The following is a 221,929-nucleotide window of genomic DNA, read 5'->3' on the forward strand; positions in this document are numbered from 1 at the left end:
ACATATTTACATATAATACAATATATATTCCATCAAATCAACAATGCATCTCAATACCTTATGTCAGTAACCCTTATTCCTACCTTCACCGCCCCCAACTTCACACCCAATGACCATCCCCCCTCCCTCTCACCCCCCACCACCAACTCCTCCCACCATCACCAACCCAAGTATCGAAAAGGTAAGTCAATCATCCAGATGTATGTAAAGCATTCCTCTGTAATTTAGTTAATACAAAATGAAGGACAGGAAACGACAGAAACCAGTTACCAAGGACTCCGGACCGAACTTTCGCTACCCATTCAAGGGGGCCTCAGATGTCGCCACAACCGTGACCAACTGACGGCGTCCATTCTTCCTTTGTCCATGTCCATCATCCGCTTCACCTCATGCAAGATTTCCCCAACAACCGATATCCAGGGAAGGACTTTACCCCTAATACCCAATTGACACCGTGCGTTCCATGTGTAATACCGTACTACTAAGCTAACTAAAAAAATAGTGCACAAATCAAATCTACCATACCCCTTGAATGCCCCATAAGCCCATTCAGGGTAACTCAGCCCCGAAAGGCAAGGGATACGCAAGCGCCTTGAAACTCCTTTATAAACCTCTATGTTATAGGGACACTTACAGAAGAAGTGGTCCATCGTCTCCTCCTCCCCTAGACACTCCTCACGTAGACAACCACGATCATCGGCACTTCTTACTTTAATGTTACCTCTAACGTAGAGCCTTCCATGGAAGGAGAGCCAGGCGATGTCTCTAAATTTCAGAGGAATCCTCTGAGAATTAATCAGAGCCAATCCCTCCGAACACATCTCACCCGGGCAATCCTTTAGGGCCAGCGGAACATAGAAGTAGGTCTGCAGAATTCTTAGCCCCATCTCCCTCCTGGCCAAGCCTCTCACATCACCAACTTCCAAGCCCCACCGTCTCATCACTTTCAGACACAGGACCACGTAGATCGGGAGGTAGCCTCGCCTAACTCGGGGTATCTTAATTCGACCTCCCTCCATCCATTCTTTGAGAAAGGGAAACGCCCATTCCCCGAGACCTTCTACCCATTGAGGGGGAGTCTCTAAAAACAGACTCCCTATGTTTAGCTTACAAAAAGTTGTCACAAAAAATACTACGGGGTTGACCATACTCTGGCCTCCCTCTTCCCTCAATTTGTAGGTGATGCCTCTTTTGATAATATTCATCCCATTTCCCCAAAACATCAGGAAAAACAATGAATTTATCTTGGACCACATGGACTGAGGCAAAAAACAGACATAACTGACATACAGAAACACTGGAATCAAGTAGGTTTTGCATAAATCAACCCTTTCCCTATAGGAAGACTTCCATCTTCTCCAAACAGATACCTTCCTGGATGCAATCTCCAACTTTTTCTCCCAATTTAGGGTGCCATAATCACCGTGGTTGAAATAAATGCCTAGAATTTTTATCTGTGGACTGGCCCGAGGGAGGTTGTCCGGAAGGTCAAATTCTGTCCCTTCCTCCCCCATCCAGAAAGCCTCACACTTCTCTTGGTTTATCCTGGAGCACGATGCCTCAGAATACATCCTGATGAGTTCTTCCACCCGCCGTGCCTCTGCCTCTTCAGACAGAAACACCGTGACGCCATCAGCGTAGGCTACCACCTTCAGTGCAGGTCCAGGGCCCAGCTGCACCCCCTCCACTGCACCATACTCTAACCTCCTTATAAAGGGGTCAATAGCAAATACATACAGAAGAGGGCTCAAGGGGCACCCCTGACGAACCCCAGAACCTACACCAAAAGTAGCACCCACCCAACCATTCACAAGTGGGAAGCTTTCGGCCTTGCTGTATATTGTTTTTAGCCAATTCACCACCCTCGCTGGAAATCCATACCATTCCAGTACCCTCCATAGGTATTCATGATTGACTCTGTCAAAAGCCTTGGATTGATCCAATGCTAGCAAATACTTTCCCCACCTCTCAGCACGGCACCGCTCAATGACCTCCCGGACACCAAGGACAGCACTAAAGGTACTACGGCCTTTCACCATACAATGCTGAGAGGCTGAAAGCAGCCATTCTGTAAATTCAGTCAGTCTGTTAAAAATTATTTTTGCCAAAATCTTCCTATCTGTGTTGAGAAGAGCTATGGGGCGCCAATTCTCAACACACAGGGGATCCTTACCTTTGGAGAGCAATATAAGTGCAGACAACCTCATGGAAGGGGGAAGACATTCTTCACCCAAACACTCATTAAACACTTCCACAAGGCGCGGGGCCAAAATATCTGAAAAGGTTTTATAAAACTCTGACGTTAACCCATCCGGCCCCGGAGATTTTTTAACAAGTAATCCCTCAATCGCTATCCTCACCTCCTCTACCCCTATATCACTCTCCAAGCAGTCGAAAGAGACATCAGGCCTTACAAGCCCAGGTGTTCCCCTCAGAAAGACCTCCATCCTTTCTCTAATAAGTGATTTCTCCGATAAAAGGTCAGAGTAATAGTCCACAATGACCCCCAAAATACCCTCCTTTGTTTCCTGAAGGGTACCCTGGTTATCACGCAAACCTCTGATCTCTCTCATCTCAGACGTCATCCTACAGTTCTGGTAGGGATCTGGTGAGTGGTAATTCCCATAATCCCTCTCCAAAACCAAAGATGCCAACCGGTTGTACTGAAATTCTTTCATCAGAGCCTTCACTCGGGAGATTTCCCCACTATCTCCCTCTTCAGAGATTAAGAGGTCCAATTTCCTTCTCAAAAAATAGTAGGAACTATTATTTCTCAAGTTCTTTTTCGCTACAGATCGCCTAAAGAAACTCCGAGTTCTCTTTTTGACCTCCTCCCACCACTCCGATCTACTCCATCCTGCCTCCAACAGCGATTCCTGTGCCTGGAAGAAATCTCTAAAGGATTGTCTAACTCCCTCCTCCTTTAGGAGGTCTGAGTTAAGACGCCACATCCCCCTGCCCTTCTGAAGGGATTGTGCCGCATTCAAGGTTACACTCAGAAAACAGTGATCCGAAAACTCCACCAACCTTACCTCAGGAGGCAAGGTCTTCAGAGTCTCCTTAACAAAAAACCTATCTATTCTTGACCTACGACTACCACTGAAATATGTGTACCCGGTGAGATCTGGGAAATGGCGAATATGCACATCGACCAGACCAGCCTCCCTAATCATCCTAACTAAATAATTTGAATCATAGCTCAACGTTGTCCTTGCGCCTCCCCTGTCCTTAGGCCGAATCACGGTGTTAAAATCACCTCCAAAGACAATTTGCTGAGCTGTGAAGAGGAATGGTTTTATCTCTCTAAAGAGGCACTTCCTATCATATGGCTTTTGAGGACCATAGATGTTAATCAACCTTAGGTCGTGCCCCCTCAGAGTGACATCCAAAATGATACACCTGCCTACCTGTAACTCTATAACCTTGTGTATGGTTACCATGTCAGTAAAAAGCACTGCCACCCCACCGTACGGCTCGGCCGCAAGAGACCAGTAAGATGGACCCCTCCTCCACTCCCTCTTAATCCTATGGAGGGCATCCAACTTACTTATCCTTGTCTCCTGCAAAAATAAAAAATCAACCTCAACTGTGTTGAAAAAATCAAAGGCCATAAAGCGAGCACGATCGGAAATAACGGAAGCCACATTAATCGTGGCACATCGTATGGGCTGGGGATCCATGTTTCTAAGTTATAGAAAGCAGAACCGACCTTACCTTTTCCTTACTTTTCCCTAGAGGAATCCCCCTCCCCCACACCCTCCACTCTCATACCATCACCATCACCATCACCACCCCCCTCCCCATCCCCAACACACATCACCACTCCCAGCCCTCCTGGATCTGGAGGCTTAGGGACTACTGACCCTTGAGGAACTTCCTCGACAGGATCTACATCAATTCCTTCCTCGTTCCTTTTTTGAGGGAAAGCCTCCTCCTCCCCTTCTGCCACTTGACTTTCCCTTCTTCTTACCTCACCCTGCAGCTCTGTTCCCATTTCATCCCATTCTAATTCTTGCGGTTCTTCTTCCGCCCTCCCCTTCTTCCCCTGGCTTTTTTCCTCCTTCTCCCCTTCCTTCCTTCTTTTCCCAGTCCCTGATCCTTCCCCCACACTCTCTTTCAAACCACTTTTCTTCACCCTCCTTCTAGCTACTTTAGGAGAAAAAACTAACTCCCCCTTCTGTCTTACTATTTCCCCCTCCTCTTCCTCATCTGTTGAGAACACATCAAATCTATTTGCCAACACTAGACCCTCGTCCACCTTCCTTTTCTTCTTATTTTTCTTCTTAACTTCCTGAAACCCTTCCTCCACCTTACTTTCTTCTTTCCTCTGCTCCGCTATCCTCCACCTCGTTACCCTCCTTTCTTGAACCTCCACCGACCCTCTTACCTTCCTACCCTCTACCTCTACCTCTTGTTCTGACCCTACTTCCTCACATATGTCTGCCTCTGGGCACCTGCTGTATGGATGTCCCTCCTGCCCGCACAAGTTACATCTGACATTGTTACACATCCTCGAAGTATGCCCTATTTTCCCACACAGTGTACATTTGGTTACACCGCAGTCTCCACTCAAATGACGTGTATCTCCGCATCTAAAACACGTTTTAGGTTGGCCTTGATAGAATACCTGGATTCTGTCCCTTCCTATATAAGTGGCAGATGGTAAATGATTTGCCCCAAAAGCCGTGCTTAAAATTCTCACCTGGACCATATAGGCACCTCCCCACACCCCTTTTGTATAGTCTATTTTCGTTAACCCTGACAGAACCTCACAGTGCCTAGACAACCAATATTTAATATCATTTTCCGGAATTGATTCATTCCGGACTAGTACTGTCAGTTTCACAACATCCTGCCTAGAAATCAGCGTTGCAACGTAATCACAATACGGTTTCTCAGTTTTCTCAGTCATCCACATACCCCAAAACTTTTCCATACCATAATTAGTTTGAAAACTAACGTCAAAGTCTCTCGACCTGGGGGGATGAATACATGCAAACAGATCCATAGCAGAGATATTTAATGTAAATAGCATGTTTAAAAAAACTTCCTTCCCCGGTACCTCCCCCTCCCCTTCCCATTTGAACTGAATTACGTTCCTTCTCTTTATTCCCTTCCCGCTCTCAACTCTGGAGAAAAATTTCCTCCCTTCACTTTTCTCCCCTGATAATGCACCAGCATAGGATTTTTTGTTCATATTTTGTCCATTCATGGAATCACCTGCCCCAGCATGCTGCCCCACATCAGTCTTATTTAAACCAGACGTAGATGCTCCTTTATTAATGTCACTGCTGCTCATCTCTTTCCGTGCTTGGTTTTTACCAATAAGTTCTAAAGCAGCCTTAACCCTTGCTGGGGTCTCCAACTCCCCATACATTATATCCAGCAGGGCCCTTTCCTTGGGCTGTAATAGTTCCTTCACCATACATGGCATTCCTTGCGCCAAACTACCAGATTTTGTTTTACTTGCCAACTTCAATGTATCTTTAACTGTCCCCGTAGCCACCACGGACCCTGAGGAAACCACAGGACCCGTTGGCCCAATAGGGAAACCAGTCTCCACATCTGCCTGCGCCCTTCTCGTCCCCTCTCCCCCGGTCCGCACCGGGCGCCCTTGCCCACCTATCGGAATCACAGCAGAGGTATCCAGACCCTGGAAAACATCCCCTAGCACGGTGGAGACACCCTCCGCAATCCAAGCGGACCTCTCCACCGTGCCACGGGGGTCCCCCACTCCTCCACCTACCTGCTGTTCTGCCGCGACGCCCTTCACGATCAGCCGCTCCAGACCACCAGCTTCACTGGAAACCTCCGCACCTCCGCTACCACCGCTGCCATCAGGACCTTGGACGCCAGATACTCCCCCAGCATCAGGCTCTCTCATTGCTGCTGCTTCATCACCGGGAACAGGTATGTTTAAACCGCTGCTGCTGCTGCTCCCCAGGATCTCCGTCCCGACTTCCACCTTGACTGGATCACCTGCCACAACAGCGCACACACTCGGGGTCCCCCTCACATCACCGTCCTCCTCTAACCGCTTGATTTCAATCATCAAGGGGTTCTCCTCCTGGGATGCTGCACTTAGCTCCCCCGCTGTCAGGTTCGCTGGCAGTTCACTTGAAGCGGCTATCCTCCGCCTCTCCTGCCTCAGGGTCTTCACTCTCTCACCCTGTCCAGGGTGTCAGTGAGTTCTACAATCAAGCCCCGGAGCCGCGGTTTCTCCCAGGTATGAGCCTTGTTTCTTTTTTTCTTTCTGTACCCAATTTTTGTGTTGAGCCTTCTCGCCTCCACAACAGCCTCCTCTAGGTCCAGCCGTGCAACATAGTCCTCTTCTACGCTGGAGACAGGGGACTCTTCTTCATCCTCCTCTTCCCCTGCAGAGAGCATAGGGGCTACAGTCTCCCCCTCTGCACTGCCCTGTGGATTATCGGCATTGCTTGCCTCCGCTCTACCCGTGGTTACCTCACCACGGGGAGCATCCACAGGCAGTTCAGGGAATCCCGCTCGCTGCTGCCTCTGCCTCACGGCCGCCGCGCTCCTGCCAACGCTCTCCCGCTTCAGCACCTCAGGCTGGCTGGAAGCATCAGCCCGAACTTCCGCCTGGGTGTCCAGCTGCAAGGTAGTTTTATGTCCTCACAGGTTGGGTCCGCGATCCCTTCTGCAAGGGACCTTTCCCCTTCCCTGCCCCAGGAGGGCGCATCTTTCCTGGGGAAGCCCGCAGAACCGCTGGCTGTAATTTGACACTCCTATGGAAGTCAGGAGCTCAACAGCACACGTCCTGCCTGCACTGTCACTTACTCCTAATGTACATAGTTATCCAGGTTATAGGTGAGGACAATGTAATCAGTCTGCTCCTGATATTCCCCATTATACACTGTATGAGACTACGCTGCCTGCACTGTCACTTACTCCTAATGTACATAGTTATCCAGGTTATAGGTGAGGACAATGTAATCACTGCTCCTGATATTCCCCATTATACACTGTATGAGACTACGCTGCCTGCACTGTCACTTACTCCTAATGTACATAGTTATCCAGGTTATAGGTGAGGACAATGTAATCACTGCTACTGATATTCCCCATTATACACTGTATGAGAATACACTGCCTGCACTGTCACTTACTCCTAATGTACATAGTTATCCAGGTTATAGGTGAGGACAATGTAATCAGTCTGCTCCTGATATTCCCCATTATACACTGTATGAGACTACGCTGCCTGCACTGTCACTTACTCCTAATGTACATAGTTATCCAGGTTATAGGTGAGGACAATGTAATCACTGCTCCTGATATTCCCCATTATACACTGTATGAGACTACGCTGCCTGTACTGTCACTTACTCCTAATGTACATAGTTATCCAGGTTATAGGTGAGGACAATGTAATCACTGCTCCTGATATTCCCCATTATACACTGTATGAGACTACGCTGCCTGCACTGTCTGTGTTTATTACACAAAATGCAACCGTATAATTTATACATAAAACACTTTTTACAGAATTTACATATTTACACAAAATACAATATATACTCCATCAAATCAACAATGCATCTCAATACCTTATGTTAATAACGCTTTTCCTACCTTCACCGCCCCCAACTTCACACCCAATGACCATCCCCCCTCCCTCTCACCCCCCACCACCAACTCCTCCCACCATCACCAACCCAAGTATCGAAAAGGTAAGTCAATCATCCAGATGTATGTAAAGCATTCCTCTGTAATTTAGTTAATACAAAATGAAGGACAGGAAACGACAGAAACCAGTTACCAAGGACTCAGGACCGAACTTTCGCTACCCATTCAAGGGGGCCTCAGATGTCGCCACAACCGTGACCAACTGACGGCGTCCATTCTTCCTTTGTCCATGTCCATCATCCGCTTCACCTCATGCAAGATTTCCCCAACAACCGATATCCAGGGAAGGACTTTACCCCTAATACCCAATTGACACCGTGCGTTCCATGTGTAATACCGTACTACTAAGCTAACTAAAAAAATAGTGCACAAATCAAATCTACCATACCCCTTGAATGCCCCATAAGCCCATTCAGGGTAACTCAGCCCCGAAAGGCAAGGGATACGCAAGCGCCTTGAAACTCCTTTATAAACCTCTATGTTATAGGGACACTTACAGAAGAAGTGGTCCATCGTCTCCTCCTCCCCTAGACACTCCTCACGTAGACAACCACGATCATCGGCACTTCTTACTTTAAGGTTACCTCTAACATAAAGCCTTCCATGAAAGGAGAGCCAGGCGATGTCTCTAAATTTCAGAGGAATCCTCTGAGAATTAATCAGAGCCAATCCCTCCGAACACATCTCACCCGGGCAATCCTTTAGGGCCAGCGGAACATAGAAGTAGTTCTGCAGAATTCTTAGCCCCATCTCCCTCCTGGCCAAGCCTCTCACATCACCAACCTCCAAGCCCCACCGTCTCATCACTTTCAGACACAGGACCACGTAGATCGGGAGGTAGCCTCGCCTAACTCGGGGTATCTTAATTCGACCTCCCTCCATCCATTCTTTGAGAAAGGGAAACGCCCATTCCCCGAGACCTTCTACCCATTGAGGGGGAGTCTCTAAAAACAGACTCCCTATGTTTAGCTTACAAAAAGTTGTCACAAAAAATACTACGGGGTTGACCATACTCTGGCCTCCCTCTTCCCTCAATTTGTAGGTGATGCCTCTTTTGATAATATTCATCCCATTTCCCCAAAACATCAGGAAAAACAATGAATTTATCTTGGACCACATGGACTGAGGCAAAAAACAGACATAACTGACATACAGAAACACTGGAATCAAGTAGGTTTTGCATAAATCAACCCTTTCCCTATAGGAAGACTTCCATCTTCTCCAAACAGATACCTTCCTGGATGCAATCTCCAACTTTTTCTCCCAATTTAGGGTGCCATAATCACCGTGGTTGAAATAAATGCCTAGAATTTTTATCTGTGGACTGGCCCGAGGGAGGTTGTCCGGAAGGTCAAATTCTGTCCCTTCCTCCCCCATCCAGAAAGCCTCACACTTCTCTTGGTTTATCCTGGAGCACGATGCCTCAGAATACATCCTGATGAGTTCTTCCACCCGCCGTGCCTCTGCCTCTTCAGACAGAAACACCGTGACGTCATCAGCGTAGGCTACCACCTTCAGTGCAGGTCCAGGGCCCAGCTGCACTCCCTCCACTGCACCATACTCTAACCTCCTTATAAAGGGGTCAATAGCAAATACATACAGAAGAGGGCTCAAGGGGCACCCCTGACGAACCCCAGAACCTACACCAAAAGTAGCACCCACCCAACCATTCACAAGTGGGAAGCTTTCGGCCTTGCTGTATATTGTTTTTAGCCAATTCACCACCCTCGCTGGAAATCCATACCATTCCAGTACCCTCCATAGGTATTCATGATTGACTCTGTCAAAAGCCTTGGATTGATCCAATGCTAGCAAATACTTTCCCCACCTCTCAGCACGGCACCGCTCAATGACCTCCCGGACACCAAGGACAGCACTAAAGGTACTACGGCCTTTCACCGTACAATGCTGAGAGGCTGAAAGCAGCCATTCTGTGAATTCAGTCAGTCTGTTAAATATTATTTTTGCCAAAATCTTCCTATCTGTGTTGAGAAGAGCTATGGGGCGCCAATTCTCAACACACAGGGGATCCTTACCCTTGGAGAGCAATATAAGTGCAGACAACCTCATGGAAGGGGGAAGACATTCTTCACCCAAACACTCATTAAACACTTCCACAAGGCGCGGGGCCAAAATATCTGAAAAGGTTTTATAAAACTCTGACGTTAACCCATCCGGCCCCGGAGATTTTTTAACAGATAACCCTTCAATCGCTATCCTCACCTCCTCTACCCCTATATCACTCTCCAAGCAGTCGAAAGAGACATCAGGCCTCACAAGCCCAGGCGTTCCCCTCAGAAAGACCTCCATCCTTTCTCTAATAAGTGATTTCTCCGATAAAAGGTCAGAGTAATAGTCCACAATGACCCCCAAAATACCCTCCTTTGTTTCCTGAAGGGTACCCTGGTTATCACGCAAACCTCTGATCTCTCTCATCTCAGACGTCATCCTACAGTTCTGGTAGGGATCTGGTGAGTGGTAATTCCCATAATCCCTCTCCAAAACCAAAGATGCCAACCGGTTGTACTGAAATTCTTTCATCAGAGCCTTCACTCGGGAGATTTCCCCACTATCTCCCTCTTCAGAGATTAAGAGGTCCAATTTCCTTCTCAAAAAATAGTAGGAACTATTATTTCTCAAGTTCTTTTTCGCTACAGATCGCCTAAAGAAACTCCGAGTTCTCTTTTTGACCTCCTCCCACCACTCCGATCTACTCCATCCTGCCTCCAACAGCGATTCCTGTGCCTGGAAGAAATCTCTAAAGGATTGTCTAACTCCCTCCTCCTTTAGGAGGTCTGAGTTAAGACGCCACATCCCCCTGCCCTTCTGAAGGGATTGTGCCGCATTCAAGGTTACACTCAGAAAACAGTGATCCGAAAACTCCACCAACCTTACCTCAGGAGGCAAGGTCTTCAGAGTCTCCTTAACAAAAAACCTATCTATTCTTGACCTACGACTACCACTGAAATATGTGTACCCGGTGAGATCTGGGAGATGGCGAATATGCACATCGACCAGACCAGCCTCCCTAATCATCCTAACTAAGTAATTTGAATCATAGCTCAACGTTGTCCTTGCGCCTCCCCTGTCCTTAGGCCGAATCACGGTGTTAAAATCACCTCCAAAGACAATTTGCTGAGCTGTGAAGAGGAATGGTTTTATCTCTCTAAAGAGGCACTTCCTATCATATGGCTTTTGAGGACCATAGATGTTAATCAACCTTAGGTCGTGCCCCCTCAGAGTGACATCCAAAATGATACACCTGCCTACCTGTAACTCTATAACCTTGTGTATGGTTACCATGTCAGTAAAAAGCACTGCCACCCCACCGTACGGCTCGGCCGCAAGAGACCAGTAAGATGGACCCCTCCTCCACTCCCTCTTAATCCTATGGAGGGCATCCAACTTACTTATCCTTGTCTCCTGCAAAAATAAAAAATCAACCTCAACTGTGTTGAAAAAATCAAAGGCCATGAAGCGAGCACGATCGGAAATAACGGAAGCCACATTAATCGTGGCACATCGTATGGGCGGGGGATCCATGTTTCTAAGTTATAGAAAGCAGAACCGACCTTACCTTTTCCTTACTTTTCCCTAGGGGAATCCCCCTCCCCCACACCCTCCACTCTCATACTATCACCATCACCATCACCACCCCCCTCCCCATCCCCAACACACATCACCACTCCCAGCCCTCCTGGATCTGGAGGCTTAGGGACTACTGACCCTTGAGGAACTTCCTCGACAGGATCTACATCAATTCCTTCCTCGTTCCTTTTTTGAGGGAAAGCCTCCTCCTCCTCCCCTTCTTCCACTTGACTTTCCCTTCTTCTTACCTCACCCTGCAGCTCTGTTCCCATTTCATCCCATTCTAATTCTTGCGGTTCTTCTTCCGCCCTCCCCTTCTTCCCCTGGCTTTTTCCTCCATCTCCCCTTCCTTCCTTCTTTTCCCAGTCCCTGATCCTTCCCCCACACTCTCTTTCAAACCACTTTTCTTCACCCTCCTTCTAGCTACTTTAGGAGAAAAAACTAACTCCCCTTCTGTCTTACTATTTCCCCCTCCTCTTCCTCATCTGTTGAGAACACATCAAATCTATTTGCCAACACTAGACCCTCGTCCACCTTCCTTTTCTTCTTATTTTTCTTCTTAACTTCCTGAAACCCTTCCTCCACCTTACTTTCTTCTTTCCTCTGCTCCGCTATCCTCCACCTCGTTACCCTCCTTTCTTGAACCTCCACCGACCCTCTTACCTTCCTACCCTCTACCTCTACCTCTTGTTCTGACCCTACTTCCTCACATATGTCTGCCTCTGGGCACCTGCTGTATGGATGTCCCTCCTGCCCGCACAAGTTACATCTGACATTGTTACACATCCTCGAAGTATGCCCTATTTTCCCACACAGTGTACATTTGGTTACACCGCAGTCTCCACTCAAATGACGTGTATCTCCGCATCTAAAACACGTTTTAGGTTGGCCTTGATAGAATACCTGGATTCTGTCCCTTCCTATATAAGTGGCAGATGGTAAATGATTTGCCCCAAAAGCCGTGCTTAAAATTCTCACCTGGACCATATAGGCACCTCCCCACACCCCTTTTGTATAGTCTATTTTCGTTAACCCTGACAGAACCTCACAGTGCCTAGACAACCAATATTTAATATCATTTTCCGGAATTGATTCATTCCGGACTAGTACTGTCAGTTTCACAACATCCTGCCTAGAAATCAACGTTGCAACATAATCACAATACGGTTTCCCAGTTTTCTCAGTCATCCACATACCCCAAAACTTTTGCATACCATAATTAGTTTGAAAACTAACGTCAAAGTCTCTCGACCTGGGGGGATGAATACATGCAAACAGATCCATAGCAGAGATATTCAATGTAAATAGCATGTTTAAAAAAACTTCCTTCCCCGGTACCTCCCCCTCCCCTTCCCATTTGAACTGAATTACGTTCCTTCTCTTTATTCCCTTCCCGCTCTCAACTCTGGAGAAAAATTTCCTCCCTTCACTTTTCTCCCCTGATAATACACCAGCATAAGATTTTTTGTTCATATTTTGTCCATTCATGGAATCACCAGCCCCAGCATGCTGCCCCACATCAGTCTTATTTAAACCAGACGTAGATGCTCCTTTATTAATGTCACTGCCGCTCATCTCTTTCCGTGCTTGGTTTTTACCAATAAGTTCTAAAGCAGCCTTAACCCTTGCTGGGGTCTCCAACTCCCCGTACATTATATCCAGCAGGGCCCTTTCCTTGGGCTGTAATAGTTCCTTCACCATACATGGCATTCCTTGCGCCAAACTACCAGATTTTGTTTTACTTGCCAACTTCAATGTATCTTTAACTGTCCCCGTAGCCACCACGGACCCTGAGGAAACCACAGGACCCGTTGGCCCAATAGGGAAACCAGTCTCCACATCTGCCTGCGCCCTTCTCGTCCCCTCTCCCCCGGTCCGCACCGGGCGCCCTTGCCCACCTATCGGAATCACAGCAGAGGTATCCAGACCCTGGAAAACATCCCCTAGCACGGTGGAGACACCCTCCGCAATCCAAGCGGACCTCTCCACCGTGCCACGGGGGTCCCCCACTCCTCCACCTACCTGCTGTTCTGCCGCGACGCCCTTCACGATCAGCCGCTCCAGACCATCAGCTTCACTGGAAACCTCCGCTACCACCGCTGCCATCAGGACCTTGGACGCCAGATACTCCCCCAGCGTCAGGCTCTCTCATTGCTGCTGTTTCATCACCGGGAACAGGTATGTTTAAACCGCTGCTGCTGCTGCTCCCCAGGATCTCCGTCCCGACTTCCACCTTGACTGGATCACCTGCCGCAACAGCGCACACACTCGGGGTCCCCCTCACGTCTCCATCCTCCTCTAACCGCTTGATTTCAGTCATCAAGGGGTTCTCCTCCTGGGATGCTGTACTTAGCTCCCTCGCTGTCAGGTTCGCTGGCAGTTCACTTGAAGCGGCTATACTCCGCTTCTCCTGCCTCAGGGACTTCACTCTCTCCTTCACCCTTTCCAAGGTATCAGTGAGCTAGACAATTAACCCCCGCAGCCACGGTTTCTCCCAGGTATGTGCCTTATTCCTCTTCTTTTTTGTGTAGCCAATTTTTGTATTGAGCCTCCTGGCTTCTACAACAGCCTCTTCCAGGCTCATCTGTGCCACATAGTCCTCGTCACCACTGGTAACAGGGGACTCCTCTCCTTCCTCCTCTCCCGCCGAAAGCATGAGGGCTACAGTCTCCCCCTCCGCACTGTCCTGCGGATTATCGGCAGTACAAGCCTCTGCTCTACCCGTGGTTACCTCACCACGGGGAGCCTCCGCAGACAGTTTGGGGAATCCCGCTCGCGGCTGCCTCTGCCTCGCGGCCGCCGCGCTCCCGCCAACGCTCTCCGACTTCAGCACCTCGGGCTGGCTGGAATCATCAGCGCGATCTTCCGCCCGGGTGTCCAGCTGTAAGGTAGCTTTTTTCCTCACAGGTTGGGTCCGCGATCCCTTCTTCAAGGGACCTTTCCCCTTCCCTGCCCCAGGAGGGCGCATCTTTCCTGGGGAAGCCCGCAGAACCGCTGGCTGTAATTTGACACTCCTATGGAAGTCAGGAGCTCAACAGCACACGTCCTGCCTGCACTGTCACTTACTCCTAATGTACATAGTTATCCAGGTTATAGGTGAGGACAATGTAATCACTGCTCCTGATATTCCCCATTATACACTGTATGAGACTACGCTGCCTGCACTGTCACTTACCCCTAATGTACATAGTTATCCAGGTTATAGGTGAGGACAATGTAATCACTGCTCCTGATATTCCCCATTATACACTGTATGAGACTACGCTGCCTGCACTGTCACTTACTCCTAATGTACATAGTTATCCAGGTTATAGGTGAGGACAATGTAATCAGTCTGCTCCTGATATTCCCCATTATACACTGTATGAGAATACGCTGCCTGTACTGTCACTTACTCCTAATGTACATAGTTATCCAGGTTATAGGTGAGGACAATGTAATCACTGCTCCTGATATTCCCCATTATACACTGTATGAGACTACGCTGCCTGCACTGTCACTTACTCCTAATGTACATAGTTATCCAGGTTATAGGTGAGGACAATGTAATCACTGCTCCTGATATTCCCCATTATACACTGTATGAGACTATGCTGCCTGTACTGTCACTTACTCCTAATGTACATAGTTATCCAGGTTATAGGTGAGGACAATGTAATCACTGCTCCTGATATTCCCCATTATACACTGTATGAGACTACGCTGCCTGCACTGTCACTTACTCCTAATGTACATAGTTATCCAGGTTATAGGTGAGGACAATGTAATCAGTCTGCTCCTGATATTCCCCATTATACACTGTATGAGAATACGCTGCCTGTACTGTCACTTACTCCTAATGTACATAGTTATCCAGGTTATAGGTGAGGACAATGTAATCACTGCTCCTGATATTCCCCATTATACACTGTATGAGACTACGCTGCCTGTACTGTCACTTACTCCTAATGTACATAGTTATCCAGGTTATAGGTGAGGACAATGTAATCAGTCTGCTCCTTATATTCCCCATTATACACTGTATGAGACTACGCTGCCTGTATTGTCACTTACTCCTAATGTACATAGTTATCCAGGTTATAGGTGAGGACAATGTAATCAGTCTGCTCCTGATATTCCCCATTATACACTGTATGAGAATACGCTGCCTGTACTGTCACTTACTCCTAATGTACATAGTTATCCAGGTTATAGGTGAGGACAATGTAATCAGTCTGCTCCTGATATTCCCCATTATACACTGTATGAGACTACGCTGCCTGCACTGTCACTTACTCCTAATGTACATAGTTATCCAGGTTATAGGTGAGGGCAATGTAATCACTGCTCCTGATATTCCTCATTATACACTGTATGAGACTACGCTGCCTGTACTGTCACTTACTCCTAATGTACATAGTTATCCAGGTTATAGGTGAGGACAATGTAATCAGTCTGCTCCTGATATTCCCCATTATACACTGTATGAGACTACGCTGCCTGTACTGTCACTTACTCCTAATGTACATAGTTATCCAGGTTATAGGTGAGGACAATGTAATAAGTCTGCTCCTGATATTCCCCATTATACACTGTATGAGACTACGCTGCCTGCACTGTCACTTACTCCTAATGTACATAGTTATCCAGGTTATAGGTGAGGACAATGTAATCAGTCTGCTCCTGATATTCCCCATTATACACTGTATGAGACTACGCTGCCTGTACTGTCACTTACTCCTAATGTACATAGTTATCCAGGTTATAGGTGAGGACAATGTAATCACTCTGCTCCTGATATTAACAAAAGAAAAAATCCAAAGGTGCTACTACCTATGGACACAATGGGGGCTAGGTTTGAAACACACTCTACGTATTAGCAGCTAGCCCTACCAGTTTGGGAATAACTGGATCACTCCCAAAAAAGAAATAACCAGGATCAAAAAACGTGAGGGCGCTAGTCAATAGATAATGAATTTAATATTTAAAACATAAAACATGTAGTGATCACGTTGTCACTACAGGATCAGAAAAACAACACAGAAGAAACCGCCGACGAGCTTGAGGCGGAGAAACGCGTCACGAGTGCTCGCATGCTGACAAGGCCACGAGTCTCTGGGTTTTCCGTTTGCCACGAGTTATCTCCCTGCTACATTCAAGAAAGAATCAGCAAATGGTAACAATATTGCTGGCTTGTGCACCTGCCATGCAACACCGCGCTTGATACAAGGGATAATACTGTGGTGATAAATAGAGTGGGATGTGTACACATAAAAAAGTATCCAACAAACCTGCATGTTGCTTAAAATCACTACTGGAAACCTACCCTAAGACTCTGTAGCCTCACTAAACAGTGTTTCAACCGGACATATAGAAAGCTGTCTCTGTTCTTCTGTATGACAGCGGAATTGCTGCACATAAGAGGAACAGGAAATTATATTTATATTGACCATTTTTGGGAGTTGAACTACGGAATATGGAGCTTTTCTAAATAACATTCAGCTATATCTCCTTCGGGAGTGAGTCACAATTGTGACAACTGGACTCATCAGTTTTGTTCATGTCATATGTTGCTAAGCAGCACTGTATTATGCTCCATAGATGTCTATACAACATTCATGCCATCTAATACTGCTTATTTTGAATGGTGCATGCTGACAATTGTGTTTATATTCTACCCTGCCAATTTTATTTATATTTAATTTATTTATTTATTTTTAGTTATTTATTTGATGTATTCTGTGTTGTTTTTCTGATCCTGTAGTGACAACGTGATCACATGTTTTATGTTTTAAATATTAAATTCATTATCTATTGACTAGTGCCCTCACGTTTTTTGATCCTGCTCCTGATATTCCCCATTCCAAACTGAATCCCATTGCAACTCTTCCACTGGGCATGTGCCAGAGATCCCATTTGTAACCCCTCGGAGCTCACAGCCACCACAGTGCTGACGTGCTGACATTGACGCAAGTTTGCGCTTTAAATGCACAATCAGTTTGTAATACAGACACCTCTCTCTCAAACAGAGCCCACTACCAGTTACTGAAGTCATGACAAATCACTATAGTGTCCAAGTCTTGGACAGCACCGACATTGACGCAAATTTGCGCTTTAAACGCACAATCAGTTTGTAATATAGAGACTCCACTTTTAAACAGCCTACTACAGTACTAATTTCTAAAGTCATGAAATCACTATACAGTAGTCTGGGATACAGTGTGTGACACCCAACGCACTGTGGCGCGACTAGCAAGGTGCTATGTGGGTACTGTATTGGAGTGCCATACACCCTTTTCTTGAGCACACAGTGGTATAAAGTAGCATAGAAATGCCAGGTGGTGGGAAGTTGTGGATAATGTATTGAATACTGAATTGGTGAATATTTAACAAAAAAAAAAAAATATATATATATTTTCAAGGTCTCAAACCCGCGGGACAAGAAGAAGGGAGAAGCAGTGAGACTAGGTATTAGCCCCCTAGGCCACAAGCCTCATCCCATTACTACAGTAGTATGAAATCACTACAATGTCTAAGTCTGGGACAATGCCAACTTTGGTTAACGTCCCATGTTCAGAATCCTTTCTTGCAGGAATGTGACCTGAAATATATTTGAATTGCTGACGTGTTATGTTTGCATGACCGTCCATGCTTTGCATTACAGGTAAGATGCGCCCGTTATGCCGTGATCAGAGGAAGTCTTGAGCGAAGGGAGATGCTGGATGAGGAGCCCTTTGGCGCTGCCTCCATCCATGCTGCAGACAGGTAACTGAGCTGGAGGTCTCTGGGACCTGCAACAGCTCAGCAAGAGGTCCGAGATCCAGCATGTGCTACTGCGCATATGCGGCGTCTCCGAGCGTCTTTCTCCCGGGCGTTCCTCATGGACAGGCACAACCCTGAGACTCTCCATCTGTTTGCTATGTGCAGAGCCTGTAAAGCTGCCGCAAATATACTACACCACTCCGCTTTAGTAAGGGGGCATAGTGCTAACATCCTCTGGTGCTTTCACAATCCCAACGGCCGGCACACTACAATGCCCAGCAATACTCATAAGCCCCAGGCTGCTTCTCCACTGCTGTTATATCCCTGTGTCTTATGCTACTGTTGGTCTACCTGGCTCAATAAACCTAAGACCTGGCGAAGCTGTATCACGTGCGGACTAACCGCCGCCAGCACCAAACAACTGCGCACACGCATCTTACATCACGTATACTCTGACCAAGTGCATTTCATCCTGGTAGGCAATCTGTCTGGATAATGAATATACATGGCATCATTCCATTGAACTATGCATTGCTGGGCTACTCTGTCATAGGTTGTGGGACCAGAGCGCAGTCCTGCAGCCTAAAGTCATAGGTTCTAGTCCCCATACACAGAGTCTGCTAACAAATACTGGACCTCATTCAGAGTCGGCCGTATGCAGCCGCTCGGTCGTACGCATCCAATGTTTCCAAACCACGCATGCGTACGGTTAGTTGTGCGCATGTGCGTACAAGACCTTGCGATCCAAAATGCTGTCGATCATACGGCTTATGAGCAGGAAGTGGCTTCCGAGAGTTGATTGACATGACAGGGCATTTGTGGGTGGTGACGGGGGTGGTGGTCTAAAAACGCAGGCGTTCCTCACAATTTTTAGGGAGTTTCAGGGGCGTACATAAATTTCCTGCTACGACCGACATAGAAAGCCGGAAGTAGTAAAACGTCACTCTGCGAGCAGGTTGGCTGATCGTACAGCTTGAGGTTGGGTACGACGTGCTCTCTCAAGCACCAGAGTATAATCGATACTATCGAATGAACACTGCTAATTGGCTTGTAATTGATTCAGTTGCGTTTGCATTAGAGAATAATAAGAATAAATAAATTTCATGGGGATGGTTTCTTCAATGCGTTTTTTTGGTGTAATTTGCATACAACACAAGCGGCCGCAACCAGCAGAAGAAAATGAACATACAGCGACGGACAGCGACTGACAACGATTGACTCGATCGCTAGCTGCTATCACTCGCTAGCTAGAGGAGGTGCATTGTTCACGTATGGGCGTCACTTTGGTTGCGACCGACCAGCCGTGCGATTGCTTCCTTTTCAGTTTTGCGGTCGTTAGGCATACAACCGAGCAGTCGCTTACGACCGACTCTGAATGAGGTCCACTGTGTGTTACATTACTAAGTACTTCTGTCCATGGCCTTAAAAGTGGCTTTAAGTCTTTTCAAGTAGGATAAATGGTTGTCCCAGTGGCAGGACGGGCGCATTCCTGTGCCGCTTTTAGAAAGGTTACATCGCTAGTAGCAGCATTACATTTTGTCACCAGCCAAAGGAACTGAATGGTAATAAATATTGTGCTTGTACATCTTTCAGCACGCTCGTCCAGGGGTCATAAATGGTCACGTTAATTGTATAATAACCAAAGATGAACATAATATATTTCAGATGACCACAGGGATCTTCAGTTGTAATTTAGAAATGATCTTAAGTGCTCAGTGACCTAAAACTCTCATCAGATACCGGTAATAAATACATTGTACCTTGCCTGGTATTAGAGATAGATAATATGATTTGTTTCTATTTAATGGAAGATTCTAAGAGTAGTGGGAGGAAACGAATCATTGATAAAAATAACATTAATTAATATATGTAAGAAAACTGACATTGCTGTATATAGCCGGTCACTAATTATTTCATTGCATAAATGTTGGCTATAAGGAAGGACTGTGTAAAAGTGTAGTTGATACATGAAAAGCCACATGTGCTAACTCTTTATAACCTCCCTCCCTTTGCGGAAATAAAACATTTACATTTTTCTCAGAAAAAAAAAATTGGTTTACACTCATTTGTGGTTAAATTAATGATAAGAATGAAGGCACAAAAAATTATTACGACATATATTTATAAAGGGGCTATAATAGTTAGCCAAGTCTCTGTGGTGACTGATCCCACCCCTTAAGCATGGCCCCCTACCACAGCATTCTCCCGGTGGTCCAGTCTGACACTGAATAGGAAGTTATGGAATCCTAACTATATGAAGCTAGTGGCTTTTATTAGTTTAAACCACAAGTTCTCAAACTCGATCTTCAGGACCCCAAACAGTGCATGTTTTCCAGGTCTCCTCACAGAATCGCAAGTGAAATAATTAGCTTCACCTGTGAATCTTTCACAATGTGTCAGCGAGTAATGAATACACCTGTGCACCTGCTGGGTGACCTGGAAAACGTGAACTGTGTGGGGTCCTGAGTTCGAGAACCACTGGTATAAACCATTCTAGCAAAGCCGATCTATGTAATGTGAGGCTGCATGTAGTGTTGGGGCTGCACACTACATAAATCTGCTTAGCACTTTAAACTAACAATTACAACTAGCCCAGTGGTTCTCAAACTCAGTCCTCAGGTCCCAACGTCACCCCACACAGGTCACATTTTCCAGCTCACCCAGCAGGAGCACAGGTGTGTTCATTAATCATTGACACATTTTAAAAGATCCACAGGTGGAGCTAATTATATCACTTGTGATTCTTTGAGGAGACCTGGAAAACATGCACTGTTTGGGGTCCTGAGGACCGAGTTTGAGAACCTGTGAACTAGTCTTATAACTAGTCTTATATAGTTAGGATTACCGGGCTTCCTAGGCAGGAGCAACATGTGTTAAGTGTCAGACAGCAGTACAATAGGTTGTGTGTTCATGTCCCCTGTATACCATGCTGAGCGATGTGTGTTTTAAATGAGCGATAGTAAATAATGAGGGAGATGACTGAGGGTAGAGTAAGCAAAAGCCACAACAGAGGTGTTATTTGGAGACAGCGGTGGTGTGGGGGTGGGCTGGGTAGAGGAGAGAAATGGGATGCTGAAAGGATTGAAGGGGGAGAATTATAAAGGATGGAGTATAGTGTGATGAGATGTGGATGAAGGAGAGAGGGGATTGTTTTTAGAAGAGGTCACACTAGGCACAAGTCAGGGCATAGATGAGAGGGTGGTTCCTGATTCATGTCATCATTTCAGAAGTGGTGATATGGATAAGTCGCAGTATGTAGAGGGGCAGGGACAGGTAGCTGAACCTGAAGATGGTACATTGTGGTGTTATACAGAGAGGGACATGATGTTAATCAGAAAAATATTAATTTGTGAAAATTTCATACAATGATAATAAAAAAACAATGGAAAATAAAATGACTCTCCTGTTCTCTTCCCAACTTTCCACTCAACCCATTCCCCTCACAAGTGAGTCTATCTCTACCGTGTGTGCTTACGGCAGCCTCACCTAACATCGGTAACCTCCAACCCATAGTCTCTGGGATTATTCAGGCCCATTATCAGCTTAGTTCTCATGCCACACCTTGCGTACGGTCGCCCGTATTGCCCCACATCCCTCCTTTCCCCTCACATCTACTGGACCCTGCTCAGTCATTCCCAATACTCCAGAGAGAGAGAGAGAGGGCAATGACCAATTGGAAGCATTACGGAGCTTGGCCATCTTCAGATGGTGTTAGCAATTGTAGGCAATGGGATTTATTCTAATTTGAAGACAGCAGTAGCCAATGAAAGCCAATCCTCTATTAGTCATGGACCCGAGGAGCAGATCACCAGACAAATCCGTAGCTGTAGCCTTCTTCTGGAAGTACTGGCTAATGTCACCTCTTTGTCATGGTGAGAACTACTTTCTCCTAGGTCCTCCCATGTTAGCAGCAGGTAAGATGAGAGCCCAGTTGGCAAGCATGGTCCGGAAGTTTATTAGGAAGTTACTGACCGGCCACATATTGACTGCTCTATTAAAGCAGTATTCTTGTGTTTTAGTATTGGTATTACCAGACAAATAAGCAGTTCAAACATTATCAATAGATGGCACGGGAATTCCCCATCTGGAGGCATCCCGAAATGTCTCTATTCTTATTTATGGATTTGCATGTTCTCAGTTTTAGACATATGGTAGAAATCGCGTTTTATATGTTTCTTACTCATCTTGTGATCGTTTATCATCCCAGGCCTCGCATATAAATATGCTTTAATCATTCTGCTACCAACAATGAGCAAGATGTGTTTATGATGGATACAGGAAAATAATCTGCTCCGTTACTGCCTGCAGTAGAGCCCTCCTGCGTGTCTCAGACTTACAGGAGGGAATCTCCGAGCAGATGAGCACGGAATCCCCACATGTCATCAAAGCTCCGGATGGGACATAATAATCACCTTGCCAGACATTAGCCTAATGGTTTACATATTAACAATGCTTCTCCGGTATGAGTCAGGCCAATGACCCTTCTTACCATCTTGTGCTAATTAGTGTATATTTAATTACATCAAGGTGACCTGCGTACCAAGTAGCTGGTCACTAAATGAGCGTTAACTCTACAGAGCAAACACTTTATAAACTACGTAATAACTTATTACATGCTTGCTGGTCACTGTTTCTGCTACAGAGGTGACTACCTTTGCTCTTCTATTCGGTTCCGTATATTGCCTTGTTTTGACCTCGGCCTTTACTGCTGACCATGATTTTGTGCTGCCTGCCCTGACCCTTGGAAAAGTTTATGGATTTCCCTGTCTCTAACCCATGTCTGTCTGGGATTGGGTATGGGAGACCGGCAGCCAGGATGCCGACCATCAAAACACTGACATCTCCATCCCAATGCTCAGAATCCTGACAGGGGCTAGATAAGTATGTTAACTCATCCCCTAAACCTCCCTGTCCCGCACCCTAACCCTCCCTCCTTAGTGCCTTACACTAACCACCCCCCCCCCCCACCGGTGGTGCCTAAACCTGACCCACACCCCCTTAGTGCCTAAACCTAACCCCGCCTCGGTGGTGCCTAATTCCCACTGTCCGCAGCCTAACCTCCCCCCTCCCACAGCCTAACCCTAACCTCCCCCCTCCCGCAGCCTAACCCTAACCTCCCCCCTCCCACAGCCTAACCCTAAAACCCTTGTGGTGCCTAAACCTAGACCAGCGGCTAATAGCTGACCCGGCCTGCTATACTTACGTTTGAGATGCTGGCTGTCGTGATTCCAGCGTTGGCATCTCAACTGATGTCAGGATTCCGACACCGTTGTTCTGGCCGGAGGTAAGCTGACTACAGACCTCATTCAGAGGCGCTCACAAAAAGCGAGCGCACGCACTGAATGAGGGCGGACGCTTTTTTTTTTTTTTAAACCGGCCTCCTGGCAGCTCGCTAAGCTGTGGGTGACCACCCACAGCTTTTGCGAACGGCCAGGTGATGGTCACGATTATCGCGACCATCGGGCTTGCGATGAGACCCTTGTGGTAGGGTCTCGTCTGCTGCAAGCCCCAGTGAGTTTCCTGCTCAAATAGAGCAGGAAGCTCACTACTGACATCATGAGTGATGTCAGTAGGTCCGCCCACAAACGACAGGCGTTCCTTCAGGAACGCCTCCACTTGTCCAGCCACCCCCCCTCCCCGCCTACAAAACGGGGCGAGCTGTCGATCAACATTGACAGCCGCCCCGTTTGTAGCGAGCCCCGGAGCGAGTGAATTTCTGCCCTACCATCGACCCGCTTACGAGTGCATAGCGCTTGCGAGCAGGTCTGAATGAGGGCCTATATCCCATCTGTCTGTCCTTGATTAATTCTGTCTTTCTTTATTGTCAGAACAATTTGTTAAATATCTTATATATACTAAGCAATAGGTTTTCATGTATTCTGCTGTTACTTAACCTCTTGCCATAAGACTTTGGGTTATATTCTATGACATGATGATGTGCTATGTGCATATACTTAACAGACAACAGACACTTTAACCAGAGTGGGTATGGTATATAATGGTGTATAGTATACATATGCACATACAAACATACAATGTGATCAGAATTAAAGTTTTGTCTGCTGCAGCTGTAACTAATAGAAGGACTGACATCAAACTTAGTAAGTTAACTATTCAAGACATGGGGCCTATTTATTAATTACTATCTGGAATTTTTTATTTTTTTTGGGGGGTACTTGCAAATAATAAATATCCCCCAAACTTATGTAGCTGGGGCCCACAGCATATATCGGAGATATCTGCTGCATTCTGCCATTTTTGCTTGCAAAAACAGCCTCCATAGACTTCTATGGGGGACACTGTTTTAGCTTAATTTACAAAGCTGCTGACTACAATGCATTCCGGAGCTTGGCCTCGGTAGCTAACGCCATCTGAAGATGAGGCTAGCCCGTTATAGCCCGTGGCCTACATTTCACGAAAATCACCAGGAAAGGGATACGTGGGATCCATCCCAGCACTAGCCACTATTGCGTGCGCTGTCAGCAGACGCAGTAGGTGCAACGGCACATGAAGTAGTGAAGGGATGGCGATTGAGACCCTTTCACTCCTCACACACTGCAGGAATGGGTTCCATTGGCGACTATGAGATCCTTTCACTCCTCACACACTGCAGGAACGGGTTCCATTGGTGACTATGAGATCCTATCACTCCTCACACACTGCAGGAACGGGTTCCATTGGCGACTATGAGATCCTTTCACTCCTCACACACTGCAGGAACGGGTTCCATTGGTGACTATGAGATCCTATCACTCCTCACACACTGCAGGAACGGGTTCCATTGGCGACTATGAGATCCAATCACTAATCACACACTGCAGGAACGGGTTCCATTGGCGACTATGAGACCCTATCACTCCTCACACACTGCAGGAACGGGTTCCATTGGCGATTATGAGATCCTATCACTCCTCACACACTGCAGGAACGGGTTCCATTGGCGACTATGAGATCCTATCACTCCTCACACACTGCAGGAACGGGTTCCATTGGCGACTATGAGATCCTATCACTCCTCACACACTGCAGGAACGGGTTCCATTGGTGACTATGAGATCCTAACGCTCCTCACACACTGCAGGAACGGGTTCCATTGGTGACTATGAGATCCTATCACTCCTCAGACACTGCAGGAACGGGCTCCATTGGCGACTATGAGATCCTATCACTCCTCACACACTGCAGGAACGGGTTCCATTGGCGACTATGAGACCCTATCACTCCTCACACACTGCAGGAACTGGTTCCATTGGCGACTGAGATCCTATCACTCCTCACACACTGCAGGATCCAGCTCCATTGGCGACTATGAGATCCTTTCACTCCTCACACACTGCAGGAACGGGTTCCATTGACGACTATGAGATCCTATCACTCCTCAGACACTGCAGGAACGGGCTCCATTGGCGACTATGAGATCCTATCACTCCTCACACACTGCAGGAACGGGTTCCATTGGCGACTATGAGACCCTATCACTCCTCACACACTGCAGGAACTGGTTCCATTGGCGACTGAGATCCTATCACTCCTCACACACTGCAGGATCCAGCTCCATTGGCGACTATGAGATCCTTTCACTCCTCACACACTGCAGGAACGGGTTCCATTGGCGACTATGAGATCCTATCACTCCTCACACACTGCAGGAACGGGTTCCATTGGCGACTGTGAGACCCTTTCACTCCTCACACACTGCAGGAATGGGTTCCATTGGCGACTGAGATCCTATCACTCATCACACACTGCAGGAACGGGTTCCATTGGCGACTATGAGATCCTATCACTCCTCACACACTGCAGGAACGGGTTTCATTGGTGACTATGAGACCCTATCACTCCTCACACACTGCAGGAACGGGTTCCATTGGCGACTATGAGATCCTATCACTCCTCACACTGCAGGATCCGGTTCCATTGGCGACTATGAGATCCTATCACTCCTCACACACTGCAGGAACGGGTTCCATTGGCGACTATGAGATCCTTTCACTCCTCACACACTGCAGGAACAGGTTCCATTGGCGACTATGAGATCCTATCACTCCTCACACACTACAGGAACGGGTTCCATTGGCGACTGAGACCCTATCACTCCTCACACACTGCAGGAACGGGTTCCATTGGCGACTATGAGATCCTATCACTCCTCACACACTGCAGGAACAGGTTCCATTGGCGACTATGAGATCCTATCACTCCTCACACACTGCAGGAACGGGTTCCACTGGCGACTACGAGATCCTATCACTCCTCACACACTGCAGGAACGGGTTCCATTGGCGACTATGAGATCCTATCACTCCTTACACACTGCAGGAACGGGTTCCATTGGCGACTATGAGATCCTATTACTCCTCACACACTGCAGGAACGGGTTCCATTGGCGACTGAGATCCTATCACTCCTCACACACTGCAGGATCCAGCTCCATTGGCGACTATGAGATCCTTTCACTCCTCACACACTGCAGGAACGGGTTCCATTGGCGACTATGAGATCCTATCACTCCTCACACACTGCAGGAACGGGTTCCATTGGCGACTATGAGATCCTATCACTCCTCACACACTGCAGGAACGGGTTCCATTGGTGACTATAAGATCCTATCACTCCTCACACACTGCAGGAACGGGTTCCATTGGTGACTGTGAGACCCTTTCACTCCTCACACACTGCAGGAATGGGTTCCATTGGCGACTGAGATCCTATCACTCATCACACACTGCAGGAACGGGTTCCATTGGCGACTATGAGATCCTATCACTCCTCACACACTGCAGGAACGGGTTTCATTGGTGACTATGAGACCCTATCACTCCTCACACACTGCAGGAACGGGTTCCATTGGCGACTATGAGATCCTATCACTCCTCACACTGCAGGATCCGGTTCCATTGGCGACTATGAGATCCTATCACTCCTCACACACTGCAGGAACGGGTTCCATTGGCGACTATGAGATCCTTTCACTCCTCACACACTGCAGGAACGGGTTCCATTGGCGACTATGAGATCCTATCACTCCTCACACACTACAGGAACGGGTTCCATTGGCGACTGAGACCCTATCACTCCTCACACACTGCAGGAACGGGTTCCATTGGCGACTATGAGATCCTATCACTCCTCACACACTGCAGGAACAGGTTCCATTGGCGACTATGAGATCCTATCACTCCTCACACACTGCAGGAACGGGTTCCACTGGCGACTACGAGATCCTATCACTCCTCACACACTGCAGGAACGGGTTCCATTGGCGACTATGAGATCCTATCACTCCTTACACACTGCAGGAACGGGTTCCATTGGCGACTATGAGATCCTATTACTCCTCACACACTGCAGGAACGGGTTCCATTGGCGACTGAGATCCTATCACTCCTCACACACTGCAGGATCCAGCTCCATTGGCGACTATGAGATCCTTTCACTCCTCACACACTGCAGGAACGGGTTCCATTGGCGACTATGAGATCCTATCACTCCTCACACACTGCAGGAACGGGTTCCATTGGCGACTGTGAGACCCTTTCACTCCTCACACACTGCAGGAATGGGTTCCATTGGCGACTGAGATCCTATCACTCATCACACACTGCAGGAACGGGTTCCATTGGCGACTATGAGATCCTATCACTCCTCACACACTGCAGGAACGGGTTTCATTGGTGACTATGAGACCCTATCACTCCTCACACACTGCAGGAACGGGTTCCATTGGCGACTATGAGATCCTATCACTCCTCACACTGCAGGATCCGGTTCCATTGGCGACTATGAGATCCTATCACTCCTCACACACTGCAGGAACGGGTTCCATTGGCGACTATGAGATCCTTTCACTCCTCACACACTGCAGGAACGGGTTCCATTGGCGACTATGAGATCCTATCACTCCTCACACACTACAGGAACGGGTTCCATTGGCGACTGAGACCCTATCACTCCTCACACACTGCAGGAACGGGTTCCATTGGCGACTATGAGATCCTATCACTCCTCACACACTGCAGGAACAGGTTCCATTGGCGACTATGAGATCCTATCACTCCTCACACACTGCAGGAACGGGTTCCACTGGCGACTACGAGATCCTATCACTCCTCACACACTGCAGGAACGGGTTCCATTGGCGACTATGAGATCCTATCACTCCTTACACACTGCAGGAACGGGTTCCATTGGCGACTATGAGATCCTATTACTCCTCACACACTGCAGGAACGGGTTCCATTGGCGACTATGAGACCCTATCACTCCTCACACACTTAAGGATCGGTTCCATTGGCGACTATGAGACCCTATCACTCCTCACACACTGCAGGAACGGGTTCCATTGGCGACTATGAGACCCTATCACTCCTCACACACTGCAGGAACGGGTTCCATTGGCGACTATGAGACCCTATCACTCCTCACACACTGCAGGAACGGGTTCCATTGGCGACTGAGACACTTTCACTCCTCACACACTGCAGGAACGGGTTCCATTGGCGACTATGAGACCCTTTAACTCCTCACACACTGCAGGAACGGGTTCCATTGGCGACTATGAGACCCTATCACTCCTCACACACTGCAGGATCCGGTTCCATTGGCGACTGTGAGATCCTATCATTCCTCACACACTGCAGGAACGGGTTCCATTGGTGACTATGAGATCCTATCACTCCTCACACACTGCAGGAATGGGTTCCATTGGCGACTATGAGATCCTATCACTCCTCACACACTGCAGGATCCGGTTCCATTGGCGACTATGAGATCCTATCACTCCTCACACACTGCAGGTTCCGGTTCCGTTGGCGACTATGAGATCCTATCACTCCTCACACACTGCAGGAACGGGTTCCATTGGTGACTATGAGATCCTACCACTCCTCACACACTGCAGGAATGGGTTCCATTGGTGACTATGAGATCCTATCACTCCTCACACACTGGAGGAACGGGTTCCATTGGCGACTATGAGATCCTTTCACTCCTCACACACTGCAGGAACGGGTTCCATTGGCGACTATGAGATCCTATCACTCCTCACACACTGCAGGAACGGGTTCCATTGGCGACTATGAGATCCTATCACTCCTCACACACTGCAGGAACGGGTTTCATTGGTGACTATGAGACCCTATCACTCCTCACACACTGCAGGAACGGGTTCCATTGGCGACTATGAGATCCTATCACTCCTCACACTGCAGGATCCGGTTCCATTGGCGACTATGAGATCCTATCACTCCTCACACACTGCAGGAACGGGTTCCATTGGCGACTATGAGATCCTTTCACTCCTCACACACTGCAGGAACGGGTTCCATTGGCGACTATGAGATCCTATCACTCCTCACACACTACAGGAACGGTTTCCATTGGCGACTGAGACCCTATCACTCCTCACACACTGCAGGAACGGGTTCCATTGGCGACTATGAGATCCTATCACTCCTCACACACTGCAGGAACAGGTTCCATTGGCGACTATGAGATCCTATCACTCCTCACACACTGCAGGAACGGGTTCCACTGGCGACTACGAGATCCTATCACTCCTCACACACTGCAGGAACGGGTTCCATTGGCGACTATGAGATCCTATCACTCCTCACACACTGCAGGAACGGGTTCCATTGGCGACTATGAGATCCTATTACTCCTCACACACTGCAGGAACGGGTTCCATTGGCGACTATGAGACCCTATCACTCCTCACACACTGCAGGATCGGTTCCATTGGCGACTATGAGACCCTATCACTCCTCACACACTGCAGGAACGGGTTCCATTGGCGACTATGAGACCCTATCACTCCTCACACACTGCAGGAACGGGTTCCATTGGCGACTATGAGACCCTATCACTCCTCACACACTGCAGGAACGGGTTCCATTGGCGACTGAGACACTTTCACTCCTCACACACTGCAGGAACGGGTTCCATTGGCGACTATGAGATCCTATCACTCCTCACACACTGTAGGAACGGGTTCCATTGGCGACTATGAGACCCTTTAACTCCTCACACACTGCAGGAACGGGTTCCATTGGTGACTGTGAGACCCTATCACTCCTCACACACTGCAGGATCCGGTTCCATTGGCGACTATGAGATCCTATCACTCCTCACACACTGCAGGAACGGGTTCCATTGGTGACTATGAGATCCTATCACTCCTCACACACTGCAGGAATGGGTTCCATTGGCGACTATGAGATCCTTTCACTCCTCACACACTGCAAGAACGGGTTCCATTGGTGACTGAGACCCTATCACTCCTCACACACTGCAGGAACGGGTTCCATTGGCGACTATGAGATCCTATCACTCCTCACACACTGCAGGATCCGGTTCCTTTCAGAGCCTTTGTCCCTGTGAGTGTATTTTATACATTTGGGCGAATCATAATTTTTTTATTGTAGTGAATAGCTGTGATACAAAATTATAATTATCCTGTCTAAGACCTGATAAATATGAATAAATAGGGAGAAGTATTCCATTAAAAAAATGAGTTACAAAATCTGCCGACAGGGCAAAGTATGGGGCCATACAAGGTAGAACGCATGAAAATGTCCCAAATAAAGAAGAGCATTCGAAAAAAATGTAATTGTACTAGATCCCTAGAGGGACACACTACTGCATTAGATTTTAGGATAGCCCCTGTTAATTAATTATATGGGGTATATTTACTAAAGTGAGAGTTTTTAGAAGTGGAGATGTTGCCCATAGCAACCTATCAGATTCTACTGAACATTTATCTAGCACCTTCTAGTAGATAATAGCTAGAATCTGATTGGTTGCTATGGGCAAAATCTCCACTTCTAAAAACTCTCACTTTAGTAAATATACCCCTATGACTGGTACTGGGATGGCTGTCCTGGTGATCCCCGCTTTTGGCACTAATTGGTAGTGGATAAGATTTACACTACCAGGTTTTACTGGGCAATGTTACTGGGCAATGTTACTGGGCAATGTTACTGTGCATGGTTCAGCTGAGCGCTTCTCCTTCCTTAGAACGTTTGTGACGTCACTGAGGCGCCATTGACATATCTAGAGAGGGGAGGGCGCGCGTACAGCCTCTGTAGGCCCCCCTTCTCGCCGGTGATTTCCTCAGTAGACTCGGGCATGTGTAGATCTCCAGAAACAGCGCAAATGCTAATTGTGAGTCCTGGCTGTAGCCCACATTTTGGAAAATGCCCCCTCTCTCTTCCACATAGCACCTGACTCTGCTGAACACACATCTGTAGTAAAAAGAGCATTTAATTAGCGCTAGTGTGCCAGGTACTCAGAATTTACCCTGCTAGCCGGGGGCTTAAGTTCATCCCAGATGCCCGGAGGCAAGTTATAATGTGGTGCCCCCGCGTCACAGCCGCTGACACTGTAATGAAGCGATTCGCATGTAGACAGGATATAGATAGATGAAGGCAGCAGCTGATGGTCTGACATGGAGCTCTCCACTAGTGTATGGTGGCTTCTCAGGTGCCATGTATTGGGCGGCCGTGACGGTACACTCCGGGTACATAGTTACAGCCCTAAGTGGGGTGATTATATTATGGACAATGGAGGAGGTGCCCCGTCAGAGCTGGAGCCCGGCGGCAGGCGCCCCCATTGTCTCCCATAGTTCCGCCCCTGCTGCTAGCTCTGAGTATTGTGCCAGCACTGTGCCTCAGGGACATGGGCTAATCCCTAGACATCTACAGTACGGAGGAGCACATGCCACAAGCAGCCTCTCACTATGTCCCAATGGTCTATAAGTGGCCCTTTCAGGCTAAATGTAACATGCGGGACAAGCAAAGCACTAATGTGCAGTAACTGAAACCAGACACACAACCCACTGGCAAAGCCTGAAAATCTGGTCCTGCCCTGAAAATTAGCACTCCACACATATCAAAAGAACAGCACTTGCCCAGCAGCTAGCTGCAATTCAACAAGGTCATATATGATGCCCAATAATAAAAACAATTGTTCCCATACATGCTATTTTAAATTCCCTCAATTCCTCATGATGTGTCAGGTCTGCAGAAGCATCGATTTACCAGATGGCAGGTCTCAGCTGAGGCAGACTATTGATTGAAGAATAATTGAAGTAGGATTTATGGAAGAAATGTGACTATTACCGCTCGTTATATGCTAGGCCATAGCTGGGATGACAATATTACTAATAAAAAAGCTCTAATATGCTGGTTAAACAGAATTAGTTGGTCCAGCATTTGTTTACTGCTCATAGTAAATGGGCTCATATTAATTTTCTGTTTCAGCAATCTGATCAGTTGTCTCCTCTATTACAGTCCTGTGTTACGACAACGTGAACATCCAGGGTTCTAGGTATAGAAGTGCCGCTGGTGGTCTCGTTTAAAATAGATAATTTCAGACATATTTCTGCATTCTCTGACATGTCCCCTTGACTAACAGCAATGCACATCGGCACTTGTACAGGGAAAGTGCTTCAGAATAAAGGTCTTCATTCAGAGATGGTCGTTAGATGCAAGCGGTCGCTCTGAATGAGGGCGGCCGCTTGCATCTTGTAGTGCCGCCTCTTGGACGAACGCTAAGCTGTGGGTTACCACCCACAGCTCTAGCGACCGACCAGGGTGATGGTCGCGATGGTCTATCAGGGCTTGCGATGAGTCCCTAAGGTTGGGTCTCGGGACTCGCAAGCCCCAGGGAGCTTCTTGCTCTGATCGAGCAGGAAGTTCCCCACTGACATCATTGCTGATGTCAGTGGGGCCACCTCCAAACGGCAAGCGTTCCGTCGGGAACGCCTTCGTTTGGCCGGCCACGCCCCCTGCCCGCCTCCCAAACGGGGCGAGCTGTCACTCACCATCGACAGCTCGCCCCCTTTGGTGCGAGACCCCTAGCGACAGAGCGCCCGTCGCTAGCCGGGTCTCACGCATGCGCACTTTGGAGCCGACTCCGACATGCGCATGCCCAGTGGGGAAACATCTTAACGTCTTAATAATATTGTTCCAGCTTGCCAGGTCCTGTCCCCAAGGTAAGTGTGTGTGTGTGTGTAATGTATGTGTGAACATCCGTGTGTATGTATATATGTGTGTGTGTATATATGTATGTATGTATATATATATATATATATATATATATGTCACAAAACAGTCCTGCACTCTCAACTTAGACGTGACATCATCAGGGTGCTTCCAAGGACATGTGGGTCCCAAAATAGAGTTAGATTTCCTGGAAGGAAGAATGCACTCACTGCTTAAAACAACGTTTAGAGTTTATTCATCTTAGGACATCTCAGTGGAACAGATAAAAATCTGTGATCATGGTCGAAGTTTCGGTACAATTCTGGACCTTTCTCAAGACCTCAGTTCAACAAAGTCATAAATGAAGAATACTGGAAAACTGATCTAACAATATCTGTGAAACATGAAAAAACAAACAATGATCTGTCTATCAGGCTCCCATGTGTCAAACGTGATTGAACAATCATCAATCACTTGATGATTGATGATTCTCCTTGGGTTTTCTATGCCGTGATTTCAGTGAAGTTCAGGTATGCATCTAGTGCCATTTCATAGGTTATTAAATATGGTGTGACCTTGCATGCTGCGGGTGCACTTCTTTATAATTTTTCATACACATTGGTGGTCTAATATTATGGTTGTGGTTACAAGTGATTGTTGATTGTTCAATCACGTTTGACACATGGGAGCCTGATAGACAGATCATTGTTTTTTTTTCATGTTTCACAGATATTGTTACATCAGTTTTCCAGTATTCTTCATTTATGACTTTGTTGAACTGAGGTCCAGAATTGTACCGAAACGTTGACCATGCACAGATTTTTATCTGTTCCACTGAGATGTCCTAAGATTAATAAACTCTAAACGTTGTTTTAAGCAGTGAGTGCATTCTTCCTTCCAGGAAATCTAACTCTATGTATATTTATATATATATATATATATATATATATATATATATATATATAATGCCCTCCCTCTCCCCCCCCTAAGAATCCTGTGTTTGCCTCTGGTCTCCATGTGATAGGGAATATAGGGATCTGTGTACTAGCCCTTGAAGAGAGATAAAGCACCAACCAATCAGCTCCTAACTGTCATTTTTCAACACTGATGCAGGGACTGATGTGAATGAGTGAGATGTTCTGTGTACAGTGCTGTAGAATATTTCCTGTGAAGTTATGGCAATTCAGTCTTCCAGTTCAGCTTTGTTCCATCATCCCATGGAATGGCATTCAGCACTTTACTTGTAAATTCTACTATCTGCATTTTGTAGATGTTAATGTCTATAAATAGAGCTGGAAGGATGGAGGGGGTCAATTCACCCTCCTGTGTGGTGTGGTTAGGATATAATAGGATACATCCACACGGGACACCTCAAATTCCAATGGAAAAATATGCCAAATGCTGCAGTTTAGCCGTACAGGGTCAAACACATACTCAGATATTTTATGCAACACTGTGTTTGCATAAAAAATATCAATGGTGCAAGATACTGTACATTGTGATGGATGAGTTTATTTCAAGATTTATGCATTAGATATTATAATGCTATGACCTGTTTCTCAGGTCAAAGTCCTCAAGTTGACCATACATGGTGCAATATAGCAGCCGATCCGACGGATTGGTACGATATCGCTGCTACAGTATATCGCACGGTGTATGATCATCATATCGGTTAGTGCGTGCTGCATCTGGGGATGTGACGTACAATCCTACGCAGCGCTATGCGGGTGGGGGAGGGGGGTGCTGGCATATCGGGCGGTCGTCCACACGAATGCACTGTGTGTGTGGACCGCCCGATATGTTGGCCGTCGGATCCCCCGTCGCGTCACCGTGTATGGGCGGCTTGTAAAGGGTACATCACTAGTACAAGCCCAATGGCTGTTTCAATCCCAATGATTCTCTTCAGGAGCATAAACAGCCTCATAGACAAAGGGTTAATATAGCACAAAAAAAGCCAAAGCCAGTTACTCAATTATCTACAATATGACATCACATCCAGTGAGTTGCTCTGTCCCTTTCAAACCAATCGGCTGGTAAAAAAGGGTATTAATTCACTGTATGTCTATCTGAAATATAACCAAATAAACCGTCTGGGAGCTGGCGTACATAGCGATGCTGCAAATGATGTGCTTAGAAAGTAAGTGAATAGCGGCGCTGTCAGCGTAACATCGGATCATTTTCTTCAGTTTAACCATATACTGTTTGTCTGTCATCCATTCCTCTGTGCCTGCGGTGTGATACAATGTGGTACCATAGATTGTCTTACTCTAAAGCTGGGTACACACCTATACAAACGTCGGTCCGTTCTTTCCATTTCGAAGCCGTTCGGTTTATACGGAAAGAGTGTGTACGCACGTTCAATCGTGCTGGAGAATGACAAACACAAAAGAGCGTTCTGTCCTAAAACTACTGTATCTAGTTCAGAAACAAACGGATGTACCAGCTCTGAAAATGTTCACGTAGGCTTAATTTGGTCTCATAATCGCACCCCCTCCCTGCCCTTATGTTCATTTTAGGTACACCCACAGTGAGCGCAGCCTGAAATCGGGAGGATGTGTACGCTGGTACAATCATTTCCTTGCGATATTTCAACAGCGCGGGATCGAAGGTCGCACATTGGATTGTATATATGTGTAAGCGGCTATCGGGACTGTGATCGCCACTTCCGAACGGAAGCATCGTCGATAGAACCGTCGCATCGAACTCGAATGTGTGCTTTGTATAGGTGAGTACCCGGCTTAACTCTGATTGTTATTTTTGTTTTAAATGATCTCTCTGTTTTAGCAACATATTTTCACACTTGTTTCTCTCTGACCAGTAACTTGCCGCTATTCACTTACTTTCTAAGCACATTTTTTGCATCGCTATGCTTGGCCAATCCCAGACAGGTTTCTTTGGTTATATTTTGGATATAAAGTGAATGAATACCCATTTATTTAAGCAATTCAAGTCCGGTGAATAACCTGAAATGGTAAGTGGTAACTGCTAGGTGGTAAAAAAAAGTTTGTTAGCAAAAACTGTATAATAAATAATGCAGATGTAGGAGCTGTAAAGAAAAAGCCCTTTGGTCAGGGAAGAAGTAATGAGATAAGAACTGACAGCTGTTCTGCAGCAATGACATAGCGGCTGCCGGGCAATGAGGCACTGCCTGTGGGCTACTGAGGACTGGGAGAGGGTCTTATAGACCCCATGAGGCACTGCCTGTGGGCTACTGAGGACTGGGAGAGGGTCTTATAGACCCCATGAGGCACTGTCTGTGGGCTACTGAGGACTGGGAGAGGGTCTTATAGACCCCATGAGGCACTGCCTGTGGGCTACTGAGGACTGGGAGAGGGTCTTATAGACCCCATGAGGCACTGCCTGTGGGCTACTGAGGACTGGGAGAAGGTTTCATGGGACAATGAACCAAAACGTGGAATCTTTGGCACATCACACAGGGGTTTTTGTACTAGGTGAACGTATGGTTCCTATGTGTGTGGAGTTTATTTACTAAGCGGCCGCCGCTTACCAATGTGTTTAAAGTAAACCCAAAATTTACAAGAGCAATGCTTTTAATAGCAAAACACCCCATGTCCATACAGGGCTGAAATGCGCCATGTGCTGGCCTGCCCCCTAAGTGTCCGATGTTATAACATTGCGCACATGACGTCATTACATTGTGCAGAGGGGACGGAGCCAGCAGCATCGGCGGTTCTGGTCGCACACCCCTAGTGTTTGTTTTTCTGTAAAACGATTTGAGTTTTCCAATAAATACAGTACAGAAGCAAGGGAGATGTTATGTACATGTAAAGAGAAGTATAGCAAATAACAGCAATGATAATAAACAAAGGCTCAGTATAGGCCAGAAATAGAACCTTAAAACTAATCTTGAGGACTCTGACCTGAGAAACCAAGTCATAGCATTATAATGTGCATCCTTAGACACAACACCAGAGAAGGTGAAATAAATAGCAAGATTAATGCAATTCCTACATATACACATAAGTAATAAACAGATAATAAACCTGACCGGACGAGACAAAACGGGACAGGACAGGACAAGGCAGGACAGGACATGGCAGGGCAGGACAGGACAAGACAGGACAAGACAGGACAGGACAGGACAAGACAGGACAGGACAAGGCAGGGCAGGACAGGACAAGACAGGAAAGGACAGGACAAGGCAGGACAGGACAGGACAAGGCAGGACAGGACAGGACAAGACAGGACAGGACAAGACAGGACAAGGCAGGGCAGGACAGGACAAGACAGGACAGGACAGGACAAGGCAGGACAGGACAAGGCAGGACAGGACAGGACAAGGCAGGACAGGACAGGACAAGACAGGAAAGGACAGGACAAGGCAGGGCAGGACAGGACAAGACAGGAAAGGACAGGACAAGGCAGACCAGGACAGGACAAGACAGGACAGGACAAGGCAGGGCAGGACAGGACAAGACAAGACAGGAAAGGACAGGACAAGGCAGGCCAGGACAGGACAAGGCAGGACAGGACAAGACAGGACAGGACAGGACAAGACAGGACAGGACAGGACAAGACAGGACAGGACAAGGCAGGCCAGGACAGGACAAGGCAGGACAGGACAAGACAGGACAGGACAAGGCAGGGCAGGACAGGACAAGACAGGACAAGGCAGGACAGGACAAGGCAGGACAGGACAAGGCAGGACAGGACAGGACAAGACAGGAAAGGACAGGACAGGACAACACAAGGCAGGGCAGGACAGGACAAGGCAGGACAGGACAAGACAGGACAGGACAGGACAAGGTAGGGCAGGACAGGACAGGACAAGGCAGGGCAGGACAGGACAAGACAGGACAAGGCAGGGCAGGACAAGACAGGACAGGACAGGACAAGGAAGAGGGTAAAAACAATGAGGAAGAGAGGGTTGGGAAAAAGGTTGGAAGCATATTGAAAAAGTGGATGATTTACCTAAATTGAGGAACATTAGTATACTGTAGCAAGATAATGTTCACATCTAATTATGTCTAAGTCTACGTACACACCTATAGATATATCTGTCCAATCTGTCTAGTTGGAAGAAAAATCTGGTCTGTTAAACAAAACTTTGTAAGGGAGAGCAAGCATGACAGCAGTCACCCAGTTGCGCAGCGGATCAGTGATGCCATAACATCTATGCTGGTATTAGATGTGCGTCCAATATCTGCCTATAATGCAGTGGGTTTTAGTTTTAGACAGCTAATTGAGGTCCTATGTCCCCGCTACCAAATCCCATCTAGATTCCACTTCACTAGAAAAGCAATTCCCAGCCTGTACAGGGACGCTAAAAAAAATTACTTAGTGTCTTCCAAAATGCCGTTGTACCCACTATCTACTTAACCACAGATATGTGGACAAGCGGAACAGTGCAAACGCAATATTACATGACTGTAACAGCCCACTGGGTGGGTGTATTGCCTTCAGCTGCACCAACAGCAGCAGCATCTAAGAAACAGCATATCATTCAGAGGCAGGCTACTCTGTGTATCACCGGTTTCACTAAGAGGCATACCGCTGACAATCTTAGAAAAACTCAGGGAACTCATTGCAAAATGGCTTACCCTGCTTGGACTCTCCTCAGGATTCGTAATTTCTGACAACGCCACCAATATTGTGAGAGCATTACAGCTGGGTGAATCCCAACATGTCCTGTTTTTCGCACCCAATCAACTCGGTAGTGCAATTTTTGGTTTTTTTAAATGACAGGGCCGTGCAGAAGATGCTTTCTGTGGCTTGCAACATTTCTGGACATTTTCGACATTCAGCAGGTGCATGTAGAAGATTGCAGCACCTGCAAGAAATTTTAAATTGCCCTGTCACCAGCTGAAGCAAGAGGTAGTTACAATGTGGAACTCCACCCTTTATATGCTTTAGCGGATGATGGAACAGCAAAAAGCCATCCAAAGCTACACAGCGAACTATGACCTAAGAGGGGGAATGCACCTTACTCAAGCTCAGTGGAAGATACTTTCCGTGTTGTGCAAAGTGCTGAAACCCTTGAAAGTAGTCACCTGTGAAGGGAGTTCAGATACTGCCAGCTTGAGTCAGGTTATTCCCCTAATTAGACTATTGGAAAAGCAACTTGAGAGACTAAAGGGGGAGCTGAAACTAAGTGATTCTGCAAAGTACGTTGGACTTGTAGATTATTATTATTATTATCCTTTATTTATATGGTGCCACAAGTGTTCCGCAGCGCCTTACACAGTACATAAAATAATAAGTGAACAAGAAACTAGTAACTTACAATACATTACAGTGCAGGACAAGGACACAATTTATATACACTGCTGCAATAGCGATTAAAACACTCACAATAAGCAGCAGGGAGTTGGCAGTCACGTGTTAGGTGCCCTTGTGGGGAGTAAGGAGTACAAGAAAATGTAAAGATAAGCATATGAGGGAAGAGGTCCCTGCTCGTGAGAGCTTACATTCTAAAGGGGAGGGGCAGACAGACAGGCGTGACACAGAAGGGGAGGGGCAGACAGACAGGCGTGACACAGAAGGGGAGGAGCATACAGACAGGCGTGACACAGAAGGGGAGGGGCATACAGACAGGGGTGATACAGAAGGGGAAGATAGGGAGGAAAGAGCATGTAGCAGCGGGTTAGGATGAGAGCTGGAATGCCTTGATGAAGTAGTGGGTCTTGATAGCCCATTTGAAGGATTGTAGAGATGTGGTGAGTCCGTTAGGGAGAGGGAGAGAGTTTCAAAGGTAGGGAGCAGCACGGACAAAATCTTGGAGGCGGGAGTGGGAGGAAGTAATCAGTTGGCAAGAGTGGCGGCATGCATTTGTTGAGCGAAGTGGATGGGCGGAGTGTGAAGGGAGAGAAAGTCAGAAATGTACGTGGGAGAAGATTTGGTGAGGGCTTTGTATGCGAGTGTAAGAATCTTGAATTGGGCTCTGAAGGGAAGGGGAGCCAGTGTAGGGCTTGAAGGAGAGGGGAGACAGATGTAGAATGTCTGGAGAGGAAGATAAGCCGAGCAGCAGCACTGAGGACCGCTGTTAGAGGAGAGAGGTGGGAGACTGGGAGGCCAGATAGGAGAAGGTTACAGTAGTCTAATCTGGAGATGACTAGTGAGTGGATGAGGGTTTTAGTAGCATCCTGGGTGAGGAAGGGTCTAATCCTGGAAATATTTTTTAGGTGGAAATCGCAGGACTGCGTGAGTTGCTGAATGTGTGGTCTAAATGAGAGGGAGGAGCCTAGGATAACTCCAAGACAGCGCACTTTGGGACTAGAGGAGATAGTTGTTCCATCAATAGATAATGAAATTGCGGGAAGATGATCAGCTCAGTCTAATTCTGGGCATACATTATACAATTATCTGTCAGATATCTGGCTTGTTGGAATGAAAACCTTGTAATGTATGGGAGTAAATGACAATCGACCACTTGCTCACAAACACTGGAAAAAAGGCAAAATTGGCGTTCAATCTAACTAATTAAATCAAACGAATTTAACCAATTTGAACAATCATTTTTGTCCGTGTGTTTAACATGGAATGGATAGAAACCACATTGGAGAAATAAACTAGGGTCTCAAAATTTTTTGACACATCATGGGAAAGCTATATCTCAACCTTGCCTATTGGTAATAGGAAACATATCCATGCATCATTTAAAAATACAGATTGGTATATACTCCGTGAAATATTCAATGATCCCCCAATCATCTTGGAATCCTAAAGCCAGATTATAGTGGAGAATATTAATGTATTTTTACATACAATATGCGTTTGTGACTATATCAATATCAGAAATATGGGAAATATCCATGTCCATTTATTATTTTATTTTTGGGGGGGATGCGCTGGATTCTCGGTCTCGTCTCATAACTCTCACCTTTTACAAGATTGTTGTGAAGGTTTTATTGGGAGCATTGTTTCAAGGTGATTAATTTGATTATTTATATTCAATTTATTGTTATGAATATATGTTATTATTGTGATGATTTAAGATTATTTTGTTTTTGATTCTGTTTCCAGTTACCGATTTGATATGTAACAAATATTGTTTTTATATTTTTATATTGTTTATCTGTATATTGTATACAGTGTTTCAATAAAAAGAACATTTAAAAAACAAAAAGAAACCGCTGGAACATCCATGAAGACATAGCAGAAAGACAGTTGGAGATACGGGTAAGGAGCGAGGGGGAGAGGTCAGGTGGAAAGGTAGATCAATATCATCTCTATGTTGATGATACTCAGGAAGTCAAAATAGTTAATGTATTCACCTAAAGAGGTCCAAGAACAGAACCTTGGGGAACTCCTACTGTTAGTGGAAGTGGGGGGAAGAGGAGTCATGAGAGAAGGAACGGTCAGAGAGGTAGGAGGACAGCCAGGTGAGGGGAGTGTCACATAGACCAAGAGAGTGAAGGATTTGCAGGAGGAGAGGGTGGTCTACAGTGTCATATGCAGCAGAGAGGTCAAGTAGAATGAGCAGAGAGTAGCAGCCCTTGGATTTGGCAGCAAGGAGGTCATTGCATACTTTTGTGAGGGCAGTGTCAGTGGAGTGGAGAGAACGGAAGCCAGATTGAAATGCGTCAAGGGGGAGTGGGAGGAAACAAAGGTGGTAAGGTGGTTGTAAACAGTACGATCAAGGACTTTGGAAGCAAAAGGGAGGAGAGAGATGGGTCGGTAGTTGGAGTATGTTAGGATCAAGGGTAGGTTTTTTCTAAGAATGGGAGAGACAAGGGCATGTTTGAATGCAGAAGGGACAGTGCCAGATGATATTGAAAGATTGAGGAGGTGGGCAAGATGGGAACAGGCAGAAAGAGACAGGTAACTGAGGAGACGGGAAGGGATAGGGTCAAGGGGGGTGGAAGGACCAGATGAGGGCCATGACTTCATCTCCAGAAACAGGGGAAAAGGATGTCATAGTTGGTGAGACAGATGGGGAGGGGTGGTCAAGGAAAAGAGGGGCAGGAGTGCTGAGGGTCTGATGGGATATGATGTCCTCACATATGGAGTCAATTTTAGATGTAAAGTAGGTGGCAAAGTCAAGGGCAGAGGGTGAGGAGGGGAAGGGCAGAGGAGGGAGTTGAAAGTGGCAAAGAGACGCCGGGGGTTTGAGGACTGGGAGGAGATGAGGTTCTTGAAATATGTTTGTTTGGAGAGAGACAGAGCAGCACTGTAGGAAGAGAGAATAAATATGAAATGGAGGAAGTCTGCCTTAGAGTGTGAATTCCTCCACTGACACTTGGCAATTCCTGAACACTTTTGCAGGTATCTGGAGCAATTGGATTGCCAGGGTTGTGGTGTGGATCTGTGAGGGTGAGTAGTTATTGCCGGAGCAACAGAGTCAAGAGCAGAAGTAAGGAAGGCATTGTACAGGGAAGTGGCTTGTTTAGGGCAGGAGAGGAAGAGAAGTTAGGGGAAAGAAGCGAGTCCAGCAGTGAGGAAAAAGCAACAGTGTCAGTAGCCTCAATGTTACGCTTAGTAAAGGTAGCCTTAGGAGGTAAAGGAGGGGAAGGAGAGAGGGATAAGTTAAAAGAGGGAAGGTGATGGTCAGAAAGGGGGAAAGGGGAATTGGAGTAATCCAAAATATCACAACAGTGGGTAAAGACAAGGTCAAGTGAGTGACCACTCACATGGGAAGGTGATGAGGTCCATTGGGCGAGACCAAATGAAGAGATGAGGGTAAGAAGTTTAGCGGCAGAGGATTCTGTGGGAATGTCAGTAGGAATATTAAAATCACCTAGGATAATGGAGGGAAGATCTGAGGAGAGAAAGTGAGGGAGCCAGGAAGCGAAGTTGTCAAGGAATTTGGAGGGAGGGCCAGGGGGACTGTAAATGACAGCTACTCTGAGGTTTACTGGTTGGAATAGGCATATAGCATGAACCTCAAACGTGGGAAATGTAAGGGATGGTTCAGAGGGTATTAGTTGAGAGGAATAACTGGCGGATAGAAGGACCCCAACACCATCACCATGGCGACCCCCAGGACGAGGGGTATGAGAGAAGGTGAGGCCCCCAGAGAGAGCTGGATATCCGCGCTCGGCGTCCCTTCGATCGGGATGCCGGGCGTCGGGCTTCCAGCGTATGTCTAATGACAGGCGTCGGCATATCGATGCCTGTCTTTAGACCTTTGCCGGGATATGACAGTCGGGAAGCCGGCTGTCGGGATTAGGTGTTCCTTTTATTATTATTGATTATTTTTATTTATTTGCACATATTAAATGTATGACATTAACTGTGTTTACGATTGTATGGTACCATATGCTTCATTCAGCAGACTACTTATTGCTTGATACGTGATGTTTAGTTACACCACATGTCTAAGTCCCGTTCCCATCGCTCTATTCTCTATACTCATCTCCCTGACACGTGATGTTTGTTTACACCACGTGCCCAAGCTCCGTCTGTCTCTGTATTGTTGAGTGAGCGGAGTCACGTGACGTCACTTTCCACGTGTCTCCCCACACTTGAGACATCTCAAAAACTGAACTCAGATCCCTCCGTAAAACCAAACGATCATGTGATTACCCCGATCATGTGACCAGCTTGATGTAACGCTAGAAGGTAATTACCTGTGTTTTAAATACCATATTTGCTATTAAAATATCACAATAAGATGTATATATGTCAAATAGTTTGATCGTCTCCTGGATTATATATTCTATATGATGTAATTTTATGCGGCTTGGTTAATTTCTGGAACTTAATTGTTCACATCTGTTATTTATGGAGCTAACATGTTTGGTATATAAGGTGAACACACAGACACAAATGCGTATATGCTCCTGAGGAAGGTGTGGGTGTTTTCCACACAGAAACGCGTAGAGCCTTCATACCTGATGTTCCCACTTATTTGGAAGTTTGCACCTTAATATCGCATTTCTCATTCACCTGGAAGAACAACGGTTACCCCAATTGGAGTTCTGCATTATATACCGGACCGGTACAGGAGTTGAGGATCGTTTGGAAGGTCATTTGGCCTGGGATTGAACTATGTACAGACCTTCAGCATAATGGTCTACAAAATTCCTTTAATACAACATTTCTCCTCCAATACTGGATATTCACCGGTTCATTCATCTACCACGGTACACCATTAATCAAGACTTATGGACTATAACTTCCTTGGGTCAGTATGGTAATATGCATTTAACTATCTGAATCAGATGATTTTATTTGTGTTCATCTAATATGTGCCAATCAGAGTTATTGTCACAGACTATATTTATTTTAACCAATAAAACACATTATATGTGAAACCAAGCCGCATATTTCCTATATTAATATTTTTTATCATTTTAATATATCAATATTTCATTATATACAGTATGGGTTAATTTTAACCAAGTATCATTGTATCAGATCCACTAGCGCTGTTTTCATTTTCTCTTTTTAATTATCATTCATTTCGCTACATAGATTTTTTTCAGTCAGGTGTATTGGATCTACACTCCTAATTGGTCGTCAGATCCAGTAACTGAGCCTGATAACTACATAACTCTTCTACTTGTATTATCTACAAACAAACTAAACTGGAATTGCTAAAATGATCCACAAAGAGCAACATTCACACTAAGCTGCTGTATACATGTGTAAGGGATATGAATAAAAGTGTTGTGTCCAGCTACAGTATGTTCCCGGGTCCCTGAAGTATGTACATTTACTGCTTATGGCCCTTTCATTCATCCCATGCTAGTTGGATAAGTATAGTTGCAGGGCTGCGGATTCTGATCATTCCTTCTCCTCGTCCACTCAATGTGATGGACACTTACATGTCATCTGTATTTTAAGGAATCCGGTCCCAGGCACATTCCTCATCCTCACATGAGCTGTCCCTTGCTAGATACTAGAGGATGTTGTCACTTTCTATTTGTTTGAGCTGGTGGGACTAGGTCATACATACATGATAGCAGAGCCCAGTTAGCATTATACATTATTAGAAAATCCTATTTTAGACACCGCTGTACAATACACAATACACACAGCAAACCTCTGGTGGCATCAAGCCTAGACCCCTGCCTGGGCTGTGGAGCTGCCTTGGTGACAGGCACATGGTACTGTAACAGGTTTTACAATCCCTCATCTTCCAAGAGAGCTGTGCAATGAGGTCAACCCCTTGCCTAGCATGCCACTGTCTCACCCTTTCCTTCCTTCCCCCCTTACATACCTGAATCCCCCATTGTCTAACCTGCCCCGCTTCCACACATACAGAACTAGCGCACCTAGCTGCAGCCTACAGTCTTTCGGTCTCTGATCATAAGTATCTTGGGATCACAGCACCATCTTGATTGGGGAACTCTGCACTAAGGCTACAACTGTAACTGGTCGTTTAGTCTAATACAGCTACCTATCAGTACTTGTAATTTGAAAAGTATATAAGATATAGGTGGGGTTATATTAGCAAACAAAAGTTAGGTTATCATATAACAGTTTTTGAAAAACGTGATTTGGCTTTAAATCCAACAGCTCATCAGTCACCCTAGTCCAGGGGTCTTCAACCTTGGCCCTCCAGCTGCTGTGGAACTACACATCCCAGCATGCACTACCACCTTTTTGATATAACGGCATGCTAAAACTATGGCAGTGCATGCTGGGATGTGTAGTTCCACAGCAGCTGGAGGGCCAAGGTTGAAGACCCCTGCCTTAGGGCCTGATTCAGAGCCGGTTGCTATTTGCGCTCGCTCGTCCAAAAAATAGGGGTGGCTATTCAAATGAACCGTTCGCTGTTTGCGGTCTGTTCACGCCTCTAGGTCTGAACGAGCGAACAAAACTTGCATTCGTTTTTTGGGAAACTACGCCCCCTGGCCGCTCGCATCCTACGTCATGTCCGCTATTTATTAGATTAATCGAGTACATCGAACAGGGTATGAACTGCTCGCTATTCTTGTGGTTGGTTTTTGCTACCACAATTTTGCGAGCAGTTCTAGCTAAAAAAAACCCCAGTGACGTTGTCAATGACGCTGATGTTTTAAATATGCACACCCATAAAACGCCCGTTTTGACCTTTTAGCACGCCTGCGATCGGATCTCCACTCCCTGTTTTCAAGCACCTTCCCCTGTTACCACCCACATACGCCTCATTCTGTCACTCAAAATAGCAGGCATTCGCTATTTTGCGAGCACACGATTTTCAGCAGCACTGACTGGTTCGCGCATGCGTATTACGAACCGTATGCATGCGCAGTTGGGCAAACATCGCTCGGAGCGAACGAGCAGCCACTTGCGTCCGGCACTGAATCAGGCCCTTAGTACCTACAGCCCCTCTTCAAAGCCTTTCATTAAATAAACTTTCACTGACTACAGACAGGTGTGAAACAATTCTCCATGTACCCTTATTAACCTTAAGTATTACCATCTGCTTCAGTTCTATTGGTATGCAGATCCCAGTGAAAGGTCAGCGATGATGCATCCAGCATTTATGTCTCTGCAGAGAATAATATCTTTTCCTGCCTTTGTATTCATCCCACACACATTCACTCCAAATCAACTGCTTCTCAGGCACCTGACAAAAGGCAGCAAATGACTACATGCGGCTGCTGTGTGTTTATCTGTCCTGCAACTGGCTGAATCATTCTGCTGACCACACACTGCAGAGAATGGAGAAGGCTTACATACTGCACCTCCTGTGTGTTATTTTAGTTCTAGTAAAAGAAAAATATTCTCGGTTCTAAGTACAATTATTGTTGTCGGATCATGTAAGTAAAACATATATGTATAGTTTATTTTAGGTAGAGAATTACAAGTACCACCGGGCTCTATTTACTACAATCCGCATTAAAATGCAGATTGTAGTGTGATATTATCGACTGAATATACATTGCGAATTCAGTAGGTAATATCACGGAGATTTATTAAAAATCCCTTGCAGGGACAGAGCTGGCGATAAAGCTCTGCCCCTGCGAATCCCCTCCGCAGCCTTATCACTGTATGTTTCGGAAAAAATAAAGTGACAAGCTGCCGCGCATTTCCCGACCGGCCGCCGCTACCCCCCCACACCGATCGCAACCCCCCCAATTGCCCTTTAGTAAATATAGATGAAACACCCTTTTTCATTTTTTTAAATGTTAATAAATAGGGCCTATAGGGGTCTAATCGGCAATTATTTTTTTACATATAAAATACAGAAACTATGATTTCCGTATTTTTTATGTAACGCTCCTATTCAGCAATGGGATAATGGAGAAGATAGCGCAATTATCCTCTGCACTAATTCCCGTCTCGCTGAGTACCGCACTGTAGGGATCAGCCATTCATCTGTACAGTGCTTAAATGCTTTTTGCTATTCAGCAAAGCAGAAAGTGTTATATCACTCCATAAATATTTACTTTATAGAACGCCATTTCAGAATGGCGTTATATGAAGAAAATACTTAAATATCCCGAAAACTGCAAGGACAGAGGGAAGTTTTCCCATAAGCCCCTGCAGCATCTTGTAAGGCCGCCCAGTCAATGCGCCTGCTTCCCGGTGATCGCCGACAGGTAAGTCCAACTAGAGCCTTTTAAACCTGCCGAAATTGATTGATATGTGTATACAGGCTTTATACTAGCCTGTATACATGTATATTTATGTGCGATTATATTTAACATTTATATATAAATGTTAAATATAAAAGCACCTAAATATACATGTATACAGGCTAGTATAAAGCCTGTATACACATATCAATCAATTTGGACAGGCTAGAGCTTTACTTACCCTGTCGGCGGTCACCGCAAGCAGGGACAGAGACTGTTCCCGAGCGCATTACTGAGCCTTCTGTGACAAAATATTGCTGAATAGACCCCACAGACATGTATTATTTCCCTACACAGCTGTTACAACAGCGCCACCTACATGGCCATAACTGAGAAAGAAATGCACTAACATGGCAGTAATTTTGTGACTCGAACGTTCAAATAAAATTATGGCTGCAAACATTAGGAACACACGCTGTGTGCTGGGCTGCTGTGAGGGAGGGGGAGCGGCGCCGGACCCCCACCGGGCCCCTCAGGAAGCCAGGGCCCCAGTAATCTGTACCTGCTCCCCCCTCTCTTGGCGCCCCTGCCTACTATACAAGCCCTCAGTGTCCCAGTGCTGGGGCCTCAGTTATCAGTGCCACCTTAGTGTCAGAACCCCAATGGGGAGGTGCCCAATAGTATTCCTCACACTCCTTATCTGTAGATTATAGGAATATCCTGACCACCTCTGGCCTAGAAGATTTAGGGCTGACACACACAATTTCTCCCTAGCTCTAATCTGAGCAGAATACACAGTATTAAATTGACCAGTTTGTGCAGCATCTTATCTTCTCCCTGCAGGTACTGCCGAAACCCCAACTTAAAGAAAACTGCACCTTTATAATCCCTAAACTCTACCTCCAATCTATTCTTGGTGGCTGGTATTAAACCCATGTCTTCTTCACAGGGCTTCACTTATCAACTAGTTTTATCACTCAAATCAGGTGATAAAACTCGTAGGTATGATAATGGTGCTCCAGCCAATCAGCTCCTGTCATGTTAGAAAAGTGACAGTTGGGAGCTGATTGGCTGGAGCACCATTTATCATACACAGTGACAGTTGGGAGCTGATTGGCTGGAGCACCATTTATCATACACAGTGACAGTTGGGAGCTGATTGGCTGGAGCACCATTTATCATACACAGTGACAGTTGGGAGCTGATTGGCTGGAGCACCATTTATCATACACAGTGACAGTTGGGAGCTGATTGGCTGGAGCACCATTTATCATACACAGTGACAGTTGGGAGCTGATTGGCTGGAGCACTATTTATCATACACAGTGACAGTTGGGAGGTGATTGGCTGGAGCACCATTATCATACACAGTGACAGTTGGGAGCTAATTGGCTGGAGCACCATTTATCATACACAGTGACAGTTGGGAGCTGATTGGCTGGAGCACCATTTATCATACACAGTGACAGTTGGGAGCTGATTGGCTGGAGCACCATTTATCATACACAGTGACAGTTGGGAGCTGATTGGCTGGAGCACCATTAATCATACACAGTGACAGTTGGGAGCTGATTGGCTGGAGCACCATTTATCACATACAGTGACAGTTAGGAGCTGATTGGCTGGAGCACTATTTATCATACACAGATGACAGTTGGGAGCTGATTGGCTGGAGCACCATTTATCACACACAATGACAGTTGGGAGCTGATTGGCTGGAGCACCATTTATTATACACAGTGACAGTTGGGAGCTGATTGGCTGGAGCACCATTTATCACACACAATGACAGTTGGGAGCTGATTGGCTGGAGCACCATTTATCATACACAGTGACAGTTGGGAGCTGATTGGCTGGAGCACCATTTATCATACACAGTGACAGTTGGGAGCTGATTGGCTGGAGCACCATTTATCATACACAGTGACAGTTGGGAGCTGATTGGCTGGAGCACCATTTATCATACACAGTGACAGTTGGGAGGTGATTGGCTGGAGCACCATTTATCATACACAGTGACAGTTGAGAGCTGATTGGCTGGAGCACTATTTATCATACACAGTGACAGTTGGGAGGTGATTGGCTGGAGCACCATTATCATACACAGTGACAGTTGGGAGCTAATTGGCTGGAGCACCATTTATCATACACAGTGACAGTTGGGAGCTGATTGGCTGGAGCACCATTTATCATACACAGTGACAGTTGGGAGCTGATTGGCTGGAGCACCATTTATCATACACAGTGACAGTTGGGAGCTGATTGGCTGGAGCACCATTAATCATACACAGTGACAGTTGGGAGCTGATTGGCTGGAGCACCATTTATCACACACAGTGACAGTTAGGAGCTGATTGGCTGGAGCACTATTTATCATACACAGATGACAGTTGGGAGCTGATTGGCTGGAGCACCATTTATCACACACAATGACAGTTGGGAGCTGATTGGCTGGAGCACCATTTATTATACACAGTGACAGTTGGGAGCTGATTGGCTGGAGCACCATTTATCACACACAATGACAGTTGGGAGCTGATTGGCTGGAGCACCATTTATCATACACAGTGACAGTTGGGAGCTGATTGGCTGGAGCACCATTTATCATACACAGTGACAGTTGGGAGCTGATTGGCTGGAGCACCATTTATCATACACAGTGACAGTTGGGAGCTGATTGGCTGGAGCACCATTTATCATACACAGTGACAGTTGGGAGCTGATTGGCTGGAGCACCATTTATTATACACAGTGACAGTTGGGAGCTGATTGGCTGGAGCACCATTTATCATACACAGTGACAGTTGGGAGCTGATTGGCTGGAGCACCATTATCATACAAAGTGACAGTTGGGAGCTGATTGGCTGGAGCACCATTTATCATACACAGTGACAGTTGGGAGCTGATTGGCTGGAGCACCATTTATTATACACAGTGACAGTTGGGAGCTGATTGGCTGGAGCACCATTTATCATACACAGTGACAGTTGGGAGCTGATTGGCTGGAGCACCATTTATCATACACAGTGACAGTTGGGAGCTGATTGGCTGGAGCACCATTTATCATACACAGTGACAGTTGGGAGCTGATTGGCTGGAGCACCATTTATCATACACAGTGACAGTTGGGAGCTGATTGGCTGGAGCACCATTATCATACACAGTGACAGTTGGGAGCTGATTGGCTGGAGCACCATTTATCATACACAGTGACAGTTGGGAGCTGATTGGCTGGAGCACCATTATCATACACAGTGACAGTTGGGAGCTGATTGGCTGGAGCACCATTTATCATACACAGTGACAGTTGGGAGCTGATTGGCTGGAGCACCATTTATCATACATAGTGACAGTTGGGAGCTGATTGGCTGGAGCACCATTATCATACACAGTGACAGTTGGGAGCTGATTGGCTGGAGCACCATTTATTATACACAGTGACAGTTGGGAGCTGATTGGCTGGAGCACCATTTATCATACACAGTGACAGTTGGGAGCTGATTGGCTGGAGCACCATTTATTATACACAGTGACAGTTGGGAGCTGATTGGCTGGAGCACCATTTATCGTACACAGGGCCTGATTCAGAGCCGGAAGCTATTTGCGCTCGCTCGTTCAGAAAAAGGGGTCGGCTATCTAAATTGAGCGCTCGCTCTTTGCGGTCTGTTGACGCCTCTATGTCTGAACGAGCGAACGAAACATGCGCTCGCTATTTTGTAAAGACGCTCCCTGGCCGCTCGCATCCTACGTCATCTCCGCTATTTATTAGATTAATCGAGTACATCGAAAGGCGTCTGAACTGCTCGCAGTGCTTGTGGTTGGATTTTCCTACCGCAATCATGCGAACAGTTCAGGCTAAGAGACAACCAAGTGACATGGCCGATGACGCTGCTTTGTTAATTATGCACACCCTTAAAACGCCCGTTTGGCACGCCTGCGTTCGGATCTCCACTCCCAGTTTTCAAGCACCTTCCCCTGTTACCACCCACAAACGCCTCATCCTGTCACTCAAATTAGCAGGCACTCTCTATTTTGCGAACACACGATTTCCAACCGCACTGACTGGTTGGCGCATGCGCATTACAATCCATACGCATGCGCCCCACACTTACCTCCCTTCCCCCAGCACAGTCAGACTCCCTGCCTCTTCATACACTGGTGTCACCCTCTGAGGGGGTGACACCAAAATGCCGGCTCTTCAGTGACCAGCAGCTGGTGCACGGCACTGTGATGTTATTGTGCAGCGACCGGTTCCCGATCACCGATAAGTCGGCAGTGCACGGAGAGTCTCTGGGGGGGCAGCCCGGCATCTCCCGGAGTGCTGGACACCCCCAGAGTGAGGAAACAGGGGGTGTGACACGAGGCCATGTCCCCTATTCGGCACGGGCAGGTTTATTTGGCGAAGTGGGTGTCACCGATGTCTTTATATGTGCCATGCACTACATGCTGCCTGTCACTGTCAGTGGGCAGGTGCACACAGGGAGCAGGAGAGGAACAGGAAGGGCCCAGCCTGTCAGTCTATGCACCACTCCTGTACCGAAGGAGGACGAGTTTCTGAGCACTAGAAACCCCTTTCTCCCTAAAGTGTGTTCCTGCACTCGCCATGAAGTCCTCAGTATTTGCTCAGAGGCGGAGACCCCATGTTACTGCACTTGGTCATTTACATTTTTATTTAGATAATAAAGCACGGGGAGCCCCCTCAGGTAGGGTGGTCCAGGGCACCCCCCTTATTCTGTCTCTGTGTCTAGCTTGTAGCAACACAGCACCCAATCCTACATTTCATGCATCTGTTTGCAGGAAAAACCAACAACCATTCTGCGGCTCTGCAGTAGCGCTACTGTCTGGATGCAGGCTGCCATGCAGACACCCTGGAAGTCATGCAGATGATGTGGAGGCAGTGCCAGTGCCGCCTCGAGGGTCCTGCACACTGTGCGATGGCAGTGCTCGCACACCCCTAGTTAAGGCCCTGCCTGTAATTCTGCTAACCACAGAGCACAGTGTATATATACTGTATACGCTCAGGAAATCTCCATTCATACTGCACGTGTGCAGGTGACGGACACTCCTACAACTGACATGTTTGATCTTTTCCTCCAAGGATCTAATGATGTTTGTGGAGTGTACAGGAGACCTTGGCTTCTGGGGAATGTGAGGAAGAATCTAAAGATAATTGCATGCAGCTCTGTTCAGGATTACAGACATGGCATTATAGTGCAATGATTTTAGCAGTAAGTGACCTGGGGCCCTATTTATCAATGATTGCTATTGCAATGCGAACTGCGCGTGACATTACCGCTCATGATCGCATTGCAATATGTGATCATAGCGCCCGGATGTGTCATCCGCCACAAGCAGGGACACGGGGTCCGAAAGCAGCCCGTCCCTGCGATGTACCCAAAGAGCTGCCGAGGCTGCTGCGCATGCGCGTTCATGCTGACTCACTGCACATGCGGGGCCGCCATAGCCAGGGAGAAGGAGCCCTCCACTGGCTAAATATGTGCGGTGTAGCCCATAGGCGTTAGCTGCAGGGGCCAATATCCGGAATGCATCGCTTCCCCCATAGAAACCTATGGGGAAGGCAGCTGCAAGCAGTAATGGAGGGATCACAGCAGGTATCGTACAAAGTTCTGCCTGGTGCACTCCGTCGTGAGGTCCCACCGAGATCCAAACCACTCCATTAGGCATCCCAGACCAATTGCCACCCCACTGTGTTTTCATCCAAATCCATCCAGAACAGGCTCCCCGGGTCAAAGTTCTGCCCAGGATCCCCGGGTCAAAGTTCTGCCCAGCTTCCCCGGGTCAAAGTTCTGCCCAGCATCCTCGGGTCAAAGATCTGCCCAGCATCCTCGGGTCAAAGTTCTGCCCAGCATCCTCGGGTCAAAGTTCTGCCCAGCATCCTCGGATCAAAGTTCTGCCCAGCATCCTCGGGTCAAAGTTCTGCCCAGCATCCTCGGGTCAAAGTTCTGCCCAACATCCTCGGGTCAAAGTTCTGCCCAGCATCCTCGGGTCAAAGTTCTGCCAAGCATCCTCGGGTCAAAGTTCTGCCCAGCATCCTCGGATCAAAGTTCTGCCCAGCATCCTCGGGTCAAAGTTCTGCCCAGCATCCTCGGGTCAAAGTTCTGCCCAGCATCCTCGGGTCAAAGTTCTGCCAAGCATCCTCGGGTCAAAGTTCTGCCTAGCATTCCTGGGTCAAAGTTCTGCCCAGCATCCTCGGATCAAAGTTCTGCCCAGCATCCTCGGGTCAAAGTTCTGCCCAGCATCCTCGGGTCAAAGTTCTGCCCAGCATCCTCGGATCAAAGTTCTGCCCAGCATACACCAACGGGAGATCCGACTGGGACCATCTCGCATTGGTTTCATTCCAATTGGTGCAGGGGTGTCCGAATGCATAACAAACAGACCAATGAATTTTATATATAAGATCTATATAGTTTTATTACATAGGTATGGCTGTGCGAGCTTACACATAAGTATCTAGAATCACTGTCACTCAACTCATGGTTCTATGCGGTCATGCTGCCACCTGTGGTATTTTGTTCTTTCCGGTGAATATAATGGAAATGACCATGATGGAATGAGTCTGCTAGGTACAAAAGCTGTACCGTGTAAGTAAATAATGACTAATTTCATGGTGAGACAGAGGCTTCGCACGCCTGCAAATGCACCCCCCCCCTTTATCTGCATCCTATTACATCTAACATCATGACATCATAAAGCAAAGTATACCCTGCGGGGGTTATTTTGGCGCCTAAATAACACCTTGTCTTTACTTGTAAAGCGCAATTATATTCAACATTTAGAAAATATTTTTTTTTTCCTTAAAACTAGTTCAGTGTCAGCTAAAATATTCAGCCAGTGATTTTCTGGTATTTATTAGGAGAACTTGAGCCGTCAACAAGCTGCTATTTTTAGTTTTGTAGTTTTCACATGTATTACTCATAACAAGTTGCCCAAGGAATTATATTAAGCATTCTGTAATAAAATAAACCCATCGGAAGCCTAAATATAGATCTTTTGTGTTTTTGAACTTTTTTTTTAGATGTCATAATGCGACTACAGCTGCTATTTATTGCTCCTTTTAATGGGAGTTTAACGAGCCCAGACAGTCGCATGTAAATGAATTGTCTTTACATGGCTTTCTGTATCTACTCTTATTATTCTCTTGTGCATCTCGTCATTTCTTTATGAGTTTTTAGCTGTGGTCTCTGTCCTAATGGAAAACATCTATGTGATGTGTATGTGTGTGGGCTGTGTATTATATGCTGTGCTTGCTTTACTATACACAGGTAGCTGACAAGGGGCCTGAAGCACAGATGCCAATGTTTATGCTCTTGAACGATCTTTGGCAAAAGTGTATGTGCGCAGTAAGCACTTACCGAGGTGTGCTATGGTGTACGGGATTCATCGGACATTGTTATGTCTGAGATTCAGGTGCGCATCAGGGTGGAGACTGGGAGGGGAGCTAAAGAGTTCTCAAAAAATGCACTTTCATGGGCATGTTATGGGAGTGTCACAGGGGCATGTTATGGGAGTGTCACAGGGGCATGTTATGGGAGTGTCACATGGGCGTGTTATGGGAGTGTCACATGGGCGTGTTATGGGAGTGTCACATGGGCATGTTATGGGAATGTCACAGGGGCGTGTTATGGGAGTGTCACATGGGCGTGTTATGGGAGTGTCAAAGGGGCATGTTATGGGAGTGTCACATGGGCGTGTTATGGGAGTGTCACATGGGCGTGTTATGGGAATGTCACAGGGGCGTGTTATGGGAGTGTCACAGGGGCGTGTTATGGGAGTGTCACAGGGGCGTGTTATGGGAGTGTCACAGGGGCGTGTTATGGGAGTGTCACAGGGGTATATTATGGGAGTGTCACAGGGGCGTGTTATGGGTGTGTCATAGGGGCGTGTTATGGGAGTGTCACAGGGGCATATTATGGGAGTGTCACAGGGGCGTGTCATGAGAGTGTCACAGGGGCGTGTTATGGGAGTGTCACAGGGGCGTGTTATGGGAGTGTCACAGAGGCATGTTATGGGAGTGTCACAGGGGCGTGTCACAGGGGCACGTTATGGGAGTGTCACAGGGGCATGTTATGGGAGTATCACATGGGCGTGTTATGGGAGTGTCACAGGGGCGTGCTATGGGAGTGTCACAGGGGTGTGTTATGGGAGTGTCACAGGGGCATGTTATGGGAGTGTCACAGGGGCGTGTTATGGGAGTGTCACAGGGGCATGTCTTCGATCGCAGCTGCGTTCCCAATTCGCACATCCACAGCTTCAGAGGCCATGTTTTGAAGTGCTTTAGATGATAGCCTGAGTAAACCCTAGGCTACCGCAAGTGCCGATGGCGCATCTGGTGGTGCGCTGATTCTGGCGTGTTTACAACCACCATTGCAGTTGCACAGTCCACGGAGCGTCTCAGTGCTTGTACTCTATGTCACACACCTACCGATGGTGCTAAGCTAGCAACATCCAGTCCTTACACATACATCTCACATAGTGGCTTCCTGATGGCCATAGGAAGTGACTCTCCAACTGTCACACACCTACCGATGGTGCTAAGCTAGCAACATCCAGTCCTTACAGATACATCTCACATAGTGGCTTCCTGATGACCATAGGAAGTGACTCTCCAACTGTCACACACCTACCGATGGTGCTAAGCTAGCAACATCCAGTCCTTACAGATACATCTCACATAGTGGCTTCCTGATGACCAAAGGAAGTGACTCTCCAACTGTCACACACCTACTGATGGTGCTAAGCTAGCAACATCCAGTCCTTACAGATACATCTCACATAGTGGCTTCCTGATGACCAAAGGAAGTGACTCTCCAACTGTCACACACCTACTGATGGTGCTAAGCTAGCAACATCCAGTCCTTACAGATACATCTCACATAGTGGCTTCCTGATGACCAAAGGAAGTGACTCTCCAACTGTCACACACCTACCGATGGTGCTAAGCTAGCAACATCCAGTCCTTACAGATACATCTGACATAGTGGCTTCCTGATGACCATAGGAAGTGACTCTCCAACTGTCACACACCTACTGATAGTGCTAAGCTAGCAACATCCAGTCCTTACAGATACATCTCACATAGTGGCTTCCTGATGACCAAAGGAAGTTACTCTGCAACTGTCACACACCTACTGATGGTGCTAAGCTAGCAACATCCAGTCCTTACACATACATCTCACAGAGGGGCCTAGTCATCATACCTAAAAATTCTCTGGAGGTAAGTCTTTGTGCTACGAGCACACGATTCCTGAACACAGTGACTGGCTCGCGCACTGCGATGCATATGCATGCGCAGACAGGTGACCATCGCCCATAGCAAGCGATCGCAGCTTAGCATCCAGGTCTGAATCAGGCCCTGTGTTCTCCCGGCAGAACACAGTAAAGTTAACAAAAAAAACAAAACTATTTTGTATCTGTAAGGACTGAATTTTGCTAGCTTAGCACCATCGGTAAGTGTGTGACAGTTGGAGAGTGACTTCCTATGGCCAACAGGAAACCACTATGTGAGATGTATGTGTAAGGACTGGATGTTGCTAGCTTAGCACCATCGGTAGGTGTGTGACAGTTGGAGAGTCACTTCCTATAGCCAACAGGAAGCCACTATGTGAGATGCATCTGTAAGGACTGGATTTTGCTAGCTTAGCATCACCGTTAGGTGTGTGACAGTTGGAGGGTCACTTCCTATGTGAAAGCTGGTACATTGAAGATCGCCAGAGAAGGTATCCTGATGACAGTACGGCAGTAAAAAGGTCAACAATGTATAGGTACAGCTACACAAGGTCGACTGACAAAAGGTTGACAGTGCACAGAAACAAAAGGTCGATATGTTCAAATTGTCGTCACAAAATAAATAAAAATGTTGATGTGATATTTTTTTTCCAACATTAAGGTTAAGGTTAGGAGTTAAGGTAAGACACTTGGGGGAAGGTCAAGGTGAGGCTGCCAGAGGGGATGGTTAGAGTTAGGCACAAGGCGGGGAGTTAGCCTACAGTTAAGTTAGGCACTTGGAGGAGGGTTGGGGTTAGGCACTAGGGGGAGGGATAGAGATAGGCACTAGAGGGAGAGTTAGGCTTAAAAAATGTGTCAAACATTTTCCCTTTCAACCTTTTGCACTGACAACCTTTTCTCAGTCGACCTTTTGACCCTGTCGACCATTTGGTTTCAACATATACAGTACATTGTCGACCTATTACTTGTTAATCTTCTATACCACACCCCCCAGAGCAGTATCTACAGCTTTGTGCTGGGTGCCAGGCAGACAGTTTGGCAGAGTGAGACTGGGCTTGCAATGACACCACATACAATTGCCAAGACCTGGGGCTTTATCCCAGTGAGTTGCAGTTGAAAATGTAAAAGGGCATCCGCAGTCAATGAATAACTCGCCGTTCATTACACGGGCTGCTGGTGCAGTTTTAGATTTCCCCCTCACCCCGCCGGGAAGCAGCGGCTGCTGCTGTGTAAATAAATCAAGGCATAAATAAGGGCTATGAAATGCTGCTAGGTTGGTATTTGTTGTTCCATCTTTATTTTTGTAGTTAAGTTTGTATGAGCAGTCAAAAGACTATACAATGAGATTGGACAACAGACAGCCAGTTAAACACTGTGTCCCAGAGTATAAATGAGTATAAATGAGTATAAATTAAGTCTTCTTAAAAGCTATCTGCAGGTGCATGTCATCAATGTTGTGAAATATAAAGCCAGTGGCTTGAAACAAGTGGAAGAGCCTCCCTTTCTCAGAAACACACACACACACACACACACACACAATAGTGATAATGTGTGTGTATCTGACTGAATATATAGATGGTTCTCACCTCAGCCACTAGGGGGTGACCATGGGCTGTGTTAATGCTTTTGGTAACTGAATACCATCACTTTTGTTCTAATTAGTAAAGCTGTTGCCTCTATTGATAAATGTGTGTATAACAGTGATAAATGTGTATATAATAGTGATAATGTGTGTGTATAACAGTTATAAATGTGTATATAATAGTGTTAATGTGTGTGTATAACAGTGATAAATGTGTTTGTATAATAGTGATACATGTGTGTGTATGATAATGATAATGTGTGTGTATGATAATGATAATGTGTGTGTATAATAGTGATAAATGTGTGTATGATAATGATAAATGTGTGTGTATAAAAGTGATAAATGTTTGTGTATGATAGTGAGAAATGTGTGTGTATAAAAGTGATAAATGTGTGTGTATAACAGTGATAAATGTGTGTGTATAATAGTGATACATGTGTGTGTATGATAATGAGTGTGTATAATAGTGCTAAATGTGTGTGTATGATAGTGATGTGTGTATAATAGTGATAAATGTGTGTTTATAATAGTGATAAATGTGTGTTTATGATAGTGATAATGTGTGTATAATAGTGATAAATGTGTGTGTATGATAATGATAATGTGTGTGTATAAAAGTGATAAATGTTTGTGTATGATAGTGATAAATGTGTGTGTATAAAAGTGAGAAATGTTTGTGTATGATAGTGATAAATGTGTGTGTATAATAGTGATAAATGTGTGTGTATGAGTGATAAATGTGTGTGTATAATAGTGATAAATGTTTGTGTATGATAGTGATAAATGTGTATGATAGTGATAATGTGTGTGTATAATAGTGATAAATATGTGTGTATAATACTGATAAATGTGTGTATAATAGTGATAATGTGTGTGTATAACAGTTATAAATGTGTATATAATAGTGTTAATGTGTGTGTATAACAGTGATAAATGTGTTTGTATAATAGTGATACATGTGTGTGTATGATAATGATAATGTGTGTGTATGATAATGATAATGTGTGTGTATAATAGTGATAAATGTGTGTATGATAATGATAAATGTGTGTGTATAAAAGTGATAAATGTTTGTGTATGATAGTGAGAAATGTGTGTGTATAAAAGTGATAAATGTGTGTGTATAACAGTGATAAATGTGTGTGTATAATAGTGATACATGTGTGTGTATGATAATGAGTGTGTATAATAGTGCTAAATGTGTGTGTATGATAGTGATGTGTGTATAATAGTGATAATGTGTGTGTATAATAGTGATAAATGTGTGTGTATATAATAGTGATAATGTGTGTGTATAATAGTGATAAATGTGTGTGTATATAATAGTGATAATGTGTGTGTATAATAGTGATAAATGTGTGTGTACAATAGTGATAATGTGTGTATAATAGTGATAATGTGTGTGTATAAGTGATAAATGTGTGTATAATAGTGATAAATGTGTGTGTATAATAGTGATAAATGTGTGTGTATAATAGTGATAAGTGTGTATAATAGTGATAATGTGTGTGTATAATAGTGATAAATGTGTGTGTATAATAGTGATAAATGTGTGTGTATATAATAGTGATAATGTGTGTGTATAATAGTGATAAATGTGTGTGTACAATAGTGATAATGTGTGTGTATAATAGTGATAAATGTGTGTGTATAATAGTGATAATGTGTGTGTATAAGTGATAAATGTGTGTATAATAGTGATAAATGTGTGTGTATAATAGTGATAAATGTGTGTGTATAATAGTGATAAGTGTGTATAATAGTGATAATGTGTGTGTATAATAGTGATAAATGTGTGTGTATAATAGTGATAAATGTGTGTGTGTATAATAGTGATAATGTGTGTGTATAATAGTGATAAATGTGTGTGTATAATAGTGATAATGTGTGTGTATAATAGTGATAATGTGTGTGTATAATAGTGATAAATGTGTGTGTATAATAGTGATAAATGTGTGTGTATAATAGTGATAATGTATGTGTATAATAGTGATAAATGTGTGTGTATATAATAGTGATAATGTGTGTGTATAATAGTTATAAATGTTTGTGTGTATAATAGTGATAATGTGTGTGTATAATAGTGATAAATGTGTGTGTATATAATAGTGATAATGTGTGTGTATAATAGTGATAATGCAGGGTATGACCTTGGTGCCACTTTCATGTGTTTGCTCAGCTTTCAAAACTGCAATGTACTAAGGGCCTGATTCATATGTGGATGCTAATGAAATCACAGTGGCGATCTCTCACAGATCACGCAGGAAAATTGAAAACATTGAACGCAGATGAAGCAGCCGCCAGCCTTCTGAGTAAGGCTAAGCTGCCACAGACACGGCTGATCTCCAGACACGCAGAAGGCTCTCCTGCTGCGAACAAGAACGCAATGGCTAATTTATGCACGCCCAGAAAACAGTGTTTAAATGGTCCTGACACGCCTTGCATTTCTCTAGCCACCCCCGTTACCTCCCCCAAATGCTGTGCCTACCTGTCACTTTGCAAATTAATCCTTTGTGCAAGTGGAATTGCAATACAACACCTGAGGTCCCCTTAGTAGGACATTGGGTTATTGCTAGTAACCAGGAAAAGTTACAAGTACCAGGGGTTGATGTGCGCCAAGCATCTAAAAATGTGTTGGATGCAATCCCTGTCCCAGCTGTGAGTACTAAGCAGACAGCAGCACAGAGGAGCTGTGCATTAACCCCTAAAGAAATGTGCAGTGGTTTGTTAGTAGCCACATGGGTCAGAGATACAGAGTGTTCTACTTCCCCCCCTCACCCCCCTCGTCCCTCCCACTGGGCTGCATAAATATTCAGGATGATGAACCACCTCATAATTAGAAGACTCCGGTGTTTAAACTAGGGGTGAGCGGGTTCGGTTTTACTCGGATCTTTAAACTGCATTTTATTGGCTATCGCCTATCATGTGTTTTGGATAGCCAATATAATAAATCCGAATTTGCGGTAAAGTGGCGATAAGAACCGAGTAAATCCGAGTAAAATCGAGCCTGCACATCCCTAGTTTAAACACCACCAAAAGGTGGTCAAAACGGAATTCCCTGTGTCTGAACAACTCACTGAGCTTATTGAGGAGGTATGGGGTAACCCTGATAAGCGGTTTTATGTTGATAGGCGGATTAAATCATTCTATCCGTTCCCACCTGCTGTATGTACTAAGCTGGAGGTACTTCCTACTGTGGATGCTCATGTAACGCATCTAATCAGAAATGCTACATTGTCTATTCCATCAGCATCTTCTCTGAGGGATTCCACAGATAAAATTATTGAAGCCTTTATTAAGGCAATATTTTCATTATCTGGACCTGTTACTCATCCAGCTATGGCTGGAGCCTGGGTAGCCAAAGCTGTTGAAGAATGGATGGGAGCATTGGAAGAATCTCTCCCAAATGCAACCAGAGAACAGATGATGAATATCTCCCATATACGGGAAGCGGCTTCCTATCTGGGTGGGCCTGCAGTAGATGCTGGAATTTTAGCTTCTAAGGCATCAACAGCTTCAATAGTGGCACGCAGGGCCCTTTGGTTAAGATCTTGGAAGGCTGATACAGGAGTACTTTTTGGAGCAGAGTTGGATAACATAATTTCTACTCTGTTGACTTCAAAGTCAGCAGGCCTGCCATCTTAGTCACATAGTAGAGCTAGGCAATTTTCTTTTCAGTCCTTCCGTCCTCAGGGAAGAAGTAAGGTACAGACTTCTTCTAGGACGACTAGTTTTCAAAACGACAAACTTTTCCGGCAAGACGTTCAGCTTCTAAGACGGAACACAAGCCCTCGGCCTGATGGAGCGGGCCTCCTACTGGGGGATCCCAGGGTGGGGGGCCGACTTCTTCAGTTTGCGGATTATTGGCATCAAACAACTACAGATGCCTGGGTCCGAGAAGGGGTCTCTCAGGGGTATGCCCTCACTTTGAAGAGACATCCCCGCCAGAAGTTTTTTGCCACAAAGCCTCCATCAGATGTGGGCAAGGCCTTGGCTTTTCAGGAAGCCATTCATTCCCTGCTACAGGCAGGGGTAATTTTCCCAGTTCCTGTGTCCCAACAAGGAAGGGGTTATTACTCAAATCTCTTTCTGGTCCAGAAGCCGAATGGGGCATATCACATATTGAATCTAAAAACCCTCAACAGGATTATCCATGTTCCCAAATTACGCATGAAAACTCTCTGGTCAATTATTTTGGCTATGGAGCCAGGAGATTACATGGTTTCCCTGGATATTCAGGATGTGTATCTGCATATTCCAATTATCCCATCCCACCAACAATTTTTTACGATTTGCTGTCCTTCAGCAACATTACCAATTTCAGGTTCTACCCTTTGGCCTTTTCTATGGCTCCTTGGGTATTTACCAAAATTAATGTCAGTCATGATGGCTTATCTCAGGCGCCAAGGAGTCAGAATTTTGCCATATCTGGACGACCTTCTGATTTTGGCACGGACTCTGGTGGTTTTGCAAAACCATCTTCAACTGACCATAGCCTGCCTACAGAGGCGCGGCTGGATCATCAATTGGAATAAATCATCACTTTGTCCAATACAGCAGATGGTACATCTGGGAGCATTTCTAAATTCTCAGGCACAAAGGGTGTTTCTGCCAGAGGACAAGATTGTGGCCTTATCAAAGCGTATACACCTGCTGCTATGCAAGCGAAGGATATCCATTCTGTCAGCAATGCAGGTGCTGGGATCAATGGTATCGACCTTCGACATGGTGGGGTATGCTCAGTTCCATTCCAGGCCTCTGCAAATGTTGATTCTCTCCAGATGGTACAGACAGCATAATTTAATATGGTCCCAGATGATCTTTCTCACTCAAGAGGTTCGTCTAACCCTCCTGTGTTGGCTAAAAAAGGATCATCTCAACAAAGCGACCGTTCTGGGTTCCAAATTTGCTTCTCACCACGGACGCCAGTCTTCGCGGATGGGGGGCAGTGACAGGTCATCACACCTTCCAGGGGAGATGGACAAATCAAGAAAGCATCTGCCAATAAACATTCTGGAACTGCGAGTAGTATACAAAGCACTTGTCAGGGCACAGGACCTGCTCCAGGGCAGGCCTGTCCAGATCCAGTCCGACAACTTGACTACAGTGACCTACCTCAATCATCAGGGTGGCACAAGGAGTTATGCAGCCATGAAGGTTCTCATTTGGGCAGAACGTCATCTTCCGGTCATCTCCGCAATATTTATTTTGGGGGTACTCAATTGGGAAGCAGACTTCCTAGTCACCAGGACATACACGCCGTAGAGTGGTCTCTCCATCCGGGAGTGTTTCAGCTCATACCAGACATAGATCTCATGGCGTCACGCCACAACCACAAGGTCCCCAGTATGGGGCCAGATCCAGGGACCCATCAGTAGTCTTCGTGGATGCAATGGCAGTAAGATGGGACTTCAAGCTGGCATATCTCTTTCCTCCAATTTCCCTGCTCCCAAGAGTTCTCAGGAAATTCAAGCAGGAAGGTGGAACAGAAATACTGGTGGTTCCGGCTTGGCCCAGACATCATTGGTTCACCGACATACATAATCTGTCAGTAGAGAGTCTGTATCCTCTTCCTCTGTGGCAGGATTTGCTAACGCAGGGTCCCTGCCAACATCCGGACTTGCCCCGTCTGGCTTTGACGGCATGGCTCTTAAATCTTCCATCCTAAAAGCGAAGGGATTTTCCACTTCTGTAATTCAAACGATGCTTAGAGCACAGAAGCCTGCTTCTGCTCGCATCTATTACAGAGTTTGGCATTCTTTTGGTCAATGGTGTACTCATAAGGAATATGATCCTAAGGTGTTTAGGATTTCCAGGATATTGGCTTTTCTGCAGGCAGGGTTAGACAATGGTCTCCGCCTGGCCACTTTGAGAGTGCAGATTTCTGCACTGTCAATCTTGTTCCAGAAGAAGATTGCTTCATTACCAGATGTTAGAATTTTTTACCAAGGAGTCCTGCAAGGTCAGCCTCCTTTTGTTCCATCAGTAGCACCGTGGGATTTATCTTTGGTTCTTAAGGGGTTACAAGCTTCCCCATTTAACCCTTTAGACTCTGTAGATTTTAAGTGGTTGACAGCAAAAGACACTTTCTTCTTGCTATTTCTTCTGCTCTCAGAGTCTCTGATTTGGCAGCGCTCTCTTGTCGCTCCCCATTTTTCATTTTTCACCAGGATAAAGCTGTTCTTCATACAAGGGAGGTTTACCTTCCTAAGGTAATGTCCCGTTTTCATGTTAATGAAGAAATTTTTGTTCCAGGCTTTCAGGCTCCAGACCTTTCCGTAGGTGAAGCCTCCCTGGATGTAGTTTGTGCTCTCCATATATATGTGGAGCGTACAAACTCTGTTAGAAAATTAGATTCTTTTTTTTATTATATGGTTTTCACAAACGAGGATGGCCAGCTAACAAGCAGACTCTGGTGAGATAATTACGCATGACTATCTCTCAGGTGTACACACAGGCTGATCTTTCTGTCCCAAGCACGATGACAGCACATTTTACTTGGTCTGTAGGACCATCGTGGGCATTCAGTCGTGGTGCCTCTGCTAAACAATTGTGCAAGGCTGCCACGTGGTCTTCTGTCCACACTTTTCTTAGTTTCTATGCCTTTGATACTTCTGCCTCCCAGGATGCTTCTTTTGGGCGACAAGTTATTCTTTCTGCTCAGGAGCGTCCCCCACCCTAGGGGAACTGCTTTAGGATATCCCCATGGTATCCCTGTGGATCCCTATGGACCCAAAGAAGAAATATAGAGTTATGGTAGACTTGACTAGATAACTCCTTTTCTTCGAGGTCCACAGGGCACCCACCCTGATGCACCTGGCTTCATTGGGTGATTTTCTTTAGGTCACAGATTCCCTCTTCTTCTGTAAGAGTGTTTCTGGTGTACGATTGCTCTTCCTTCTCCTCTTTTCCTTCTCCTGCCTTGAAACTTGTTAACTAAACTGAAGTCCTATGGCTAGGGGCTGGGTATATATGGAGATGGACCCAAAGCTTTAACTGTTTGGTGCCTGGTGTTCCAACCATAATATCCCCCATGGTATCCCTGTGGATCATGTGGACCTCGAAGAAAAGGAGTTATCTAGGTAAGTCTACCATAACTATATTTTTGCCCCATTCTAATGCAAAACAATTTGACCTCTTCATAGATACACACAAATTTATAAGGAAGCTCTGTATTAACAATTTCTTCTCCAATATAAATAATGTGTCACGACTCTAGGGAAATTGGCCTCCCGTGATGGAACAGGCTTTGCTGACTGTGATACCGGCAGCACAAACTGAGGAGGTCTGAGATATGTTTTCCTCATAGGACGGCACAGGCCTAGGAGAGCTGGTTATAGGGACAATAGGCAAAGGCAGGCTGTATAGAAGCTGAAACTTGGCACGAGACGATCAGGATGATTGCAGATATTGGATGAAGTGGTAAAGGTGGTGTACCAGTCCTGGTATAGGATTATACTCAGGCGAGAACAGCAGGGATCCGCAGTAGCAGTACTGGGAATATTCTACTAGACAGATGCTGGGGACCTTGGATCTGTGGATGGCACCAGAGACTGAATACTGTATACTGGAGCACTGGGTTGAGCCCAGGTAAAAGACAGAGGGCCTGATTCAGACCCGTTCGGTAGATGCGGCCGCTCGCTACCAGCGTATGTAAATTTAGCTAAGTGACGTCAAGGCAGGTGATCGCACGGCATGGCATAAGCACACCCACTATGTCTTGATGAGCGATCATTTTGTACATGCAAACGCCCATTAGCGTATGGTGAGACGCCCACTAGCGCACGTCATCTCCAGGAAGTGTATTAAAACACTGGTACATCGAGGATCATCGGAAGCGATCGCAGCGCTTGTGGTTGCCTCTACCCTACCGCAAGCACTGCGAGGATTTCATTGTTAAAAAAAGGCTGGTGACGTGTACTATGACGCTGCCTGTTAATTAAGCACGCCTCTGAAACAGCGTTGAGACACTCAGGCACGCCTGCGTTCCCACCTCCACTCCCCCATTTTTACTGGCCTACCCCTGTTACTACCCACAAACGGCCTCTACTGTCACTAATTACACTGGGCTGTCTTTACAGGGCGAGCGAGCGGGTCCCCATGAATAGTTCGCGCACGTGCACTGCGATGTATACGCTTGCGCAGATTAGCGGACATCGGCAGCAGCGAGCGGACGCTTGCTAGCGACAGGGTCTGAATCACGCCCAGAGTCAGTTTAAAGATAACAAAGTTCTTAGAACAATGGTGCTGAGCAATGCTCAGTAAAACGATGACCTGATAGCTGGTTTAGGAGCACTGAACCGGGTTCAGTAAATAGACAACAAAGTGTACTGGGTCAGGAACAAACGTGAATCCAGCAGGAGCCAAAAGGAAACCTTTAGGAGACATTGCACAGACACTGACTGAGAGTCCAGGAAGGGTTTAAATACCCAGTGTCTGTTGCTGGTTGGACAATTACTCACAGCTGACCCCGGAGTTGAGCAGGATTGGCGGATGCTGAATCAGATGATCAATCCAAGATGGCTGCGCCCATGAACAGGAGAAGTCAGCGTGGATGCAGAGGAACAGTGCCAGGTATTGAAGACATCCTTAGGTAAGTGGAGCAGAGAGAGGCAGCGGCTGGCAGGGAATCGGTATGAAATACCGCTGGCCGTATCAGATCGGGATGCCGGGCGCCTGTCTCCCGGCGTCGGGAAAATGACAGGCGTCTAGATATAGACGCTTGTCATTTAACCCACACCGGGCTAATAGCAATCCCTCCAGCAGCATTAAGAAGTCCCGTGCAGCGGACGCCACTTACAGCTGCGCCAGAGCCTGGTCAGATGGAGCGTGGCTGTCCGGACCCTCCGCTGTGATCCGCCAGCCTGACTCCTGACATAATGAAGAAAATAAATATGTTACAAAAGAAACATATACACACAGCAAATTTAAACCAATTTCCATGTTCGTTCCATCACACATTGAATCCTTTCAGAAATTGGTGGGGAGAGACATCCGGATGATCACAGGTAAAGAAAAAATAAATATAACTTAACAAAGGATAGAAAAACGGCATTACAAGTACTAAAAAATCATGACAATAATACTAAAACCAGCGGATAAAGGTGGGGGACTGGTAATAATGGACAGAGACAAGTATGAAGCAGAAGTAATAAACCTCCTATCAGACAACCTGACATATAAAGTATTAGATGGAGATCCAACAAAATCAGAACTTAGAGAACTTCTGGAGGAAGGAATAGACATGGAGAACCTAAATAGTAAAGAATTTGATTTCTTATTAATTGAACATCCCAAGATCTGGTTCAGCAACAAAAAAGTTGTTTAAGGGATACACTCAACATTCTTCAAAATCTTGAAAATATTGAATGGAGAGAAAGCTACACATTATGTACAAGTGATGTTCGTTCACTTTATACATGTATATCCCATGATATTGGATGCACAGCAACCAGATTCTTCTGGTCAGAACAAACCACATTACCAAATGCTCAAATAAACTTTATTATGACTCGTTGTATCAACTATATCGTAAACCCAAAATTACTTCTGGAATCAAGAGACATTCTATAATCAGGTCAAAGGAAACGTTATGTGAACTTATTCGTAGCTAGGTGGGAGAACGGATTTGGCAAAATAACCCATATAAACAGAATATAATTTTTTGGAAACGGTATATTGACGACCTATTTTTCATCTGGGAAGGACCAGAAAATACTCTGATGGATTTTTTCAATTACCTGGAGATGAATAACTTTGGATTAGAATTCACATCCACCTCAAGTAAAGAAATGGTGATTTATTTGGACTTAGAGATATTCATACTTAACAATATCATCAACACACACAAAAGAAGTAAATGGGAACAATACACTATCAAGATTTAGTAATCACCATAAGAATTGGATCCAGACCATTCTGGGAGGTCAATTCAGACAGCTTAAAAAAAATTGCACTCAACGTGAAAAATATCTTCAACAAAGTGACACAATGAAAGATACATTTCTACAAAAAGGCTATGATGATGTGAAACTTGTTATGAATACCTGGGTAGATTCACTGTATATGAATTTAATTAATCAGAAAAGAGGAACACCAAGGGGCTTGAAAAAGACTGGATATGAAGGTAGCTAAAGGCTTGCAGTAGACAAAAAGATCTGAAAATAAGGTATGAGATGCGGACCTATGGCTAAGTGGTAGCCTCGAGTGCTGATGTGTAAAAGGTTTGACATGTGAGGAAACAATAATTATAGCCTTGAGGTTGATATATACTTGGTTGAGGTGTGACCTTGTGACCAAGTTGCAGCCTTGAGTGCTGGGATGTGGCCTTGTGGCCAAGTTGCAGCCTTGAGGGCTGGTATGCACTTGGCTGGGATGTGGCCTTGTGGCCAAGTTGCAGCCTTGAGGGCTGGTATGTACTTGGCTGGGATGTGGCCTTGAGGCTGAGTTGCAGCCTTGAGGGCAGATGTGTATTTGGCTGGGATGTGGCCTTGTGGCCAAGTTACAGCCTTGAGGGCTGGTATGTACTTGGCTGGGATGCAGCCTTGAGGCCGAGTTGCAGCCTTGAAGGCTGATGTGTACTTGGCTGGGATGCAGCCTTGTGGCCAAGTTGCAGCCTTGAGGGCTGATGTGTACTTGGCTGAGGTGTGGCCTACGACAGTGATGTGGCTGCGACAGCCGGGATGAAGTAACAAAAGTCCACTCTGATGCAGCAGTGCGGCTGAGACTATTGTGAAGTTGGTAACAAAAAGTCCACTCAGACGTAGCAGTGTGGCTGAGACTGCTGTGAAGTTGGTAACTAAAAGTCCACTCAGACGCAGCAGTGCGGCACAGACTGCTGTGAAGTTGGAAACTAGAAGTCCACTCAGATGCAGCAGTACGGCAGAGACTGCTGTGAAGTTGGTAACTAGACGTCCACTCAGACACAGCAGTGCAGCTAAGATTGCTGGTAACTGAAAGTCCACTCAGATGCAGCAGTGCGGCTGAGATTGCTGTGGGGCTGGTAACTGTCCATTCAGATGCCACAGTACTGCTAAGGCTGTAAAGATACACGCTAGACAGGAGGTACTGGAACACTCCACGAGAATGATCTCCACACACGGAACCGGAAGACACGTGCAAGACGCTATAGCTGGCATCTGAGCAAAGCATCAGCAGAGGTGAAAAAGGAGAAGGATCCAATCAGGACACAGCGGAGATGACGGAGCAGCCAGGTAGGAGGACCTCATGGAGTAGCAGCCCGGCATCCTGGTCTCTTAGCAACGGGCCTGAGAGGATCGCCGGAGCACTGTTGCCAAACAAGGCGCAGGGGCGGCTTGTTACAAAACTACAGGAAGAAATAGAAAAAATAGCTCTACTTGATAGAACCAAAATGATTCAATATAAACAGAGAAGCAAACAGGAAGATTTCAACATAGCTATTGTGACACAATACAACAGTCAACATGACATACTAGAATCAATACGGAAAAAAACATTGGAATGTGTTACAGTTAGATAGACAGTTGAAACCTTTCCTTCAAGAAAACCCACAAAATTATTTACAAGAGAGCACACAATGTAAAACAGGAACTAGTTAGAAGCTATACCCAAGTGAGAAAAGCAGAGAACACAAAGACAGAGAAGAAAGGAAACTTCTATTGCCTAAACTACATGCCCTTCAAAACAACAAAGAAAACATCTACACAGCCTACCACAGAGTTTATGTCAAACGTAACAAAGAAAAGAATACAAAATAAAAGACAAAATCTCTTGCGATACGGAGGGACTTATATATTTATTAGAGTGTCCATGCGGATATCAATACATAGGACAAACAAAGAGGAAACAAAAAACTAGGGTCGCAGAGCACATGTTTAATATTAAAAAAGGCTTACAAACCCATAGGGCGGTATTCAGTTGTTGCGCCCCTGTACGTGCCCGAAAGGAGCTATTCAATTGTCTCTCCTGTCGGGCGCGATCAGCCCCAGGGGGCTGCGAGCTGAAATGGACGAAAAGTGACATGTTTGGGTGCCCAAACATCACGTTTCGCGATCGCGCCCAGCACTTTGGTCAGGGGTAGCTGCTTTACGCGGCTAAATCCGACCACTCTGGGCGCGATCAGCGCGAAAAGCAGCACCAATTGAATAGCGCCCCGCAATCTCGTGTCACTTTAGATGGGAGATCGGGCGCGCTATAACAATTGAATACCGCCCATACGGTCTCTAAACATTTTTCAGATTTTCACAATAACAATCCCACTGAATTAAAATACATGGGGATCCAAAAACTAACTAAAAATTGGAGAGGAGGAGGCCTTTCACAAGAATTAAAAAAGAAGGAAACTCAATGGATTTATTTTATGCAAACTTTACAACTTACAGGACTAAATGATATAGAATTTAATGCTTTTTATAGATAATCTTTATTAATTTATACATACACATTAATGCCTTTTTATAGTTAGATATAATTTAATTTAATTGTAGAAGCGCAATACCATTGATCAGGTTACCTCGGAATCGGTATGAAATCCTGACGCAGGAAGGCCAGAAGATGAAGATCCCGACTAAGGTGAGTAAGTATTCTACCCCTCCCCTCTCCCCCCTCACCCTCCCTGAGGGGTGCCTAACCCTAACCTCCCCCCAGGGGTGCCTAATCCAAACCCCGCCCCTACCCGCACCCTAAACCTAACCCTCCCGGGGGTGGGCCTAAAACTTACCTCTCCCCGGTGGTGCCTGACCCTAACCCCCCTTCCCCTAGCCTAAGCCTAACCCTTCTGGGAAGGTGCTGAACCCTAAGTCCCCCCGGGAGTCCCTAAACCTAACCCTTCCCCCTCCTGGCGGCTATGAGCTCCCGACGCCCGTCTTACGTACGTTCGGTATGCCAGGCATCGGGATTTTGGCGTAGGGCTAATGATAGGCGTCGGTATTTAGATGCCTATCATTAGTCCAATGTCGGGATGCCGGCGGTTGGCATTTCGACTGCCAGCTTCCTGACTACATCCTGGTTACCACCTTAAATAATTGGACTCAGACTAACTTCTGTTTTAATTAACTTACGTTTTTTAATTAATCAATAAAGTTTTATTCATAAAGAGGAGACCTCATGATCCTTGACAAAGCCCGAAAAGCGTTGGTGCGTATGCACCACAAGATTGAAGCCAGGAGTGACGTCATCTTAGAGCGCCGTCGGGCGGAAGAACGAGACGGACACCATGGGAACCAGCCGGCAAGAGCTGAATGCAACAGCAAAGGTAGGCAGAAATAGGAAAAGCTAGCCAGTTCATACCTACTGCCACCTAAGCACAGCGGACCCAGCCGGTTAACATCAGAACCCCGTCCCCTTTGATGGACTTCTTTAAATACACTCAAAAGAGTTACTGTATATAAACATATTAAAATACTAATGTTTTTTTTCCCCACAGGTATTGCGCTGACACATTTTAACAGTAGTATACTATCATGAAGAACCAAAACCAAACATGTTGCACAACAAAGAAGGAAACTGGGAGACCACAGTTATTCAGAAGCGATGGACAAACTAGATGGTCTCTTGTTGGATAATTTTAACTCTCTCACAACTGATTGGCACAAATCCCGCTTTTCTGATTTTCATTGGAGAACAAACTGGACAGACTACGGAATAAGCGACAAACGGCATCTGTACCATCTACCAGCTCAAACATCACAGCTGCAACAAGAAGTGACAACTATTGACTGAAAGCTCTGTATATTTTGACAGTCACAGATCGCAAATAAGAAGCTTCACTGTGTAGAACTATGAATAAATCCACAACACTGATTGAACGATCTAAATCTGATCCAGTGATGTCCGTCAGAATTTCTGGTGTCAGTGACTCGATGGCGGCTGACGGCTGGTATAATCTGGCCTGTTTAGTGACATTTGAATGACGCACTAAAGGAACGCCTCCGTAAATTAGACCAGATTTGGATGAGTGCATGGCGAACAGGGATGTATTATTGGGGGGACAACAGGGGAGGTTGCCTGCACCCGCCACTACTGTAGTGCAGACCGCAGTGAGCATGGTCCACACTACAGAGTAACAAACACACAGCCGCCAGCGGTGGCTGTGTGTTTGTAATAGCAGGCGATGAGAGTCAGACAACGGAGGGAGACGGCTGGAGCTCACTCATGAGCTCCGCCTTCCGGCTCCCCCCCGCAGCGGGTGATGGGAGAGGCGTCATGATGTCTCTCCCATGGTGCAGGAGAAGAGCGGGCCAGGACTCGGAGCGGGCAGCTGCAGTCGCGTCAGGAGCGGGGATTCAGGTAAGTTGTCTTTTTTTTCTTTGTGTGTGTGTGTAAGAGGCAATGGCACTGTATAGAGGGGCCGCTACAGGGGTCACTGTATAGGGGGGCCACTTCATGGGGGCACTACATAGGGGGGACTACTACTAGGGGCACTGCATAGGGGGGACTACTACTGGGGGCACTATATAAGGGGCACTGCATAGGGGGGACCACTACATGGGGGCACTGCTTAGAGGGGACTACTACTGGGGGCACTGCATAGGGGGCACCACTACTGGGGGCACTGCATAGGGAGGACTATTACTGGGAGCAATACATAGGGGGGACTACTATTGGAGGCACTGCATAGGGGGTACTACTACTGGGGGCACTGCATAGGGGGGACTACTACTGGGGGCACTGCATAGGGGGGACTACTACTGGGGGCACTGCATAGGGGGTACTACTACTGGGGGGAGCAATGCATAGGGGGGACCACTACTGGGAGCACGGCATAGGGGGAAACACTACTGGGGGCACTGCATAGGGGGGACTACTACTGGGGGCACTGCATAAAGGGGACTACTACTGGGGGCACTGCATAGGGGGTACTACTACTAGGGGCACTGCATAGGGGGGACTACTACTGGGGGAACTGTTTAGTGGGGAGTACTACTGGGGGGCAATGCATAGAGGGGACTACTACTGGGGGCACTATATAAGGGGCACTGCATAGGGGGGACCACTACTGTGGGCACTCTATAGGGGGGACCACTACTGGGGGCACTATATAAGGGGCACTGCATAGGGGGGATCACTACATAAGGGGCACTACTACAGGGGGCACTGCATAGGGGTGGACCATTACTGGGGGCACAGTATAAGGGGCACTTCTACTAGAGACATTGCATAAGGGGCAATAGTACAGTGGGCATTGCAAAAGGGGCATTACTACTGGGCGCATTAAGGTGAATAGAAAGTAAAAAAAAATGTTCCTAGGGTGACAAGAAACGGTGGTATATAGGGCCCTCCACAAGTTTGTTGCCCCTGGGGCCCCACAGACCTTAATCCGGCCCTGATGACGAAGTTGTGCTCTGATTTCGATTTAGGGCTTTCAAGAGGTAATACTTATGACATGACGGATGTGTGGCGCAGGTACCAGGACGTGTGCAGGACGGGGGGGGATGCGGGTGACAGGCACTTGTGGGTGTGGCAGGGGCAGGGCCACACGATCGCGTCAGTTTGGCCCCGCCCCCGCTACGCAATGCTGATAATATAGGCAAATGACGCGTGTCGTGTCAACCCCCCCCCCATCCGCTGCAGGGGTTGGTAAAGTAATTGCGGGGGGGGGGATAGAAGGGGTGGGCGGCAGCCGGGAGGATTGCCTGCCTTCGCGGGAGGTCGTGAGCGGCACCTGATTTTCGGGAGGCTCCCGACCAAATCGGGAGGGTAGGCAAGTATGACAAGTTATCCCAAACAGCTTGTATCTATTTCTATGTGTCTATTACTCTTCAGTGGAGCAGATGATCGTCATGAGGGAATTGAAGAAGACAGAGGGCCTGATTCAGACCCGCTCGCGAGCGCTGAGTGCTCGCAATCGGGTCGATGTTGGCCCAGTGCGCATGCGCACGAGGAGCCGGCTCCGCCGTGCGCATGCGCGAGACCCGCATAGCCACGGGCAAGCCGTCGCTATGGGTCTCGCTACAAAGGCGTGCTGTCGATGGTGAGTGACAGCACGCCCCCTTTGGTGGGCGTGCCGGGGGCGTGGCTGCCCAGACGGAGGCGTTCTCATGGGAACGCCTACCGTCTGGGGCCGGCCCCACTGACATCACTAGTGATGTCAGTGGGAGTGCTTTTTGGCTCTGATAGACACAAGGGTCTCGTCGCAAGCCTGGTGGTTGCGATGGTCTTGACCATCGCGACAATCTTTTTGGCCGCTCGCTATAGCTGTGGGTGGTAACCCACAGGTATGCGAGCGGCCAGGAGGCCGCTCTAAAAAAGAGAAGGAGGGCACAGATTCACAGCGAGCGCTCTGAAAGAGCATCCGGTTCTGAATCAGGCCCTGAGTGTGTGCAGCATTGCTCCAGACATTGTGTATGCGGTGTCTAAAAAATGAAAATTGACACCAAAACATATTGGTTTAGGGCACAAGTTCTCAAACTCGGTCCTCAGGACCCCAAACAGTGCATGTTTTCCAGGTCTCCTCACAGAATCACAAGTGTAATAATTAGCTCCACCTGTGGATCTTTTAAAATGTGTCAGTGAGTGATGAATACACCTGTGCTCCTGCTGGGTGACCTGGGAAATGTGTCAGTGAGTAATGAATACACCTGTGCTCCTGCTGGGTGACCTGGGAAATGTGTCAGTGAGTGATGAATACACCTGTGCTCCTGCTGGGTGACCTGGGAAATGTGTCAGTGAGTGATGAATACCCCTGTGCTCCTGCTAGGTGACCTGGGAAATGTGTCAGTGAGTAATGAGTACACCTGTGCTCCTGCTGGGTGACCTGGGAAATGTGTCAGTGAGTAATGAGTACACCTGTGCTCCTGCTGGGTGACCTGGGAAATGTGTCAGTGAGTGATGAATACACCTGTGCTCCTGCTGGGTGACCTGGGAAATGTGTCAGTGAGTGATGAATACACCTGTGCTCCTGCTGGGTGACCTGGGAAATGTGTCAGTGAGTGATGAATACACCTGTGCTCCTGCTGGGTGACCTGGGAAATGTGTCAGTGAGTGATGAATGCATCTGTGCACCTGCTGGGTGACCTGGGAAATGTGTCAGTGAGTGATGAATACACCTGTGCTCCTGCTGGGTGACCTGGGAAATGTGCCAGTGAGTAATGAATACACCTGTGCTCCTGCTGGGTGACCTGGGAAATGTGTCAGTGAGTGATGAATACACCTGTGCTCCTGCTGGGTGACCTGGGAAATGTCAGTGAGTGATTAATACACCTGTGCTCCTGCTGGGTGCCCTGAGAAATGTGTCAGTGAGTAATGAATACACCTGTGCTCCTGCTGGGTGACCTGGGAAATGTCAGTGAGTGATTAATACACCTGTGCTCCTGCTGGGTGACCTGGGAAATGTGTCAGTGAGTAATGAATACACCTGTGCTCCTGCTGGGTGACCTGGGAAATGTGTCAGTGAGTGATGAATACACCTGTGCTCCTGCTGGGTGACCTGGGAAATGTCAGTGAGTGATTAATACACCTGTGCTCCTGCTGGGTGACCTGGAAAATGTGTCAGTGAGTGATGAATACACCTGTGCTCCTGCTGGGTGACCTGGGAAATGTGTCAGTGAGTGATGAATACACCTGTGCTCCTGCTGGGTGACCTGGGAAATGTGTCAGTGAGTGATGAATACACCTGTGCTCCTGCTGGGTGACCTGGGAAATGTGTCAGTGAGTGATGAATACACCTGTGCTCCTGCTGGGTGACCTGGGAAATGTGTCAGTGAGTGATGAATGCATCTGTGCACCTGCTGGGTGACCTGGGAAATGTGTCAGTGAGTGATGAATACACCTGTGCTCCTGCTGGGTGACCTGGGAAATGTGCCAGTGAGTAATGAATACACCTGTGCTCCTGCTGGGTGACCTGGGAAATGTGTCAGTGAGTGATGAATACACCTGTGCTCCTGCTGGGTGACCTGGGAAATGTCAGTGAGTGATGAATACACCTGTGCTCCTGCTGGGTGACCTGAGAAATGTGTCAGTGAGTAATGAATACATCTGTGCTCCTGCTGGGTGACCTGGGAAATGTGTCAGTGAGTGATGAATACACCTGTGCACCTGCTGGGTGACCTGGGAAATGTCAGTGAGTGATTAATACACCTGTGCTCCTGCTGGGTGACCTGGGAAATGTGTCAGTGAGTAATGAATACACCTGTGCTCCTGCTGGGTGACCTGGGAAATGTGTCAGTGAGTGATGAATACACCTGTGCTCCTGCTGAGTGACCTGGGAAATGTGTCAGTGAGTGATGAATACACCTGTGCTCCTGCTGGGTGACCTGGGAAATGTGTCAGTGAGTGATGAATACACCTGTGCACCTGCTGGGTGACCTGGGAAATGTCAGTGAGTGATTAATACACCTGTGCTCCTGCTGGGTGACCTGGGAAATGTGTCAGTGAGTAATGAATACACCTGTGCTCCTGCTGGGTGACCTGGGAAATGTGTCAGTGAGTGATGAATACACCTGTGCTCCTGCTGGGTGACCTGGGAAATGTCAGTGAGTGATTAATACACCTGTGCTCCTGCTGGGTGACCTGGAAAATGTGTCAGTGAGTGATGAATACACCTGTGCTCCTGCTGGGTGACCTGGGAAATGTGTCAGTGAGTGATGAATACACCTGTGCTCCTGCTGGGTGACCTGGGAAATGTGTCAGTGAGTGATGAATACACCTGTGCTCCTGCTGGGTGACCTGGAAAACATGATCTGTGTGGAGTCCAGAAGAACGAGTTTGAGAACCACTGGCATAGGGCTTGCACCCCACCATGTTGCATGTTTCGAGGCACTTTTTGATATCTTTCTCTACCATTGTCCAGCCTCAAACGTGTGACCTGTTCTTGCAAAACAAAGTGCAAAACTGTCAGATGCACCTGCTTCAAAGCAATGTCACATGTACAAATGCCGGTGGCTGCGAATCTATTGACTGTTGTAATCCATCAGATTGAGCACTATTTCTGTCATGTATTATTGCATACACATAACATTTGGTTCAAAAATATATTAATTTGATATTCTTATGCAATTATTACTATGTTACCTACTTCTGAGATCAATATCCTGACCTAAAAATAGTACTAAACTTATTGTCTCCTCCATACCTTTCTTTTAATATATTATATTACTATATTTGGATGACTTTGAACTTTGACCTTTTTATATTAACATTGTTAGTGGCATCCACCCTAGTATTTCTGTCTGAGCTATGGATGATTGATTTAGCATGGTTGCCGGCTATTAACATTCCATCCATGTAAAAGGTTTTTTATTAAGCCTTTTAGCTTCTTGGCTGGCGTCCAACACACTTACTATACCTATCCTGCGATGTGATCCGGTAACCACCCTGTTTAAGGCGCGAGAGCGGGCATTCCCCGACCTAACGTCCCAGCGCGGTGCTGTTTTCCTGGCGCTATGTGCAGAAAACAGCATCGCGCCAGCACTTTTGTCGGATTTCTGCTCACATCCCCGGAGGGGTGCGAGAAGAAATCCTTAGTCGGGGTTAGCTGCGCGGTGTATTGAATAGCTCCGGGAGCTGATTCCCGGAGCTATTCACTTCGTGCAGAATAGAATCGAGCCCAAAAAGTCTCTAGCAAGCGATCGCTCGTTGCTGGCGATGTTCACTAATGTGCGCATGCGTGTACTTCGCAGTGCGAATGCGCAAACTAGTATGAGTGATTCAGGGCCGTAGAGAGCGCTGTCGGGCCCTGGTAAAGAGGGGGCGTGGCCTAATTGCGGGAGGCAGGCCACACCCCCTTGAAGAAGACGAAAAATGTTTTTGCAGCACGCGCACCGGGGAGTGGGCGCTGTGAGCCCCTGAGCCCCCCCTCAGGCAGGGGAGATTGCTGTGGCCGCTGCTTAGCAGCCGCTAGCAGTCTCCCACGTGCTGGGCTGTTGTGAGGGAGGGAGGCGGGAGGAAGGGAGGGGGGCGGGCCCCAGTAAAGGGTACCCGCCCCCCCCTCTCTGCGCCCCTGCATACACAAAGCGAACGCCAGCCATGACATAGTGGGCGTGCTTATGCCTTGCCGTGCGATCGCCTGCCTTGTCGTCACTTAGCCGAATTTGCATACGCTGGGAGCGAGCGGCCGCATCTTGCGAGCAGGTCTCAATCAGGCCCAAAGCGTGCTAACATAACAGTTAATCAAACAGTTGAAGAAACATTGACCAACATCTACAGTAATTTCAGATTAAAAATACTGTGATTTCTTTACATTCTCTCCAAAAAATTTTTCCTAAAACTCACCATGTTCTACACATTTCTATTCATCAAAACTATCCATTGTATTTTCTCCCTTCTCCCTGCATCTCCCCTCTCCCCGCGTCTCCCCTCTCCCCGCGTCTCCCCTCTCCCTGCGTCTACCCTCTCCTCCATCTCCCCTCTCCCTCCATCTCCCTTCTCCCTCCGTCTCCCCTCTCCCTGCGTCTCTCCTCTCCCTGCATCTCCCCTCTCCCTGCATCTCTCCTCTCCCTGCATCTTCGCCCTCCCCCCGCGTCTCCCCTCTCCCCGCGTCTCCCCTCTCCCTCCGTCTCCCCTCTCCCTGCATCTTCCCCCTCCCTGCATCTCACCTCTCCCTGCATCTCTCCCTTCCCTGCATCTCCCCTCTCCCTGCATCTCACCTCTCCCTGCATCTCTCCCTTCCCTGCATCTCCCCTCTCCCTGCATCTCCCCTCTCCCTGCATCTCCCCCTCTCCCTCCATCTCCCCTCTCCCTGCATCTCCCCTCTCCCTGCAACTCTCCTCTCCCTGCATCTCCCCTCTCCCTCCATCTCTCCTCTCCCCGCATCTCACCGCTCCCCGCATCTCCCCTCTCCCTGCATCTCCCCTCTCCCTGCATCTCCCCTCTCCCTGCATCTCCCCTCTCCCTCCATCTCTCCTCTCCCCGCATCTCACCGCTCCCCGCATCTTCCCTCTACCTGCATCTCTCCCCTCCCTGCATCTCTCCTCTCCCTCCATCTCTCCTCTCCCCGCATCTTCCCTCTCCCTGCATCTCCCCTCTCCCTGCATCTCACCTGTCCCTGCATCTCCCCTCTCCCCGCATCTCACCTCTCCCCGCATCTCTCCTCTCCCCCTATATCTCCTCTCCCCGCATCTCCCCTCTCCCTGCATCTCCCCTCTCCCTGCATCTCCCCTCTCCCTGCATCTTCCCCCTCCCTGCATCTCCCCTCTCCCTCCATCTCTCCTCTCCCCGCATCTTCCCTCTACCTGCATCTCTCCCCTCCCTGCATCTCTCCTCTCCCTCCATCTCTCCTCTCCCCGCATCTTCCCTCTCCCTGCATCTCCCCTCTCCCTGCATCTCACCTGTCCCCGCATCTCCCCTCTCCCCGCATCTCACCTCTCCCCGCATCTCTCCTCTCCCCCTATATCTCCTCTCCCCGCATCTCCCCTCTCCCTGCATCTCCCCTCTCCCTGCATCTCCCCTCTCCCTGCATCTTCCCCCTCCCTGCATCTCACCTCTCCCTGCATCTCTCCCCTCCCTGCATCTCACCTCTCCCTGCATCTCCCCTCTCCTGCATCTCACCTCTCCCTGCATCTTACCTCTCCCTGCATCTCTCCTCTCCCTGCATCTCCCCTCTCCCTGCATCTCACCTCTCCCTGAATCTCTCCCTTCCCTGCATCTCCCCTCTCCCTGCATCTCTCCCCTCCCTGCGTCTCCCCTCTCCCTGCATCTCCCTCTCTCCCTGCATCTCTCCCTCTCCCTCCATCTCCCCTCTCCCTGCGTCTCACCCGTCCCTGCGTCTCTCCCCTCCCTGCGTCTCCCCTCTCCCTGCATCTCCCCTCTCCCTGCATCTCCCCTCTCCCTGCATCTCCCCTCTCCCTGCATTTCCCCTCTCTATGCTCATTGCAGCCCTACTGATTCACTCCCCTCCTCTAAATACTCATGAGCTTTATTCTTGTCATCATACATTGACTATTACAACCTCATTGTGTCACCAGAAAAAACTTTTACACACCGCCTTCAACTATATTTATTTCTCTCTCCTTATGCCTTTATTAACTGGTGACAGATCAACAAATCCAGGCCCCACACACATACAGCGGATTTACTATGGAATAAAAATCCTGCAATTCTCATATACATCAAGTGGCTCCCATCACCCTCCAAATCACTATATACTCCTTACACCAGCACCTAACCCTACTCTATATACTCCTTACACCAGCACCTAACCCTACTCTATATACTCCTTACACCAGCCCCTAACCCTACTCTATATACTCCTTACACCAGCGCATAACCATACTCTATACTCCTTACACCAGCGCCTAACCCTACTCTATACTCCTTACACCAGCGCCTAACCCTACTCTATATACTCCTTACACCAGCACCTAACCCTACTCTATATACTCCTTACACCAGCACCTAACCATACTCTATACTCCTTACATCAGGGCCTAAGCTTACTCTATACTCCTTACACCAGCTCCTAACCCTACTCTATACTCCTTACACCAGCCCCTAACCCTTCTCTATACTCCTTACACCAGCACCTAACCCTTCTCTATACTCCTTACATCAGGGCCTAACCCTACTCTATACTCCTTACACCAGCACCTAACCCTACTCTATATACTCCTTACACCAGCACCAAACCCTACTCTATACTCCTTACACCAGCACCTAACCCTACTCTATATACTCCTTACACCAGCGCATAACCATACTCTATACTCCTTACACCAGCGCCTAAGCTTACTCTATACTCCTTACACCAGCCCCTAACCCTTCTCTATACTCCTTACACCAGCACCTAACCCTACTCTATACTCCTTACATTAGGGCCTAACTCTACTCTATAAGCCTTACACCAGCACCTAACCCTACTCTATATACTCCTTACACCAGCACCTAACCCTACTCTATATACTCCTTACACCAGCACCTAACCCTACTCTATATACTCCTTACACCAGCACCAAACCCTACTCTATACTCCTTACACCAGCGCATAACCATACTCTATACTCCTTACACCAGCGCCTAACCCTACTCTATACTCCTTACACCAGCGCCTAACCATACTCTATACTCCTTACACCAGCACCTAACCCTTGACTTTTGCTATCATGCTACTGTTGCAGCAATGTTTATATACCATGTACTTGTCCTGCTATGTCTTGTACTGTATGTCATAGGCAAACGCAGGGGGGGAGGGGGTTTCCAGTTGCCTGGAACTCCCCCTTCCCAGTCCACACCATGCACACAATAGAAATAGTATATAATAGAAGAAAATGCAGCATTAGTAATATTCTAAGTATCACAAATGAAATAATTAGCACCACCTGTGGATCTTTTAACATGTGTCAGGCAATAATAAATACACCTGGGCATCAACTAGGAAATATAGAAAACATGCACTGTTAGGGGTGCACTGCTATAGACCAACAATAGGGTTAATTATTAATACCATATAATAATACACTATCCAGTGCATAACGAGACCAATATGTACAAATATGTCCAGAGCAGTGCTAGGTTATTCTGCTGCTCCCCCAGACTCCCGGACTTGCTCCCATGTTCAGGAATGGTACCCACATCTGAAATAAAAACATTCAGCTCAGGCAGGATGGCCCTACTGCCACATCTAATGGCTTAGTGCAGTGGTTCCCAAACTGTGTGCCGTCGCACCCAGGGGTGCCTCAGGACCAAATGGCGTAACTAGGGTATTTGGAGCCCAGGGCAAATTTGAAAAGGGAGCACCCCCCCCCCCCGATGTGTGCGCGCCTAAGGCGTGGTCACTTAATGATGGGGCGTGTCAACATGACACACTCCTTTATTTTCACACTGAACATTCCTATCCATATGCACCTTAACCCCAGTAGTACCCCTTATACAGTACCCCCAGTATGGAGTTGTGGTCCCTCTTATGCAGGCCCATAGTAGTGCCCCTTATACAGTATCCCCAGTAGTGGTCCCCCCAAATGCATTGCCCCATGTAGTGTTCCCCCTTATACAGTGCCCCCAGTAGCAGTCCCCACAATGCAGTGTGCCCAGTAGCGGTATCCCCTGATGCAGTGCCCTTTATATGGTGCCCCCAGTAGTAGTCCCCCCCCTATGCAGTGCCCTTTATATAGTGCCCCCAGCAGTAGTCCCCCCCATGCAGTTTTCCCAGTAGTGGTCCCCTTATGCAGGCACCCAGTAGTGATCCCCCCTATCCAGTGCCCCCTGTAGTGGCCCTTCCTATTATTGCCCCCAGTAGTGGTCCCCCGAGTGCAGTGCCTCTACTAGTAGGCCCCTTTTATAATGCCCCCAGTGGTAGTTCCCCCCCAAGTAGTAGTCCCCAGTAGAGGTTCCCCCTCCCGATTAAGTGCCCCCAGTAGTAGCCCCCCCCAGTAGAGGTCCTCCCAATAATGGTGCCCCCACCCCCAGTAGAGGTCCTCCCAGTAGTAGCCACCCCCCTCCCCCGTTCTGCAAATAGGTTAAAAAAAAAATATATGTATAAAAACATACTTACCTGCTGCTCCGGTCCGCGCCGCCGCCCGCCAGTCCTCCCGGGCTGGCGCGCTCAGCATTATGGGACAGACGTCATGACGTCTGTCCCATTACCCACTGCAGGAGGCGGACGGAAGTCCGGCTCTTGCAGTTGGTGCTGCTGCAGTCAATGAGAGTCTATCTGACTGGCGGCGATGCGTGTTATGCACAGCCTGAGCCCGCCTCCTGGCGCTATTGGGCAAGCGCTCAGGGGGAGGGAACGGGCTCAGGTGTGCAGCACAGGACTGGCACTGGAAGCCTAGCGCCGGTCCTGTGTAAATGTGTAGCGCCGACCGCAGTGATTGCGGTCGGCGCTACACTTGTGGCTAACTAGGGCGGGCCGGACCGTGGCGCCCAGGGCACGGACCCTGCCCGACCCCCCCTAGTTACGCCACTGCTCAGGACACTTGCAGGGGTGCCTCAGGTTGGTGGTCTAGCACCAAATCAAATTATTTAGTCAATGTAATGTAAATATGTGGACAAACAGAAGCGCATGCCTGTCCATCACCTCATAACTGAACCTAAGGATGACAGTAAGCGTAATTTATTTAATAATTTATTTTTTCTGAGTTTCTCAATAACAAACTTTTGGCTTAGGGGTGTCATGAAAAGATTGCTGATACTCTCGGGCGCTGTGATTCAAAAAAGTTTTTGAACCACTGGCTTAGTGTAATCACTGATCCTGTATATGCTGGAACTATGACACTCAAAAGTTCAAAACACTTTGTATGATGCATATTAAAGCTGGCTAAGTGCTAATTATGCTCTCTACATGGAATGGCCACACTCATAAAATCAAGCATTTGGAAACTCCCCTTTAGAAATCCTGCGTTTGCCACTGTATTCTTGTTCTGTTCAACTATGTTAGGCGCTGCGGAACCCTTGTGACACCATATAAATAAAGGATAATAATAATAATAATAATAAAGTGGTGTCTGGTGTGGGGCAGAACGAGGGGGCAGCGGGTAGTAAAGAGGTGGTTGCTCCACATATACATATGTTGGGTCACCTTACTAATGGTGGTAGGGGCAGAGCGAGAGGGCACTGGGGCAGTAGGCAGTAAGGGGCACTGCTGGGGAAACCTGAGATTTCTCCACGGTAACCCCGTTACGCTATCCCTGATAAATGAATACAACCCTTTATGTCTTTTACATTATGCCATGATGTGACGTTACCTTGTGCTTTATGTTACATTTATTTGTTATTGGTTTATGGTTATACGCTAATGCAAACGCATTTGCGAATTTTGACGCCTAGCAATAGCTAACATATGCTAATGCATCAGCCGGCAGAATTTGTACTGAGACGTCCACCGGAGCCCTCGCAGTTGCCTGCAAGTGCATACACAAACGCAGCGTTGGCCGCAGATCCTGAAAACATTGACTGCTCGAGTGAGTCTATGGTCACTCAGGGTGGCCGCGGTAACCGAGACACGAAAGCTTTGTTCTCTGCATGCGCGATCTCAGATGCTGGCTAGTATACGCCCAGGAAATGGCCTCGACGCGCCTCTCCGTAACCATCCACAAAAAGGCCTCTTCCTGTCAATCAATTGCGAATGAATCCTCACAGCGAGCTCGATCGCAATTCATTCGCCATGCGTGCGCAATGTGGCTTGATGCATGCACAAACCACCGGTAATCGCTCAACTGCGTGAAAATCGGCATAGCGTTCCGCTCTGTATCAGGCCCAATGTGTCATATGTGAGATTTGTGAAGATTTTAAATTGAGTAAGTAAAAAGTATATTGTAACCGAACTCGCTCACCCCTAAAATTTGTAATACAGTAAGAGTGACCCCAACAAGGCGGAGTTTCTATTTTTCCTTCTTAATATGCACTTTACTCTAGGGACATGTATAACTAAGTGATATCTTTATATCTGCCTTATATCCTTATATCTTTGCAGGGGCGTATCTACCCATTGGCCAGGACGGCACTCGCCAGGGGCGCCGACCAAAGGGGGGCGCCGCCCGGCAGTGCCACCAGCACCCAAGAGCACCAGCACCCAAGGCAGTGCCACCAGCACCCCCGGCCCCATAAGTGTAGGGCAGACCGCAGTGAGAGCGGTCTGCCCTACACCGTTTACAAACAGACAGCCGCCAGCGGCAGCTGTGTGTTTGTAATAGCAGCCAGCCAATGAGAGTCTGCCTGCGTCGGAGGGAGCCGGCTGGAGGTCACTAATGAGCTCCGCGTGGCGGCTGCCCCCGCAGCATGTGAAGGGAGAGACGTCATACGTCGTGACGTCTCTCCCATGCAGGAGAAGAGCGGGCCAGGACACGGACAGCGGAGGTCGCATCAGGAGTGGGGACCAGGTAAGTTCTTTTTTTTTTTTGTTCTTTGTGTGTGTGTAAGCCTGGCACAGGGGGGGCACTGAAATAGGGGGTGTCCGCTACTGGGGGCACTTTATGGGGGGGTGTCCACTACTGTATTGGGGTAGCCACTACTGGGGGCAATTTATGGGGGTGACCACTACTGGGAGCACTGCATAGGGGTGGCCACTACTGGGGGCAATTTAGGGGGGGGTGTCCACTACTGGGGGCACTGTATAGGGGGGTCTACAACTGGGGGCACTGTATAGGGGACTACTACTGGGGGCACTGTATAGGGGGGTCTACAACTGTGGGCACTGTATAGGGGACTACTACTGGGGGCAATGTATAGGGGGGTCTACAACTGGGGGCACTGTATAGGGGACTACTACTGGGGGCAATGTATAGGGTGGGACTACTACTGGGGGCACTGTATAGGGGGGACTACTACTGGGTACTATTACTGGGGGCACTGTATAGGGGGACTACTACTGGGGGCAATGCAGCATAGGGAGGATTACTACTGGGGGCACTGTATAGGGGGGCTACTACTGGGTACTATTACTGGGGGCACTGTATAGGGGAGGACTACTACTGGGGGCAATGCAGCATAGGGAGGATTACTACTGGGGGCACTGTATAGGGGGGCTACTACTGGGTACTATTACTGGGGGCACTGTATAGGGGAGGACTACTACTGGGGGCAATGCAGCATAGGGGGATTACTACTGGGGGCACTGTATAGGGGGACTACTACTGGGGGCAATGCAGCATAGGGGGGATTACTACTGGGGGCACTGTATAGGGGGGATACTACTGGGTACTATTACTGGGGGCACTGTATAGGGGAGGACTACTACTGGGGGCAATGCAGCATAGGGAGGATTACTATTGGGGGAACTGTATAGGGGGGCTACTACTGGGGGCACTGTATAGGGAGTACTACTACTGGGGCAATGCAGCATAGGGGGATTACTACTACTGGGGGCACTGTATAGGGGGGCTACTACTGGGGGCAATGCAGCATAGGGGGGGATTACTACTGGGGGCACTGTATAGGGGGGCTACTACTGGGGGCAATGCAGCATAGGGGGGATTACTACTGGGGGCACTGCATAAGGAGGGTAGGGGGGCGCCAGTACATTACATTGCCAGGGGCGCTTGGATCCCTAGATACACCCCTGCCTGGTCTCTCCTCTCTCTCAGCTATGCAGAGTGTGTGCCTGGCTCTCTCCTCTCTCTCAGCTATGCAGAGTGTGTGCCTGGTCTCTCCTCTCTCTCAGCTATGCAGAGTGTGTGCCTGGCTCTCTCCTCTCTCTCAGCTATGCAGAGTGTGTGCCTGGCTCTCTCCTCTCTCTCAGCTATGCAGAGTGTGTGCCTGCTCTCTCCTCTCTCTCAGCTATGCAGAGTGTGTGCCTGGTCTCTCCTCTCTCTCAGCTATGCAGAGTGTGTGCCTGGCTCTCTCCTCTCTCTCAGCTATGCAGAGTGTGTGCCTGCTCTCTCCTCTCTCTCAGCTATGCAGAGTGTGTGCCTGGTCTCTCCTCTCTCTCAGCTATGCAGAGTGTGTGCCTGGTCTCTCCTCTCTCTCAGCTATGCAGAGTGTGTGCCTGGCTCTCTCCTCTCTCTCAGCTATGCAGAGTGTGTGCCTGCTCTCTCCTCTCTCTCAGCTATGCAGAGTGTGTGCCTGGTCTCTCCTCTCTCTCAGCTATGCAGAGTGTGTGCCTGGCTCTCTCCTCTCTCTCAGCTATGCAGAGTGTGTGCCTGGTCTCTCCTCTCTCTCAGCTATGCAGAGTGTGTGCCTGGTCTCTCCTCTCTCTCAGCTATGCAGAGTGTGTGCCTGGCTCTCTCCTCTCTCTCAGCTATGCAGAGTGTGTGCCTGCTCTCTCCTCTCTCTCAGCTATGCAGAGTGTGTGCCTGGTCTCTCCTCTCTCTCAGCTATGCAGAGTGTGTGCCTGGCTCTCTCCTCTCTCTCAGCTATGCAGAGTGTGTGTAGTGTGATGAGTATTATGGTAACAGGGGACTCTGATGGTGGCTTGAGGCGGCTGCACCAATCCAGCTGTGTGTGATCAGATGATGTGTTAGTCCTGAGCGTGTGTCATTGGTGAGCAGGCTGAGTGTGTCACCCCAGGGGAGGAGATAGGAGGGGAAGGCAGGGACCTGGCTGCCTGTACACACCATCCTGCTGCTGCTGCACAAAGGATCCACAGGCCCAGGGAGGGACACAAAGCAGGTAAAGGAACCTCCTCTGTATTATGGATGTGAAGTCTTTCATGTATATAGACGTCTATGCTTCTTATAGGCACAAACTACTTATTTAAAAACATTTGATAATAAGGTCAAGAACCAAGCCAGGGAATCAGCACATTGTGCAGGAAGGGGCTATTTGTCTCCTACAGAAAAGTAACCAGGAGCATGCCTGATAAAGCTGACAGAGGAGGCATTGCCGGGGCAGATAGAGGAGGCATTGCTGGGGCAGATAGGGGAGGCATTGCTGGGGCAGATAGAGGAGGCATTCCCGGGGCAGATAGAGGAGATTGCCGGGGCAGATAGAGGAGATTGCTGGGGCAGATAGAGGAGGCATTGCCAGGGCAGATAGAGGAGGCATTGCCAGGGCAGATAGAGGCATTGCCAGGGCAGATAGAGGAGGCATAGCTGGGGCAGATAGAGGAGGCATAGCCGGGGCAGATAGAGGAGGCATTGCCAGGGCAGATAGAGGAGGCATAGCTGGGGCAGATAGAGGAGGCATTGCCGGGGCAGATAGAGGAGGCATTGCCGGGGCAGATAGATGAGATTGCCGGGGAAGATAGAGGAGGTGTTGAGCTGAGCCCACATAGAAACGTTATGTAACCGCGTCTCATTGCGTTTACACTGCGTACACATACAGATAAATATAACAAAAAACATTTAAAACACTGCGATGTAAGTTAAACAAACGTAGAGTCTCATCTGGTACAATGATCGTTCTTTTCACATCCATTTAGCACTTAACTTCCATTAGACGCATCTTTTTAAATGCGACTAGTGATGCAAGTGTGTACATATTATTATTAACAGTTTTATTTATATATATATATATATATATATATATATATATATATCTATATACTATATATATATATATATCCTGACAAAAGAACGTCAACTAAAGTTCTGAAACGTTGATTTAACAACTAGCAAGTTTGTCTACTTATTTCCAAGACGTCACGAGTGCCACCTGAAATACAGAATTATATATATATATATATATATATACACATTCCGCAGAAGCCCAAGAGAGTCCAGCGAGGCAGCTTGTTGATAGCTAAATATAATGGTTTATAATCATGGACAGCATAGAAGTTCTGGGCCCTTGTAGAAGGAGGCGTGGGGTACATGGCTAAACCATGTTAGGAATTGTGTGCCCCCCTCCATAGATGCTGCGCTGCTGCGTTACACTAACACAAGTATTGTGACCTCTTTTTCTGCACGGATTGTCCGATAGTACGTTGTGTTGTGAAGGTTCTTATTGTTATTGAGCTGCAGTTATCTAACCTTTAGTCTTATTAAGTGTGTGTAGATAGCAACGACAGCTAGAGGCACAACCTATAACCTGTGCGCCTGATAACGGGGAAATACAAGTTATATATACTTCTATAGTGCTCCATGAGTTCGGCTGAGTTTAACAGCGAATTCAAATTTGCATAAATAAAATAAAGAACAAACTAATCCCCATCTCATCCTCTTTTCACCTTGCTCAATGCACCACTTCTAGCAGGGGCCAACACAGGATTTATAGGGGGGGGGTCCAAATATTTGCATGGAGAAGCCCATTTAGCAAGTATCGCAGCAGTCGCCACCGCAGAGCCTATTCTATATTGTTACAGGTTGAGTCTCCCATATCCAAAATGCTTGGGACCAGGGGTATTTTGTATAATGGAATATTCCGTATATTGGAATATGTGCATACCATAATGAGATATCTTGGGAATGGGACCCCAATATACACACAGAATGCATCTATGTGTTATATACACCTTATACACACAGCCTGCAGGTCATTTTATACAATATTTTCAATAATTTTGTGTCTCAAGCAAAGTTTGTGTACAGAAATGAAATTCATTTATGTTTCATATACACCTTATACACACAGCCTGCAGGTCATTTTATACAGTATTTTTAATAATTTGTGCCTTAGACAAAGTTTCTGTACATTGAACCATCAAAAATCAAAGGTTTCATTATCTCAGTCATGCCAACATTATTCCGTATTTCTGAATATTTGGATATGGGAGAATCAACCTGTATTTATTATATATTTATATCAAGGCATATGGTACATTTTTAGTATTAAAACTAACAATAGCACTAGAGGTATTACTGCAAGTATTTATGTACACAGGGGTCAGAGAGGGATTTTGGAAGTGCAGGTAGGGAGATGTGATCTGAGTGCCCCGGGCAGGGTGCCGCCTCTGCTCTATCAGCTTCAGGGATTTACATAGTGTGACTAAATACTATACGTTACTGCACCTCTCCTGTGCCCAATTATCTCTCACCTGTGTCCCTCCTCCTTATTGTCTCCCCTGCATCTCTCTCCTGTCACTTGTATACTTACATCCCTCCTATCCCTGCTTCCTCTTCTCTAACCCCAGGCTCCCGTTTTCCCTAACCCCAGGCTCCCGTTTTCCCTAACCCCAGGCTCCCGTTTTCCTCAACCCCAGGCTCCCTCTTCCCTAACCCCAGGATCCCGTTTTCCCTAACCCCAGGATCCCGTTTTCCCTAACCCCAGGATCCCGTTTTCCCTAACCCCAGGCTCCCGTTTCCCCTAACCCCAGTCTCCCGTTTTCCCTAACCCCAGGCTCCCGTTTTCCCTTCCCCGGCTCCCGTTTTCCTTAACCCCAGGCTCCCGTTTCCCCTAACCCCAGTCTCCCGTTTTCCCCAATCCCAGGCTCCCGTTTTCCCTGCCCCGGCTCCCGTTTTCCCTAACCCCAGGCTCCCGTTTTCCCTGCCCCGGCTGCCGTTTTCCCTAACCCCAGGCTCCCATTTTCCCTGCCACGGCACCCATTTTCCCTAACCCCAGGCTCCCGTTTTCCCTAACCCCAGGCTCCCGTTTTCCCTAACCCCAGGCTCCCGTTTTCCCTAACCCCAGGCTCCCATTTTCCCTGCCCCGGCTCCCGTTTTCCCTGCCCCGGCTCCCGTTTTCCCTAACCCCAGGCTCCCGTTTTCCCTGCCCCGGCTGCCGTTTTCCCTAACCCCAGGCTCCCGTTTTCCCTGCCACGGCACCCATTTTCCCTAACCCCAGGCTCCCGTTTTCCCTAACCCCAGGCTCCCGTTTTCCCTAACCCCAGGCTCCCGTTTTCCCTAACCCCAGGCTCCCGTTTTCCCTAACCCCAGGCTCCCGTTTTCCCTAACCCCAGGCTCCCATTTTCCCTGCCCCGGCTCCCGTTTTCCCTGCCCCGGCTCCCGTTTTCCCTGCCCCGGCTCCCGTTTTCCCTAACCCCCGGCTCCCGTTTTCCCTGCCCCGGCTCCCGTTTTCCCTAAGCCCAGGCTCCCGTTTTCCCTGCCCCGGCTCCCGTTTTCCCTGCACGGCTCCTGTTTTCTCTCCCACCTACAATGTAAGTTGATGGAATGACTGTAAAGTAGGAATGGTCGTCGTCTATCCATTTATCAGACCCATCAATGTTTTGGTCAGATATCTATCAATTCTATGTATTTCTTTGTCTCTGCTAAGTGAAGCAGACAGTATATTACAGACATCGAGTCTTCCGTGTAGATATCAGCCAGCTGCTTTTCCCACCTCTGTCTCCCAGCTTGTCCTAGTAGCAAGTTGAGGAGACACCAAGGACTTTTCTCCTCCCAGCCTCTCAGAGAACAAGATGTACAGTAGCAGGCGCCCCCCAGGGCTGGTGCAGACACTACTAGTGCTGAACTTGCTGCTGCATAATACTGGATATACAGTATTGGCAACGGGAACTATTTTATTTCCCTGATTATTAGGTTTAATTGATCAGCAATAGGCAGCAGTATCATATGCATGTTTTAGGCAAACTGTCCATACAGCTTGGTTATAGACCTGTGTAAAGCTGGGTACACACTTGTCCAACTCTCATCCACCCCAACCTCTGACCTAGCAGTTGGCCAGACATTGGTAGTAAGTGTACACTCACACAGCCTCTGGCGTCATCCAGTCCTGGCGTCTGCTCTTGTCAAAAGATTTTTAAACCAGCAAGATTGGTTTAAAGGTGGTTTCAGCAGATGCACGTTATTATTATAACCCTTATTTACAGTCAGGTGCATAAATATTGGGACATTGACAGAATTTTCAGATTTTGGCCTCTATTCACCACCACAATGGCTTTGAAATGAAACAAACAAGATGAGCTTTACCTGCAGACTTTCAGATTTAATTTGAGGGTAATTACATCCAAATCAGGTGAACGGTGTAGGAATTACAACAGTTTCAATATGTGCCTCCCACTTTTTAAGGGGCCAAAAGTAATGGGACTATCAACTCAAAAGCTATTTCATGGACAGGTGTGGGCTATTCCCTCGTTATTTCATTATCAATTAAGCAGGTAAAAGGTCTGGAGTTGATTCTAGGTGTGACATTTGCATTTGGAATCAGTTGCTGTCGACTCTCAATATGAGATCCAAAGATCTGTCACTATCAGTGAAGCCATCATTAGGCTGAAAAATCAAAACAAACCCATCAGAGAGATAGCAAAAACATTAGGTGTATCCAAATCAACTGTTTGGAACATTCTTAAAAAGAAAGAACGCACCAGAGAGCTCAGCAACACCAAAAGACCCGGAAGACCACGGGAAACAACTGTGGTGGATGACAGAAGAATTATTTCCTTGGTGAAGAAAAACCCCTTTACAACAGTTGGCCAAATCAAGAACACTCTCCAGGAGGTAGATGTATATGTGTCAAAGTCAACAATCAAGAGAAGACTTCACAAGAGTGAATATAGAGGGTTCACCACAAGATGTAAACCATTGGTGAGCCACAAAAACAGGAAGACCAGATTAGAGTTTGCCAAGCAACATCTAAAAAAGCCATTACAGTTCTGGAACAACATCCTATGGACATATGAGACAAAGATCAACTTGTACCAGAGTGATGGGAAGAGAAGAGTATGGAGAAGGAAAGGAACTGCTCGTGATCCAAAACATACCACCTCATCAGTGAAGCATGGTGGTGGTAGTGTTATGGCGTGGGCATGTATGGCTGCCAATGGAACTGGTTCCCTTGTATTTATTGATGATGTGACTGCTGACAAAAGCAGCAGAATGAATTCTGAAGTGTTTCGGGCAATATTATATGCTCATATTCAGTCAAATGCTTCAGAACTCAGTGGAAGGCGCTTCACAGTGCAGATGGACAATGACCCAAAGCATACTGCAAAAGCAACCAAAGAGTTTTTTAAGGCTAAAAGTAGAATGTTATGCAATGGCCAAGTCAATCCCCTGACCTGAATCCAATTGAGCATGCATTTCACTTGATGAAGACAAAACTGAAGGGAAAATGCCCCAAAAACAAGCAGGAACTGAAGAAATTTGCAGTAGAGGCCTGGCAGAGCATCACCAGGGATGAAACCCAGCGTCTGGTGATGTCTATGCGTTCCAGACGACTTCAGGCTGCAATTGCCTGCAAAGGATTTGCAACAAAGTATTAAAAAGTGAAAGTTAGATTTAGGATTGTTTGGTTTGTCCCATTACTTTTGGCCCCTTAAAAAGTGGGAGGCACATATAGAAACCGTTGTAATTCCTACACCATTCACCTGATTTGGATGTAATTGCCCTCAAATTAAATCTGAAAGTCTGCAGTTAAAGCACATCTTGTTTGTTTCATTTCAAAGCCATTGTGGTGGTGAATAGAGGCCAAAATATGAAAATTCTGTCAATGTCCCAATATTTATGCACCTGACTGTATATGGCGCCACAAGGGTTCCGCAGCGCCTTACACAGTACATAAACAAATGAGCAACCAAGAAAACAGCGACTATACAGTACAATACAATGCAGGACAAGGACATGGTTTATACACATTGCTGCATTAGTGATTATAACACTCACAATAAACTGCAGGGAGTCAGTTACCAGGTGTTAGGTTCCTATGTGGGGAGTTTGGAGTAGACGATTGTATGAGTGAGGGAAGGAAAAGCACATTGGAGATCTGCAGCTACAGCATAATATATACAAAACCTCATCAGCGCAGGTAGAAGTTTTCTGGTATCTTATATCAATTTTCAAGAAAATAATGCAGCTACAATCTTGTGATAGCTCAGAGCCAGCATGAACGAAACAAATGGCTACAAAATAAGCTCTCATAATGCATTACACAACCACAGTCATTAATGACTATATCAGAGCCAAAGTCTATAGGATGAAACGCGTTGGGTAGCCTCCCATATGTTTGTTCAAGCTGCTCTTACTCTGGAATCAGGGTGGTGACCTCTTCCTCCCCAGGAGCAGTAGTGCAGGGAGCTGTATCTGGGAGCATGTGGACACTTATAGTTGCTATAAGCCTGTTATACTTATGCCCATGTGAGCACATTTCAATTGTGTTTTAAATAAATTGTCTATTTTTTATGTGATTTACAGCAAAACTAGACCACTGGTTCTTTTAAATGTATTACAAAGTACGGGTCCACCTGGCTCCTATAAATTAATTGAATTACTGTGGTTGTTTTAATGCATTATGAGCGCTCCCTGGTGTCTGTGTGTGTGTATATATATATATATATATATATATATATATATATATTTCTACTTCAGGGTCCATAGGGGGTCCACAGGGTTGACCTTGGGGTATAGGTTGGGAACCAAATCCGGGCACCACGCAGTTAAAGCTTTTAGCTCCCAGGATGCACTTGGGTCCACTCTCCCTATAACCCCGCCCCCCAGCCAGAGGCACCTCAGTTTAAGTTGGTGCCCGGCCGGAGTCGGGTCACCGTTACTGCAGGGGGGCTGCTTAGCAGCCCCTAAGCTTAAAAGAGTTTTATTTTATTATTTTTTTTTTTACTACTCTTCAGAGCGGCAGCATCAGACTGTCCAATGGACGTCTGAGCTGCCGCCCCTACACCCCGCCGGCGCTGCGACGCCAGTACAGATCTGGGGATCGCAGCGGGACCCCAGAGTCTGTACTAGCCGGGCTCTGGAGGAATCCCTGGGCTGCTGCCGGATCGACGGGGACAGGTAAGTCGCGTGGTCACCGCTTGCGGTGACCCGCGTGTACATGCAGCCTTATGCCTCTGGTCTCTGGGGACAGACCGGAGGCGCTAGCGGTGGCGGCGGGCTCCCCCTCCATGGAGGCATACCCCGCGTGTCCACAGCCCACCAGGGATTATAGCGGCAGCGGGAGCCGGCATCCCGGGGGGTTAATTGCTAGCCAGGGGAGGAAGCCTTCCCTGTCTAGCGGCTCCTCCCCTCAGCTCAGCGCGCCTTTCAATAATACAGTCTGGCGTCGCTGAGCTGCTTCCTCCGCGGGCCACGCTTCTTCTGAGGTCTCCAGCGGCCATTTTCTCTCTGTGGTGCTGCAGAACTCCTAGGATGTCAGTGAGCCCAGTCCCCCTGCGTGCCTGGCCATTTTGGGTGAGTGTACACAGCGCTATAGCCTTCCCAGACACTGAATCTGGGCAGTTGAATGTAGCGACATTGTGCAGTATATTATATGTCATGCTTATGTATGTATATATATTTTTCTGCATTGTATGTGACTTATGCTAGTGCTGACTGTCTGCTTTTTCTCTCACCTGTCAGTGTATATCTATCCCTTTTCTTTATCTGCCCTAATACAGGTGTACCTGGGGTGGTTCTGAGACCTCACATATATATATTTGTTAATATCTGTGAGGTTTGTCACATACTGTTGCGTGCTGCACGTTGCCATATTTTAGATGGAACTGTGAGTTGCGTACGCTGATAATGGGTTCCTGCAGCTAATCTTAGCGTCAGTCAGGACCGGTATGGCGCTGCTTAATATTTCCGTCAAGATAGTCAGATATATCTGACCAGGAGATTGCACACGATACTGCACCCATTATTGCTATCCTGCAAGTCATAGCCTGCAGGAATTAGTGCGGAGGATTTTAACTCAGAAAGGTTTACGTATGCGGCACCATCTGGTGCCGGGCCCCTTGCACGACCCCCTTAAAGGGCGTTGTTTCTCAGGATCCTCTCCTTTGAGGATCGCCGGGCGGGCCCCATTGTCGTCACTCGCTTGGAGTTACTTCACCATACTGCCCTTTTGAACTCGGGGTATCTCGCAATTTCTTGCAATTTACCCCTGTGTCACAGACTATCGCTCCCTGCCGGGGTTTTTCACAGTACATGAATTACCTCCGATACCACATCGGTCTGTCATTCCCCTTGCAGGGATTACCACAACGGCCACCCTGGTGGATGTCGTTTTATACGAAATACTAATTGGCGTGATATACGCCCTGTGGTTACTGACCAGTGGCTCTGCCGTGAACTGGATGGTATATTCGGCTCTTTCCCTCTCACATGGGGGGGAGCCGATCTCAAGTATTATTATCCCTGCTTTGGGGCTGGTAGCCAGGCTCATTCTGGATATAGAGAATGTCGATCCTGCACCAGTATCATACATCTCCCGTTTTCTGCCCAGCGGGTGGATCTCATAGCGGGAGTCTGGCTGTCCCCAGATACGAGGAGTCACAAAGGCCTCCTGTTTCCCATTCCCTGAGGGTCCTCACAAGTAATGGAAATCCCCTTCTGGGATGGATTTGTATGTTAATCATCGGGTTACAGGCATTAATACGCCTCCCATCCCGGCCTGGACGAATTTTACGGATCCGTAGGTGGTAACTTTGCCTGAAATCAATGTACTCGTTTTCAGGGCCTGTTGCCCGTCCTACCATGGCCATCGCAGGGTGATGCTTTTGTGACGTTTTTCCCCTCCAACACGTCTGAGGTTCAAATATCTTTTGCCGCTCACATAAAATATGCAGTGGTCATATGTGGGATTACCTCATGGGATGCCGGTCTTCTAACTTTCAGGGTTTCGGCGGCGTCTGTATCCGCCGCAGTACCCTATGGCTGCGTTATGGGAAAGCAGAGGTGCACACTCCTTCCAGGGGGAAGTTCTTGTTTGGTCCTGACCTTGACAAGATCGTTGCATCATTGGCAGTATCACTAATGGGGAGATACCGTCTTTAGCTACTCCCACTACATTCGGACTAACTCTGTTAAGTCTTTTTGTCCTCAGGGTCAGCCTAAAGGCCTGTTTTTTCCTAGGCTGTCGGCCTCCACGGGGGCCACCATATCCAGTACCGAGCAGTCCTGGACTTCCGGACGACCCTGTTTCTACACCTGAGGATATACCCTCAGCCTAACGGGACAGGTCTACATCTGGGGAATTTCCAGAGTGAGGTACTGATTCTCAACGGCCTCTCATTGCTCATGCAGCCTCCTCACAGGCATTGTTACACGGGCCCTTCTTCAGAACTGATCAGGGCCTTACAATCCCAGAAAGCTATACAGTCTTTGTGGTAAGCAGAGCTATTTCGGCCAACCTCACTATCTCAGTGAGGGACTGGTTGTTCTACTTTCTTTTTGGGGCGGTGACCGACTGGTCCTCCTTTGCCTATACTCTGTCTCAAATCCCTGAATCAGATTCCAACGGTGCCTTGACTCAGGTGGAATCGTCCATGCTCCATCATCCGATGTTTGGAACCTGGGGATTTTATGGTATATCCGAGTATTCAGGATACGTACCTACGGGTACATACAGAGCCCTCTCATCAGCATGGGTTCAGGTTTGCTGTGCCACAGCAACACTTGTAAGTTTCGGGCTCTGCCTTTTGGGGCTGTCCTCAACTCCACCGGGGTTTACCAGCTTTATGGATTTTCTGACAGTTCACCTGTTCAGTGTATCCGAATGCTCCTTTCTCTGGACGGTCTCCTACTTTTAGCAGGATCACCAAGGTACTTTACCGCCAGGTCAGGATAACCGGGGCTTCTTCTCGTCACAGAAAAGTCCTCCCTGCATCCCTCACAGGGTTTTCTTCATCTGGGAGCACTGCTGGATTCTCAGAATCTGAGAATTTTTCTGGCGTAAGACAAGATCTCCACTCTTCAACTTCGAGTGTGCGGATATCTACGCAGTCGACATATGTCATTACTCTTTGTGATGCGCGGTCTACCAGAGTGTCTACCTTTTGGTAGGGTGGAATGTGCTCAGTTCCATTCCAGGCCTTGCCATAATTGACTCCCCTCCAGATGGATCGAGTTTTTTCCATCGGATCGCTGTTCGAACGATGATACTTTCTACGGAGGCGAGTTGGTCTCTGTCCGGGTGGCTATGGCCATCTCGTCCAGGGTGTTCTTTGCTAAAGACAGTGTCTGGTCCGCATTCATTTCGGGGCAGTTGGACGTCTGTCGCTTCTGCCCTGCCACTTACCTTGTTGATACTTTAAGCTGTCTTGGACTTTCACTCTGGCCTAACCCATTTGTCACGGTAAACCTGAATAGGTTCAGTCTGACAGTGTCACAACAGTGGCTTCCATCTAGGCAACACTGGTAGTTGGGTGGCAATGTTAGGAATGTCACCCATTCTGACATAGTCCAAGGGTCTTCTCCTGGCCAACTCTGCGGTGTTTATTCCCGGAGCTCTCCATTGGGAAGCGGGCTTCCTCAGCCGTCACGGCGTGCATCCCGGGGACTAGTCTCTTCTCCAAGAGAGGTTTCAACTCCTGGTGAGCAGAGGGGGCCTCCCTGAGGGGATTGATCCCCATGGCCTTCTGACTCGATCACACATTACCGGTGTTACAGTCCAGCTCTAGGAGTACTGAAGCTACCTTCAGTGACTCTTTGTCAGTGAAGTGGTCCTTCCACTTTGTGTACCTGTGTCCTCCGGTCTCCCTTCTTCCTCGAGGTCTTCGGAAGTTTAATTCGAGACGGAGGGGCTTTCCTTCTGGGGGCTCCAGGTCGTCCCAGACATCACTGGTACTAAGATTTTCGGAGTCTCCTCCTCGATGCTCCGTTCCTACTGCTTCACTATCTGGACCTGTTGTCTCAGGGTCCTTGTTTTTCCCTGGATCTGGATCGCTTGTCTTTAACTGCGCCCCTACTGTGGTCCTCGGGCTTCCCTGGCTCTGTCTTCATTGAGATGTTTAGAGCAGATAGGCCAGACTTTGCTGGGATCTGCCACGGACTGTGGCATACATAATTCTTATGGTATCGTACCTGTCGATACGATCCTCCGGTGTCCAGGATTTCCAGATATTCTGACATTCCTTCCAGCTGGCTTGGGTTTCACCCTTGGCCTGGCCTTCCTGACAGTGCGGATCTCTACACTGTCGGTATGGTTAAGATATGGAATTGCTCCGCTCTGGTATCCAGTTCATCCTTTGGAGTGTTTTCTGGATTATGTCTCCACTTGTCCTCCCTAGGGACTCCTGGGGAGTTAGTAGTGGTTCTTTGTTCCCTCCGGGGACAGTCAATGGAACCGCTGGTTGTGATAGCCATTACATGGTCTATTGTTTAAGCTCTCTCTCTCTCTCTCTCAGGGTGTTTAAATCAACCAGGAGAGTGTCTGAATGGGGAGCGTTCTCATGTGGCTCCCTCTTCTGGAGGGCATCATGTCAGGGTGTGAGTTGCTCTCGCCCTGTGTTTCTTCTTAAAGTGGTTTTTAGGTTCCATATTATTCTGGAACTTATGGTATGGCCATTCAGTTCCCAGTCCTCTCGGCTGTTGTGGCCTCATGGACTGTGGTCCGGCCTCTTTGGCTTTATGTGATCCGTTCAAGTTCCTTATGGTAAGCGGACTCCTTATTGGTGGTCTGCGGTTTCTGGTTTTAACAGGAAACGATGGCCGGCCTATAATGAAATGTTGACTGGATGGCCTCGTATGTCTTCCTCAGGGGCCTACCCATGGGTGGGCATTTCTGTCGTTGAGGCTTGTTTTTTTCTCGGGCCGTGTAACCCTCGTGGGCGGCTCGTCGTGGCGCCTCGGCTGTTTTGCCTTACTAGGTGTCCACGTGGTCTTCTGTCCATACCTTTTTAAGGTTCTAGGCATTGGTTTCCTTTGCCTCTCAGGATGCTTCCTTTTTGGCGACGGATTCTCCTCTCAGCACAGGAGCGTCCCCACCCTTGGTTGAACTGCTTTGGGACATCCCCAAGGTCAACCCTGTGGACCCCCTATGGACCCTGAAGTAGAAAACAAGAGATATGGTAAGAACTTACCTTTGTTATCTCTGTTTCTACGAAGTCCATAGGGTCCACAGGGCGCCCGCCCTGACGCACCTGGCTTCATATGGGCTGTGTTACTGGTCACCGGCTTCCCGTCTCCTTTTCTGTGAGTATGGTTCTAGAGTGTTCCAGTTTTCTCTCTCTTTTTCTCTCCTCCTCCGGCCTTTGGCTACTTACAATCTGAGGTGCCTCTGGCTGGGGGGCGGGGTTATAGGGAGAGTGGACCCAAGTGCATCCTGGGAGCTAAAAGCTTTAACTGCGTGGTGCCCGGATTTGGTTCCCAACCTATACCCCAAGGTCAACCCTGTGGACCCTATGGACTTCGTAGAAACAGAAATAACAAAGGTAAGTTCTTACCATATCTCTTGTTATATATATATATTACACATACAGTGCTTTTTTTCAACAGGAACTCAGTTCCTGAACCTCTCATTAACTGTCCTGGGACAAAATGTATTTTCCATATGATAAGTTTTATTTTAAAGTCCCTTTTGAGTGCCTTCTTTTCTAAATACTATATAGATGTATATATAATATATATACTGTACTATATATACACATACAGTATATATAATTGTTTTTCTATAGCTCCACCCACAGTTCCTATTTTTCCACATAATAGCCCTATATGTGTATATATGGGTGGCAGTCGGGAACCAACGGACGTAATCCCAACCGCCGGCTTCCCGACTGTCTAATCCCGGCAAAGGTCTAAAGACAGGCGTGGAAATCCCGACTCCTGTCATTAGACATACACCGGGAGACCTACACCCGGCATCCCGATCGAAGGGACCCCGAGCGCGGATAGCCGCGGGGCGGAGGAGGGTATGGTTTAGGGTTCCCGGGGGGGACTTAGGGTTAGGTACCCCCCGGGAGGTTAGGGTCAGGCTAGGGGAAGGGGGGGTTAGGGTTAGGCACCCCCGGGGGATTTATGTTTAGGCAGCGGGGATAGGGGGTGGTTAGGTTTAGGCACTTAGAGGGGGGATTAGGGTTAGGCACTGGGGGGGAGGTTAGGGTTAGGCACCCCCCTGAGGGACTTAAGCTGGCCACACACTAGAGCAACTTACATCCAACCAGCCAACTAGTTGATTGGTTGGAATGAAAATCTGGTAATGTATGGGAGTAACTGATGATCAGCAATTTGCACCTAAATGACAGAAAACAGATGAAAATGACGTCAGACAAGTTTGTTAAATGTTTGATCTAAACGATTTGTTTTTGTCCATTTTCCAGCATTTGGGAGCAGATTGCTGATTGTCATTTACTTTCATCCCTTACCAGGTTTTCATTCCAACCAATCAACTAGTTGGATGGTTAAATATAAGTTGGTCTAGTGTGTGGCCAGCTTTAGGCTTAGGTGGCGGGGAAGGGGGGGTTAGGTTTAGGCACTTAGAGGGGGGTTTAGGGTTAGGCACTGGGGTGGAGGTTAGGGTTAGGTACCCCTAAGGGAGGGTTAGGGTTAGGAGGTAGAATAGGTTAGCTAATACTTATCTTAGGACGATCAGGATTTTCACCGCTGCCGGGATGCCGCTGTTGGGATTGCGTTAGCTTACTCAGATGGCCGATGCTGGTAATAACGCGATGGTTGAGATGTTGACTGAAGACGCAGCACACGGATGGCAAACACTGATAAGAGGCGTCTCTATAGTGTAACAGCTCAGTGCATTTTCCAGCCTGTTGTACGCTTTGAGGGGTACCACCACATTGCTGAATAGACCAAGCTCTGATAAATAAAACATTTTAGGTAAGCGACTTCTATACACAACTAAGCTACTTTATGGTAAAAGGTGTGACAGTAGGGGTCAACTCTGCTAAAAAAAACCTTGGTCAGCCAGACCTTACAGCCCAGCTGCTCTTATGCCCATGAAAGGTCTTTCTTGTAGGAATAGCCCTTCAGTGGGTGGGACACTTTCCTCGCATATTCACTGCCTGTGGCTACAAGACTCACACAGTGATGCTGGTGATCAAACCAATAGGGAAATATCAATGATTCTATTCACCAGTGGCTCTATCCTTAGTTACACAGCTCATCACTAGTCACTAGATTGGTGGCGCCCAACAGTAGCAGTCAGGATTTACCTTTCCTAAGCTGGTCACGTATGGACCAATTCTACCACTCAGCGCCATCACCCAATACACAGGATTAGTGCCCAATTTGGTGACTGACCTAAAAGGACGAGATTCAGCTGCTCACACTTTGGTGTAAGTGGGGGGCAGGTATCTAAATGGGGCATGTGGCTGGGCACAGATGGACAAATAAAGCTCAAACGTACCGAAATAGATATAGGTGCATTGATGCCAGTCCCTGAGTTACCCCAATAGTCCAGGTATTTTTAGCTTCAGAATCAGAACAGATCTATTTTAGCTATTACGCAGTGACGTGCGGTGAGGTAAATGGCTGGGGAGGCACTGGCAGTGACGTGTGGTGAGGTAAATGACTGGGGAAGCACTGGCAGTGACGTGCAGTGAGGTAAATGGCTGGGGAGGCACTGGCAGTGATGTGCGGTGAGGTAAATGGCTGGGGAGGCACTGGCAGTGACGTGTGGTGAGGTAAATGGCTGGGGAGGCACTGGCAGTGACGTGTGTGAGGTAAATGACTTGGGAAGCACTGGCAGTGATGTGCAGTGAGGTAAATGGCTGGGGAGGCACTGGCAGTGAGGTAAATGGCTGGGGAGGCACTGGCAGTGACGTGCGGTGAGGTAAATGGCTGGGGAGACTGGCAGTGACGTGCAGTGAGGTAAATGGCAAGGGAGGCACTAGCAGTGACGTGGAGTGAGGTAAATGGCTGGGGAGGCACGGGCAGTGACGTGCAGTGAGGTAAATGGCTGGGAAGGCACTGGCAGTGAGGTAAATGGCTGGGGAGGCACTGGTAGTGACGTGCTGTGAGGTAAATGGCTGGGGAGGGACTGGCAGTGATGTGCGGTGAGGTAAATGGCTGAGGAGGCACTGGCAGTGACGTGCGATGAGGTAAATGGCTGAGGAGGCACTGGCAGTGACGTGCGGTGAGGTAAATGGCTGGGGAGGCACTGGCAGTGACGTGCGGTGAGGTAAATGGCTGGGGAGGCACTGGCAGTGACGTGCCGTGAGGTAAATGGCTGGGGAGACACTGGTAGTGACGTGCAGTGAGGTAAATGGCTGGGGAGGCACTGGCAGTGACGTGTGGTGAGGTAAATGGCTGGGGAGGCACTGGCAGTGACGTGCCGTGAGGTAAATGGCTGGGGAGACACTGGTAGTGACGTGCAGTGAGGTAAATGGCTGGGGAGGCACTGGCAGTGACTTGTGGTGAGGTAAATGGCTGGGGAGGCACTGGCAGTGAGGTAAATGGCTGAGGAGGCACTGGCAGTGACGTGCGGTGAGGTAAATGGCTGGGGAGGCACTGGCAGTGATGTGCGGTGAGGTAAATGGCTGAGGAGGCACTGGCAGTGACGTGTGGTGAGGTAAATGGCTGGGGAGGCACTAGCAGTGACGTGCAGTGAGGTAAATGGCTGGGGAGGCACTGGCAGTGAGGTAAATGGCTGGGGAGGCACTGGCAGTGATGTGCGGTGAGGTAAATGGCTGGGGAGGCACTGGCAGTGATGTGCGGTGAGGTAAATGGCTGAGGAGGCACTGGCTAGTATCAGAGACAGATTTACAGATACATATATGAACACGAGGGTACATGTGGGCATTATACAAAGAAGCAGCAGTATGTAGTTCTGGAAATTTGGTGAGTTTTGATCAGGGATGTGTGGAAAAGGTAGACAGGGGAGGCAACGCCTCCCCTGCCTTACACTTTTTACTACGGCGTTTTGACTTGATTAGAATAATACAAAGAAGATATTTATATTTTCTTTACATTTTTCCTATAATTTTTATAGTACAATCTGTGGAATATACCTAAGTATGACAGGAGAGGCTCTGCCTCACCTGACCAAACATCACTGCTATTACGCCATAGGCGTATTAATAATGGATGCAGCGTGTGTGGTCCAGGGAGATCCCACACCACACACCTAGCACCCATAGTATAAAGCAAGTTCCTTCTCCTTTGCGGTGCTATGTTCCCAGTGACATTTTTCGGAAAGGTGGCACTGCAGTTCGTAAGCAAAGACTCTTGCACTGTGCAAGCAGAGGAGGGACCCGCATGCCCGTATGCTGCAAAAGGTAAGATGCAGGGCTTGGAGGAGGGACGCTGCACTGAACGACATATTGTTTAGTGTGGGCACAACATAAACTGCACAGTATAATGAATGATTGATCGATAATGATGTCGTTATTGTACAGTCATTCATTAGTCGTGTAGCGGAAATGCGTCTTAACACCTCTTGCTGCATATTTGCAAGGACAGAACTGCAGAGCTGCCTGCGTGTAGCTTTGCAATTCCGTCAACTACTGAATCACCCCCTATGTCTCATACAGCGACTCTGAATCCATAAGTTGGGTATAGACTCATCGAGTGCTGCATCCCCCCCGCAGTCAGATACAGTGAGTTCCCTAACCCCTGCCCCCTTGTCTTCATCTTACCTATAGATGTTTCCTCATACATCTAGCCTTAATACGCCATGCAGCGCGAGACATCTGGCATGTGTGAGCCTCCTGTTCTCGTGCAACTGAGCGTTTTTTCATCCAAAAATGTACCTAAGACGATCCAGGAGCCTGCACTGATTAATTAGATATGTGACACTTGTATATCTGTGTACAATTGAGTCTGTAAATGAAGCACAATGGAACTTAGCGTGGGAAAAAGGCTGCTCAGTATAGCACTTTGTATACAGAATCAGAGGCCCATTTATCAACAATGGCATTTGCGATGCGATCTGGGCGCGTTACTAGTGCCTATGATGGCATTGCAAATGTTGGCATGTATCATATAGCCCCCACAGGGACAGGTGCTCCTAAAGAAACCTGCGAGGTAGTCAGAGTGAAGAGACGGCTTCTTCACTCCTGTGCTGGGCTCCTGTGCATACGTGGCCTACAGACCGCATACGCGAGGCGGTCAATGCCGTGGCGGGTTCCTCCAGAACCCTCTCCCAGCTAGTTATGCAATGTGCAAACCATAGGTGGCAGCAGCACAACTGAGGGCGCCAAGCTCTGGAATGCGAAGCATCTACTTGCTTCCAAGACATCTGTATCTACTTTGTGTCCTGTGACCAGCGGATAAGTGCAAACGCTTCTTCGTTCTATGGCCTCTCTGAGTCTGAGCCCTGAGTCTCGTAACTCGCTGGCTGCACAGTACACCTGATCCATAGTAAGCAGTCAGTGGGGAGTAAGCCGTCACCATCCAGGGCATCCTGCAGCAGTGTAACCACATACCCAATAGTAAGCAGATCCAGATGCCGGAACCTGATGGTGGCAGCGACTTAACCTCTTAAGACGCAGTAGGAGGAGTCAGTAACAGATTGTCACTGATGCTGGTGGAGTAATCCCATCTGATTGCAAGCACAACAGAGATCCCTGTACCGTGTTGCAGAGCAAATCCATATGGTGCATACACAGTCAGATTTTTCTTCATCGTTCATATCTTCATATCTGAAGGAATATCTGACATATCTGTCAGATGAACAATTTGAACGATGCGTGTTCCCGATGGTCAGATAACGATATCTGACATCTGATGTGTTTGCAGTCAGACTTGGACGATTTCATTCATTTTAATGCAGTCAAAAATCGTTCAGTCGTTCAAATCTTTGGTAAAATCGTTCATCTGACAAATCTGACCGTGTGTATGCTCCAATACAGTCACAGATATAATAATAAATATAAATGCAGATACATTATTTTGTCTGCAACATAGCAGTGTAATCATCAATATACCAGCCACATATTTATATGGATAAGTGCCCCCTCTGGGCAAATTATCATGCACAGGATAATGCACGATTGGTTTACCAAGTTATAGCAATTGAGCAAAGTATCTCATATTTTATTCATGTTCTATTCTTGAAAGCAGGTACTGTAATGTGTTACCGTAATATGTTTGGTATCTCTCCGTTTATGCTGTGTCTGACAAAGACCTGCTTCTATGTTGTTTTTATTCTAATAATAACTTTAAACGTCCTTCAAGAGCTCCGCATTATCTTATCAGATGTCCTTTGTCTCCGCTGCTAAAGTTCAGGAGATTATACATGAGATACCAGTACTCAGCCTGTGCTGGGGAAGAGTTGTAGTGATTGAAGTGAAGGATTGCTGACTGCTTTCTGTAAAAAGTGTTACATTGTATACTTATTATGACATATGTGTCTTTTAATGAGATTATGGGCCAAATGTAATAGGGTGAGAGTTTAGAAAAGTGAGAGTTTCTGACACTTTTTAAACTTTAGACTTAGAAAACTCTCACAATTTAAAATCTCATTCAGATGTTTTCCCATTTTGAAGATAAAACTCCACCAATGTGAGAGATTATTGCTAAACTCTCACATTTTCTAAACTCTCACCCTATTACATTTGGCCCTATATGTTTTTTTACTTTGCCTTTCAGTAAATAATACCCCTTTTACACCGGAGCTAAAACCCGGGTCATTGCAGGGGTAACCCGGGCAGCTCCCTGGTGTAAAAGGGGAGAGGGTTGGATCGCTGGGTCGAGTGACCCGGCAATTCAACCCAGGTAACTAGGAGGGTATAACATGGGCGTAGCCTGTGAAACCCTGCTGTGAGAACAGCGCACTCCGGGTCACGATGACCTGGAGTGCGCTGCTAGCCGGCCGATTGCTCCGGCTTCAGTGGCGCTTGGAGATGACGTCATCTCCAAGCGACCACTTACACGTCGGTAAAGCCGGGTCTATGCAGACTCGACTCCGGTGTGAGCGATGCCGACTGGGGATTATCCCGAGTCAGCGCCGGTAAAATTACGGGTCTGATCCGGATAGGAACCCTGTTCCAACTCCGGGTCAGATCCGGAATTTTGGTGGAAAAGGGGTATAAATAACCCTTTTATTAGATAGGAACCAAGTATAAATTGAATTGTCAGTTGTATTCACCCCGATTCACTAGCTGCTTTTTTACACTAAAGCTGCATACACACGTAACGATTTTAGTAACCAACGATTTTTGTTAACGATTTTCGTTCAGTTTTTCCCTTGAAAAAGTGAACGAAAATCGTTTACAAAAATCGTTGTTTACTAAATTAATGAACAATTTTGATGAATGATTTTTTAATCATGCATACAGTGAATGGACATTGTTCATCGTTCATTCTGAATGAAAATCATTATGTTGGACAGTCAGAATGAACGATGAACAATAAACTACAAATGGGAGCGCGCTTGGACAATTATCGTTCATCGTTCACCCCAAAAAAATGAACGATTTTTTAAATGATTTAACAATAACGACGTCATTATAGTTAAATCATTCAAAAAATTGTTACGTGCGTACGCACCTTTATTGGTTTCTCTTTTATATTGGGACTGACTATCCCATTCAGCTTTGTTGAACCAGGGTGTGCGATGTAACTCTTAAAGTGCCTGGGTTTATTTGCATTCTATAAAATAACTGCTTCAGTAGTTGCAACATATTAGATGTGCTAAAAATATTTAAATTATATATTAGCAATTAGGCTATCAGAGATGACAGCACGGGGTATATGTACTAAAGATTGGTTTTGGTAAATTTTTGGTTGATTTTGTGTTACAGGGTTTGAATCACACATTTACTTAAGCTGCCCATCCACTAGGCGACTAAACCTAGCGATGGAGCGATAACGACGGTCGTTATCGCTAGATCGCTTGGTAATCACCCGCAAGTCGGGCAGTAAAAGGTTAAAAATGACCAGCGATGCGCGCGCCCGCTGGTCGTTTTTAACATCAATCATCACCCAAACATGACTGTCAACCTGATGACCGCCGTCAGGTTGCCATGTTTGGGGATGATTGATCTGCATACACTGAACGTCTGAACGTTCAGTGTATGCAATTCACACCGCGGGAGACGACGGCATCGTAATCGTGCCGTCATCCCCCGCATCGTTAAGTGGATGGGCAGCATTAGAGATGATTTTTTTACATTGTTTAAAAAAAATATATATATATGAAAAATCATCTAAATGTGTGATTCAAACCCTGAAACACAAAATCAAACAAAAAAAAAATCGACTTTCAGTAAATATACCCTGAAATCTGTATTTGAGCCCATATCCATTATGTGTTCATAAATACAGAAAGCCTACTCCTAGGGGTATAGTTACTAAATTACGGGTTTTAGAAGTGCAGATGTTGCCCATAGCAACCAGATTCTAGCTATTATCTTCAAGAAGGTGCTAGATAAATGTTAAGTAGATTCTCATTGGTCTCCACTTCTAAAAACTCACTTTAGTAAATATTCCCCCTACTCACTCAGTTTTGTTCATCCTCATCCTCTGTATAGACAGACCATGAGCCCAAAGAGCTAATCACACACATGGTCATTGTATCTGCCAATAGGGCTGATTTGTAATAAATTGGTCAGAAATCACTGCCAGCACATACAGTAGGTGAGCAACATTGTGCAAAATCCTTATGGATGGCAATGGTTCCACAAATACACTTGAACTGTGACTGTATTTTCGTCTGTGTCGGCTGACTACAGTACACTAATGGGGCCACATGTGATAACAGCCAGCCTGATAGGTCCACTGGCCATATTGGAAAGATCTAAATTGACTAGTCACGTGAGTTCCCATAATAGGAATGGATCTAGTAATTGATCAATAAGGTATAATGAACATAAGAACCATTGACGGGAGATTTACATAAACTCAAACTAGCAGAATTCCAGGGGTTCTCCCTCCCAGTACCATAGAGACATAGATCATAGAGGCACACCAATAAGCATTGTGCTGGGAGAGATCAGCACAGGAGTCCATATATCTGATACTGAGATCATCCCCCTCCCAGTACCATAGAGACATAGATCATAGAGGCACACCAATAAGCGTTGTACTGGGAGAGATCAGCACAGGAGTCCATATATCTGATACTGAGATCATCCCCCTCCCAGTACCATAGAGACATAGATCATAGATGTACACCAATAAGCGTTGTGCTGGGAGAGATCAGCACAGGAGCTCATATATCTGATACTGAGATCATCCCCCTCCCAGTACCATAGAGACATAGATCATAGAGGCACACCAATAAGCGTTGTGCTGGGAGAGATCAGCACAGGAGTCCATATATCTGATACTGAGATCATCCCCCTCCCAGTACCATAGAGACATAGATCATAGAGGCACACCAATAAGCATTGTACTGGGAGACATCAGCACAGGAGTCCATATATCTGATACTGAGATCATCCCCCTCCCAGTACCATAGAGACATAGATCATAGAGGCACACCAATAAGCATTGTGCTGGGAGAGATCAGCACAGGAGATCATATATCTGATACTGAGATCATCCCCCTCCCAGTACCATAGAGACATAGATCATAGAGGCACACCAATAAGCGTTGTGCTGGGAGAGATCAGCACAGGAGCTCATATATCTGATACTGAGATCATCCCCCTCCCAGTACCATAGAGACATAGATCATAGAGGCACACCAATAAGCATTGTGCTGGGAGAGATCAGCACAGGAGTCCATATATCTGATACTGAGATCATCCCCCTCCCAGTACCATAGAGACATAGATCATAGAGGTACACCAATAAGCGTTGTGCTGGGAGAGCAGCACAGGAGATCATATATCTGATACTGAGATCATCCCCCTCCCAGTACCATAGAGACATAGATCATAGAGGCACACCAATAAGCGTTGTACTGGGAGAGATCAGCACAGGAGCTCATATATCTGATACTGAGATCATCCCCCTCCCAGTACCATAGAGACATAGATCATAGAGGCACACCAATAAGCATTGTGCTGGGAGAGATCAGCACAGGAGATCATATATCTGATACTGAGATCATCCCCCTCCCAGTACCATAGAGACATAGATCATAGAGGCACACCAATAAGCGTTGTACTGGGAGAGATCAGCACAGGAGATCATATATCTGATACTGAGATCATCTCCCTCCCAGTACCATAGAGACATAGATCATAGAGGCACACCAATAAGCGTTGTGCTGGGAGAGATCAGCACAGGAGCTCATATATCTGATACTGAGATCATCCCCCTCCCAGTACCATAGAGACATAGATCATAGAGGCACACCAATAAGCGTTGTGCTGGGAGAGATCAGCACAGGAGCTCATATATCTGATACTGAGATCATCCCCCTCCCAGTACCATAGAGACATAGATCATAGAGGCACACCAATAAGCGTTGTGCTGGGAGAGATCAGCACAGGAGTCCATATATCTGATACTGAGATCATCCCCCTCCCAGTACCATAGAGACATAGATCATAGAGGCACACCAATAAGCATTGTACTGGGAGAGATCAGCACAGGAGATCATATATCTGATACTGAGATCATCCCCCTCCCAGTACCATAGAGACATAGATCATAGAGGCACACCAATAAGCGTTGTACTGGGAGAGATCAGCACAGGAGTCCATATATCTGATACTGAGATCATCCCCCTCCCAGTACCATAGAGACATAGATCATAGAGGCACACCAATAAGCATTGTGCTGGGAGAGATCAGCACAGGAGATCATATATCTGATACTGAGATCATCCCCCTCCCAGTACCATAGAGACATAGATCATAGAGGCACACCAATAAGAATTGTGCTGGGAGAGATCAGCACAGGAGATCATATATCTGATACTGAGATCATCCCCCTCCCAGTACCATAGAGACATAGATCATAGAGGCACACCAATAAGCGTTGTGCTGGGAGAGATCAGCACAGGAGCTCATATATCTGATACTGAGATCATCCCCCTCCCAGTACCATAGAGACATAGATCATAGAGGCACACCAATAAGCATTGTGCTGGGAGAGATCAGCACAGGAGATCATATATCTGATACTGAGATCATCCCCCTCCCAGTACCATAGAGACATAGATCATAGAAGCACACCAATAAGCGTTGTACTGGGAGAGATCAGCACAGGAGATCATATATCTGATACTGAGATCATCTCCCTCCCAGTACCATAGAGACATAGATCATAGAGGCACACCAATAAGCGTTGTGCTGGGAGAGATCAGCACAGGAGCTCATATATCTGATACTGAGATCATCCCCCTCCCAGTACCATAGAGACATAGATCATAGAGGCACACCAATAAGCGTTGTGCTGGGAGAGATCAGCACAGGAGTCCATATATCTGATACTGAGATCATCCCCCTCCCAGTACCATAGAGACATAGATCATAGAGGCACACCAATAAGCATTGTACTGGGAGAGATCAGCACAGGAGATCATATATCTGATACTGAGATCATCCCCCTCCCAGTACCATAGAGACATAGATCATAGAGGCACACCAATAAGCGTTGTACTGGGAGAGATCAGCACAGGAGTCCATATATCTGATACTGAGATCATCCCCCTCCCAGTACCATAGAGACATAGATCATAGATGTACACCAATAAGCATTGTGCTGGAAGAGATCAGCACAGGAGATCATATATCTGATACTGAGATCATCCACCTCCCAGTACCACAGAAACATAGATCATAGAGGCACACCAATAAGCGTTGTACTGGGAGAGATCAGCACAGGAGATCATATATCTGATACTGAGATCATCCCCCTCCCAGTACCATAGAGACATAGATCATAGAGGCACACCAATAAGCGTTGTACTGGGAGAGATCAGCACAGGAGATCATATATCTGATACTGAGATCATCTCCCTCCCAGTACCATAAAGACATAGATCATAGAGGCACACCAATAAGCGTTGTGCTGGGAGAGATCAGCACAGGAGATCATATATCTGATACAGAGATCATCTCCCTCCCAGTACCCTAGAGACATAGATCATAGAGGCACACCAATAAGCATTGTGCTGGGAGAGATCAGCACAGGAGATCATATATCTGATACTGAGATCATCCCCCTCCCAGTACCATAGAGACATAGATCATAGAGGCACACCAATAAGCATTGTGCTGGGAGAGATCAGCACAGGAGATCATATATCTGATACAGGGAATCATCCCCCTCCCAGTACCATAGAGACATAGATCATAGAGGCACACCAATAAGCGTTGTGCTGGGAGAGATCAGCACAGGAGCTCATATATCTGATACTGAGATCATCCCCCTCCCAGTACCATAGAGACATAGATCATAGAGGCACACCAATAAGCGTTGTGCTGGGAGAGATCAGCACAGGAGTCCATATATCTGATACTGAGATCATCCCCCTCCCAGTACCATAGAGACATAGATCATAGAGGCACACCAATAAGCATTGTACTGGGAGAGATCAGCACAGGAGATCATTTATCTGATACTGAGATCATCCCCCTCCCAGTACCATAGAGACATAGATCATAGAGGCACACCAATAAGCGTTGTACTGAGAGAGATCAGCACAGGAGTCCATATATCTGATACTGAGATCATCCCCCTCCCAGTACCATAGAGACATAGATCATAGATGTACACCAATAAGCATTGTGCTGGGAGAGATCAGCACAGGAGATCATATATCTGATACTGAGATCATCCACCTCCCAGTACCACAGAGACATAGATCATAGAGGCACACCAATAAGCGTTGTACTGGGAGAGATCAGCACAGGAGATCATATATCTGATACTGAGATCATCCCCCTCCCAGTACCATAGAGACATAGATCATAGAGGCACACCAATAAGCATTGTGCTGGGAGAGATCAGCACAGGAGATCATATATCTGATACTGAGATCATCCCCCTCCCAGTACCATAGAGACATAGATCATAGAGGCACACCAATAAGCATTGTACTGGGAGACATCAGCACAGGAGTCCATATATCTGATACAGAGATCATCCCCCTCCCAGTACCATAGAGACATAGATCATAGATGTACACTAATAAGCGTTGTGCTGGGAGATACTGAGATCATCCACCTCCCAGTACCACAGAGACATAGATCATAGAGGCACACCAATAAGCGTTGTACTGGGAGAGATCAGCACAGGAGATCATATATCTGATACTGAGATCATCCCCCTCCCAGTACCATAGAGACATAGATCATAGAGGCACACCAATAAGCGTTGTACTGGGAGAGATCAGCACAGGAGATCATATATCTGATACTGAGATCATCTCCCTCCCAGTACCATAGAGACATAGATCATAGAGGCACACCAATAAGCGTTGTGCTGGGAGAGATCAGCACAGGAGCTCATATATCTGATACTGAGATCATCCCCCTCCCAGTACCATAGAGACATAGATCATAGAGGCACACCAATAAGCGTTGTGCTGGGAGAGATCAACACAGGAGTCCATATATCTGATACTGAGATCATCCCCCTCCCAGTACCATAGAGACATAGATCATAGAGGCACACCAATAAGCATTGTACTGGGAGACATCAGCACAGGAGTCCATATATCTGATACTGAGATCATCCCCCTCCCAGTACCATAGAGACATAGATCATAGAGGCACACCAATAAGCATTGTGCTGGGAGAGATCAGCACAGGAGATCATATATCTGATACTGAGATCATCCCCCTCCCAGTACCATAGAGACATAGATCATAGAGGCACACCAATAAGCGTTGTGCTGGGAGAGATCAGCACAGGAGATCATATATCTGATACAGAGATCATCCCCCTCCCAGTACCATAGAGACATAGATCATAGAGGCACACCAATAAGCATTGTGCTGGGAGAGATCAGCACAGGAGTCCATATATCTGATACTGAGATCATCCCCCTCCCAGTACCATAGAGACATAGATCATAGAGGTACACCAATAAGCGTTGTGCTGGGAGAGATCAGCACAGGAGATCATATATCTGATACTGAGATCATCCCCCTCCCAGTACCATAGAGACATAGATCATAGAGGCACACCAATAAGCATTGTACTGGGAGAGATCAGCACAGGAGTCCATATATCTGATACTGAGATCATCCCCCTCCCAGTACCATAGAGACATAGATCATAGAGGCACACCAATAAGCATTGTGCTGGGAGAGATCAGCACAGGAGATCATATATCTGATACTGAGATCATCCCCCTCCCAGTACCATAGAGACATAGATCATAGAGGCACACCAATAAGCATTGTGCTGGGAGAGATCAGCACAGGAGATCATATATCTGATACTGAGATCATCCCCCTCCCAGTACCATAGAGACATAGATCATAGAGGCACACCAATAAGTGTTGTGCTGGGAGAGATCAGCACAGGAGCTCATATATCTGATACTGAGATCATCCCCCTCCCAGTACCATAGAGACATAGATCATAGAGGCACACCAATAAGCATTGTGCTGGGAGAGATCAGCACAGGAGATTATATATCTGATACAGGGAATCATCCCCCTCCCAGTACCATAGAGACATAGATCATAGAGGCACACCAATAAGCGTTGTGCTGGGAGAGATCAGCACAGGAGCTCATATATCTGATACTGAGATCATCCCCCTCCCAGTACCATAGAGACATAGATCATAGAGGCACACCAATAAGCGTTGTGCTGGGAGAGATCAGGACAGGAGTCCATATATCTGATACTGAGATCATCCCCCTCCCAGTACCATAGAGACATAGATCATAGAGGCACACCAATAAGCATTGTACTGGGAGAGATCAGCACAGGAGATCATATATCTGATACTGAGATCATCCCCCTCCCAGTACCATAGAGACATAGATCATAGAGGCACACCAATAAGCGTTGTACTGGGAGAGATCAGCACAGGAGTCCATATATCTGATACTGAGATCATCTCCCTCCCAGTACCATAGAGACATAGATCATAGAGGCACACCAATAAGCGTTGTGCTGGGAGAGATCAGCACAGGAGATCATATATCTGATACAGAGATCATCTCCCTCCCAGTACCATAGAGACATAGATCATAGAGGCACACCAATAAGCGTTGTGCTGGGAGAGATCAGCACAGGAGATCATATATCTGATACTGAGATCATCTCCCTCCCAGTACCATAGAGACATAGATCATAGAGGCACACCAATAAGCGTTGTGCTGGGAGAGATCAGCACAGGAGATCATATATCTGATACTGAGATCATCCCCCTCCCAGTACCATAGAGACATAGATCATAGAGGCACACCAATAAGCGTTGTGCTGGGAGATATCAGCACAGGAGCTCATATATCTGATACTGAGATCATCCCCCTCCCAGTACCATAGAGACATAGATCATAGAGGCACACCAATAAGCGTTGTACTGGGAGAGATCAGCACAGGAGATCATATATCTGATACTGAGATCATCCCCCTCCCAGTACCATAGAGACATAGATCATAGAGGCACACCAATAAGCATTGTGCTGGGAGAGATCAGCACAGGAGATCATATATCTGATACTGAGATCATCCCTCTCCCAGTACCATAGAGACATAGATCATAGAGGCACACCAATAAGCATTGTACTGGGAGAGATCAGCACAGGAGTCCATATATCTGATACTGAGATCATCCCCCTCCCAGTACCATAGAGACATAGATCATAGAGGCACACCAATAAGCATTGTGCTGGGAGAGATCAGCACAGGAGTCCATATATCTGATACTGAGATCATCCCCCTCCCAGTACCATAGAGACATAGATCATAGAGGCACACCAATAAGCATTGTACTGGGAGACATCAGCACAGGAGTCCATATATCTGATACAGAGATCATCCCCCTCCCAGTACCATAGAGACATAGATCATAGATGTACACTAATAAGCGTTGTGCTGGGAGAGATCAGCACAGGAGATCATATATCTGATACTGAGATCCTCCCCCTCCCATTACCATAGAGACATAGATCATAGAGGCACACCAATAAGCATTGTGCTGGGAGAGATCAGCACAGGAGATCATATATCTGATACTGAGATCATCCCCCTCCCATTACCATAGAGACATAGATCATAGAGGCACACCAATAAGCATTGTGCTGGGAGAGATCAGCACAGGAGATCATATATCTGATACTGAGATCATCCCCCTCCCAGTACCATAGAGACATAGATCATAGAGGCACACCAATAAGCATTGTGCTGGGAGAGATCAGCACAGGAGATCATATATCTGATACTGAGATCATCCCCCTCCCAGTACCATAGAGACATAGATCATAGAGGCACACCAATAAGCATTGTGCTGGGAGAGATCAGCACAGGAGACCATATTTCTGATACTGAGATCATCCCCCTCCCAGTACCATAGAGACATAGATCATAGAGGCACACCAATAAGCGTTGTACTGGGAGAGATCAGCACAGGAGTCCATATATCTGATACTGAGATCATCCCCCTCCCAGTACCATAGAGACATAGATCATAGAGGCACACCAATAAGCGTTGTACTGGGAGAGATCAGCACAGGAGATCATATATCTGATACTGAGATCATCCCCCTCCCAGTACCATAGAGACATAGATCATAGAGGCACACCAATAAGCGTTGTGCTGGGAGAGATCAGCACAGGAGATCATATATCTGATACTGAGATCATCCCCCTCCCAGTACCATAGAGACATAGATCATAGAGGCACACCAATAAGCGTTGTGCTGGGAGAGATCAGCACAGGAGATCATATATCTGATACTGAGATCATCCCCCTCCCAGTACCATAGAGACATAGATCATAGAGGCACACCAATAAGCGTTGTACTGGGAGAGATCAGCACAGGAGATCATATATCTGATACAGATTATAATTGTATTCTAAATTGCTTACCAGCGCGGTATGCGCGTTTAACTACGTATATACAGTATGTGTGTGTGACTGAGTCTGAATCTGTATACGACGCAGCACCCGCGCCTTTTATTCATGCCAGGTTCCGTTGTGCTTCATTTACATAATCAGTCACACACAGATATACAAGGCACGTTGGACACGGGCCAGCTCACTGGCGCTTGGCATCTCGATCTGCATGGCGCACTGGGGATACATGTACGAGGGCACATCTATACCATAGCACTGGTTTGATGGTTTGACCAGTGGGTGTCTCAGTCCTTGCACATTCAGACCCCCCCATCCCCCGGTCTCTGAATAACTACTGCGTTTGCCACTAAGTTACATTATGAATAATGACGTCATGCTGGTGAGTGCAGAGGCTGACAGTATGGCTGCTGTATGAGACATCTATAGAGGCAGATTCCAGCAGCAGACTGGGCCTAGACCTTGGAAGTAATGTCTGCAGTCCTGGATGTTTGCTGATATATACAATATCAGAGCCATGTACAGGGCAGCGTCTGATAAGAACTCTCAGGGTAGTGCAAAGATTAATAATACAATGTTAGAGACATCTATAATGACATGCAGCTGTGCAGAGGCTTAATAGTGTTGGTGTCACCCGATGCTATAACTCATGGTGACACCCCCCCACCCCACCAAAAAAAAAAAAAAATTGATGCGCAGCTCCGCAAACTCTCCCCAAATACCAGTCCAGCAGACACATTTACACAATGCCCCCAGTAGTGGTGCCCCGTATGTAGTGCCCCTTATGCAGTGCCCCTATGCAATGTCCCCAGTGGTAATGCCCCCTAATAGTGCCCCCAGCGGTAGTGGTAATGCCCCTTATAGTAGTGCCCCCTATAGTAGTGACCCCATTATTAATGCCCTCAGTAGAAATGCCCCTAGTAGTAATGCCCCCATTAGTAGTGCCATCAAAAGTAATGCTCCCTGTAGTAGTGCCCCCATTAGTAATGCCCCCTAATAGTGCCCACAATGGTAGTGGTAATGCCCCCTATTGTATTGCATAGAGTGTAACAGTGACTGCCAGATAATGCAGAGAGCATCGTAGTAACCGCCAGATAATACAGAGAGCATTGTAGTAACCGCCAGATAATGCAGAGAGCATTGTAGTAACCGCCAGATAATACAGAGAGCGTCATGGTAACCGCCAGATAATTCAGAGAGCATTGTAGTAACCGCCAGATAAAGCAGAGAGCGTCATGGTAACCGCCAGATAATTCAGAGAGCATTGTAGTAACCGCCAGATAAAGCAGAGAGCGTCATGGTAACCGCCAGATAATTCAGAGAGCATTGTAGTAACCGCCAGATAATGCAGAGAGCGTCATGGTAACCGCCAGATAATGCAGAGTGTCGTAGTAACCGCCAGATAATGCAGAGAGCATCGTAGTAACCGCCAAATAATACAGAGAGCATCGTAGTAACCGCCAGATAAAGCAGAGAGCGTCATGGTAACCGCCAGATAATTCAGAGAGCATTGTAGTAACCGCCAGATAATGCAGAGAGCGTCATGGTAACCGCCAGATAATGCAGAGAGCATTGTAGTAACCGCCAGATAATGCAGAGAGCGTCATGGTAACCGCCAGATAATGCAGAGTGTCGTAGTAACCGCCAGATAATGCAGAGAGCGTCATGGTAACCGCCAGATAATTCAGAGAGCATTGTAGTAACCGCCAGATAAAGCAGAGAGCGTCATGGTAACCGCCAGATAATTCAGAGAGCATTGTAGTAACCGCCAGATAATGCAGAGAGCGTCATGGTAACCGCCAGATAATGCAGAGTGTCGTAGTAACCGCCAGATAATGCAGAGAGCATCGTAGTAACCGCCAAATAATACAGAGAGCATCGTAGTAACCGCCAGATAAAGCAGAGAGCGTCATGGTAACCGCCAGATAATTCAGAGAGCATTGTAGTAACCGCCAGATAATGCAGAGAGCGTCATGGTAACCGCCAGATAATTCAGAGAGCATTGTAGTAACCGCCAGATAATACAGAGAGCATTGTAGTAACCGCCAGATAAAGCAGAGAGCGTCATGGTAACCGCCAGATAATACAGAGAGCATTGTAGTAACCGCCAGATAATGCAGAGAGCATCATGGTAACCGCCAGATAATGCAGAGAGCATTGTAGTAACCGCCAGATAATGCAGAGAGCGTCATGGTAACCGCCAGATAATGCAGAGTGTCGTAGTAACCGCCAGATAATGCAGAGAGCGTCATGGTAACCGCCAGATAATGCAGAGAGCATTGTAGTAACCGCCAGATAATGCAGAGAGCGTCATGGTAACCGCCAGATAATGCAGAGTGTCGTAGTAACCGCCAGATAATGCAGAGAGCGTCATGGTAACTGCCAGATAATGCAGAGAGCATCGTAGTAACCGCCAAATAATACACGAGAGCATCGTAGTAACCGCCAGATAAAGCAGAGAGCGTCATGGTAACCGCCAGATAATTCAGAGAGCATTGTAGTAACCGCCAGATAAAGCAGAGAGCGTCATGGTAACCGCCAGATAATTCAGAGAGCATTGTAGTAACCGCCAGATAAAGCAGAGAGCGTCATGGTAACCGCCAGATAATACAGAGAGCATTGTAGTAACCGCCAGATAAAGCAGAGAGCGTCATGGTAACCGCCAGATAATACAGAGAGCATTGTAGTAACCGCCAGATAATGCAGAGAGCGTCATGGTAACCGCCAGATAATGCAGAGAGCATTGTAGTAACCGCCAGATAATGCAGAGAGCGTCATGGTAACCACCAGATAATGCAGAGAGCATTGTAGTAACCGCCAGATAATGCAGAGAGCGTCATGGTAACCGCCAGATAATGCAGAGAGCATCGTAGTAACCGCCAAATAATACAGAGAGCATCGAAGTAACCGCCAGATAAAGCAGAGAGCGTCATGGTAACTGCCAGATAATTCAGAGAGCATTGTAGTAACCGCCAGATAATGCAGAGAGCGTCATGGTAACCGCCAGATAATTCAGAGAGCATTGTAGTAACCGCCAGATAATACAGAGAGCATCGTAGTAACCGCCAGATAATACAGAGAGCATCGTAGTAACCGCCAGATAATGCAGAGAGCATTGTAGTAACCGCCAGATAATGCAGAGAGCGTCATGGTAACTGCCAGATAATTCAGAGAGCATTGTAGTAACCGCCAGATAATGCAGAGAGCGTCATGGTAACCGCCAGATAATTCAGAGAGCATTGTAGTAACCGCCAGATAATACAGAGAGCATTGTAGTAACCGCCAGATAAAGCAGAGAGCGTCATGGTAACCGCCAGATAATACAGAGAGCATTGTAGTAACCGCCAGATAATGCAGAGAGCATCATGGTAACCGCCAGATAATGCAGAGAGCATTGTAGTAACCGCCAGATAATGCAGAGAGCGTCATGGTAACCGCCAGATAATGCAGAGTGTCGTAGTAACCGCCAGATAATGCAGAGAGCGTCATGGTAACCGCCAGATAATGCAGAGAGCATTGTAGTAACCGCCAGATAATGCAGAGAGCGTCATGGTAACCGCCAGATAATGCAGAGTGTCGTAGTAACCGCCAGATAATGCAGAGAGCGTCATGGTAACCGCCAGATAATGCAGAGAGCATCGTAGTAACCGCCAAATAATACACGAGAGCATCGTAGTAACCGCCAGATAAAGCAGAGAGCGTCATGGTAACCGCCAGATAATTCAGAGAGCATTGTAGTAACCGCCAGATAAAGCAGAGAGCGTCATGGTAACCGCCAGATAATTCAGAGAGCATTGTAGTAACCGCCAGATAAAGCAGAGAGCGTCATGGTAACCGCCAGATAATACAGAGAGCATTGTAGTAACCGCCAGATAAAGCAGAGAGCGTCATGGTAACCGCCAGATAATACAGAGAGCATTGTAGTAACCGCCAGATAATGCAGAGAGCGTCATGGTAACCGCCAGATAATGCAGAGAGCGTCATGGTAACCACCAGATAATGCAGAGAGCATTGTAGTAACCGCCAGATAATGCAGAGAGCGTCATGGTAACCGCCAGATAATGCAGAGAGCATCGTAGTAACCGCCAAATAATACAGAGAGCATCGAAGTAACCGCCAGATAAAGCAGAGAGCGTCATGGTAACTGCCAGATAATTCAGAGAGCATTGTAGTAACCGCCAGATAATGCAGAGAGCGTCATGGTAACCGCCAGATAATTCAGAGAGCATTGTAGTAACCGCCAGATAATACAGAGAGCATCGTAGTAACCGCCAGATAATACAGAGAGCATCGTAGTAACCGCCAGATAATGCAGAGAGCATTGTAGTAACCGCCAGATAATGCAGAGAGCGTCATGGTAACCGCCAGATAATGCAGAGTGTCGTAGTAACCGCCAGATAATGCAGAGACCATCATTGACCCACATATAACCCATAACATGAATACACCCCTTATACACACAGAAACACAATGAGTATACCCACACACATACATTAATACACCATCCCCAGCATAGACACTCTCTCCTCACTGCATTAGTTACTTCCAATTACACCTACTGTATACATTACACCATAGTCACTGTGCTGGCTGCTCGCTGTCTCTCAGCTCCTTCTCATCCTCTCTGACTGGGAGCTCAGAGGGTCACGCTGGGAAGAAGCAGGGACAGTGTACAAACTACTTGTCAGTATTCAAGTGTAATCAACAGTATTTGAATACACTTGTAAACTGGCAGATGTTTTGTAGACTGTCCCTGCTGCTCCCAGCGTGACGATCTGTACGGCAGGGAGGGAGCTGATTCACTGAAGAGAGGAGGAGCAGGAGCTCAGCTGCCATGATCCACCCCGGCGGCGGCTTCAGTCAGGCTGATGGTCTTTACACTGACAGCAGGTAATCAGCCCCCGTGCCTCTAGCGCTCCCTCCCTCCCCATATGTAGGGGACTGTATGAAGAGCACAGCCGCACTTGCCACTTACTGTATAGTAGCTGCCGCTGGCTGTCTCAGTGTGACAGGCGCAGCGGCAGCCGGCAGAAGTAAAAGCTGTCTCAGCAGCTGCTGCAGGGAGAGCGCCTCTCCAGCCTGGCGTCTGCTGAGCGGGGGGCGGGGATGAGTCGGATTTTGGTGTCACCCCCTTAGAGGGTGACACCCGTTGCGGCCCGCACCCACCGCACCCCCCTTGTGACGCCACTGCAGCTGTGATCACTTGTGTGACAATCACATTCATCCTCCACCGGTGATTTCACACAAGTTCTTATTTATGTATTAACAGTTTCTTATATAGCGCAGCATATTCCGTTGCGCTTTACAATTGGAAACATTTATAGAACAAAACTGGGTAATAACAGACAGACATAGAGGTAAGAGGGCCCTGCTTGCAAGCTTACAATCTATAGGGAAATAGGCATTGATACACAAGGATAGGTGCTATATATATTGCAATTTGGTCCGGCCAGAATGCAGAGTTTCTTGGTGGCTGCATGATCCAGTCACACAGGAATGTCGACCAAATGTCAGGATGATGTGAGAGAAAGACGATGTGTGAGATTATGGACCTCATTCAGAGTCGGTCGAAGCGGTCGTACGGGAAAAGGGGCCGGATATGCAAATGATTCCCTCGCAAGTTGCGTCCCTAAGTTTGGATTGGTAGCTGGCCGACCAAGGGGAGGAAGCGGTCAGAAGACAAAAAAAATACGCCCCCTTCTCGTACACATTGCACGTCATCTCCGGGCATATAAGGATTAATCGAGACCATCGGGAACCATCGGCACTGGTCGTAGAGCTTAAGGTTGACCATACCCTCTCTTAAGCTCTACGATCATGTCAGTGTAAAAACCTCCCATGTCACATGTGCCATGACGCTACTTTGTTAATTATGCACTCCCAGAATCCATATGCACTCCAATAAAACGCTGTTCGCATAATGAGGCACGCCTGCGTTCGGATTTCCACTCCCCCGTTTTCAAGCACCTTCCCCTGTTACCACCCACAAACGCCTCCATCTGTCACTCAAACTACCGACCTGGCTGTGTTCAAGGAGAGAGAAATTTCTGATCGTACCGGCTAGTTTGCGCACGCGCATTGCGAACTTCACGCATGCGCAGTATAGCGAACATCGGTGGCGTACGACCGTGCGGCCGCTTCGACCGACTCTGAATGAGGTCCAATGTGTGGACTGTGAGAGGGGATGTAAGACATGGAAGCTATGAAGGTTATGTGGGAAGTTCTGGAATCTAAGCTTGCCTGAAGAGGTGAGTTTTCAGGGAACGCTTGAAGGATTAAAGACTAGAGGAAAGTCTTATTGTGCGTGGTAAGGCATTCCATAGAGTTGGGGCAGCCCGAAGAAAGCTTATTCAGCTTGACAGGCGCTCTTACCTAGTGTTTACATTGCTGCAATATAAAAGCTATGAAGTTGATATAGAGTCAGTATGGTGCGTACTCACGGGACGATCGATAACGATATCGTACTATCTCCCTTGTGGGCTGGACGATCGATATCAATCATATCGTCCATTTTAATGGTACCGTGTGTACGCACCTGTAGTCTAGTGAGGCTGTGTTGGTAGAATTGCGCACATGCAGGGTTGAGGTGGTCCTGCGATGTGTACGGGCAAATATCTGCATTTATTCCCATGCACACAATGTAATTATGGTCGCCTTGCGCTCAACTTTGTTTTTAAATTTCTGGACAGATGGCAAACGGTATAAAATACCAAGTGGCGCTGACAAGGGGTGAAATTCTAAAACCTGTAGCAAGCAGCTGTACAAAAAAGAGGATAGTCAGTCCTCATCAACAAGTAAAAGGAAGGAGATATATACTGCGCTTGACTAAACAGGATGAAGTATCAAATAGTGTTTATTACACATACATAATGGTATAAGCCACATATAATAAATATGCACAATGTTACAACAACCAATAAAAAATGATAAGTAATAATGTAGTTAAAATAAAGTAAATTAAATGAAAAGAATGCTAAAAGATCACTTTCCCACTGAAAAAGTGAAGTCCCAGGTGCATATGCATTGATAAGGAGCCTGTAATGATTGACCTAATGGAAAGTTCTTTGATAGTAAATAAAGGTCACTTACAGTGTGGATATTGGTGGACCTTAAGCGGTGCTAGCAAGATGTCACAATCCAAAATACCTCAATTCAAACAATCCTCAAATAGACACATAGGGTATAATGATGTCTCTTGTTGCCATATTACCGTGTGTCAAGTAAAGTCAGCTGGTGGCATGCGAGGCCGCCTCTGATGCCGTCTCAGCCTGTATTTCCGACCCAGTGGGCACTTGGTACCTCAGCTGACAAGGTGTAGAGACATCTCCTTGGTCGTCACAATGGAGTTCCCGAAACCAATCGGCTGGTGGTATAGATGGTAGGAGGTATGGTAGTCTTGCAGCGTCAATCTTCCATTGTGACGACCAAGGAGATGTCCCAAACACCTGCAATCAAAAAAATACCCAGGGCATACTTGGGGGACCCCTGGAGACTATTTCGCTAGTTTTTATGTTTGTCCCCCAACTTTGAACTTTTTCGCCCCCAAAATGAAAGTACTTTTTTGGGGGGATCCCCAAGGCTGCAGGGGTGTTCCCGCAACTTTGCACCCCAAACCCCCAATTCTGCACTTTTTTTCACCTCCACTCAGAGGCGAATCTTTTCCGCTAATTACAAGGCGCAGACTTTTCGCACCAGCGAACAAGTTTTTGCAATTGAAAGTTTCGGAAACGGGAAAGTTTCTGGCAGGCAAAATGACGTCATCGGCGAAATTCACCTGCAATTAAATACGGCCCTAAGTTTCAGCTTTGAAGTTTTGTGGTCCTGTAAACTTTGCTTTCTCTGCCTAGTCTGTGCCACACGTACTGTACAGGAAACCATAGCAATGTAGCGTGGAGGAATCACATGCTCTCTGCCTAGTCTGTGCCAAACATACTGTACAGGAAACCATAGCAATGTAGTGTGGAGGAATCACATGCTCTCTGCCTAGTCTGTGCCACACATACTGTACAGGAAACCATAGCAATGTAGCGTGGAGGAATCACATGCTCTCTGCCTAGTCTGTGCCACACATACTGTACAGGAAACCATAGCAATGTAGCGTGGAGGAATCACATGCTTTCTGCCTAGTCTGTGCCACACATACTGTACAGGAAACCATAGCAATGTAGCGTGGAAGAATCACATGCTCTCTGCCTAGTCTGTGCCACACATACTGTACAGGAAACCATAGCAATGTTGGGTGGAGGAATCACATGCTCTCTACCTAGTCTGTGCCACACATACTGTACAGGAAACCATAGCAATGTAGCGTGGAGGAATCACATGCTCTCTGCCTAGTCTGTGCCACACATACTGTACAGGAAACCATAGCAATGTAGCGTGGAGGAATCACATGCTCTCTGCCTAGTCTGTGCCACACATACTGTACAGGAAACCATAGCAATGTAGCGTGGAGGAATCACATGCTCTCTGCCTAGTCTGTGCCACACATACTGTACAGGAAACCATAGCAATGTAGGGTGGAGGAATCACATGCTCTCTGCCTAGTCTGTGCCACACGTACTGTACAGGAAACCATAGCAATGTAGCGTGGAGGAATCACATGCTCTCTGCCTAGTCTGTGCCACACGTACTGTACAGGAAACCATAGCAATGTAGCGTGGAGGAATCACATGCTCTCTGCCTAGTCTGTGCCACACGTACTGTACAGGAAACCATAGCGTGTAGCGTGGAGGAATCACATGCTCTCTGCCTAGTCTGTGCCACACATACTGTACAGGAAACCATAGCAATGTAGCGTGGAGGAATCACATGCTCTCTGCCTAGTCTGTGCCACACATACTGTACAGGAAACCATAGCAATGTAGCGTGGAGGAATCACATGCTCTCTGCCTAGTCTGTGCCACACATACTGTACAGGAAACCATAGCGTGTAGGGTGGAGGAATCACATGCTCTCTGCCTAGTCTGTGCCACACATACTGTACAGGAAACCATAGCAATGTAGCGTGGAGGAATCACATGCTCTCTGCCTAGTCTGTGCCACACATACTGTACAGGAAACCATAGCAATGTAGCGTGGAGGAATCACATGCTCTCTGCCTAGTCTGTGCCACACATACTGTACAGGAAACCATTGCAATGTAGCGTGGAGGAATCACATGCTCTCTGCCTAGTCTGTGCCACACATACTGTACAGGAAACCATAGTAATGTAGGGTGGAGGAATCACATGCTCTCTGCCTAGTCTGTGCCACACATACTGTACAGGAAACCATAGTAATGTAGGGTGGAGGAATCACATGCTCTCTGCCTAGTCTGTGCCACACATACTGTACAGGAAACCATAGCAAAGTAGCGTGGAGGAAACACATGCTCTCTGCCTAGTCTGTGCCACACATACTGTACAGGAAACCATAGCAAAGTAGCGTGGAGGAAACACATGCTCTCTGCCTAGTCTGTGCCACACATACTGTACAGGAAACCATAGCAAAGTAGCGTGGAGGAAACACATGCTCTCTACCTAGTCTGTGCCACACATACTGTGCAGGAAACCATAGCAATGTAGTGTGGAGGAATCACATGCTCTCTGCCTAGTCTGTGCCACACATACTGTACAGGAAACCATAGCAATGTAGCGTGGAGGAATCACATGCTCTCTGCCTAGTCTGTGCCACACATACTGTACAGGAAACCATAGCAATGTAGCGTGGAGGAATCACATGCTCTCTGCCTAGTCTGTGCCACACATACTGTACAGGAAACCATACCAATGTAGGGTGGAGGAATCACATGCTCTCTGCCTAGTCTGTGCCACACATACTGTACAGGAAACCATAGCAATGTAGCGTGGAGGAATCACATGCTCTCTGCCTAGTCTGTGCCACACATACTGTACAGGAAACCACAGCAATGTAGCGTGGAGGAATCACATGCTCTCTGCCTAGTCTGTGCCACACATACTGTACAGGAAACCACATGCTCTCTGCCTAGTCTGTGCCACCCATACTGTACAGGAAACCATAGCAATGTAGCGTGGAGGAATCACATGCTCTCTGCCTAGTCTGTGCCACACATACTGTACAGGAAACCATACCAATGTAGGGTGGAGGAATCACATGCTCTCTGCCTAGTCTGTGCCACACATACTGTACAGGAAACCATAGCAATGTAGCGTGGAGGAATCACATGCTCTCTGCCTAGTCTGTGCCACACATACTGTACAGGAAACCACAGCAATGTAGCGTGGAGGAATCACATGCTCTCTGCCTAGTCTGTGCCACACATACTGTACAGGAAACCACATGCTCTCTGCCTAGTCTGTGCCACCCATACTGTACAGGAAACCATAGCAATGTAGCATGGAGAAATCACATGCTCTCTGCCTAGTCTGTGCCACCCGTACTGTACAGGAAACCATAGCAATGTAGCGTGGAGGAATCACATGCTCTGCCTAGTCTGTGCCACACGTACTGTACAGGAAACCATAGCAATGCAGCGTGGAGGAGTCACATGCTCCCTGCCTAGTCTGTGCCACACGTACTGTACAGGAAACCATAGCAATGTAGCGTGGAGGAATCACATGCTCTCTGCCTAGTCTGTGCCACACGTACTGTACAGGAAACCATAGCAATGTAGCGTGGAGGAATCACATGCTCTCTGCCTAGTCTGTGCCACACATACTGTACAGGAAACCATAGTAATGTAGGGTGGAGGAATCACATGCTCTCTGCCTAGTCTGTGCCACACATACTGTACAGGAAACCATAGTAATGTAGGGTGGAGGAATCACATGCTCTCTGCCTAGTCTGTGCCACACATACTGTACAGGAAACCATAGCAAAGTAGCGTGGAGGAAACACATGCTCTCTGCCTAGTCTGTGCCACACATACTGTACAGGAAACCATAGCAATGTAGCGTGGAGGAATCACATGCGCTCTGCCTAGTCTGGCGCCACACATACTGTACAGGAAACCATAGCAATGTAGCGTGGAGGAATCACATGCTCTCTACCTAGTCTGTGCCACACATACTGTGCAGGAAACCATAGCAATGTAGTGTGGAGGAATCACATGCTCTCTGCCTAGTCTGTGCCACACATACTGTACAGGAAACCATAGCAATGTAGCGTGGAGGAATCACATGCTCTCTGCCTAGTCTGTGCCACACATACTGTACAGGAAACCATAGCAATGTAGCGTGGAGGAATCACATGCTCTCTGCCTAGTCTGTGCCACACATACTGTACAGGAAACCATACCAATGTAGGGTGGAGGAATCACATGCTCTCTGCCTAGTCTGTGCCACACATACTGTACAGGAAACCATAGCAATGTAGCGTGGAGGAATCACATGCTCTCTGCCTAGTCTGTGCCACACATACTGTACAGGAAACCACAGCAATGTAGCGTGGAGGAATCACATGCTCTCTGCCTAGTCTGTGCCACACATACTGTACAGGAAACCACATGCTCTCTGCCTAGTCTGTGCCACCCATACTGTACAGGAAACCATAGCAATGTAGCGTGGAGGAATCACATGCTCTCTGCCTAGTCTGTGCCACACATACTGTACAGGAAACCATAGCAATGTAGCATGGAGAAATCACATGCTCTCTGCCTAGTCTGTGCCACCCGTACTGTACAGGAAACCATAGCAATGTAGCGTGGAGGAATCACATGCTCTGCCTAGTCTGTGCCACACGTACTGTACAGGAAACCATAGCAATGCAGCGTGGAGGAGTCACATGCTCTCTGCCTAGTCTGTGCCACACGTACTGTACAGGAAACCATAGCAATGTAGCGTGGAGGAATCACATGCTCTCTGCCTAGTCTGTGCCACACGTACTGTACAGGAAACCATAGCAATGTAGCGTGGAGGAATCACATGCTCTCTGCCTAGTCTGTGCCACACATACTGTACAGGAAACCATAGCAATGTAGCGTGGAGGAATCACATGCTCTCTGCCTAGTCTGTGCCACACATACTGTACAGGAAACCATAGCAATGTAGCGTGGAGGAATCACATGCTCTCTGCCTAGTCTGTGCCACACATACTGTACAGGAAACCATAGCAATGTAGCGTGGAGGAATCACATGCTCTCTGCCTAGTCTGTGCCACACATACTGTACAGGAAACCATAGCAATGTAGGGTGGAGGAAACACATGCTCTCTGCCTAGTCTGTGCCACACATACTGTACAGGAAACCATAGCAATGTAGCGTGGAGGAATCACATGCTCTCTGCCTAGCCTGTGCACACATACTGTACAGGAAACCATAGCAATGTAGCGTGGAGGAATCACATGCTCTCTACCTAGTCTGTGCCACACATACTGTACAGGAAACCATAGCAATGTAGCGTGGAGGAATCACATGCTCTCTGCCTAGTCTGTGCCACACATACTGTACAGGAAACCATAGCAATGTAGCGTGGAGGAATCACATGCTCTCTGCCTAGTCTGTGCCGCACATACTGTACAGGAAACCATAGCATGTAGCGTGGAGGAATCACATGCTCTCTGAGTAGTCTGTGCCACACATACTGTACAGGAAACCATAGCAATGTAGCGTGGAGGAATCACATGCTCTCTGCCTAGTCTGTGCCACACATACTGTACAGGAAACCATAGCATGTAGCGTGGAGGAAACACATGTTCTCTGCCTAGTCTGTGCCACACATACTGTACAGGAAACCATAGCAATGTAGGGTGGAGGAATCACATGCTCTCTACCTAGTCTGTGCCACCCATACTGTACAGGAAACCATAGCAATGTAGCGTGGAGGAATCACATGCTCTCTGCCTAGTCTGTGCCACCCATACTGTACAGGAAACCATAGCAATGTAGTGTGGAGTAATCACATGCTCTCTGCCTAGTCTGTACCACACATACTGTACAGGAAACCATAGCAATGTAGCGTGGAGGAATCACATGCTCTCTGCCTAGCCTCTGCCACACATACTGTGCAGGAAACCATAGCAATGTAGCGTGGAGGAATCACATGCTCTCTGCCTAGTCTGTGCCACACATACTGTACAGGAAACCATAGCAATGTAGCGTGGAGGAATCACATGCTCTCTGCCTAGTCTGTGCCACACATACTGTACAGGAAACCATAGCATGTAGCGTGGAGGAATCACATGCTCTCTGCCTAGTCTGTGCCACACATACTGTACAGGAAACCATAGCAATGTAGTTTGGAGGAATCACATGCTCTCTGCCTAGTCTGTGCCACACATACTGTACAGGAAACCACAGCAATGTAGCGTGGAGGAATCACATGCTCTCTGCCTAGTCCATGCCACACATACTGTACAGGAAACCATAGCAATGTAGTTTGGAGGAATCACATGCTCTCTGCCTAGTCTGTGCCACATATACTGTACAGGAAACCATAGCATGTAGTGTGGAGGAATCACATGCTCTCTGCCTAGTCTGTGCCACATATACTGTACAGGAAACCATAGCAATGTAGCGTGGTGGAATCACATGCTCTCTGCCTAGTCTGTGCCACACATACTGTACAGGAAACCATAGTAATGTAGGGTGGAGGAATCACATGCTCTCTGCCTAGTCTGTGCCACACATTCTGTACAGGAAACCATAGCAATGTAGCGTGGAGGAATCACATGCTCTCTGCCTAGTCTGTGCCACACATACTGTACAGGAAACCATAGCAATGTAGTGTGGAGGAATCACATGCTCTCTGCCTAGTCTGTGCCACACAATACTGTACAGGAAACCATAGCAAAGTAGCGTGGAGGAATCACATGCTCTCTGCCTAGTCTGGCTCCACACATACTGTGCAGGAAACCATAGCAATGTAGCGTGGAGGAATCACATGCTCTCTGCCTAGTCTGGCGCCACACATACTGTGCAGAAAACCATAGCAATGTAGGGTGGAGGAATCACATGCTCTCTGCCTAGTCTGTGCCACACATACTGTACAGGAAACCACAGCAATGTAGCGTGGAGGAATCACATGCTCTCTGCCTAGTCTGTGCCACACATACTGTACAGGAAACCACATGCTCTCTGCCTAGTCTGTGCCACCCATACTGTACAGGAAACCATAGCAATGTAGCGTGGAGGAATCACATGCTCTCTGCCTAGTCTGTGCCACACATACTGTACAGGAAACCATAGCAATGTAGCATGGAGAAATCACATGCTCTCTGCCTAGTCTGTGCCACCCATACTGTACAGGAAACCATAGCAATGTAGCGTGGAGGAATCACATGCTCTCTGCCTAGTCTGTGCCACACATACTGTACAGGAAACCATAGCAATGTAGCGTGGAGGAATCACATGCTCTGCCTAGTCTGTGCCACACGTACTGTACAGGAAACCATAGCAATGTAGCGTGGAGGAATCACATGCTCTCTGCCTAGTCTGTGCCACACATACTGTACAGGAAACCATAGCAATGTAGCGTGGAGGAATCACATGCTCTCTGAGTAGTCTGTGCCACACATACTGTACAGGAAACCATAGCATGTAGCGTGGAGGAATCACATGCTCTCTGCGTAGTCTGTGCCAAACATACTGTACAGGAAACCATAGCAATGTAGTGTGGAGGAATCACATGCTCTCTGCTTAGTCTGTGCCACACATACTGTACAGGAAACCACAGCAATGTAGCGTGGAGGAATCACATGCTCTCTGCCTAGTCTGTGCCACATATACTGTACAGGAAACCATAGCATGTAGTGTGGAGGAATCACATGCTCTCTGCCTAGTCTGTGCCACATATACTGTACAGGAAACCATAGCATGTAGTGTGGAGGAATCACATGCTCTCTGCCTAGTCTGTGCCACATATACTGTACAGGAAACCATAGCAATGTAGCGTGGTGGAATCACATGCTCTCTGCCTAGTCTGTGCCACACATACTGTACAGGAAACCATAGTAATGTAGGGTGGAGGAATCACATGCTCTCTGCCTAGTCTGTGCCACACATTCTGTACAGGAAACCATAGCAATGTAGCGTGGAGGAATCACATGCTCTCTGCCTAGTCTGTGCCACACATACTGTACAGGAAACCATAGCAATGTAGCATGGAGAAATCACATGCTCTCTGCCTAGTCTGTGCCACCCATACTGTACAGGAAACCATAGCAATGTAGCGTGGAGGAATCACATGCTCTCTGCCTAGTCTGTGCCACACATACTGTACAGGAAACCATAGCAATGTAGCGTGGAGGAATCACATGCTCTGCCTAGTCTGTGCCACACGTACTGTACAGGAAACCATAGCAATGCAGCGTGGAGGAGTCACATGCTCCCTGCCTAGTCTGTGCCACACGTACTGTACAGGAAACCACAGCAATGTAGCGTGGAGGAATCACATGCTCTCTGCCTAGTCTGTGCCACACGTACTGTACAGGAAACCATAGCAATGTAGCGTGGAGGAATCACATGCTCTCTGCCTAGTCTGTGCCACACATACTGTACAGGAAACCATAGCAATGTAGCGTGGAGGAATCACATGCTCTCTGAGTAGTCTGTGCCACACATACTGTACAGGAAACCATAGCATGTAGCGTGGAGGAATCACATGCTCTCTGCGTAGTCTGTGCCAAACATACTGTACAGGAAACCATAGCAATGTAGTGTGGAGGAATCACATGCTCTCTGCTTAGTCTGTGCCACACATACTGTACAGGAAACCACAGCAATGTAGCGTGGAGGAATCACATGCTCTCTGCCTAGTCTGTGCCACATATACTGTACAGGAAACCATAGCATGTAGTGTGGAGGAATCACATGCTCTCTGCCTAGTCTGTGCCACATATACTGTACAGGAAACCATAGCATGTAGTGTGGAGGAATCACATGCTCTCTGCCTAGTCTGTGCCACATATACTGTACAGGAAACCATAGCAATGTAGCGTGGTGGAATCACATGCTCTCTGCCTAGTCTGTGCCACACATACTGTACAGGAAACCATAGTAATGTAGGGTGGAGGAATCACATGCTCTCTGCCTAGTCTGTGCCACACATTCTGTACAGGAAACCATAGCAATGTAGCGTGGAGGAATCACATGCTCTCTGCCTAGTCTGTGCCACACATACTGTACAGGAAACCATAGCAATGTAGCGTGGAGGAATCACATGCTCTCTGCCTAGTCTGGCGCCACACATACTGTGCAGAAAACCATAGCAATGTAGGGTGGAGGAATCACATGCTCTCTGCCTAGTCTGTGCCACACATACTGTACAGGAAACCACAGCAATGTAGCGTGGAGGAATCACATGCTCTCTGCCTAGTCTGTGCCACACATACTGTACAGGAAACCACATGCTCTCTGCCTAGTCTGTGCCACCCATACTGTACAGGAAACCATAGCAATGTAGCGTGGAGGAATCACATGCTCTCTGCCTAGTCTGTGCCACACATACTGTACAGGAAACCATAGCAATGTAGCATGGAGAAATCACATGCTCTCTGCCTAGTCTGTGCCACCCATACTGTACAGGAAACCATAGCAATGTAGCGTGGAGGAATCACATGCTCTCTGCCTAGTCTGTGCCACACATACTGTACAGGAAACCATAGCAATGTAGCGTGGAGGAATCACATGCTCTGCCTAGTCTGTGCCACACGTACTGTACAGGAAACCATAGCAATGCAGCGTGGAGGAGTCACATGCTCCCTGCCTAGTCTGTGCCACACGTACTGTACAGGAAACCACAGCAATGTAGCGTGGAGGAATCACATGCTCTCTGCCTAGTCTGTGCCACACGTACTGTACAGGAAACCATAGCAATGTAGCGTGGAGGAATCACATGCTCTCTGCCTAGTCTGTGCCACACATACTGTACAGGAAACCATAGCAATGTAGCGTGGAGGAATCACATGCTTTCTGCCTAGTCTGTGCCACACATACTGTACAGGAAACCATAGCATGTAGTGTGGAGGAATCACATGCTCTCTGCCTAGTCTGTGCCACATATACTGTACAGGAAACCATAGCAATGTAGCGTGGAGGAATCACATGCTCTCTGCCTAGTCTGTGCCACACATACTGTACAGGAAACCATAGCAATGTAGCGTGGAGGAATCACATGCTCTCTGCCTAGTCTGTGCCACACATACTGTACAGGAAACCATAGCATGTAGGATGGAGGAATCACATGCTCTCTACCTAGTCTGTGCCGCACATACTGTACAGGAAACCATAGCAATGTAGCGTGGAGGAATCACATGCTCTCTGCCTAGTCTGTGCCACACATACTGTACAGGAAACCATAGCATGTAGCGTGGAGGAATCACATGCTCTCTGCGTAGTCTGTGCCAAACATACTGTACAGGAAACCATAGCAATGTAGTGTGGAGGAATCACATGCTCTCTCCCTAGTCTGTGCCACACATACTGTACAGGAAACCATAGCAATGTAGTGTGGAGGAATCACATGCTCTCTGCCTAGTCTGTGCCACACATACTGTACAGGAAACCATAGCAATGTAGCGTGGAGGAATCACATGCTCTCTGCCTAGTCTGTGCCACCCATACTGTACAGGAAACCATAGCAATGTTGCGTGGAGGAATCACATGCTCTCTGCCTAGTCTGTGCCACACATACTGTACAGGAAACCATAGCAATGTAGCGTGGAGGAATCACATGCTCTCTGCCTAGTCTGTGCCACACATACTGTACAGGAAACCATAGCAATGTAGGGTGGAGGAAACACATGCTCTCTGCCTAGTCTGTGCCACACATACTGTACAGGAAACCATAGCAATGTAGCGTGGAGGAATCACATGCTCTCTGCCTAGTCTGTGCCACACATACTGTACAGGAAACCATAGCAATGTAGCGTGCAGGAATCACATGCTCTCTGCCTAGTCTGTGCCACACATACTGTACAGGAAACCATAGCAATGTAGCGTGGAGGAAACACATGCTCTCTGCCTAGTCTGTGCCACACATACTGTACAGGAAACCATAGCAATGTAGCGTGGAGGAATCACATGCTCTCTGCCTAGTCCGTGCCACACATACTGTACAGGAAACCATAGCAATGTAGTGTGGAGGAATCACATGCTCTCTGCCTAGTCTGTGCCACATATACTGTACAGGAAACCATAGCATGTAGTGTGGAGGAATCACATGCTCTCTGCCTAGTCTGTGCCACATATACTGTACAGGAAACCATAGCATGTAGTGTGGAGGAATCACATGCTCTCTGCCTAGTCTGTGCCACATATACTGTACAGGAAACCATAGCAATGTAGGGTGGAGGAATCACATGCTCTCTGCCTAGTCTGTGCCACACATACTGTACAGGAAACCATAGCGATTTAGCGTGGAGGAATCACATGCTCTCTGCCTAGTCTGTGCCACACATACTGTACAGGAAACCATAGCAATGTAGCGTGGAGGAATAACATGCCCTCTGCCTAGTCTGTGCCACACATACTGTACAGGAAACCATAGCGTGTAGCGTGGAGGAATCACATGCTCTCTTCCTAGTCTGTGCCACACATACTGTACAGGAAACCATAGCAATGTAGCGTGGAGGAATCACATGCTCTCTGCCTAGTCTGTGCCACACATACTGTACAAAAAACCATAGCAATGTAGCGTGGAGGAATCACATGCTCTCTGCCTAGTCTGTGCCACACATACTGTACAGGAAACCATAGCAATGTAGCGTGGAGGAATCACATGCTCTCTACCTAGTCTGTGCCACACATACTGTACAGGAAACCATAGCAATGTAGCGTGGAGGAAACACATGCTCTCTGCCTAGTCTGTTCCACACATACTGTACTGGAAACCATAGTAATGTAGGGTGGAGGAATCACATGCTCTCTGCCTAGTCTGTGCCACACATACTGTACAGGAAACCATAGTAATGTAGGGTGGAGGAATCACATGCTCTCTGCCTAGTCTGTGCCACACATACTGTACAGGAAACCATAGCAATGTAGTGTGGAGGAATCACATGCTCTCTGCCTAGTCTGTGCCACACAATACTGTACAGGAAACCATAGCAAAGTAGCGTGGAGGAATCACATGCTCTCTGCCTAGTCTGGCGCCACACATACTGTGCAGGAAACCATAGCAATGTAGCGTGGAGGAATCACATGCTCTCTGCCTAGTCTGGCGCCACACATACTGTGCAGGAAACCATAGCAATGTAGGGTGGAGGAATCACATGCTCTCTGCCTAGTCTGTGCCACAAATACTGTACAGGAAACCACAGCAATGTAGCGTGGAGGAATCACATGCTCTCTGCCTAGTCTGTGCCACACATACTGTACAGGAAACCACATGCTCTCTGCCTAGTCTGTGCCACCCATACTGTACAGGAAACCATAGCAATGTAGCGTGGAGGAATCACATGCTCTCTGCCTAGTCTGTGCCACACGTACTGTACAGGAAACCATAGCAATGTAGCGTGGAGGAATCACATGCTCTCTGCCTAGTCTGTGCCACACGTACTGTACAGGAAACCATAGCAATGTAGCGTGGAGGAATCACATGCTCTCTGCCTAGTCTGTGCCACACATACTGTACAGGAAACCATAGCAATGTAGCGTGGAGGAATCACATGCTCTCTGCCTAGTCTGTGCCACACATACTGTACAGGAAACCATAGCAATGTAGCGTGGAGGAATCACATGCTCTCTGCCTAGTCTGTGCCACACATACTGTACAGGAAACCATAGCAATGTAGCGTGGAGGAATCACATGCTCTCTGCCTAGTCTGTGCCACACATACTGTACAGGAAACCATAGCAATGTAGGGTGGAGGAAACACATGCTCTCTGCCTAGTCTGTGCCACACATACTGTACAGGAAACCATAGCAATGTAGCGTGGAGGAATCACATGCTCTCTGCCTAGTCTGTGCCACCCATACTGTACAGGAAACCATAGCAATGTAGCGTGGAGGAATCACATGCTCTCTGCCTAGTCTGTGCCACACATACTGTACAGGAAACCATAGCAATGTAGCGTGGAGGAATCACATGCTCTCTACCTAGTCTGTGCCACACATACTGTACAGGAAACCATAGCAATGTAGCGTGGAGGAATCACATGCTCTCTGCCTAGTCTGTGCCACACATACTGTACAGGAAACCATAGCAATGTAGCGTGGAGGAATCACATGCTCTCTGCCTAGTCTGTGCCGCACATACTGTACAGGAAACCATAGCATGTAGCGTGGAGGAATCACATGCTCTCTACCTAGTCTGTGCCGCACATACTGTACAGGAAACCATAGCAATGTAGAGTGGAGGAATCACATGCTCTCTGAGTAGTCTGTGCCACACATACTGTACAGGAAACCATAGCAATGTAGCGTGGAGGAATCACATGCTCTCTGCCTAGTCTGTGCCACACATACTGTACAGGAAACCATAGCATGTAGCGTGGAGGAAACACATGTTCTCTGCCTAGTCTGTGCCACCCATACTGTACAGGAAACCATAGCAATGTAGCGTGGAGGAATCACATGCTCTCTGCCTAGCCTCTGCCACACATACTGTACAGGAAACCATAGCAATGTAGCGTGGAGGAATCACATGCTCTCTGCCTAGTCTGTGCCACACATACTGTACAGGAAACCATAGCATGTAGCGTGGAGGAATCACATGCTCTCTGCGTAGTCTGTGCCAAACATACTGTACAGGAAACCATAGCAATGTAGTGTGGAGGAATCACATGCTCTCTGCCTAGTCTGTGCCACACATACTGTACAGGAAACCATAGCAATGTAGTGTGGAGGAATCACATGCTCTCTGCCTAGTCTGTGCCACACATACTGTACAGGAAACCATAGCAATGTAGCGTGGAGGAATCACATGCTCTCTGCCTAGTCTGTGCCACACATACTGTACAGGAAACCACAGCAATGTAGCGTGGAGGAATCACATGCTCTCTGCCTAGTCCATGCCACACATACTGTACAGGAAACCATAGCAATGTAGTGTGGAGGAATCACATGCTCTCTGCCTAGTCTGTGCCACATATACTGTACAGGAAACCATAGCATGTAGTGTGGAGGAATCACATGCTCTCTGCCTAGTCTGTGCCACATATACTGTACAGGAAACCATAGCATGTAGTGTGGAGGAATCACATGCTCTCTGCCTAGTCTGTGCCACATATACTGTACAGGAAACCATAGCAATGTAGCGTGGTGGAATCACATGCTCTCTGCCTAGTCTGTGCCACACATACTGTACAGGAAACCATAGTAATGTAGGGTGGAGGAATCACATGCTGTCTGCCTAGTCTGTGCCACACATTCTGTACAGGAAACCATAGCAATGTAGGGTGGAGGAATCACATGCTCTCTGCCTAGTCTGTGCCACACATACTGTACAGGAAACCATAGCAATGTAGCGTGGAGGAATCACATGCTCTCTGCCTAGTCTGTGCCACACATACTGTACAGGAAACCATAGCAATGTAGTGTGGAGGAATCACATGCTCTCTGCCTAGTCTGTGCCACACAATACTGTACAGGAAACCATAGCAAAGTAGCGTGGAGGAATCACATGCTCTCTGCCTAGTCTGGCGCCACACATACTGTGCAGGAAACCATAGCAATGTAGGGTGGAGGAATCACATGCTCTCTGCCTAGTCTGTGCCACACATACTGTACAGGAAACCACAGCAATGTAGCGTGGAGGAATCACATGCTCTCTGCCTAGTCTGTGCCACACATACTGTACAGGAAACCACATGCTCTCTGCCTAGTCTGTGCCACCCATACTGTACAGGAAACCATAGCAATGTAGCGTGGAGGAATCACATGCTCTCTGCCTAGTCTGTGCCACACATACTGTACAGGAAACCATAGCAATGTAGCATGGAGAAATCACCTTCTCTCTGCCTAGTCTGTGCCACCCGTACTGTACAGGAAACCATAGCAATTTAGCGTGGAGGAATCACATGCTCTGCCTAGTCTGTGCCACACGTACTGTACAGGAAACCATAGCAATGCAGCGTGGAGGAGTCACATGCTCCCTGCCTAGTCTGTGCCACACGTACTGTACAGGAAACCACAGCAATGTAGCGTGGAGGAATCACATGCTCTCTGCCTAGTCTGTGCCACACGTACTGTACAGGAAACCATAGCAATGTAGCGTGGAGGAATCACATGCTCTCTGCCTAGTCTGTGCCACACATACTGTACAGGAAACCATAGTAATGTAGGGTGGAGGAATCACATGCTGTCTGCCTAGTCTGTGCCACACATTCTGTACAGGAAACCATAGCAATGTAGGGTGGAGGAATCACATGCTCTCTGCCTAGTCTGTGCCACACATACTGTACAGGAAACCATAGCAATGTAGTGTGGAGGAATCACATGCTCTCTGCCTAGTCTGTGCCACACAATACTGTACAGGAAACCATAGCAAAGTAGCGTGGAGGAAACACATGCTCTCTGCCTAGTCTGGCGCCACACATACTGTGCAGGAAACCATAGCAATGTAGCGTGGAGGAATCACATGCTCTCTGCCTAGTCTGGCGCCACACATACTGTGCAGGAAACCATAGCAATGTAGGGTGGAGGAATCACATGTTCTCTGCCTAGTCTGTGCCACACATACTGTACAGGAAACCACAGCAATGTAGCGTGGAGGAATCACATGCTCTCTGCCTAGTCTGTGCCACACATACTGTACAGGAAACCACATGCTCTCTGCCTAGTCTGTGCCACCCATACTGTACAGGAAACCATAGCAATGTAGCGTGGAGGAATCACATGCTCTCTGCCTAGTCTGTGCCACACATACTGTACAGGAAACCATAGCAATGTAGCATGGAGAAATCACCTTCTCTCTGCCTAGTCTGTGCCACCCGTACTGTACAGGAAACCATAGCAATTTAGCGTCGAGGGATCACATGCTCTGCCTAGTCTGTGCCACACGTACTGTACAGGAAACCATAGCAATGCAGCGTGGAGGAGTCACATGCTCCCTGCCTAGTCTGTGCCACACGTACTGTACAGGAAACCATAGCAATGTAGCGTGGAGGAATCACATGCTCTCTGCCTAGTCTGTGCCACACATACTGTACAGGAAACCATAGCAATGTAGCGTGGAGGAATCACATGCTCTCTGCCTAGTCTGTGCCACACATACTGTACAGGAAACCATAGCAATGTAGCGTGGAGGAATCACATGCTCTCTGCCTAGTCTGTGCCACACATACTGTACAGGAAACCATAGCAATGTAGGGTGGAGGAAACACATGCTCTCTGCCTAGTCTGTGCCACACATACTGTACAGGAAACCATAGCAATGTAGCGTGGAGGAATCACATGCTCTCTGCCTAGTCTGTGCCACCCATACTGTACAGGAAACCATAGCAATGTAGCGTGGAGGAATCACATGCTCTCTGCCTAGTCTGTGCCACACATACTGTACAGGAAACCATAGCAATGTAGCGTGCAGGAATCACATGCTCTCTGCCTAGTCTGTGCCACACATACTGTACAGGAAACCATAGCAATGTAGCGTGGAGGAAACACATGCTCTCTGCCTAGTCTGTGCCACACATACTGTACAGGAAACCATAGCAATGTAGCGTGGAGGAATCACATGCTCTCTGCCTAGCCTGTGCCACACATACTGTACAGGAAACCATAGCAATGTAGCGTGGAGGAATCACAGGCTCTCTGCCTAGCCTGTGCACACATACTGTACAGGAAACCATAGCAATGTAGCGTGGAGGAATCACATGCTCTCTACATAGTCTGTGCCACACATACTGTACAGGAAACCATAGCAATGTAGCGTGGAGGAATCACATGCTCTCTGCCTAGTCTGGCGCCACACATACTGTGCAGGAAACCATAGCAATGTAGGGTGGAGGAATCACATGCTCTCTGCCTAGTCTGTGCCACACATACTGTACAGGAAACCACAGCAATGTAGCGTGGAGGAATCACATGCTCTCTGCCTAGTCTGTGCCACACATACTGTACAGGAAACCACATGCTCTCTGCCTAGTCTGTGCCACCCATACTGTACAGGAAACCATAGCAATGTAGCGTGGAGGAATCACATGCTCTCTGCCTAGTCTGTGCCACACATACTGTACAGGAAACCATAGCAATGTAGCATGGAGAAATCACCTTCTCTCTGCCTAGTCTGTGCCACCCGTACTGTACAGGAAACCATAGCAATTTAGCGTGGAGGAATCACATGCTCTGCCTAGTCTGTGCCACACGTACTGTACAGGAAACCATAGCAATGCAGCGTGGAGGAGTCACATGCTCCCTGCCTAGTCTGTGCCACACGTACTGTACAGGAAACCACAGCAATGTAGCGTGGAGGAATCACATGCTCTCTGCCTAGTCTGTGCCACACGTACTGTACAGGAAACCATAGCAATGTAGCGTGGAGGAATCACATGCTCTCTGCCTAGTCTGTGCCACACATACTGTACAGGAAACCATAGCAATGTAGCGTGGAGGAATCACATGCTCTCTGCCTAGTCTGTGCCACACATACTGTACAGGAAACCATAGCAATGTAGCGTGGAGGAATCACATGCTCTCTGCCTAGTCTGTGCCACACATACTGTACAGGAAACCATAGCAATGTAGGGTGGAGGAAACACATGCTCTCTGCCTAGTCTGTGCCACACATACTGTACAGGAAACCATAGCAATGTAGCGTGGAGGAATCACATGCTCTCTGCCTAGTCTGTGCCACCCATACTGTACAGGAAACCATAGCAATGTAGCGTGGAGGAATCACATGCTCTCTGCCTAGTCTGTGCCACACATACTGTACAGGAAACCATAGCAATGTAGCGTGCAGGAATCACATGCTCTCTGCCTAGTCTGTGCCACACATACTGTACAGGAAACCATAGCAATGTAGCGTGGAGGAAACACATGCTCTCTGCCTAGTCTGTGCCACACATACTGTACAGGAAACCATAGCAATGTAGCGTGGAGGAATCACATGCTCTCTGCCTAGCCTGTGCCACACATACTGTACAGGAAACCATAGCAATGTAGCGTGGAGGAATCACAGGCTCTCTGCCTAGCCTGTGCACACATACTGTACAGGAAACCATAGCAATGTAGCGTGGAGGAATCACATGCTCTCTACATAGTCTGTGCCACACATACTGTACAGGAAACCATAGCAATGTAGCGTGGAGGAATCACATGCTCTCTGCCTAGTCTGTGCCACACATACTGTACAGGAAACCATAGCAATGTAGCGTGGAGGAATCACATGCTCTCTGCCTAGTCTGTGCCACACATACTGTACAGGAAACCATAGCATGTAGCGTGGAGGAATCACATGCTCTCTACCTAGTTTGTGCCGCACATACTGTACAGGAAACCATAGCAATGTAGCGTGGAGGAATCACATGCTCTCTGCCTAGTCTGTGCCACACATACTGTACAGGAAACCATAGCATGTAACGTGGAGGAATCACATGCTCTCTGCGTAGTCTGTGCCAAACATACTGTACAGGAAACCATAGCAATGTAGTGTGGAGGAATCACATGCTCTCTGCCTAGTCTGTGCCACACATACTGTACAGGAAAACATAGCAATGTAGTGTGGAGAAATCACATGCTCTCTGCCTAGTCTGTGCCACACATACTGTACAGGAAACCATAGCAATGTAGTGTGGAGGAATCACATGCTCTCTGCCTAGTCTGTGCCACATATACTGTACAGGAAACCATAGCATGTAGTGTGGAGGAATCACATGCTCTCTGCCTAGTCTGTGCCACATATACTGTACAGGAAACCATAGCAATGTAGCGTGGTGGAATCACATGCTCTCTGCCTAGTCTGTGCCACACATACTGTACAGGAAACCATAGCAATGTAGGGTGGAGGAATCACATGCTCTCTGCCTAGTCTGTGCCACACATACTGTACAGGAAACCATAGCGATTTAGCGTGGAGGAATCACATGCTCTCTGCCTAGTCTGTGCCACACATACTGTACAGGAAACCATAGCAATGTAGCGTGGAGGAATCACATGCTCTCTTCCTAGTCTGTGCCACACATACTGTACAGGAAACCATAGCAATGTAGCGTGGAGGAATCACATGCTCTCTGCCTAGTCTGTGCCACACATACTGTACAAAAAACCATAGCAATGTAGCGTGGAGGAATCACATGCTCTCTGCCTAGTCTGTGCCACACATACTGTACAGGAAACCATAGCAATGTAGCGTGGAGGAATCACATGCTCTCTACCTAGTCTGTGCCACACATACTGTACAGGAAACCATAGCAATGTAGCGTGGAGGAAGCACATGCTCTCTGCCTAGTCTGTTCCACACATACTGTACAGGAAACCATAGTAATGTAGGGTGGAGGAATCACATGCTCTCTGCCTAGTCTGTGCCACACATACTGTACAGGAAACCATAGTAATGTAGGGTGGAGGAATCACATGCTCTCTGCCTAGTCTGTGCCACACATTCTGTACAGGAAACCATAGCAATGTAGGGTGGAGGAATCACATGCTCTCTGCCTAGTCTGTGCCACACATTCTGTACAGGAAACCATAGTAATGTAGGGTGGAGGAATCACATGCTCTCTGCCTAGTCTGTGCCACACATTCTGTACAGGAAACCATAGTAATGTAGGGTGGAGGAATCACATGCTCTCTGCCTAGTCTGTGCCACACATACTGTACAGGAAACCATAGCAATGTAGGGTGGAGGAATCACATGCTCTCTGCCTAGTCTGTGCCACACATACTGTACAGGAAACCATAGCAATGTAGCGTGGAGGAATCACATGCTCTCTGCCTAGTCTGTGCCACACATACTGTACAGGAAACCATAGCAATGTAGTGTGGAGGAATCACATGCTCTCTGCCTAGTCTGTGCCACACAATACTGTACAGGAAACCATAGCAAAGTAGCGTGGAGGAATCACATGCTCTCTGCCTAGTCTGGCGCCACACATACTGTGCAGGAAACCATAGCAATGTAGCGTGGAGGAATCACATGCTCTCTGCCTAGTCTGTGCCACACAATACTGTACAGGAAACCATAGCAAAGTAGCGTGGAGGGATCACATGCTCTCTGCCTAGTCTGGCGCCACACATACTGTGCAGGAAACCATAGCAATGTAGGGTGGAGGAATCACATGCTCTCTGCCTAGTCTGTGCCACACATACTGTACAGGAAACCACAGCAATGTAGCGTGGAGGAATCACATGCTCTCTGCCTAGTCTGTGCCACACATACTGTACAGGAAACCACATGCTCTCTGCCTAGTCTGTGCCACCCATACTGTACAGGAAACCATAGCAATGTAGCGTGGAGGAATCACATGCTCTCTGCCTAGTCTGTGCCACACATACTGTACAGGAAACCATAGCAATGTAGCGTGGAGAAATCACATGCTCTCTGCCTAGTCTGTGCCACCCGTACTGTACAGGAAACCATAGCAATGTAGCGTGGAGGAATCACATGCTCTGCCTAGTCTGTGCCACACGTACTGTACAGGAAACCATAGCAATGCAGCGTGGAGGAGTCACATGCTCCCTGCCTAGTCTGTGCCACACGTACTGTACAGGAAACCATAGCAATGTAGCGTGGAGGAATCACATGCTCTCTGCTTAGTCTGTGCCACACGTACTGTACAGGAAACCATAGCAATGTAGCGTGGAGGAATCACATGCTCTCTGCCTAGTCTGTGCCACACATACTGTACAGGAAACCATAGCAATGTAGCGTGGAGGAATCACATGCTCTCTGCCTAGTCTGTGCCACACATACTGTACAGGAAACCATAGCAATGTAGCGTGGAGGAATCACATGCTCTCTGCCTAGTCTGTGCCACACATACTGTACAGGAAACCATAGCAATGTAGCGTGGAGGAATCACATGCTCTCTGCCTAGTCTGTGCCACACATACTGTACAGGAAACCATAGCAATGTAGGGTGGAGGAAACACATGCTCTCTGCCTAGTCTGTGCCACACATACTGTACAGGAAAACATAGCAATGTAGCGTGGAGGAATCACATGCTCTCTGCCTAGTCTGTGCCACCCATACTGTACAGGAAACCATAGCAATGTAGCGTGGAGGAATCACATGCTCTCTGCCTAGTCTGTGCCACACATACTGTACAGGAAACCATAGCAATGTAGCGTGCAGGAATCAAATGCTCTCTGCCTAGTCTGTGCCACACATACTGTACAGGAAACCATAGCAATGTAGCGTGGAGGAAACACATGCTCTCTGCCTAGTCTGTGCCACACATACTGTACAGGAAACCATAGCAATGTAGCGTGGAGGAATCACATGCTCTCTGCCTCGCCTGTGCACACATACTGTACAGGAAACCATAGCAATGTAGCGTGGAGGAATCACATGCTCTCTACCTAGTCTGTGCCACACATACTGTACAGGAAACCATAGCAATGTAGCGTGGAGGAATCACATGCTCTCTGCCTAGTCTGTGCCACACATACTGTACAGGAAACCACAGCAATGTAGCGTGGAGGAATCACATTCTCTCTGCCTAGTCCGTGCCACACATACTGTACAGGAAACCATAGCAATGTAGTGTGGAGGAATCACATGCTCTCTGCCTAGTCTGTGCCACACATACTGTACAGGAAACCATAGCATGTAGTGTGGAGGAATCACATGCTCTCTGCCTAGTCTGTGCCACATATACTGTACAGGAAACCACAGCAATGTAGCGTGGAGGAATCACATGCTCTCTGCCTAGTCTGTGCCACACATACTGTACAGGAAACCATAGCAATGTAGGGTGGAGGAATCACATGCTCTCTGCCTAGTCTGTGCCACACATTCTGTACAGGAAACCATAGCAATGTAGCGTGGAGGAATAACATGCCCTCTGCCTAGTCTGTGCCACACATACTGTACAGGAAACCATAGCGTGTAGCGTGGAGGAATCACATGCTCTCTGCCTAGTCTGTGCCACACATACTGTACAGGAAACCATAGCAATGTAGCGTGGAGGAATCACATGCTCTCTGCCTAGTCTGTGCCACACATACTGTACAGGAAACCATAGCGATGTAGGGTGGAGGAATCACATGCTCTCTGCCTAGTCTGTGCCACACATACTGTACAGGAAACCATAGTAATGTAGGGTGGAGGAATCACATGCTCTCTGCCTAGTCTGTGCCACACATACTGTACAGGAAACCATAGTAATGTAGGGTGGAGGAATCACATGCTCTCTGCCTAGTCTGTGCCACACATTCTGTACAGGAAACCATAGCAATGTAGCGTGGAGGAATCACATGCTCTCTGCCTAGTCTGTGCCACACATACTGTACAGGAAACCATAGCATTGTAGTGTGGAGGAATCACATGCTCTCTGCCTAGTCTGTGCCACACAATACTGTACAGGAAACCATAGCAAAGTAGCGTGGAGGAAACACATGCTCTCTGCCTAGTCTGGCGCCACACATACTGTGCAGGAAACCATAGCAATGTAGCGTGGAGGAATCACATGCTCTCTGCCTAGTCTGGCGCCACACATACTGTGCAGGAAACCATAGCAATGTAGGGTGGAGGAATCACATGCTCTCTGTCTAGTCTGTGCCACACATACTGTGCAGGAAACCATACCAATGTAGCGTGGAAGAATCACATGCTCTCTGCCTAGTCTGTGCCACACATACTGTACAGGAAACCATAGCAATGTAGCGTGGAAGAAACACATGCTCTCTGCCTAGTCTGTGCCACACATACTGTTCAGGAAACCATAGCAATGTAGCGTGGAGGAAACACATGCTCTATGTCTAGTCTGTGCCACACATACTGTACAGGAAACCATAGCAAAGTAGGGAGGAGGAATCACATGCTCTCTGCCTAGTCTGTGCCACACATACTGTACAGGAAACCATAGCAATGTAGTGTGGAGGAATCACATGCTCTCTGCCTAGTCTGTGCCACACATACTGTACAGGAAACCATAGCAATGTAGCGTGGAGGAATCACATGCTCTCTGCCTAGTCTGTGCCACACATACTGTACAGGAAACCATAGCAATGTAGCGTGGAGGAATCACATGCTCTCTGCCTAGTCTGTGCCACACATACTGTACAGGAAACCATAGCAATGTAGTGTGGAGGAATCACATGCTCTCTGCCTAGTCTGTGCCACCCATACTGTACAGGAAACCATAGCAATGTAGCGTGGAGGAATCACATGCTCTCTGCCTAGTCTGTGCCACCCATACTGTACAGGAAACCATAGCAATGTAGCGTGGAGGAATCACATGCTCTCTGCCTAGTCTGTGCCACACATACTGTACAGGAAACCATAGTAATGTAGGGTGGAGGAATCACATGCTCTCTGCCTAGTCTGTGCCACACATACTGTACAGGAAACCATAGTAATGTAGGGTGGAGGAATCACATGCTCTCTGCCTAGTCTGTGCCACACATTCTGTACAGGAAACCATAGCAATGTAGGGTGGAGGAATCACATGCTCTCTGCCTAGTCTGTGCCACACATACTGTACAGGAAACCATAGCAATGTAGCGTGGAGGAATCACATGCTCTCTGCCTAGTCTGTGCCACACATACTGTACAGGAAACCATACCAATGTAGGGTGGAGGAATCACATGCTCTCTGCCTAGTCTGTGCCACACATACTGTACAGGAAACCATAGCAATGTAGCGTGGAGGAATCACATGCTCTCTGCCTAGTCTGTGCCACACATACTGTACAGGAAACCACAGCAATGTAGCGTGGAGGAATCACATGCTCTCTGCCTAGTCTGTGCCACACATACTGTACAGGAAACCATAGCATGTAGCGTGGAGGAATCACATGCTCTCTGCCTAGTCTGTGCCACACATACTGTACAGGAAACCATAGCAATGTTGGGTGGAGGAATCACATGCTCTCTGCCTAGTCTGTGCCACACATACTGTACAGAAAACCATAGCAATGTAGCGTGGAGGAATCACATGCTCTCTACCTAGTCTGTGCCACACATACTGTACAGGAAACATAGCAATGTAGCGTGGAGGAATCACATGCTCTCTGCCTAGTCTGTGCCACACATACTGTACAGGAAACCATAGCAATGTAGCGTGGAGGAATCACATGCTCTCTGCCTAGTCTGTGCCACACATACTGTACAGGAAACCATAGCATGTAGCGTGGAGGAAACACATGTTCTCTGCCTAGTCTGTGCCACCCATACTGTACAGGAAACCATAGCAATGTAGTGTGGAGTAATCACATGCTCTCTGCCTAGTCTGTACCACACATACTGTACAGGAAACCATAGCAATGTAGCGTGGAGGAATCACATGCTCTCTGCCTAGCCTCTGCCACACATACTGTACAGGAAACCATAGCAATGTAGCGTGGAGGAATCACATGCTCTCTGCCTAGTCTGTGCCACACATACTGTACAGGAAACCATAGCATGTAGCGTGGAGGAATCACATGCTCTCTGCGTAGTCTGTGCCAAACATACTTTACAGGAAACCATAGCAATGTAGCGTGGAGGAATCACATGCTCTCTGCCTAGTCTGTGCCACACATACTGTACAGGAAACCATAGCGTGGAGGAATCACATGCTCTCTGCCTAGTCTCTGCCACACATACTGTACAAAAAACCATAGCAATGTAGCGTGGAGGAATCACATGCTCTCTGCCTAGTCTGTGCCACACATACTGTACCGGAAACCATAGCAATGTAGCGTGGAGGAATCACATGCTCTCTGCCTAGTCTGTGCCACACATACTGTACAGGAAACCATAGCAATGTAGCGTGGAGGAATCACATGCTCTCTGCCTAATCTGTGCCACACATACTGTACAAAAAACCATAGCAATGTAGCGTGGAGGAATCACATGCTCTCTGCCTAGTCTGTGCCACACATACTGTACCGGAAACCATAGCAATGTAGCGTGGAGGAATCACATGCTCTCTGCCTAGTCTGTGCCACACATACTGTACAGGAAACCATAGCAAAGTAGCGTGGAGGAATCACATGCTCTCTGCCTAGTCTGTGCCACACATACTGTACAGGAAACCATAGCAATGTAGCATGGAGGAATCACATGCTCTCTGCCTAGTCTGTGCCACACATACTGTACAGGAAACCATAGCAATGTAGCATGGAGGAATCACATGCTCTCTGCCTAGTCTGTGCCACACATACTGTACAGGAAACCATAGCAATGTAGCATGGAGGAATCACATGCTCTCTGCCTAGTCTGTGCCACCCATACTGTACAGGAAACCATAGCAATGTAGCGTGGAGGAATCACATGCTCTCTGCCTAGTCTGTGCCACACATACTGTACAGGAGACCATAGCAATGTAGCGTGGAGGAAACACATGCTCTCTGCCTAGTCTGTGCCACACATACTGTACAGGAAACCATAGCAATGTAGCGTGGAGGAATCACATGCTCTCTGCCTAGCCTGTGCCACACATACTGTACAGGAAACCATAGCAATGTAGCGTGGAGGAATCACATGCTCTGCCTAGTCTGTGCCACACATACTGTACAGGAAACCATAGCAATGTAGCGTGGAGGAATCACATGCTCTCTGCCTAGTCTGGCGCCACACATACTGTGCAGGAAACCATAGCAATGTAGCGTGGAGGAATCACATGCTCTCTGCCTAGTCTGTGCCACACAATACTGTACAGGAAACCATAGCAAAGTAGCGTGGAGGAATCACATGCTCTCTGCCTAGTCTGGCGCCACACATACTGTGCAGGAAACCATAGCAATGTAGGGTGGAGGAATCACATGCTCTCTGCCTAGTCTGTGCCACACATACTGTACAGGAAACCACAGCAATGTAGCGTGGAGGAATCACATGCTCTCTGCCTAGTCTGTGCCACACATACTGTACAGGAAACCACATGCTCTCTGCCTAGTCTGTGCCACCCATACTGTACAGGAAACCATAGCAATGTAGCGTGGAGGAATCACATGCTCTCTGCCTAGTCTGTGCCACACATACTGTACAGGAAACCATAGCAATGTAGCGTGGAGAAATCACATGCTCTCTGCCTAGTCTGTGCCACCCGTACTGTACAGGAAACCATAGCAATGTAGCGTGGAGGAATCACATGCTCTGCCTAGTCTGTGCCACACGTACTGTACAGGAAACCATAGCAATGCAGCGTGGAGGAGTCACATGCTCCCTGCCTAGTCTGTGCCACACGTACTGTACAGGAAACCATAGCAATGTAGCGTGGAGGAATCACATGCTCTCTGCTTAGTCTGTGCCACACGTACTGTACAGGAAACCATAGCAATGTAGCGTGGAGGAATCACATGCTCTCTGCCTAGTCTGTGCCACACATACTGTACAGGAAACCATAGCAATGTAGCGTGGAGGAATCACATGCTCTCTGCCTAGTCTGTGCCACACATACTGTACAGGAAACCATAGCAATGTAGCGTGGAGGAATCACATGCTCTCTGCCTAGTCTGTGCCACACATACTGTACAGGAAACCATAGCAATGTAGCGTGGAGGAATCACATGCTCTCTGCCTAGTCTGTGCCACACATACTGTACAGGAAACCATAGCAATGTAGGGTGGAGGAAACACATGCTCTCTGCCTAGTCTGTGCCACACATACTGTACAGGAAAACATAGCAATGTAGCGTGGAGGAATCACATGCTCTCTGCCTAGTCTGTGCCACCCATACTGTACAGGAAACCATAGCAATGTAGCGTGGAGGAATCACATGCTCTCTGCCTAGTCTGTGCCACACATACTGTACAGGAAACCATAGCAATGTAGCGTGCAGGAATCAAATGCTCTCTGCCTAGTCTGTGCCACACATACTGTACAGGAAACCATAGCAATGTAGCGTGGAGGAAACACATGCTCTCTGCCTAGTCTGTGCCACACATACTGTACAGGAAACCATAGCAATGTAGCGTGGAGGAATCACATGCTCTCTGCCTAGCCTGTGTCACACATACTGTACAGGAAACCATAGCAATGTAGCGTGGAGGAATCACATGCTCTCTGCCTCGCCTGTGCACACTTACTGTACAGGAAACCATAGCAATGTAGCGTGGAGGAATCACATGCTCTCTACCTAGTCTGTGCCACACATACTGTACAGGAAACCATAGCAATGTAGCGTGGAGGAATCACATGCTCTCTGCCTAGTCTGTGCCACACATACTGTACAGGAAACCACAGCAATGTAGCGTGGAGGAATCACATTCTCTCTGCCTAGTCCGTGCCACACATACTGTACAGGAAACCATAGCAATGTAGTGTGGAGGAATCACATGCTCTCTGCCTAGTCTGTGCCACATATACTGTACAGGAAACCATAGCATGTAGCGTGGAGGAATCACATGCTCTCTGCCTAGTCTGTGCCACACATACTGTACAGGAAACCATAGCAATGTAGGGTGGAGGAATCACATGCTCTCTGCCTAGTCTGTGCCACACATTCTGTACAGGAAACCATAGCAATGTAGCGTGGAGGAATAACATGCCCTCTGCCTAGTCTGTGCCACACATACTGTACAGGAAACCATAGCGTGTAGCGTGGAGGAATCACATGCTCTCTGCCTAGTCTGTGCCACACATACTGTACAGGAAACCATAGCAATGTAGCGTGGAGGAATCACATGCTCTCTGCCTAGTCTGTGCCACACATACTGTACAGGAAACCATAGCGATGTAGGGTGGAGGAATCACATGCTCTCTGCCTAGTCTGTGCCACACATACTGTACAGGAAACCATAGTAATGTAGGGTGGAGGAATCACATGCTCTCTGCCTAGTCTGTGCCACACATACTGTACAGGAAACCATAGTAATGTAGGGTGGAGGAATCACATGCTCTCTGCGTAGTCTGTGCCACACATTCTGTACAGGAAACCATAGCAATGTAGCGTGGAGGAATCACATGCTCTCTGCCTAGTCTGTGCCACACATACTGTACAGGAAACCATAGCATTGTAGTGTGGAGGAATCACATGCTCTCTGCCTAGTCTGTGCCACACAATACTGTACAGGAAACCATAGCAAAGTAGCGTGGAGGAAACACATGCTCTCTGCCTAGTCTGGCGCCACACATACTGTGCAGGAAACCATAGCAATGTAGCGTGGAGGAATCACATTCTCTCTGCCTAGTCTGGCGCCACACATACTGTGCAGGAAACCATAGCAATGTAGGGTGGAGGAATCACATGCTCTCTGCCTAGTCTGTGCCACACATACTGTGCAGGAAACCATACCAATGTAGCGTGGAAGAATCACATGCTCTCTGCCTAGTCTGTGCCACACATACTGTACAGGAAACCATAGCAATGTAGCGTGGAAGAAACACATGCTCTCTGCCTAGTCTGTGCCACACATACTGTTCAGGAAACCATAGCAATGTAGCGTGGAGGAAACACATGCTCTATGCCTAGTCTGTGCCACACATACTGTACAGGAAACCATAGCAAAGTAGGGAGGAGGAATCACATGCTCTCTGCCTAGTCTGTGCCACACATACTGTACAGGAAACCATAGCAATGTAGTGTGGAGGAATCACATGCTCTCTGCCTAGTCTGTGCCACACATACTGTACAGGAAACCATAGCAATGTAGCGTGGAGGAATCACATGCTCTCTGCCTAGTCTGTGCCACACATACTGTACAGGAAACCATAGCAATGTAGCGTGGAGGAATCACATGCTCTCTGCCTAGTCTGTGCCACACATACTGTACAGGAAACCATAGCAATGTAGTGTGGAGGAATCACATGCTCTCTGCCTAGTCTGTGCCACCCATACTGTACAGGAAACCATAGCAATGTAGCGTGGAGGAATCACATGCTCTCTGCCTAGTCTGTGCCACCCATACTGTACAGGAAACCATAGCAATGTAGCGTGGAGGAATCACATGCTCTCTGCCTAGTCTGTGCCACACATACTGTACAGGAAACCATAGTAATGTAGGGTGGAGGAATCACATGCTCTCTGCCTAGTCTGTGCCACACATACTGTACAGGAAACCATAGTAATGTAGGGTGGAGGAATCACATGCTCTCTGCCTAGTCTGTGCCACACATTCTGTACAGGAAACCATAGCAATGTAGGGTGGAGGAATCACATGCTCTCTGCCTAGTCTGTGCCACACATACTGTACAGGAAACCATAGCAATGTAGCGTGGAGGAATCACATGCTCTCTGCCTAGTCTGTGCCACACATACTGTACAGGAAACCATACCAATGTAGGGTGGAGGAATCACATGCTCTCTGCCTAGTCTGTGCCACACATACTGTACAGGAAACCATAGCAATGTAGCGTGGAGGAATCACATGCTCTCTGCCTAGTCTGTGCCACACATACTGTACAGGAAACCACAGCAATGTAGCGTGGAGGAATCACATGCTCTCTGCCTAGTCTGTGCCACACATACTGTACAGGAAACCATAGCATGTAGCGTGGAGGAATCACATGCTCTCTGCCTAGTCTGTGCCACACATACTGTACAGGAAACCATAGCAATGTTGGGTGGAGGAATCACATGCTCTCTGCCTAGTCTGTGCCACACATACTGTACAGAAAACCATAGCAATGTAGCGTGGAGGAATCACATGCTCTCTACCTAGTCTGTGCCACACATACTGTACAGGAAACATAGCAATGTAGCGTGGAGGAATCACATGCTCTCTGCCTAGTCTGTGCCACACATACTGTACAGGAAACCATAGCAATGTAGCGTGGAGGAATCACATGCTCTCTGCCTAGTCTGTGCCACACATACTGTACAGGAAACCATAGCATGTAGCGTGGAGGAAACACATGTTCTCTGCCTAGTCTGTGCCACCCATACTGTACAGGAAACCATAGCAATGTAGTGTGGAGTAATCACATGCTCTCTGCCTAGTCTGTACCACACATACTGTACAGGAAACCATAGCAATGTAGCGTGGAGGAATCACATGCTCTCTGCCTAGCCTCTGCCACACATACTGTACAGGAAACCATAGCAATGTAGCGTGGAGGAATCACATGCTCTCTGCCTAGTCTGTGCCACACATACTGTACAGGAAACCATAGCATGTAGCGTGGAGGAATCACATGCTCTCTGCGTAGTCTGTGCCAAACATACTTTACAGGAAACCATAGCAATGTAGCGTGGAGGAATCACATGCTCTCTGCCTAGTCTGTGCCACACATACTGTACAGGAAACCATAGCAAAGTAGGGAGGAGGAATCACATGCTCTCTGCCTAGTCTGTGCCACACATACTGTACAGGAAACCATAGCAATGTAGTGTGGAGGAATCACATGCTCTCTGCCTAGTCTGTGCCACACATACTGTACAGGAAACCATAGCAATGTAGCGTGGAGGAATCACATGCTCTCTGCCTAGTCTGTGCCACACATACTGTACAGGAAACCATAGCAATGTAGTGTGGAGGAATCACATGCTCTCTCCCTAGTCTGTGCCACATATACTGTACAGGAAACCATAGCATGTAGTGTGGAGGAATCACATGCTCTCTGCCTAGTCTGTGCCACATATACTGTACAGGAAACCATAGCAATGTAGCGTGGTGGAATCACATGCTCTCTGCCTAGTCTGTGCCACACATACTGTACAGGAAACCATAGCAATGTAGCGTGGAGGAATCACATGCTCTCTGCCTAGTCTGTGCCACACATACTGTACAGGAAACCATAGCAATGTAGCGTGGAGGAATCACATGCCCTCTGCCTAGTCTGTGCCACACATACTGTACAGGAAACCATAGCAATGTAGCGTGGAGGAATCACATGCTCTCTGCCTAGTCTGTGCCACACATACTGTACAGGAAACCATAGCGTGGAGGAATCACATGCTCTCTGCCTAGTCTCTGCCACACATACTGTACAAAAAACCATAGCAATGTAGCGTGGAGGAATCACATGCTCTCTGCCTAGTCTGTGCCACACATACTGTACCGGAAACCATAGCAATGTAGCGTGGAGGAATCACATGCTCTCTGCCTAGTCTGTGCCACACATACTGTACAGGAAACCATAGCAATGTAGCGTGGAGGAATCACATGCTCTCTGCCTAATCTGTGCCACACATACTGTACAAAAAACCATAGCAATGTAGCGTGGAGGAATCACATGCTCTCTGCCTAGTCTGTGCCACACATACTGTACCGGAAACCATAGCAATGTAGCGTGGAGGAATCACATGCTCTCTGCCTAGTCTGTGCCACACATACTGTACAGGAAACCATAGCAAAGTAGCGTGGAGGAATCACATGCTCTCTGCCTAGTCTGTGCCACACATACTGTACAGGAAACCATAGCAATGTAGCATGGAGGAATCACATGCTCTCTGCCTAGTCTGTGCCACACATACTGTACAGGAAACCATAGCAATGTAGCATGGAGGAATCACATGCTCTCTGCCTAGTCTGTGCCACACATACTGTACAGGAAACCATAGCAATGTAGCATGGAGGAATCACATGCTCTCTGCCTAGTCTGTGCCACCCATACTGTACAGGAAACCATAGCAATGTAGCGTGGAGGAATCACATGCTCTCTGCCTAGTCTGTGCCACACATACTGTACAGGAGACCATAGCAATGTAGCGTGGAGGAAACACATGCTCTCTGCCTAGTCTGTGCCACACATACTGTACAGGAAACCATAGCAATGTAGCGTGGAGGAATCACATGCTCTCTGCCTAGCCTGTGCCACACATACTGTACAGGAAACCATAGCAATGTAGCGTGGAGGAATCACATGCTCTGCCTAGTCTGTGCCACACATACTGTACAGGAAACCACAGCAATGTAGCGTGGAGGAATCACATGCTCTCTGCCTAGTCTGTGCCACACATACTGTACAGGAAACCACAGCAATGTAGCGTGGAGGAATCACATGCTCTCTGCCTAGCCTGTGCCACACATACTGTACAGGAAACCACAGCAATGTAGCGTGGAGGAATCACATGCTCTCTGCCTAGTCTGTGCCACACATACTGTACAGGAAACCATAGCAATGTAGCGTGGAGGAATCACATGCTCTCTGCCTAGTCTGTGCCACACATACTGTACAGGAAACCATAGCATGTAGCGTGGAGGAAACACATGTTCTCTGCCTAGTCTGTGCCACCCATACTGTACAGGAAACCAAAGCAATGTAGTGTGGAGTAATCACATGCTCTCTGCCTAGTCTGTACCACACATACTGTACAGTAAACCATAGCAATGTAGCGTGGAGGAATCACGTGCTCTCTGCCTAGCCTCTGCCACACATACTGTACAGGAAATCATAGCAATGTAGCGTGGAGGAATCACATGCTCTCTGCCTAGTCTGTGCCACACATACTGTACAGGAAACCATAGCAATGTAGCGTGGAGGAATCACATGCTCTCTGCCTAGTCTGTGCCACACATACTGTATAGGAAACCATAGTAATGTAGGGTGGAGGAATCACATGCTCTCTGCCTAGTCTGTGCCACACATACTGTATAGGAAACCATAGTAATGTAGGGTGGAGGAATCACATGCTCTCTGCCTAGTCTGTGCCACACATTCTGTACAGGAAACCATAGCAATGTAGGGTGGAGGAATCACATGCTCTCTGCCTAGTCTGTGCCACACATACTGTACAGGAAACCATAGCAATGTAGCGTGGAGGAATCACATGCTCTCTGCCTAGTCTGTGCCACACAATACTGTACAGGAAACCATAGCAAAGTAGCGTGGAGGAAACACATGCTCTCTGCCTAGTCTGGCGCCACACATACTGTACAGGAAACCATAGCAATGTAGTGTGGAGGAATCACATGCTCTCTGCCTAGTCTGTGCCACACATACTGTACAGGAAACCATAACAATGTAGCGTGGAGGAATCACTCTGCCTAGTCTGTGCCACACATACTGTACCGGAAACCATAGCAATGTAGCGTGGAGAAATCACATGCTCTCTGCCTAGTCTGTGCCACACATACTGTACAGGAAACCATAGCAATGTAGCGTGGAGGAATCACATGCTCTCTGCCTAGCCTGTTCACACATACTGTACAGGAAACCATAGCAATGTAGCGTGGAGGAATCACATGCTCTCTACCTAGTCTGTGCCACACATACTGTACAGAAACCATAGCAATGTAGCGTGGAGGAATCACATGCTCTCTGCCTAGTCTGTGCCACACATACTGTACAGGAAACCATAGCAATGTAGCGTGGAGGAATCACATGCTCTCTGCCTAGTCTGTGCCACACATACTGTAAGGAAACCATAGCAATGTAGCGTGGAGGAATCACATGCTCTCTGCCTAGTCTGTGCCACACATACTGTAAGGAAACCATAGCATGTAGCGTGGAGGAAACACATGATCTCTGCCTAGTCTGTGCCACCCATACTGTACAGGAAACCATAGCAATGTAGTGTGGAGTAATCACATGCTCTCTGCCTAGTCTGTACCACACATACTGTACAGGAAACCATAGCAATGTAGCGTGGAGGAATCACATGCTCTCTACCTAGTCTGTGCCACACATACTGTACAGGAAACCATAGCAATGTAGCGTGGAGGAATCACATGCTCTCTGCCTAGTCTGTGCCACACATACTGTACAGGAAACCATAGCAATGTAGCGTGGAGGAATCACATGCTCTCTGCCTAGTCTGTGCCACGCATACTGTACAGGAAACCATAGCATGTAGCGTGGAGGAAACACATGTTCTCTGCCTAGTCTGTGCCACCCATACTGTACAGGAAACCATAGCAATGTAGTGTGGAGTAATCACATGCTCTCTGCCTAGTCTGTGCCACACATACTGTACAGGAAACCATAGCAATGTAGCGTGGAGGAATCACATGCTCTCTGCCTAGTCTGTGCCACACATACTGTACAGGAAACCATAGCAATGTAGCGTGGAGGAATCACATGCTCTCTGCCTAGCCTGTGCCACACATACTGTACAGGAAACCATAGCAATGTAGCGTGGAGGAATCACATGCTCTCTACCTAGTCTGTGCCACACATACTGTACAGGAAACCATAGCAATGTAGGGTGGAGGAATCACATGCTCTCTACCTAGTCTGTGCCACACATACTGTACAGGAAACCATAGCAATGTAGAGTGGAGGAATCACATGCTCTCTACCTAGTCTGTGCCACACATACTGTAAAGGAAACCATAGCAATGTAGCGTGGAGGAATCACATGCTCTCTGCCTAGTCTGTGCCACACATAATGTACAGGAAACCATAGCATGTAGCATGGAGGAAACACATGTTCTCTGCCTAGTCTGTGCCACCCATACTGTACAGGAAACCATAGCAATGTAGTGTGGAGTAATCACATGCTCTCTGCCTAGTCTGTGCCACACATACTGTACAGGAAACCATAGCAATGTAGCGTGGAGGAATCACATGCTCTCTGCCTAGTCTGTGCCACACATACTGTACAGGAAACCATAGCAATGTAGCGTGGAGGAATCATATGCTCTCTGCCTAGTCTGTGCCACACATACTGTACAGGAAACCATAGCAATGTAGCGTGGAGGAATCACATGCTCTCTGCGTAGTCTGTGCCAAACATACTTTGGAATCACATGCTCTCTGCCTAGTCTGTGCCACACATACTGTACAGGAAACCATAGCAATGTAGCGTGGAGGAATCACATGCTCTCTGCCTAGTCTGTGCCACACATACTGTACAGGAAACCATAGCAATGTAACGTGGAGGAATCACATGCTCTCTGCCTAGCCTGTGCCACACATACTGTACAGGAAACCATAGCAATGTAGCGTGGAGGAATCACATGCTCTCTGCCTAGCCTGTGCACACATACTGTACAGGAAACCATAGCAATGTAGCGTGGAGGAATCACATGCTCTCTACCTAGTCTGTGCCACACATACTGTACAGGAAACCATAGCAATGTAGCGTGGAGGAATCACATGCTCTCTGCCTAGTCTGTGCCACACATACTGTACAGGAAACCATAGCAATGTAGCGTGGAGGAATCACATGCTCTCTGCCTAGTCTGTGCCACACATACTGTACAGGAAACCATAGCATGTAGCGTGGAGGAAACACATGTTCTCTGCCTAGTCTGTGCCACCCATACTGTACAGGAAACCATAGCAATGTAGTGTGGAGTAATCACATGCTCTCTGCCTAGTCTGTGCCACACATACTGTACAGGAAACCATAGCAATGTAGCGTGGAGGAATCACATGCTCTCTGCCTAGTCTGTGCCACACATACTGTACAGGAAACCATAGCAATGTAGCGTGGAGGAATCACATGCTCTCTGCCTAGCCTGTGCCACACATACTGTACAGGAAACCATAGCAATGTAGCGTGGAGGAATCACATGCTCTCTACCTAGTCTGTGCCACACATACTGTACAGGAAACCATAGCAATGTAGAGTGGAGGAATCACATGCTCTCTACCTAGTCTGTGCCACACATACTGTACAGGAAACCATAGCAATGTAGCGTGGAGGAATCACATGCTCTCTGCCTAGTCTGTGCCACACATACTGTACAGGAAACCATAGCATGTAGCGTGGAGGAAACACATGTTCTCTGCCTAGTCTGTGCCACCCATACTGTACAGGAAACCATAGCAATGTAGTGTGGAGGAATCACATGCTCTCTGCCTAGTCTGTGCCACACATACTGTACAGGAAACCATAGCAATGTTGGGTGGAGCAATCACATGCTCTCTGCCTAGTCTGTGCCACACATACTGTACAGGAAACCATAGTAATGTAGGGTGGAGGAATCACATGCTCTCTGCCTAGTCTGTGCCACACATTCTGTACAGGAAACCATAGCAATGTAGCGTGGAGGAATCACATGCTCTCTGCCTAGTCTGTGCCACACATACTGTACAGGAAACCATAGCAATGTAGCGTGGAGGAATCACATGCTCTCTGCCTAGTCTGTGCCACACATACTGTACAGGAAACCATAGCAATGTAGCGTGGAGGAATCACATGCTTTCTGCCTAGTCTGTGCCACACAATACTGTACAGGAAACCATAGCAAAGTAGCGTGGAGGAAACACATGCTCTCTGCCTAGTCTGGCGCCACACATACTGTACAGGAAACCATAGCAATGTAGTGTGGAGGAATCACATGCTCTCTGCCTAGTCTGTGCCACACATACTGTGCAGGAAACCATAGCAATGTAGGGTGGAGGAATCACATGCTCTCTGCCTAGTCTGTGCCACACATACTGTACAGGAAACCATAACAATGTAGCGTGGAGGAATCACTCTGCCTAGTCTGTGCCACACATACTGTACCGGAAACCATAGCAATGTAGCGTGGAGGAATCACATGCTCTCTGCCTAGTCTGTGCCACACATACTGTACAGGAAACCATAGCAATGTAGCGTGGAGGAATCACATGCTCTCTGCCTAGCCTGTGCACACATACTGTACAGGAAACCATAGCAATGTAGCGTGGAGGAATCACATGCTCTCTACCTAGTCTGTGCCACACATACTGTACAGGAAACCATAGCAATGTAGCGTGGAGGAATCACATGCTCTCTGCCTAGTCTGTGCCACACATACTGTACAGGAAACCATAGCAATGTAGCGTGGAGGAATCACATGCTCTCTGCCTAGTCTGTGCCACACATACTGTAAGGAAACCATAGCAATGTAGCGTGGAGGAATCACATGCTCTCTGCCTAGTCTGTGCCACACATACTGTAAGGAAACCATAGCATGTAGCGTGGAGGAAACACATGTTCTCTGCCTAGTCTGTGCCACCCATACTGTACAGGAAACCATAACAATGTAGTGTGGAGTAATCACATGCTCTCTGCCTAGTCTGTACCACACATACTGTACAGGAAACCATAGCAATGTAGCGTGGAGGAATCACATGCTCTCTGCCTAGCCTGTGCCACACATACTGTACAGGAAACCATAGCAATCTAGCGTGGAGGAAGCACATGCTCTCTGCCTAGTCTGTGCCACACATACTGTACAGGAAACCATAGCATGTAGCGTGGAGGAAACACATGTTCTCTGCCTAGTCTGTGCCACCCATACTGTACAGGAAACCATAGCAATGTAGCGTGGAGGAATCACATGCTCTCTACCTAGTCTGTGCCACACATACTGTACAGGAAACCATAGCAATGTAGCGTGGAGGAATCACATGCTCTCTGCCTAGTCTGTGCCACACATACTGTACAGGAAACCATAGCAATGTAGCGTGGAGGAATCACATGCTCTCTGCCTAGTCTGTGCCACACATACTGTACAGGAAACCATAGTATGTAGCGTGGAGGAAACACATGTTCTCTGCCTAGTCTGTGCCACCCATACTGTACAGGAAACCATAGCAATGTAGTGTGGAGTAATCACATGCTCTCTGCCTAGTCTGTGCCACACATACTGTACAGGAAACCATAGCAATGTAGCGTGGAGGAATCACATGCTCTCTGCCTAGTCTGTGCCACACATACTGTACAGGAAACCATAGCAATGTAGCGTGGAGGAATCACATGCTCTGTACCTAGTCTGTGCCACACATACTGTACAGGAAACCATAGCAATGTAGGGTGGAGGAATCACATGCTCTCTACCTAGTCTGTGCCACACATACTGTACAGGAAACCATAGCAATGTAGAGTGGAGGAATCACATGCTCTCTACCTAGTCTGTGCCACCCATACTGTACAGGAAACCATAGCAATGTAGTGTGGAGTAATCACATGCTCTCTGCCTAGTCTGTGCCACACATACTGTACAGGAAACCATAGCAATGTAGCGTGGAGGAATCACATGCTCTCTGCCTAGTCTGTGCCACACATACTGTACAGGAAACCATAGCAATGTAGCATGGAGGAATCATATGCTCTCTGCCTAGTCTGTGCCACACATACTGTACAGGAAACCATAGCAATGTAGCGTGGAGGAATCACATGCTCTCTGCGTAGTCTGTGCCAAACATACTTTGGAATCATATGCTCTCTGCCTAGTCTGTGCCACACATACTGTACAGGAAACCATAGCAATGTAGCGTGGAGGAATCACATGCTCTCTGCCTAGTCTGTGCCACACATACTGTACAGGAAACCATAGCAATGTAACGTGGAGGAATCACATGCTCTCTGCCTAGCCTGTGCCACACATACTGTACAGGAAACCATAGCAATGTAGGGTGGAGGAATCACATGCTCTCTACCTAGTCTGTGCCACACATACTGTACAGGAAACCATAGCAATGTAGAGTGGAGGAATCACATGCTCTGTACCTAGTCTGTGCCACACATACTGTACAGGAAACCATAGCAATGTAGCGTGGAGGAATCACATGCTCTCTGCCTAGTCTGTGCCACACATACTGTACAGGAAACCATAGCAATGTAGCGTGGAGGAATCACATGCTCTCTACCTAGTGTGTGCCACACATACTGTACAGGAAACCATGTACCATGGGGTCCGCTGTCCCCATACACTAGTATCACAGATATCTCCTATATACCTTTCTCTCCCGGAATGGTCCGCTGTCCCCATACACTAGTATAACAGATATCTCCTGCTTACCTTCCTCTCCCGGAATGGCCCGCTGTCCCCATACACTAGTATCACAGATATCTTCTGCTTACCTTCCTCTCCCGGAATGGCCCGCTGTCCCCATACACTAGTATCACAGATATCTCCTCCTTACCTTCCTCTCCCGGAATGGCCCGCTGTCCTCATACACTAGTATCACAGATATCTCCTGCTTACCTTCCTCTCCCGGAATGGCCCGCTGTCCTCATACACTAGTATCACAGATATCTCCTAGTTACCTTCCTCTCCCGGAGTGGCCCGCTGTCCCCATACACTAGTATCACAGATATCTCCTACTTACCTTCCTCTCCCGGAATGGCCCGCTGTCCCCATACACTAGTATCACAGATATCTCCTACTTACCTTCCTCTCCCGGAATGGCCCGCTGTCCTCATACACTAGTATCACAGATATCTCCTACTTACCTTCCTCTCCCGGAATGGCCCGCTGTCCTCATACACTAGTATCACAGATATCTCCTACTTACCTTCCTCTCCCGGAATGGCCTGCTGTCCCCATACACTAGTATCACAGATATCTCCTGCTTACCTTCCTCTCCCGTAATGGCCCGCTGTCCCCATACACTAGTATCACAGATATCTCCTGCTTACCTTCCTCTCCCGGAATGGCTGCTGTCCCCATACACTAGTATCACAGATATCTCCTGCTTACCTTCCTCTCCCGGAATGGCCCGCTGTCCCCATACACTAGTATCACAGATATCTCCTACATACCTTTCTCTCTCGGAATGGCCTGCTGTCCCCATACACTAGTATCACAGATATCTCCTGCTTACCTTCCTCTCCCGGAATGTCCCCGCTGTCCCCATACACTAGTATAACAGATATCTCCTGCTTACCTTCCTCTCCCGAAATGGCCCGCTGTCCCCATACACTAGTAACACAGATATCTCCTGCTTTCCTTCCTCTCCCGGAATGGCCCGCTGCCCCCATACACTAGTATCACAGATATCTCCTGCTTATCTTCCTCTCCCGGAATAGCCTGCTGTCCCCATACACTAGTATCACAGATATCTCCTGCTTACCTTTCTCTCCCGGAATGGCCCGCTGTCCCCATACACTAGTATCACAGATATCTCCTACTTACCTTCCTCTCCCAGAATGGCCCGCTGTCCCCATACACTAGTATCACAGATATCTCCTCCTTACCTTCCTCTCCCGGAATGGCCCGCTGTCCTCATACACTAGTATCCCAGATATCTCCTGCTTACCTTCCTCTCCCGGAATGGCCCGCTGTCCCCATACACTAGTATCACAGATATCTCCTACTTACCTTCCTCTCCCGGAATGGCCCGCTGTCCCCATACACTAGTATCACAGATATCTTCTGCTTACCTTCCTCTCCCGGAATGGCCCGCTGTCCCCATACACTAGTATCACAGATATCTCCTCCTTACCTTTCCCTCCCGGAATGACCCTCTGTCCCAATACACTTGTATCACAGATATCTCCTACTTACCTTCCTCTCCCGGAATGGCCCGCTGTCCCCATACACTAGTATCACAGATATCTCCTATATACCTTTCTCTCCCGGAATGGCCCGCTGTCCCCATACACTAGTATAACAGATATCTCCTACTTACCTTCCTCTCCCGGAATGGCCCGCTGTCCCCATACACTAGTATCACAGATATCTCCTGCTTACCTTTCTCTCCTGGAATGGCCCGCTGTCCCCATACACTAGTATCACAGATATCTCCTGCTTACCTTTCTCTCCCTGAATGGCCGCTGCCGCCATACACTAGTATTACAGATATCTCCTGCTTACCTTCCTCTCCCGGAATGGCCCGCTGTCCCCATACACTAGTATCACAGATATCTCCTGCTTACCTTTCTCTCCCGGAATGGCCCGCTGTCCCCATACACTAGTATCACAGATATCTCCTGCTTACCTTTCTCTCCCGGAATGGCCCGCTGTCCCCATACACTAGTATCACAGATATCTCCTGCTTACCTTTCTCTCCCGGAATTGCTGCTGTCTCCATACACTAGTATCACAGATATCTTCTAATTAGAGTCCTCTGTATGTAATATCTTACCCCTTGTGTCTGGCAGAATGTAGCATCTTATCCCTTGTGTCCTCTGAATGTAACTTCTTATCCTATGTGTCTGGCAGAATGTATTGGTGGATACACACTATACAGATCTATCTGCAGATGATGGATGTTTGTACATACTGAACAACCATCATCTGTGTCTGCCCGCAGGTCCCGAAGTCCAGGGGGCGTGTCCTGGTGGTTGGGGCCCTGTCCCGCACCCCTCCTCGCGGCTGCCGCTCTGTGTGTATGGGCCGACCGCCCCTACACGCCTGCAGATGAACAGATATATCTGCAGACATATCTGTCCATTGGCTGTGCAGCACACCCAATGCGGTATGTCGTGAACGCCGTCATTCACCGACATATCGCGGGTAAACACTGCCCGACGGGCAGCAGATACATTGGCCGATCAATTGATCGGCCAATGTATCTGTCAGTGTATATCCAGCTTAACATCTTATCCCTTGTGTCTGGCAGAATGTAACATTTTATCCTTTGTGTCTGGCAGAATGTAACATCTTATCCCTTGTGTCTGGCAGAATGTAACATGTTATACTTTGTGTCTGGCAGAATGTATCATCTTATCCCTTGTGTCTGGCAGAATGTAACATCTTATCCCTTGTGTCTGGCAGAATGTTACATCTTATCCCTCGTGTATGGCAGAATGTAACGTCTTATCCCTTGTGTCTGGCAGAATGTAACGTCTTATCCCTTGTGTCTGGCAGAATGTAACATCTTATCCCTTGTGTCTGGCAGAATGTAACATCTTATCCCTTGTGTCAACATCTTATCCCTTGTGTATGGCAGAATGTAACATCTTATCCCTTGTGTCTGGCAGAATGTAACATCTTATCCCTTGTGTCTGGCAGAATTTAACATCTTATCCCTTGTGTATGGCAGAATGTAACATCGTATCCCTTGTGTATGGCAGAATGTAACATCTTATCCCTTGTGTCTGGCAGAATGTAACATCTTATCCCTTGTGTATGGCAGAATGTAACATCTTATCCCTTGTGTTTGGCAGAATGTAACATCTTATCCCTTGTGTCTGGCAGAATGTAACATCTTATCCCTTGTGTCTGGCAGAATGTAACATCTTATCCCTTGTGTATGGCAGAATGTAACATCGTATCCCTTGTGTCTGGCAGAATGTAACATCTTATCCCTTGTGTATGGCAGAATGTAACATCTTATCCCTTGTGTCTGGCAGAATGTTACATCTTATCCCTTGTGTCTGGCAGAATGTAACATCTTATCCCTTGTGTCTGGCAGAATGTAACATCTTATCCCTTGTGTATGGCAGAATGTAACATCTTCTCCCTTGTGTCCTCTGAATGTAACTTCTTATCCTATGTGTCTGGCAGAATGTATTGGTGGATACACACTATACAGATCTATCTGCAGATGATGGATGTTTGTACATACTGAACAACCATCATCTGTGTCTGCCCGCAGGTCCCGAAGTCCAGGGGGCGTGTCCTGGTGGTTGGGGCCCTGTCCCGCACCCCTCCTCGCGGCTGCCGCTCTGTGTGTATGGGCCGACCGCCCCTACACGCCTGCAGATGAACAGATATATCTGCAGACATATCTGTCCATTGGCTGTGCAGCACACCCAATGCGGTATGTCGTGAACGCCGTCATTCACCGACATATCGCGGGTAAACACTGCCCGACGGGCAGCAGATACATTGGCCGATCAATTGATCGGCCAATGTATCTGTCAGTGTATATCCAGCTTAACATCTTATCCCTTGTGTCTGGCAGAATGTAACATCTTATCCTTTGTGTCTGGCAGAATGTAACATCTTATCCCTTGTGTCTGGCAGAATGTAACATGTTATACTTTGTGTCTGGCAGAATGTATCATCTTATCCCTTGTGTCTGGCAGAATGTAACATCTTATCCCTCGTGTCTGGCAGAATGTTACATCTTATCCCTCGTGTATGGCAGAATGTAACGTCTTATCCCTTGTGTCTGGCAGAATGTAACGTCTTATCCCTTGTGTCTGGCAGAATGTAACATCTTATCCCTTGTGTCTGGCAGAATGTAACATCTTATCCCTTGTGTCAACATCTTATCCCTTGTGTCTGGCAGAATGTAACATCTTATCCCTTGTGTCTGGCAGAATGTAACATCTTATCCCTTGTGTCTGGCAGAATGTAACATCTTATCCCTTGTGTCTGGCAGAATGTAACATCTTATCCCTTGTGTCTGGCAGAATGTAACATCTTATCCCTTGTGTATGGCAGAATGTAACATCTTATCCCTTGTGTCTGGCAGAATGTAACATCTTATCCCTTGTGTCTGGCAGAATGTTACATCTTATCCCTTGTGTCTGGCAGAATGTAACATCTTATCCCTTGTGTCTGGCAGAATGTAACATCTTATCCCTTGTGTATGGCAGAATGTAACATCTTATCCCTTGTGTCTGGCAGAATGTAACATCTTATCCCTTGTGTCTGGCAGAATGTAACATCTTAGCCCTTGTGTCTGGCAGAATGTAACATCTTATCCCTAGTGTCTGGCAGAATGTTACATCTTATCCCTTGTGTATGGCAGAATGTAACATCTTATCCCTTGTGTATGGCAGAATGTAACATCTTATCCCTTGTGTCTGGCAGAATGTTACATCTTATCCCTTGTGTCTGGCAGAATGTAACATCTTATCCCTTGTGTCTGGCAGAATGTAACATCTTATCCCTTGTGTCTGGCAGAATGTAACATCTTATCCCTTGTGTCTGGCAGAATGTTACATCTTATCCCTTGTGTCTGGCAGAATGTTACATCTTATCCCTTTTGTCTGGCAGAATGTAACATCTTATCCCTTGTGTCTGGCAGAATGTAACATCTTATCCCTGTGTCTGGCAGAATGTAACATCTTACCCTTGTGTCTGGCAGAATGTAACATCTTATCCCTTGTGTCTGGCAGAATGTAACATCTTATCCCTTGTGTATGGCAGAATGTAACATCTTACCCTTGTGTATGGCAGAATGTAACATCTTATCCCTTGTGTATGGCAGAATGTAACATCTTATCCCTGTGTCTGGCAGAATGTAACATCTTACCCTTGTGTCTGGCAGAATGTAACATCTTATCCCTTGTGTATGGCAGAATGTAACATCTTATCCCTTGTGTCTGGCAGAATGTAACATCTTATCCCTTGTGTCTGGCAGAATGTAACATCTTATCCCTTGTGTTTGGCAGAATGTAACATCTTATCCCTTGTGTCTGACAGAATGTAACATCTTATCCCTTGTGTTTGGCAGAATGTAACATCTTATCCCTTGTTTTTGGCAGAATGTAACATCTTATCCCTTGTGTATGGCAGAATGTAACATCTTATCCCTTGTGTATGGCAGAATGTAATATCTTATCTCATGTGACTGACAGAATGTAACATCTTATCCCTTGTGTTTGGAAGAATGTAACATCTTATCCCTTGTGTATGGCAGAATGTAACATCTTATCCCTGTGTCTGGCAGAATGTAACATCTTATCCCTTGTGTTTGGAAGAATGTTACATCTTATCCCTTGTGTATGGCAGAATGTAACATCTTATCCCTTGTGTATGGCAGAATGTAACATCTTATCCCTTGTGTATGGCAGAATGTAACATCTTATCCCTTGTGACTGACAGAATGTAACGTCTTGTCCCTTGTGTCTGGCAGAATGTAACATCTTATCCCTTGTGTTTGGCAGAATGTAACATCTTATCCCTTGTGTATGGCAGAATGTAACATCTTATCCCTTGTGTATGGCAGAATGTAACATCTTATCCCTTGTGTTTGGCAGAATGTAACATCTTATCCCTTGTGTATGGCAGAATGTAACATCTTATCCCTTGTGTTTGGCAGAATGTAACATCTTATCCCTTGTGTATGGCAGAATGTTACATCTTATCCCTTGTGTCTGGCAGAATGTAACATCTTATCCCTTGTGTATGGCAGAATGTAACATCTTATCCCTTGTGTATGGCAGAATGTTACATCTTATCCCTTGTGTCTGGCAGAATGTAACATCTTATCCCTTGTGTCTGGCAGAATGTAACATCTTATCCCTTGTGTATGGCAGAATGTAACATCTTATCCCTTGTGTCTGGCAGAATGTAACATCTTATCCCTTGTGTATGGCAGAATGTAACATCATATCTCTTGTGTTTGGCAGAATGTAACATCTTATCCCTTGTGTCTGGCAGAATGTAACATCTTATCCCTTGTGTCTGGCAGAATGTAACATCATATCTCTTGTGTTTGGCAGAATGTAACATCTTATCCCTTGTGTCTGGCAGAATGTAACATCTTATCCCTTGTGTATGGCAGAATGTAACATCATATCTCTTGTGTTTGGCAGAATGTAACATCATATCTCTTGTGTTTGGCAGAATGTAACATCATATCTCTTGTGTTTGGCAGAATGGCTGAGCGCCGGAAACAGAATGCAGCCAGAGGAGAGAACCAGAAAATTGTAAACGGAGCAAAAAAAGATGATGGCCAATGGGGCCGCGCCTGGTGAGGAAACCGCAGTTATCCTGATATTAGAAATCACATTCACAACACATGAAACTAATGCATGCATATTCATGTCTGACTGATTGTACCTCAATAGCAGCTGTCTGGTAACAGTATTACACGGGAGCACATAATATTACTCAGTACCAAACTCTCACATATAGTACACCACATATACTTTATATCACTTATATTTGACTTATAACTTATATTTTACACACATGTAACACATAACAATCATTACTAGTTCTCTCACACACACGTAACACATAACAATTATCAGTAGTTCTCCTCTCACACACACGTAACACATAACAATCATCACTAGTTCTCCTCTCACACACGTAACACATAACAATCATCACTAGTTCGCCTCTCACACACATGTAACACATAACAATCATCACTAGTTCTCCTCTCACACACACGTAACACATAACAATTATCACTAGTTCTCCTCTCACACACACGTAACACATAACAATCATCACTAGTTCTCCTTTCACACACACATGTAACACATACAATCATTACTAGTTCTCCTCTCACACACACGTAACACATAACAATCATTACTAGTTCTCCTCTCACACACACGTAACACATAACAATCATCACTAGTTCTCCTCTCACACACGTAACACATAACAATCATCACTAGTTCTCCTCTCACACACACGTAACACATAAGAATCATCACTAGTTCTCCTCTCACACACACGTAACACTTAACTATCATCACTAGTTCTCCTCTCGCACACACGTAACATATAACAATCATCACTGGTTCTCCTCTCACACACAAGTAACACATGACAATCATTACTAGTTCTCTTCTCACACACACGTAACACATAACAATCATCACTGGTTCTCCTCTCACACACACGTAACACATAACAATCATCACTAGTTCGCCTCTCAAACACACGTAACACATAACAATCATCACTAGTTCGCCTCTCAAACACACGTAACACATAACAATCATTACTAGTTCTCCTCTCACACACATGTAAAAGATAATAATCATTACTAGTTCTCCTCTCACACACACGTAACACATAACAGTCATTACTAGTTCTCCTCTCACACACACGTAACACATAATCATCACTAGTTCTCCTCTCACACACACGTAACACATAACAATCAGTATTAGTTCTCGTCTCACACACATGTAAAAGATAATAATCATCACTAGTTCTCCTCTCACACACACATAACAATCATCACTAGTTCTCCTCTCACACACACCTAACACATAACAATCATTACTAGTTCTCCTCTCACATACACGTAACACATAACAATCATTACTAGTTCTCCTCTCACATACACGTAACACATAACAATCATTACTAGTTCTCCTCTGACACACACGTAACACATAACAATCATCACTAGTTATCCTCTCACACACACGTAACACATAACAATCATCACTAGTTCTCCTCTCACACACGTAACACATAACAATCATCACTAGTTCTCCTCTCACACACACGTAACACATAACAATCATCACTAGTTCTCCTCTCACACACACCTAACACATAACAATCATTACTAGTTCTCCTCTCACATACACGTAACACATAACAATCATTACTAGTTCTCCTCTCACATACACGTAACACATAACAATCATTACTAGTTCTCCTCTGACACACACGTAACACATAACAATCATCACTAGTTCTCCTCTCACACACACGTAACACATAACAATCATCACTAGTTCTCCTCTCACACACACATAACAATTATCACTAGTTCTCCTCTCACACACACGTAACACATAACAATCATCACTAGTTCTCCTCTCACACACACATAACAATCATCACTAGTTCTCCTCTCACACACACGTAGCACATAACAATCATCACTAGTTCTCCTCTCACACACACGTAAAAGATAATAATCATCACTAGTTCTCCTCTCACACACACATAGCAATCATCACTAGTTCTCCTCTCACACACACGTAACACATAACAATCATTACTAGTTCTCCTCTCACACACCCGTAACACATAACAATCATCACTAGTTCTCCTCTTACACACACGTAACACATAACAATTATCACTAGTTCTCCTCTCACACACACCTAACACATAATAATCATTACTAGTTCTCCTCTCACACACACGTAACACATAACAATCATCACTAGTTCTCCTCTCACACACACGTAACACATAACAATCATCACTAGTTCTCCTCTCACACACACGTAACACATAACAATCATTACTAGTTCTCCTCTCACACACACGTAACACATAACAATCATCACTAGTTCTCCTCTCACACACACATAACAATCATCACTAGTTCTCCTCTCACACACACATAACAACCATCACTAGTTCTCCTCTCACACACAAGTAACACATAACAATCATCACTAGTTCTCCTCTCACACACACATAACAATCATCACTAGTTCTCCTCTCACACACAAGTAACACATAACAATCATCACTAGTTCTCCTCTCACACACACGTAACACATAACAATCATCACTAGTTCTCCTCTCACACACACGTAACACATAACAATCATTACTAGTTCTCCTCTGACTCACGCGTAACACATAACAATCATTACTAGTTCTCCTCTCACATACACGTAACACATAACAATCATTACTAGTTCTCCTCTCACATACACGTAACACATAACAATCATCACTAGTTCTCCTCTCACACACACCTAACACATAACAATCATCACTAGTTCTCCTCTCACACACACGTAACACATAACAATCATCACTAGTTCTCTCACACACACATAGCACAACAATCATCACTAGTTCTCCTCTCACACACACATAACACATAACAATCATCACTAGTTCTCCTCTCACACACACGTAACACATAACAATCATTACTAGTTCTCCTCTGACTCACGCGTAACACATAACAATCATTACTAGTTCTCCTCTCACATACACGTAACACATAACAATCATTACTAGTTCTCCTCTCACACACACGTAACACATAACAATCATTACTAGTTCTCCTCTGACTCACGCGTAACACATAACAATCATTACTAGTTCTCCTCTCACATACACGTAACACATAACAATCATTACTAGTTCTCCTCTCACATACACGTAACACATAACAATCATCACTAGTTCTCCTCTCACACACACCTAACACATAACAATCATCACTAGTTCTCCTCTCACACACACGTAACACATAACAATCATCACTAGTTCTCCTCTCACACACACATAACACAACAATCATCACTAGTTCTCCTCTCATACACGTAACACATAACAATCATCACTAGTTCTCCTCTCACACACACGTAACACATAACAATCATCACTAGTTCTCCTTTCACACACACACGTAACACATGACAATCATGAAAAGTTCTCCTCTCACACACACGTAACACATAACAATCATTACTAGTTCTCCTCTCACACACACATAACACATAACAATCATCACTAGTTCTCCTCTTACACACACGTAACATATAACAATCATCACTAGTTCTCCTCTCACACACACATAACACAACAATCATCACTAGTTCTCCTCTCATACACGTAACACATAACAATCATCACTAGTTCTCCTCTCACACACACGTAACACATAACAATCTTCACTAGTTCTCCTCTTACACACACACGTAACACATAACAATCATCACTAGTTCTCCTCTCACACACACGTAACACATAACAATCATTACTAGTTCTCCTCTCACACACATAACACATAACAATCATCACTAGTTCTCCTCTCACACACACGTATAACATAACATTCATCACTAGTTCTCCTCTCACATACACGTAACACATAACAATCATTACTAGTTCTCCTCTCACACACACATAACAATCATCACTAGTTCTCCTCTCACACACACGTAACACACAACAATTATCACTAGTTCTCCTCTCACACACACGTAACACATAACAATCATCACTAGTTCTCCTCTCACACACACGTAACACACAACAATTATCACTAGTTCTCCTCTCACACACACGTAACACATAACAATCATCACTAGTTCTCCTCTCACACACACGTAACACATAACAATCATCACTAGTTCTCCTCTCACACACACCTAACACATAACAATCATTACTAGTTCTCCTCTCACACACACCTAACACATAACAATCATCACTAGTTCTCCTCTCACACACATAACACATAACAATCATCACTAGTTCTCCTCTCACACACACATAACACAACAATCATCACTAGTTCTCCTCTCACACACACACGTAACACATAACAATCATTACTAGTTCTCCTCTCACACACACGTAACACAACAATCATCACTAGTTCTCCTCTCACACACACGTAACACATAACAATCATCACTAGTTCTCTTCTCACACACACCTAACACATAACAATCATCACTAGTTCTCCTCTTACACACACGTAACACATAATCATCACTAGTTCTCCTCTTACACACACACGTATAATATAACAATCATCACTAGTTCTCCTCTCACACACACGTAACACATAACAATCATTAATAGTTCTCCTCTCACACACACATAACAATCATCACTAGTTCTCCTCTTACACACACGTAACACATAACAATCTTCACTAGTTCTCCTCTTACACACACACGTATAATATAACAATCATCACTAGTTCTCCTCTCACACACACGTAACAAATAACAATCACTAGTTCTCCTCTCACACACACGTAACACATAACAATCATCACTAATCACAGCAATAAAGACTCCATAAAGGTAATCACATATTGTTATAACTACAATTGATTTAATTGAATCAATAAATGAACATATATATATTATGGATGGCTTTATTAATTAACAAATATATTTGGACTTACCATCAGAGTCCCCACGGTCGGGATATTGACAGCATCCCCTTACGATCTGGTGATACTGGGACAACACCTGTGAATTAAATTTTAACAATTATTAAAACCACATAGAAACATGAATAACATTTTTATAGTCACAATAAACATTACGGAATAAATGTTATTTGTGTGTAATAATAAGAATATATAAAAGGTGGATCATTAAATAAATGAGATATATTAATAATGAATAGAATATAATTATATAGAAAACACTGTAAGAGATTGGTGTATCAAAGTTCTGTAAATACGCATATATTAATGATGCAAGATAAAAATCAGGTCTTGCCTTAGGAGAATCTTAGAACATGACATTATGGCCCTCATTCAGAGCCGTACGCTCTGAGCAGAGCGCACGCTCTGAATGAGGGCCTCCCTCCATAATTCTGGAGCGTCCTCCTGGACGCTCGTATAGCTGTGGGTCACCACCCACAGCCTATACGAGCGTGCAGTTTGATGGCCGCGATGGTCGTGACCATCGCGACCATCGAAACTGCGAGCCGGAGCCTGCGGTTGAGGTTTTCAACCGCAAGGCCCGGAGTGATTTTGGCTCTATCAGAGCCAAACTCACTCCCACTGACATCACTAGTGATGTCAGTGGGCCGGCTTCTGACGGTAGGCGTTCCCTTGGGAACGCCCCCGTCAGGGAGGCACGCCCCCGGCACGCCCACCAAAGGGGGCGTGCTGTCAATCAACATCGACAGCACGCCCCCTTTGATCAGACACAACGAGCGAAGGACTTTCCTTCGCTCGTCGCGTCTGGCGCATGCGCACGACGGAGCTCCCGCCGTCGTGCGCATGCGCAGTGCACAACATCGACCCACTTGCGAGCGGACAGCCGCTTGCGAGTGGGTCTGAATCAGGCCCTATATTTGGATGGACATGGAAAGAATACTGATAGTAATAGAACTCATTAATTGAACTAACCAAATACAATCGAGGTAAAGCGCGCACCTCTATAATGATCTGAAGTGTAAAATGACAAAAGCCAATCAGAGCCAATTCCAGCGAATAAAAAAACAGCGCTACATAGAACTCGGGTTGATTCCTTGAAAAAGCGGCTTCATGCGAAACGCGGGTTGTCGTTTCTGTGGCTGATATAATTGTATTCTAAATGCTGTTTTTCACTAAGGGGCCTATTTAGCAAGCAGAACGTCACTTAACCACTTCACTGGCATGGTCGCAAGGGATACTGCAGCGAGCTGTGCTTGAGCTGATACGATCGCACCACATGCAACCGCCCCGTCCCCTTCCTTTTAAAGCGGAAATCCATTCTGAAAAATGAGCAGAATGGTTCTCCCTCGACCCCCAGGCAGTAACAGCCGACATCACTGCTGGAATCACGCCCTAGAATTCCGCGAGAACGCTATTCTGGTGTGCAAGCAGAGGCGACAAAAGTGCGAAGAGGGCGACTTTGTGTATAAAGCTTTGTTTTATAAATACTGTATATATGCTGTGCGCAGATGGGGCATGCGTAGAGCAGGACAGTCTTTTTGGCAGGGACAGAGGGCCTGGTTCAGAGAGCAGACGGTAATGCATACGCAACTGCATACTCTCACGGTTCACAGTTGCTAAAATATGCGAATGCTTTCCAAAGCACACATAGGGACGCCACTGCTGCCTCCTCTTATCCATACAGCGTAAGCACAGCTCAGCATAGGGACGCCACTGCTGCCCCCTTATATCCATAGAGCATAAGCACAGCCCAGCATAGGGACGTTGCGTTCTCATATCCGTACAGTGTAAGCACAGCCCAGTATAAGGACTCCCACTGCTGCCTCCTCATATCCGTACAGTGTAAGCTCAGCCCAGCATAGGGATACCACTGCTGCCTTCTCATATCTGTACAGTGTAATCACAGCCCAGTATAGGGACGCCCACTGCTGCCTTCTCATATCAGTACAGTGTAAGCTCAGCCCAGTATAGGGACACCCACTGCTGCCTTTTCATATCCGTACAGTGTAAGCACAGCCCAGCATAGGGACACCCACTGCTGCCTTCTCATATCAGTACAGTGTAAGCACAGCCCAGCAAAGGGACGCCCACTGCTGCCCCCTCATATCCGTACAGTGTAAGCACAGCCCAGCATAGGGACGCCCACTGATGTCTCCTCATATCCATACAGTGTAAGCACTGCCCAGCATAGGGACGCCCACTGCTGCTTTCTAATATCCATACAGCGTAAGCACAACCCAGCATAGGGACGCCCACTGCTGCCTCCTCATATCCGTACAGTGTAAGCACAGCCCACATTAGGGACTCCCACTGCTGCCTTCTCATATTCGTACAGCGTAAGCACAGCCCAGCATAGGGACACCCACTGCTGCCCCCTCATATCCGTACAGTGTAAGCATAGCCCACCATAGGGACGCCCCCTGCTGCCTTCTCATATCCGTACAGTGTAAGCACAGCCCAGTATAGGGACGCCCACTGCTGCCTTCTTATTTCCGTACAGTGTAAGCACAGCCCAGCATAGGGACACCCACTGCTGCCTCCTCATATCCGTACAGTCTAAGCACAGCACAGTATAGGGACGCCCACTGCTGCCTCCTCATATCTGTACAGTGTAAGTACAGCCCAGCATAGGGACGCCCCCTGCTGCCTCCCCATATCCGTACAGTGTAAGCATAGCCCACCATAGGGATGCCCAATGCTGCCTTCTCATATCTGTACAGTGTAAGCACAGCCCAGCATAGGGATGCCCACTGCTGCCTCCTCATATCCGTATAGTGTAAGTACAGCCCAGCATAGGGACGCCACTGCTGCCTTCTCATATCCGTACAGTGTAAGCACAGCCCAGCATAGGGACGCCACTGCTGCCTTCTCATATCCGTACTGTGTAAGCACAGCCCAGCATAGGGACGCCCACTGCTGCCTTCTCATATCTGTACAGTGTAAGCACAGCCCAGCATAGGGACGCTCACTGCTGCCTTCTCATATCTGTACAGTGTAAGCACAGCCCAGCATAGGGACGCCCACTGCTGCCTTCTCATATCCGTATAGTGTAAGCACAGCCCAGCATAGGGACGCCCACTGCTGCCTTCTCATATCTGTACAGTGTAAGCACAGCCCAGCATAGGGACGCCCACTGCTGCATTCTCATATCCGTACACTGTAAGCACAGCCCAGCATAGGGACGCTCACTGATGCCTTCTCATATCTGTACAGTGTAATCACAGCCCAGCATAGGGACACCACTGCTGCCTTCTCATATCCGTACAGTGTAAGCACAGCCCAGCATAGGGACACCCACTGCTGCCTCCTCATATCTGTACAGTGTAAGCACAGCCCAGCATAGGGACGCTCACTGCTGCCTTCTCATATCCATACAGTGTAAGCACAGCCCAGCATAGGGACGCCCACTGCTACCTCCTCATATCTGTACAGCGTAAGCACAGCCCAGCATAGGGACGCCCACTGCTGCCTCCTCATATCTGTACAGTGTAATCACAGCCCAGCATAGGGACGCACACTGCTGCCTCCTCTTATCTGTACAGTGTAATCACAGCCCAGCATAGGGACGCTCACTGCTGCCTTCTCATATCTGTACAGTGTAATCACAGCCCAGCATAGGGACGCTCACTGCTGCCTTCTCATATCCGTACAGTGTAAGCACAGCCCAGCATAGGGACACCCACTGCTGCCTTCTCATATCTGTACAGTGTAAGCACAGCCCAGCATAGGGACGCCCACTGCTGACTTCTCATATCCGTACAGTGTAATCACAGCCCAGCATAGGGACACCCACTGCTGCCCCCTCATATCCGTACAGTGTAATCACAGCCCAGCATAGGGACGCCCACTGCTGCTTCCTCATATCTGTACAGTGTAAGCACAGCCCAGCATAGGGACACCCACTGCTGCCTTCTCATATCTGTACAGTGTAAGTACAGCCCAGCATAGGGACGCCAACTGCTGTCTTCTCATATCTGTATAGTGTAAGCACAGCCAAGCATAGGGACGCCCACTGCAGCCTCCTCATATCCGTACAGTGTAACCACAGCCCAGCATAGGGACGCTCACTGCTGCCTTCTCATATCTGTACAGTGTAACCACAGCCCAGCATAGGGACGCTCACTGCTGCCTTCTCATATCCGTACAGTGTAACCACAGCCCAGCATAGGGACACCCACTGCTGCCTTCTCATATCTGTACAGTGTAAGCACAGCCCAGCATAGGGACACCCACTGCTGCCTTCTCATATCTGTACAGTGTAAGCACAGCCCAGCATAGGGACACCCACTGCTGCCCCCTCATATCCGTACAGTGTAATCACAGCCCAGCATAGGGACGCCCACTGCTGCTTCCTCATATCTGTACAGTGTAAGCACAGCCCAGCATAGGGACACCCACTGCTGCCTTCTCATATCTGTACAGTGTAAGTACAGCCCAGCATAGGGACGCCAACTGCTGTCTTCTCATATCTGTATAGTGTAAGCACAGCCCAGCATAGGGACACCCACTGCTGCCTTCTCATATCTGTACAGTGTAATCAAAGCCCAGCATAGGGACGCTCACTGCTGCCTTCTCATATCAGTACAGTGTAAGCACAGCCCAGTATAGGGACACCCACTGCTGCCTTCTCATATCCGTACAGTGTAAGCACAGCCCAGCATAGGGACACCCACTGCTGCCTTCTCATATCCGTACAGTGTAAGCACAGCCCAGCATAGGGACGCTCACTGCTGCCTCCTCATATACATACAGTGTAATCACAGCCCAGCATAGGGACACCCACTGCTGCCTTCTCATATCAGTACAGTGTAAGCACAGCCCAGCAAAGGGACGCCCACTGCTGCCTTCTCATATCCGTACAGTGTAAGCACAGCCCAGCATAGGGACGCCCACTGATGTCTCCTCATATCCATACAGTGTAAGCACTGCCCAGCATAGGGACGCCCACTGCTGCTTTCTAATATCCATACAGCGTAAGCACAACCCAGCATAGGGACGCCCACTGCTGCCTCCTCATATCCGTACAGTGTAAGCAAAGCCCACATTAGGGACTCCCACTGCTGCCTTCTCATATTCGTACAGCGTAAGCACAGCCCAGCATAGGGACACCCACTGCTGCCCCCTCATATCCGTACAGTGTAAGCATAGCCCACCATAGGGACGCCCCCTGCTGCCTTCTCATATCCGTACAGTGTAAGCACAGCCCAGTATAGGGACGCCCACTGCTGCCTTCTTATTTCCGTACAGTGTAAGCACAGCCCAGCATAGGGACACCCACTGCTGCCTCCTCATATCCGTACAGTCTAAGCACAGCACAGTATAGGGACGCCCACTGCTGCCTCCTCATATCTGTACAGTGTAAGTACAGCCCAGCATAGGGACGCCCCCTGCTGCCTCCTCATATCCGTACAGTGTAAGCATAGCCCACCATAGGGATGCCCACTGCTGCCTTCTCATATCTGTACAGTGTAAGCACAGCCCAGCATAGGGACGCCCACTGCTGCCTCCTCATATCCGTATAGTGTAAGTACAGCCCAGCATAGGGACGCCACTGCTGCCTTCTCATATCCGTACAGTGTAAGCACAGCCCAGCATAGGGACGCCACTGCTGCCTTCTCATATCCGTACTGTGTAAGCACAGCCCAGCATAGGGACGCCCACTGCTGCCTTCTCATATCTGTACAGTGTAAGCACAGCCCAGCATAGAGACGCTCACTGCTGCCTTCTCATATCTGTACAGTGTAAGCACAGCCCAGCATAGGGACGCCCACTGCTGCCTTCTCATATCCGTATAGTGTAAGCACAGCCCAGCATAGGGACGCCCACTGCTGCCTTCTCATATCTGTACAGTGTAAGCACAGCCCAGCATAGGGACGCCCACTGCTGCATTCTCATATCCGTACAGTGTAAGCACAGCGCAGCATAGGGACGCTCACTGCTGCCTTCTCATATCTGTACAGTGTAATCACAGCCCAGCATAGGGACACCACTGCTGCCTTCTCATATCCGTACAGTGTAAGCACAGCCCAGCATAGGGACACCCACTGCTGCCTTCTCATATCTGTACAGTGTAATCACAGCCCAGCATAGGGACACCACTGCTGCCTTCTCATATCCGTACAGCGTAAGCACAGCCCAGCATAGGGACACCCAATGCTGCCTTCTCATATCCGTACAGTGTAAGCACAGCCCAGCATAGGGACGCCCACTGCTGCCTTCTCATATCCGTACAGTGTAAGCACAGCCCAGCATAGGGACGCCCACTGCTGCCTCCTCATATCTGTACAGTGTAAGCACAGCCCAGCATAGGGACGCTCACTGCTGCCTTCTCATATCCATACAGTGTAAGCACAGCCCAGCATAGGGACGCCCACTACTACCTCCTCATATCCATACAGTGTAAGCACAGCCCAGCATAGGGACGCCCACTACTACCTCCTCATATCTGTACAGTGTAATCACAGCCCAGCATAGGGACGCACACTGCTGCCTCCTCTTATCTGTACAGTGTAATCACAGCCCAGCATAGGGACGCTCACTGCTGCCTTCTCATATCTGTACAGTGTAATCACAGCCCAGCATAGGGACGCTCACTGCTGCCTTCTCATATTCGTACAGTGTAAGCACAGCCCAGCATAGGGACACCCACTGCTGCCTTCTCATATCTGTACAGTGTAAGCACAGCCCAGTATAGGGACACCCACTCCTGCCTTCTCATATCCGTACAGTGTAATCACAGCCCAGCATAGGGACACCCACTGCTGCCTTCTCATATCCATACAGTGTAATCACAGCCCAGCATAGGGACGCCCACTGCTGCCTTCTCATATCCGTAAAGTGTAATCACAGCCCAGTATAGGGACACCCACTGCTGCCTTCTCATATCCGTACAGCGTAAGCACAGCCCAGCATAGGGACGCCCACTGCTGCCCCCTCATATCTGTACAGTGTAAGCACAGCCCAGCATAGGGACGCTCACTGCTGCCTCCTCATATCTGTACAGTGTAAGCACAGCCCAGCATAGGGACACCCACTGCTGACTCCTCATATCTGTACAGTGTAAGCACAGCCCAGCATAGGGACACCCACTGCTGCCCCCTCATATCTGTACAGTGTAAGCACAGCCCAGCATAGGGACGCCCACTGCTGCCTCCTCATATCTGTACAGTGTAAGCACAGCCCAGCATAGGGACACCCACTGCTGCTTTCTAATATCCATACAGCGTAAGCACAACCCAGCATAGGGACGCCCACTGCTGCCTCCTCATATCCGTACAGTGTAAGCACAGCCCACATTAGGGACTCCCACTGCTGCCTTCTAATATTCGTGCAGCGTAAGCACAGCCCAGCATAGGGACACCCACTACTGCCCCCTCATATCCGTACAGTGTAAGCATAGCCCACCATAGGGACGCCCCCTGCTGCCTCCTCATATCCGTACAGTGTAAGCATAGCCCACCATAGGGACGCCCACTGCTGCCTTCTCATTTCCGTACAGTGTAAGCACAGCCCAGCATAGGGACACCCACTGCTGCCTCCTCATATCCGTACAGTGTAAGCATAGCCAAGCATAGGGACGCACACTGCTGCCTTCTCATATCCGTACAGTCTAAGCACAGCACAGTATAGGGACGCCCACTGCTGCCTCCTCATATCTGTACAGTGTAAGTACAGCCCAGCATAGGGACGCCCCCTGCTGCCTCCTCATATCCGTACAGTGTAAGCATAGCCCACCATAGGGATGCCCACTGCTGCCTTCTCATATCTGTACAGTGTAAGCACAGCCCAGCATAGGGACGCCCACTGCTGCCTCCTCATATCCGTATAGTGTAAGTACAGCCCAGCATAGGGACGCCACTGCTGCCTTCTCATATCCGTACAGTGTAAGCACAGCCCAGCATAGGGACGCCACTGCTGCCTTCTCATATCCGTACTGTGTAAGCACAGCCCAGCATAGGGACGCCCACTGCTGCCTTCTCATATCTGTACAGTGTAAGCACAGCCCAGCATAGGGACGCTCACTGCTGCCTTCTCATATCTGTACAGTGTAAGCACAGCCCAGCATAGGGACGCCCACTGCTGCCTTCTCATATCTGTACAGTGTAAGCACAGCCCAGCATAGGGACGCCCACTGCTGCATTCTCATATCCGTACAGTGTAAGCACAGCCCAGCATAGGGACGCCCACTGCTGCCTTCTCATATCAGTACAGTGTAATCACAGCCCAGCATAGGGACACCCACTGCTGCCTTCTCATATCAGTACAGTCTAAGCACAGCCCAGCAAAGGGACGCCCACTGCTGCCCCCTCATATCCGTACAGTGTAAGCACAGCCCAGCATAGGGACGCCCACTGATGTCTCCTCATATCCATACAGTGTAAGCACTGCCCAGCATAGGGACGCCCACTGCTGCTTTCTAATATCCATACAGCGTAAGCACAACCCAGCATAGGGACGCCCACTGCTGCCTCCTCATATCCGTACAGTGTAAGCACAGCCCACATTAGGGACTCCCACTGCTGCCTTCTAATATTCGTGCAGCGTAAGCACAGCCCAGCATAGGGACACCCACTACTGCCCCCTCATATCCGTACAGTGTAAGCATAGCCCACCATAGGGACGCCCCCTGCTGCCTCCTCATATCCGTACAGTGTAAGCATAGCCCACCATAGGGACGCCCACTGCTGCCTTCTCATTTCCGTACAGTGTAAGCACAGCCCAGCATAGGGACACCCACTGCTGCCTCCTCATATCCGTACAGTGTAAGCATAGCCAAGCATAGGGACGCACACTGCTGCCTTCTCATATCCGTACAGTCTAAGCACAGCACAGTATAGGGACGCCCACTGCTGCCTCCTCATATCTGTACAGTGTAAGTACAGCCCAGCATAGGGACGCCCCCTGCTGCCTCCTCATATCCGTACAGTGTAAGCATAGCCCACCATAGGGATGCCCACTGCTGCCTTCTCATATCTGTACAGTGTAAGCACAGCCCAGCATAGGGACGCCCACTGCTGCCTCCTCATACCCGTATAGTGTAAGCACAGCCCAGCATAGGGACGCCACTGCTGCCTTCTCATATCCGTACAGTGTAAGCACAGCCCAGCATAGGGACGCCACTGCTGCCTTCTCATATCCGTACTGTGTAAGCACAGCCCAGCATAGGGACGCCCACTGCTGCCTTCTCATATCTGTACAGTGTAAGCACAGCCCAGCATAGGGACGCTCACTGCTGCCTTCTCATATCTGTACAGTGTAAGCACAGCCCAGCATAGGGACGCCCACTGCTGCCTTCTCATATCTGTACAGTGTAAGCACAGCCCAGCATAGGGACGCCCACTGCTGCATTCTCATATCCGTACAGTGTAAGCACAGCCCAGCATAGGGACGCCCACTGCTGCCTTCTCATATCAGTACAGTGTAATCACAGCCCAGCATAGGGACACCCACTGCTGCCTTCTCATATCAGTACAGTCTAAGCACAGCCCAGCAAAGGGACGCCCACTGCTGCCCCCTCATATCCGTACAGTGTAAGCACAGCCCAGCATAGGGACGCCCACTGATGTCTCCTCATATCCATACAGTGTAAGCACTGCCCAGCATAGGGACGCCCACTGCTGCTTTCTAATATCCATACAGCGTAAGCACAACCCAGCATAGGGACGCCCACTGCTGCCTCCTCATATCCGTACAGTGTAAGCACAGCCCACATTAGGGACTCCCACTGCTGCCTTCTAATATTCGTACAGCGTAAGCACAGCCCAGCATAGGGACACCCACTGCTGCCCCCTCATATCCGTACAGTGTAAGCATAGCCCACCATAGGGACGCCCCCTGCTGCCTCCTCATATCCGTACAGTGTAAGCACAGCCCACATTAGGGACTCCCACTGCTGCCTTCTAATATTCGTACAGCGTAAGCACAGCCCAGCATAGGGACACCCACTGCTGCCCCCTCATATCCGTACAGTGTAAGCATAGCCCACCATAGGGACGCCCCCTGCTGCCTCCTCATATCCGTACAGTGTAAGCATAGCCCACCATAGGGAAGCCCACTACTGCCTTCTCATTTCCGTACAGTGTAAGCACAGCCCAGCATAGGGACACCCACTGCTGCCTCCTCATATCCGTACAGTGTAAGCATAGCCAAGCATAGGGACGCACACTGCTGCCTTCTCATATCCGTACTGTGTAAGCACAGCCCAGCATAGGGACGCCCACTGCTGCCTTCTCATATCTGTACATTGTACGCACAGCCCAGCATAGGGACGCTCACTGCTGCCTTCTCATATCTGTACAGTGTAAGCACAGCCCAGCATAGGGACACCCACTGCTGCCTTCTCATATCCGTACAGTGTAAGCACAGCCCAGCATAGGGACGCCCCCTGCTGCCTCCTCATATCCACACAGTGTAAGCATAGCCCACCATAGGGATGCCCACTGCTGCCTTCTCATATCTGTACAGTGTAAGCACAGCCCAGCATAGGGACGCCCACTGCTGCCTCCTCATATCCGTATAGTGTAAGTACAGCCCAGCATAGGGACGCCACTGCTGCCTTCTCATATCCATACAGTGTAAGCACAGCCCAGCATAGGGACGTCACTGCTGCCTTCTCATATCTGTACTGTGTAAGCACAGCCCAGCATAGGGACGCCCACTGCTGCCTTCTCATATCTGTACAGTGTAAGCACAGCCCAGCATAGGGACGCCCACTGCTGCCTTCTCATATCCGTACAGTGTAATCACAGCCCAGCATAGGGACACCCACTGCTGCCTTCTCATATCTGTACAGTGTAAGCACAGCCCAGCATAGGAACGCCCACTGCTGCCTCCTCATATCTGTACCGTGTAAGCACAGCCCAGCATAGGGACGCCCACTGCTGCCTCCTCATATCTGTACCGTGTAAGCACAGCCCAGCATAGGGACGCCCACTGCTGCCTTCTCATATCCGTACAGTGTAATCACAGCCCAGCATAGGGACGCCCACTGCTGCCTTCTCATATCCGTATAGCGTAAGCACAGCCCAGCATAGGGACGCCCACTGCTGCCTTCTCATATCTGTACAGTGTAAGCACAGCCCAGCATAGGGACGCTCACTGCTGCCTTCTCATATCCATACAGTGTAAGCACAGCCCAGCATAGGGACGCCCACTGCTACCTCCTCATATCTGTACAGTGTAAGCACAGCCCAGCATAGGGACGCCCACTGCTGCCTCCTCATATCTGTACAGCGTAATCACAGCCCAGCATAGGGACGCAAACTGCTGCCTCCTCTTATCTGTACAGTGTAATCACAGCCCAGCATAGGGACGCTCACTGCTGCCTTCTCATATCTGTACAGTGTAATCACAGCCCAGCATAGGGACGCCCACTGCTGCCTTCTCATATCCGTACAGTGTAATCACAGCCAAGCATAGGGACGCTCACTGCTGCCTTCTCATATCCGTACAGTGTAATCACAGCCCAGCATAGGGACGCTCACTGCTGCCTTCTCATATCCGTACAGTGTAATCACAGCCCAGCATAGGGACGCCCACTGCTGCCTTCTCATATCTGTACAGTGTAATCACAGCCCAGTATAGGGACACCCACTGCTGCCTCCTCTTATCTGTACAGTGTAATCACAGCCCAGCATAGGGACGCTCACTGCTGCCTTCTCATATCTGTACAGTGTAATCACAGCCCAGCATAGGGACGCTCACTGCTGCCTTCTCATATCCGTACAGTGTAATCACAGCCCAGCATAGGGACACCCACTGCTGCCTTCTCATATCCGTACAGTGTAATCACAGCCCAGCATAGGGACGCCCACTGCTGCCTTCTCATATCCGTACAGTGTAATCACAGCCCAGCATAGGGATGCCCACTGCTGCCTTCTCATATCCGTACAGTGTAATCACAGCCCAGCATAGGGATGCCCACTGCTGCCCCCTCATATCTGTACAGTGTAAGCACAGCCCAGCATAGGGACGCTCACTGCTGCCTCCTCATATCTGTACAGTGTAAGCACAGCCCAGCATAGGGACACCCACTGCTACCTTCTCATATCTGTACAGTGTAAGCACAGCCCAGCATAGGGACACCCACTGCTGCCTTCTCATATCTGTACAGTGTAAGCACAGCCCAGCATAGGGACGCCCACTGCTGCCTCCTCATATCTGTACAGTGTAAGCACAGCCCAGCATAGGGACGCCCACTGCTGCCTCCTCATATCTGTACAGTGTAAGCACAGCCCAGCATAGGGACGCCCACTGCTACCTCCTCATATCTGTACAGTGTAAGCACAGCCCAGCATAGGGACACCCACTGCTACCTTCTCATATCTGTACAGTGTAAGCACAGCCCAGCATAGGGACACCCACTGCTGCCTTCTCATATCTGTACAGTGTAAGCACAGCCCAGCATAGGGACACCCACTGCTGCCTCCTCATATCTGTACAGTGTAAGCACAGCCCAGCATAGGGACGCCCACTGCTGCCTCCTCATATCTGTACAGTGTAAGCACAGCCCAGCATAGGGACACCCACTGCTGCCTTCTCATATCCGTACAGTGTAATCACAGCCCAGCATAGGGACACCCACTGCTGCACCCTCATATCCGTACAGTGTAATCACAGCCCAGCATAGGGACGCCCACTGCTGCCTCCTCATATCTGTACAGTGTAAGCACAGCCCAGCATAGGGACACCCACTGCTGCCTTCTCATATCCATACAGTGTAATCACAGCCCAGCATAGGGACAACCACTGCTGCCTACTCATATCTGTACAGTGTAATCACAGCCCAGCATAGGGATGCCCACTGCTGCCTCCTCATATCTGTACAGTGTAAGTACAGCCCAGCATAGGGACGCCCACTGCTGTCTTCTCATATCCGTACAGTGTAATCACAGCTCAGCATAGGGACACCCACTGCTGCCCCCTCATATCCGTACAGTGTAATCACAGCCCAGCATAGGGACGCCCACTGCTGCCTCCTCATATCTGTACAGTGTAAGCACAGCCCAGCATAGGGACACCCACTGCTGCCTTCTCATATCCATACAGTGTAATCACAGCCCAGCATAGGAACACCCACTGCTGCCTCCTCATATCTGTACAGTGTAAGCACAGCCCAGCATAGGGACGCTCACTGCTGCCTTCTCATATCTGTACAGTGTAAGCACAGCCCAGCATAGGGACACCCACTGCTGCCTTCTCATATCTGTACAGTGTAAGCACAGCCCAGCATAGGGACGCCCACTGCTGCCTCCTCATTTCCACACAGTGTAAGCATAGCCCACCATAGGGATGCCCACTGCTGCCTTCTCATATCTGTACAGTGTAAGCACAGCCCAGCATAGGGACGCCCACTGCTGCCTCCTCATATCCGTATAGTGTAAGCACAGCCCAGCATAGGGACGCCCACTGCTGCCTCCTCATATCTGTACAGTGTAAGCACAGCCCAGCATAGGGACGTCACTGCTGCCTTCTCATATCCGTACTGTGTAAGCACAGCCCAGCATAGGGACGCCCACTGCTGCCTTCTCATATCTGTACAGTGTAAGCACAGCCCAGCATAGGGACGCCCACTGCTGCCTTCTCATATCCGTACAGTGTAATCACAGCCCAGCATAGGGACACCCACTGCTGCCTTCTCATATCTGTATAGTGTAAGCACAGCCCAGCATAGGGACGCCCACTGCTGCCTCCTCATATCTGTACCGTGTAAGCACAGCCCAGCATAGGGACGCCCACTGCTGCCTTCTCATATACATACAGTGTAAGCACAGCCCAGTATAGGGACACCACTGCTGCCTTCTCATATCCGTACAGTGTAATCACAGCCCAGCATAGGGACGCCCACTGCTGCCTTCTCATATCCGTATTGCGTAAGCACAGCCCAGCATAGGGACGCCCACTGCTGCCTTCTCATATCTGTACAGTGTAAGCACAGCCCAGCATAGGGACGCTCACTGCTGCCTTCTCATATCCATACAGTGTAAGCACAGCCCAGCATAGGGACGCCCACTGCTACCTCCTCATATCTGTACAGTGTAAGCACAGCCCAGCATAGGGACGCCCACTGCTGCCTCCTCATATCTGTACAGCGTAATCACAGCCCAGCATAGGGACGCACACTGCTGCCTCCTCTTATCTGTACAGTGTAATCACAGCCCAGCATAGGGACACCCACTGCTGCCCCCTCATATCCGTACAGTGTAATCACAGCCCAGCATAGGGACGCCCACTGCTGCCTCCTCATATCTGTACAGTGTAAGCACAGCCCAGCATAGGGACACCCACTGCTGCCTTCTCATATCCATACAGTGTAATCACAGCCCAGCATAGGGACACCCACTGCTGCCTCCTCATATCTGTACAGTGTAATCACAGCCCAGCATAGGGATGCCCACTGCTGCCTCCTCATATCTGTACAGTGTAAGTACAGCCCAGCATAGGGACGCCCACTGCTGTCTTCTCATATCCGTACAGTGTAAGCACAGCCAAGCATAGGGACGCCCACTGCTGCCTCCTCATATCCGTACAGTGTAAGCACAGCCCAGCATAGGGACGCCCACTGCTGCCTCCTCATATCTGTACAGTGTAAGCACAGCCCAGCATAGGGACGCTCACTGCTGCCTCCTCATATCTGTACAGTGTAAGCACAGCCCAGCATAGGGACGCTCACTGCTGCCTTCTCATATCTGTACAGTGTAAGCACAGCCCAGCATAGGGACGCCCACTGCTGCCTTCAAATATCCGTACAGTGTAAGCACAGCCCAGTATAGGGACGCCCACTGCTGCCCCCTCATCCGTACAGTGTAAGCACAGCCCAGCATAGGGACGCTCACTGCTGCCTCCTCATATCTGTACAGTGTAAGCACAGCCCAGCATAGGGACGCTCACTGCTGCCTTCTCATATCCGTACAGTGTAAGCACAGCCCAGCATAGGGACGCTCACTGCTGCCTCCTCATATCCATACAGTGTAAGCACAGCCCAGCACAGGGACGCTCACTGCTGCCTCCTCATATCCGTACAGTGTAAGCACAGCCCAGCATAGGGACACCCACTGCTGCCTCCTCATATCTGTACAGTGTAAGCACAGCCCAGCATAGGGACGCCCACTGCTGCCTTCTCATATCTGTACAGTGTAAGCACAGCCCAGCATAGGGACGCCCACTGCTGCCTCCTCATATCTGTACAGTGTAAGTACAGCCCAGCATAGGGACGCACACTGCTGCCTCCTCATATCTGTACAGTGTAAGCACAGCCCAGCATAGGGACGCTCACTGCTGCCTCCTCATATCTGTACAGTGTAAGTACAGCCCAGCATAGGGACGCCCCCTGCTGCCTCCTCATATCCGTACAGTGTAAGCATAGCCCACCATAGGGATGCCCACTGCTGCCTTCTCATATCTGTACAGTGTAAGCACAGCCCAGCATAGGGACGCCCACTGCTGCCTCCTCATATCCGTATAGTGTAAGTACAGCCCAGCATAGGGACGCCACTGCTGCCTTCTCATATCCGTACAGTGTAAGCACAGCCCAGCATAGGGACGCCACTGCTGCCTTCTCATATCCGTACTGTGTAAGCACAGCCCAGCATAGGGACGCCCACTGCTGCCTTCTCATATCTGTACAGTCTAAGCACAGCACAGTATAGGGACGCCCACTGCTGCCTCCTCATATCTGTACAGTGTAAGTACAGCCCAGCATAGGGACGCCCCCTGCTGCCTCCTCATATCCGTACAGTGTAAGCATAGCCCACCATAGGGATGCCCACTGCTGCCTTCTCATATCTGTACAGTGTAAGCACAGCCCAGCATAGGGACGCCCACTGCTGCCTCCTCATACCCGTATAGTGTAAGTACAGCCCAGCATAGGGACGCCACTGCTGCCTTCTCATATCCGTACAGTGTAAGCACAGCCCAGCATAGGGACGCCACTGCTGCCTTCTCATATCCGTACTGTGTAAGCACAGCCCAGCATAGGGACGCCCACTGCTGCCTTCTCATATCTGTACAGTGTAAGCACAGCCCAGCATAGGGACGCTCACTGCTGCCTTCTCATATCTGTACAGTGTAAGCACAGACCTGCATAGGGACGCCCACTGCTGCCTTCTCATATCTGTACAGTGTAAGCACAGCCCAGCATAGGGACGCCCACTGCTGCATTCTCATATCCGTACAGTGTAAGCACAGCCCAGCATAGGGACGCCCACTGCTGTCTTCTCATATCAGTACAGTGTAATCACAGCCCAGCATAGGGACACCCACTGCTGCCTTCTCATATCAGTACAGTCTAAGCACTGCCCAGCAAAGGGACGCCCACTACTGCCCCCTCATATCCGTACAGTGTAAGCACAGCCCAGCATAGGGACGCCCACTGATGTCTCCTCATATCCATACAGTGTAAGCACTGCCCAGCATAGGGACGCCCACTGCTGCTTTCTAATATCCATACAGCGTAAGCACAACCCAGCATAGGGACGCCCACTGCTGCCTCCTCATATCCGTACAGTGTAAGCACAGCCCACATTAGGGACTCCCGCTGCTGCCTTCTAATATTCGTACAGCTTAAGCACAGCCCAGCATAGGGACACCCACTGCTGCCCCCTCATATCCGTACAGTGTAAGCATAGCCCACCATAGGGACGCCCCCTGCTGCCTCCTCATATCCGTACAGTGTAAGCACAGCCCACATTAGGGACTCCCACTGCTGCCTTCTAATATTCGTACAGCGTAAGCACAGCCCAGCATAGGGACACCCACTGCTGCCCCCTCATATCCGTACAGTGTAAGCATAGCCCACCATAGGGACGCCCCCTGCTGCCTCCTCATATCCGTACAGTGTAAGCATAGCCCACCATAGGGAAGCCCACTACTGCCTTCTCATTTCCGTACAGTGTAAGCACAGCCCAGCATAGGGACACCCACTGCTGCCTCATCATATCCGTACAGTGTAAGCATTGCCAAGCATAGGGACGCACACTGCTGCCTTCTCATATCCGTACTGTGTAAGCACAGCCCAGCATAGGGACGCCCACTGCTGCCTTCTCATATCTGTACAGTGTAAGCACAGCCCAGCATAGGGACGCTCACTGCTGCCTTCTCATATCTGTACAGTGTAAGCACAGCCCAGCATAGGGACGCTCACTGCTGCCTTCTCATATCTGTACAGTGTAAGCACAGCCCAGCATAGGGACACCCACTGCTGCCTTCTCATATCCGTACAGTGTAAGCACAGCCCAGCATAGGGACGCCCCCTGCTGCCTCCTCATATCCACACAGTGTAAGCATAGCCCACCATAGGGATGCCCACTGCTGCCTTCTCATATCTGTACAGTGTAAGCACAGCCCAGCATAGGGACGCCCACTGCTGCCTCCTCATATCCGTATAGTGTAAGTACAGCCCAGCATAGGGACGCCACTGCTGCCTTCTCATATCCGTACAGTGTAAGCACAGCCCAGCATAGGGACGTCACTGCTGCCTTCTCATATCTGTACTGTGTAAGCACAGCCCAGCATAGGGACGCCCACTGCTGCCTTCTCATATCTGTACAGTGTAAGAACAGCCCAGCATAGGGACGCCCACTGCTGCCTTCTCATATCCGTACAGTGTAATCACAGCCCAGCATAGGGACGCCCACTGCTGCCTTCTCATATCTGTACAGTGTAAGCACAGCCCAGCATAGGGACGCCCACTGCTGCCTCCTCATATCTGTACCGTGTAAGCACAGCCCAGCATAGGGACGCCCACTGCTGCCTTCTCATATCCGTACAGTGTAATCACAGCCCAGCATAGGGACGCCCACTGCTGCCTTCTCATATCCGTATAGCGTAAGCACAGCCCAGCATAGGGACGCCCACTGCTGCCTTCTCATATCTGTACAGTGTAAGCACAGCCCAGCATAGGGACGCTCACTGCTGCCTTCTCATATCCATACAGTGTAAGCACAGCCCAGCATAGGGACGCCCACTGCTAGCTCCTCATATCTGTACAGTGTAAGTACAGCCCAGCATAGGGACGCCCACTGCTGCCTCCTCATATCTGTACAGCGTAATCACAGCCCAGCATAGGGACGCACACTGCTGCCTCCTCTTATCTGTACAGCGTAATCACAGCCCAGCATAGGGACGCTCACTGCTGCCTTCTCATATCTGTACAGTGTAATCACAGCCCAGCATATGGACGCCCACTGCTGCCTTCTCATATCCGTACAGTGTAATCACAGCCAAGCATAGGGACGCTCACTGCTGCCTTCTCATATCCGTACAGTGTAATCACAGCCCAGCATAGGGACGCTCACTGCTGCCTTCTCATATCCGTACAGTGTAATCACAGCCCAGCATAGGAACGCCCACTGCTGCCTTCTCAAATCTGTACAGTGTAATCACAGCCCAGTATAGGGACACCCACTGCTGCCTCCTCTTATCTGTACAGTGTAATCACAGCCCAGCATAGGGACGCCCACTGCTACCTCCTCATATCTGTACAGTGTAAGCACAGCCCAGCATAGGGACGCCCACTGCTGCCTCCTCATATCTGTACAGCGTAATCACAGCCCAGCATAGGGACGCACACTGCTGCCTCCTCTTATCTGTACAGTGTAATCACAGCCCAGCATAGGGACACCCACTGCTGCCCCCTCATATCCGTACAGTGTAATCACAGCCCAGCATAGGGACGCCCACTGCTGCCTCCTCATATCTGTACAGTGTAAGCACAGCCCAGCATAGGGACACCCACTGCTGCCTTCTCATATCCATACAGTGTAATCACAGCCCAGCATAGGGACGCTCACTGCTGCCTTCTCATATCTGTACAGTGTAACCACAGCCCAGCATAGGGACGCCCACTGCTGCCTCCTCATATCCGTACAGTGTAACCACAGCCCAGCATAGGGACGCCCACTGCTGCCTTCTCATATCCGTACAGTGTAAGCACAGCCCAGCATAGGGACACCCACTGCTGCCTTCTCATATCTGTACAGTGTAAGCACAGCCCAGCATAGGGACGCCCACTGCTGCCTCCTCATATCCGTACAGTGTAAGCACAGCCCAGCATAGGGACGCCCACTGCTGCCCCCTCATATCCGTACAGTGTAAGCACAGCCCAGCATAGGGACGCCCACTGCTGCCTCCTCATATCTGTACAGTGTAAGCACAGCCCAGCATAGGGACGCTCACTGCTGCCTCCTCATATCTGTACAGTGTAAGCACAGCCCAGCATAGGGACGCTCACTGCTGCCTTCTCATATCTGTACAGTGTAAGCACAGCCCAGCATAGGGACGCCCACTGCTGCCTTCAAATATCCGTACAGTGTAAGCACAGCCCAGTATAGGGACGCCCACTGCTGCCCCCTCATCCGTACAGTGTAAGCACAGCCCAGCATAGGGACGCTCACTGCTGCCTCCTCATATCTGTACAGTGTAAGCACAGCCCAGCATAGGGACGCTCACTGCTGCCTTCTCATATCCGTACAGTGTAAGCACAGCCCAGCATAGGGACGCTCACTGCTGCCTCCTCATATCCATACAGTGTAAGCACAGCCCAGCACAGGGACGCTCACTGCTGCCTCCTCATATCCGTACAGTGTAAGCACAGCCCAGCATAGGGACACCCACTGCTGCCTCCTCATATCTGTACAGTGTAAGCACAGCCCAGCATAGGGACGCCCACTGCTGCCTCCTCATATCTGTACAGCGTAATCACAGCCCAGCATAGGGACGCACACTGCTGCCTCCTCTTATCTGTACAGCGTAATCACAGCCCAGCATAGGGACGCTCACTGCTGCCTTCTCATATCTGTACAGTGTAATCACAGCCCAGCATAGGGACGCCCACTGCTGCCTTCTCATATCCGTACAGTGTAATCACAGCCAAGCATAGGGACGCTCACTGCTGCCTTCTCATATCCGTACAGTGTAATCACAGCCCAGCATAGGGACGCTCACTGCTGCCTTCTCATATCCGTACAGTGTAATCACAGCCCAGCATAGGAACGCCCACTGCTGCCTTCTCATATCTGTAAGTGTAATCACAGCCCAGTATAGGGACACCCACTGCTGCCTCCTCTTATCTGTACAGTGTAATCACAGCCCAGCATAGGGACGCTCACTGCTGCCTTCTCATATCTGTACAGTGTAATCACAGCCCAGCATAGGGACGCTCACTGCTGCCTTCTCATATCCGTACAGTGTAATCACAGCCCAGCATAGGGACACCCACTGCTGCCTTCTCATATCCGTACAGTGTAATCACAGCCCAGCATAGGGACACCCACTGCTGCCTTCTCATATCCGTACAGTGTAATCACAGCCCAGCATAGGGATGCCCACTGCTGCCCCCTCATATCCGTACAGTGTAAGCACAGCCCAGCATAGGGACGCTCACTGCTGCCTCCTCATATCCGTACAGTGTAAGCACAGCCCAGCATAGGGACACCCACTGCTACCTCCTCATATCTGTACAGTGTAAGCACAGCCCAGCATAGGGACACCCACTGCTACCTTCTCATATCTGTACAGTGTAAGCACAGCCCAGCATAGGGACACCCACTGCTGCCTTCTCATATCTGTACAGTGTAAGCACAGCCCAGCATAGGGACACCCACTGCTGCCTCCTCATATCTGTACAGTGTAAGCACAGCCCAGCATAGGGACACCCACTGCTGCCTCCTCATATCTGTACAGTGTAAGCACAGCCCAGCATAGGGACGCCCACTGCTACCTCCTCATATCTGTACAGTGTAAGCACAGCCCAGCATAGGGACACCCACTGCTACCTTCTCATATCTGTACAGTGTAAGCACAGCCCAGCATAGGGACACCCACTGCTGCCTTCTCATATCTGTACAGTGTAAGCACAGCCCAGCATAGGGACGCCCACTGCTGCCTCCTCATTTCCACACAGTGTAAGCATAGCCCACCATAGGGATGCCCACTGCTGCCTTCTCATATCTGTACAGTGTAAGCACAGCCCAGCATAGGGACGCCCACTGCTGCCTCCTCATATCCGTATAGTGTAAGTACAGCCCAGCATAGGGACGCCACTGCTGCCTTCTCATATCCGTACAGTGTAAGCACAGCCCAGCATAGGGACGTCACTGCTGCCTTCTCATATCCGTACTGTGTAAGCACAGCCCAGCATAGGGACGCCCACTGCTGCCTTCTCATATCTGTACAGTGTAAGCACAGCCCAGCATAGGGACGCCCACTGCTGCCTTCTCATATCCGTACAGTGTAATCACAGCCCAGCATAGGGACACCCACTGCTGCCTTCTCATATCTGTACAGTGTAAGCACAGCCCAGCATAGGGACGCCCACTGCTGCCTCCTCATATCTGTACCGTGTAAGCACAGCCCAGCATAGGGACGCCCACTGCTGCCTTCTCATATACATACAGTGTAAGCACAGCCCAGTATAGGGACACCACTGCTGCCTTCTCATATCCGTACAGTGTAATCACAGCCCAGCATAGGGACGCCCACTGCTGCCTTCTCATATCCGTATTGCGTAAGCACAGCCCAGCATAGGGACGCCCACTGCTGCCTTCTCATATCTGTACAGTGTAAGCACAGCCCAGCATAGGGACGCTCACTGCTGCCTTCTCATATCCATACAGTGTAAGCACAGCCCAGCATAGGGACGCCCACTGCTACCTCCTCATATCTGTACAGTGTAAGCACAGCCCAGCATAGGGACGCCCACTGCTGCCTCCTCATATCTGTACAGCGTAATCACAGCCCAGCATAGGGACGCACACTGCTGCCTCCTCTTATCTGTACAGTGTAATCACAGCCCAGCATAGGGACACCCACTGCTGCCCCCTCATATCCGTACAGTGTAATCACAGCCCAGCATAGGGACGCCCACTGCTGCCTCCTCATATCTGTACAGTGTAAGCACAGCCCAGCATAGGGACACCCACTGCTGCCTTCTCATATCCATACAGTGTAATCACAGCCCAGCATAGGGACACCCACTGCTGCCTCCTCATATCCGTACAGTGTAACCACAGCCCAGCATAGGGACGCTCACTGCTGCCTTCTCATATCTGTACAGTGTAACCACAGCCCAGCATAGGGACGCCCACTGCTGCCTTCTCATATCCGTACAGTGTAAGCACAGCCCAGCATAGGGACACCCACTGCTGCCTTCTCATATCTGTGCAGTGTAAGCACAGCCCAGCATAGGGACGCCCACTGCTGCCTCCTCATATCCGTACAGTGTAAGCACAGCCCAGCATAGGGACGCCCACTGCTGCCCCCTCATATCCGTACAGTGTAAGCACAGCCCAGCATAGGGACGCCCACTGCTGCCTCCTCATATCTGTACAGTGTAAGCACAGCCCAGCATAGGGACACCCACTGCTGCCTCCTCATATCTGTACAGTGTAAGCACAGCCCAGCATAGGGACGCCCACTGCTGCCTTCTCATATCTGTACAGTGTAAGCACAGCCCAGCATAGGGACGCCCACTGCTGCCTCCTCATATCTGTACAGTGTAAGTACAGCCCAGCATAGGGACGCACACTGCTGCCTCCTCATATCTGTACAGTGTAAGCACAGCCCAGCATAGGGACGCTCACTGCTGCCTCCTCATATCTGTACATTGTAAGCACAGCCCAGCATAGGGACGCTCACTGCTGCCTTCTCATATCCGTACAGTGTAAGCACAGCCCAGCATAGGGACGCTCACTGCTGCCTCCTCATATCTGTACAGTGTAAGCACAGCCCAGCATAGGGACGCTCACTGCTGCCTTCTCATATCTGTACAGTGTAAGCACAGCCCAGCATAGGGACGCCCACTGCTGCCTTCAAATATCCGTACAGTGTAAGCACAGCCCAGTATAGGGACGCCCACTGCTGCCCCCTCATATCCGTACAGTGTAAGCACAGCCCAGCATAGGGACGCTCACTGCTGCCTCCTCATATCTGTACAGTGTAAGCACAGCCCAGCATAGGGACGCTCACTGCTGCCTTCTCATATCCGTACAGTGTAAGCACAGCCCAGCATAGGGACGCTCACTGCTGCCTCCTCATATCCATACAGTGTAAGCACAGCCCAGCATAGGGACGCTCACTGCTGCCTTCTCATATCCATACAGTGTAAGCACAGCCCAGCATAGGGACGCCCACTGCTGCCTCCTCATATCCGTACAGTGTAAGCACAGCCCAGCATAGGGACACCCACTGCTGCCTCCTCATATCTGTACAGTGTAAGCACAGCCCAGCATAGGGACACCCACTGCTGCCTTCTCATATCTGTACAGTGTAAGTACAGCCCAGCATAGGGACGCACACTGCTGTCTCCTCATATCTGTACAGTGTAAGCACAGCCCAGCATAGGGACGCTCACTGCTGCCTCCTCATATCTGTACAGTGTAAGCACAGCCCAGCATAGGGACGCTCACTGCTGCCTTCTCATATCCGTACAGTGTAAGCACAGCCCAGCATAAGGACACCCACTGCTGCCTTCAAATATCCGTACAGTGTAAGCACAGCCTAGCATAGGGACGCTCACTGCTGCCTTCAAATATCCGTACAGTGTAAGCACAGCCTAGCATAGGGACGCTCACTGCTGCCTTCTCATATCTGAACAGTGTAATCACAGCCCAGCATAGGGACACCCACTGCTGCCTTCTCATATCTGTACAGTGTAAGCACAGCCCAGCATAGGGACGCCCACTGCTGCCTCCTCATATCTGTACAGTGTAATCACAGCCCAGCATAGGGACGCCCACTGCTGCCTTCTCATATCTGTACAGTGTAAGCTCAGCCCAGCATAGGGACGCCCACTGCTGCCTTCTCATATCTGTACAGTGTAAGCTCAGCCCAGCATAGGGACACCCACTGCTGCCTTCTCATATCCATACAGTGTAATCACAGCCCAGCATAGGGACACCCACTGCTGCCTCCTCATATCCGTACAGTGTAACCACAGCCCAGCATAGGGACGCTCACTGCTGCCTTCTCATATCTGTACAGTGTAACCACAGCCCAGCATAGGGACGCCCACTGCTGCCTTCTCATATCCGTACAGTGTAAGCACAGCCCAGCATAGGGACACCCACTGCTGCCTTCTCATATCTGTGCAGTGTAAGCACAGCCCAGCATAGGGACGCCCACTGCTGCCTCCTCATATCCGTACAGTGTAAGCACAGCCCAGCATAGGGACGCCCACTGCTGCCCCCTCATATCCGTACAGTGTAAGCACAGCCCAGCATAGGGACGCCCACTGCTGCCTCCTCATATCTGTACAGTGTAAGCACAGCCCAGCATAGGGACACCCACTGCTGCCTCCTCATATCTGTACAGTGTAAGCACAGCCCAGCATAGGGACGCCCACTGCTGCCTTCTCATATCTGTACAGTGTAAGCACAGCCCAGCATAGGGACGCCCACTGCTGCCTCCTCATATCTGTACAGTGTAAGTACAGCCCAGCATAGGGACGCACACTGCTGCCTCCTCATATCTGTACAGTGTAAGCACAGCCCAGCATAGGGACGCTCACTGCTGCCTCCTCATATCTGTACAGTGTAAGCACAGCCCAGCATAGGGACGCTCACTGCTGCCTTCTCATATCCGTACAGTGTAAGCACAGCCCAGCATAGGGACGCTCACTGCTGCCTCCTCATATCTGTACAGTGTAAGCACAGCCCAGCATAGGGACGCTCACTGCTGCCTTCTCATATCTGTACAGTGTAAGCACAGCCCAGCATAGGGACGCCCACTGCTGCCTTCAAATATCCGTACAGTGTAAGCACAGCCCAGTATAGGGACGCCCACTGCTGCCCCCTCATATCCGTACAGTGTAAGCACAGCCCAGCATAGGGACGCTCACTGCTGCCTCCTCATATCTGTACAGTGTAAGCACAGCCCAGCATAGGGACGCTCACTGCTGCCTTCTCATATCCGTACAGTGTAAGCACAGCCCAGCATAGGGACGCTCACTGCTGCCTCCTCATATCCATACAGTGTAAGCACAGCCCAGCATAGGGACGCTCACTGCTGCCTTCTCATATCCATACAGTGTAAGCACAGCCCAGCATAGGGACGCCCACTGCTGCCTCCTCATATCCGTACAGTGTAAGCACAGCCCAGCATAGGGACACCCACTGCTGCCTCCTCATATCTGTACAGTGTAAGCACAGCCCAGCATAGGGACACCCACTGCTGCCTTCTCATATCTGTACAGTGTAAGTACAGCCCAGCATAGGGACGCACACTGCTGTCTCCTCATATCTGTACAGTGTAAGCACAGCCCAGCATAGGGACGCTCACTGCTGCCTCCTCATATCTGTACAGTGTAAGCACAGCCCAGCATAGGGACGCTCACTGCTGCCTTCTCATATCCGTACAGTGTAAGCACAGCCCAGCATAAGGACACCCACTGCTGCCTTCAAATATCCGTACAGTGTAAGCACAGCCTAGCATAGGGACGCTCACTGCTGCCTTCAAATATCCGTACAGTGTAAGCACAGCCTAGCATAGGGACGCTCACTGCTGCCTTCTCATATCTGAACAGTGTAATCACAGCCCAGCATAGGGACACCCACTGCTGCCTTCTCATATCTGTACAGTGTAAGCACAGCCCAGCATAGGGACGCCCACTGCTGCCTCCTCATATCTGTACAGTGTAATCACAGCCCAGCATAGGGACGCCCACTGCTGCCTTCTCATATCTGTACAGTGTAAGCTCAGCCCAGCATAGGGACGCCCACTGCTGCCTTCTCATATCTGTACAGTGTAAGCTCAGCCCAGCATAGGGACGCCCACTGCTGCCTTCTCATATCTATACATTGTAACCACAGCCCAGCATAGGGACGCCCACTGCTGCCTCCTCATATCTGTACAGTGTAATCACAGCCCAGCATAGGGCGCCCACTGCTGCCTCCTCATATCTGTACAGTGTAATCACAGCCCAGCATAGGGACGCCCACTGCTGCCTCCTCATATCCGTACAGTGTAATCACAGACCAGTATAGGGACGCCCACTGCTGCCTCCTCATATCTGTACAGTGTAATCACAGACCAGCATAGGGACGCCCACTGCTGCCTCCTCATATCCATACAGTGTAATCACAGCACAGCATAGGGACGCTCACTGCTGCCTCCTCATATCCGTACAGTGTAAGCACAGCCCAGCATAGGGACGCCCACTGCTGCCTCCTCATATCCGTACAGTGTAAGCACAGCCCAGCATAGGGACACCCACTGCTGCCTCCTCATATCCGTACAGCGTAAGCACAGCCCAGCATAGGGACGCCCACTGCTGCCTTCTCATATCCGTACAGTGTAAGCATACAGTACGCAGTACGGCGTTTGCACATGCGCATTAGCAATCTTTGATCTGCGTAAAAATCGCCATTGCGTCCGTCTCTGAAGCAGGCCCACAGTGTTAAAGAAACTGCTGTCCCTACAAGGGCAGAGAACAGTAAGGGAAAAATGGTAATAATAGCGATGGTTTTGGCGAAAATATTTGAGCCAATATCACGATTTTTGCTAAATAGACCCCTGAGTGCCGTTACTAGTACGAGCTCACAGGCAGGCTGATCAGGCTTACACACCATACTGGCTCTTTGCTAAATAGACCCCTGAGGGCTGTTACTAGTACAAGCTCACAGGCAGGCTGATCAGGCTTACACACCGTACTGGCTCTTTGCTAAATAGACCCCTGAGGGCTGTTACTAGTACAAGCTCACAGGCAGGCTGATCAGGCTTACACACCGTACTGGCTCTTTGATAAATAGACCCCTGAGGGCTGTTACTAGTACAAGCTCACAGGCAGGCTGATCAGGCTTACACACCGTACTGTCTCTTTGCTAAATAGACCCCTGAGGGCTGTTACTAGTACAAGCTCACAGGCAGGCTGATCAGGCTTACACACCGTACTGGCTCTTTGCTAAATAGACCCCTGAGGGCTGTTACTAGTACAAGCTCACAGGCAGGCTGATCAGGCTTACACACCGTACTGGCTCTTTGATAAATAGACCCCTGAGGGCTGTTACTAGTACAAGCTCACAGGCAGGCTGATCAGGCTTACACACCGTACTGTCTCTTTGCTAAATAGACCCCTGAGGGCTGTTACTAGTACAAGCTCACAGGCAGGCTGATCAGGCTTACACACCGTACTGGCTCTTTGCTAAATAGACCCCTGAGGGCCGTTACTAGTACGAGCTCACAGGCAGGCTGATCAGGCTTACACACCGTACTGGCTCTTTGCTAAATAGACCCCTGAGGGCCGTTACTAGTACAAGCTCACAGGCAGGCTGATCAGGCTTACACAACGTACTGTCTCTTTGCTAAATAGACCCCTGAGGGCCGTTACTAGTACGAGCTCACAGGCAGGCTGATCAGGCTTACACACCGTACTGTCTCTTTGCTAAATAGACCCCTGAGGGCCGTTACTAGTACGAGCTCACAGGCAGGCTGATCAGGCTTACACACCGTACTGGCTCTTTGCTATCTTATTTTTCATAGTACGCCTCTTATGAAGATTCCCATAACATGAGTGGATTTTAATGCAGAACAATAAACATTTATAAAATGTTACAGTTTAAAAAAAGAATATTAAGGCCTAATGCTGGGCACACACTACCAGATAAAATGCCTGTCAGACCGACAGACATTTTATCTGGCCGGCTGCCAGCCGCAGATGTCGCCGGCATACACTGTGAGAGAAATCTCAGTGCATAGCCCGACATCCGCGCTCCGCCCCCGGGGGCGGAGACAGGAAGGAACACAGGAAATGTCTGTCTGTCGGCCACGCTGGGCATACACTGCCCGATGCGGCCGACAATCCAGCATGCCCGACCGAGCCATATTTAACCCTCGGTCGCCCCCGCACACGCTACAATTATCGCGGCGATCCGCCGATATCGGGCGGATCGTCCCGATAATTGTAGCGTGTATGGCCAGCATTAATCGTGCACTGCGATAGTAACTCTTCTTTTTCATTTTTTTGTGTATGGAGCCAGAAATCAATACAAGACTTTAGTTTAAACATTTTTAAACCTCTGTGCAAGATAATACTTTGTTTCTTTCCGGAGGGAAATTCCCGCTCTGTACAGTATAATAGCACTGAGGAAATGCAATAATAAGTTCTAAGTAACAGCAGCAGCAGCTTATCACCATGGCAAAGGGAAATGTTTCCGGGAATGTTATGTTATACTGAAGCTGCATCTCTCTGCTGTTGGCAGGGAAGTGGACTGGTTCTCTCTGGGCGGTGTCATCTTCCTACTTATGTTTGCGCCTCTCATTGTGTATTACTTTGTGATGTCATGTGACCAATACCAGTGCGCTCTCACTGGTCCCATCCTAGACATATATTCGGGGAAAACGCAGTTATCGGATATCTGGAACAAGACTCCGCTGCTGACCTGGAGAGCTGCGAACATCTACCTGGTCTGGGTCTCTTTCCAGGTAATTACTAATCTGTTATGAAGCCACTTACAGGGGGTTACCGGTCAGTTTCTTTCAAATTTTGACCCATAATTGTGCCTTAATATATGTTTACTAAATTCATTCATTATTTTGTACAAAGGGCCTGATTCAGAGCCGGACGCTATTTGCGCTCGCTCGTTCAGAAAATAGGGGCGGCTATTCAAATGAACCGTTCGCTCTTTGCGGTCTGTTCACGCCTCTATGTCTGAATGAGCGAAGAAAACTTGCGATCGTTTTTTGAAAAAATACGCCCCCTGGCCGCTCGCATCCTACGTCATGTCCGCTATTTATTAGATTAATCGAGTAGATCGACCAGCGTATGAACTGCTCGCTATTCTCGCTAATTTTGCGAGCAGTTCTGGCTATAAAATAACCCAGTGACGTGGTCAATGATGCTGCTGTATTAATTATGCACACCCATAAAACGCCCGTTTTGACCTTTAAGCACGCCTGCGTTCTGATCTCCACTTCCCGTTTTCAACACCTTCCCCTGTTACCACCCACATACGCCTCTTTCTGTCACTCAACTTAGCAGGCATTCGCTATTTAGCGAACAAACGATTTTCGGCCACACTGACTGGTTCGCGCAAGCGTATTATGATCCGTACGCATGTGCAGTTGGGCAAACATCGCTCGGAGCGAACGAGCGGCCGCTTACGAGCGGCTCTGAATCAGGCCCAAAGTCTTCTTGTAATTATAATACACACCGAAGTGCCAAAAGTTATGAGATAGCAGTATGTAAAGGCAATGTTAGGTGGCGTCACCGAGTACTGTGACATCTTGGAAATGCCCAGACCTGCATCAGTTGTAATCTTACATCATGTGAGTCAGTTTGAACGTCGGCTAGGCTTCTCATGGCAAGGTGACGTGAATTATCGGAGTTAGAACGGTGCATGATAGTGGGTGCCCGATTGATGGGACATTCCATTTTTGAAGTCATGTGAACATTCAACATTCCTTGATCTATGGTGTCACGTGTGTGCCGGGCATACCTCATGGAAGGTATTTCCACCCACTGTGGACAGTGCAGGGGCCGATCACGGGAGCTTTATGTTCATGACCAGCTGCGTCTGGCCAGAATTGTCCGTGGTAACAGACAAGCGACACTGGCTCAAATCACATTCAGTGCAGGAGGTACCAGATGTATACCCAGCAGGTCAGTGCAGCGTTCTTTAGCTTTCATGGGATATGGGAGCAGAAGACACACCAGAGTGCCCCTGTTACCACTACTACACCGGACAGCGCCTCACCTGGGCTTGTGACATCACTAATTAGACCCCGGAGGACTGGTAACTTGTGGCATAGTCCGATGAGTCACGGTTCCAGTTGTTTTGGGTGATGTTAGGGCTCGGGTGTGGCACAGACCCCATTGAGGCCATGGACCCCAGTTGTCAGCAAGGCACCGTGCAGGCTGCTGGTGGTCCCATAATGGTGTGGGGTGTGTTCACATGGCATGGGTTGGATCTGCTGGCCCGCCTGAACACGTCATTGACTGGTAACTGCTACATTGATTTGCTTGATGACCATTTGCAGCCCTTCATGGACTTCATGTATCCCACAGCGAAAGACTTGTCCAGCAGGATAATGACCCGTGTCATCGATCAAGTTGCCTCGAGTTGGTTCGAGGAGCATTCTGAAGAGTCCCGATGAATGGCGTGGCCACCATATTGCCCGACATGAACCCAAACAAGTAGTTATGGGACGTGGTGGAGAGGTCCATGCGTACCAAAGATCTTGCACCTACAAATATCAGGGAGCTGTGGGAAGCCATACAGCGGCATGGGTCACCATCTCTCCACAGGTCTTCTGTCCATTTGTGGAATGGATGCCTCGTCTAGTTGTTGCACTTCGCCAGGCTAGAGGTGGTCCTACACTATACTAGGCATCTATCCCATGACTTTTGCCACTTCATTGGATATGTGGTATGAAAATAATTTATATCAGTGTAAAAAAGTGCAATCAGAAAGCTCTGAGTAAACAAACTCGCAGTGCTTGAATACAGAACAATCCAAAAACAGACATGACAGCCTATATGGATTAATAAAAATAATGCACTTGTCGTTCTTGATGTCAGGGTGGTCATATGCAAAAGGAGGCAGCTAATCACCCTGAGAGAGCCAGCAATGGCCACAGCAGCAGTGCGAGGTTTAACTTTCCACAGCAGCACTGCTACAGTGTAACATACCCAGGGCCGGCCATAGAGGGCGCACCCATCCCAACATTCCGATTTCAGCGTGATAACACTGTCCCGTTGTTCCACCCGTGGACCGAAGTGTCCCGCGGGTGGTCTGGTCAGGAGATTGGGCACCCCCACTGCCACAGCTGCGCGGAGGTGCTGGACCCCGTAGTAGCTGAATGGATGTTGCACGCCTCTAAATAATGTCATGTAGGGGGAGTGGCCTATGGTACCATAGGCCACACACCCATTCCAATGGGCGTTGACTACCCCTGGAGCCGACCCTGAACATACCCCTCCATGACAGACAGCTGAAGCTCCTCCCACATCTGTCGGACTGAGGGCCTGATTCACCAAGGAACGCAGTTGCTTATTCGCACGCAATCGGTTGTTTGTTGCGTTCCGCGCATGTATCGGAGAGTGCGAACTAGTCATTGCGATCGGAACTGCAATCGCAGAGGGTACGCAGACCCATGGCAGAGTGACAGGAAGTGCCATTTGTGGGTGGTGAAGGCCAGGTGGTCGTACGACCGCAGGCGTGCTAGTGCGTTTCAACACCGTTGCAAGGGCGTGCGTAAATTAGCCACTGCAATACCAGACGCCGCCTGAGGCCTCATAGCTTGCGCTGAAGTAAGCAATTCCTGAGTACGGTCTGGGCTTCAGTAACTGATGTTACCGAATGTTTCTCTACGTTGTCCAACTATACAGATGTGTGTAAGGGGAAGTGCGCGTCCTTATGTCAGGCTGCGATCGCAATGTGAATACAAACATTTACATATCAGCGCTGATATTAACAACTGCATTGCGTGCGTATAAGCAGGATAGCGATTTAGAAAAAGAAATGTAAGGAGAGCGCTGGACAGAAGTATAATATTTAATATCACTTCTAAAAATACATATAATGTAAATACATCACATATAATACACTAATATAAGGAAAAGAGTATAATAATAAAAAATAATAATAAAATCCAGAATCAACTGAGTCGGCCTGATTCAGAGGCGCTCGCTATTTGCGAGCGCACGCTCTGAATCAGTGTGGGGATGAATTTTTGTATTTTTTTTTCCTGTCCGCTCGCAAAGCTGTGGGTGCCCATTATCGCGACCATTGGGCTTGCGAGGAGACCCTGTGGTAGGGTCTCAGGTCTCGCAAGCCCGAGTGGACTCCCTGCTCTAATAGAGCAGGAAGTCCACTACTGACATCATGAGTGATGTCAGTAGGGCCGTCCACAAACGGCAGGCGTTCCTAAGGGAACGCCTCCGTTTGTTCAGCCACCCCCCCTCCCCACCTGCAAAACGGGGCCAGCTGTCGATCAACATCGACAGCCGCCCCGTTTTGTTGCGAGCCCCGGAGCGAGTGATTTCTCACTCGCTACGGGGCTTGCGCACACGCACTGGGCCACCATCGACCCGCTTGCGAGCAGGTCTGAATCTGGCCCCCAGTGTATACTGAAATGTTCATTCAAAAAGGCACTTTAAACGGTCACAGATGGTCAATTGATTAGTGTCAATCTGATCGCATATATAGAAAGCAGCAGGCGTTAGTCAAGGCTAGAATAGCAAAAAAGCGTCTGGTATACTTTTAAAGTCACATTCAGCCAAAGCATATAGATGTTAATGCAGAATTTGCATGATCCTGCACATTCACCCATAGCGATCTGTAGTGAATCACGCCCAGAGTCCTGACGGCTTCTCCAGGTCATAAAGTTGAGGATGCAGTCATCCGAGTTACTGTGATGTCACTGCCACTCCCCTTTGTAGAATCCACCAATCCACACATTCTGACCCAATCAGTTAGAGCAGCCCCTCCTACTTCCTGCAGGGGATTGGGAGAGCTCGTCAGGCTTCAGTACAGCTCACCAGTTATGTCATCCATGCTCAGTGTTGCTACAGTCTGTCATCAGTACTATTTTGCTTTATAACCTAGGGGTCTAATTACTAAGCAGTGTTAGGAGACAGAGTGAAAAGTGATAAGAAAGTGATAAGGTGCCAACCAATCAGCTCCCAACTGTCATTATCATTTTTCAAACACAGCCTGTGAGATGACAGTTGGGAGCTGATTGGCTGGCACCATATCACTTTCTTATCACTTTTCACTCTGTCTCCTAACACTGCTTAGTAAATAGATCCCTAACAGTGATATCTGGGACAGGACACTGCATTGCGGGGCCCCCAGCACAACTCGGGGGGGCAATTCAGCAATGCATCTCCTACATAGTCCTCGCTTCTTTGCATGTACCGGGCTGGCTCATGTGCAGAGAAGCCACAACTGAGAGCGGTACGGCAGCCTAGCGAGGGTGACCTGGCACACTGCTGCAACACCAGCAAGGCTACTGAGTGTGGGCATACAACAGTGAGACAGCTTATTCCAATTGCAGATGCCTCGTCCATGTAGAGATTTTGCCAAGTTCATAATAATCATGTATTTATATTGCAGGTCTTCCTCTACATGTTCGTCCCAGATATTTGCCATAAATTTTTGCCTGGCTATGTTGGAGGTGTACAGGAAGGGGCTCGGACCCCAGCGGGTGAGTGTGGAGCGTTACTTCAGCTACAGAAACCTTCATACGCTGTGCTGTGTAATGGATATATAAGAGCATGCTGTATGTCTGTCAGTGCCCAGTCACTGTGCTGTGTAATGGGTATATAAGAGCATGCAGTACGTCTGTCAGTGCCCAGTCACTGTGCTGTGTAATGGGTATATAAGAGCATGCAGTATGTCTGTCAGTGCCCAGGCGCTTTGCTGTGTAATGGGTATATAAGAGCATGCAGTGTGTCTGTCAGTGCCCAGTCGCTGTGCTGTGTAATGGGTATATAAGAGCATGCAGTATGTCTGTCAGTGCCCAGTCGCTGTGCTGTGTAATGGGTATATAAGAGCGCGCAGTGTGTCTGTCAGTGCCCAGTCACTGTGCTGTGTACTGGGTATATAAGAGCATGCAGTATGTCTGTCAGTGCCCAGTCACTGTGCTGTGTAATGGGTATATAAGAGCATGCAGTATGTCTGTCAGTGCCCAGTCACTGTGCTGTGTAATGGGTATATAAGAGCATGCAGTATGTCTGTCAGTGCCCAGTCGCTGTGCTGTGTAATGGGTATATAAGAGCATGCAGTATGACTGTCAGTGCCCAGTCGCTGTGCTGTGTAATGGGTATATAAGAGCATGCAGTATGTCTGTCAGTGCCCAGTCGCTGTGCTGTGTAATGGGTATATAAGAGCATGTAGTATGTCTGTCAGTGCCCAGTCACTGTGCTGTGTAATGGGTATATAAGAGCATGCAGTATGTCTGTCAGTGCCCAGTCACTGTGCTGTGTAATGGGTATATAAGAGCATGCAGTATGTCTGTCAGTGCCCAGTCGCTGTGTTGTGTAATGGGTATATAAGAGCATGCAGTATGTCTGTCAGTGCCCAGTCGCTGTGCTGTGTAATGGGTATATAAGAGCATGCAGTGTGTCTGTCAGTGCCCAGTCACTGTGCTGTGTAATGGGTATATAAGAGCATGCAGTATGTCTGTCAGTGCCCAGTCCCTGTGCTGTGTAATAGGTATATAAGAGCGTGCAGTATGTCTGTCAGTGCCCAGTCGCTGTGCTGTGTAATGGGTATATAAGAGCATGCAGTATGTCTGTCAGTGCCCAGTCACTGTGCTGTGTACTGGGTATATAAGAGCATGCAGTATGTCTGTCAGTGCCTAGTCGCTGTGCTGTGCAATGGGTATATAAGAGCATGCAGTATGTCTGTCAGTGCCCAGTCGCTGTGCTGTGTACCCACAATAAGAGGACAATACTCCCACAATGAGAGGACAGTCCCCACAATGAGAGGACAGTTCCCACAATGAGAGGACAGTCCCCACAATGAGAGGACAGTCCACACAATGAGAGGACAGTACACACAATGAGAGGACAGTACACACAGTGAGAGGACAGTACACACAGTGAGAGGACAGTACCCACAATGAGAGGACAATACACACAATGAGAGGACAGTACCCACAATGAGAGGACAGTACCCACAATGAGAGGACAATACTCCCACAATGAGAGGACAGTACCCACAATGAGAGGACAGTACCCACAATAAGAGGACAATACTCCCACAATGAGAGGACAGTACCCACAGTGAGAGGACAGTACACACAATGAGAGGACAGTACACACAATGAGAGGAAAGTACACACAATGAGAGGAAAGTACACACAATGAGAGGACAGTCCCCACAATGAGAGGACAGTACACACAGTGAGAGGACAGTCCCCACAGTGAGAGGACAGTCCCCACAATGAGAGGACAGTCCCCACAATGAGAGGACAGTACACACAGTGAGAGGACAGTACCCACAATGAGAGGACAGTACCCACAATGAGAGGACAATACACACAATGAGAGGACAGTACCCACAATGAGAGGACAGTACCCACAATAAGAGGACAATACTCCCACAATGAGAGGACAGTACCCACAATGAGAGGACAGTACCCACAATAAGAGGACAATACTCCCACAATGAGAGGACAGTACCCCCACAATGAGAGGACAGTACCCACAATGAGAGGACAGTACCCACAATAAGAGGACAATACTCCCACAATGAGAGGACAGTTCCCACAATGAGAGGACAGTACCCACAATGAGAGGACAGTACCCACAGTGAGAGGACAGTACCCACAGTGAGAGGAAAGTACACACAATGAGAGGACAGTTCCCACAATGAGAGGACAGTCCCCACAATGAGAGGACAGTCCCCACAATGAGAGGACAGTCCCCACAATGAGAGGACAGTCCCCACAATGAGAGGACAGTACCCAACAATGAGATGACAGTACACACAATGGGAGGACAGTACCCACAATGAGAGGACAGTACACACAATGAGAGGACAGTACACACAATGAGAGGACAATACACACAATGAGAGGACAGTACACACAATGAGAGGACAGTACACACAATGAAAGGACAGTACACACAATGAGAGGACAATACACACAATGAGAGGACAATACACACAATGAGAGGACAATACACACAATGAGAGGACAATACACACAGTGCCCAGTCGCTGTGTTGTGTAATGGGTATATAAGAGCATGCAGTATGTCTGTCAGTGCCCAGTCGCTGTGCTGTGTAATGGGTATATAAGAGCATGCAGTGTGTCTGTCAGTGCCCAGTCACTGTGCTGTGTAATGGGTATATAAGAGCATGCAGTATGTCTGTCAGTGCCCAGTCCCTGTGCTGTGTAATAGGTATATAAGAGCGTGCAGTATGTCTGTCAGTGCCCAGTCGCTGTGCTGTGTAATGGGTATATAAGAGCATGCAGTATGTCTGTCAGTGCCCAGTCGCTGTGCTGTGCAATGGGTATATAAGAGCATGCAGTATGTCTGTCAGTGCCCAGTCGCTGTGCTGTGTACCCACAATAAGAGGACAATACTCCCACAATGAGAGGACAGTACCCACAATGAGAGGACAGTACCCACAATAAGAGGACAATACTCCCACAATGAGAGGACAGTACCCACAGTGAGAGGACAGTACACACAATGAGAGGAAAGTACACACAATGAGAGGAAAGTACACACAATGAGAGGACAGTCCCCACAATGAGAGGACAGTCCCCACAGTGAGAGGACAGTCCCCACAGTGAGAGGACAGTCCCCACAATGAGAGGACAGTCCCCACAATGAGAGGACAGTCCCCACAATGAGAGGACAGTCCCCGCAATGAGAGGACAGTACACACAGTGAGAGGACAGTACCCACAATGAGAGGACAGTACCCACAATGAGAGGACAATACACACAATGAGAGGACAGTACCCACAATGAGAGGACAGTACCCACAATAAGAGGACAATACTCCCACAATGAGAGGACAGTACCCACAATGAGAGGACAGTACCCACAATAAGAGGACAATACTCCCACAATGAGAGGACAGTACCCACAATGAGAGGACAGTACCCACAATGAGAGGACAGTACCCACAATAAGAGGACAATACTCCCACAATGAGAGGACAGTTCCCACAATGAGAGGACAGTACCCACAATGAGAGGACAGTACCCACAATGAGAGGACAGTACCCACAGTGAGAGGACAGTACCCACAGTGAGAGGACAGTACACACAATGAGAGGAAAGTACACACAATGAGAGGACAGTTCCCACAATGAGAGGACAGTCCCCACAATGAGAGGACAGTCCCCACAATGAGAGGACAGTCCCCACAATGAGAGGACAGTCCCCACAATGAGAGGACAGTACCCAACAATGAGATGACAGTACACACAATGGGAGGACAGTACCCACAATGAGAGGACAGTACACACAATGAGAGGACAGTACACACAATGAGAGGACAATACACACAATGAGAGGACAGTACACACAATGAGAGGACAGTACACACAATGAAAGGACAGTACACACAATGAGAGGACAATACACACAATGAGAGGACAATACACACAATGAGAGGACAATACACACAATGAAAGGACAGTACCCAAGAATTGGACCAAATCGTATAATTGTACTGCTTATATAAAATAGATTTTCTTAGACTACTATTAGCATTGCTCCCAACATGACCCATTCCAGCAGAGACACAATGCTCTGTTCCTGGGCTTCCCTATTCATTTATGACTGACGTCACCTGTGAGAAAACAACTTTCTTATCAATTATATAGTTCAACACAGGTGATGGCAGTCATACAATCAGAGAGAAGTCCAGGAACAGAGATTGTGTGCATCCTGGAATGGGTCATGCTCGGAAGTATGCCAATAGGTCCTCTATACGTGTGTGCGTTGACGTATTAGATGTAATCCGGCGTAACCAGACCATTGTCTATATCGGGAGTGGGCAATCAGCGGCGCTCCTGCTTCTGTTGCTGCAACAGTCTGAGATTGGGCAAAATAGCAAATCTGTGGCAGCGCATGCAGGGGATGTGTCGTTCTGCAGCAGCTGGGGGGCCGCCTATTGCCCAGCCCTGGCCTACATAGTGCTCTGTCTGGGAAGCAAACAATAGTACTACAATATGGATGATTGTGTACTAAACACCCTGTCATCACCAGGTACCATCAACAAGTACGAGGTCAATGGATTGCAGGCCTGGATCATCACCCACCTTCTCTGGTTTGCCAATGCCTATTTTTTCCACTGGTTCTCTCCCACCATCATCATCGACAACTGGATCCCACTACTGTGGTGTACCAATATACTGGGCTATGTCGTCTCCACATTTGCACTGATCAAAGCGTACTTCTTTCCAACTAACGCCAAAGACTGGTAAGATAGCAACAGTCTTCACTTATTCCAGCTTAAAAAGAAGTATGGCGAGTACGGATGGGGATTGAAAGAGCTACAGTAAAAAGATAGACACCAGATGTTAGACAGGCAAAGGGTCGACAGGGACAAAAGGTCGACATGTAAGTAGGTCTACATGTACAAATGGTTGACAGGGCCAAAAGGTTGACATGTGTATGGTCGACGTGAAAATGGTCGACACGTTTTTTTTTTCTGTCCCTAATCTTCACCCTAATCCTCCTCCTGGTGCCTAACCCTCCCTCCTGGGTAGGTGCCTGACCCTAACCGTCCCTTCTAGTGCCTAACCCTAACTCTCTGGGAAGTGTCTATCCCTCCCTCCTGGTGCCTAAACCTAACCGTTGGGGTAAGTGACAAACCCTAAAAAAAAAAAAAAAAAATCAGGTGTCAACCATTTGCATGTCAACCCTTTGACCCCGTCGACCATGTGTACCAGCCGAACTTCTTACATGTTGACTCTTGGTAAGGACCTATTACAATAGGTGGCTGTCAATGCTTTAATAACGTCGGTGGCGTTTCAGTGGTACATCCATGGCACATCAGTGGTTGCTAGTCTCTGCGGAATAATGTACAGATTACTGAAGCCACAGGAGATCTTCCACCATATAATGGTGCAGGGCTACACAACTCTGAGCTGACTTCTAATAGTTATAATCTACAGCATGAGAGGCGACATCTCTGCAGTTATACAGTAGTTGTCTATTTATCCTGTGTTATCATTCTTACTGCTATAGTTTAATAAAGTAACTTGCAAGTTTTCCCTGCAAAAAGTCCTTGAATTCTCTGCCAGCTATAAAAGTCCCAAAGACAGGGACTCAAACCTATACTTACAATGGAATGCAATCGGCACTTCTCAGGATAGCGCATTTCTGCACATTTTAAACAATATTCATAAAAGCACTTCAAATGTACAAGAAAATGTGATAAAGACCCGATGTCCCTTTACCCCCAAAATGAATTTAAGACAAATTCTTAATCAAACAGTTTTTTTTTAAAGATAAATATATGGGGCGAGCCTAAGGTGGAAGTAGAATGGTCCCACAAAGCCGAAGTTCTCGTGTAAGGGGCCAACAAATGTAGCAATGGAATAATGTTACCAGCAACAGTTCCGAGGACCAGGGGAGTGGGAGGGCATTCAGACACGTGGGGGCGGGCAGGTCAGTCACATAAAGAAGCAGTGTGGGGGCCTGCACTTTTTAAGATAGTTACAATTGATATGACCAGTGATAACCTATTTTTCTTCAACACAGCTTCACGTAAAATGCTACATTTACCAATAAGAACATTGGGATCAAAGATAGAACATTTTATGCCGCATAACTGTATTGCAGAACAAAAGCTACAGCTACAGTGTACAAATAAACGTGTTTCACTTTCTTAATTCTCTGATTTCGGCAGTAAATTCACCGGCAATTTATTCTACGACTACATGATGGGGATTGAATTCAACCCTCGCATTGGAAAGTGGTTTGATTTCAAGCTCTTCTTTAATGGACGGCCCGGCATTGTTGCCTGGACTCTGATAAACCTGTCCTATGCAGCAAAGCAGAAAGAGCTATACGGCCAGGTCACCAACTCTATGGTGCTCGTCAACGTCCTCCAGGTCAGTCTCACTGCAAATGACTTCTGTCCTGATCGCATAATCATGGCTGTCCAGTGCTAGGCCCTCAGATGTGTATATATGAGGATCCCTATTTGTACATTCCCCAATAGCTGATGGGGGGGGGGCTATCATTTCAGGCAGGATATTGGCTGTAGCAAAATACTTCTTGTCCTGCTTATGACAGCGTGGGACACGAAAAGAAAACTAATCACAGCTAGTGTACTGGTCGGGGAAGTACTGGCAGGTTCCCTGCTGCTCAGACCTCTCTGCCAGCTGGGCACAGAAACTTACTTTTCACTTATACAATTAATGTTTTCTGCCCAAAAGTTTTCCCGCACAGAGACTGGCAATGATAAAACTAATAATTCTGTGCATATTCTGGTTAGTAAACCAGTCACTCACAAGTCCTACAGCATTTACTCACAGTGATTCACAGGCAGTCAATGAACTAATGTCCAAACAAGTATTTCAGGCCAGGTATTTATTAGGCTGAAAAGCTACAGGTTGCCTATCTTTATTTTATTTTAGTGTTTTTATTGTCGGCACGATATTAATATCCAGGTCTCTTTTTTTTTTTTAAGCTATCCTGATCTTACCGCTACTTGTTAATGCTTTGTATCCACAGGCTATTTATGTAGTGGACTTCTTTTGGAATGAAGCTTGGTACCTGAAAACAATAGACATCTGTCACGACCACTTTGGCTGGTACCTTGGATGGGGGGACTGTGTCTGGCTGCCCTATCTCTACACATTACAGGTAATGACATTTATACCCTGCACGGTTCTTGGGCCAACCGACTGAATCATACGGGGCCCAGTCAGTGGCGTTACCCTATGACTGCACACGCTAGGAGCTTTCTGCCGTAGACGCTGGTTCTTCTGTCAATCCCAATCTAGGTCTTATCAGGAGATACCATGGCTGCTGGTCAGTTTGGGCCTACACATGCCGAGATATTGATCCAATTAGTCTAACACCAATATTGCTGCATATATGGCAGACTCAGGTCTTCCTACACTGCCACCAGAGTTTTGCCCAACTATTGGCCACTTTATCTGGTACCATTTCTCTGCTACATCTGCAGTCTGCACTCTGAGCTACTGCATGCAGCACGGTGACCGATCCTGTCCCCGGAGTCCAGTCCACACTGCAGCGGCCTCCCAGACCAGGCCTGTCACTGTGACCATAACGTGCCACCTCAGCTGCAGCACTGTCCGGTCCCAGTGCCTTTTTTGGGCAGGGTGGATCTCCTCACCTAGGTGCTGATCGCTCACAGCACAGACCTGGCCACACTGCCATTTTCCCATCACAGCTCTAGAGACCAGCACTTGTTATTTAGAGGTGGGCAGCCACATCCTATTCTCTGAGCATGGTGGGAACAGCAGTTCCAGTCCCACACTTGCACCTGAGTCCTTTCCCTCTCTCCTTGCTTAGAGGTATGATCCCCTACACCCTCTGTCCTGACAACTCGGCAGCTTTATGGTTAACTCACAGCTTCTGATTTTAAACCCTCTGCATGACAGTCAGTTCTGACCCCCTAGTTGCTGCCTGAGGCACTGGAGTCGAATTCTCAGATTTCCTGCTGGTTGGCCCATAGGCACTTCCCAGGTGTCCTACAACAGTAGTGTTGACACCCATCAAAAGCCTACTGGTGCCATCGTTCTCACCGCTGTGGGGTGCCCCCAAGAGCCATAACAGATCAAAGGAAGGGCTGGCTGCTATAGCCACATCATGGTTTTCATCTTACACAATACTGCCATCTTGTGGATGACTTAGGTATTACTGCCTATATATAAGTGATTGCAGATCATAATTCTTTCAGGCACAACCACCTACTTCAGTTAGGGGGCACAGCATCGCCCCTGCTAAGTTATTGCAGTTTCCCCCTGCACTAGGACATCTTAGCAGCTGACCATAGCTCCCCTCATTCTCCTGCCCTTAGCCGTCTGCCTGCTGTGTTCTCTGTGTGACACCTGAGCCAACCTCTATAGGGGATTGTATCAACTATTGTCTTGTTTTAAAATGTCACTAATGAATCCCAAATGTTATTTCCACCTTCAGATAACTTTGTTTTGCACATTTCTTACTCCAATTGTACATTTATTTATTTATTAACAGTTTCTTATATAGCGCAGCATAATCCGTTTATTTATTTATCTTACTGTCTTCCTTACGTGGCTTTCATTCATGCCGTATTATCACCAAGGAGAGTAGTACGTTTTCCATGTTCTGGGATGTGACACAAAGCTGTTTTCTGGTTACGGTGATGTATAATGCAGGCAGCACCGCAGGCATGGGTGGTCTCCTATGGAGCAGAAAGAGAAGACTTGCCTGATTATTTTAAACACATGGCTGAATAGCACATGATTAAGGCAAAAATATGAAGCAATGCTGTTAGTAAAGATAATATACAAAGCCTAAAGTTAGAAGCCCCCTTTAAATTATAAATAGTAAAAGAGTAGCCGACCTAAAGAGAGGGGGAGACAGAGAATTTTATTTAGCTAAAAAAAAAAATAATAATTCACACAGATACAGTGGTAACAGAATAATACAAGAAAGTGCAAAAAAAACATCCTCCGGCGATGGGAGCGAATGTCTGCGCTAAGGGCCTGATTCAGAGCCGGTCGCTATTTGCGGTCGTTCGTTCAACAAAAAGGGGTGGCTATTCAAATGAACCGTTCGCTCTTTGCGGTCTGTTCACGCCTCTATATCGAGCGAACAAAACTTGCGGTTGTAATTTTGAAAAATACGCCCCCTGGCCGCTCGCACCATACGTCATGTCCGCTATTTATTAGATTAATCGAGTACATCGAACAGCGTATGAACTACTCGCTATTCTTGTGGTTGGTGTTTGCTACCACAATCTTGCGAGCAGTTCTGGCTATAAAATAACCCAGTGACGTGGTCAATGACACTCCAGTAGTAATTATGTACACCCTTAAAACGCCCGTTTTGACCTTTAAGCACGCCTGCGTTCTGATTTCCACTTCCCGTTTTCAAGCACCTTCCCCTGTTACCACCCACATACGCCTCCTCCTGTCACTCATATTAGCAGGCATTCGCTATTTAGCGAACAAACGATTTTCGGCCGCACTGACTGATTCGCGCATGCGTATAACGATCCGTACGCATGCGCAGTTGGGCAAACATGGCTCGGAGCGAACGAGCGGCCGCTTACGAGCGGCTCTGGATCAGGCCCTAAGTGCTGCTGTAGGGTTAGTCGCAGGTTGATCGCAGGCCTCTAACTGAATAGCTCCGGGCACTTTACCTGAAAGCAGAGGCCGCATGGTGCAACCCGCGGGTAATTGTAATATCATAATGACATTCCTTATATTAGTATTGTAACAAGACACAATTCTATGACATAAGCCAATAATCTTACTCTAGATCATTACATTTGCAGTCTGGTTTCCACTTCTCAAAGGTAATTGTGAGAGAGATAATTGTCCAAGAAATGTAATATGGAGCTTCCGGGGCTGTGCGCAATGTGTCAACCGAAATCACCAAAGAAAAGAGCGCTGACCATATAAGTTATTACAGTTTAATAAGACATCAAATTATAGCACTATACTAAAATATGTAAAGTATGATCAAATAAAATATATCAGCTGATCAAAAACTTAAAATACAAACATGAAAAGTTAAAAAGATAATTAAGCCAAATATTAGCATATATGAATCAATATTTGAAGGACTCATACAATCATGTCCATGTGTGATTACACAAGAAAACGAGTAGTCACACATGGACAGGATTGTATTCATATCCTTCAAATATTGATTCATATATGCTAATATTTGGCTTAATTATCTTTTTAACTTTTCATGTTTGTATTTTAAGTTTTTGATCAGCTGATATATTTTATTTTATCATACTTTACATATTTTAGTATAGTGTTATAATTTGATGTCTTATTAAACTGTAATAACTTATATGGTCAGCGCTTTTTTCTTTGGTGGTTTCTGTTGAGATTTTGATAGATGAGGTTCAGCTCCTTGGCCATAAGTAGCTGCAGCCATATAGAGTTTTCACAGAATTTTCATGCTGGATTGTAATCATTATATATATTTTGTGATATAGTCAGGGTAGGGGGTCCCTCCCCTGGGGTAGATGGACACCTCCTTAGACACAGCAGCCAGGAAACAGCACACCAGTCCAGGGTTTTCGTGCAAACTGGTCGGAACCAGTTTTATTGTGCAATATATACAACAAAATAAACAAAACAAAAATAAATCCTAGCCCGTCTGGGCACTAACTAGACAGGTTATTCCCTCTCTACAAGTGACAGGGCCTACTGCCTTACCACAAACACAGCACTTCAAATATCACAGTGTCTCTGAACAAACCTCAGTGTCTGTTCTCCCCAGGGTATGTGAGACACTCAACCAAAACCTAACACAGCTTATCTGAGCCACTTCCAGGTGCAACTACTAATCAGCCTGTCAGACTGAAAGGCCCAACACCTGGAATGGCCTGTGGATGGAGCCCTCCCTTCTCTTCTCACATCCACACCCCTAGGACCCATTTTCCGGCTTTTACCAAAAGCTGACACTTCTGGTCTGTTTGGCATAACAGACTTTTCCTGGGGTTTTTAAAATACATTTGATAGGAATCTAGGACACACATATATGCCATCCAGACTTCTCCAGTGCTTCTATCACTATATATATAATTTTTTTTCTTTTTTTGGAGCTGTGAAGCTTAACAGTTACACTAGCGCCAGTGTGTTGTTTTTTACTGTGCGCCTGCGCACGGTTCCCACTATTATGGTAGGAAAGCCTTGCCCGTTTTCTGTGGGACACAAAGAATATCAGCAAGGTGTCCTGCCCTAATGTCCTATGTAGTATTAGCGCGAATTGCAGCCTCGCAGCTGACGATGCCCCATATACCGCCAAGATTTCCAATAAATATCTCGCTGTTATTGGTATATAATTAGATATCATTAATTCTGGCAAAGTATGGAAACTATATTTGTATGAATGTCATTTGTACCCGTTATTCAGTGCAGGCTGTATTCTGAGCTTAGTACACAATATCAGAACCGATATACATATGGCTATATACAGAATGCTAATGGAAAGAAATAGCAATAAATTGTATTTATTTGTAATTGCAGGGTCTCTATCTGGTCTATAACCCAGTGCACCTCTCTACCACAGCCGCAGTAGGAATTCTTATGCTAGGTCTGATCGGATACTATATCTTCAGGATGGCCAACCATCAGAAAGATCTGTTTAGACGCACCAATGGTAACTGTGAGATTTGGGGCAAAAAGCCCAAATATATTGAATGTTCTTATACGTCGGTGGATGGGAAGAGGCATAGCAGCAAGCTAATGACTGCGGGGTTCTGGGGGGTTGCCCGGCACCTAAACTACACTGGAGATTTAATGGGATCTCTGTCTTACTGCCTGGCGTGCGGATTTCATCACCTCCTGCCGTATTTCTATATTATTTACATGACCATGCTACTTGTCCACCGCTGCCTACGTGACGAACACAGATGCTCCAGCAAGTACGGGAAAGACTGGAAGTTTTACATGGATGCCGTCCCCTACAGATTACTGCCAGGCATATTTTAGGAGCCACAACAAGATATTCCAGGTTAATGTTTGTTAGAACTGTGACCAATAAAGTTTAATTTTTATGAATCAGATGATTTTTTTTCTTCGCTTGGATAATTGCTTAGTAATAAAGCACGTTGCTATGGGGACAGTCGGACAACCACGTTATGAAAAACAGACAAATAGATCCTGCACCAGAATATAATAAACAATTCATAAACCAACAATTGAATACAATAAATCAATAATAGAATAATCCACTATGTTGGTGGTGCTCCCCGGGAAAAGTATAAATCATACTCATAGTAAACAAATAACCTCTAGACTGAGGCGAGAAAAGAAATTCCCTACTGGGGCACGCTTATTAGATATAGATTATGAAATGGCAGTAAAATTAAAACTTAACCTTTAATCTAGTTGTATAAGTAAAATATATAGGGTATATTAGAGACTTAAATTGCTGACCATATATATCCGTCTCCCCTATTTTAATGTGATACTAAATAGTATGCTCAGTCAGGCGAAAAAATATATTATTATAATCAGCACACTATAGATAAAAATACATGGGGATTCAATCATCCCTTACTGAGTGCTATGGCAGCACACTCCTGCAATAATTAATATTGGTGGATATGGGCTACAGAAAGCTTCCTTAGAAAAAATATTTATTACAATAAATTGAGGTTAAGCCCATAATATCCACCTTGGTATACTAATTTGAATATTGCACTTGGCCCGTTAGACTGCAGTATATATGAATCCTTAACAGTTCATGATTATATACATCATATAGTAACAGCGTGCAGTCTTAGGCCCTGATTCAGAGCCGGACGCTCTGACCAGAGCGCTCGCTCTGAATCAGGGCCCACCTCCATTAATATAGAGCGTCCTCCTGGACGCTTGTATAGCTGTGGGTCACCACCCACAGCATATACGAGCGTGCAGGATGATGGTCGCGATGGTCTTGACCATCGCGACCATCGAAACTGCGAGCAGAAGCCTGCGGTTGAGTTTTTCAACCGCAAGGCCAGGAGTGATTTTGGCTCTATCAGAGCCAAAATCACTCCCACTGACATCACTAGTGATGTCAGTGGGGCCGGCTTCAGACGGCAGGCGTTAACTTGGGAACGCCTCCGTCTGGCAGGCACGCCCCCGGCACACCCACAAAAGGGGGCGTGCTGTTAGTCAACATCGACAGCACGCCCCCTTTGATGAGACACTACGAGCGAAGGAAAGTCCTTCGCTCGTCGCGTCTTGCGCATGCGCACGACGGAGCTCCCTCCGTCGTGCGCATGCGCAGTGCAGACCATCGACCCACTTGCGAGCGGACAGCCGCTCGCGAGTGGGTCTGAATGAGGGCCTTAGTACCCAGGGTATCTCAACAATTCATTCTCAATGGTCAAACAATTCATTGCACTTGGCCCAATACATATGTAGTTGAATCATATATCCATATTGTTTAAATTGCAAAAAAAAGAACAAAAACAAGGTAAATCATGAAAACCTGGAGCTGGTGCACAAAAGAAAAGGAACCTAGCATTGGATCTGATAAATAATTACACTTTACTTATACATAAAATATTTCAACAGTACATTTACAGTAATCAGATAAATAATTGCACCCAGCAGTTCATTTGAATAACTGCACTTAGCCCAGATACATATATTATTAAATCATATATACATATTGTGCTGATCTCATTGCAAAGTATGCATGGACAGAATAAATCCTGAAAACCTGCAGCTAGTGTCTTGCAATAATCAGATAACTAATTGCATCCAACAATTTATTAACAATAATCAAATAAATAATTGCACTTAGCCCAGATACATGTATCATTGAGTTATATACACGTTATGCGAAATTTCATTCCAAAATGTGCATAGACAGGGTAAATCCTGAAAATCTGGAGCTAGTGCCTAAAAGAGCCACAATTATTGCTTTAATAAATAATTGCACCTTGCCCGGTTTTAAAAAAGCCTAAACAGGATAGACAGGGTGAATCCTGAAAACCTGAAATTTGTGTAAAAGGATAGCAAAAAATTGAGATTTAATAAATGATTGCACTTTGCCCAAATATCACAGGTTGCACATATATAGCACAATTCCCATCACTATTTCTGATTTCTATGTGGAAATGTATCGGCTTTAAGTCAAAGGAAATTGTACACAAGATGTGTTCATTTATTATCTTAATTAGTTTGACAATTCGATCCCATATTTTAGAGAAATGTGGATAGGGCAAAGTACAGCGCTAACGCCCTGATCACCTTCTACTGTCTGAGGTCTTCACTGAGCGGACCTCAGATGAGAGAGGGATCCTGGACAGCGCTGATAGAGAGAGAGAAAGGCAGGTGGGAGGACACTGTCTCGTATGCGGTGTTAGGCTGTCATTGTTGCCTGGGCAGCGCAAGGACAGGATTCGCCACCGGGAAAGTCGCTACCCACTGGAGAAAATACCTGTGTCTAAAAGATATCAGACCAAGTTGCAGGTGTTGCCTGCCATATACTGCTCCCCGCTGTGACAGGGAGTGGATGCCGGACGCGCGTTTCGCCCTGCAGGCTTGTTCAAAATACTTTCATCTATAATTTCAGGAATTCCCAGATCAGTCTCTGAACTCTACAAATACTCTGAAAATAAGGGCTTATTGGTGCCCTACGGCTTTCCTGAAAACTAGTAGTCTATGCCAGATTTTTTTATATTATTATTATCTGCCCCATGAGTGTGGACCTTTGGAGATACCTTGTTGTGTCACATAAGATTCCTGTACAGGTAACTTTCTTCTCAGCTCATCTGGGATTTCTCCTGAATAAAATGGACGAAGTTTATTCTGTGTCGTCCTGACCACTGTCAATAACAGATGTTGGTAGGGGTTTATAAGCGGGAAGCGTTTTTACCAGTGACCGATTTATGAGAGAGTCTATAGCTGGGCATACACTATACAATTTTCTGTCAGATATCTGTCCAATCTGGCTGGTTGAAACGAAAACCTGGTAATGTATGGGAGCAAATGACAGACGATCATATGGTCTTAAACACTGAAAAAAGGACTAAAGAAAAAAAAAATTAAAATTGGTTAAATTTATGTGTTTTAACCAATTTGTCTGAACGACCATTTTTGGCTATTTCCAGTGTTTGTGAGCAAATGGACGATTGTCATTTGCTCCCATACATTACCAGGTTTTCATTCCAACCAACCAGATTGGACAGATATCTGACAGAAAAATGTATAGTGGATGCCCAGCCTTAGGGGCAGATTAAATTACACATGAGCTACCGACGGTGCATTTACCTACAAGTTATGGTAGGCTGTCTTGGCTTGCACCAATCAGAAACCGCTTTCTGTGAGATAATGTGCGTAACTGAAATGGCGAACACTGGCTGCAGCGTGCAAACCTATTGTGCTACCTGCAGTGTGCTCGCTTGTAGTATCTTACATGTGACTCAGTTGGAAACAAGACGGATTAATGCTTCAAAAACGGTTTTGTTTTACTGTGAAGAAACCTGTGGATTCATTAAAGGGCAAGTAAAGAAAATATTAGGCATGGGTATGTATGAAGCCTTTATACTTTAAGTATTCCTTATCATATGTCTCTTCTCCGCACTAGTGCAGTGTTAGGAAAGAGGAGATTCATTTCATCTTTTTCTTTACGCATTGTCGCAGATCGAGCGATTGTTTGCCATCGCGCATGCACGGTAATCACAATGCGATTACATATGCACATAGGAATCCATTGCAGAGTAAGTGACAGGCTGCCAGCGTTTGGGGGTGGTGACGGGGGAGTGGTCGGAGAAACGTAGGCGTGTCCGTCTGTTTGAACGCAGTTTCCTGGGCGTGCATAAATTAGCCACTGTGATGGCATATGCAGATTGTGTACTCACTGCGTGCGATGAGACTGGCAGTTTCTGCGTATGGTCCACATGCTGTAAATGTGCGTAACGGGCCAATGTGCTTCGATGGTACCGA

General features: G+C 47.7%; 1 protein-coding gene across 2 annotated transcripts; it reads left to right on the forward strand.

The window, feature by feature from the left end:
- Nucleotides 1–87,051: 87,051 nt before the first annotated feature.
- DHCR7 (7-dehydrocholesterol reductase) lies at nucleotides 87,052–218,044 on the forward strand. 2 transcript variants are annotated; one of them, XM_088458943.1, is made up of 8 exons: nucleotides 87,052–87,158; nucleotides 167,885–167,980; nucleotides 201,064–201,286; nucleotides 205,921–206,011; nucleotides 210,543–210,756; nucleotides 212,191–212,395; nucleotides 213,021–213,152; nucleotides 217,511–218,044. In XM_088458943.1, the coding sequence occupies exons 2-8, from the start codon at nucleotides 167,886–167,888 to the stop codon at nucleotides 217,973–217,975; spliced, it is 1,425 nt and encodes a 474-aa protein (XP_088315069.1). In that variant the 5' UTR covers nucleotides 87,052–87,158; nucleotide 167,885; the 3' UTR covers nucleotides 217,976–218,044. The 2 variants fall into 2 exon arrangements, with proteins under 2 accessions (XP_088315069.1, XP_088315070.1); XM_088458944.1 differs by having other exon boundaries at nucleotides 201,186–201,286.
- Nucleotides 218,045–221,929: the final 3,885 nt, after the last annotated feature.

Source organism: Taudactylus pleione, unplaced genomic scaffold (assembly GCF_031769625.1).
Source record: "Taudactylus pleione unplaced genomic scaffold, aTauple2 ptg000875l, whole genome shotgun sequence".
NCBI lineage: Eukaryota > Metazoa > Chordata > Amphibia > Anura > Myobatrachidae > Taudactylus > Taudactylus pleione.

Coding starts and splice junctions, on each gene's coding strand:
- DHCR7 (XM_088458943.1), top strand. CDS start 167,886: ATGGCTGAGCGCCGGAAACAGAATGCAGCCAGAGGAGAGAACCAGAAA. Junction 210,757..212,190: donor CCAACTAACGCCAAAGACTG/GTAAGATAGCAA, acceptor TGATTTCGGCAG/TAAATTCACCGGCAATTTAT. Junction 213,153..217,510: donor CCTATCTCTACACATTACAG/GTAATGACATTT, acceptor TTGTAATTGCAG/GGTCTCTATCTGGTCTATAA.